The sequence below is a fragment of the Nannobrachium achirus genome, assembly GCF_963921795.1.
Source record: "Nannobrachium achirus genome assembly, chromosome: 20".
Lineage (NCBI taxonomy): Eukaryota > Metazoa > Chordata > Actinopteri > Myctophiformes > Myctophidae > Nannobrachium > Nannobrachium achirus.
Genome location: NC_137827.1, coordinates 20,693,452 through 20,981,809, shown reverse-complemented (window position 1 = coordinate 20,981,809; position 288,358 = coordinate 20,693,452). Strand labels below are relative to the sequence as shown.

The 288,358-nt window shown below is 42.7% G+C and overlaps 11 protein-coding genes across 14 annotated transcripts in view; 8 read left to right on the top strand and 3 right to left on the bottom strand.

Moving 5' to 3' along the window:
* The first annotated feature begins 1,131 nt into the window (after positions 1 to 1,131).
* nek9 (NIMA related kinase 9) lies at positions 1,132 to 20,702 on the top strand. Of its 2 annotated transcripts, none has more exons than XM_080751303.1 (23): positions 1,132 to 1,781; positions 2,552 to 2,729; positions 2,828 to 2,883; positions 2,970 to 3,040; positions 3,657 to 3,762; positions 5,382 to 5,513; positions 5,624 to 5,734; positions 6,558 to 6,622; positions 7,074 to 7,124; positions 8,186 to 8,378; positions 9,130 to 9,274; positions 13,705 to 13,905; positions 14,180 to 14,226; positions 14,377 to 14,538; positions 14,658 to 14,766; positions 14,856 to 15,017; positions 15,662 to 15,829; positions 15,927 to 15,980; positions 16,420 to 16,607; positions 17,336 to 17,497; positions 17,797 to 17,901; positions 18,788 to 18,841; positions 18,940 to 20,702. In XM_080751303.1, exons 1-23 carry the CDS (start codon positions 1,590 to 1,592, stop codon positions 19,111 to 19,113), a joined length of 2,886 nt encoding a protein of 961 aa, XP_080607429.1. In that variant the 5' UTR covers positions 1,132 to 1,589; the 3' UTR covers positions 19,114 to 20,702. The 2 variants fall into 2 exon arrangements, with proteins under 2 accessions (XP_080607429.1, XP_080607430.1); XM_080751304.1 differs by having other exon boundaries at positions 1,709 to 1,781; positions 2,476 to 2,729.
* Positions 20,703 to 24,455: 3,753 nt separating this feature from the next.
* acyp1 (acylphosphatase 1, erythrocyte (common) type) lies at positions 24,456 to 25,416 on the top strand (the record flags this gene model as incomplete). Its single annotated transcript, XM_080751313.1, has 3 exons — positions 24,456 to 24,533; positions 24,793 to 24,883; positions 25,201 to 25,416. The coding sequence occupies exons 1-3, from the start codon at positions 24,487 to 24,489 to the stop codon at positions 25,414 to 25,416; spliced, it is 354 nt and encodes a 117-aa protein (XP_080607439.1). The 5' UTR covers positions 24,456 to 24,486.
* Positions 25,417 to 27,395: 1,979 nt separating this feature from the next.
* mlh3 (mutL homolog 3 (E. coli)) lies at positions 27,396 to 36,698 on the top strand. The gene is made up of 14 exons (XM_080750890.1): positions 27,396 to 27,794; positions 28,550 to 29,790; positions 30,319 to 31,478; positions 31,628 to 31,729; positions 31,915 to 31,994; positions 32,083 to 32,187; positions 32,305 to 32,389; positions 32,492 to 32,560; positions 32,685 to 32,793; positions 34,265 to 34,424; positions 34,537 to 34,560; positions 34,667 to 34,745; positions 35,500 to 35,651; positions 36,461 to 36,698. The coding sequence occupies exons 1-14, from the start codon at positions 27,636 to 27,638 to the stop codon at positions 36,539 to 36,541; spliced, it is 3,606 nt and encodes a 1,201-aa protein (XP_080607016.1). The 5' UTR covers positions 27,396 to 27,635; the 3' UTR covers positions 36,542 to 36,698.
* A 177-nt stretch (positions 36,699 to 36,875) lies between these two features.
* LOC308306357 (transmembrane emp24 domain-containing protein 10-like) lies at positions 36,876 to 39,192 on the bottom strand. The gene is made up of 5 exons (XM_080751309.1): positions 38,945 to 39,192; positions 38,670 to 38,790; positions 38,405 to 38,478; positions 37,926 to 38,052; positions 36,876 to 37,326 (listed from the first exon to the last, which is right to left on the bottom strand). The coding sequence occupies exons 1-5, from the start codon at positions 39,131 to 39,133 to the stop codon at positions 37,205 to 37,207; spliced, it is 633 nt and encodes a 210-aa protein (XP_080607435.1). The 5' UTR covers positions 39,134 to 39,192; the 3' UTR covers positions 36,876 to 37,204.
* A 941-nt stretch (positions 39,193 to 40,133) lies between these two features.
* fosaa (v-fos FBJ murine osteosarcoma viral oncogene homolog Aa) lies at positions 40,134 to 42,548 on the top strand (the record flags this gene model as incomplete). Its single annotated transcript, XM_080751308.1, has 4 exons — positions 40,134 to 40,274; positions 40,907 to 41,137; positions 41,511 to 41,618; positions 41,727 to 42,548. The coding sequence occupies 4 exons, from the start codon at positions 40,134 to 40,136 to the stop codon at positions 42,393 to 42,395; spliced, it is 1,149 nt and encodes a 382-aa protein (XP_080607434.1). The 3' UTR covers positions 42,396 to 42,548.
* Positions 42,549 to 44,267: 1,719 nt separating this feature from the next.
* On the top strand, positions 44,268 to 50,225 carry LOC308306359 (jun dimerization protein 2-like; the record flags this gene model as incomplete). The annotated part of the gene is made up of 4 exons (XM_080751312.1): positions 44,268 to 44,407; positions 47,280 to 47,497; positions 48,858 to 48,962; positions 50,040 to 50,225. The coding sequence occupies exons 1-4, from the start codon at positions 44,314 to 44,316 to the stop codon at positions 50,223 to 50,225; spliced, it is 603 nt and encodes a 200-aa protein (XP_080607438.1). The 5' UTR covers positions 44,268 to 44,313.
* A 24,711-nt stretch (positions 50,226 to 74,936) lies between these two features.
* flvcr2a (FLVCR choline and putative heme transporter 2a) lies at positions 74,937 to 109,766 on the top strand. 2 transcript variants are annotated; one of them, XM_080751305.1, is made up of 12 exons: positions 74,937 to 74,975; positions 79,373 to 80,033; positions 85,148 to 85,289; positions 90,813 to 90,953; positions 94,064 to 94,131; positions 94,521 to 94,624; positions 99,195 to 99,305; positions 100,030 to 100,135; positions 100,700 to 100,811; positions 102,488 to 102,552; positions 104,687 to 104,814; positions 105,761 to 109,766. In XM_080751305.1, the coding sequence occupies exons 2-11, from the start codon at positions 79,380 to 79,382 to the stop codon at positions 104,759 to 104,761; spliced, it is 1,578 nt and encodes a 525-aa protein (XP_080607431.1). In that variant the 5' UTR covers positions 74,937 to 74,975; positions 79,373 to 79,379; the 3' UTR covers positions 104,762 to 104,814; positions 105,761 to 109,766. The 2 variants fall into 2 exon arrangements, with proteins under 2 accessions (XP_080607431.1, XP_080607432.1); XM_080751306.1 differs by lacking the exons at positions 104,687 to 104,814; positions 105,761 to 109,766 and having other exon boundaries at positions 102,488 to 102,982.
* A 1,800-nt stretch (positions 109,767 to 111,566) lies between these two features.
* erg28 (ergosterol biosynthesis 28 homolog) lies at positions 111,567 to 117,253 on the bottom strand. Of its 2 annotated transcripts, none has more exons than XM_080751310.1 (5): positions 117,133 to 117,253; positions 116,501 to 116,648; positions 115,612 to 115,702; positions 114,226 to 114,344; positions 111,567 to 111,834 (listed from the first exon to the last, which is right to left on the bottom strand). In XM_080751310.1, exons 2-5 carry the CDS (start codon positions 116,631 to 116,633, stop codon positions 111,746 to 111,748), a joined length of 432 nt encoding a protein of 143 aa, XP_080607436.1. In that variant the 5' UTR covers positions 116,634 to 116,648; positions 117,133 to 117,253; the 3' UTR covers positions 111,567 to 111,745. The 2 variants fall into 2 exon arrangements, with proteins under 2 accessions (XP_080607436.1, XP_080607437.1); XM_080751311.1 differs by having other exon boundaries at positions 116,501 to 116,682; positions 117,133 to 117,247.
* Positions 117,254 to 126,662: 9,409 nt separating this feature from the next.
* On the top strand, positions 126,663 to 271,818 carry ttll5 (tubulin tyrosine ligase-like family, member 5; the record flags this gene model as incomplete). Its single annotated transcript, XM_080750889.1, has 33 exons — positions 126,663 to 126,702; positions 127,475 to 127,617; positions 130,907 to 131,013; positions 131,181 to 131,263; positions 132,383 to 132,489; positions 133,303 to 133,433; positions 135,173 to 135,255; positions 138,098 to 138,167; positions 138,377 to 138,461; positions 140,979 to 141,080; positions 141,847 to 141,938; positions 142,801 to 142,908; positions 161,276 to 161,357; positions 162,753 to 162,814; positions 169,132 to 169,205; positions 173,178 to 173,288; positions 174,480 to 174,571; positions 176,384 to 176,446; positions 179,113 to 179,252; positions 182,281 to 182,641; positions 188,285 to 188,402; positions 189,457 to 189,603; positions 190,666 to 190,760; positions 191,353 to 191,504; positions 192,776 to 193,288; positions 194,303 to 194,496; positions 206,400 to 206,536; positions 210,850 to 211,483; positions 223,220 to 223,281; positions 226,594 to 226,789; positions 238,353 to 238,537; positions 256,238 to 256,320; positions 271,766 to 271,818. The coding sequence occupies exons 2-33, from the start codon at positions 127,556 to 127,558 to the stop codon at positions 271,816 to 271,818; spliced, it is 4,584 nt and encodes a 1,527-aa protein (XP_080607015.1). The 5' UTR covers positions 126,663 to 126,702; positions 127,475 to 127,555.
* Positions 239,260 to 248,403, top strand: LOC308305445 (beta-1,3-galactosyltransferase 5-like; the record flags this gene model as incomplete). The annotated part of the gene is made up of 3 exons (XM_080750242.1): positions 239,260 to 239,269; positions 240,232 to 240,339; positions 247,553 to 248,403. The coding sequence occupies 3 exons, from the start codon at positions 239,260 to 239,262 to the stop codon at positions 248,401 to 248,403; spliced, it is 969 nt and encodes a 322-aa protein (XP_080606368.1).
* Positions 271,819 to 278,069: 6,251 nt separating the features above from the next.
* Positions 278,070 to 288,358, bottom strand: part of tgfb3 (transforming growth factor, beta 3) — a 27,701-nt gene continuing 17,412 nt past the window's right edge. The window contains exons 4-7 of the mRNA XM_080751307.1: positions 287,307 to 287,414; positions 283,051 to 283,204; positions 281,420 to 281,573; positions 278,070 to 279,496 (exon numbers count right to left, since the gene is read on the bottom strand). Of these exons, the coding sequence (XP_080607433.1) occupies positions 279,338 to 279,496; positions 281,420 to 281,573; positions 283,051 to 283,204; positions 287,307 to 287,414 (575 nt within the window). The 3' untranslated portion in view covers positions 278,070 to 279,337. The remainder of the gene's footprint in view (positions 279,497 to 281,419; positions 281,574 to 283,050; positions 283,205 to 287,306; positions 287,415 to 288,358) is intronic.

Below are 288,358 nucleotides of genomic sequence, written 5' to 3'. Positions count from 1 at the left end.
AAAGCGTTTACGTTTGTGCAAATAAATACTACAAAATGATTATTAATTCCTTTCACTTGGGGACCAAAACTGCATGGGTGTTCCAAACTGAACTGAGGGGATATCATGGGTTAATAGGGTTTTTGGGACATGCCCCCCAAAAAATGAAACAAAAAATAAATAAGAGGTTTCCATATTTACCTTGGTCAAATTTAAAGTAATGTTGTTGATTTTGGAGGTTTAATGGGAATTTTCCCATAACTAATTATTAACCCTCTAGTCTAAAACCATGCGAAAAAAGGCTTTCAGAGTAATTACAAGTGCTTCAACCACCCTTAAATCCCCATGAGTTAATTGTGTCCCTTACTTTTTAAAACTGTCATTTCTAATAATGGAAATAATGGAAAACGTGAGGACATCTCAAGGAAATACTTTAAGTGAATACTACTACTACTAGGCCCACTACTAGTCTACTACTCCTTGATTAAATCATCTGCATATTTATTCACTAGATTTGGTTCAATGGTGTTCTTAGTCTGTTATTTGGCCCATAATTCCTTCAGGCAGTTAAATTCTGCCATTCTTCTTCTCTTTTTTCCCCTTCTTTTGCTGTCTTTTTGTATTTTCTTGCACGTGTAATAAATAATATCAACGCTTTAGATTAGCAGATCAATCATCAGCTGAGCTGAGGACCTCATGGAACCCTCTCAAGGACCCCTGGGGGCAGACCCCACGTGGCCACGTTAAGAACCATTGGTGGTTACACTATCACCAGTCAGTCACCACTCACCAGACCACCCTTCAGGCTATGGTATAGACGCTGTTCAACAATTTGGTTTATTTAAATATTAATAAATCCTAACTGTCATGGACAGCAATAAACTACATTTTATTTCAACCACATAAAAAAGGGAAATAGGCGACCGACACCTTGAGATGCCAGATTGAAAGTGCTTAAAGCATGAAGTTTACTTCATGCTATAGTCTGACATAATAATATTATTTGGCCTATAGAATGATAAACAAAAAGAGTCATTCGAGCAGACAGAATATGAACGACCTCCTTATTGCTGCTCATGAAGATGACATGTATTCATGTAATCTGAGAGTGTTTCCGGGTCTGTGCATGGAAATAGAAAAGATGGAGTCCTTCTTGTACTGCGGTGGACTTTCACTGTAAACTCTCTCGCTGTGTGTTAACTTGGTATCTGTGGTCAGAAAAAGTCCTTGCGATCTGCTTGAACCACTCTACTTGTCTATTGCTGTCAGCGGTAACTTTTATCTACTTTCGCGTTGTCATAGTAACGTGACAGTCCGCGGGGCTTATTCTTTTTTTTTGTGTTGCGTATAAATATTGTTTCGAACGGGAGCGACTTCCTAAAGAGTGCGCTGGCAACGTTGTGACTGTTGTAACGTTACTTGTGTTGTTCTTCGCTAGACTTGAACGCATTATGCTGTGTTTATGTGATAGAAAACTGCGATTTTACTGAATAGAATTGACATTTTGTTGTACGTGCGTGCGTGCATGCGACTATAGCTTGTTGTTTTCAAGAACAGTTGCCATTCAGGCCTTGTTTATCATAAACCAGTGTTGCAGAGTTTATGCAGAAATGTCACTCGAGGATTATGAGAGACATTATGCGTCGCTAAACTCAGATTTGGGTAGTGATTCTACTACGGTCGCCAGTGGACGATCCACGTCTGGGACGTACAGCGGCGAAGAGGAGAAGTTGCATTACATTCCTATCCGGATTCTTGGGAGAGGGTCGTTTGGGGAAGCGACCCTTTACAGGAGAACAGAGGTAATGACATGTTTGGACAGTCATAAATGATCTGTAGGCCTATCATGAAATATGTTGTCTCATTGCTGTGGCATGAGGGAAGGCCACCCTGTGATTTTAATAAAGTTCTATTCTTTTCCAAATAAGAAACACTATTATTGTGACTGATTAAGCATCTGACAACTAATAGTGGCTCTCTGTTCCCCATACCCTTGTGAGAAATTCTTGTGTCAGAGCGAGATAAATGACACCCTCAATACCTCGCTCCAACGGAAAGACAGATGTGTCCTACTGTAGGCTGCTGTATGTACACAGTAAAATCCTCTGAGAGTGCACTAATTTGCACTCTCAATTGAGTTACAATTGGATATACTGATGATTTACGGTGTACTTGTGGACTATTAGTATATAGACAAGGGTCTTCAACAGGGTGGTCCCCAGAGTTACAACAGGGGGTCCTCCAAATCTTTTTGGAGGACGCTGCGAGCCGTTGTGAGTAGATTGGCTATTTTTGAGGGGGAAAAGAGCAGACCAAGTACAGAGTGAAAGGTCAAGTTTATTAAGTATTGACCGTTCAAGTGGTTAAATATCTGAAAACACGAATTGACATGAATCCAAAATACCCTGACGATTGTGCTGTCAAAAGATGAAACTATATGGAATCTCTGAAAAGGTTGTGGGGGTCCCTGCTTCATCTCTCTGTCTCTCAACTAAGGGATCCTTGGCCTGAAAACGTCGAAGACCCCTGATATAAGACATTAGGATTAATTCCTTCTACATGGTGTTCCCAGGACAACTCTCTGGTGGTTTGGAAAGAGGTGGATCTCAACTGTCTCTCGGAGAAGGAGCGCAGAGATGTCATGAACGAGATAAGCATCCTGTCCATCCTCCAGCACAACAACATCATAGCCTACTTCAACCACTTCATGGATAAGAACACCCTACTCATCGAGTTGGAATACTGCAACGGTATGAGAAAACAATTCTCAGCTTTATTTTGACCCGATTAGTTTGAATGTTGGCCCATATACAGGTGTCAAAGTTATTGTGTGACTGCTGCCTTTCAGGAGGAAATCTCTATGAAAAGATCACCCAACAGAAGGGGGTGCTTTTCTCGGAGGAGGTATGGTAACTGTGCCGGCACAAGCATGTCATACATCAATGCGTGGTAATACAATATGTCTTCATCATTGTTCTTATGGTTCTCAGGTGGTCATATGGTACCTGTATCAGATTGTCTCAGCCGTGGCCCACATTCACAAGGCTGGGATCCTGCACAGGTAAAACTGCCCATGCCGTGTTTTAAGTTTGTACAGGGTTCCCACGGTCATGAAATTCCTGGAAATATTTTGAAATTAGAAAAATATTTTTCCAGTACTGGAAAAGTTTTGGAATTTATCAAGGGTCCTGGAAGGTCCTGGAAAAAATAGCTATGGATTGTCTTTGGTTATTGATTTTGTTAATACCTCTGAAATGACAAGTTAAACATTGGCCAAATTGTCAAATATTAGAGGCAGAAATTGTGAAAATAGTTGTGAGCATGTAGATCGGCTATTTTCACAATAGAACCGTGATACACAAAATTCCTCCACTCCTAGTGCTCGTCAGGGTGCGTCAGTTAAAACATGATTATTTCGGGGGTCACGGCCTGAAAATGTTGAGAACCACTGGCATACACTACCTGTCTTTGGGCATTGCACATAGGAGTAAGATATTGAGCTGAATTATTGTTATATAGTCCTGGAAATTGGGTTAAATATTCTGGAAAAGTTTTGGAAATTATTTGTTGAAAATTTGTGGGAACCCTGTTTGTACTTTTATTATACTTTTATTATATCATTATGATGATTTTGGCCTGGTACCACTATGTTTTCTGTCCCTTTCCTTATCTCATAGGGATATCAAAACGCTCAACATTTTCTTGACAAAGACCGACCTCATCAAGTTGGGTGATTATGGACTTGCAAAGAAGCTCGACTCCCAGTTTGCAATGGCTGAGACTGTAAGTTTTGATTTGTTGCCCAATGCCTGCCGTGCCCATATTAGGAACTAGGAAGGAACATACTGTATATGCTTTCCATTGTTGTTAGGTCATCAGGTGCAGAGCTGTGGGTGGGCTTATCCACTCAAGCCCTGTATTCTTCATTGTATGTCAAATAGCAAAAATAGTCCATCTACAAGCTCAAAACACCTTTAGAACTGCTATTTTCGCAGAATGTTTGCCACTTCGCCTTTTAAAATGGTAAATGGTGCATTTCATATAGCGCCTTTATCCAATGCGCTTTACGATGTGCACTACATTCACACACACACACACACACACACACACACACACACACACACACACACACACACACACACACACACACACACACACACACATGGTAGAGGAAACCATGCAAGGCACCAACCTTCATGCCTTCAAGCATGAAAGGCAAAAATAGATTGTCGATCAGTGTGATGAAGTAGGGCATTATTGTTGAAAAACATAATAGCCCAATAGCAACAATATTATGTGAAGTATGGACTAATTACAAGTTACAACAGGCCCTTTTATATTGGCCCATGCATGTTAAGCCCAATCTATCAACATAGCTTTTCCTTGGTGAATCAGGCAGAATTGCAGTCCAGTCCATCACGACTAGGGTGTGAAAATCAATCGAAATGGATAATTATTATCCATCAAACTTAGGAAGAATTTAAAGTCAAATTGCGATCAAGAGCTTGAATGACATCTATTGTTTGATGTGCTCAGTGCACACTGCAGTTAAAAGAAGAGCCACTAGATGGCAGAAGGATACTTTGTTACAACACCTCCTTAGAGGTCAGAGTCAGTACAACTATAGTTCCCGTCATCCTAGGTTAGGAAGGTAGTCCTCCTCAATCGACCTTTGTGTGTCTCATTCAGGCCGGGGACACATTTTAGTGTATGGGAGGGGCTTACAGTACATGTACAGTATGTATCAACATATTTATTTCTGTAGGCTAATTTTCTTATTTTTTTAAGATTTTTTTGGGGGCTTTTTTTATGCCTTTATTAATAGGACAGTAGACTGACAGGAAATGGGGAGAGAGATGGGGAATGACATGCGGCAAAGGTTGTCCGGATCGGGAATCGAACCGGCGACGCCAGCAGGCATCATAGCCTAGTATGTGGTATGTGCCTTGACCACCAGGCCAGCGGGCACCCCGGCTAATTTCTGATTTAGGCCTAACTATAGTTTAGGGTTAAGGGCAGCCGGTACAAAAGACTTTCCTAGTTTCTCGCATCTCTGTCCTGGGTAGAACTGGTAGAACTGTCCTCTTATTTCTGCAGTGTGATTTGAAAAGTATCAGTGAGAGTGAAAGTGAAATTGAATCATGTATTTGGAGAATTGTGACACCCCTAATCATGACCATATTATGGAACACTGTCTGAAGGGAGCCACATTATTAGAAGTGTCTGTAATTGTCTGTTGTGCTATTCTGGTCTGATGAGGACCCACAAGGATTACAACAGAGTCAGAGATGCTATATGAGGCTGCAGTGAATTTGCTTAATTCAGATGAATTGAGTGTTTTTTTGCCTAAATCCAATAATTTATTTTGCCATTTCTATTTTGCTTTCTGTTTGTCTTGTTAGTGCGTGGGAACCCCATATTACATGTCACCTGAACTGTGCCAGGGTGTGAAGTACAGCTTCAAATCAGACATCTGGGCCATGGGTTGTGTCATCTTTGAAGTCTTAGCTCTAACCAGAACATTTGATGCAACGGTAGGTTTGTTATTTGCCAGTAGAGTTTGAGACATCATTTCATAGTATTACTTTAAAATTATTGTTGGCATTGTTATAATGTAATCATTGTCCTGTTTGTGTCCATCTAGAATCCTCTAAACCTGTGTGTGAAAATAGTCCAAGGCAACTGGACTATGGAAGTGGACTCAAATGTTTATTCTGCTGAACTCATCAAGCTGGTATATAAGTGCCTCGATCAAGTGAGTAAAAGGAAAGGGCAAATGTCCTCTTTCAGACTTTGAGAAACACTTGGCCCGATGCAGGAGCTAACGCTGATGTTAAACTTAATACTGAAACTATTGCATATCTACTTGGTGATGATTCTGAACATTACTTTTTTGATTGAATAATCGAGAAGCAAGTTTTTGGAGAAAAGAAAAAAAAACACTTAACCACTTAAAGGGGAATACCACTCATTTTCAACTTTGAACTAGGCCATTAATATACCTTAGAGTTGTTGTATGGAAATAAGAAAAAAAAGGTCCCCCCTTCTGTATCGCCTAGAACTGAAGGATTGATTGTGGCCGGGGTCATGTGATCAGTGACATCATGAAGATGTACTCTGCAAGCCGTGGTACAATGGCGCAAAAATAGGAAATATGGTGAAAATAGCTACAAGCTCATAACGCGTCATGATGTGATGTGTTGTGAGCTTGTAGCTGTTATTTTCAGAAAAAAACATATAGGCCTATATATATTTTTGTTTAGATTTAATAAGTCGATTAAATCAATTAGTTTGCTGAATTGTGGCACCCCTATCGTCGTTGTCAGGTGGAAACCTTGTATGTCCCAAACCTTCCTTTTTTGTTATTATTTTAAAAACGATTTAAATTAGTGAAAAGAGCCGATCTACAAGCACACAACGCCTCACATCGTGCTTGTAGATCTGTTATTTTCTCTATTTTTGTGCAAGTAGGGCTTTAGTTTACAAAAAAAAGACATACAAAATTGAAACTTGGAGATACAAGGTTTCTTCCCGACAGCGATGCTATGTGAAGTGACTGTGATCGATTCATCTCCCAGGATCCTGCCCAGAGACCCACAGCTGATCAGATTCTGGACCAGCCCATCATTTCCTCCTGCAAACAGTAAGTTGGTTGCCAGGGAGAGAATGTGGTTAACATCTGTTAAAGCTGCACTGCAGTACTGTATATTATTCACACTTGGCGTGAGTGTTATTACACCGGTCGTAACACATTTAAAAAACATCTAAGCTGATAAATGTGTACACTCTCCTGATTGGATGAAATTGGCAACCCACCTGAACATTTATTTTCTGTTTATTAAAGAGCTGGAGAGACAGAGAGACAACACACACTACAGCAATAATTATTATCTGAATGAACCTTTTAACCAACCCCCTTTTTTTAACTACAAAATATTACTTGAACTACAGATTTCAATCCCTCATGTGATTTAGTCAATCATATATAAAAACATTGCCTGGTGCAGCTTTAACTATGAAAATATTGTGAATTATGTTGAAATGCAATTAATAATGTTGACATGCTTATTGTCTGTCATCAATCCCTCATGCAGGGAGCTAGAGGAACGAGTTGCCTTGCTTAATTCTGCAATGAAAAAACCAAAGTAAGTTGACTTCTACAGTGGACCATCAGTCAGAAAAGTTCCTCTTCTTCAAAGGAAGAGGAACTTTGCTTTGACGATGATAAGCCAGACTGGTAATAACATGACTTGCATTAGTAATGCGTTACTTTTACAAACTGGGTAATTTATTATAGTCACTATATCAAGTAATGCATTGCTTTCAGAAACACTTATATATATATTTTGTACGCTTCTAATTAATTCATGTTTCATGCAAACTAGTGACGATGCAGTTTGTCTACCATTTGCCCTACCATTCTGAGTTACTTATTACTCATCATGACATTGAAATGTAGGCTTATGAAATAGCATTTTAATACCAACAACAATATTGTGGTCTTGATATTTCATACAGCCTACTCTCCTCCATTTTGCACTTAATTTGAGGCTGTTTGAGAAAATAATGCAACATAATATAATATAACACATAACTTACAGATGTCTTCCCCAACACTGTTAAAAGACCTGGGATGCAAATCTCTGTCACTTTAGATTTTAACCACTTTAACCATTATTTTATGCTTTAGCTATTATTAAAATAGCATACAAGTTCACAGCGCAGCACAGAGCATCGTGCTGCGAGCTTGCAATTTTTGAAAAATCATGAACATTTGTGCAAGTCTTTGAATATTTGGATCCGATTCTATAAATGTCTTCTAAATCCTTCTTCTAAATCAGTGGTTCTCAAACGTTTTCATGTCAAGGACCCCCAAAATTACATGTATTTGGCCACGGACCCCCATCTTAAAATATGTTGTTCCAGAGACCCCCCAGAGGCAAATATTTTAGTTTCAAATTTTAAAAAGATATATTCAAAGATTCGCAAAAAAGAAATCACGTTTTTAAAAAAATAGCAGTTCCACAAGCTTTCGCAGCGCTTATATATCTGCTATTTTTGCTAGTTGTATATCTGCTATTTTTGCTAGTTGCTAGTTAAAGCATAACATAATAAAGCGGTTCCAGGTCTTAATGGGTCAAGTCAACATTCACACCGTGTTTGTATTTTGTTTCCTCATGGAAATGTTCTTAAACCTGTGTTTCAGGCTGAGCACGGCGACAGAGAGCCCCGTTGCCGTGGTGACCAACCGCACCAGGGAGGTGTACTTCTGGGGCGGGGGGAAGTTCACCCCGCAGAAGATGGACTCCTTCAAAGGGGGAAGCATCGCCCAGCATGTGTGCGCGGGAGAGAGTCACTTTGCAGTGGTCACGGTGGAAAAGGAGCTCTACACCTGGGCTGTGAGTGAATTGAGCCGTCTCTGTTGAACATGGGTGCCAGTATGGGTGGTATAAATCAGTGGTTCCGGGGACCCAAATGGTTCCTTTAGGGGTCCCCAGCTAAGTTAGTAGCAGACTAGCAGTTCACGTCACGATGCGACACGTTGTGAGCTTGTCGATTATTACTTGTGCCAGCAGAGCGTGCAAGTACTCGGTTCGGCTGCGTATGTATAGTTTATTCTTTTAAGTATATGCATGCTGCCCATATATGGGGATCTCTGTATCTGTCAGTCCTTGTCCCTTTTATGCCCTTGTATGGAGATGTCCAAATCTGTCGTTTCTCCATTGATGTCATGATCAATATCTTTGAATGCCCATATATGGACATATACTGTGTGTTCTATATATGGACATACTCTGTTAGTGTCATGTGGTCTATGATTTCAGACATCAAATCCATATCTGGGAAAAGTTTATTTTTAATTAGTCAATGGAGAAAGTCAATGGAGAAAATTAATTCACAAATACATTTATATAAATTAAACTATATGACGTATCTCTTAGCAAAATAGCACGCATGCGTGTCCCGATGAAGCTGGTCGATCTGACAAATGGCTCAAGTGAGTGCCACCAAAACTGGGAGGAGTAGCGCGGCAAAAAAAAGGTTTACTTCGGAGACGATGGAAGATAAAGTCGGACAAGTACTATATAGTCTGGTTGCCCCTAATGACAAACTGATCCTCTGAACTCCAACTCTGCTCTCTGTTGTCAGAATGTCCAAGGAGGGACCAAGATGGTGGGCCAGCTAGGTCACGGAGACCAAGCCTCGTACCGGCAGCCAAGGAAGGTGGAGAGGCTGCAGGGGAAGGCCATCCGACAGGTGGCCTGTGGGGCTGATTTCACTGCCTGTGTCACTGGTGAGTGACAACTACAGTCAGGAACCTACAGTAACCTAGAATAAAGAAGGATTCCCTTAGTGATACGGCGTCTGGATGGTGACTAAAGTAGAGAGAAAATATTAAGGGGAGCACACACCGGTGGCGTCAGACGCACGCAGGCGCACGTTCATGCCTCCCCCGCCGCGGCGCCGCTCCGATACGCCACTGTTCTATTTTCCAGGCGTTGACAAATGTGCCGCAGCCGGTGTGTGTTCCCCTTCAGAAAGGTTTGTGGGTGATGTCCCACTAACTTATAGTTCTTTTTTACTGCTGGGGGACCGAATATACAGTATACCCCTGGGGGACCCTGGTCAATGAACATGACAACTGAATCAAGTGTCTCCAAAAATGCATTTTTGTTGTTGTTGTGCAAAACAACAAATTATGAATCAACAAATTAAGATCCCTATATTAAACTAGAAATACTGTTCCTTCGAAACAGTGTGGGCTCGATTCCAACCCAACAAATAGGATACTTTAAGGTACTGTAAGGTACAGTACCCTACAGTATTGTACTGTACCTTACTGTACTGTACTGTACTGTACTGTACTCTACTGTACTGTACCTTACTGTACTTTACTGTACCTTACTGTACTGTACTCTACCTTACTGTACTATACTATACTGTACTCTACTGTACCGTACTGTACCTTACTGTACTGTACTCTACTGTACCTTACTATACTGTACTTTACTGTACTCTACTGTACTTTACTGTACTCTACTGTACTTTACTGTACTCCACTGTACCTTACTGTACTTTATTCTACTTTACTGTACTTTATTGTACTTTACTGTACTCTACTGTACTTTACTGTACTCTACTGTACCCTACTGTACTGTACCTTACTGTACTGTACTTTACTGTACTCTACTGTACCTTACTGTAGTGTACCTTACTGTACTATACTATACTGTACTCTACTGTACCGTACTGTACCTTACTGTACTGTACTCTACTGTACCTTACTATACTGTACTTTACTGTACTCTACTGTAATTTACGTTACTCTACTGTACTTTACTGTACTCCACTGTACCTTACTGTACTTTATTGTACTTTACTGTACTTTATTGTACTTTACTGTACCTTACTGTACTTTACTGTACTCTACTGAACCTAACTGTACTTTTACTGTACTCTACTGAACCTTACTGTACATATTCTATGTGTTCTAGAGGTGTATATTGAGTGCATATACTGTAGGTTAACAATCCCAGATCACATCTGTCCTCCACTATGTCTATAACCAAGGCGTTCTTCTATGTGGCCACTCCAGACTGAGGAGTGGAGCATGACTTTTATTGTGTTTGTGGATCTGATTTGAAAATGCATCGGTTGTGATATCTCCCTGAAAACCAACAACAACCACTAATACGGCTGATTGTCCCTGCGGGTTCTAGGATATATACTGTAAATCCCATTGCCCGGGATCCTAAAACCTTATTCTTTTTAAGAACAATTTCTAAAACACTACAAAACATGTCTCAAAGACAAATACAAGCAAACGTCTTCACAGTAACACAGTAACAGTTGTTTGTGTGTGTGTGCGTGCGTGCGTGCGTGCGTGCGTGCGTGCGTGCGTGCGTGCGTGCGTGTGCACATTGTAGATCAACTTCATAGCAGTATTAAGTGGTCCATCTATGTTTTTTATTAATAATAAAATCTGCAAAGTAACAAGTAACTGAGGCTGTCAAATGCTGTATTTATAGTAGAGTATATGTAACAAAAATGGAAAGTAGAGTAAAAGTACCTCAAAATTGTACTGTAGGTACAAGTACTTGTATATACTTGAGTAAATGTACTTAGTTACTTTGCAGCACCACAGAACAGCCAATGACAGACAGGCCTTTAATCACAGCTGTCTCAATCAGTAGAGTGGAGAGGGACATTTATAGATATTTGTAGTTTTAACTCAGAATATATACATCACAAAGCTTAGATATTTGGATCAAATCAGAGAGCAGACCTGTGTGAACGCAATGATATAGATAGCATATCTGAAGTGTGAACACTGCAGCCACAGCGCCTTAACATAAACATGGGTCTATTATCCTTCTCTCCACTCACTAAACCCATTGGAAATGCATTGGGTGCTTAAAGTTAAACATTTTATTTTTTTATATTTATACTACAAAACATTTCAAAACCAAAAATACAAGCACACGTGTCCTCAGTAAGCTGAACACATAAAAATTTGAATGGTGTTGAAAGGTGTAAGCGTTTAAGAGATGAAGCGCGCCAAAGTTTTGAGGATACTGACTAGTATAGTATAGAAATAAATAATGAAGATAACATACGTGTGCTCGCCTTCCAGGCGAGCCCACAATTATATACAGTAACTAGAAATACTGTTCCTTCGAAACAGTGTGGGCTCGATTCCAACCCAACAAATAGGATACTTTAAGGTACTGTAAGGTACAGTACCCTACAGTATTGTACTGTACCTTACTATACTGTACTGCACCTTACTGTACTGTACTGTACTGTACTGTAACTTACTGTACTTTACTGTACTCTACTGTAACTTACTGTACTTTACTGTACCTTACTGTACTGTACTTTACTGTACTCTACTGTACCTTACTGTACTGTACTGTACCTTACTGTACTGTACCTTACTGTACTGTACTTAACTGTACTCTACTGTACCTTACTGTACTATACTGTACTGTACTCTACTATGCCGTACTATAACTTACTGTACTGTACTCTACTGTACCTTACTATACTGTACTTTACTGTACTCTACTGTACCTTACTGTACTCTACTGTACTTTACTGTACTCTACTGTACCTTACTGTACTGTATTGTACTTTACTGTACTGTACTTTACTGTACACTACTGTATCTTGCTGTACCTTACTGTGCTGTACGTTACTGTACTTTACTGTACTTTACTGTACACTACTGTACTGTACTGTACCTTACAGTACTGTACTTTACTGTACTCTGCTGTACCTTACTGTACTTTACTGTACTCTACTGTAACTTACTGTACCTTACTGTACTGTACTTTACTCTACTCTACTGTACTGTACCTTACTGTACTTTACTGTACTCTACTGTACCTTACTGTACTGTACCTTACTGTACTGTACTTTACTGTACTCTACTGTACCTTACTGTACTATACTGTACTGTACTCTACTGTGCCGTACTGTACCTTACTGTACTGTACTCTACTGTACCTTACTATACTGTACTTTACTGTACTCTACTGTACCTTACTGTACTCTACTGTACTTTACTGTACTCTACTGTACCTTACTGTACTGTATTGTACTTTACTGTACCTTACTGTACTGTACTCTACTGTACCTTTCTGTACTGTACCTTTCTGTACCTTACTGTACTTTACTGTACTCTACTGAACCTTACTGTACTTTTACTGTACTCTACTGAACCTTACTGTACTGTACATATTCTATGTGTTCTAGATCTACATTTTTGATTCTGTGTTTGGGAACCAGCAACTGTCAAATGGACTCCAACTGTAGTGGAGTATATTGAGTGCATATACTGTAGGCTAACAATCCCAGATCACATCTGTCCTCCACTATGTCTATAACCAAGGCGTTCTTCTATGTGGCCACTCCAGACTGAGGAGTGGAGCATGGCTTTTATTGTGTTTGTGGATCTGACTTGGAAATGCATTGGTTTTGATATCTCCCTGACAACCAACAACAACCACTAATATGGCTGACTGTCCCTGCGGGCTCTAGGATATATGGCTATGGGATTTACATCCCATCGCCCGGACTTGATTCTTGATCACAGCTGTGTAATCAGTAGAGTGGAGAGGGACATTTATTTATAGTTTTAACTATAACTATAGTTTTATACATCACACAGCTTAGACATTTGGATCAAATCAGAGAGCAGACCTGTGTGAACGCAATGATATAGATAGCATATCTGAAGTGTGAACACTGCAGCCACAGCGCCTTAACATAAACATGGGTCTATTATCCTTCTCTCCACTCTACTAAACCCATTGGAAATGCATTGGGTGCTTAAAGTTAAACATTTTTATTTTTTTATATTTATACTACAAAACATTTCAAAACCAAAAATACAAGCACACGTGTCCTCAGTAAGCTGAACACATAAAAATTTGAATGGTGTTGAAAGGTGTAAGCGTTTAAGAGATGAATCGCGCCAAAGTTTTGAGGATACTGACTGACTGATAGATAAATAATGAAGATAACATACGTGTGCTCGCCTTCCAGGCGAGCCCACAATAAGTGCCTTATTCTCAGGGGCCCATGAAACTACAGGCTACACACACTTCTGTGTGATGTTGTTGTCTTATCCTTGGAATCTTTATTCTAGCACCAACTGCATATGAGATTAATCTTATTTTATCAATGTTTCTGACTAAAGCCTCATGTGTGTGTTTACAGATGAGGATCAGATGTACATGTTTGGGTCGGACTACTACGGCTGCATCGGGGTGGAGAACGAGGAGGGCGTGGAGGTTCTGAAGCCTGTCCTTCTGGAGTTCTTTGAGGAGCGGCCTGTTCGCTGGGTGTCGTGTGGAGACAATCACGTGGTGGTCATGACTCACAGTGGAGACATATACTCCTGGGGCTGTGGAGAACACGGTACTGAGCAGGGATGGGACGATATGAAAATGTCACGTACAGTCAAGAATATTCAAACAATATCTAAGACAAATTCAAAATAGCAGATAGATGAGCTATTCTCACTATTCGTGCTTAAGTGGTTAAAACTGCATGCAGATTCAAATTATTACACTCTGCCAAACTCTGTTTTTGTTGTACTGGCTTTAACCAGCAGATGGAGCCAGTGTTCCTTCCTTTTGATGTACAATGAATTTTGTCAACTTTTATTGATTTCTGTGATCTCCTGCCACAGGACGTCTTGGCCTGGACTGTGAGGACGATTTCTCTTCTCCGATGCAAGTAAGACCATGTTCATATTGCTATGATACGTTGTATAATATTTATTGAAATAAAGATGAAAACATCTAGCCAACACAATATTAATCATATTATCTTTTTCTACATGATTCTACATGATGTCCTACTTTTGGGCTGTGTTTTTCCGTCAAGGTGGAGCTCCCTAAAGGAGCCATCATTTCCTCTGTGTCATGCAGCAGTGATGGAACCTTCTTTTTGACCGAGGCCGGGAAGGTTTTGGCCTGTGGGAACAATGAATTCAACAAGCTTGGCCTGAACCAGGGTATTTCTGGCCTCAAACACCACCCTGGAGAGGTACTTTGTCATATTATAATTACAATCAATCCATCTCTTTAAGAGAGATTAATGTCACAACCATAGCCTTGTTAAGTCAGATTTGCCAATTCTTAAAACATATGTTTCTGCTCCATCAGGGCTTCCAGGCTATCCCGTATACCACCACACTGACCTTGGTAAAGCAACTCGCCCGGTTCAAGATTCTCGTCATCTCCCCGGGGAAGAGCCATACTGCCGCTATCGACGGTAACGCAAAAGGGAGTCTCTTTTTCCAGAGTGTACATTTGAAACATCATGATGTGAAAGCTAATTCCACATGATCTTTGGACTTTCAGAACGGGGTCGACTGATCACCTTCGGCTGTAACAAGTTTGGCCAGCTGGGAGTGAAGGACTTCAAGAAACACCAGGGCGTCCAGGTCCTGGTGGGACCATTTGGAGGGAAGGTTGTGACCAAAGTGTCCTGTGGAGACGGCTTCACCATTGCATGCACTGAGGGTTAGATATAATGTTATTTTATCCTTTTCTTTCTTTCTTTTAACCACTTTAAAGCCCTATACACTTCTTTGTAGGACGAACAGCGAAAATAGCCAATATATAATCTCACAATGGGTCGCGTTGCACTGTGAATCTTCTTTGGACATTTGGCTGCCAGTCAGTAGAAGTCACGGAAGTAGTCTGTTTGGTGTACAGCAGCCTTTAGACTGGAACGCATTCATCTAGGGTTACTGTTGTGCACTTTAATAAATCATCTGTAATGGCTACGTTTGAGTGTGTAGATTATTGTTTGTATCTGCATATTTTTTATATGGATGATGATGTCAAAAACAGTCGGTGTCCTGGGGATGCTCTTTTGGCCCTATGACAGTAGTGTCTTTGGATCAATATGAGTTATTTCTGTGACAGTAGTGTCTTTGGATCAATATGAGTTATTTCTGTTACAGTAGTGTCTTTGGATCAATATGAGTTATTTCTGTGACAGTAGTGTCTTTGGATCAATATGAGTTATTTCTGTGACAGTAGTGTCTTTGGATCCATATGAGTTATTTCTGTGACAGTAGTTTCTTTGGATCAATATGAGTTATTTCTGTGACAGTAGTTTCTTTGGATCAATATGAGTTATTTTCGTGTCATCCTTGCAGACAACCAGATCTTTGCATGGGGAAATGCAGGAAATGGCCGCCTGGGGATGCCCGCTGATAAAGGCTTTGGCTCAGAGGTTTGCCCTGCATTACCCAGGCCCATCTTTGGTTCTCTTCATCATGTTCCAGACCTCTCGTGCCGTGCATGGCACACCATTATCATCATGGGTAAGTGATCACCTCCACTCACCCCTAATGCAGAAAGCTGGCCACAGCTAGCAGCTTATTGTTCAATATAAACGCTAATCTTTGCTCTCTTTTACAGAGAAAGTTCTCAACTCTAAGACTATTCGCTCCAACAGCAGTGGCCTTTCAATAGGTAATTGCAAATCATTTTCAGTGAGCACCACTTTGTGTATTGCTGCAAATTGCTGTGACACAAATAATCTACTGAGCTGCATTTTCGTGTGTGTGTGTGTGTGTGTGTGTGTGTGTGTGTGTGTGTGTGTGTGTGTGTGTGTGTGTGTGTGTGTGTGTGTGTGTGTGTGTGTGTGTGTGTGTACCGTACATATCGTCACTGTCGAGCAGAAACCTTGTATCTCCAAGTATCAAATGTGTACGTTCTTTTGCAAAGTAAAGCCCTACTTCATCATACAAGGCCGTCGCACAAAAGTAGTGAAAACAGCAGATCTACCGCGAGGCGTTGTGTGCTTGTAGATCGGCTGTTTTCACTAGTTAAATGCAAAACAAACGGTTTTGGACATACAAGGTCTCCACCCGACAACGACGATATTCATGCCTGGTTATATTTTATTCAGGAGTGGGCCAGGAAGCATCTTCATCCACTGTGGATCTGGACATGGAGCCGGGCGCAGCAACAGCGTGTCGAGACCGGCTTCTAGGGGGCACCATGGAGGCTGACACTGAGGGTCTCTGCAGGGACACCTCTATGATGTCACTGGGAAACCAGACTGGGGACAGCTCCTGTCCCCTCTGGCTTAGAAAGGTTTGTTCCCTTTTATGACCACAGAATGCCAGTTCGGAAAGCTTCATTCAATCCACAGGGACATAACTGTATCACACTCGTGGGGAAGGTTACCACCTGCCTGAGTATAATGTAAGAGGACACCATGGCCCCTTTTCCACCTAAAGAACTTTGGTTCTAGAACTGGTTCTGTTATAGATTATTAAAAAATGTGGTGCTTTCACGGAACCGGCGGCCATTTTATGGTTCCAGTTCCGAACCAACTTTTAGGGTTCTGAACCAATTCATTTTCAGCGGAAACACTCTGAACTGGTTCAATATTAGGCAGGGGAAAAAAAGAACTGGACCGGTTCAACCCCAGTGGAAAAGGAATACAGGAAAAACACATTTTGGGGGTCCTTAACCACTGATAGGCACATTCTACAAATGTCTTCTAAATCCTAACAATTTTCTGAAAAAAACTTATGTTGCCATCAGTGTTTCTCAAACCTTGTCATGTCAAGGACCCCCAGAATGATTATGTATTTGGCCACGGACCCCCATCGCAAAATATTTTGTTCCAGGGACCCCCAGAAGCAAATATTTGATTTTGGTCTATTCTGCATCTAGCTTAAGGCCACAGACCCGTTGGGAAACGAATTTTGGTCGAGTTTGTTTTAGGTCGAGTTTTCCTGTTACCGTGGAAAAGGGGCCCATGTGAATAATGGTCTCTAAACGTCTGACTAGCTTCCACTGTCTTTCCCTAACAGGAACTCCAGGATGCAGAGTTCATACCCATGCCAGTGGATTCCCGGGGCTTCACAAAAGACCCGCTCTCTTCATTCAAAGAGAGTGTGACTCTACCCTACGACGAGCTGCAGGAATTGAAGGCTGCAGCGGCTGCAGCGGCTTCCACTGAGAAAGGCCTCTCGGTAATATTAACACACCTGATGTTTTTATCATGTTCTCATCTTCTGGATGATATTGCAACTTCATTGCAATCTTTTGCACGTACGTAGCTGTCAGTAACATCATATAAATAAATATGGATAAGAAGGTCTGACAGTAAAAACGATACCAGACCAGTACAAAAGATAGAAAACATGTTTCCATAATAATTTAATAGTGTTCTTTATTAATATCTGCTGAAATCACCATATGTTTCAGTATGCTGTGTAACTTCCATTAAGAATGTTTAATTCCAGCACTTAATCCATGGGTTTGTCCACAGACTAAACGAATGGAATGTGACAAGGTCAATGGGTTGGAGGAGGCTGGAGGCTGTAGGAAAGGAGAATCCATGTCTTGCTGTAAAGCAAGCAGTGTGGTAGCACAGGTCTGTTGCATGCACACACACACACACACACACATGTGCAGATTGCGTCCAGATATACAATCGCTGGCGGTTTGAATATTCTTAGCGCTGCTCTGTGAGGCCACCCGGTGCGCACACTGACCGCTGAAAAAGCCAGGTAGTTCCGAGTGTCTGAACAATGGCAGAGTTTGTCCTTGCAAAATGCGAAGGCTGCAGCCTTGTTTGGTACTCTTTCTAGACCAGGGGTCTTCAACAGGGTACAGGGGGTCCTCCAAATCTCTGTGTGATAGAAAATGTTTTTCTCCTTTTTTATATGCATGCAATTGAACCCTAGTGTCCATATTCTGAGAACTTTAGCCAAAAATACCCTTCCCGGCAAAGAGGTTTGGTTTATAGTGGGGAAAAAAGCAGACCAAGTACAGAGTGAAAGGTCAAGTTTTGTACTGACGGTTCAAGTGGTTAAATATCTGAAAACACAAATTGACATGAATCCAAAATACACTGACGATTGTGCTTTCAAACAATGAAACTATGTGGAATCTATGAAAAGGTTGTGGGGGTCCCTGGTTCATCTCTCTCAAACGAGGGCTCCTTGGCCTGAAAACGTTGAAGACCCCTGGTCTAGACAGTTTATTCAACACACATCAACATGTAACAAAACTGGTAATACTCATGTTTATACTACATGGAAGTAACTTAATTTGAACAGACTGGATCTGATTCTCAGAGCGTATTTCCGAGTGCACTTACGTACACACATGCATGCACACATGTACGTACACACACACACACACACACACACACACACACACACACACACACACACACACACACACACACACTGGTTTTGGTGTTTGCAGACACCAAAATGTATGAATTAACAGGTTTATGCCTTTTTGATTTACAGCTGCGAGAAACAATCAGTTGTCAAGAAGTCAAGATTCAGATGCTTGAGAAGCAGGTGGGATGTTTTTTCTCAAATGCCACTATAAAACTGCCTTTGACCCATTTTGGTGGCAGCTGGGTGACCATGGAATGTGTGTTTTTTGCTCTGCACAGGTAAATGACCAACTCAAGGAAAACGAGAGGCTCTGGGCAGCGATTGGCAGTCTATCGCTGAGAGAATCGGACAGTAACGGGCTGTACCGCTCGGGTCGTGCACCTGATGATGGCGGAGGAAGAGGAGGGGGATTTACAAACCATGGGGGCAGATCGGCAGGGGCTAGTCCGTGAGCTTAAACCCGCAGATGTCCCGATTACTGAAGAAGAAGACAGAGCTCTTTGCACGTGTCAAACCACGCAGGATATACCTGTTAGGTGGTGGAGACTGGGCTTCAGTCAGGGGAGGACTAAAGGCTAATTTATACGGAACGACTGTGTGGCTTGTCGAATATGACAGATTTGAATAAACACAGCATGCTTTTGCCCATTGAAAATTAGTTGTTTTCACCGAGTGACAAGGTCGTGCTATGAAGCACAGTATAAATTAGCCCTAAGTCATCATGTTTTAGGGTTGTCGGAGATGAGATGCAGAACTCAGTACTCGTATATTACTTAACACAAGGTAGGCTCATGTCCACTCACGATGTGTTACCCCATACACACCTGTTATGGCGCTCCATGCATGATGTTTTATTTAAATATGTAAGACAATACTTTGTACGTATGTCTCGTTTGTACACATCAATAGAAATGGGTGCAGTGATCTGGCTATGCAGTAGTTTTCACAGACAGATGTTGGCTGGATTCAACATTAATTCAAGTGACCCTGACACCTGCGACAGGCAATCTGACCATAGTGTTACTTAGCAATGTGAATTTAACAGGGTAGTACAGCATATCAAAATAGTAGGGGAAGCATTTTTACTAATATATAGGCTAATACAGTGTAGGTTTATTAAATTTGGCACTTGAATTATGAGTGAGTTATCATGCAAGAACGATAAAGGCTTGGGTGAGCATCATCATTATTCATGTCAATGCTGTCATTCAATGTGAAAATATTACCATTTTAATCACTTTATTTTGGATTTACAATTAATGTGATGAGTCAAGATGCCAAATACAGTATAGACTTTCAAACCGTCTTGCATTGATATGAAATATAACCTATTTCAATACAAAGCCATATTTCTACTTTCCTTTGCCGATATTTACTTTTTTGCATGTTGCTATATTTACAAAAGGTGTTGATGTGAAGCATAAGACTACTGACTAATTTCTGACACATTTATCATTGCCTTAAATTCTTTATTGTTTAGTGTTTTATATCAATGATGTCTTCTTGGTGACATGTTGTATGAACACTTGAATAATGCTTAGACTGTGCTAAACAGTGCCTTAAGTTGTGAGACATGGTATACTGTATTTAGTCTACCATGTTTCTGTACTGTGTGGATTTTCAAGTCTTTTTTTTACCATTTTATTTGTCTTGGTACTTGTGTATGTTTCTGAGAAATGTGTTACGGCCTTTTTGCATAATTTGGGAAACCATAGTATTAATCACATTTTGTGTATTTGTCAGTGTCTATTATTTGGTTTTAGGCTTATTTGGGGTGTAAACATAACAAATCCTTTTTAAACAGTATTTTATAAGCTATCATGTCTTGGTTCACAGCTGTAATATCAGACACAAGAACTCTGGCAATTTTTCCATTCAGTGCGATGCAAATGGTCAAAGTGCCTTATCATCCCATTGAAACAAAAAAAAACGATTTAGTGCAAGTATGGCAATGTATGAATGTTTTTTTACAGTTTGTTTTCAGCCTTAGCATTTCCCTTTAAACCAAATATTGAGTATACTGTATGTTGCAGTTGTCTATATGATCACCATTTCACAGACACACTGTTATTTCATGCTTTGAATAAAAACAAATAAAGATAAACATATATTTACTTGTGTCAGATGAATCGATTGTTGTTCAGAATCAAATATCTTTATTGCCATTTGTTAGATGTGTTATAATAGGAATTTGACAGTGTGAACAGCATTCGCCGAAGGCAAGCAGAACATCATACATGAAACAACGGACAGAACCTTACACGTACAGTGTTGTAGGCAATTGCAAGATACCAATACAATACTGTAACAATGGTGGAGAATGAGGGTAGGTGTGCAAAGCGGTTCAAGTTGCATGGTAAAATCCTCAGTGTGAACAAATGGAAATGTAGGGGCTATATACTAATCAATATTGACCTTAAAATAGCTTCTAAACAGGGGAGCCTGCTGGTCCAGGTACATACCACTTAGGCATGGATGCCTGGTGGCATCGCTGGTTCGATTCCCGATCTGGACGATCTTTGCCGCATGTCATTCCCAATCTCTCCCCCCATTTCCTGTCAGTCTACTGTCCTATCAATAAAGGCATAACAGCCCAAAAACAAATCTTTTAAAAAAATAGCTTCTAAACTAGTAATACCACATCATGGTCGTACAGTATGCCTCCACCAACTAGTCATGGTTTATCTCCATGTTTGTCCAGACTCATGGTATATGTAATGAATGAAATCATTTAATGAACATATTTTGTGATTTTTGACCACATACTTCGAAACCAGTTAATCTTTGAGTCCAAGTGGACGTTTGTGCCAAATATAATGAAATTCCCTCAAGTTGTTCCTGAGGTATCACCTTCACAGGGTTGAAACAGACCTTGACCTTCTTTAACCTTTTACCACCTACCACTTCTAATCAGTTCAGCCTTGAGTCAAACACATTGGACATTTGCATCAAATATCGTGCAATTTCCTTAAGGTGAGCATTTCTGTCATGGCAGTGGGACATGGTCGGGCTGGGCAGACAGACAGACGAACGGACGGACGGACGGACGGACGAATGTGGGACAAAATAAAAATAAAAACAGTGTTCATAACTGAAATGAATTGAAGTTTACCATATTAATGATATACGTGTAACTGTCTGACATGAAAACACTATTTGCGACAGCGGGGAGGTGGAGGGCGACATCTGATGTTCTGGCACATCGGGATGTGTCGCTCTGCTGATTTTGGAGCAAACCGGCGTGTACAGTGAGGGCAGGTCACGTATTCGGGTGTCATCTGGGTTATGGGCTGATGCTTCTGTCTCCGCTTGCTCTTCAGCTGGAAAAGAATCAAGGTTGAGATTGAAGATTGAGCTTTGAAAAGGCATGCATTAAATGGAAAACAACACATGACATGTTTTTTTTTATTTGACACAATGTAGTGTATGCTGCCTTCTTGGCCAGACCCCCTTGGAAAACAGATTGAAATCTCAATGTGGTATTACAGCTGGTTAAATAAAGGGTATATACAGTAACAGCTTATATAAAGATAGAAAGAAAGTGTAGGTGTATGTTCAATAACTAATAACTATGGCTGAAAGGTTGTTGGCCAAACAGTACCTCTGGTGTCTTGCTTCTTGAGTTGTTCTTCATGAACTCCTCATTTTGTGTTCCCTTGGACCTGTAACTGTACATGTCGTAAACTTTGCGTTGAGACTGTTGGAGCTTTTTGCAGACTGTCAGGTGCTTCTCTAATCGTTCAGCCATAAACTTTCTATTGCAGATTCCGCAAGGGACGAGCACAAGTTGCTTGGACGAGTATGGTCTCTCTCTGAGGCTTTGCTCTACCTCATCCCTGTTGGTGCTGTGCTGTGACCTGTCCTGATTCCTCTTTTCGTTTAAGTCGATGTCCTCCTCGTCTTCCTCTGATATCCTCTCAGCTTGTCCTCTGCCTTTGGTTTTCTGTCTTCCACTGTGTGAATTGTCTCTGGTTCCTTCCCCTACCTCACTTTTTTCTTTTCCCCTACTACTTTTTCTGTCCTGCTCTTTCGCATCTCTGCGCTCTGTATCCCTTCTTCTGTCCGGTTCTCTGTCCTGCTGTCGTTGATGTCCCCCAGTGACCTCCTCAGCTCTCTTGTCTCTTGTCGGCTGTTGCTTCTTCACAGTGACCCTCTCTGTTCTGCCTCCTCGTCTGTCCCACTCTTCTTCATGTGCATTTTGTGCACTCTTATTCATATCTTTGTTCCTTTCCACTTGCTTCTTCTCTCTCTGCCGTCTCAAGTCCTCTGGTGTCTTCTCATGTCTGGTCATCTCTGTGCCTCTGACTGGTAATCTACTCCTTGTCACAGCAGGAGGTGCCGTGGTTTCTTTCTGCCTTCCCTTGTCCTGCTCTAGTTGTCCGATGTTGTGCCTCTCACTCTTTATGACCTCCCTGGCTGAGGCAGCTCTCTCCCTTTGAATATTTTCTCTTAATTTCCCCCCAATTCGGCATAGCTTCTCGTACATTATGACCTTTGTGTTAAGTATTTCTTCTTCAGTAGACAACCTTTGCATGTCTCTTTTTGGTTGCTGGGATATAGGGACATCTCTGTCCTTTGAAAGAAGCTCTCCTTGTTCGGACAATAAAGGACATTCCAAGCGCTTTTTGTTGCAGTTTTTTCCACTGTACTCATTATTAATACCTCTTGGCTGTGGAGCAGAGGATTTTTCGAATTGATGAGGATTGAGTGAGCCTTGTGTTTCGAGGCAGACAGTTCTTCTGTGGTAAACAGGCTTGACTGGAAATGGCATGTCGACTCTGTGTGCCTTATGAACTGGTGCTTCTGTGGAAACATTGCTTTGTCTTACAGAGTTGTGCTGCCTTTGACCACTAGAATTTGACTGACCAGACCTCTCATCTGTTTGCTGTTGCTGCCACATTTTACTTCCCATCCGCTCTTGGTGTCTGTCATCTGAGATGAAGCTGCCCTGGTGCTCCATGGACTGGCAGGAGATACTTGAGCCCTCTTTGGACTCTGGTGACTGTTGGGAGGTTTCCCCAGGAACACTCCTACGCACAAAAGAAAATTTACTATTTTAGTGATGTAGGCCTACAGCCTTAGCAGCCAGCCTATCTAGTTACACACTGTTGAAAGCCGGCTGACACCATACATGTATCAGTCTCATATCCAATGTTGATAGTCCTGTATTATATATCCATTCATATAGGGCAGGCAATAGATATATGTTCATGCATATATTCATTCTCACTGTACATAGATTGTACATGTATAGGTCTACTTATATTTATTGATATAATATGCATGTTAACCCTATGTTAACTCTAGGTCTACAGTATTTATGGTATTTTGTATATATCTAATGATCTTATTTTGTATCTATCTATCTATCTATCTATCTATCTATCTATCTATCTATCTATCTATCTATCTGTCTGTCTGTGACATGGCTTGCTGATTAATGTTGTAAGTATAGATAAAATCACAATGTCACAAAAAAAAATCAAGTAGCAAGTTGGTAGCTAACATAGGCATTCGATTTCAATATATCTACTTACAGCTAAGCTCTGCCTCTGACACTTGTTCTCAGGTGTAGTAGAATTCAGCCTTGCATGTCCACTGTTCAACGCAATCCAATGTTTATCTTTAACTAAAATAAAATAAACTTTCAGATAACTGCAATGTGCTGAATCAAAACATATCTTTCTTGCTTTATGAACTGCAACAACCTGTGGTGTTGACGTTCGTTGCCTAGAAACAAGGCGTTCTAAAAACGTCCTTTGATTGGTCTACATGTCACTTCCGGTAGCAGAGTCCCGTATGTTTCAAACAGAAGAACCATCTGGATGGTCATTACACAGCTTACTACTCTGTTCTTACTGCTCACATTTAGGTAAGGATTTGCTTCATGAATGAATACAAAGTCTTTATTCTTTAGCTCGGGATGCTTTTGAAGAGATCTATTCTCGACTCTAGTCATTTCATGTAGGGGGTAATAATAGTAGCTAATGGCTAATGCAAACTGCAAAGCATAGCCTGTGCTGTGCTATGTTGTCAGATATTAGTTTTTTTTTTTATCACACTCACTGACTATTATTATCACATCACCAGCAGCATAAACACACCATTCATGTGTTATGTATTCTTTTTAGGTCCATTATGTCCTGTGATGAAGACCTAATTTCAGTAGATTATGAAATATTTGGTAGAGTGCAAGGTGTATTCTTCCGAAAATACACACAAGTGAGTTATCTCTCTCTCTCTCTCTCTCTCTCTCTCTCTCACACACACACACACACACACACACACACACACACACACACACACACACACACACACACACACACACACACACACACACACACTGACACACAAACAAACAAGCAATATTGAGTTGAAGCAGGACTGAAACATGTAGAATATTTCCAACTTCTTTAGACTTGTCATTTGGACATCTTTTAATTTAGCTTGATGAAGAAAATAATGAAAAAAAGACATCCCAGAGAAGAGGTCCATCTGTCATGATCTTTATGTCTAATTCACTTTGTTTGATTTTTCAGGCGGAAGCCAAAAAGCTTGGCTTGGTTGGCTGGGTGCGAAACACGGACGAGGGAACCGTTCAAGGGCAGATGCAAGGCCCAAGCTGTAAGGTGAAACAGATGCAGGAATGGCTGAGGTCCACTGGGAGTCCGAGCTCGAAGATCACGAAAGCAGAGTTCAAGAATGAAAAGAAAATTCAAGCTCTTGATCATTCAACCTTTAAAGTAGCTCGCTAGATGTTACTTATGTTATTTATTTAGTTTTTATTTATTGAATGGAATGTACTGTATCACATTAGCTGAACATTACATGTTTCTTACAGTATATATAGCCAACATGAATTGTGGGAGATAAATACAATGAAATATAATTAAATGCAATAATACATCAATAAATGCATAATTTGGGCTCTATACTTGGCTGCTTTTTTGCATCTACACTAAATCTCTTTGTTGAATATAGGCAATCTACAAGCTTGCCTTGTGACACATGGGCTTGTACAGCTACTACCGTATTTTCTGTGAATGTTCACCCCAGAATAGGGATGCCCTACCATTTCTATTCCGAGTTTAGGACTTTGACTGAGCCACTGTTGCTTTGGCCTTAGGATCATTGTCCTCCTGAATGGTGAACATTCTTTACCTTACTGAAGTTATTGTCTTCGTAGCAAAATGTATTTTCTGTGCAAAACACTGTGCCAACAAAGAGACTGCCGACACAACTGACAACAGTAACATCACTGCACCAGACGTGTATGAAAGAGGGCACAGCATGATGCTATCACCACCATACTGTATGTCACAGTAGGTTTATCCTGCGTTGCTCTCTAAACACTTCAATATTATTTTGTAACCTTTCCCTAATTCATGCTACTTTATGTCTAATTTATTCAGAATGGTATTTACAGTAGTTTACATTTTAACATCTTTAATTCACAGCCTGACCAATGACTCTGAAACCACATGACAACAAAAAAGGACCCCAATTGAAACAAGCCCAAAAAGCTTTCTTGGGGTGTTACTGTTTATCATTTTAGTTGACCTTGTACCAGTGAACTGTAGGCTACTGTCATTCAACTGTACCTTTTCCTATGCAAACTTCTAATAATGTCCAAATCAATCAATCAATATCCAGGTAATGCAAGTTTTATTTTATTTGAATGGTTCACATGTGGAGGCAAGGCAACTTTATGTATAAAAAACATTTATTATAAGGCAATTCAATGTTATATGAGTAAAAAAAAAAAAGATCTCAATTGAAACAAGCCATAGGCTTTCTTGGGAGTATCCTTTTAGTTGACCCTGTACCAGTGAACTGTACTGTCATGAAACTGCACCTTTTCCTATGCAAACTTCTAATACATTCTTCAATCAACCACTCAATCAATCAATCAATCAATCAATCAACGCTTTAAATTTAAATCTACATACAGGCATAGAAGGCATTTTTAAAGAATAGAAGGAAAGAAACCAAGAGGCATTGCAAATTAAACTCAACTTTATGCGTATAGTCCTTAATTCATATTACAGTCTCAACCACTCATAGGGCTCAGGCCCACATATAAAGGAAACAAACATAAGGTCCCCGGTTGCCCAGTCTGTGTCAAAGTGTCTGTGAGCAAGACACTAAATGCTCCCCACCCAGGCACTTTAACATACTGCTCCTTATAGTTAGGATAGTTAAATGCAGGACATATTTCTGTGCATATGTACAATGACAAAACCAGCAAGTAATAAATTACACATTCATAGTGAAAATAGCCAAACTAGATCAACTATTTTCACTTCATAAAAAATAAAAGACTGAAAGTGGTTAAACTATATTTTTAGTATATACAATTTGCAATATTGGGATAAGGGAATATATGTATTGGGAATTGACTACTGTAGTAATTAAAGTTTTGAAGTAAGGCGATTTCACCACTGTAAACAACGGTTCCAATGCATGGGGGCTGAATACTTCTATTTTTATTCGTTTTATTTGAATTTTTCATCATTTGTTTTCAACAAATGTCATGTTTCAATATAGCATTTTCTTATTTTTTATTTATTGAAAATGTGAGATTTGTATCTATCGTTGATGACCACTCCACGCCAGAGGGGGGCAGTGTTCGCTAACGGTAGCGTATTAAGCAAACAAGTTGTTTCTCTTCTCTTAGAACGGAAGGTAAACAATGCATTGAGCTGCTGTGGGCATGGAGGATGGTTTTTGAACATTGTGGAAAATACACAATACTGTAGTTTACTACTACTTTGGGACGTGGTCACCCAGCAGTAGTTCAACCGAAATGTCTTGCCATTTTGATGTATCCAACAACACCAATGACAACGAAAATAGTTGTCGAATTCTGTCGGTTGGGACTCCAAAGTGTTTCTTTTATAAACTAACTTAACGTTATGTAACGTTCCGTGCCAACCAGAGATCATTTTGGATATCTACTCACACCTGAAGAACAATGATTAAACGTCTGTCCAAAGAGGTACAGGGGAAACTTCGTTCTGGAGTGGCAGTTTGCTCGCTTCAGCAATGTGTCGAAGAGCTTCTTCTCAACAGCATTGATGCTGGGGCGACGTGCGTGTGCGTGAGAATGGACATGGATGCGTTCAAAGTCCAGGTCAGTGGTTTCATTGAAGACTTTATTAGAAGTTAGGAAAAGGTACAGTTTCATTACAGTACAGTTCACTGGTACAACTAGATCAACTAAAAGGAGATCCATGAAAGCCTTTCGGCTTGTTGACATAGGAAACCTTGATGTATCTATAACATTGAATGACAAACAGATAGAACACAGTACTATGCAGAGGATATCATCAATATAGCAAAAATAAAAAACAGAAAAATAAAAAAGATAAATAAAATATATTTACAGTTGCCTACTTGGGAGGCCTACTTACCTCCCAAGGGGAGGTAAGTAGGCCTATTGGCTTTGTCTGGTGTAAAGTACAGTACATTTATTCAATTTTGAGGTATTTGTACATCACTTGAGTATTTCCAATACTTCTCAGATCCACATATTGTACCTTTACTTTAGTTACTAGTTACTTTGCAGATGTGTTATTACTAAACACACACTAACCATTTCAGCCCTTAGCTATGTACTGTAAATTTCAGCCTTTTGAAAATAGCCGATCTACAGCTCACAAGATGATGCATTGTGAGCTTGTAGATCTGCTATTTTCAAGTTTGATACTGCATACTTTTACTTTTGGTACTTTAAAATAATTTTTATGCCAATACTTGTCTTTTGTACTTTTATCCAAGTAAACTTTGAAATCCGGATTTTTACTTGTAACAGAGTATTACTATATTGCAGTATTGATTCTTTTACTTAAGTAAAACATTTGAATACTTTTTACACCTCTGGTCCAGGTGATTGACAACGGTTCCGGGATGGACCTGCAGGACATGGAGCACGTTGGAAACCGATACTTCACCAGCAAATGCGCTTCTCTGGAAGACCTGGATAACCTCACTTTCTATGGATTCAGAGGGGAGGCGGTTGCCAGCATAGTCTCGCTGGCAACGCTCGTTGAAATATCGTCGCGGACCAAACTGTCCGTGAAGACACACGTGAAGGTCTTCAAGGATGGCAAGGGGTTAGATGTGTTCGAGGCAGACGCCACACGGCCCTCTTCTGGGACCAGCGTTGTGATTTGTAACTTCTTCCACAACATGCCGGTCAGAAGGAAGAGGATGGACCCTGTCCTGGAAGGTGAGCGGATCAGGCAGCGTGTGGAGGCTATCTCCCTCATGCACCCTTCTGTCTCCTTCACACTGAAGAATGACTGCACAGGGGCCATGGTGGTGCAGCTGCCCAAAGCTAGAGACACCTATAACAGGTTTGTTCAAATACACGGCTTGGGTCGAGCACAGAGACTCGGCGAAATCAGCTACACTCATGGACAGTTTGAAGTGAGCGGTTACCTTGGAAGAGAGGGCCATTACAACAACAGTTTACAGTTCGTCTATGTAAATGACAGGCTCGTCCTTAAAACACAGATCCACAAACTGCTGAATGTTCTTCTTCGCAAACTGAGGAGTTCAACTAAAAAGAATATCAGTCCAGATGTGCAGTCGTCCACCAGAAGTCCTAAGCACACAAGAGGCCATGATTTGAATGGCATGTATGTGCTCGACATCAAGTGCCCCTACTCGGAGTATGACATTTGCCTTGAGCCTTCCAAAACTCTCATTGAATTCAAAGACTGGGATGGTGTTTTACTCTGCATCGAAGAGGCAGTGAAACTATTCCTCAGCAGAGAGAACTTGGTGAGTGAGCTATCCCCAGAGGATTTGGAAGATGCAGCTCCAAAACTGTTTGGGACAACAGGCACAGAGCAGGAGGTGCGTGACAATGATGACCAAGGCAACCAAGCAACTTTTGCAGAGTCACCGTTGGAATGCAATATTCGGAGGACAGTAGCATCTGTACTTGTTCATCGCAAACGTGAGGAAGCCTCTGTTCTTGAAGACAACATTGGCCTGACATGTGGTGAAATCGAGAGCAAAGTAGAGGTTGCGGAAGGAAGGCTTGGAGCTGAAAGCATCCAGTTGAGGGAGCTGGAAAGGAAACAAGATCATAGTTGTATAGACAAGGAACATGCATCAAAGTCAGAGGATTTAGTCACGTTAACAGATGGTTCGGAACATTTGTCTGAGGATAACATGACTAACATAGATATGTCCAATTCCCTTGATACGAGGGAAGAGTCACAAAGTATTGGATGTATGCCTAGTTCAGTCAGCGGGGCACAGACAACTGAACAGCCGGAAATTAATAAAGACAGACTGATGAACAAAACGACTATTGTCACACAGGAAATTCAACCCAATTCAAGCTCTTTCACACACGTTCTACATCAATGTCGGAACACAGATGGACCTGGACAAACTTCAGTAGATCACAAAAAGATCAGTCTGTCAGATCCATATGTGCATGATATTCTGCAGGCTCGGGACCAGGGCCAGTACAGTAGACCACGGTTTCACCAGCACGTTTCAGCATTGAAAGGAATGGAAAATTCCTTCCCATCAAAACGTAAATTCTCCCTCATCGAAGGCTCAAATCATAGTCAAGTCTCTAATGACCTTCCATCTGGCTTGACCTCCAAGATTCCTAAGGTCACATTGCGTCAAAGGTTATCTTTATCTAAAGAACCAGGGTCTCTGGACGTGTTCAGAAGAATATATGGAAAGTTTACTGAACTGAAACCATCCTCTGAGGAAGCTAACTGCCATGGCTTACTATCTCATACCAGAGTGCCACAGACAGACAACTTCCCTTTGAATCCACAGAGTGTTCAGGTCAGCCAGGAAGAGGTACAGGAGAGTGATATTACAGAGAGACAAGAAAAACAGAGTGACTTACAAAGCCCCCTGTCTCTTTCTATGTTCACCAGGCTAAATCCAATCTCAGATCGGAAGAGACAAAGAAGAGCATCTTTAGCAGCAAAACTCAGTCATTTAAAACAGCAACAAAAGACCAATGTCAAACAAAGTGCACTTACACATAATTCAGGGACCATGTCAGTGAAGAATGTTTCTTTCATGATTGCAGACGACAATATCCAAGATGGCAACAACAACGATCAAGTCTGTGGTATGGCATCGAAGGCTGAGTGTGTAACAAGTTGCAGTTTGAGTCTTGACCAGTTCAGAAGAATATATGGAAAGTCAACTGAACTGAAACAAACCTCTAAGGAGGCTAATTACAGTAGCTCACCACCTCATCCCAGAGTGCCACAGACAGTCAATTTGACTTTGAATCCCCATAGTAATCCAGACAACCAGGAAGAGGAACAGGAGAGTGATATCACAGAGACACAAGAACAACCGAGTGCGTTAAAAAGCCCCCTGTCTCTTTCTATGTTCACCAGGCTAAAACCAATCACAGATCAGAACAGAGACTGTGGAGCATCTTTGGCATCAAAACTCAAAAATACCAGTGTCTCTCAAAGTACATTTACACGCCATTCAGGGAGCACACCAGTGAATGACGTTTGTTTCACGAATGCAGATGACAATATCCAAGATGGCAACAACAGTGAACAAGCCTGTGATAAGGCATCAAAGTCTGAGTGTGTAACAAGCTGCTGTGTGAGTCCTCAGTTGGCTGAGGAAGAAGATCTCTCAGCATGGGGAGACTGGCTGCATCATTATGATGATTTTGTGGGGAAAACGGTCTATGTGAACAAAGTGACCGGTCTCAGCCGATATGAGGACCCATCGGCAGAAGAAACACAGGTGGCTTGCACATCAGACATCACCAACATGGCGGTCAGTGTCATCTCTAAAACAGGTAAGTGATACTTTCTTCTAGTTTGTTTGTGATTACTGAGACTTGATGGTTAACAGGGAATGGCTATAGATGATTGCCAACATGAACCTACACAGTGGATAATAAGTGCATGTGTGTGCCTCTTCCTTGCTCTCTTTCCTACATTGTAGGGATGGAATACAGGTGTTACCCTTTTCAGATGGATCTAGTGTTTCCCTTCCTTCCTAAATCCAGGGCAGAAAGAGTGATTAGTACAGGGCCCGACAACAGAGGTACACTTAGCAGGAGTATTAGATCAGAATTACAGTACAGTTGGACGCACGTGCACGCACGCACGCACGCACGCACGCACACACACACACACACACACACACACACACACACACACACACACACACACACACACACACACACACACACACTACATGAATAATGTTTTCATGTTATGTCTTCTCAGAGGATGATGCTCAGACTGGGAACTCTCTTTCCTCAATGTACTCTAAATGGAATAACCCTGTGTTTGTCCGACCTCCTATGGTAAGTAAAAACCTACATTGTTATTACATAACAATGGTGCTTTTCAATGGGCATAATCATTAAATAACATGGATCATCGTTTCTCTAGGTTGCTGTGGATATATCAAGCGAGCAAGCTGATGGATTGGCAGTGAAGATCCACAACATCTTGTTTCCATATCGCTTCTCTAAGGCTATGGTGCACTCAATGAAGGCAAGTTTGAAGTACTTTTCTCTTTTTGATGCTCTGGCTCACACCATTTTGCTTTGATTCATATAGTTTATATAAAAAAAACACTAAGACGGTTTCCATGGTTCCATTGCCTTGTAGGTTATCAATCAAGTTGATCAGAAGTTCCTTGCTTGTCTAATCGATACGAGAGACCAAGTGCCTACAACAAACAGTGAACGCGAGGGTACGTTTATGTTATTCACAAAACACCTTCAACTGTTCGCCCACACTTTATGTACAGTATAACAATAATAAAAAAGATATGCTTGTATCCATTGAACTTTAGGAAATCTTCTGGTGTTGGTGGATCAACACGCGGCCCACGAGAGGGTTCGACTTGAGAATCTAGTTGCAGGTAAAAGAGTAGAACACAGGACATGTGTTATTCCTGTCAACGACACTGTCTCCGAGGACGCAACACTGCTGTGCTCCTAGCTGTTATCAAGTCGTAACTTCTCCCTGTCTGTGGTTGACTGTAGATTCTTATGAGGAGGACCCAGAGGCACCGGGGGAGAAACGTCTGTGTTCTTCAAACATTCTGCCACCATTAGAGATCAGTCTAACAGAGGAGGAGCTGAGACTGCTCAGGTTTGTGACAAACATGCAAATCATAGAAAATATAACCTAAGAGGGAATTAACTTTATTTGTCTGAGCATGATTTACGTTGGACTTTCTTTTAGCTTTTATATCCTATTCATTGCTGTGCACTAATTATAAGGGTTTTACTCTAGAAAACATGAATATTGTATGTAAATATATTCTGTCTTAGGTTTTGTACACATAATAGCAGTATGACATCACAAAAGGCTGATCAATCTCTGAAACTGTACAATCAGCTGTACAAGGAAATACTAATGACATCTGACAGTACACAGAATAGTTCTGTACCGGCCCGCCCACTCAGCAAATTTCTCAGCAACTTCCTGGTGTTGACGTCAGTTTAGAAGGGGAAACTATAACAGAAATAGCTGGACTTAAAGCCAACAAATCATTATTTCGAACGGTAAAGTAAATTATAATGCTTTGTGCCTTTTACTATCTTGTGTTCTTGATCATGCTAGCCGTATTTTATACTTCACTATTCGGAAATTGCATTAAATTTGCGATTTCTGTGTTAACTCTATGGGCTTTTAGCAGGGTTTTACCCTTCAAAACGTGACTTCAGCACCAGAGGGATGCTGAGTGGGCGGGCCGTGAATAGGGCTAATTCCAATTAAAATATCATTTCCGCAGCGCTCTAATAATAGAGCAAGGTTCCAGGTGTTTGTGTCTGACACTAAAGCTTTAAGGCATGCTGCCAACGTTGCAGTTGTATCTGAACCAGTGTGCAGAGACTCACTTTGGTGCAGAAATAGTCCATCAGTGAATCACAGGATTGGTTTGGTTTGACAGGTAGAGCTTTACAAAATCTGGCGGGATAGTTTGAATACAAACGATGCATTACTACTGGGATGAACGTTATAGTAGGTGTTATGGATTTAACAGTTGTGCAGAGCTTTTTTTTGCTCCCAATGTGAATTTAATTTGGGCTACTCTAACTTTATAATGTAATAACCCATTTCAAACGGCTTCAGTCAATTAACCAAAAATCTGTCAGTCAGTCACTTAATCATTTTTGTTGAAACCCAAACAGCTCTCAGAGAAACCTTTCCTGATTATTATTCCAGAATGCAGCAGCCAGGCTTTTAACTACAACCAGAAGGGCTGAGCACATCTTCACCCCAATTCTAACCTCCCATCACTGGTTATCCGTTAATTTTAGAATTATTGTCAGGATTTTACTTACTTTTAAAGCACGTCGGTCTCGCCACTTCTTATGTCAAGACCCTTTTAACCCCTGGAGTTCTGCCCAACAGTAACATCCTCTGGCATGGCCTTTCTGGGATTCTAAAGTCTAGACCTAAGGTTAAAGGCCACCAGGTCTCCTAGACTTCGACACTAACTCTGGGGGAGCCCAGGATTGAACGGCCATTTGACTGCACTAAATCCATCAACAGCAGATGTCACTGATGTGCACTGTGCTAAATGAATCTTCTGACTTATGTATTGTGTTTATAGGTCTTTTCAGTCCCGTTTGAGAAGGCTAGGCCTGGAGGTGGGCTTTACAGAAAACAGGGGTCCACAGGTGCTAGTGGGGAAGGTCCCACTGTGTTTCATAGAGAAAGAGAGCAATGAACTCAAGCGAGGGAGACCGTCTGTCATCAAGTCCATAGTTGAGGTAAGTCACATAAAAACATCAGGCTTAAGAGTGTTTATCAATCAATCATGATGTGGCTAACACATTTATTGTCTTATAAATATACTATTCTCACTCTACAAATTACTTTTAGGAGTATCTTCAAGAGCAGATTGAGGTGAGTGACTAATCTTTACTCACTTAACTCTTTATGTGCAGAGAAATGTGTATAGATCAGATATTGGTAGTGTTCTTTGGGTAATTCTTTGGACTATTTCTCTTAGTTTCTCCGGTCAACTGGCAGAGTAAGGGGAACACTGCCTCTCACGGTCCTGAAAGTCCTCGCTTCTCTGGCATGCCACGGTAGGTGTAGGTGTTTGTGTACTTCGCTATCCTCCATTTGAGTGCTACAGGTATGACGTCTTTATTGTAGGCTAAATGAAAGTTACTCCCACCATGTGTTTCTAGTGAATTTTCATTCACTTTTGGATACATTAAGAAAATAAGCTCTGTGGGGCGCCCGCTGGCCTAGCGGACCAGGCTCATACCACATATAGGCTCTGTGCAGCCTGACAGCGTGTCAGGAGTTCGAGTCCCGTTCCCGACGGCATTTGCTGCGTGTCACTGCCTGTCTCTCTCCCCGTTTCCTGTCTATCTCCACTATCCCCTATCAATAAAGACAGAAAAAAGAAAATACGCTCTGTAGCAAATAAGTATAAGCGCTCATATTGTTAACTTTAGCTCAAGAAATAAATGTCCACAACTAAATCATTTTCCACAAATCAACACGATTCATGATTATTGAACCTCACATACTGTACACAAAAATGCACATAGCAGCGTCACGGTTCGGTTATCAGTGGATGTAACTTATGTTGTACAACAAAATGTCCTCTTAGGCCTATGTTATGTTAAACCACAAACCTTATTTTCAGCATAAATTGAAACCAAACAACTCAATCTCTTGAGGGAACCCATTGTCACTTCACTTTTTAAGACTACAAACTGTAGCACTCAATGAATCTTTTACTAAAATTCAGTACACAGTGTATTGTATATCTTTATCTACAGTGCACATATTGATGCAACCTGTTGCTATGCTTGTGTATTGGAACAGGTGCTATCAAATTCAACCACAGTCTGAGTAAAGACGAGTGCTGCAGCCTGATAGGATCCTTGTCCTCCTGCCAGCTGCCTTTCCAGTGTGCACATGGCCGTCCGTCCATCGTTCCCCTGGTGGACATCCTCCACTTGGACAACGATCAAAAGGTAAAGGTATCACCATCATCGACAAGTAGGGGTGGGCGATATGGTGATAATTATCGCTGAGACGATACAATGTCTCCACGATATGCCTTTTCAGAGGTATCGTATATATCGTGATACAATTGAGTGGAGCCTTGTAAAAAATCCTGTTTAATCGTCAATACAGATTCATTGCAGAATTCAATTTAAACCTGCATTTTGGTCTAAATCAGTAGTTCTCAAAATGTAAAATGTCAAGGTCTCCACTTAACTCTGACAGTATACAAATGAAACCAAATGTTTCATTTACGGGTCTATTTGGTTTCATTTGTATAATGTCAGAGTTGCATACTTGTAAAGTTCAATTTAGACCTCCCAAAAGGAACCCAGAGAGTCTAGTTTTTGTCAAGTAACTTAAAAAATATCCATAAAAACCAACTTGAAAAAAGAATCATGATAAAATCGTGTATCGTGATACAGCTTGGGAAAATATTGTGATATTGTATTCTTCCATATCGCCCACCCCTATCGACAAGTGCACAGGGGGAAATACCTCATTGCTAGCTTATTCCGATTCTCTCTGAGGTAAACTAAAGCCTGATACTGTAGTTGCACCCCCTAAAAATAGCTCATCTACAAGCTTAAAGGCGTTTCGTTGTAGATTGGCTGTCTTTGGCACCTAACTATGTGTTAATTAAGGTGTGTTCACAACATAGAGGTGCAACCTTTGCAGCACAGCAAAGGCTGTTTTTCTCAGTTTTTTCCAAAAGATAACACATGTAACAACCCATAGAATTATTTTAGTTTTAACTACACATTCTTTGTCCCTACAGGAATTACCAAAACCCAACCTCCTAAAGTTGAGAAGAATGTATAGAGCGTGGGAACTTTATGGAATGAAAGAAAAAATGTAGTGTGTATTTTTTTTATAAACTGTCTGGTCAAGATTCATTTTAACTTTTAAGATTGTTTTCATTAAATGAGACAACTTGTTAAAAGCAGTTCTTTCCTCAGTATGATTTAGACAACTCAGACTGGCACATTAGGAATGTTTTGTAATCAATGGGAATTTCATTTTACACTTAAAAACTGGAAAGTATTGAATTATTGATAAAATTGGTATATTTACAAAATGATCTTATTGTCATTGTACACCGAGATAATTGCATACTGTCTGTCACTGTGTTGTTCATACACCATTTCCTTAAGTAAAAAAGAAGAAAAAATAAACAAAAAAAGCCTCAAAACCGTACAGTATATCAATAATGAAATCATACTACAACTTCACTGAAATAAAGGCAAACATTTAAATAAATTACATTGATTTTCTTTTTACCACTTTAATGTATTTCAGAAATGGCTAAAATAGCTTATTACAAGCTCACATGTGAGCCTGTAGATTCGCTATTTTTACTATTTATTATTTGATTTGTACCAATAATTATCACATGCCCTAAATAGGGACACCAGGTTGAAAGTGGTTAAAGGGGGTGGGATGGTCTGAAAAATAGAAAGATGGCGCCTCAAGTTGTCCATTAAAATGTTTACAGATTCTCCAGTCCACTTGGTTATCAATCTCACTCAATCAGCTTCTTTGCCTTGAAGAATTGTCTCAGATAGAAGACTTGCCATGTCGCCAGACCAATCAAGCAGCACATAGAGAAGACGCTAAAGTACAGCACTCGGATGTTGGTGGATTCTGTAAGGCAGACAGAAAATGACACCTTATTATCAGTAAACCTAGGGCCACCACTAGATAACTGGCAACCACATATTTAAAACATCCCTGGTTTGATTCTGTTGCCTGTCTTTTCCCCCCTATGACCATTTAAAGGAATATTTCACTTTCAAATAAACATAATAAAAATAAACGTAAGCCCCAGATATTTTTGAACACGTTTTTCCCATAGTTTTTTGACCGGACAAAGCCAGATGTTGGAGATATAGCTCCTGTTCCAAGAGCACCGCTCAAAAATGTGAAAGATAAATGAAAATAGTAATGGAAAAATCACGGACCCCTCGCACATTAGAAGGACATTCTAATTCCTCCCCACACTGGCGAGAAATCACAGCAGTATTGCTTCTTATTGACAGTAATGTTGATCTAGTTATTCAATTAAATTGTTCACCAAACTTTGTAAATAAGGCTGGGTATGTAATAAATGTATCATCAGGCATACAGTGTGTCACTCAGGCCCTCTTGTGTTCAACTAACAATGAATGCCTGGGTGATAATCTACATTTGTTACCTGATCTGACCAGAACCTGATCCATTTGGACCTGTTAAGAACCACTTACCATTTGTATCTCGCATCTCTTCCTCGCGCTTCTTCATATAGGCAAAGTCATGTACGACTGACTCTGACAAATCCTCAAGACGTCTCAGCTCCACCTCCAGGGGCTTCAGCTTCTCTACTTTTGCAATCTAATAAAGATGTAACGAGAGAGAGAGAGAGAGAGAGAGAGAGAGAGAGAGAGAGAGAGAGAGAGAGAGAGAGAGAGAGAGAGAGAGAGAGAGAGAGAGAGAGAAATTAATTACCCCAGATGTTAATATAGAATGACCAAAAACATGCACATCCCAGGTGCTGAGCGACTATCAGCGCATGTGAATCTGAAATATTATATTACAGAAGTAATAAAGCTCACACACCAATGATGCTTTATTGCACCCAAAGAAATTGGGTGCAATAAAGCACTTAATCATTGGAGCGTTCCATTATTATTAATATAATATTTTTTCTAATATAGGATGAACAGTCATAAAACTCTGCCCTTACCGCCTCATAGTTCTTGGCCTCCACTCCATGCTTCATGTCCAAATTGACCAGTTGGTCTGGAACTTTTAAAGTGCCTGGTGCCAAGAAATTATGACATTACACCACAGGAAATAAGTAGTCTTACATTCTAGTCTAGTAGCCTCAATCATATTTCCTCTACAATTCCAAGTAACACCTTGTGAAATTAACCACAGTAGTGCCATCTGATTTTGAATCAAATTAAAAGACAAGAGCTCTAAAACACTTGATATAAAGTTAAACCCACCCATTTGAGATTTGCTTTCAAAGCAAACCTCAAACATGTCATAATCCTCTGTTGTAAAGGCAAATTTGCCCCTTGAGGCGCCCTCCTTGGAATACAAAGTGTGGCCAGCTGAATCTGTGATCTGGAGGAGAAAACAGCTGTTGGTTATCTGGAAACGAGTAACGGCCGGTTATAACACATCTACACGTTCATCAGTTAAATGTCCAAGCCAGTCAACCTTTCATTATGGTATTTTAGATAACACTGTGGATGTAGCTGGGAGAGCGACGTGTTACCTTCAGATTGGTTCTTGTGTCTGGCTGTTCGCTCACTTCGTATTCGCCTGTAACCAGCACGTTTTTGTGGATCTCTTCTCGCACGCATTTCCGAACATTAACCGGCAGGTAGAAGGTGATGGGGAGCACAAAGTCAAAGAGAAGAAGTGGAATCAGTACCAACACACAAGTCCTCGACGAGCTGTCCATCGCTGTATTGTTGTCAGACAGCTGCAGAAGATGCGTTGGCAGCGGTTGGCAGCACACACACAGTCACTTCAGTTCCGGGTTGAATCACGTGATTTCACCGCCCACACGAGGATGAGTGGGTGTTGCTTGTCAAAAAGAACAGATCCACAAGCTGCTGTGACCAGTCTGCCATGCTTCTTTAGCTTGTACATCTTTATTTATTTTTTCTTCTTTTTTTATTTTGTATTTCTTTTTTTGTTGGGGCAGGGGGGCTGGAGAAGCAGACATAGACCTATTCATTGAACATGCCTGATGTATGTTTGATAGTAAGACAATAATAGGCCTATTGCATTGCATGCTAATATTCACAGTATAAAATAATGTTATATTTGTATTTAGGCCTATATTTTTTTGTATGTATTTGATAACTTCTCATGTTATGGCCATACGACATTGGCCTAATTGTCTGTAGTTTTACATTATTGAACATTACATTGAGTATTCATAATGTGCACTAAAACAGGCGTTATAGCAACTATTCGTAATAGAAACCCTTTGTTTTTCATACACCCACGTTCCTTGTGGCACACTGTTCCTGACCTGATTGTTGTCATGGGCTGCCAGATCTCACCAGTGTTGTTAAAGCCAAGAAGACAACTGTGTGTTTGGTCGCTGTACCAATATACTGGGCCTACATTTTGTGCAACAAGATAATACCCCCAAAATAGCTTGCAGCTCAGGATGAAGGCCTATTTCTGATATTTCTGAATTTCATTCATGCGATGTCGATGATGCGAGCACACCCCCCCCCCTCCCCCTCTCCTCTCCCCCCTTTTGCAGATGGTACAGCCTCGGTTCATTCATAAAATTCTAGCAGAGTATAAAAGGAGGGGCTTGCATTCTTGTCATCCAGTTACCAGGTATATACCTGGAGAAAGACCCTCGCAATTCTGTTTAACAAAAGAGAGGAGGACAGTATTATTATTATTCCTGCAGACAGTATAGTGGGACGTTTTTCTCAATGTACCCCAACAACAACCTGACGCCTGACATGGATACAGCCTCCACCTGCAGTATTGGATCTCCTGTCGGGGACTCTTGCCAGCAGACTCCAGACGCAAGCTCACCATCATCAGCGTCCTCCTCAGAGAGCGATGCAAAGGTATGGATGGCGTGGATCATGATATTAAAAATATCAAATGGTAGATACAAATCGACGTGTAGCACGTTAGGGCCCGTTTTAAATTAACGCGGAAGAATAAAATGCTATATCTTGAAAGCTTGCGAATACAGAATTCGACCACATCATGACAATCATTTCCTTATATTTTCCCCCCCAAATCTAAATGTTATTGTTTATTGAGCATTGGATGGATGATTGATTCGGACAGATAGAGGGGGGAATGTCGGCTCGGATTGTTGTGATTTCAGCGTCCTGGGACCAAACGGGAGCGTGTCGATGCAGCGGTTCATTGAGAAAAATAAATCCATTCAGGAGACTCCACAGCATCTCTGCGTCAGTGTTGACGTCAGAAACTATGATAAAGTCAAATATTGATCCGGAGAAAGCTATTTTGGGACGGGTATATTTTTAAAGCTAAACCTTATAGCCTATACCCCGTCTTTGACACTGTAAATTGTGATTTACATTTTAGCAGGTTTCATGGGTCATCATCATTATCATAGTATTGTTGTTTCAATACGATGACGATTTTTATGATCGAGCTAATTGTGAAGCAACAGTTTGGTGATTAAATTATCCGTGATATTTTTTGAATGCTGCTTTTTTTTCAGGAGCTCTGCCCAGATATTATGAACGTACAGGACGCCCCTTTTGTCCCCACGGTTACTGCGATTTCCTCCACCCCAGATTTCCAGTGGATGGTCCAGCCTACCATCATCACATCTGTCTCCCCGTCTGTGGGCAGCAAACAAGCCAATGAAGCACAGAGAGCTCACCAGGCAACACCCAAAGCAGGCGGGAGCAAGGGCAGAAATACTGCCAGGAAAGGGAAAGCAGAGCAGGTAGGTTATAGCTCACACATCATGAAGCATTTAGCCTGCTATTGGCCATAGGTGGCCACAGAGTAGCCTACATTTAAAGGCAGTAGGTCTATATGTTTATTATAGTCTCAGTGTGTTGTATGTGCAGCAGCATTTTACTGTGCATGCTGCTCAGGAGCTGTTTTCCTGGCGGTGTGCCTTCTTCACAGGCAGTCAATTTGTATTCAGGTCACAGCAAGTCTGCAACAATGGTCTATTTTTAGACGCATTGCAGAGAAAGATGCTTTTGCCACTCTTCAAAGGGTGAATTGGCAGTGAATGTGATGGGCCGACAGATACAAAATAGCCAGATCTTTCACTGTAATGACTGGATGCTTTTCCTATAACCCCCCAGCTCTCTCCAGAGGAGGAGGAGAAGAAGAGAGTAAGGAGAGAGAGGAATAAAATGGCTGCAGCCAAGTGTCGCAACCGGCGGAGAGAGCTCACCGATACACTGCAGGCTGTAAGTAAACAAAGCTGTTTGTTCAGCTGTTACTTGTCATTTTATTTGACTGAACTGTATAGCTATACTTCCCTTTTGGCTAAATTTGGATACATATCTTTTTTGAAGGAGACAGACGAGCTTGAGGTGGAAAAGGCAGCCCTGCAGGCAGAAATAGCCAGCCTCCTTAAAGAGAAAGAGAGGCTCGAGTATGTCCTCACTGCACACAGACCTGTTTGTCAAATACCAGAAGAGCTGGAGTCCATGTTCCAGGATCCCTCCGGGTCCCCAGAGCTTCATCCCAACCAGGACGACGACAAGCCTCCAGATGAGGGCACCCAGGAAGCTCCATCACTCCAGGACATGGACCTCCCCAGCGACCCGTCCACGGCCATCTCTGGGAACTCAAACATCTTGCTGTGTGCCAGTGCCGAAATCAACATCTGCGACCTCGAACCTTCCTTGGACATGAAGGAGGGCCTGCTGGACAATCTGATAGCCAGCGTGGAGGAGAGAACCCCCATGGAGACAGCCCGCTCTGTCCCAGACATAGACTTGAGCAGCTCTCTCGGGGTTTCGGACTGGGAGACCTTATACAAGTCTGTGTCGGGTGATCTGGAGCCCCTGAGCACTCCCGTGGTCACCTCCACCCCCACCTGTAGCAGTTACTTGTCTGTGTTCACGTTTTCGTGTTCTGAACTGGACTCCCTCGCAGAGGAATTAGACAGTCATAAAGGTGGAGGTGGCAAGGCCGAATCTGTTGACATCCTCAACTCGCCAACTCTCCTTGCCTTATAATTTACAGAGTGAAACTATTGGTCTTATCGCTGTGATTTATCTTTTCTCTTTTTCTCTCCGATTCCTGACTTTGAGATTATATTGATCATATATGCCACAGTATGCTGTAACACTTCAAGGAATACATTCATGAAATGTCTTGTGTGTGACTAAGCAAAGTATAAACTTTCTCCTGATAAATAATACAGAACGATGTAGCTCAAAGCATGGCTTTTAATTTTACAGAAGGGGTTGAAATAAGTCAATGGTTTTAATCGCATGATGAGAAATTCCAAATAATTTTCAAAGCTCATATATCTATATATTTGATCTGTTATGAGATCTAGGCTGTATTGTGGAATTTAATGTTATGGTATGGTTTTGTGTTTTGATGTCAATAGCATATTGATAGTTGTGGATGTGGGTTATGTGTTAAAGTATCCACCCATGTTTAAGTATATGCATACCTCAATGTCATCGACTGTGGTTTTACCTCATTGTTCAAATGTTTAGAGTTTTCCATGAAAACATCCAGTGCTATATCTATCAAGATGTAATTTATGATGATTTATTTTTTTACCTTTCAGATTTTGACTTATTTGTCAAATTACAAAAAAGAAAATGTAAAATGAGCATTGATTGCTTATTTATGCTGAATAATCACAATAAATCATTTTGAGTGATGTATGATGCATTTGATGCCGGCCTTTGAAATCTCAGTTTCAGTTTAAAGGCTTTATTCATCATTATAGCTTCAAAAATGATTATTTAGCTAAATGCTGTTTGTTTGTAATAGGAGGGACAAAGAACCAGTAATTACAGCACCCTCCCTCCATAATGGCTATTAATATTGGTATACTGTATATTCATTCTTTAAGAATATAAATATCTATACAGCTCTTTCTATAGATTATATGTAAATACATCTTTCTTTCAGTATATCCATATCTTATATAGCTTTCTACATAAACGTACACCATATAGTTATATTTGTCTATTTGGGTAAATAAATAAAATAGTTATTGTTATTGCCTTGCTTATGAGGGAAAGATTGCACCAGGCATTCAGAGGTGGAAAGTAAGTAATTTTACTCAAGTACTAAAAATAACAAGTAACAAATGTACTTGAGTATTTAGATGTCTATACTTATCTCAGAGACATGGTATTGGTAAATATATAGGGGTCTAAATTTTGGTCCTTCAGTTCTCTCAGCATCACACAAAGAAGTGCATATCTCTGCTTCTAAACTTGCTTATAATTACTGTCTATGCCTTGGTTTTCCAGGCTGTTCCTACAACCATCAAATATATATGACCTAGTATGCTCAATGTATAGTGTGGGTAGTAGGCTGCCCCTTTCTCAACCAACAACCATTTCAATCCAAGTGAATCAAATTACATTACAAACTATTTATTATGAAGCTTGAAACATGCCTTTACAGTAGGTCAACTCCATGACATGTCCTCACTCCTCATCCAAATGTTGGTGCTGAAACACACACACACACACACACACACACACACACACACACACACACACACACACACTGAGTGAGAGAGAGTGAGCGAGCGAGCCTAGGTAACAAGTTACAACACATTTAGGTCTATATCTATCTTGCTGTATGCATTTGTTTGTTTGCTTAGCATATCTAAACCAACATAGCCTACAGTATGTATTCCACTCTTCTGCATGGACCTCACTGGCAGCATGCCTGCCATTCAAGTTTACTTTGAGGCTTCAATCATCCTAGACATTGTGTGGGTGCGTTTGTTTTGTGTTTCTATGGGAGGAGGAGCGGTGGGACTTCCCTACTTTTCTTTCTGCCCCCACTTCTTCTTGTACTTTAACATCCCCTCTCTCTTACGTTTGGCTGGCATCACTAACCGAATTTCCGCATTCCCAAATCCTCCCAGACTGGGATCACATTTTAAACGCGCTGATGCAACGATTTCCACTTTTTAAAATCTACTCTCGACCTTCTTCATCTGACCAGAAGAGAGGAGGACATCTGTTGCACCTGGGATCAAAGTCAGGTCGGTGACAACAAAAAAAAAACTTCCAACTGTCTGCTAGGGGTCTGCAACTAAAAATAGTTGCGATCTTGAGAAACCCCTGTGTGCATGTTGGCGCGCCACGGCACGCATGGGTCCCACTCTTGAGTCCCATGTTAATTAAAAACATCACCGATCTCTTGTTTTGCATTCAATGTGCATTGATTTTGATCTGTGATTTTCGGCGTTACAGAACAGCACCAACATGCTCCTCAATCTTGAGCATGCTGGAGCGTTGCATTTCTTTTGTTTGCACGCTGTTACATATGTGCAAGATTCGTGACTGACTCGCACTATTTCTGTACAAAATGTTCTTATTCCGTTTATGTGTTATTATCATGTGTCGTGGTATTTGGATGTCGCTTTTCGGGATGCGATCAGCCACGGGGAAGGAGGGGGAAAAAAGAATCCCCCGAAACAAGAGGCTCTGACGGGTTTATGGCTGCAGAATCAGCTCTCTCTACGGGGAAAGACAGCCCGTGTGACGGAAATAGCCGATCTACAAGCTCACAACGCGTCGCAACCGCGACGCGTTGTGAGCTTGTAGATCGGCTATTTTCGGCGCGCGACACCGGCGCGCGTCGAAGTACGACTCAAGCATTTAAAGTTACGTAAGATCAGATGAATGCAGCACTGAAGAAAAACTTCCGCTTTGAAATTGACTCATGACTCAAGTCTGGCGCGTTATAATAGTGCTGTTATTCTTATTATAGGACTGTTGTTATATCTTGTCGTTTTGGCCTTTACTTTTTAACAAGATAATGATATTTTATTATCAGTGGAATATTATTAGCCGGCTAGGAGAAAATCAAGAAATAGCAAAAGAGAGAGAGAGAGAATAGGCAACACTATTTTAATTGTAATGTTTCATTTACTAATTTCACACTTAGGCCTATTCACATCTTTCTAAACCTGCACACAGATTTCACTGGGTTTTCTTTACTTTGGGGAACTTTAAAAAGACTTGTTAGGCTATGTCAGATCGTTTCATTCTGTATTAGTCTTAACGATGGCTGCAATCTAAGTAGGTTAGTAGGCTAGTCTAAATCTGACAAGAAATCAAGATAAATGCCTTTGTTGTCAAGTGATATTTGGAAGAAAACAAATCTTGCATTGTAACTAAGTGTAACTGTAGTAGCACAAGAGTAACTGAATGGTTTATAATGAATATTTTTTATGTATTTTATTTGTCATTTGTAGCCTATAGCACCTTTCATACCAAAACATGCTGCTCAAAGTGATTTTAAAGTGCTTTGTTTCTTTCTTTCTTTTTGAAAAACAAGAAAGATCTGTATATATATATATATATATATATATATATATATATATATATATATATATATATATATATATATATATATATATACACACACACACACACACACACACACACACACACACACACACACACACATATATATATATATATATATGTATATATAGGCTATTTTAGATGAAGTAGGCCTCTATGTGTAAGTTTAAGCAGGTGCTATAAATCCTGTAATTATGTGTGTAGGTTTGAGCAGAGCCTTGTTGAACTGAATTCAATAAAACTCTAAACATAACATGAACTCTCAGTGCCATTGGGTTAGATAGGAGTAATTTCATGGTATTAAATAGGGCATATATGCTTTGGAACCATTATCCTTTATTCCAGCAGCCACATTCCACATCCCTGACATGAAGAGCCGGCCTCACAGGCAGGAAAACATGGGTGACGGGTGTTTCTTGGCAAGGACCGGCTTTAGCCCTCTATGGGATAGAGGGGAATTTGTCTGAGTGTACTTTTGTGCAGCGCTGTACATCTCTGTCTGGGCCTCTTCGGGGATAAAAAAAAGAAAAATAGTAAACCTTGCCAAGATCTCTGTAAATGGAAGTATACATCCATTCCAGAAAAAAAAGAGGCAAAAATAATGAAATGGCCTAATGGGAGACAGCCTCTGCCTGCTGCTCCTACAACAGGACAGCGATTCATTAGAGTATGGCCAGTCCGACTGCCAGGAAGACTGAGTGTACCTTGGAAAGAACCCCCTTTAAGCCCTTTAGCAGAGTGAAGTTGAAGGGGACCGATTATACCTGGCTCCAAAGCTGTTTCTGATCCATGTACATGTTTTAGAGATAAAGGTGAACAATAACAACATTGTTCACATTACCTGACAACTTTGACAGTGACATGTTAGTCAGAAGAGAGCATGCAGACAGGGGCGTCACAAGGGGGGGAAATGTGGGACTGAATTACTAGGGCCCAATTAAGGTGGAGGGGCCTCAATTATTTTTCTACTTTAGCTATAAAAAAAATAGCAGATCTACAAGCTTGCAGCGCGGCACTCGGTACAAGCTCAAAGCACGGCACAGAGTGCCGCGCTTTGAGCAAGCTTGCAAGCTTGTAGATCTGCTATTTTTGAAGAGTCATGAAAATGTGAGCAAATTTTTGAATATATATATTTTTTAAGCGAACATTTGTAACTCAAATTTAGCTTCTGGGGCGTCCCTGAGATGGGAAACATGGAGTTTTCAAAAAACCTTAGAAGGATTTGAAATATTCAAAGACTTGCACACATTTGCATGATTTTTCAAAAATAGCAGATCTACAAGCTTGCAGTGAGCTTGTAGATCTGCTATTTTTCAATAGTTAAAGCACAAAATGATGCGTAATAATGCGTTCCCAGTCTAAATGGGTTAAACCCCCTCCCCCCATGAAGAACATTCATGGGGGGCCCGCAGTGAATCCTTGTACCCAGGGCCCAGAATCTGGTGTGACACCCCTGCATGCAGAAACACACCTTTTTTAATTTGGCACGTTACTGCATGGTTTTAAGTGCCTTGCTGAAAGTTTCTCCCCGTTTTCCTCCAGCTGCGGTCACGACCGAGTCTGACACGATGCCAGGACAAATCCCAGATCCATCTGTAACAGCTGGCTCTCTGCCCAGCCTGGGCCCTCTGGCTGGAATCTCTGCCACCACGCTGACTGACCAGTTCAAATTCGGTGACCTCCAGGAACTGGGGACCATGCTTTCACCTCTGCACTTCTTGGGCAAGCTGGGGAAGAGACCCCTGGCCATCAAGACAGAGGTGTGGAGGAGTGCTTAGAGTAGCAATTCCATCTAGTGGGTGTAGCAGAGTAGCCCTGCTTGCATAGAGGAAATATAAGTAAAATCTGGGTTACATCATCGCATGCATGGCTAGATTAACTGTATTTTTTTTTTTTTACAATTACAATAGAAACTAGAAAGATGCAATTGGGAAATTGCAAGTGTGGTTGCCATTGACTCTAATGACTCTAATCAGAGAGGGGGAAAAGGATGACATCACGATATCAAGGTATCGTGATGTCTGATTGGGTGACATCAGATGATGAGAAAAATACACAAGTCTGGTTGCCACACTAGTAAGATGCAAATGGAAATTGCAAGTGTGGTTGCTATGAGGTGAGTCACACTTGCAAATATCTCTGTATCTGTCAGTCCTTGTCCCTATTTGAGCTGTGCTAACCATTCCGTCCTCGTCCCTTTTTATGCAGACTAAGGAGATACTTGATGTAATTAATATTAAGCCCTTTCTTGGAATGCCCATATATGGACATACTGTGTCAGTCTCACATATGCACCCCATATATCTATGGGGTGCATCTCTCCACTCCGACATGTCTCCTTTCCGACATGTCTCCATTCCGACACTAACCCTATCTCTAACCCTAACCCTAAACCTAACCCCTATGGGAGTGTCGCCACTCCGACAATAAGAAGTCAATTTCGGAGTGGTGACATGTCGGAATGGAGGGAGCCTCCCACATCTATGATGTCAGTCATCTCCATATTTGGGAAAAGTAGAAATTCTAATTAAAGTCCATGGAGAAAATGAATTCACGAATAAATGTATACCGGTATATAAATTAAACTATGTAACGTATCTCTTAGCAAAATGCAAGGAATCGATTCCCGATGAAGCCGGTTGATTTAACATATGGCCCAAGTGCGTGCCACCAAAACTGTGGGAGGAGTAGTGTGGCAAAAAAAAGGTTTATCTATGGGGTAAAGAAAGATGGATGGAAGGAATAAAGTCGGACAAGTACTATAGTCTGGTTAACCTGCAGGGCAACTACTCTATAAATTAAAATTGTTTCCTACGTCAATTCCAAATTACAGATTTCTTACACAGACTACTCTATTATGTAAACTAGGCCTACTGTGACAGTTATTCTGTTTTATACTGTTTTATGAGAAAGTCTTTGTTGTCAGAGATGACGAACTGCTATGAACCAATAGCACCACTTACTGGGCACCACTTAAAGTGAGAATTGTGACATTTTGATCCAACCCATTGTGATGACCCATCCCATGGTGTGTGGTGTTTGGGTATAGATCTAATCTGTTCTTCCCTGTTTATGGTAGGAGGAGGGGACATGCGTTGTAACTATTCTTCTTCTTTTTAGAGAGATGAGGAGGAAGATAGGAGAAAACGAAGGCGAGAGAAGAACAAGGTGGCTGCAGCACGATGTCGAAACAAAAAGAAGGAAAGGACAGACTATCTACAAAAGGTAAGACATTAATGTTTTTGTCTTTCCGCTCTCATTTTGACTTCCTACCTACAATCCTTCGCCTCTTTATCCTCTTTAGGCTGCCTTCATTTGCCTGTTGATTTTTTTCCTCTTTAAAGCTACGCTCTGTCTTTTATGTCTTACCCAGGATTCGATCCTGGGTCTCCAAAATTTCCAGTCAGTTCCCCATGATCAGCGCTTATGAGCTTTAGGCAACTCTACTTGTCCACTTGTCTAGACATGCCTCACACCAGGGTTAAAAAAAAATCTCAATGAAATAATAGGGGAGACCACGTCCAGCCACTGCAGACTACCAGTATACTAGTTAATATACACTACCACAGTGGTTCTCAACCTGTGGGTCGGGACCCCCAGGGGGGGCCCCAAATTATTTTGGGGGGTCCCCTGATGATTAACTTAATGTGCAACATTGTTTTCTCACTCGAACAATAAACAAACCAACATAACGTTTAAGTGTATAGAGGGTATATCTATGTGGACATTTCTAAAGTGACAATTTAAGGACTTTTCAATTCCTCTAAAATGACAAATTAAACATTGGCCAAACTGTCAAATATTAGAGGCAGAAATTGTGAAAATAGTCGATCTACATGCCGATCTACATGCTCAAAAACGCCTCGCAACATTGTTTTCTCACTCAACAGTAAACAAAGAAACAAACCAACATAACGTTTAAGTGAATAGAGGGTATATGCACATTTCTAAAGTGACAATTTAAGGACATTTTAATACCTCTAAAATGACAAATTAAACATTGGCCAAACTGTCAAATATTAGAGGCAGAAATTGTGAAAATAACCGATCTACATGCTCACAACGCCTCGCAATGCAAGGCGTTGTGAGCATGTAGATCTGCTATTTTCACAATAGAACCGTGTTATACAAAATGTAATGCCTCAACTTAGTGCTCGTCAGGGTGGGGGGTCGCCAGTTAAAATATGATTATTTTGGGGGTTGTGGCCTGAAAAGGTTGAGAACCACTGCACTACCATACAGACTGGTTAAAATAACATCCGGCTTCAGTTTCAATAATGATTTTCCTCCGCCCTGTGTTAGGAGTCAGAACGACTAGAGATGATGAACTCTGACCTCAAAGCCCAGATTGAGGAGCTGAAGCACGAGCGACAGCAGTTGATCGTCCTGCTGAACCGCCACCGTCCCACGTGTATCGTCAGGACAGACAGCGTCAAAACCCCAGAGAGCGAAGTAAACCCCTTACTGGAGCAGCTGGAGCCCAAGTAATGCTTTATTTGTGCTCCTTCATGATCACGACGATCACACAACTATGTATGAATCAGGCTTTAAAGTGCGACCATTTGCCACGGGTTCTGTTTAGAGTCAAGAAGCAGCACTTATCTCCAGGTCTTGGCCACAGAGGAGGCCCCAAGCTAAGCACTCCTGCCTTGAAACACAGGCCTTAAACCACATGAGATCGGACACTGTACTGGCAGTTGGAAAAATGTAATTCTTTCTTGTGCTGTTCAGTGTGGTTATCATTCAGGGTCACATAACTTCACCCCACTGTTAATTTAAAGGAGCCAAATTCAACTTTTTCTTGAAAAACGGATGCTAAAATAAAAATTATGTTTCGAAAATATTTTATAAAAAAATAAGCTTCATATATGTGTATGGCCAAAATGATTATTTTATCATTATTTTACGCTTTTTGTGGTAATCTTTTAATAGAAACACATATATGAAGCTTATTCTTTTATAAAATATTTTCAAAATATTCTTTTTATTTTAGCATCTGTTTTTCAAGAAAAAGTTGACTATAGCTCCTTTAAAGTAGCCTGAGTCAATGGACTACGGTCACAGTCACACATGTGCAAATCAAATATTGTCCTGTTCACTTTCATTCTAACCACTTTCCACAGTAGCTGTGGAAAGCCTGATTTCTATTTTCGAATTTACCAATCTGATCTGGTCTAGAACCCACCTAATGTATATATAAAACTGATGAAACTGATGAAAAGTGACACTTTTCATCACTAAACCATCGTTTTCTGGGGCCATTTGTAGCCCAAGGAAAGTTTTTTGTGCAAAACAAATGCTTGCAATGGATTCAGCATCATGACAAACCCCTAGTTAGACCCCTCACATCCTACTTAAATACCCAGAAAAAAAATGTTTTCTGGGTATTTTCCTCCTGTATAGAAAGTCGATGGGAGACCGACTCTAGCGGCTGATAACATCAATTAAGCTGGGTCTCAGAAAGGGTTATCATACCAAAATGTAAACTAGAGACATGTAGGAAGTCAAAAATGTAAAAAATGTCACCTTGTGTGGTACCAATTTGTGAAGATATCAGAATTGGCCCCAGGCCTATTTCTGTATGTGTCACATTCTGCACTGTCCACATTCAGCACAATAAGATAGGAATTTTGCCTCGACAGGCGATCATTCACCTGGCTGTCGCACATGTGTGACCATGTCCTAAGGCTAAGAGTACAGTCACACCTAGCTTTGATTCTGCCTATGTGGCTGTGTTTCTGCAATGGGAACGGAGCGGAAAGCCACGCAATAGCAACAAATCGCTCCGTATACATATGCAGACGCTCACATATGCAGAATCAAAGTTAGGTGTGACTGTACCCTAACACAGTAAACAGGGAAATAAACGTAACAAATTTTCATGCACAATTTCTCTAGCCCATAGGCACAGTCACAACTATTATTAGACATACTGTACACAGTCATTGTCTTTTTTTATTTTTGTGGCCTTTTGTGGTACATTTATTGATCAGTTGTCTTTTGTCTATCTTGAATGGCGCAGGCGTCATTTATGCACATAATGTATGTACTGTTTACATTATAGTTGAATTTATTCCTGTTACCATATCTTTGCTCCCAGTTATGTTTATGATTTTTTTATACTTTTTGTATATGATGTCATATAGGCGTATAAGCTATCACAAGATGTGATGCATTTTGTATTTCTGCAAGAAATAAATGTATATAGTTTCTTTTCTACTTGAATTCCTACCAACGTTGTTGACTTTTGTGATAATATCATTGGCAATTGGGAGGGCGGGAAAAGCACCGCAAGAACTGACACAGTGCACACAGTATTGCATATCAGCTTTTTCCCCCCTGAGTGACTGCAGGCCATTATTTCTGCAAAGCCTGTTAGTTAACCCCCAGGCAGTGTCCGGCCTGTTGCTTTTCTTATCATTGGTTCAACTTCCAGTTGGGTGGAGTTAGAGTTTAGACACCACGCACACAGGGTTATAATAAATGATATTTCGGACACAGCAGTGACAGCACAAATATTTTGTTGGAATGATCAAAGTCATAGGCCACATTTTAGACGTTTTTGGTCATGGATTTGGTCATTGTTGGCCTGCACTCGAGCAAAGAGGAACAATATCAATATTTGTATATGACTCAGGTCAGGAGAGGTGATTCTCAGAACATATGTCAAGTGATCGACTGGGAAGGTAACTGAACAAAACAGATACATTGAAGTCGTGGACATTAATTGTTGTTTAATGTTTCAGTCTGCTATGCAACCAGTTTTTTTGTCGTACTGCTGGGTGTGGAGGAGTCTGTGGTGATGGGCACGACAAGGATTCCTCAGTTTAGCGGACTTTACTGGAAAACGCATGTGAGTAAGATTTTACACTACACATTTGGTGGTCAGGTCAGGATGACGATAACACTGAATGTAACGCTACTAGCTGGTACAGGTGAGTGTTCTAGCACTTGGATCCTCTTGTTCTAGCACATAAAGGGAGACGATCAGTCCAGGCTGTTGAACCTTGAGAAACCCTCATCAAACTGAACAGGAAAAGCTGAGGCCCCTTATCAAAACTAGCAGCAGCACACAGGTGCAGCCAATGCCAGTGTGACTTTATCTTGCACACCCAATCAGACTAGGGGGTAACTAGGGGGTGGAGTGAATATGTGTAACTGATTCCCATGTTACACATATTCACAGACACAGGTGGGACAGGGCTGTACTGCCCATCACAACAATAGCAAAGAAAATAAAACAGAAAACAACGGTCTACTTAAAACTTGCAAGATGCCACATAACCACAACGTTGAGGACAAGGATGTCAAGAATGGGTTGGATTTAGATGATGATGTCAAGGAACAAATTGAAAGTACCAGCATGACAGAGGCTAAGAATGACTCCCAGGTCACCACTGACACCACGCGTCTGTACAAGAGGCGATGGGTGATTGTGTTTCTGTTCAGCGCGTACTCTCTGTGCAACGCATTCCAGTGGATCCAGTATGGAACAATCAACAACATCTTTATGAAATTCTATGGCGTCAACTCTTTCGGCATAGATTGGATGTCTATGCTATACATGCTCACCTACATCCCGTTCATTTTTCCCGTCACGTGGATTCTTGATAAAAAAGGACTGCGAGTCATTGCGCTTGTGGCGACCGCAGTGAATTGCGTCGGAACATGGATCAAGGTAGCCAGCGTGAGACCCAACCTGTTCTGGGTGACGATGCTCGGACAGTTTGCGGGTTCTCTGGCCCAAGTGTTCATCCTTGGGATGCCCTCGCACATAGCATCAGTCTGGTTTGGCTCGGAGGAGGTGTCCACTGCTTGTTCCATTGGAGTTTTGGGGAATCAGGTGAGGTAATAATGATACAATCACATTTAACACATCATTGGATCCATGCTTATTTAAATAAGAAATGAATACAGTCATTTGTTGACCGATCTAGCATTCTGAAGTCAAATACAGATGGTTCAGGTGCCTTTACATGCCCGGCTTTACGCACACAATTGCCATACTTTACTGTGAGACACCACGTAGCTACAAGTTTAATGCTCTTATCAAATAATTTTAAATGGGTAAATTGCTAAATAAATGTTATCAATGTAGCCTTATAAATCATAATATTAACATTTATGACCATGAGTGGGGATGGTTCAAACCAGAATGAACTTCATATCATAAGTACTGTATACAAGTCTCACAAAAAAAAAAGAAGAAAAAAAAAAAAAAAAAAAAAAAAACAGTTCACACAGTATTAAATTAATATTGTCTTTTTCTTCTGAGTGACTGCAGGGCATTATTTCTGCAAAACCTGTTATTTAAACCCCTGGTAGTGTCAGGCCTGTTGCTTTTCTCATCATTGGTTCAACTTCCAGTTGGGAGGAGTTAAGATGGGCAGTGCTATAATAAACTAGATTAATTGTTGCAGTACATTTTTCAGTCTGCTAAACAACCAGTTCTTCCTCAATTTGAGGAACCAATTGAAAGTACCAGCATGACAGAGGCTAAGAATGACTCCCAGGTCACCACTGACTCCCCACCGGTCACCACGCGTCTGTACAAGAGGCGATGGGTGATTGTGTTTCTGTTCAGCGCGTACTCTCTGTGCAACGCATTCCAGTGGATCCAGTATGGAATAATCAACGACATCTTTATGAAATTTTATGGTGTCAACTCTTTTGCCATAGATTGGACAGCTATGATATACCTGCTCATTTATATCCTATTTATTTTTCCTGTCATATGGATTCTTCATAAAAAAGGACTGCGAGTCATTGCGCTTGTGGCGACCGCAGTGAATTGTGCTGGAACATGGATCAAGGTGGCCAGCGTGAGACCCAACCTGTTCTGGGTGACGATGCTCGGACAGTTTGTGGCTTCTGTCGCAGACGCGTTCATCCTTGGGATGCCCTTGCACATAGCATCAGTCTGGTTTGGCTCGGAGGAGGTGTCCACTGCTTGTTCCATTGGAGTTTTTGGGAATCAGGTGAGGTAATAATGATGATGAATGCCAGAAAAGTCGACCTCTTTCAAAGTCGACCCCAAACTCGTTTCCCAACGGGTCTGAGGCCTTAGCTAGATGCAGAATAGACAAAAATCAAATATTTGCTTCTGGGGGTCCCTTTGTGATGGGGGTCCGTAGCCAAATACATATCATTCTGGGGGTCCTTCACATGACAAAGTTTGAGATACACTGATGGCCACATAAGTTTTTTTCAGAAAATTGTTATGATTTAGAAGACATTTGTAGAATGTGCCTATCAGTGGTTATAAGGACCCCCAAAATGTATTTTTGGCCATGGACCCCCATCTCAAAATAGTTTGTTCCACGGATGGACCCCTATTGCTAACCTTTTTGTTCCAGGGACCCCCAGAAGCACAGATTTGATTTTAGTCAAATCTGTGGCTAATTTTAGCCACAGACCCGTTGGGAAAAGAGTCTGGGTCGACTTTGAAAGAGGTCGACTTATCTGGCTACCATGATGATACATCCACATTTAAGACATCCATCATTGGATCCACGTTTAATAATTGAAGTAAGATATTTTTATGCCGGGCATGGCCCGGGTTTCGTTTAGAAGTTTTAACTTACACACTCTTTAAACACTCAACTGCTGAAAACTCAACAGAGTCTTAATACCAATACATAATAAATGGACTGACAATGAACATCAATCAATTAATTAAAAGCACATTACTGTATAGAATAGTATAAAAATAGAAGCTATAGGCCTACTCTAAACACTATATACACACTCTAAAACTTCAATGAGAAAGGCCGTAGATGTCACTCAGGCCGTAGCCTAAAGGAAGGGAGGGGAACTACAGTACCAGCCTAGCACAACCAGGTGCCCTACCTACTGTACACACACACACACACACACACACACACACACACACACACACACACACACACACACACACACACACACACACACACCTTATAGTCAGAGGATATTAATAACATCTGGAAATAAATAACTTACCAAGAGATTTCTTTACCAATGTGTTTGTAAAGGTGTCTAGTAACACATCTAACAAAGTTTCAAATTCAAAATCCCAGCGGGAATTTTTGACAGCTGCTGAAGTTTGGGGTCCCATTTACTTATAATACTATACAGGAAATGAATAAATAAAGGAGTAGTTCACCCCCAAAATGACTTTTTTTCTATTGATTACTACTAGACTAGAGTTCAATAATATTTTTAGTTTTTTGTCGCATTCCTAAGACAAAAATGTGATAACAATAAATTTACCCCCATTCGTTCCGGATGGGGACCCGTTTCGAAACGGGTCCCCATCCAGAATCAATGGGGGTAAATTTACTCTAATCAAATTTTTGTCTTAGGAATGTGACAAAAACCCAAAAATATTATTGAACTCTACTCTCCATGGCATGAGTAATCAATAGAAAAAAATTCATTTTGGGGGTGAACTACTCCTTTAAGTAGCATGTGAGAGGTCAAATTCTGAATCCATTGCAAGCATTTGTTTTGCACGAAAAACATTCCTTCAGCTAAAAACAGACCCACAAATCTGGTTTAGTGACTTTTCACAGTTTTGTGGGAGCCGTTTTTCTGATCTTTTGAGAGTTTCAATTCTGCTATGGAGTACATAAATTAAGTAGGATTTCCACGTCAAGCCGTTTCTAGCTCAAGGAATGTTTTTCATGCAGAACAAATGCTTGCAATGGATTCAGAATCATGAAAAAACCCTAGTTTGACATGCCACTTAATGGGACCCAAACTTTCAGCATCTGTTAAAAATTCCCCTAGGGATTTTGAATTTCAAACTATGTTAGATGTGACACTAGATACCGCTTGTGAGCCTAGCCACCTAACCCTCCACCGTCCAGATCGTAGGCCACATGTGCCATCAATCCATATCCTACAACACTCGAATAAGGCCACCAAATACTAAAGTTGAACAAAAACGTAAATAAAACCATCAACAAAACACAAACATAACAAAACAGCAGTGGCAATCAGTGTCTACAATACAATAGAAACAAATTAAACATAAGAATACACTATAAAACAGACCTATATACAAAACAAACAAAATAATAATAATCACATATAAGTCTTGACTATTGAACACAACCTCTATGGAAGGCTCAACACATGGAAACAGAGTCACTATGTTTGGAGCAGTGCATAAAGTATGAAAAACAAAAGGTCAGTCTCATGAAGGCCAGATATCCATGTACTTTCTCCTACTACAGTGTACACCTACCCGGGCCATTGCACAGAGCCAACGCAACCTGCCACAATGGGGACTAAAGATGGAAAAGCCCATGCTAAGTGTGGATTTTATAGTGAACCATACAATTTGGAAAACAGGAAGTACAGTAGGCCAAGAGAGACATTTCCTGAATCCTGACTGGCTACACAAATACACTGATATGAGTATTCTGCAGAATTAATCTCACATCATAACTTTACAGGCGTAAAAAATATTTTCTGTACAAAGGAATTCAAGCACGAGCGACAGCAGCTGATCGTCCTGCTTAACCACCCATTATGGGCCTGGAGGGTGCTATGTGGAGGTTGAGCAAAGCTGTCAGAATCTTTGTTTGCTGTCTAGGCAGGGGTGGTTGATGAGTTTGTAATAGCTTGGGAAACAATGCCCTTTGGGTGCTGAATTTCTTTCTGTCTGTCTTTCTTTCTTGATTTAAGTCTTGCTAGACACTTTTATAAACACATTGCTATAAACGACAAATTGCACAATATATATGAGTTTTAAGCACTTTCCTCACATTTGATCTCAAATCAGAATATGGCAGTGGGTTCCCCATGAAAACCTATTGAAGTTTAAAGTTCAATCAAGTTTCTACTTTGTTTAGTCAAAAATACATGTTTTTTATATCTTTAAATTGTTAATTATGAAGCATAAGCAGACATTTCTTTAGCTGGGCATACAGCAGATTTGGATTCAGAACCCCATAATACCCCTAAAAAACATGTATATCCTAAATTAACATGATTTGCACTTTAAATACTAAGCAATTCTTCTGAAATTCTGCCTCCCTTAGACTAACTTGAATTCCTTGTTGACCTTTGATATAACATTTCCATCTAGTGGTCAAAAGCAGAATTGGCTAATTGATTCTATTCGCTTAACGCTTAGAAAATGGATTTCACATGGAGTGCTGCTGCAATAATACAGTCAAGAGTCAATATATTGCAGCAGTTTAACCTCCACACTGGGAGGCCGATAAGCATCAGAGAAGAACTGACACGGATTCTGATTAAACATTTTATCAGCAATAAATAGCAATACATTTAATTTAACAGTTGGGTGGAGTTAAGATTTTGGACACCACCTGCTATAATAAACGTGGAATGATCAAAGTCTACATTTGAGACGTTGTTTGGTCAAGTCTATAATTGCCATTGGTGATTTGTTGGCCTGCACTTGAGCAAAGAGTAACAATATAAATATGTGTGTAGCCTATATGACTCATTGAGGAGATTATAATAAGCTCTTTTCAGTACAGTTATAATTCATTACTGGTGGAGGGGCATTTTACCAGAACAGCAATAAGTGACTGAAAGAATAAGTCACACAAAAACAAACAATGCACACGGTATTGAATATTGGCTTTTCCCCCTCCCCTTAATGACTGGAGGCCATTATTTCTGCAAAGCCTAAATAACCCCCTGGCTGGCAGTGTCAGGCACGATCCTTTTCTTATCATTGGTTCAACTTCCAGTGGGGTGGAGTTTAGAGTTTGGACACCACGCACGCGGTGCTATAATAAACGAGATTTCTGACACAGCAGTGACAATATTAAATTATAACTTGTTTCGTGGTGGAATGATTGTCGTTAATTATTAGTCATATCATAGGCTACATTTGAGACGTTTTTGTTGGACTTGGAATCTGTCTATTGTCAGTGTTGGCCTGCACTTGAGCAATAGAGGAACATATAAACATTTTTGGTTATATGACTCAGGAGAGGAGATTCTCAGAACAGAAGAGAAAATTCCCACTGTTGTCATCGCCTGTCAGGTGATGCACTTGGAATGTAAACGAAAGTGAACTTGAAGTCGCGGATATTATTGTTGCGGTTAATTTTTCAGTCTAGGCCTACTAAAGCAATACTTTTTTCTCAATTTGGTTAATTCATAAAACTTTAAAGATGCCAGATAACACCGACGTTGAGGACAAGGATGTCGAGAATGGATTGGATTTGGGACCAAAAGCTTCAGTAGATGATGATGATGTCAAGGAACAAATTGAAAGTACCAGCATCACAGAGGCTAAGAATGACTCCCAGGTCACCACTGACTCCCCGGTCGCCACGCGTCTGTACAAGAGGCGATGGGTGATTGTGTTTCTGTTCAGCGCGTACTCTCTGTGCAACGCATTCCAGTGGATCCAGTATGGAATAATCAACAACATCTTTATGAAATTCTATGGCGTCAACTCTTTCGCCATAGATTGGATGTCTATGCTATACATGCTCACCTATATCCCGTTCATTTTCCCCGTCACATGGATTCTTGATAAAAAAGGACTGCGAGTCATTGCGCTTGTGGCGACCGCAGTGAATTGCGCTGGAACATGGATCAAGGTGGCCAGCGTGAGACCCAACCTGTTCTGGGTGACGATGCTCGGACAGTTTGCGGGGTCTCTGGCCCAAGTGTTCATCCTTGGGATGCCCTCGCACATAGCATCAGTCTGGTTTGGCTCGGAGGAGGTGTCCACTGCTTGTTCCATCGGCGTTTTTGGGAATCAGGTGAGGTTAAAAAGATACATCCACATTTAAGACATCCATCATTGGATCCACGTTTATTAATTGTTAGAGAGTAAGGGGGTCTTTATACCAGGACGATTGGAAACGCTGCCGGTCTCGTTTTGGATTTATTACCCAAAAAACGTCGCGTTTACACCTTGTTGTTGGTTCGTTTTTCTGTGTTTATACTACAAGTTGACAACGCATGAATTCAAGCAAAATGTGTCATGTTCCCAGCCTACATAGGCCTATACTGTGTATTTACCCTTCAACTATAAAATATAGGCCTATATTGTTTTTAATGAGACATGCTTTGTAATTAGGCTATGCTCCCAAATCCATATTATTATCATCTGTTCGCATATTCAATGAGTCCCGCAAAAGGAGGTTTTTAGCGAGGTGAAGTGAAACACCAACAAAAGTCACCTGGAAGATGAAGGTCGGAACATTTATAGCCTATGGAGCATATTTCTGGACATTATCTACGGGGATGGGCTATATTAAGTGAGTTCTGTCTTCTAGCTGCAACACAGAAGTATAACGCACCATGCGAGGCAACTAACGGAGTAGGCTAGCCTACAGAGGCACATATGGGTATGGTAGTCTACCATACCTTGATTACAAGGGAAAATAATAAAATGTACTTCTTAAAATAAATTCATCATGCCTGTTGCTAAGTATTGGCAACATGACTGTCTTGCATGCGTGCCTTGCACGTGCAAGACCAGACAACAGTCATGTTGCCATACCTTAGCTCTTACTGAACTGACGCACTGCACTGGGATGCGGCGCAATGGAGGATGATGTGCCGTCGCCGTTGCAAAATAAACTAACGGAATAAATTAATGAACTGACGCCATACGCCACTGGCAGTCTGTTATTTCACTGGAAGTCACAATCATAGCCTTCCGTTATGGCTTTAAGTAAATTGCCTAGTTTGGAAGCAACATGCGTGCCTTAAGAGGCTAGACGCACTGGAGAGAAAAAGCGACATGATTTCTTTGACTGGAGGAGAGGGAGCGAGGATATGGAGGAAGTTTTTGTGATGGTCTCTGACTGACTGGACAGTTATGTTTATTCTGTCTGTCTGTCTGTCTGTCTGTCTGTCTGTCTGTCTGTGTCTGTCTGTCTGTCTGTCTGTCTGTCTGTCTGTCAGCAAGACTCAGCATATTACAATAACTCACTCATTACCTGAAGTCCGCTGCGTCTGTGATGTGGCGCGGTGCATGAAGAATTAATCCAGTATTTTTTGGTGAGAAGTTGAAAAAGGGGGACGCAAAATAGTCATTAATCATAGCTTTGCTTAGAATGGAATACCATAGCCTAATGGTTTATTTGGCTGACGCAATTTGTTTCCCAATATATTGCTTTGAGAGCACCTTTTGTTTGACGTCATGAAATGCTTGTTGTCTCCGCCTTATATGGCAACCCGAACATGGCCGCGCTGCAGCCTCAGTCAGTCTCTCTCCTGTGAGAGGAGGCAGAAAAGTTTGTAAGCGGCGTGGTGAGCTAAACAAGGTGTGTTTGAAACTGCAACTTTTGTCGTATTTTTGATGCACTGTTTAAGTTTGATTGCAAATATTTTGAGTTTCATTGATGGGTTGTTTATTTGTTTTGGTTTCAGTTGTTCACTTTGTAGCCCAATATGTTGGATCCCTGGACTCATTCATTCCCTTTGTTTTCCCATGCAATCAGAGAGGTGATTTAATTTCTGTATTTTTTCCTTTTACCTTTTTTGTCATGATTTATGTTCTGTATGCTGATTATTATTTTCTCTCACTCACAGTTTTGACGGGTTTAATAAACTCTGTAAAAAACGAAACACCTGACTGGTTTATGACGAAGGGAGTGACAGTCAAAACTCCGCATTCATCAGTGATCCAAGGCGTCCTGGAGGAGGTTCGTCAGCTAGCAGCCCGGCCAAATCAGCGGAGACACAGGGCCAGGCGGCGCCTTTCAACAAGCGCTAGCCCGTTGTGCTACAGACTGGTGCGGAGCTGCTGGAGTAGCCTACCCCTTCATCGCCCCCCTCCCCCCCTCATTCACCCTTCCCTCAAACAGAGTAAAGCGACACGAACATGTACTTGTCAGCACCACAAACGCGTAACGGCACAAGAGGTTAGTACACACACGAGAGTCTAAAGAAATGTGTGCTATCAAAGGTGCTTGAAGAGATTTTAAACATTAAAGAGACACTTGAGAAGAGATCACATTACTTGCATTGAAAACGGATCATATGAGTGAAACAAAGACTTTTCGGTTTTATTGGTGAAATATTGGTGGTTCTTAAAAAATGCATTATGGGTTTGTTTAATTAAATGTAAAAAAAAAAAGGAAAAAACGGCACTTTAAGGTCTGCAGGAAATTGATTTATCTGGTTTTAAGCTTTGGTGTTTTATTGGTTTTGGTTTATGGTTTTGTGAAAGATGTCGCTAAACGCAGATGGGTCAAAGACGGCTGAAAAGTCACTAGCACAGACAAAGCAAGCAGAAATTCTTACTCCTGAAGTTGGTACTGAACCACGCAGAGGAGAGCGAGAGCGCAAACTTACTGAGAAAGGGAAAGGTTTCCTAGCTACCAAATTAAATGCATTACTGGGTAAATTTGACCGTGTCTACGCACACTGGAAGGTCGTGGCTAAAAATACAAAGAAGGGCATTGTTAATGACACTGAACTTGAAACTTTGCAAGATAATGTTGATGTGTTGGAAAGGTATTCAAAGGAGCTAAATGAAATATATAATGATTATCGTAAAGTGGAAATTCCAACACTCACCGTTCGTCGCAGAATCGATAAATGCAATGAGGTTACATCAAATCTTGTCCGTAATGCAAAAACTTTGATTGAACAAACTGGGGAAACGCTTATAGACTGGCCAGAAGTCAGCTCTGTATTTGACAGCAGTACCACGTCAAGCGTGCCGGTTACAAATCAAACATTTCCACAGCAAGTTCAACTTAAAGATTCCAACAAGGCTGCAGCTGAATTTAACGCCACCAAAGCATTTCTAAGGTTAATGGCCGAACAGGAGCAGCAGCAGCGACGGCTCAACCAGCTCGAAGAAGAGGATCTAAAAAACAAAAGAGCAATGGAAGAAATAAAAAGGGAACAAGATCGTTTGGAAAAACAAAAAAGACTATGTGCAGCTAAAGCAAATATCCCGGTGTACAATGAAAATGGGGAACCTCTGAGTGCAGCAGAAAGCAATGTGCAAGACCAACCATCATCACAAGAGGTCGCCATTACACCTGAACATGAAACCCTAAAGCTGGTCAAGGTGCTCTCTGAGGCTATCTCATCTAATCGGTTGCCTATACCGGAGCCCGACATTTTCAGCAATGATCCATTGAAATACAACTTATGGAAAACGTCATTTCAAACCTTAATTGAAAGGAAAAACGTCCCAACAGTGGAAAGAATGTATTTCCTGCAAAGATATATAGGCGGAGCAGCCAAAGAGGCTGTAGAGGGATATTTTTGGATGGATACTGAGGACGCATATTTCTCTGCATGGAACGTATTGGATGAGCGTTTTGGAGATCCATTTATTATTGCGAAGGCATACCGGGATAAATTGCACAGCTGGCCAAAAATAATACAGAAGGATGGAGTGGAACTGCGTAAATTTGTTGATTTTCTCAGGAGTTGTGAATCCGCTATTGCACATAACAGACACTTAAGAATCTTGGACGATGCAATGGAAAATCAAAAGCTTGCAAGCAAATTGCCAGATTGGCTAATCCCAGGATGGAATCGTTCAGCCACCACATACCAGCTACAATATGGAAAATTTCCGAATTTCAGCTATTTCGTAACCTACCTCAATCTCGAATCCAGTATTGCCTGCAACCCAATAACGTCATACAGTGCTCTGAAACAACTTGAATCTGATGGACGCAGTAAATTCAGAAATCAAACAGCAAATGCAAAAACATTCAATACAACCACAGAAAGGCAACTAATCACCTGCCACCTTTGTAATAAAACTGGGCATGGACTAAGCAACTGTCGCAATTTCCAAGCAAAACCACTTGCCGACAGAATTCAGTTCATACAAAGGGAAAGGCTTTGTTTCGGATGTCTATCACCTGGTCATCATTCAAAGGGCTGTAGGAACAAAATGACATGTGACATTTGTCAGAAACGTCACCCAACCTGTATTCATAATGATCAGCCCTTCGAGCCCAGAAAGGAAGCTCATTTCAACAAGGATGAAGGACCATCAGCATCTGTGCAAACTGATTCTAAAATATCTCACAGTGTCTCACAGGATGGAGCTGTCAATCAAACCTCTTGTATTGTACCTGTCTACGTCTCGACCCCTGAGAATGATGGGAAAGAAATCCTCGTATATGCTATGCTTGATACCCAAAGTGACTGTTCCTTCATCCTTGAGGAAGTTGCAGACCAATTAAATGCATCTGCGGAACCAGTCAAACTTAAATTGTCCACAATGTCCTCCAAAGGGACAATTGTACCATGCAAGAGACTTAAGCAGTTACAAGTGAGAGGGTTCTTTTCCAACACAAAGATCACTGTTCCAGTTATGTATACACGTGAATTCATACCAGCAAATAGATCCCATATACCAATTCCACAGACTGTTAAGCCTTGGCCTCATTTGAAGCACCTTTCTCCTCATATCGCTCCCCATCAAGAGTGTGAGATTGCTATCTTAATTGGCTATAATTGCCCACGTGCTCTAATGCCTCGAGAGGTTGTCTATGGTGAAGGAAACCAACCTTTTGCGCAAAAAACTGACCTTGGGTGGAGCGTCATCAGCTATGGCGACCCAGGTGAATTTCATGGCGACGATATCGGAGTGAGTCACCGCATTACTGTGAGGCAAGTGATGCCAGAAGTGAGCCCAATGGCGGAAATTAAAAATGAGGTTCACTATGTTTGCAAAACTCAAATTAAAGAGATGACTGCTCCAGATGACATCATAAGGGTCCTGGAGTCTGATTTTATTGAAAGAACTGGAGAAGACACAACAGTCTCCCAGGAAGATCTCAAGTTCTTGACAAAAATGCAGGAGGAGATTACACAAAAACCAGATGGTCATTACGAGATGCCCTTGCCCTTTAAGGATGAGCGACCAAATCTGCCTGACAATAAGGCTTGTGCAGTCCACCGTCTCTCTGGTTTACAAAGAAAGTTCAAGAAAAACCAGAAGTACTATGAGGACTACGTGAACTTTATGGAAGATATAATCTCTCGCGGTGATGCAGAGAAGGTCACAGAAGAACAGCTGGGCACTTTTCCTGCTTGGTACATTCCCCACCATGGGGTGTACCATCCCAAAAAACCCACTAAGATACGAGTGGTCTTTGATTGTTCAGCCAGGTATAAAGATACATCTTTGAATGACCACCTTCTGACTGGGCCAGAACTTACCAACTCCTTGGTGGGAGTGCTTTGTCGGTTCCGTAAAGGACCAATTGCCTTCATGTGTGATGTAGAACGAATGTTCCATCAATTCCATGTAAAACCTGTAGACCAAGACTATTTACGCTTCTTATGGTGGGAGAAGGGTGATTTGGATTCTCCACCATCTGTTTTCAGAATGAAGGTGCATCTTTTTGGGGCAGCTTCCTCTCCCGGTTGTGCCAATTTCGGTCTTAAGCATCTTGCCTCTGAAGGTCAGGGACAGTTTGACCTGTCCACTGTCAAGTTCATTCAGAGAGACTTTTACGTTGATGATGGCCTGGCGAGTGTAACAAGTGAAGCAGAAGCCATCAAGCTTATTCACTCAGCTAGAGATCTTTGCCGTACTGGTCAATTGAGACTGCATAAGTTTGTTTCCAATAACAAGAATGTCTTGTCTTCAATACCTAAGGAAGAATGTGCTGAGAGTGGCAAAAATCTCAGTATGGACTTTGGAGAACCCCTTATGGAGAGAGCCCTCGGTGTTCAGTGGTGTCTATCATCCGATAGCCTTGAATTTAAGGTCACTGTTCAACCATCACCTCTAACCCGACGAGGCATACTTTCCACCGTGGCCTCCATCTATGACCCTCTGGGCTTCTTGTCTCCTTTTATTCTTCTGGGCAAACAAGTATTGCAACGAATGTGTCAAGAGAAGCTTGATTGGGACGATCCGCTCCCAGATTATCTCAGAACCCAGTGGGAATCATGGCTGCAAGACCTTAAGAACTTGTCCACCATAAAGATCAACCGGTGCTATATTCCTGCAAATTTCACTGTCGCTCAGTATGAGCTTCACCATTTCTCAGATGCGAGTGTAACCGGATATGGCGAATGCTCTTACCTCAGAGCTATCAGCACAAACGGTGAAGTCCATTGCTCACTTGTCATGGGTAAGGCACGTGTTGCCCCCACCAAGGTGACGACAATACCGCGTCTGGAGTTATCCGCCGCAGTCATCTCGGCAAGAATTAGTGCCCTGCTCAGAAACGAACTCGAAGTGGACAATCTTAAAGAATATTTCTGGACTGACTCTAAAGTAGTCCTTGGATATCTAAACAATGATGCCAGAAGATTTCATGTTTTTGTTGCCAACAGAATTGAGAGAATCAAGTCTCTTACTGAAGTGAAGCAGTGGCACTTCGTTCAGTCGGAATCGAATCCGGCAGATCATGCTTCGAGAGGGCTAACGGTAGAGCAGCTTGTAACTTCAAATTGGTTTACAGGCCCAGAGTTCTTATGGGAGAGACAGCTACCTGAAGGAGAAACCATAGTGAAAGAGGTCATGAGCGATGATCCAGAACTTCGCAAAGCCCAAGTATTTAATGTACAAGCGAAGGAAAAGAGGACATTGCTGGACCGCTTACAAAAGTTCTCCGACTGGACAAGAGCAGTTAAAGCCATTGCCTTCCTAAAACGCTATGCTCAAGGGGTCAAGGGTCTCCCACTTAAAGGTGAAGCCACAAGTGTGGAGCAGCGAAAAGAGGCAGAGATTTTCATCATTAAGCTGGCACAGGAAGAGTCTCTCAGAACTGAACTTGATAGTGTCAAGCTTCACAAGTCAGTTAAAACAAAGGACAAGAGCAACAAGCTGCACGCTTTAGACCCATTTATTGACGACGTGGGGGTCCTAAGGGTTGGAGGACGTTTGACAAGATCGAGTCTTCACCCCCATGTAAAACATCCACTGATTTTACCTAAAACAAGCCACATATCTTCATTAATCATTAAGCATTATCATGAACGAGTACATCATCAAGGAAGAGGAATTACTGTAAATGAATTGAGATCAAATGGAATTTGGATCATCGGATGTAGCAGCGTTGTTGCCTCTCATATCCATAAATGCACAAGATGCCGAAGATACAGGAGAAGCACGCAAGAGCCAAAAATGGCCGATTTACCACCGGAAAGAATGGAAACGACTCCTCCCTTCACGTACTGTGGAGTGGATTGTTTTGGCCCCTTTTATGTGAAGGAGGCTAGGAAGCAGTTGAAAAAATATGGCCTACTGTTTACCTGTTTGTGTTGTAGAGCCATCCACATCGAGATGCTCGATGACCTTACTACAGATGCTTTCATCAACGCTCTGAGGACTCTAATTGCAATACGAGGAAATGTCAGGCAATTAAAATGCGACCAAGGCACGAATTTTGTTGGCGCAAAGGGAGAATTCATGGAGGCAATGCAAGGACTAAATGAAGAGCAATTAAAGCAATATGGCTGTGAATTTGTAATGAACTGTCCGTCTTCCAGTCATATGGGAGGAGTCTGGGAGCGACAGATTTTAACGGTTCGAAATGTATTGATGGCAATTTTGGATCAATCCGCCCAAAGACTTGACAGCACGTCGCTCAGGACGTTCTTCTATGAAATAATGGCTATAGTGAATAGCAGGCCTCTCACTACCGAACACTTAAACGACCCTACGAGTCTAGAACCACTGACACCTAATCACATACTTACAATGAAATCCAGCATCATCATGCCACCTCCAGGGCAGTTCGTGAGCCAAGACATATACTTACGGAAACGATGGCGGCAGGTGCAGTTTTTGGCTAACGAATTTTGGACCCGGTGGAAGAAGGAGTATCTCCTCAACCTTCAGCAGCGACAAGTCTGGCAGAAGGAAATGAGAAATACAGAAGTCAATGACATTGTGATTTTAAAGGAAGAGAACGCTCCACGAAACCGTTGGAAGATGGCTCGAGTAGTCGAAGTTTATCCCAGCCCTGATGGAAGGGTCAGGAAAGTGAAGCTTTTAATGTGCGATGCGACCTTGGACGATAAAGGGAAAAGGAGTACGAGACCTGTCTATCTTGACAGGCCCGTACAGAAGATTGTTTTATTACTTGAAGCAAATAAAGTTCATAGTCAAGACTAATGTTTGGGTTTTTGTTTTGTTCATTTGTTTTGAAAGTTATTTGAAATAAAAGGATTTATTTGGTGGGAGTTTGGCTGACGCAATTTGTTTCCCAATATATTGCTTTGAGAGCACCTTTTGTTTGACGTCATGAAATGCTTGTTGTCTCCGCCTTATATGGCAACCCGAACATGGCCGCGCTGCAGCCTCAGTCAGTCTCTCTCCTGTGAGAGGAGGCAGAAAAGTTTGTAAGCGGCGTGGTGAGCTAAACAAGGTGTGTTTGAAACTGCAACTTTTGTCGTATTTTTGATGCACTGTTTAAGTTTGATTGCAAATATTTTGAGTTTCATTGATGGGTTGTTTATTTGTTTTGGTTTCAGTTGTTCACTTTGTAGCCCAATATGTTGGATCCCTGGACTCATTCATTCCCTTTGTTTTCCCATGCAATCAGAGAGGTGATTTAATTTCTGTATTTTTTCCTTTTACCTTTTTTGTCATGATTTATGTTCTGTATGCTGATTATTATTTTCTCTCACTCACAGTTTTGACGGGTTTAATAAACTCTGTAAAAAACGAAACACCTGACTGGTTTATGACGAAGGGAGTGACAGTTTAATTTAACTTTGCGGAGAGGAGAGCTGTTGCAACTCCGACAGGCCAGCTAGGGTACCAGCCCAGGTGCGACGACTTGTGCGTAATTAGACATTTTTAAAAGGCTTTCATATAGACTACTCCTGACATTTTTCAAATGAGGTTTGTGCTAATAGATCACTGGGCTATTTTCTGGGTTTTAATTAGGCCTACAACAACACAAATAATAATAATACATTTTCGGTTAGTCTGACAGACTGACACTTATATGCAGCAGGGGAAGGGGAGCAGAGGAGGGGGTGCTATGACATCATCGCACTCTCCCTCACGGCCGAATTCCGATATTACACCGTTGCGAAACTGATGCGAAATGGTCAACTTCAACACACTGAAGACCATAGCTGGTGCAATAATCCAGCCCCTCTTTGACTATGGAGTCCACGTATGGTATCGTGACGCCCCACAAGCCCTAAAAACTAAACTCCAAACAGCCCAAAATAAACTAATTAGGGTCCTGCTTAACCTTCCCAATCAGACTCACCTCACCGCTACTCACCAGTTAAGAGTGGGGTGGCTCAGAGTAGATGACAGAGTACAGCAACTTGCAATGGGCCTGGTGTACAAGATACACTACACCACTATGATACCCAAGTACCTGTCAAAATACTTTATAAACGTTAAGGATGTCCATAATTACAACACCAGAGGCAGTGCCACAGATCACGTTCAACCCAGAGTCAACTCAAAGAAAGGGTCGAACTCGTTCTTCTGCTACACCACAAAAATGTGGAATGCCTGCAGCCTTACCGAAGGCCATAAAGGAGTGTGGATCACTAGCATCCTTTAAAATTGCCCTAAAAAACCACTTACAGGCAGCAGCCGTTCACAACTGGTAAAAACCTAGCCCAACCCTACCCTCCCTGCCCCTTCCTTGTATATACTGTACATACTGATTGTTTAGACTTACTGTTACCTGCCCCTTCCTTGTATATATTGTATATACTGTACTTACTGATTGTATAGACCTACTGTTTTCTTTTTTTTCTTTACATATCTACTGCATAGTACTGTGTTCTATTTGTCTGTCATTCAATGTTATATGAGATACTTTAATGGTTTCCTGTTGAAATAAGCTTAGTCTTTTCATGGATCTCCTTTTAGTAGACCTTGTACCAGTGAACTGTACCGTCATGAATCTGTACATTTTCCTATGCAAACTTCTAATAAAGCCTTCAATCAATCAATCAATCAAACCGCAGAAATGCACCTTCAGAGCCGAATTCGGAAAAGTATCGGTTAGGGTCATGAAACCGCGTCTCCGTGTGTCAAAATGGCCGAATCAATAGTAAAAACTATCGTCTACAAAAAAATCGACCTCATGTAATGACCCCCTAAGAAATTGATACAGGCATTCGTTGTCCGATCTTGCATTCTGAAGTCAAATACAGCGAGGGTTCAGATGCCTTTACGCGCTCGCTTTACGCACACATTGTTTGTGTGACACGTATTCTACATTACAAGTTTATTGCCAAGCCCCTTTCAAATAATTGCAAAATAAATGTTCTTAAAGGAGTAGTTCACCCCCAAAATTACTTTTTTTTCCTATTGATTAGTCACGCCATGGAGACTAGAGTTCAATAATATATTTAGTTTTTTGTCGCATTCCTAAGACAGAAATGTGATAACAATAATTTACCCCCATAAATTCCGGATGGGGACCCGTTTCGAAACGGGTCCCCATACCTCCTTGATGGAGGTACCGCGCGAGAGTTTTTCAAAGGAAGGAGGAGGGAGAGGAGCCAGGGGAAGACCACCTCCAGGCTCCGTCGGGGGGCGGCGCCGCCGCCGGCCTTCCCCACCGAGAGCCACTCTCTTTCCCATACACGAGATGGCCCGGGTGCCCCCCAAATCCTGGTTCTTTTTCCCCTCCGAGAGGGGAGAGGGGGGAGAGCTCCGTCCGGAATCAATGGGGGTAAATTTACTTGAATCCAATTTTTGTCTTGTGTGACAAAAAACAAAAAATATTATTGAACTCTACTCTCCATGGCATGAGTAATCAATAGAGAAAAAGTCATTTTGGGGGTGAACTACTCCTTTAAACGTAGCGTTATCCCAAGATTAACATTTATGACTACTAGCCCTTACCCGTTCAAAGATGTGAGCTCCGAAATGATGTGCAGTGTGTGGGTTATGGGATGTGCACTGTGCACAGTATATGAGGGATGGAAAGTAACTTTAACTGGTGCTTGCATGATAATATGTAGGAGCCCCCCCCCCCCCCCCCCCCCCCCCCCCACACACACACACACACACACACACACACACACACACACACGCACACAGAGCTGGTTAAACATGTTCCCTCATGTTAGATGCAGAATAGATATGCCTCATGCTAGATGCAGAATAGATAGTAGATACACCATAAAAATGCTAATATACAGCATATGATTTGTGAAAGTGACAAACGGGCTTCACAGTTATGTCAGGTGTGTTCATATGCTAATGGTGATGTGATTTCAGATCAATTGCTCCAGCCACTGAGGAGAAACGCTGTGACAGACAGACAGACACTCACTCAGACAGACACTCACTCAGACAGACAGACAGACAGACAGACAGACAGACAGACATTCGGAAAATTATATGTTTGATGAGTGGAGTGGAGTGGAGTGGAGATGTAACGAATTAAGGTGATGGTCATTCTCAGTAGCTACAAACCAGTAGCCTAATGATAAGATAATAAACCTTTATTGGTCCCATTTGGCAGCAATAGCACAAAGAGATAAACACATGGGTACAGGCAAAACTAGAGAGATAGGAATAAGACTAGAGAGATATAATACAGTAGCCTACCTATAAATGTAAATGTGCTATCTATCTTCAGTGAATATCCTATGCATGAATGGATATAGCCTACTTCTATCGCCAATAAATATTTGAATATATGTATCTATCTACACAGTATCAACAGTGCATGAGGTACAGTGTCAGCCGGATTTCATAGCCAAATGGCTATGGATAATGGCTGTATAGTCTATAAACAGTGCATAATAATGATACAGAATCTATATCTATCATCATTATTACTTGTTATGAGTCTCACAACAGTTACCCCTAAGAGGCATGTGTCAGGCAGGGGCCTGAATGAGCTGAATGTCCCCGCAATGATGTGCCCACTAGCTCCCCATAGATGAGATGTGATGGGTTCATCGGGATAGGGTCCCCCTTCCTCCTCATCCTCCCCTCCACAGTCCACACCCACCTCCGTCTGTCCAGTTTAACTCAAATAGCCTTCCTCACCATCCCTTGTGTTAACCTGCATCCAAATGTGGCCGAGAGAGTCGCAGCCCCAGCCTGAAACCTCAAAAGTCTAGTATCTGCCCTCGTTACATAGGGATGTCCCTTTGGAGTGATGGTTAAGATATTGGACTTGAGACCCGGGTTCAAAGCCGCGTGGGGAGGTTCGGATCACCTCCGTTACATTGGTGCCGTGACCCGGATCCGGGCTTCCCTGTAGGAGGAGGTCAAAGGGGGGTGAGTGTGGCGGAGAGAGTCCCAGCCCCAGCTTGAAGCCTCAAAAGTCTAGTATCTGCCCTCGTTCCTTAGGGATGTCCCTTTGGAGTGATGGTTAAGATATTGGACTTTCACGCGGGGTGGGGAGGTTCGGATCACCTCCGGTACACAAACACCCACCGCAAAAGGAGAGGACACTGGCTATTGCAGACAGGTAAAACATCTGCAGCATGCTGGAAATGACTTGAGCATCCTTAAAAGGCCAAAGCACGCCAATGCAACGGGTCGCAACTCCTTGCAACAGTTTTAAGGCCATGTCACACCAATGCAACTCTATGAGGGTACCACAAAATAGAATATCCAAAGACACTGACATGAGACTTCTGCAGAATGAACTTCACATTATAGGTTTACAGGTGTAAAACAGTGTGCAATTCTCTGTACAAACTACCCACAAATAACAGATAGATAATAGAGGGGGGGAAGTCTATAAAAAAACTAATAACACAACAAAACTATATCTATATCTAGTACCTCAGTCATTTGTGCAACCAGCGACATCAAGCAGCAGATGTAGGAGGTGTGCGCGTGTGTGTGTTCCAAGTCTTTAATACTCTTATTGACATGGTAAATGTAGGTCATATTATGAGTTTTGGGTGAGTCTAGGCACACCAGTCTCTTGTGCAAGAATAAATATACTTAGCAGCATATCAAACATATGAAATATGGAAATGGAGTGTATATAAATTATCATGCTTATCACGATGAACATAATGTGGCCAGGGGTTAATTCTCTGAAATTGAGTGCAAGAAAGCAGAAATATCAGAAGGAATGCAAGCATTGTTCAATTATCATTCACCAGCTGCACTGAGATTTATTTCAGCATCTTCAGTGCAGTGATTCCTGGAGAGCTTTGTTAGCACAGTTGGTCACTCCAGTGGTTTGTTGTTGTGCATGTCTTTCCATTTGCTGTGGCGTCTAAGGGACGGAGTGTGCTAAATAATAAAACATGACCTCTGGTTTATCCAAGTATTGTCTTTGCCAAGGGTCAAACCCGACGAAAGAGCGATCCCATGAGTGGGAGGTTGATAGGCCTATATTGTATTGCAGACCATCTCCAAGTCTTTTGTTGTTGCCATTAATCATCTGAGTATAACCATTATGATTATGGAGGTGAATGGGCAGCATCGGAATGACGTGTCATTCCCTTAATTTCTTCAAAACCTTCATTTGTATCAAGATACGCTTCAAACTATTGCATAAACTACTTTACAGTTCATTGCCGTTGCACTAGCACTATAGTGTCTCATAAAACACCCTGTTCTCATAATTTTAGAAACTATTCTCCCATTTTACATACTTATTGCATTTCATCTGTTTGGAATGGTGTGGCACTATTTGCACACATGCTTGAGGCTTTTGGTTCTTTATGCAGCAGCAGCAGCAGCAGCACCATTCTCATGATAGATCTGTCGGTAGTCTGGGATCACTTCACTTTTCGGGGTTGTAACCGGTCTGGAGCGGAAACTACAACACGTCATGTTGTAGTACTCAAAGTACTACAATTTGCCGGAAAGATCAAACCGGATTCAGTTTTAACCCAAAATGATTCCCATGCGCTCAAGGGCCTACCTAATAAACTCCTTGATGCAGAGTAGTTTTGCTTTTGAAAAATTTGTTTGGTATATGCATCTTTTAGTCCAACTCGTAGCGACTGGCAAAACTACACTAGGCTACTCGAGCATTTTAATAGGGATTGGGGAAACAAACGGGGGGAAACAAAATAAAGCAACGCTGCTTCTTCTGCTTGTGGTTTCCGCTTTAGGCGGAAACCAAACGGCCTGTTGTGAACGAACACCAGGCTTTCCCCCAGAAAACCTGGTGTGGCGAGGTTAATCTGTTGGTAACTAGAGAACTGGGCACTTGAGAAAACTGGTCCTGGGTTTTTGGGGACAATGTCCTGGTAGGCTACACGACACTGGTCAAGTATTTCTCTGTGGAAAGCAAGGATCAGAGCAATAGTAGATGCTCTAGACCGTAGGTCGCAGTTTATTATGAAAACCGTCACATCTTGTCTCCGTCTGTTTAGGCTACACCTTGGTTTGATGCTCTGACATCAGGGGAACATAATATGGAGATCCCTGATGTCATCAATATTAAGCCCATATCTAACAGGACTTCATATGGGAATGCCCATATATGGAGGCCACAACGGCCACATACCACACTAACAAAATCTATATATGGCCAAGACAGCCCATATCTGTGTGGCTGGTTCTACAGACAGGGATCTCCATATATGGGCATAAAAGGGATTGATGTCAGATGTCATAGACGTCATAGGACTTTCACATAACGAATAACTGAGTATATGTTTGGGGTCTCACAGCATCTCCATATAGCCATGGATCTCCATATACTGTATGGGTAACTGGTCCAGTATACAACACCGGTCAGATGGTGCGAGGTCGCTTGTCGCCTACATCAATTTATGTAGTCATAAATACAATTATAGCCTATGAAGGATGCTTAGTTAACTATTTGTGTGTGTGTGTGTGTGTGTGTGTGTGTGTGTGTGTGTGTGTGTGTGTGTGTGTGTGTGTGTGTGTGTGTGTGTGTGTGTGTGTGTGTGTGTGTGTGTGTGTGTGTGTGTGTGTGTTTTACAAAACTAAAATAAAGACAAGCTGAGAATTGTTTAAAGAAAGCTAGGTCACGTTGTCTTTATTTGCTCAACAATAATGTATTAATAATGTAGGATATTATCATTATTGTTATTAATAATCATAATAATATTAACATACAGTGTAAACATAGATATTCATAAATTCACGCCTCATGCCAGGTGATGCATGTTTGGAGAACATTGATCTGCCAGAAATGGTCAATATAAACCCACAGTGCAGTGCATGATGCCCAACGAATGAAATGAGACACCCGCGGGTCAATGGCAAGACTGATGGTCTGTTTATTTTAGGGAGCAGCTGTGAAAAGTGGCAAAGTTAAACGAAGGGAAATGACGTGTGTGTGTATGTGTGTGTGAACAATTCCGCCATCTTCTGCTGGTGTAGTGTATCAGTGTATATGTAGTCAATGCAGCCGTGCTCAGGTATGTTCCATTGACGGTTCTTTGTTTTGGTTGTATTTCTCCCTTGCATTTAGCGGGTTCAATGGTAGGATCAATGGGAGGTCAATTGTAGCGTTTTGTATCTCAACAGCTCAGTCACTTCTCTGAACGTCAAGCTTAAAGTGACACATTGTGATACATTGTTGCTTATTTAGGCGCCGTGAAGAAAAGTCTCACTAGAAAATGTGTAGTTGACAATGATATGAACGTGAGATTGCTCTGTGATAACAGCATAATGTGCATTTATAAGAATCTTCTTATCCTAGACGTCCAATGTTGTTTTCTCATATAGAAATAATGTGGACAATTGGCACAGCAGCGCAGACAAAGCAAATCAGTTTTTCTTCCATTAAAAATACACGCACAATAATGAATTCTTACAATAATACAACAAACAACATAACGTGAAAACTATTATAACAACGAATGCATTTGAAAAGTTGCTTTCAGTTTCACGAGCCATGGTGTTGTTCCCAATTTCATGCCTGGTGTTGCTCAATGCTCAGCAGGAGAGGCTGCTTGAGGACAATAGTAGCATAGGAATATTAAATATAGGTTACTGTTGGAATTTTCCACTGTGCTGTGCTGTGGTGTGAGACTGCGTTTGGCATTTAATGTGTGACACGACCGAAATGCACTGCACTGTCACTGTGTCTGTGACTGTGAGCGTCTCGTCGGGGACTGATCATAAAATTCCGACCTCAGTCAGTGTCCACGTATACACGCTGGACAGCGGCTCCGTAACGCAATCTGAACACAGTGTTCTTGAGGTGATAAATTATTACGGGCTATTTAACTCCCGAGTGTGTAGGGGATACGGGTCCACATTTCAAATGTGACCAAATGATTTTGTACAGTCTTTCTGTGGTTAGTACAAACGAGGACTTTTACGCGACACTCCACTCTCCACGAGTCCACGCGTAGCCTCGCAGGCAGGCTATTAACGTCGTTTTAAAAACGATCTATCTTCTGCGCGGCGACTCCTGTCCCTGTCACTCTCACTTCGACTCTAATAAGCGTTGTAGGCCTATCCTATAGCTTATCCGTCACCTCCTCAATAACTCTTGAGGTCGCGATTTTTGTTGGTTTAAAGGAGTAGTTCACCCCCAAAATGACTTTTTTTCTATTGATTACTCATGCCATGGAGAGTAGAGTTCAATAATATTTGTTGGTTTTTGTCACATTCCTAAGACAAAAATTTGATTTGAGTAAATTTACCCCCATTGATTCCAGATGAAGAAACGGGTCCCCATCCGGAACGAATGGGGGTACATTTATTGTTATCACATTTTTGTCTTAGGAATGCAACAAAAAACTAAAAATATTTTTGAACTCTAGTCTCTATTGCGTGACTAATCAATAGAAAAAAAAAGTCATTTTGGGGGTGAACTACTCCTTTAATGCCTCATCCATCCTTTAAGCACTTTCATAAGGGTTGGTAACTAGTTGGGTTATAATTTTAAATGGTTGTTGGGGTGGCAATATGACAGACCTTCAAAGCACATGACATGAGAAAAAACAAGACGTTTAGACGTGTAATATCAAATGATCCAAGGAGGCGTGTGTCATATAAAACTCGTGAACCTAGCCTATGGCATGTGACACAGGGTGGCAGGGAAATTAAATAAAACGAAATATTGCAGAATCAGAAGAATCATCTTTATTGTCACACTCACATCACAGGGTTGCAGCAGGTGTAAAATAGTGGGTGAAATCAGTTTTTGTGCTGCATAATTTTGATTGTTTCCAGTGGGGAGGGGGGCAAGTAAGGGTAGGGGGGAAAAAAGGTTGGTTAAATAAATTAAAATTTAGTTTATTTTTTATCTGTCAAAAAGTGATTTGTCTGTTTTTAGATTTTGTTCCCATATAAGTTAAATATTTTTCAAATTGATTTTTTTTTACTAAATTAACTAAAAAGTTCGATAATCTGGTCTAAGTATTGGGACCAAAAAGTCTGGTATTGGACAGGTTTAGTAGCCTACCTAATCCGCCGCAATGCCTTCAAGGTTGCAGGGTTTGATCAAATTGATCTTAGAGCAGCTTTCTTTGCTGTATATTTTTGCATTTGTAGAAATGAGCTTATGTACTTCATGTGTGTCCTCAAACACACATGACCTGTTTATACAGTTTATGTAATGCATGTGTATAGGCTATATATTACATGGCCTTAAAAGCCCTGAACACTCAACACTGTACACCTCTAGTCAGGTCAAGCTGGTTTGGAGCTATATGCATCATGTTTCCTTAGTGTTAGGCACATCTATGATGTGATGTACAAGTACACCCCCTGGACTCTAGTATGTTGCAGGGATTTATCCTTAATCCACCCCTTTAGGCTTTAGAGTGCCTAAAGGGGTAGGCATTGGCTACAATTTGTATGCCTTTATTAGATAGGACAGTAGACTGACAGGAAATGGGGGGAGAGATGCGCTGCAAAGGTCGTCCGGATCAGGAATCGAACCGGCGACGCCGCCAGGCATCAATGCCTATGTGGTATGCTCCTGGACCAGTAGGTAGCCCCTGGCTACCATTTTTATAGTTTTTGGTGTGACTCTACCTGGGATTGAACCCTGACCTCCCAGTCTCAGGGCAGACACTCTTAACCACAAGGCTGGTAAATTATTGAATGGGTTTTTGGTTTAAAGCCTGAAACAAGGTCAGCAGTTAACAGGGGCATTCTTGGTACATACAGTATATGGTTTAATTCACAGTGTTGACTGTTTTACTTCTGTTGATTGCATTCAAAAGAAATCATAAAACAGATTTATTTTGCAGGACAAAAGTATCATTAACCTTTATTTGCAGAGAGAACCAGAAGGGCAATGAACTGTAACTCCCTGCTTCCGACTACACAAGTACATAACAATGTCATCCCTGCCGGTCACTTTATTGAAAACGCCCTTAGGGAATAGAGATGCAACAAAACTCATAGAAGTGTGAGGGAGCTGTCAATGACACCTAGTTTGTACACTACACAACCTACACTGCCCTGAGAAGAGGTGTAAACTACTAGACTTACTTGCATGACCTGTACGTATGAGTGTTCAGGGCCTACATTGCATTACGCTCAAGCTGTTGTATGAGGCAAACTGTGACTAAAAGATTTATATCGCTTGTTTGTGGCTAAAGACAAAATTAATTAGTCAGGTTTAGTATAGCATACCCAAACATTTTCCATGTCAAGGACCCCCAACATCAGATCCACAAGCTCACAACCCATCACACATTGTGAGGTTCAGGTTGTAGATCAACTATTTTCAAATAACCGATAAACTATAAACTGATGTTGATGCTATATTAAGTAATTTTACTGCCCCCCCCCCAAAAGGACCCCTCTTTGAGAACCACTGTACTATAGGCTGAGATCACAAAGGTGATATAATGGTAAATAAAGTATCTAAATTATATATGAAGACTTATTTGTTTCCTATGTCTACTGTATTTCTTACCCTACGTAGACTACCTGTCACTTAAGCAAGGGCTTGATCTACTTTGTATTTTTGGCAGGAGCTGAAAAATCTATACAAAATAACTATAATTGACTCATTTTATATTTGAGGTGACTTCATATTTTGAGTGATAATAGTGGTATGTTGTTTTTGGATATTTGCCCGGCACTACAAAATCCAGATCTATTATTAACTTTTCTACGCATCATTTTGATGGCCTTTATTTCCTTGTGTGCGTGCGTGTGCATGTGCATATGTGTGTGTGTGTGTGTGTGTGTGTGTGTGTGTGTGTGTTATAACCCCAACCCAGATCCAGCATAAAGGGGATGAATTGAGGGATACGTTTTTTTTGCCTTTAGTAATTAACCTTGCTTTGAAGTGCGTTTAAAGTCAAGCGTGTCATCCTTGATGGAGTGTTTGTTGCCTGTGTTGGAGTCATGCAGGTGTCACTGTACTTTGTGTACCCAGACAATACATACTGTAATCTGAAAAACAAATACAGTTCAGGACATAAGGTAACCCGAGCTGGGAGGAGGAGTTTGAAAAGTCTCAAAGGAATACTATCACATGACGAAGAGCAGTGATAAATACCAGGACATGAAGGCAAGCCTCAACACTGGCAGAGCAACTCAGGCATGAAAGGGTTGTACATATGTGTCTGGAGCTATCCAACACCACTCTCTTGATTTAAACTGTCTGCAACCCAAATGCACGTCTAGTCGTCTACTAAATCTACTAAAATAAAAGCAGCGCTAGGAAATTAATGATAAAGCAGTAATTTTGCCTTTTAAGCACAGATGGTAGTCAGTCGTGTTTACCTGCTGATAGGTATGGTATGGGCGAAGTTAAGGGAGGAGCAGGCCAGGTAAATAACAGCCGTTAAAGAGAGAGGCCTCACACGCAAGGAGAATTCTGTGTTCTTCTCTCCAGCTCCTAAATGCTGCAAAAGGCAGAAGGGAAAGACAGGAGGAGCATGAGCGAGTTCCAGCCAGACTGGATGGACTGCCACCAGAAGCCCCGCGGAGAGTCCTGTCCTCCGAGGACGGACCTCTTCTCCCCGGGAGAGAACGGCCACCACCTGCCCCTGGGAGACAGCAGGCTGGACATGGACTCCCAGAGCCTGGACACCACACCCATTTACCCGCTCATGGAGACGCGGTTGTACAAGCGGCGCTGGGTGATGCTCTTCCTGTTCTCGGCGTACTCCATGAGCAACGCCTTCATGTGGCTGCAGTACGGCATCATCAGCAACATCTTCATGCGCTTCTACTCGATCGGCGTCCTCGCCATCGACTGGCTCTCCATGATCTACTTCCTCACCTACATCCCGCTCATCCTGCCCGTCATGTGGCTGCTGGACAACCGGGGCCTCCGGGACGTGGTGGTGGCGGGCGCCGCCTTCAACTGCATCGGGGCGTGGATCAAGACGGGCACGGCCATGCCCAGCATGTTTCCCATGACCTTCTTTGGCCAGTTCATGTGCTCGGTGGGCACGGTGTTTGTTCTGGGCATCCCGTCCAGGCTCGCCTCCCTGTGGTTTGGCCAGCAGGAAGTCTCCACCGCCTGCTCCATTGGAGTTCTGGGTAACCAGGTGTGTCTCCGTTTACCGATTTGGCTTAAACGCTTGTGTGCCGTCTGTCTGAACAAGTGCCAGTTTGTTTACAGTATATCGGGTGTGTGTGAGAGAGAGAGAGAGAGAAAACAAACATTTTGAATGGCAATATGTTGATAACATCTTATGGGTGATCTGTACTGTATGTACCTCATTCTTCCATCATAAGTGTGTGACTGATTTCTGTGCTTTACTAGTGTCTCTGTGTCTGCGAACGTTATCGCCTACCCTGTCAGAGCTTTTCCTCTTGAGTCAGCAGGTTTCAGGAAGTGAATCCCTCTCTGCACTTGGGGGTTGCTACAAGTTTATTCATATGGTTGGTTGCATAATCGTCAACACTGTGACTGAGGGATCTTATAAAGTCCCTGCTATGTGCCACGAGAGCCAAGCACTTACTAGATCTTTTCATGGACATGATTTTCTTTTGTGAATGTTGGTTAATATGACTTGATGAAAGGCAGGTTTTCATAATGTGACCATAAATCAGCTGAACCTTTTGTATGAATACTAACAACTTTTGCTCACAGCTTACATTCAGTGCATTCATGGTAATGACCTCTTAATAATCGATTTGCTTAAATCTAAGGTATTGCTTGATTCCCAGACACATGTTTGAGATTAGATTGGAAGAATGAAATGGTCCGTCCTGGGAACCTGCTTTTGTCTTTCTGTGATTCCTAAGGGATAGTCAGTTTATTTACACATGGGGATATTCCTACTTTAAAGGGTATATCCTTAATATTTACACTCTAGCTTTCAGAGCTTTTTATAGGATCGAGGTTGCATAAGTGCCGAACAGAGAAAGCTTCTAGAGTGATATGAATACAGAGATCTAAATATAGAAATTCATGTTCTTGGATAGTGTTATCAACATCAGGCCTGTTGGGCCTATAAATACGCAGAAACCTGACTCCTATGTGTAAACCAAAGTCTTTATTTTTAAACCAACGCCCAGGGGTTGACACTAAGGTCTCAGAGGCACTTGCCCGTTGGGCAAGTACAGGTCATGTTCTACTTGCCCAAAGGTCATGCCCACTTGCCCAAAGGTCATGCCCACTTGCCCGAACTCATCCATTGAAAAATATAAAAATTACTCTTCAATTTAACACATGTCTTTTTTACTTTCTGGGGCTGTGCGATAAAAAATGTGTATGGGTTCACACTTGTTATTTTACATTTTTAATTGTAGCAACAGTAAAAACAGCACATTATAGGTAAACGGGGCTCTTATTTTACATTCCACAGACCAGAAGGCAGAGCACTCTGGCCACGTTCAGGTGTTTAGACAGATATCTGGTGTTGTGTTTATAGACGGTTGTTGCGTTCCCTCTCAAACGAGCACTTGCCCGGTCGGGCAACCTGAAAGCAAACTCCACCTGCCCGAGAGTTTTATTTACCTGCCGGGGGCAGGTGGGCAAGCCTTAGTGTCAATGCCTGAACGCTATAGGGGCGTGGTGCAAATTCACACATGCAACAGGTGTGTCAATATAGATTCTCACATTGTCAGGAAATGGAGGAGAACACAAATGGCCCAGATAAGACTTCTTGTGGATCACAATTTTGAATAAAAGCTAGATGGAGCCTTTTAGAGAAATGTTCAAAGTGAATATTTGTATGTTTGTTTGTGTACATGTGTGTGTGCGCGCGTGTGTATGTGCGTGTGGTTTGTTCTTCCTAGCCTGGGGAAATTGCGGGGAATGGCGGGTGACTTCCACCACTCCAACCGTCTGCTTCCGAACAGACTCCCACGGCTTGGGTAAATTATCTGTACAATGAGATGTCACTGAGAAAGCTTCATGACAAGATAGTTAGGGCTGATGCAGAGGGTAATCAGTTATGCACCGCAAAAATATATGATATTGATGTTACTCAGCTTAAATACATTTATGTTCCCTAGCATAAGCTATAAAAACATTAAAGATGGTCCCCAGAAAACGCTCTGATATGGCATATTTTAACACACACACACACACACACACACACACACACACACACACACACACACACACACACACACACACACACACACACACACACACACACACACACACAGTACCACACCTTCTACAAATGGAGAAGGTCACTACTACAGAAGATGACCCACGACATGGGATTGTAAACAATCAATACCAGCAACACAATGCATGCAAACCACTGAGTAGATGTATTATACTGGACTTTAAGGCTAGGTTAAGGCCTTCTGAGAGCTTCTGAAGAGCATTAGCTCGAAACGTCCCTTGTGGATGGATTGCACTGAGCTGAACAGTGTGTGGACCTTCTTTCATGTTTTTGTTGCTATCTTCCATTGGCCCAGCACCTGCTTTAAAAGGTGTGACTAGTGACTACTATGTATTGTTTGCCCCACCATAAGCTCCCCTTAGTTGATATGTTTTGCTGAAGAAAAAAATAGCAGAAGAGGTCAGTGAGTCAATGCAAATCCTAGCACACAGAAGAAAAATAAAAGGCCAAAAGGATCAAGTTAAATAGTTGAGGAACACACAGGTCACGCATGATGTGAGAATGATCATCTTTCTGATGCGCAGCTCTTTCTTAGGGAGCCGTCCAATGGAGCAAGTGGTTATAGCACAAAGCCCTTCTCCTGATGCATGACATGGATGACTAGGGTTCCCAACACGCATCTTTGGGAGGTTAAGTGACGCCAAACATGGTTAGAGTACATTTCAGTGGCTCACCATGTAATGCCACTGCAATGCCACATAAGCAAAACAATTATTCTCGTGAGTAATTTCCTCTCACATGTATTAGGATAAACACTGCATATCAGTCATTTTCACGCATGTTTCTGCTCTATGATCCAATCCCCCTTCCTGACCCTGGCTTTTATGGGGACATAAAGGCTGTATTGTTGCTGTTTTTGTTGTTTACTTGCTCATACAGTAGCTACTTTACTCCTTTTGACTCTGGTCCCAAACCTGATACTAAGTAACCAACTTCTAGGCTGAAAGAGTCATCTCCCCGTAGTCAACCATTTGTACACTATTAAACTGGTTACTGCACCATGGCATGTGATGTCTCAAAGTTCAAAATCGTTTTTATCTCAGTTATTTTGTTTATGTTGATATTGAAGTGAAGATTGTTTTGGACTATCTTAAGACTTGATGGTTTACTAAAATTGTTTTGTAAGAGAAATGTCAATGAGTTTTAGGGTTTCCTTTTTAACAATTTTGAGTTGGCTTTTCTCTTCATTTACTTTGCTTTGACTTCATGACTGTGATTTCAACAATATTACCTCTAAGCTGCTCATTAATAGGCTCCTGCAAGTCTTATAAAAGCTAGCGCTTGTAAAATGACCACAAGGTAAGTTGATCCACTTTTTAGTAGTAAAGGTTGGTTTTGTAGAAGCTGTGGGCACAGTGCATCATCTGTAGAAGGTAGGCAAGTCCCAAACTGACTACGTTAATCACTAAGGTGGTGATTAGCATGCTGGAAGGATTGAAGGTCTGAAAGACACATTCATAAGTACTTGCACACACATTTTTACAAGAGGTTTCCACCCCAGAGGAGCATGTCACGTCACCTCTTGCCCTTTTCCCATCTCACCTTTCCCTTAGAGCTGTGGGACCCCGACAGATGTCCTCTCTGAACTTGAGGCTTTCTGTCGCACCAAATTCTGGGCCCTGGGTACAAGGATTCACTGCGGGCCCCCCATGAATGTTCTTCATAGGGGGAACTGTGAATGCATTATTACTCATTATTTAGTGCTCTAACTATTGAAAAATAGCAGATATACAAGCTCACAGCGCGGCACCGAGTGCTGCGCTGCGAGCTTGTAGAGCTGCTATTTTTGAAAAATCGTGAAAAATCGTCTTTGAATATTTCAAATTCTTCTACGTTTTTTTTGGAAAAAAACTATGTTCTATGTCAGTGGTGCTCTAACTTTTTCATGTGAAGGACCCCCAAAATGATATGTATTTGGCCATGGACCCCCATCTCAAAATAATTTAGTTCCAGGGACCCCCCAGAAGCAAAATTTGAATTACAAATGTTCGCTTAAAAAATACATATATTCAAAGATTTGCACACATTTTCACGATTAAAGAAAAATGGCAGATCTACAAGCTCACAGAGCGTCACTCGGTGCCACGCTGTTTTTCAATAGCTAAAATATAAAATAATGAAGGCCCCTCCACCTTGGGCCCTGGTAACTCAGTCCCACTCCCCCCCCCCCCCACTCTTGTGACACCCTTGCTAGGAGGCAGAGGAAATGTGAAATTTCTAACGTGACGTTTAGTACCCCTACTTATCGTCGTTGTCGGGTGGAAACCTTGTATGTCCAAAACTGTTCGTTTTGCAATCATTTAAAAATGATTTAAGCACACAACAAGCACACAACGCCTCGCACCGTTGTGTGCCTGTAGATCTGCTGTTTTCACTACTTTTGTGCGACAGCCTTGTATGATGAAGCAGGGCTTTACTTTGCGAAAGAACGTAAACGTTTGAAACTTGGAGATGCGAGGTTTCCAAACGACAACAACGTTATTCAAGATCCACACTTGTTGCCAGACAGCCTGTTGGCAAGGGGCTTTTAACATAGTCTGAAGACATTTGTATGTCACATTTCTGAACAGTCTTTTCCAAGAAATACGATCCCTTTGCTCCTCTGAAGTGTCCAATATGACGCACTGTTTTCACTGTATTTTAACAGTCAACAGATTATCAAGCATGCTCTGTTGACTTTTTCACAGCAGCATATAGTCAATGTAACACTGTCAAATGCCTGTGCTGTTTACATTTGTTTTTGAATACACCACATTTTAGTGTGTTTAAAAACAAAGCTGCATATGGGTCACCTAATTATATATTTTGTCTAATGTGTTTTGTTTAAGCCTTATATGCCTTTTCGTGCCTTTTTTTTATCCCTATGGTTTCCCCTTTAGACGTGTGTGTGTGTGTGTGTGTGAGTGTGAGTGTGAGTGTGAGTGTGCGTGTGAGTGTGAGTGTGAGTGTGTGAGTGTGTGAGTGAGTGAGTGAGTGAGTGAGTGAGTGTGTAAGCTTGGACGCATGCATGTGTGCGTGGACACTTTTGGAGATGACACCTCTTGATGCTATGTGTTTGTGTTTCTCGCCCACAGCTTGGCATTGCCATCGGGTTTCTTGTGCCACCGATGATAGTGCCTAATGTGGACGATCTAGACGAGCTGGCGCACCACATCAGCATCATGTTCTACGTGACTGCCGGAGTGGCCACGGTCCTCTTCATCCTCGTGGTCATGGGTAAGTCCATAGGGAGAGATAAAAAATCCTATATCTAAAAGTAAAAGCAATCCTATCAGTTTATAGGAGTAGTTCACCCCCAAAATGACTTTTTTTCTATTGATTAGTCACACCATGGAGACTTGAGTTCAAATACATTTAGGGTCAAGGGTCAAGTAAATTGACCCCCATTGATTCTCACACAAATGCATTTGCGTCCCCATCCAAGGCCCATGCATTTGTGTCCCCATCCAGAATCAATGGGGGTAAATCTACTATAATATTTTTTTTGTCTTAGGATTGTGAGCAATACAAAAAATATAATTGAACTCAAGTCTCCATGGTGTAACTAATCAATAGGGAGAAAAAAGTCATTTTGGGGGTGAACTACTCCTTTAAGAGCTGACATTAAATCCTAATTAATAAGGCTGATTTTCGGAAAAGAATCGGCTACTTTAATTTAATGACATTTGCCTAAATTAGACTTGAACCCCTCACCACAACCCCCAGAAAATGTCTGTTAACTACATTGTGATGCTTTGTTCCTTTTAGTATTGGATGTGAAAAAGAAAAGTTACATCTGTACTCATTACTGCCTCTGTCCATCCTAAAATAAGATTTGTGTTGGCATTCAACGTTTCTATTCAGGACCAACGAGCGCTCAATGGGTGGCTCTGTGCATTCATTTTGGGTCATAATTTGCCATCAACCACTCTGGTCTTCTTCTTGGAATGGTTCCAAGTTTAGTTGCTAAGCTAAGCTCCTCAGGCAGTGTTAGAGGAGAAAGCCAGTCCTCCCAGGGTTGTCGTGCATGGTGAGATGTGTGCTCTCCACTAGGAACTCTGCAGCACACCATTTCCACTAGATGAGCAGCCGCAGTAATTGCAGTAATGGCTTGCCTTTGTGACGAGATCACTTCAGATGTGATGTAAAGTGGAAGCAGGAACTTGTGACTTGACGTGTTTTATTACATCATCTAACCCTTAGGCTCCGTCAAATACTCCTTTCACTTCCTCATTCAGCTGAATAGTGACTGTCAGTGGTTTAAGCATGGGGAAGCATCACCTCCAGTGCTTCCTCCAGAGGTTCTGTCTATGAAGCCCTGGTGTGTCCCTTTGTGGTAATGGAAGGGTGGTGGGGCACATGAACACAAGATTGAGATGAGATGTCATGAAGCAAGAGTGAAGTGTCCTATAGTACCCACGGGGTACCAGTTGCAGTTTATATCGGTGTCTTATCCTGATTCCTGATATGGCATATGTAGTCTTTGAAGGAATGTTATGAATGTATTTAGTGAGGTCACAACATTGACCGTGACCTGTTTTTGACCACAAACCAATCAGTTAATCCTAGAGTCCAAGTGGACATTTGTGCCAAATGTCATGAAATTCCCTCGAGGCGTTCCTTACATATCATGTTCAAAATGAGACAGACTGATGTACGCACGTACGGAGGGAGAGGGACAGACAAACTGAAAATAATTCTTCTGGCTATGGCTGTCCACCGGCAGAGGCATAAAAACAAAGCAATAAAAACAGACCGTACAACAATAAGAGCAGCTTACAACTTCACTTAAAATGAAGTGTAGATCATCAAAGTGTCTGACTCTTAAACTGCTGAAGTGTTTTTAACACTCAGTCAGGGGGTAATGGTTCTTTATTTTCTACAGTTAAAGCATTCAATATGACAACGCCTAATGAATAAACACAGCATGTATACTGACAGAGTTCTCCTCAAGTGTGTCTTTTAAGGCAAAAAAAAAGTTATTCTTATTACTTTTCATTGGTTCAATATTTATAAAACTCACAGAGAGACTTTCACATTCAACCTGGTGTCCCTATTTTGGGCATTATACTGTATACGGTAGGTGGAAAATGTCAAATTATGTCAATTAGTTAATAAATAGCACAAATGGCAGATATACTGTACAAGTTCACATGTACTCATACACTGTCATAAGACAAAGTAAAGTATAAAATAGGTCATTCATTTATGAATAAACATGAAAAGATCAAGTATGGAACAGGTTTTCTCCCCTGGCAGCGATGACTCACAACTGAACTAAAGTGCCTTTAGGTATTTTTGCCAGGGTGCCTTAGTTGTAAATGTTCATTCGGAATGAATCATTCCCCCCCAAACTGTGCTGGGGGTCTTTGTAGGAGAGATATATAGTTCCCCAGCTAGATCAAGTTGGTCACATGATGCCAGTATTTCTACTGCCCTCCTCTTCCTTCCAAAAAGCCCATCCTGTCTGCTGACAGGAGCCCAGCATGTCTCACTGTATTTTCACACTCAACTCAATGGGTCTGGATAGCGGTCACACAAAATATTGTTGTTTTTCATTCGTTGAAAGTAAATCAGACAATATGAATAACCTCTGTAGGGGTATGAAACCCTTAGGAAAATAAATAAATAATAATATATATATACCGGTATACAGTATATATATATATAGAGAGAGAGAGAGAGAGAGAGACAGACTTTCACATTCAACCTGGTGTCTCTATTTTGGGCATTATACGGTAGGTGAAAAATGTCAAATTATGTCAATTAGTTAAAAAAAAGACGCTGTCCTCATACGCTGTCATACGACAAAGTAAAGTATAAAATGGGTCATTCATTTATGAATAAACATGAATCATAATAAACATGAATAAACACATGAATAAACATGTATGTATGCAACTATGCATGCATGCATGCATGCATAGATAGTTCCCCTCAAGTGTGTCTTTAAGGCAAAATAAGTTATTGTTAATATATACCTTTTGCATACATGCCTGCACACTGTGTATTAGATTAGTCTTGAAGTCTATAGGAATACATTTATGCTCACTCAGTGTACATTTGCATGCATTGTGTGTGTTCTTGTGTGTTTCTTTATTAGGATAAACCCCTTGAGATGTACCATCTCATTTTCAAGGGGGTCCCAACATAAATACATGTCTCAATCGTTGAATGTGGGTTGTGACGATTAGCGGAGACCCGGCTTTAACATCGGAGTGGGAATTTGGGAAGTGAACTGTCGGGTTAACTGGTGAACTGGGTTGCGCGAACACTGTTTTTGGAACTGACAATGAACTGAACTGGTTTCTGAATCGTGATCAACATCTGCCTTTCAATATATGCCTTTTTTTACCTGCAAGTTACTGTGTTGTGTCCGTTATTTTGTGCTATTGAATGAACCCAGAGGGTGTGCATTATGAGAGTGATTTCACTCGATTAGATACACAGCCTTATGTAATGGTTTTGCCATAATTGAACATTTTGTCAGGTTAACTCCCTGGCTGGCACCCCAAGACATTTTGATATTCGGCCTAAACCGTATTAGAGTAGACAAAACAATACATGGACAAAACAAAAACAACACACATACAACTAGAAGCAGTGCTCTTCCGAGCACAGGTCTCCACCAGGTCAGGCATGTAATGTGTTTTACATAAGTCGGCCTCCTGATGGCGCTATAAAAGGTTGATGTAAAAAATGCAGGGAAAAGGTTTTACCTTGGCCTCGAAGGAGTGCGCATACAAAGTTTGACACTAATCGGTGGAGTTATAGGTGAAAACATGAATCGGCCTGTTATAGCGCCACCATGAGGCTGATTTGATTTTTCTTAAGTGGCATTTATTCCTCTGCCTATTGGGAATGTGCATGCACAATTTCACCAAAATCGCACACTGCGTTCAGGATTTCAGGCATTTTATTCAAAACTGACCAATCCTGCAAACTTTGAAAGCCAGTTTTAGCCAATCAGGATGGAATATGGAAAATCTGACACATCCATGTCGATCACATGACTGTAGAGATACTGTCTACTGATTTACGTGATTTTTGGACAAAATCTGTAGGAGTACTGGCAAAAGTTAGTTTTGCAAAAGTCGGCCTCCTGGTGGCGCTAGAACAGGCCCATGTGAAATATTTGGGGCAGAGGTTCTGAATTGGTGTCGAGGGAGTGTGTGTGCACAGTTTGGCAGCGACCGGGCCAACGGCGCCGGAGATTAGCTGGTAACGGACAAACGGACGGACGGACGGACGCACGCACGGACGGACGGACGGACGCACGCACGGACGGACGGACGGAGGGGAAAACATACTCTCCCTCAGCCTTCGGCTGGTGGAGACAATAACATTGTGAACCTTGAAAAACACCACAGCCTTAAGGTGACATACAGTCCAACTTTAGAGCACTTTCTGAAAATGGTATTTTCAATACAGTTAGTGCAAAACAATATTAAACGTTTTAAGGGTCATCCTCTGTAACAGTGACTCCATTTGAGAATTAGAACAAATATTGTCCATACAAAGTGCACTCTAAAGAAACTACTTTATTAGATCCTTTCTAGTCTCGCGTGGCCAGACTGTTGCCTCCGCGATTTGGTCAAATGCTCATTCGGAGATTGTGGAATAGTTGTCTGGCTACGCGAGACTAGATCCTTTCAGACTTGACAAAATGAACATAAAAAAATGTATTTCCTGTTGTAGTGTTAGCTAATATCAGTAGCCGACAAGAAATACACTTGGACCCAAGCTGTTCCCTAGCAACGCAATTCTACTGGCAACAAAAAAAACATAATGCAACAATTGAGCACGCCTACACAATCCAAATAGAGAAGCAATGCTTCAAAGGAAGACAGACCAATTAATTCATGTCCAAACAACACATTAACACCCATTCTCAGATATCTTAACCAATATTGGTGATTGTCATTAAATCACTAAATGTTTTTTAAGGCCAATTTATTTACCAGGCCACTCAAGTTGGAACAAACTTGAAGATGATCGGAGGCTTGTTCAAACAATCGAGAACAAAAACGTTTGTTCTCCACTAAATTTGAATTGTTGGTTCTGTTGTCGGTAGAAAGGAAACCCAGAATAATGAGAAGTAAAGAGAAAGGTCTTTAAAAACATAAAACCAGTAATGACATCACGGTAAGTGCCACGTCTTAAGCGTGTCTTATCTTGCTATTGAGCTGATACGCACATGCGCTCACCCTGCAAATCACCTCGCAATGTCATTATCAGGAACAGACTGTTGATAGATTGATTGACAGATGTTGGATAGTGGAGAGAGATCATAGGCTTCCACTGTCACTGCCAGCTGAGTGACGTGTATGTTTGTTTTCCTCAGATTAGTCATCATCCTCCAATTTCTTTGGGAGGGTTCAAACAACAGCGTGGAAGATCATGGCAAAGGCCATCAGAGATGACAAAGCATCAAAAAACAAACAGCTTATTGGGGATATTTAACAGGCTTTATTGTCCCAAAACATAGAAGTCACAAATAGAAAAGCCCTATGTGCATAGACTTTATTTGACTCACTGAGAGGTGACTTTTAGTTTAGTGTCTCATTCATTGTGATCATACTTTGACTGAACAGGTTAAAAGGTTGCACACTGAATGCTTTAAATTCTGCTCAAATTAGTTTTTTTCCCACATGTTTAATATTTGTATTTGTATGGACACGTTGTATTTGTATGGACATTTTTTTTTTTTTAACAAAAAATGCTTTACAGTAGTGTACTGTGTATGTCTGTGTCCACCAGTGTTCCAGGACAGGCCAGATATTCCCCCAACTCAAGCCCAGGCCCAGGCTCGATGCATCACTCCAGATGACTATTCCTACATGGCCTCCATCATGAGACTGCTGCGCAACAAGCCCTTCATGCTGCTGGTGGTCAGCTATGGTGGGTCTCTCAGCTTATAGAATGAAGACGCTAAGGGTTCGTCAGTAATTTCACAACTAAGCATCATCTAGACACAGTGGTTCTCGAACTTGTTCATGTCAAGGTCTAGCCTAGGTGCCAGCCTGTTCGCTCCGTTCCGCGATCTGATTTGTCTCTGCATCACAGTCTGGAAAACCTTGTATCTCCAACGGCTTTCCAGCAAACCACGGCTTCCGATTGGTCTGTGGTGTGAAGCAACCCTAACCTAGCCTCGCGTAGCCAGGCTTACTCATCTGCGAAGAGAAAAGCCTGGTGACAATATAAGGCAGAAACCGTTCTAGGAGTTGGGGCTGAATTTTCCTGGAAGCTGTATTTTTTTCACAGTGCGGTGTTCCTGGAAACGTATTCCCTGCACGAAAAAATCTGGTCTACGTCTCCTGCTCCGTCGGTTGCGCTCGCAATAAACAATATACAAACAAAAACATTGATTCAAGCAATGTTACACCTATTAAGAAAGAGTTAAGAGCTACAATCTATTTTTGTTTTTTAGCTGGGGAATGTAAACAGACCCGCACCGCATGACGTAACATCCGTTAAACGCAGCACTTCCGCTAGAAATCTTGGAACCAACCGGAAGGCATATTGTCTACAGGGTGACCCTAACCCTACTCTGATTCGTTGGAACAACACCACGTGACCTTCCCATTCGATGGAACAACACCACGTGGCCTTCCAGCCACCGCGGCTTCTGATTGGTCTGTGGTGCGGTGCGGGACAAATACACCAGTCTGTATTGGCTGGCTGATGACGTAGCTACCCTAACCCTACTCTGATTCATTGGAACAACACCCAATCAGCAACGACCTCGCTATGTCACAACGGACATTCAGAAATGCAAGTCAGCTGAATCATTTCCAGACTGTGTTGCGGAGAGACAAAACAGATCGCGGAACGGAGCGAACAGGCTGGCACCCAGGCTAGTTTATTTCCTTAATTCCTTACAAAACATATCTTTAACACTATTTCCTGAATTCACATACAAATAGCAGTTTAAAGATGATAATCTATTCCAATCAGAAGAATAGACACCACATGTCACAGGGAATCGTACAATGAGAGATGGAGCCTTGTGTGTTTAGGCCGGTGAGGCGTATACTGCGAGACCATATGGGTGTCAAGAGCCATAAAGTGTCACCTCAGATGAGCAGAAACAGGTGTCTCCTGAGAGACAATGTTATTTACAGCTCTAGGCATTTAATCCTCACTTCATACTTGATTGCTAATGTTTCCTAAATAGCTATTGGCGATAGACCGATAAAACATTGACTTTCACACACAGTAGCCTAAATGAAAAGTATATTAAAGGACAACTTTGTTTTTTTACAACAAGGGTTCATATTTTAGATTGTAATTAGAGAAAAGAAAAGATGAGTGTTAAAACGTTTTCATTGACTGCTTTCTATCGTTTTAGCGATTTTAATGACATTGATTTCAGTGGTTGGGGACATTCGTGCAAGTGGCTAAATATGTCTTTTTAGATACAATAAGCCCATTCCTAAGATGCACCACAATCTTTCATGGGCAGATATGACTTATGGGCGCTATTAGTGTTACTGTAAATAGTAATAAAGAAATTGCCGGCTTATTGTGTCTAAAAAGACACATTTAGGCACTTGCACACATGCCCCCATGCACTGAAATCAAAGTCGTTAAGATTGCTATTTGCTAAAACAATAGAAAGAAGCAAATGAAAACATTTTAACACTGATCTTTACTTCTCTAATGACAATCTAAAATACAGTATGTAAAAAAACGAATTTGTCCTTCAAGACATTTATTGCCATTTTGTTTATCCCAAGTATGACAAAGCACTTAAGACTCTCTCCCGATCTCAATGGCACTCTCCATAACCACCATTTTAGCCTTGCATTGCAGATGCACTCACTCTTTTATAGAGGTGAGAGTTCACATGGAGTAAAAACAGATCTGGTGATTTGGGATCGTCTGTCGGCTAACCTGGCGATGACATAGTTACATTAACATGAGTCATGGGTCACATCACCTGCCATCGTCATAACTGTAGCACTGTAAAGTGGATGTTGTTGTATTATTGATGCTAAAGGTAATGCAGATAAGCAAAAGTGTGAATCACTACTAGTTTGAATCTTTATCAGTCACCATCAACGTGCAGCTTGTTACAGAGAAACACAGTAACATACAACAACATGCAAACAAGCAAATACTCATGGAGCTACATGTAAAATAATGGTCTTAAACAGTCCCAAATAACAAATCAAAAATAAGGTTAGAAAAATTGTCGTATTGCCGATGTGATGAAGGTACTGAGTTCCCTTATCGGGAATCGGGAAAGCATCGGTGTCATTTTTTATTTTAGCCTTGACTATTCAAAAATAGAAGATCTACAAGCTCACAACGCGTCACTTAGTGCTGCAAACTTTTAGGTTGTGTTTGAAAGATGTTGAATAATTTAGATTATTTTTATTTTTTACATGAATCTTCTCTTCTGGGGTAACTGGGCGTGGCACAAAACATTTTCAAATGGGGGTCCGTGGCAAAATATAATACAATCAATTTATGCGTTTTGATTTAAATTGAATCTTTGCAAAGGCTGAGGGGTTTGATGACACAGCTTTGGGCAAAACAATGATGCGTTGTCTGCATGACGCACATTCTGAGCCAAAAATAGATTATGTTTAGCTCAACTACAGAAAATAGCTGATGGTCAATGAGATTTGAGGTGAAGCTCTGACATAGCCATGCTTCTGCTCTCCCTTTTCTTGTTTTTACCCTTTTTTCTCCCCGATTTAGTCGTCGTACCAATGAATTCCACCCGGCACACATTTCTGTGTGTTGTCACTGCTGTTGTACCTACTCCTCCCGCCCAACACTCCCTGTTGACAGGTGCCGCCCCGGAGTACAGTGGCAAATGGCACACTCTCCGCCCGCCTTATCTCCCTTGAACACAGGCCATTTGTGTGCGTACCATTCGACAAAGCCGATAAACCCCTAGACTCTAAGTCTGCCGTGGTGGACAGGTACGGGTACAGGTACCACTGCCCCTCATGAGTGCTGTAGATGTAAACTTCTGGTTGTCTTTCTGTTCTTTGCAGGGCTCAACGTTGGATGTTTCTATGCTGTTTCCACTCTGTTGAACCGGATGATCATTGAACACTACCCTGTATGTCCATTCTACATCAAGCACTCTTTCTTATTTTTTCCTTTCTTTCTTTCTTTCTTTCTTTCTTTCTTTCCTTCCTTCCTTCCTTCCTTCCTTCCTTCCTTCCTTCCTTCCTTCCTTCCTTCCTTCCTTCCTTCCTTCCTTCCTTCCTTCCTTCCTTCCTTCCTTCCTTCCTTCCTCTTTATTTCTTTCTTTCTTTCTTTCTTTCTTTCTTTCTTTCTTTCTTTCATGTCACTCTGATAACTTGTTTCTAAGTATCATGGCTTAACAACCCAGTCCATCTCAGATAACAACTGATGTGTATGTGATGTCACATAGTCAACCAGTGACTATTGCCCCATTGCCAAAAGAGTTTTTAACAGCAAACATCTTGATTTTGTCCTTATCAGGGTGAAGAGGTGAATGCTGGAAGAATTGGTCTGACTATTGTCATTGCTGGCATGGTGGGCTCTCTCATATGTGGCATCTGGCTGGATAAGACCAAGACTTACAAGTAAGCTACACCTCCAACAACCAAGTGACAATGGTTTAACTATTTTATTTTAATTGTAATAATGATAATAATACATGTATATGGCATTTACATAGCACTTGTCAAGGTACCCCAAACATGTAAAAGTAAAAAAAATGAAGGCTAAACTAATGAAATATATGGTTAATATGGTTTGCATCCAAGGTGTAATGTCAGTCAGGCAGGTTGTGAGGGTGGAGTAATTGTTAGAAGTAATGGTTTTGAAGGGGAGGAACTGGAGGCTGTGATGGCAAAGTATCTGTCCGAGAGGGAACATGTAGAGAATGAAGAGGAAGGGGCCAAGCGCAGAGCCCTGGGGGACACCATGGGTGACAGGAGTTGTAAATCAGATGTAGCACTGAGTTCGAGCCGGTGTCGCAGGAGGTAATTTGTGCCTTCGGTGAGGGCTGCATTTGAAGTGGAAACCCAAGTCTATCTCAGTGGTTCTCAACCTGTGGTTCGGGACCCCCAGGGGGGTCCCCAAATTGTTTTGGGGGGTCCCCAAATGTTTAGCTTAATGTGCAACATTCTTTTCTCACTCAACAGAAAACAAAGTGTATAGTGGGTATATGCACATTTCTAAAGTGACAATTTAAGGAATTTTTAATACCTCTAAAATGACAAATTAAAACATGTCCAAATTGTCAAATATTTAGAGGCAGAAATTGTGAAAATAGCCAATCTACGCGGCGTTGTGAGCATGTAGATCTGCTATTTTCACAATAGAACCGTGTTATACAAAATGTAATGCCTCAACTCTTAGTGCTCGTCAGGGTGGGGGGGGGGGTCCCCAGTAAAAATATGATTATTTTGGGGGTCGTGGCCTGAAAAGGTTGAGAACCACTGGTCTATCTTGCTTTGCCTCTTGACTCTACTCCTGGACGTATCCTGCATTTCATTACTGCTGTTGCTACTATGACATCTGATCAATACAGGTTCAACTTGTTTAGTGGACAGATGCAATTTAGTATTGGACAGATGATTCAGTAGCCACACCTTTTTTCCTAATACATTTTCCCTTCCACTCTGCTAAACAAAATGAAAAAAGAAAAAAGAAAACATTATTACAGAACAACATCACACAGCTCTTAGGCTTTAAGAGGTCCTTTGTTGACATGGTAGTCATGACGACATCCCCAGCCAGCAACCAATATGCCTTTTATTTGTCCTCAGGAAATGAGGATTCTTTGAAATTGGCATCATGTTCCTTGGAGCTCTACTTTAGTCACTGGTGGCACAGGCCTTCGTCAACAGTCAAGTCAAATACAAACGAATAAGCATGATCAAGGTTGATCATGTATGTATCATCCCCTCTATTGATGCAATGTAAAGCTTTGCATACGCACGTGCATACGATACGATACAATAGTACTGTATGGGAAATTGAGTTCCAACCTTTTCACAGATTTACTCTTCCTGATTTGTTTCTTTTCTTCCCGTGCTGCTGCCTCAGACAAATTTATTTTTCAAATATTCTTTTATTTTTACACAGGTTAAGGTATACACAGTTTCAAATCAAATATTTATACAGTGCTTCCCTATTTTCTAAAACAAACAGACATACTCAAAAAAATCAGACACAATGAAAAAAGACAACAACAATGTCAAATGTACGTATGGGGCGAATTCTCATTACTGTTCGCAACCAAGGCTGCTTTTACTTTTTAACCAAATGTGTACCGCTTCAGACAAAAATTCAAGAAACACTCTAGCATTCTGGTTCTCAGTCTTCAGACCCGTACTAAAGGAAGGCCTCTTGAATGGATGTCTTTTAAATCAGTCTATCACAAAGCAAGCTAATGTTGGCTTTAGTTGGCAGTGGCGCACAGTTGAGATTTCAGCTGTGCAGAGTTGTGGGTTTGATCTGCCCCTTCACATATCTGAGCTGACAGCCTTTCTCTACTTGTCTTCATTAATCGTGGAGACAAGAACTTGAATAGTGAAGCTGGATCACACAAAGCAGCTCCATATCAGCTATTTATAGTATATTGCACTGGTTCCCAAACACTGGGTCGTGGCCCATTTGTGGGTCACAGACACATTTTTTTTTTTTTTTTAAGATTTGTTTTTGGGCTTTTTTTTATGCCTTTATTTGATAGTACAGTAGACTGACAGGAAATGGGGGGAGAGATGGGGAGAGTCGCCCGGATCGGGAATCAAACCGGCGACGCCGACAGGCATCAATGTCAATATGGTATGCGCTTAGACCAGTAGGCCACCGGGCACCCCACAAGACACATTTTTAAAGGTCTGTTAATTTTTTTTGTTTCCTAGATTTAGTTTTTCATTATTATTTCAAAACATAAAATTTAAGACATTCCATAAATTAGAAAACACAAATGTCTCTTAAGTAGTGAAAATAGCCGATCTACAAGCTCACAACGCATTGTGAGTTTGTAGATCTGCTATTTCCACTAGTTTGGGTCCCGAGCAAACGTCTAGTTTCTCTTTTGGGTCTCGAACTAAGAAGTTTGGGAACCTTTGGTATATTGTATATCTATGTACTGTATATACAGAGCACATGAGCGGAGTGGAGAGGGAACAAAAGCCGCTCTGATAGTGGTAAGGCGGTGGGGGAGCCTTTCCAAAAGACTGTAAAGCAAGTGATCTTCATCCCATTCATGCGTTTATCGTTTATAACGATTGCATTCACCACGGCTTCGTAACTCGCGCGGCGCTCCGCCGGCCGCGCGCCCTGGCCCGCTCTTCGCGGGCACTCGCGCCTGCGGTGCTCGGGCGCGAAGTGCAGGACCAAGGTCCGCTGGCCTTCGCGCCGCTTGCAATGTCGTGGACAATAACTGTGACATATAACCATTGTATTGCTCATCAAACTTTCGGCGAGAAATCAATGGGGTCTCATAGCTGTACGCTTGCCGCCTAACGCTACACCGCCGCCAACTGGGCCACCGCCCAACTGGGACACCGCCCAAATGGGATTTTCCCGGAGAGATGCCTTCAATGTTACAAAAGATGCAAGACCGGCAATATTAAATCCAGTTGGTTATTGATTAATCACCATTTTCGAGAGGGAGGCGACTCATGGCGTGTGTTTTTCATTCAGCCAAATCAGTCTCACTTGTATTTCAAATCGTATCCTTTGACTGGCTGGTGGTGAGGCTATTTATTATAAACATAGCCTACTTGTGTGGATGATATTGATACATTTGACTTGAGTGAAATCGTGGTAAAGGGAATTCTCTGTCTGCTCTCCTCTTCCGCGGTGCTGGACTGGTCTGCGTTGCATTATTTGGAATCACACATGAGTTCTGGGCAAACCCCGCCCACGCTGCTCCGTTTTTGGAAACATGGCGCGCGGCTCCAACAGGATCGGCTAGGAGTGGAGGAGGTCGGTGCTCCAAGGAGCGGAGGAAAATCCTCACTCCAAAGCCGCTTAGACCCATTTGAAAAGTCGCTCGCTCACACTCTACTAAAAAACGGCCCGCTCCGCTCCCCGCGCCGCTCGCATGCTCAGCTGTATATACAGTATATCTGCCTTATTTGTTAATTGATCCAGTAATTCCAATATATGAAACCTGTGCTCCTCATTGCAACGTTCTCCACTTCTCTTGAATGACTAGTTCAACAGGAGGCCCTGGTTAAACCTATGGTAAAAGATGATAACAAAGTGGGGAAAAAAACAAAACCGTCCTCAAATTCTTAACATGCCATTAGCCTCCCTAAATTTCCGTTGTTGACCCTCACACCTCCATTGTCGAGAGGCAATGGATTGTGTTAAATTAACAAAAACATTTTGGAGAAATATTTTACGCGTGGTTGTACAAGAGAGCGCTTCACCAGAGTAAGCTTGTTTGTGTAGAAACTGCCTGGGTTATGACAAAGGGTCTTTTGGGAACAATATTATTGTTCTTTTGCAGTTATTATAGCCTGGTCCTATCCAGTAGGTTTGGAAGGATAACTGCAGGGTACTACAATTTATAATGACATTGTTGTACTGCTGTTCTACTTTATACTGTGTACAGTCCAGCGTTTTTTTTTCTTATTGAAAAATGTTCAACACTGGCGTTCATTGTAGGAAGCTTACAGTAAGCATGGTCTTTGGACTTTAGTTTCTTAGATGCAAAATGGAAAAGCCAAATCAGATTAAACTACTAAGCTGATTCGGAATTATAATCACCTCTCTGTATACGGTCTACACCCCAGGAAGGAGGCAGAGGGCCCTATTTCAATGGCGTTCAAAAAAGTAGTTCTTAAAGAGATTCCACCGTGGTCTGAAGACTCACCTCTTCATACTCCAACTTAGCCCATAGCACTTACCATAGCACTTGCTTTCCCTCAATGATCATACATGTAAGTTACTGTAGGTAGCATTTTTTTAAGGTTTTCATATCAAGTTTTTACTGAATAGGTGCATGTTGGGCTACCTACGTTCTTTTTCTTAGATTACTGTTTCTATGCATTTGATGTATTGAGGTATGTATTGATGTATTGCCTTGCTTATTGTAAATCGCTCTGGATTAAGAGCATCTGCTAAATGTCTAAATTGTAGAATGGTGGACTATCTAGTGACTGATCTCTTATTGTCTCTTCTCAGGCAGACCACCTTTGTAGTGTATCTGCTCTCCCTGGTTGGAATGCTGGTCTACGCCTTCACCCTCAACCTGGGCCATCTTTGGGTGGTGTTTGTGACCTCAGGAGCTTTAGGGTATGTTTACTGTGCATTAAACAAGGGATTGCCATGATGAATGAATTGCACATTTTTACTGTTCACTGTCTAGACACCCACTGACCAGACAACTGTTGTATCCTTTGATAAGTCATGTCTCAAGATAAGGGTTAAGGTCAAACGTCCGAGGTCATATAAACTTTGTTATGTTATGTCTAGGTTCTCACTGTGAACCAGTGTTCTACTGAACGCGAACGCTTTTCCTGCCCTGAAAACGTGGCTGTCGAGGTTAAGCCTTTGTTTCTCTGCTTGATTCTCAGCTTGTCTGAGTACCGCTTTGTCCAGCGCAGAATAATGCAGTTCTGACTCCCCAGTCCAGACCCTTTATCCCTGCAATTATTTGTATTTATAGTAAGCTGGTTAAGCCATTTTGGTTTCCATAGCAGCATCTTTGTTAGAAGAGTACAGTTATTATACTAACATTGGGCACGCTTATCCTCCTCAACTGTGTCTTAGCAATTCCATATTGCTTGTTTAGGACAATAAAGTATTTATTTTGTTATATATTTTCTGTTTTAACCACATGAACCCTAGCATCCCTATACTAGGCAGAACATTTGGCATATATAGGTAGCCGATCTACAAGCTCACAATGCATTGTGTTGCCACGCGTTGTGACCTTGAGATTTGGTGTGGAGGAAGAAAAGGAGTCTGTCAACTAAATGGTTAAGCTTTACTTTGATCCTCTTGTTTCTGTCTGCAGGTTTTTCATGACAGGATACCTGCCTCTGGGCTTTGAATTTGCAGTGGAGCTCACATACCCTGAATCTGAGGGCACCTCCTCAGGCCTGCTCAACTGTTCAGCACAGGTCAGTAGACCAGTGGTTCTCAACCTTTTCAGGCCGCGACCCCCAAAATAATTATATTTTAAATAGCAGATCTACATGCTCACAATGCCTCGCATTGAGGCATTACATTTTGTATAACAAAGTTCTATTGTGAAAATAGCCGATCTACATGCTCATAATATTCTATATTCACAATTTCTGCCTCTAACATTTGAAACTTTGACCAATATTTAATTTGTCCTTTTAGAGGTATTAAAAAGTCCTCAAATTGTCACTTTAGAAATGTGCAGATACCTTCTATACACTTAAACTGTATGTTGGTTTGTTTACTGTCAAGTGAGAAATCATTGTTGCACATTAAGTTAATCATCTGATCTGGGGACGCCTCAAAACAATTTGGGGACCCCCCTGGGGGTCCCGACCCACAGTTTGAGAACCAGGTCAGTAGACATGGTGGCTAAAGCAACACCTTATAGACATTTTGGACACCTTGGCTGTGGACTCTCTAGTGTAGACAGAGGGTTAGGATGAAAGTATGGAATAAAAGATGACACTGCTATCAAATTTTTACGAATCTCCTTCCAGATTTTCGGAATCATTTTCACCATCTCCCAAGGGAAGATCATAGATGAATGGGGCACGTTAGCCGGCAACGTCTTCCTGTGTATCTTCCTGCTCATAGGAACCGTAATGACAGGTAATGTATAGCTCCTCACCTCTAGTTTAACCTCATGAACCCTAGCATCCCTATTCTGGGTTGAACATTTAGTGAAAATAGCAGATCTACGCATCATGAGCTCATAGTTCTGCTATTTCCAGCAAAGAGATTTGGTGTAGGGAAAGACCCCTGGGGGCACTCTGGTCAACTAAGTATACTAGCCCTTACCCGTTCAAAGATATGAGCTCCGAAATGATGTGCAGTGTGTGGATTATGGGATGTGCACTGTGCACACAGTATATGAGGGATGGAAAGTAACTTTAACTGGTGCTTGCATGCTAATATGTAGGAGCATCAATGTAAGAAATACCCGTTCCATTTAACGGCTACAGAGATACTGTGTACCGATCTGCATGATTTTGGACAACATCTGTAACAGGGCCAGAACCACGACCCCCATCCCCCCCCCCCCCCGCGCCCGCCCGCCCGCCCGCCACAAAAGGTACTGTAGGCTAAATAGATATAGATACACCATAAAAATGCAATTATACAGCATACGATTTGTGAAAGTGACAAACGGGCTTCACAGTTATGTCAGGTGTGTTCATATGCTGATGGTGATGCGATTTCAGATCAATTGCTCCAGCCACTGAGGAGAAACGCGGTTTCAGACAGACAGACACTCAGACAGACAGACAGACAGACATTCGGAAAATTATATGTTAGATAGGGTTTAATATATCGTCACTGTCTGGCAGAAACCTCGTATCTCCAAGTTTCAAATTTGTAATTTTTTTCGCGAAGTAAAGCCCTGCTTCATCATACAAGGCTGCCGCACAAAAGTAGTGAAAACAGCTGATTTACAAGCACACAACGCCTCGCGGTGCGAGGTGTTGTGTGCTTGTACAACGCCTCGCGGTGCGAGGTGTTGTGTGCTTGTAGATCGGCGGTTTTCACTAGTTTAAATCACTTAAAAGATTATAAATAAAAAACGAACGGTTTTGGACATACAAGGTTTCCACCCGACAACGACGATATACTGAACTGAACACAACCTGAACTCCTGACCTAGTGTATGCCTCACCTCAGATAACACTGTGATCACACTGAACACTGGACTCATATCACCCCATGTGATTTTTACACAGTAAAATAACATAGCTTGCAAAAAACTGTGGTTCATAATTCTACCTTGGTCCATTGTAGTCCCCATAGTTCCACATTCAGTTAGTCAGATCATTCATGCAATGAGCATGCCCCCTAGTGTCTGAATGAAGTAAAACTGGTTAATCTTTTAACCACATGAACCCTAGCATCCCTATATTCCGATCAGCTTTTTTCGGTGAAGATATTTAGTGTAGAGTGAAAACATAACAGGAGAGGAAATCTGGTCTAGGGATTTTTTCTTCTAAACATTTTCTAACAACATTTTGTTGCTTGTTCTTGCCTTTTTCTTTTTTTTTTTTACTATTTTGAAGAAGGGGGAAAAAAATTAAATAGTTAAAATAGATGATCTACACGTTCACAATGTGTCACTGTAGATTGGCTATTTGAAGTATTTTAAAATGTTTTTCAAAATAGTTAAAAAAAAGTAAAAGAAGTTTAGGGATAAGGGGTAAGGCATGGACGAAAGTCCAGCTCATTGTCTGACTGAATGCCTTTAGCCTTCATTCATATTATGATATCCCTCTTTCCTTCCGTGCGCTTTTTTGCAGGACTCATCAAGTCAGACCTACGACGGCAAAAGGCCAACCAGCTGGCTGCTGCGCGAGCAGGGAGCGTAAGTCTATCGGGCTTCTGATTGGCTTCTGCAAAGAAGGCGGTGGTTTCTGCACGTTTCCATGGAAAGGGAACGTGTTGGTTTCCATCGCTGGCTGGCATGGGGCTGTGTGTTCGCCATGGGTGCTGCTGCTGCCTGTTCCTCTGCAGTCCTCATACTGCTCTGCTCTGCTCCAAGCATGCAGGGGGGCTGAATACAAGTGTCATACTGGCGTCAATGTTCTCTCTTAATTCACTAAAAGCACTGCATCCCCCCCCAAACCCTGTCTGCTGTTACTCTACACACGCTGAAAGCTCTCCAACTCGCTGTGCACAGCCGCATGTCTTGCAAATATTTGGCGCATGAAACCAGAGTTGTCCTTCTTCTTCACATCTTATCATGACCACTGTTCACAGCATTCAAACAGATGTCATGATAATAATCAATAACAAAAAACTGTTCATAATAAACATACATACAATAACACAAAATAATATTAACGTTATGTTGAAAAATACGTTATTTATTATGTAAGATAAATAAAAGCAGAACTCGGTGACCTAACATGAACATCTCGTCGTTGTCGGGTGAAAACCTTGTATGTCCAAAACCATTTGTTTTGTATTTATGATTTTTAAAATGATTTAAACTAGTGAAAACAGCCGATCTGCGAGGCGTTGTGTGCTTGTAGATCAGCTGTTTTCACTACTTTTGTGCGACGGCCTTGTATGATGAAGCAGTGCTTTACTTTGCGAAAAAAATGACAAATTTGAAACTTGGAGATACAAGGTTTCTGCCTGACAGTAACGATCTTCAAAATGTAACTTTCTTAAGGGCCATTCACACTGAGCACTATAACTATACAAGTTTAGTTTTAAAATAGTCAAGTGGATGGCAGTGTTCACTCTGACTATAAAAAAATACAACGATGAACGATATAGTTATCTTCTTTATAGTTATCATGCACAGTGAGAATGGCCCGTAACAGATTCAATGCTTATGCTGTGATGGCAAGCCTTTATCTTTTCTCTTAAAGCTGGCGATGGGACCTTTGTCAATAGCCTATTATCTATTCTGTCTTTCCTCCTCATCTCTACACTTACATTACAAAGAAATGGAATGGTTGCTTCCAATAACACTGCAAAACTACAGAATTCAAACACAAGCACACTTAATTCAATACTCATTCTTCTTTCTTTCAACATAAAATGTTTGGCAATTGGAATGTTTATCTTGAATCTAATTTTCATAAATAATTCTTTTGAGTTGTTCAGGAAAATAATTTAACCACATTAACCCTGGCATCCCTATTTTGGGTGTGTCATTATAACTGGAAGAAATTAGCGAAAATAGCACATCTACAAGCTCAGGTGTCATGATGCGAAGTTGAAGTTGTGAGCTTGTAGATTGGCTATTTTTGGTATTTGTCCTTAGACAAAGTAAAACCGTGCACAAAAAGTAAGGAAACTTGACTTCGGTCCATCATATAACGTGTGGGTAGAGCCCCCCCAAAATTTGCCAAAATTATCTCCCCTTTAATTATGCCAAATGGTATTGTGTTTGATATCATTTTTAATGTTGATTAGTCACCTTTACAACAAGGTACAGCTTGTGAGAATCTGGCATTCGTGGAATGAGCAGCAGAGCCAAACATGTGGGTAGCGCCCCTCCAAAAAATGGTCAAAATGGCCTGGCAGGCCTGCAATAGTGTTCTGTTGGTATTCACCTTTGTTGCTTGGTGCATTGAATGATTGCAATCTCCCACAGTAATATGGAAAAGAAAAAACATCACATATTGGCCATTTTTACACTTTGTTAATTTTAAGCTCAGTTTCAGGGAAGCCCGAAACGAGAGTGGCAATTTTTTTGGTCTGCGCTACCCACACGTTTGGTTGTGTAGCTCATGCCTCGAATGCCCGATGCTTACAACCTGTACCTTGTTGTAAAGGTATTATTATTAAAGGGGAGTTATAATGGACCGAAGCCAAGTTTCCTTACTTTTTGTGCTCGGTTTGATATAGAGCTTAAGTTAGTATGAATATGACAGCTTGTAGGTCTGTAGTGGAGGCGGTCTGACTACACTATAGAGTGCAGGAAGAGGTGAGCCCCCTGGCCCCCTCACACACAGTACGTGACACCCCAGCTGTCATTCCAGCCTACAGGCTCCCTGTCTTCAGTGCAAGATTACGGGGCCACGTCATCCAGCGGCCCCTGGCAGCGGCAGTTTTGACATTAACCACACAACCGCCCCACTTAAAACCAAAACACACACCTATGTCAAAGGTATGGACACCACAACTCTCTGAAGTGCAAACACAAATGAAATGTCATAACCACACAACCCTGAACGACAGCTGTGTTATAACGGGAAAAAGTATCTTAGACCCCCCCCCCCCCCCCCCCCCCAACCCAGGACATTCACCAACAATATTTTGTATAAATGAATCATGGTCATTCATGAGGGCGACATCCATTCTGAACAGAAATGCACCTTTGGAATTGGGAAGACTATTGTGTAAATGCTGTGTGATTACTTTTCTACAACAATGCAGTGATCTGCAATTAATTTAACAATCACAATCAAAACGGCGGCACATATTTTTCATTACAGGGCAAAAATAAATGGCCATATAGATTTCCTGTGTAAGTAAACAGAAGATAATTGCATAGCTTGATAGAAATGTCTTAATGGTACCGGTCACCAGTTTTGAAATTGTAAGCTTGTTTGGAGAGCTTCCTAATGATACATTTTAGAAATGTTCCACATCTGTGTATTTTTCCTTAAATCCATATTGAGAACATAATTTTTATTCATGAGTGCAACAGTGGGTATTAATTCAACAGGGTTTATTTGTCACTCCATTATGCAGGGTTTGATATGTGGGGAGGGAAGTCCATGCCTCTGCACGGATTGTGTTGTTTTTCCTCTATTTGTTGTACTAAGTATATATAAATGTTTATATATATGCGTGTGTGTATGTATGTATGTATGTGTATATATATATATATATATATATATATATATATATATATATATATATATATAAACCCTGCTCATACATTGATTTGATGTGAGGTACGTTCATCGCATGAGATTGCAGTTCTCCAGGTATGTCCTCATGAATGTTATCAGGATGTCATGGTTAACAGTGATGGCCTGTTGTGCTTTTTGAATACCATCACAGGGTTAGACATTTGGACACTGATGTTTGTTTTGTTTACGTTGCAGAGAGAGGCAGCTCATCTGGAAGGAGGCATCTGTCCGCCCGTGTTCCTGAAAGTTACACAGGGAACGAAGTTATGAGGAACGAGGAATCACACTGACAACAATACAGTGAAAGATTACCCACAAGTACTGTACTTCTTACAGTACAGCCACATGCACGCATGTGGGGCTACAACTTTCCATCATTTTCTTAGTGATTATTCTATCAGTAACTTTCTCGATTAATCGAATAACGAGAAGCATTTTTTTTTTTATCATCGATTAGTTCGATTAACTCTTGCACCCACTTTGCCGACACGTTGGTGTCCTGAACGGGTGTGCACAAGTTGAGGCTCTAGGAAGGCCCAATAGACCTACATACAATCTACTGTACATTATGATGTACGGTACGACTACGAACTGCTCTGGCTTGAACGTTGAACGAGGTTGAACGTTTTATTCTCCAACCATGCACAATCATGTCAATCAATCATGCAAAACAGTCATTTGGAACTTCTCACTAAGAGTGGACAAACTCCATGGAATTCTTTCAGCTGGATATGATCCATCGATCGCCTGATGAAGTCGACTGTCATTGCAGTGCAATTAATACTGTAATAATACTGTAATAATACCAACCTACCATTACGTTCTATAATATATTTTAATGTTTCCGGAGCTTCAGCCGTCCCTTTCTGATTAACGTTAATTATATTCTTTGCAATCTTATGAGCAATGTTTAAACTGTGAGTGTCGTTTTCCCCATAACTGACCAATATTGCGTGATTGAAATCAAACTTTACATTGCTGAAGGTATTCATTTAGGTGTTCTATTTTTAGAATGTGCATGTTAAATGCAGACTGAGGATTCTGTGATTTCTCTTTTCCTGCAGTGACAGTTTGTCTCAAGTCAAATTGCTTAAGTCTTTTAAGCAACTTGGCTAAGTTATACCAGTGCTTTTGCCATTTTTAGCCAATTGACTACAAATTACTTGCATTACTCCTTTAGTGGTATGCGTTGGAACATGATCAGCAGGAATTTAAAGTAAATAATGTGATTAGTAGTCAATTGGCTAAAACATAAGTAATGTGACTTAGGGCAAGTGATATATCTTTGTTAAAATAAGAATTAAATAGCTCTATATTCTTGATTCTAGTCCTCATTGATATAGAATGTTCCCTGTCTCTCCAGCTCTCAGGAAACAGAAATTGTATTTTCAGGTCAGCGTACCAATATTTATACCAAGTTCAGTAACAGGATATGCATGTTACTGAACACTATAGCAATGGGTACTATCTGAATATAGTGCTTTTTTTGTTCAAACAAAAAACATTTTGTTTTAAAAGAAATTCACTTAGCCTACCTTTAACTGTCTTCACATTGCCACTGACTGCCATTCAGGATTACAAGGAGGTACTAATTCTGAGTACTGTGATTTACCATGATTATGGTTGATGCTGTGCATCTTAGTCTGCATGAATATTGTCTTTGTTTTATCTCTTCTCAACTCAATTTTCTCAGCTAAATCCTGATGTTACTTTTATCTTTGGAGTATCAAAAACAAACAAACACTAACTCAGATCTTTCTGTGATGCTGTATATCTACGGATCAACATGGTAGACTAGTGTTTGGAATGAGCATAAGGATTTATTCATTTTAACTACTCAAAACCGCTGATGAGACCGAAGACAAGTCATGCTACTGCACTTATTTTGCATGAGGAAATGTGTTTTTTCTTTTTTTTTTTATGTATGTATGACACTCTTAACTCTTCATTTGTTTGACAAATGTAGTTCATACTAAAGTGTTAAAGCATTAGTAGTTAAATATAAGAATATCCATAGTGTATTGTGCCATCTGCATTTTATACTTGTATACGTGTTGTAGGGTTGTTCGATTAATCGATTTTTAATCGTAACCCGTTTTTTTTCTTTTGGACGATTTAAAAAAATGGAAATCGTAAAATCGATTTTCACTTTAATTAGGGAAATTCTTACTCATTGGAGCCTTGCACGCGCAAAAAGTACACAGCCCCGTCCTCCTAAAGCAGGACGACAAGGTCCGACACCAAATTAATACTACTTTCTCTCTGATGTGTCATTTCTTTGATGCGCGTTTAGCGCACGTCAGACTGAGCAGAGTTCACCACCGCACTGCGCTCACTCGCGATGGTTCAAGCAGAAAACAGAACAAAACGCTGCTGAGCTGGTAAACTTACTTCTTGTTGTAGTTTGAAAGAAGCTTATTAATTCTGTGTTACCCACCTACTGACTGTAGTCTCCTACTGTCCCTGTCACTGTGTTAATTTTGCGTCGGGAAGCGAAGCGCTTCGCCTCCGTTTACAATCAGTCAACATCTCCGTGCATGAGTGGTGCAGGGCAGGGGCGTAGCCAGGAATTACATTTTGGTAGGCGAAATGCCAGCCAAAATTCAGGGGTGGCCTTAGCTATTTTTTCACCCGTTTCACCAGCCTCCAAGAGCTGGCTTGTTTTGGCTGTTTTGTCACTCACTATTGATAATGAAACACTAAGGACGCTAAGTTAACTTCTGTATGTGATTGTTGCGCAACTAAAGTTATTATTATTAATACCCTTATTGTTTTATTGCATTTTGCTATTTGGCTATATAAAAAAAATCAAAAAATGAAACAATGAAAAAAAAAACATTTCCTTGCATTTTTTTAATGAAAACAAAATAGTTGAAACAATGTATTATTCTTTTAACAAAAAATCGAAATCGAAATCGAAAATCGGGATTTCAGAGAAAATAATCGAGATTTTATTTTTTGGCCATATCGAACAACCCTAACGTGTTGTAGTGCGTTCTCCAACTATTCTGAAACATTGTTGATTTTATAGATCATACTTTTTTTTAATAGATAATAGATTTATAAAAAGACGTTTTAGCCGGGCCTCTGATTTATTGATTGAATACTTTAGTGAAAAATTACATTTAGACTAAAAAGAAAACCGAAATGTCCTGGGGACTTGTTTCCATTGTGATCCTACTGTATGTATTCAATTAATCAGCATATAATAAAAATACTACATTTCAACAAATGTAAGACACCATGTACAAAGGAGACAGGGAAAATGGCAGCGGTGAATGTCGCCTCCTTTCTCGTGCACCATTTCTACGGGAGGATTGAGTTTACCTCCCCTTGTGGTCTCCTGAGATGGATTTTTAGGCCTGTTTTGAAAGAAGCCAGTGGTCCACATTTCTTTAAGGGATGGTGTCAGGGCACTTAGGTGGCAGAGTAGTAGAATGAGAATTCTCCCAAGTCTGTTCTATAAATGGGTGGTACCAGACGGTTGATGCTCCCTCTAGTGTTGTGTGGCTGTCACTCACTTTAGAAATACTTAAGTCAGGTATGAGGATATAGAGGGCATTGCCCCTTTGACTATCTTAAACCAATCCCGTTTTTGATCAAGAATTATTTTAGTTATTTCATTTGTGATTTCTTTTCCTGGTGGATTTTGTGAAAACGTTGCACAAAGAGCAGATTCATCAGTACAATTGTCATTGAGAGGGCCCTTTTTTGGGGAATGTTTTATTTTTGCAACATTGAAACAAATCCCTCCAAATCATTATACGTTTTCTATCATTAAACATCTTCACGATAAGGAGACTAGATACAAATACTTGAAGTTGTTCCAAAAGAGACAGATGGGGCGTCAGTGGGAGGAAGCCATGTTGTTTGACATATCGGACAGTATTAACATTTTCCGGCCAAAATGTTTGCTATGATACAGATCAGAGCCTGGGGAGTTTAGGATAATCTTTGTCTACGTTAAGTCGGGAATAGGTAGTACTAAACTGTCAAATAGATGTTGCTGTTTAAACTTTCTCCGGGGGCTTATATAACCCTGAAAAGTGTTATTTTCACCCAGTGTTTTGTAAAACATTTTGCATACATCATGAAGAAATGGTGATTTCATTTTAACTACTTCTCATACTGTCAAACAGTACTACATTGTACAGCTCATTGCCAAATAATCTGAGGTAGTGTTAACTGTTATGTGCAAGTGTCGTGAAATAAAGAAATAAACATTCTCCTGTAACTTTCTCGTAATCATTTCACACCATCACACAACTTTAAACTCTGAAGTTTTAATAACAAAAACAAACATGTGGCTTGTATGCATACAGAAAGTTCTATTTGACAATGTTTATGTACCCGTACGATTCCAGCATATTTCTCACGACTGTTTTTATTTGAGAATTAAAGCTGCAATCCGTTGTACATCCTCTGTACACCGCATTTTAACCTCAGGTCTTCCACGCCCAAGCACGACCTTCAAGCAGGTGTGGCGGAGAGAGTCGCAGCCCCAGCCTGAAGCCTCAAAAGTCTAGTATCTGCCCTCGTTCCATAGGGATATCCCTTTGCAGTAATGGTTAAGATATTGGACTTTCACGTGGGAGACCCGGGTTCGAAGCCGGGTGGGGAGGTTCAGATCACCTCCATTACACAGGGCTACTTGCCTTTCACTTGTCCTTCCTGACCCCAAGGTATAAGCCTACATTTATTTTTAAAGAAAATGTTTATTCGTTTTTGATAATATAAGCGACAACAAAAACCTAACGAGTAGGGAGACCATAGATATAAAAAGCTAGATGCCTCATCCGCCGCTGCAGTTCATTCACTGGAGCGACGCGTAGCAACTGGAGGCCGGACGTCCAGAAAAACTGAGGGATCGCTGCCAGTCAACGTGACTACTGTTCAGGCCTTGACACTAAGGCTTGTCCACTTGCCCCCGGCAGGTAAATAAAACTTTAGGGCAGGTGAAGTTTGCTTTCAGGTTGCCCGACTGGGCAAGTGCTCATTTGAGAGGGTACGCAACACTAACACAACACGAGATATCTGTCTAAACACCTGAACGTGGAGGGCTGTCTTCTGGTCTGTGGAATGTAAAATAAGAGCACAGTTTACCTATAATGTGCTGTTTTTAATGTTGCTATAAAATAACCATTGAAACCACAGAGGCACAGACATATTCAATGGTAGCTATGTAGGGATTTGGATTTGGAGGTATGACTTTTTTTTCTTTAATTGAGACCTTGGTGTCAACCCCTGCTACTGGCCAATCTAATCTTTTCCGGGGACTTATCAGTTCAATTCAACAGTGCTTTATTGGCATGTTTCCATCCAGTTCCTTTCCTGATGTTGCGCGGCTCAGCTGTTCTTAGAGGCTGCGTACGAAAAGACCCGCCCCCAACTGCCTCTGATTGGTCTACCAACTTTCGTTTCTGTGACGCACGTGGAAGCGATGCAGAATCCTTCCATCCCGCGACATTGCATATGCCGCAGAGCCGAATGAGGCGGCTGCCTTTCTATGTCTACGAGGGAGACCACCTCCAGCCACTGCTTATAACACAGTATACTGTGTATAGTCGGGGCCTTAGGGAGATAGAATGGTAATTTCGTGCTAATCAGTCTAAAAGCGCCAAATTTTGCACAGATGTAGCCCAGGGCATGCTCTAATGATTTAGCTAGGGTGCCCGAGTCGGCGACCTTCGGGGTCGCCACAGCGGCCAAATCAAGTTGGGCTCCCATCGACTTTCTATACAGGAGGAAAATACCTATTTAAGTAGGATGTGAGATACTGCAATGTTCAGATACTGCAACATTAATACAACTGACTGACATCCACTGTATTCAATATTAAAAAAACAAAACAAAAAACAAAACAAAAACATCATGAACCAGCACATATCGATCAGAACACATCCCCCCCTCCCCCCGACACACACACACACACACACACACACACACACACACACACACACACACACACACACACACACACACACACACACACACACACACACACACACACACACACACACACACACACACACACACACACACACACACACACACTCCAGTTATTTAATCAACTCGCAATAGGACACACATTTACACCTGCATGTCTTTTGTTCTTCAAGGCCAGAAGTAGCAAAACTACTTCACAAGTGTCTGATAGTAAATAAGGCCGACTGCTTGGGTTTAATTCCGTTTCTTCTGCCGTGCACCCACCTCCTCCTGCGTCTCTGGGATACACTGGTATCCAATCAGCATTCCCATGATGGAGAAACCTGGAGAAACCCAAGACAAACGTTGTGGCTGTATCTGGCTGTGATCAACTCCAACACCACCACCTTCCTTCCTGCCCTAATCCAAGTCAGCATCCCACTGCCAAACCTTATTTTATAACGCAAGGGTCTTCAACAGGGGGTCCGGGACCCCTAGGGGGTCCTCCAAATCTTTGTGTGATAGAAGCTTTTTTTCCTCCTTTTTTATATTAACCACTTGAACCCTTGTGTCCATATTCTGAGAACTTTAGCCAAAAATAGCAGATCTACAAGCTCAAAACGCCTCGCGCTGCAAAGGTCAAGTTTATTAAGTATTGACGGTTCAAGAGGTTTAATATCTGAAAACACAAATTGACATGAATCCAAAATACACTGATGATTGTGGTGTCATCAAACGATGAAACTATATGGAATCTATGGGTTGTGGTGGGGGTCCCTGCTTCATCTCTCTCTCAACTAAGGGGTCCTTGGCCTCAAAACGTTGAAGACCCCTGTTATAACATATTCTTTCGCCTTACTCCCATTTTCTCTTTGATTTACCAGACTGTAAACCACAAACTAGAAGTTTTTAATCTGTTAAATTCTTAATGTAATCCCTCCTCATTTTGTTGAATTCGATTTTTTTTTACTTAACTCATATATATTAGGAATTATAAGACATAATACTTATGGAAAGTGGAAAAACAGTATATCTCCAACAGTTTGTGGAACAACAGTATAAGTCTGTACAAGCAATATTCAGCAGACAAAGGGAGCAGATAACATTAAAACAGACAATTGAACAAAATGAGGGGGGGGGGGGGGGGGTGCATTAACAATTTAACTCATTGAGTGCCTATCCCGAACTAGTTCGGGATATATAAAAAAAAAAAAAAAAAGAATTGAAAAAAAAAATTTTGATTTTTTTTTTTTTGGACCCCATCAAATCTAGTGAACATGATTTCAATCGCGATTTTGCATGTTCCACCCCCATACAACCCCATCTAACATACAGGGCAGCCATTTTTGTTTACATAACATGTAAAACATAATGGCTATTATCTCAAGAATGCCTGAACGGATTTCCAATCGGATTTTTTTGTTTGAAAGCTGTGAACAAACTGCACAAATCCACTCCAATGCAATCCAGGATTGCATTGGATTTTTTAGAGCTCATTCTTCTCTGTTTTTTTCCCATGCATGAGGTGTGCAAGGTTTAATCGTGGCTAAATTGCCGAAAATAGATCTTCTAAAATGCTTGGTAGCCAATAGCTAACTTCAAGCTAACTTCATTCTCTTCCTGTACATGCACAAAGGAAAGTGTTCTGGCAAGTCATGGCTCCAGGGCTTGGGCATGCATTACCAGCATATCTCTATTATTCTATGGCCACTGGGCGCCCTCTAGTGGTGATAGGGTGGCACTAAATGAGTTAATAGATTAAAAAATGACTAGTTTGTGGTTTACAGTCTGGTAAAATCCAAAAATATCTATATTCAAAAAAATTCAAATATGGACTCATGCTGCATTCACACTGCAGATATATAGTTGAACGTTTTGCTTGCTTGGTCAATGTTATCTCAATGGAAACCAGCTTTAAAGATACAGGCCACACACAGAACGAAGCTTTGAAAGCTTTAAAGCTGGTTTCCATTGAGATTACATTGACCAAGCAAGCAAAACGTTCAACTATATATCTGCAGTGTGAATGCAGCATTAGACTGTTATTTGTCTCAGGTACTCAATTATGACATTAAGATTGTTGTGCTGCTGTCTCGTTCCGTTTTGTAATGACCATGAACCTCTTGTGTGGTCTTGTGTTATAAATCCAGTGCTCCCTGGTTTTACTTTTGCCATTCCCTGTATAAGTCTCTGCTATGTCTTTCTCTGGATACTAATTTCATCCAGCCAGGTGAGAGAATCCCACAAAGACCATTCATGGATTGTTCTTTCAATTTTTGTTTCCACAAACAAAATAACAAAACTAGAAGAAGCAATTGGAAATCTCTCTGTATCTGTCAGTCCTTGTCCCTACTCGAGCGGTGCTAACCATTCCGTCCTCGTCCCTTTTATGCCCATATATGGAGATCCATGATGTCAACAATATTAAGCCCATATCTTGGAATGCCCATAATATGGACATACTATGTCAGTCTCATGTGGTCTATGATGTCATCTCCATATTTGGGAAAAGTCAATGGAGAAAATGTATTAAGTCAGACAAGTACTATTAGTCTGGTAACCACACTAAATATCACTTACAACCCCTTTAATTGCTACATTTCTTTTGCAGAATACAACACAAGCTTAAAGGGACTGCTCTGCATATCACAGTATGATTAACTTCAAATATAGTGGCGTCACTAAATATTCCCACTCACTATACAGTATACAAGACCTTGAGTTGAACTACTCACTTGCCACAATGAGAGGTGCCATTACGCCAATAGTTAGAGGTGCAGTTTTATAGATGAAGGCTTCAGAGAGGAAGTGTCCCAGAGCCAGCACAAATGTGGACAGGGTGATATGATACAGCCTGCAGGGAAAAGGATGACACAATTAGGGCTGTCACAATTATTACATAATCGTCTAATCGCAATTATTTTACATAATCGCGATTACTTTTCATAAGCGTCATAATCGTGAATGTTGAAAAACATTTTCAAACATTTTCAGAAAGTGGAAATAGCAGATCTACAAGCTCACAACGCGTCGCACCGCGACGCATTGTGAGCTTGTAGATCAGCTATTTCCACTATCAATGTTATTTTTTAAGTAGTAAGTTGTCAAATATGTCAGTTATTTCTTTGTATATTTAGGTTATGTGTCATATCTGCCATGTGCAACTTCAAAGTCTAAAAGTCAAACAGGAATGTAATTGTCAACGACAAAAACACAATTAAATCGTTAATCGCAATTATTTGTGTGACAATTAATCGTCATGTAAAATGTCCTATCGTGACAGCCCTAGACACAATCCAATCTAAAGCTTAATTCAAGGTCCATTATATACAAATGTAGTCTTTTTTTGTTAACACTGCGCTCTGACTTGTCTGGTGCGGTGTCCTCTTAGGCCATGGCTACACAGAGCTGGATTTTTCATATATCCAGGTTTTTCAGATATCCACATAGAAAAATATCTAGGTCCACACAGAGCTGGATATTTCATATATCCCGGTTTTTCAGATATCCACATAGAAAAATATCTAGGTCCACACGACAAAGATATCTAGGTCTAACAAGCACACACACAGTAAAGTCTTCAGAGATATCCGGGTACCGTGTCTACACGGATCCAGTGAATCGGATATTTTTCAATGTCTTCACTTATTTATCCGGTTTAAAAAATATCCAGCTTAGCAGCCGAAATATCCAGCTTCATGTGGCTGCAAGCCCCAACAGCACAAAAAAATGTCTAGCTTCAGAAATATCCAGCTCCGTGTAGCCATGGCCTTAGATCATCAACATTATATAGGTAATGTGTTGCGCACAGTGGCACGGAAACGTTTGTTCTTAATGTAAAGATGCAATAAAGGAAAAGGAAACAAACTATTGCCACTGTGTGCGACCCATTACCTATATAATGTCCATTATACAAATGTGTAATTTGCCAACAAGATCTAAAGCTATTAGCTTGAAGATCACACCAGAGGCTAGATGTTCAATAATCGTCTACTCTTAAAAAAGAAGGTTAAAGATTAAATCTTGTTGGCAAGCAACGCTATTGTACTATGACATAAGTATTTAGCCTATATCACCTGGAATGTTGGATCACAATAGATGCTCTATTTGAAAGGTCTTACGTTTTATTCTGGATGTCAATGGCACAGGCACACCGTATAATCGATGATAGCAATGTCCAGATTCCAAATGTTCGTGCTTGGAGGCCATTTACTGAGGAAGAAAGAAATAAAAATCACAATTGAGCTCGTCAACACTGTTCAACAGACAGTAATAATAATAAACAGACTACAGTATGTGTCTAATTCAGTTTTACAGCTCATTCACATCTGTCTGGTGGAAACCTCATAAGTGTACTACTTTATGTCCAAAATTGTTATTTTTCAGGATTCAAAATCAAAACAATTCAATACAAGCTCAAAGCATGTCGCTTCGTGCCGTGTTCAGAGCTTGTTGATCTGCTACTTTTGATGCTTTTGTGTGACGCTGTAGTATAATGAAGTTCAATAGGGAAAGAAAATAGTTAAAATATGGGTACATCCTAAGAGGTTTCAGTCCGAAACTCGCTGGCACAGCAGCAACGATGTATTCTTATACAGTAGGGGTCTTCAACGTTTTCAGGCCAAGGACCCCTTAACTGAGAGAGAGGTGAAGCAGGGACTCCCTCTACATATTGTATAAATGCAGATTTTCATCGACTTGTTTGACAGCACTGTCATCAGTCTATGTTGGATTTGTGTTTCAGACACTTAAATCGTCGATACTTAGTTAGTAAACTTGACCTTTCACTCTGTACTTGGTCTGCTCTCTTTTACATCTACACCAAACCTATTTTCGGCTAAAGTTCTCCTCAGATTTGGGATGCGATTCAAGTTTTTAATTGAAAAATATTATCCTATCACACAAGGATTTGGTGGCCCCCCTGTAGTATCTCTGAGGACCCCCTTGGGGTCCCGGACCCCCTGTTGAAGACCCCTGTTATACAGTATTGTCATTCCAGCCGATGCTTACCAAACTCAGGTGTTCCAGTGTAGAGTTTCTCTGATAAGAAGCTGTGGTCTCTGAAACTCTGCACAGTGTTTCCCATTGCGATGACAGAGACCATCACCAACCAACTCCGCAGGACATTCAAGAAACGACTCATCTTTGATTGATGCACCTGTCAAACAACACCACATTAACCTCTGTCGCACCTGTCAAAACAACACATTGAGGATTTTATTCCTGGCATCCCTGCTTTGAGCTTGATGTCATAGCATATAGGTGAGATAATCTTCAAAATGATCACGAGCTTTTCAATATTCTACTTAAGACTTTACCTGTCAAAAAAACGTTAGACTATAGACCCATGTAACAGCACATACTAGGTAGAACAACAAACTACTGTAACACCGCGTTAAAATATACTGTAGAATTACTGTGGCTGTCAAAACAAACAATACAAACTCTACTGTAGCTACCTGACAAATATATTACTCTGAACTGTCATAACTGTCGCCGTGACACTGACACGAATGAACGTTAACATTACATGGCAAACCTACTGTAAGGTTACCTGTCCTGCTGTCTATCTGAGCGGCTATATAAACAGTTGTCGTTTAGTTAGACACCAAATAAGCAAAAACAAACAAGGATGCATTTACCTGATCACATGTACCGTATCAAACTACAGAACGAACATGATCCTGTAAATTAATCAAATTAATTACTGATCATTACTGAAGGAGCTGCGGCTGGAGATGCGTGTGTGTTGTTGTGTGTAACAATACAATTTGACACTGTCTGTGACAACAACCCTGTATATCGGTTTATCCAATCAGAAAGCTCGTGGGATGGCGTCATCGAGTCGCCCCATCATGTGATTGGGCCATTCGAGACGTCAGGTTCCGCCTTGTTTCAACATCAGCCAATCGCAACCGACGAATCCCGATCACCTGGTATGCTCAGCGCCCTATCTCAGTGTGTGTGTGTGTGTGTGTGTGTGTGTGTGTGTGTGTGTGTGTGTGTGTGTGTGTGTGTGTGTGTGTGTGTGTGTGTGTGTGTGCGCGCGCGCGTGTGCGTGCGCGCGTGCGTGTGTGCGTGCGTGCGTGCGTGCGTGCCGCGTGCGTGACTCAAGATTACTACCACCTTGTGCCCAAAAGACTGCATTGCACCTCCAGATTTACTGGGTGATTTTGTGACTGTAGTTCAAGAGAGACACTCACACATCCAGGGACGTGCAGAGAATATTTGAGAAGCAGGGGCTGAAAAGGCCCTTTTGGTGAAAATATCGAAAATAGCAGATCTCCAAGCTCACAACGCGTCGCTGCCGTCGCAGCGCGGCACGTTGTGAGCTTGGAGGTCGGCTATTTTCAGAACTAGACACCACACTGAACTAAGCATAATCAATTTCTTTCACCATAGTAAAAAGTAAAAACTGCAATCATGGTCTGGAGAGGGCACTTTTTACAGACAGGTAAAAGGACAGGGGCTCAAGCCTGCACACATCTGTGTGAATTTATTTGGAAACTGTTGTCTTTACTGGCAGAATGTACTGTTTGGCTTCAATAGTAAAGAGAAATTAGGTATTATAATAATGAATTTGAGTATTCTAGCTAAATTTCATATTCATACATAAATGTAAATAAATTCCAAACCGTCATTCATTATATTTGATATTGAAGAAGCCAATTAAAACAATTTGACTAAAAATATAAGAAAGCTGAAATAACTATCCTTTTGTGTTCACGTTTTCTATAATAAAATCCCCCTGGCTCTCATGTGTGTGTTATAGAACTAGACCAAGTGCTCTTCCGAGCACAGGTCTCCGCCAGGTCAGGAACATTCATTTTAAGAACTATAGTCTGGCAACCAGACTTATAGTTATTGCCCAGCTTTATTATTCTTTATTTCATAGAGTAACCCCAAAACCCCAAAGTCCATTGAGTTCAATGGACTTTTGTCTGTCCCTTTTCTGATTGGACGATAGGCCTATAATGGATTGAGGATTGGTCAAGCTTCACGTGACATCACAATATATATAGGCAACCACACTTGTCATTTCCCAGAATTGCAGCTTTCTAGTTTTATTATTATATTATTTGACAGTTCAGGTAAATGTACAGTGGGCTAGCCTAGTGGTTCTCAAAGTGGGGTCTCTGGCAAAACATCTTTTCATATGGGGGTCCACAGTCAAATACACATACATTTGGCATGACATGAAACTTTGACAAACACTAATCCTTATTTACAATTGAGAAGTTAACCACGCCCCCTGTACTGTATCCCGCTGCTACATCGGAGCTGTGTTCTCACGACCCACCAGTCCAATTCCACCCCATCCCACACACATTTTGCCGACAACTGTCATACCTGTCGCTTTTGCACAGTCGACATCTCATTATTCCGTTTACATTCTTCATTCTTAATTTTTCGTTGTTTGGGCCGATTTCTGCCGTGAACGCTGCTATACGTCACATATCCTTCCTGATACGTCACAAACGTATACTTTTTCCACGTCTACTTCATCCATGTGCCTCCGGTAGTTTCAAAATCTCCACCCACCCGTGTTCTTAGACACGTTCTCAGCAGTACAACTAATCGCTGCTATTTTGTGGCATGTCTTTGCTTCCCATTAGGACACACAATGGCAACAAACATTGCGTGTGTGTGTGTGTGTGTGTGTGTGTGTGTGTGTGTGTGTGTGTGTGTGTGTGTGTGTGTGTGTGTGTGTCTGTATGTGTGTGTGTGTGTGCGAACACGCGTCAAACATCGTGCGCATGTGTGTCGTGTCTGTCTCTGTGTGCGAGCAAGCGCGCACGCGGGTCTCGGCAAACATTGCGCTTTGTGTGTGTGTGTCTGTGTGTCAGCAATCATTGCTTTGGAGCACCTGTGCGTGTGAGCGCGCAAAGCACTCTTTCTAGGATGGAATTATTGTACCAATACGTTTGTACCCTTTGTCAGCTCCACACAATCATGCTTTGCCTTGTGCCGCCGCTTTCATTCGCTGTGGCTTTCATTCGCTGCGGCTTTCTTCACCCATGTGCACAGACCTCATACTATTTGTTCCATTGTACACGGCTGACACTTATATTGGATAAGCGGAACAACGGTGACACAAAGCTCAGCCAATCAGTGAAGCCAATGGGCCAGGTTAGCCAATCATGGAAGCTGGTGCTTGATGGGACACGCATGGTATGTTTAAGTTTCATTGATTGGACGGCATCCAAGTTATGCCTGGAACAGAAGTCCAATTTGGAAAACTCACCTAAGCTCTTGTATCATCAATATTATACATTTAATTTCAGTATAGTATATATAGGTTTAAGTATAGGTTTGCATTCGTGACGTGGAGGTGACGTTGCAGTGTTGATTCATTTGTTCTTCAAAAGGCAAGTCGCAGCCAGACAGCTGGCAGTTATGTAAACAGCAGCGAGAGAAGAATAAAGAACAGAAAAGAGCATAGGAGAACTGAAGTGAATTGTTGAATAAAGCCTAGATATCTCTTAAGGTATAACTTATATTTTTCACCATGACAATGGTGATGGAGAAGACAAGTGCCCCCTCTGCTCCAGAGGAAAATAGCCCAGTATTATGTGCAACAGTCACAAAGAAGAAAATGACTCGGCAAGGAAAGAAGGGGGAGGCGCAGGTGCGGGGACTCAGGTACCCCAATTCGCACCAGTTGTTTGTCGGAAACATCCCTCACGATGTGGAGGAGGCCAAGCTCAAGGAGGTCTTTGAGAAGTATGGGACAGTCCTGGAGCTTATCATCAAGAATGGTGGTAAGTTCTCTAACTTTGGCTTTGTGGTGTTTAATGACTCGGAACCTGTACAGAACATCCTCAGCGACAGGCCCATAAAGCTTAGCGGTGACTGGCGTCTCAACGTGGAGGAGATGACAACACGCCCGGCACGTTCGGACAAGGCCCCAGCGACTGCCAGCCCCCGCTGGCAGTTAAATGGCGAGGTGTTCCTCAACGTGGAGGAGGCAAGCTTGGCACGCTCTGACAAAACTGCAACGGCTGGCAATGGAGCGGTGAAGTTAAGAAAGGAAGGCAAGAAGGTGGAGACACCGGTGTGGGGAGTCAAGTACCCCGACACGCACCAAGTGTTTGTGGGAAAGATCCCCCATGACGTGGATGAGGCTGAGCTCAAGGAGCTCTTTGAGCAGTATGGGACCGTCATGAAGCTCAGTATCAAGTGTGGTATCGGGAAGCAACCTAACTTTGGCTTTGTGGCATTTAATGATGCTGCACCCGTACAGAGCATCCTCAGCAACAGGCCCATAAAGCTACGCGATGAGGTGCAACTCAATGTGGAGGAGATGAAGGCAAACTCGGCACGCTCGGACAAGACCACGATGACTGCCAGTGGAGGAGTGAAGTCACGAAGGGAAGGCAAGAAGGGGGAGACACAGGTGTGGGGAGTGAAGTACCCCGACACCCACCAACTGTTCGTGGGAAATATCCCTCATGAAGTGGACGAGGCCGAGCTCAAGGAGCTCTTTGAGCAGTATGGGACGGTCATGAAGCTCAGTATCAAGTGTGGTGGGAAGCTCCCTAACTTTGGCTTTGTGGCATTTAATGATGCTGCACCTGTACAGAGCATCCTCAGTGACAGGCCCATAAAGTTACGTGGTGAGGTGCAACTCAACGTAGAGGAGATGAAGGCAAGCTCGGCACGCCCGGAGAAGGCCGCCGCAACCACTGCCAACGGGGCAGTGAAGTCAACAGCACAGAGATCTGGAGGCCCTGCACCTGCACATAAGGGCCCTGGTGAAGTGTGTATCATTGAGACACACACGGACAAGGCTACAGCGACTGTCAGCCTTGAACCCGAAGTTCAGAAGGAAGTGAAGCCTGCTGATATGAAAGCAGACACCCTGCAGGTCCCTGCTCCCGTGTTTGTCAGAAGCATCCTTCCTCACGATGAGGACACAACCAAGCTCAAGCAGTACCGGACAAACTGTAAGTTCATCGATACGGCTGACAGCATTTCGATTAGTTGACTTTTGGCTTTGTGGCATTTAATGAGTTGGCACCTGTACAGGACATCCTCAGCGAGATGCATAGCAATCCGTTCCATTCCATTCAATGTCCTTTTGACAGAAACTGTATGTACAAAAAGACATGTTCATTTAGCCTATATGCATTTTGTCAAAAAATGTCAATCAATCACAGTGAGCTGTGCCTCAACATGGAGGAAATGAAGACATTTCCTCAATTACCAAACTATGCATATAAAATTAAATAAATCTATATGGTGGGCAAATGCTAGAAAATACGAATAAAATCATAATATACAAATAAAATCAAACTGATCTATCTATCTATCTAATCAGTTCAAAGTCATTTATTCACCAGGGGGTGAAGGATTTATATGGCTCAGAGCTCATGGGGATTCGGGCAACGTGGAAAGCGAGTGTAGATCATCAGAGAATAGCCAAGCCGGCAGGCAGGCTAGCACAGCAGGGCAGCGCAGCAGGCAGGCATGCACAGTTCCAACTCTGTAGTCAAGTTTGCTGATGGTACGACAGTGATAGGATTGATCACTACACTGACGCAGATGAGAAAGCCTTCAGAAGAAAGTTGTAGAACCTGATGAAATGGTGCCAAGAGAGAAACCTGGGCCTCAACGTTGACAAGACCAAGGTGCTGATCAAGGACTACAGAATATTGGTCAGCAGAGGGGAGAGGGCACTCCCCCATTGACATCAACGGCACCACTGTGGTGAGTGTCAGTGAGTTTAGGTTCCACTGGCAAAGACGTACATGGCAAAGAAGGTGCAGCAATCTCAGGCAACTAACTAAGTTCAGTATAGGGTTAGTTCTGTAAGGTCCTACAGTAAATCTGATCTTTTTACCGAGGCACCACTGAGAACATCCTGATATGGGAACGGTACTGAACTTAACCGCAAAGCATTGCAGAGGGTTTTGCGAACAGCTGAGCGCATCAGCATAAGCTTCCATACAGGACTTTTGCTGTCAGGAAGGCTCACAGGCTCATGGAGGACTGGAGCCACCCAAACCACGAACTCCTCTAGGTGATACCAGGTATTAGGCTAAGTGGCTTCATAGCCACACTGGCGAGAGAGATTGCTGAACAGCTACTTACATATTAATGACTAGATAAAGAAAAACCCACAGGGGAATTGCCTGTCTGGAGTCAGAGGTTGCATGAGGGGTATGTGGTGAACTAGCCCAAAGGCCTTGAAATTACTGTTTTTTGGGGGGTTTAAATACAAAGGGTGTATGGGGGGGGGCATTAACTTAAAGGGCGTGTGGGAGGGGGAGGGGGGGACATTAACAGAATGTAATCTGTGTTGGGGGAAAAACACAAAACAACAGAACTGCTTGAATGTTTTCTGTTTTTATTTATTTTTATTTCTTATTTTTTAAAATGTGTTTCTCCTTTCTTTTCTTTTTCCTTTTTCATTATTTTCTTTTGTTTTTTAATAAGGAGTACCAGAACCGACTCAGAATTGACTCCTTACAATTGTACAATAAATAAACCTTGAATCTAGATATTAGCAAGCTGACAAGAATCGGGATATTACCACGGTGTGTGTAACCACGACCTGTATAAAAACAGGTTATCAGTATAGATTACCAGTATAAAAGGTCTGGTAATCTTCCATTCACCGCCAGGTCGTTGTGGTAATATCCCGATTCTTATCAGCTTGCTAATATCTAGATTCAAGGTTTATTTATTGTTCAATCGTAAGGAGCCAATTCTGAGTCGGTTCTTGTACTTCTTATTAGTTTTTATACTGACAGCTGATGGGTTGATGACAGGCTTGTGTTAAGTGAGGGGGGTGATGAGGTGACTGGAAACAGGTACGCCAGAGCATGGAGCATCTGGGAGAGCGAAGCTACACCCAGCCATCTGAACCTGCAGACTGTTCCACATGCTGCCAACAAGGTCACTGGCAGTAGGTTGCCAGATACCTACTTCTGCCGGACAATCGTCGGACAGTCAGGCTTGTGAATGATCAGACCAGAGAAAAACCTAGCCAAAGCCAGAAGCGTTAACTCCCCCCAGGTCTTTCTCTATCTGTGCTCAGCGGAAGCCAGTGTGACCCCGGACCCCCTCACGGTCGGCTGCCCTTCTTGAGGTCAGAGGTCAAAGCCAAGGACACTGGCACAGATATGTATTACATGCAGAACCTTGCACACAGTACCTTCAAGCACCTTAGGAGATAGAGTCTTGATTACTACTTTTTTTGTTTATTTTTTGTTTCTTTATATTGTTTTGTACGTTTTTTTTCTTATTTTTTTTCTTTTCTTGCTGTTGTGTATTTGTTTACTATTATTATTATTAGTAGTAGTATTACTAGGCTGATGCCCATTGGGGACAATGTCCGTTGGGAATGCATGCCCTGTGTTTTATGCAATACCGGTTTTACCTGTTGTACCCGTTGTCATACTTGGGAGCCTTTGCGTTCGGAACGTATGGGCACATGCAGTATGCATCCATTCTGAACAGGAGTATAAATGGCCTTATATGTACCCGTACACAAGTTGACAATGGGAAATCAAGAACGCCAAATATCAATTGATTTCCTGTGTCTGTGCGATGTGGTCTCTTGGTGAAACTCCTCATTTATAGGTGAAAAGGGTCTGGTGTGTATTGGAGGAGACTCTGTTAAAACTCGGTAGAAATAAGGAATTGGCAATGACTAACGTGGAAGAAAAACGGACCAAAAAAAGAACGAAATTTAAAAAAAGAACCAAAAGCCCTTGTAAGGACCAACTACCGTAGAAGAAAACAAAACACTTAAAGCCACACACACACTATGATGAACCAAAAATAGTCCTTGTAAGGGCCAACCCCCTCTTCTCTTGCTGTGACCTTGCCGTGGTGAAGAGGCTTGAGCGATTCCCTGACCCTGGGCCCAATGCTGCTGGTGGGTGAAACCCCTGACAGGGTCAACCACACCCGAATGCTCACAGATGCGAGTCCCGACAGACAACAGCAAAGTCTCTTTTTTTTTTTCTATAATTAGTGAGAGGTTTCATTACCCATGTTCAAACGTATCTTCAATATACTAATGCTCTTTATGAGATAATATGGCACCATTTCTGTCTACTCTGGCCCCTTTTCCGCCGCCTCTTTTTCCCCTGCCTAATATTGAACCAGTTCAGAGTGTTTCCACTGAAAATGAACTGGTGCAGAACCCTAAAAGTTGTTTCGGAACGGGAAGTCGGGAACCAAAACATTTCAGCGGGTTCCGTGAAAGCACCAAGGTTACAAGAATCTAGAACGGAAGCAGTTCTAGAACGAGTTCTTTTTTATTTTCTTTCTTTTTCTTTTTCTTTTTTTTTTGTGGAAAAGGGGCCTCTGTGTCTCAGAGGTGGGCTGTAGATAGTTCAGAAACCTGCCAACCAATGACATCAACGTTTTTGTATTTCTTTTTTAATTGATGCAAGAACAATGGCTTCTATTTCAGAATGCTAACTTTCCAAGAGAAAGGCTGTAGTTTCCATTTGCTTGGAATCCCATGACTATCACATATCTCTGCTGCATTTGTTCCAGAGGCATCTTAGTCCCTTGCACCTCTGTGAGCTGATGAGAGGCATCGGTACAGCGGAAGGTGTTTTACATACAATAGCTGGTGAGATTGTTGGACTTTCCTCAACCTCCTCAAGGAAAAGTGGGACTTCTTTATCAGGAAAGATATGTTTAGGGTCCAGGAAGGATCTTTCAACATATGGATCCCCACATATATAGCCTATATTTTGATAAAAAACAAATAACTGTCCTATTGGTTTTGTTGCGACCATCAGGTCGCAGTTACTATCAAAACCTCCACTGGCTGTCAGTCAGTCTGTCATGTCAAGTCACACATTTGCCCTACTCATATCTCCGCCACCATTGCCCCTATCCATGCCAAACTTTGCACACACACTCCTTGGCGGCAAATTTCTCACATGGCCCTCTTCTAGCGTAACCATGAGGCCGATTCTTGCAAAACACATTTTTGGACTGCTCCTACAGATTTTAACCCTAAAATCATGCAAAGTGGTACACAGTATAAAGTAAAAAGTCATGTCATCAACATGGATCTGTCCCATTTCCCATATTCCCTCCTGATTGGCTACCATTGCCTTCTAAAGTTTGTGTATGCGACATGGCACTTTACAGGTTTAACTTAAAGGTTTCTACGTATATGAAGAAATCTGTTCAATCTGGTTTACAACAAGGCATATGGCAAACAGAAGGAAAGGTTAATGAAGAAGTGTGATAATCAAGCATATTATCCACAAATTGGCAATGTTATAGTTATAGCAATTCAAATACGCCACAGACAAGAATCCTTAAATGTGATGTGATTTTTTTTTATTACTCGATATTCCAATAGCAGTCATTTTTATAGGGAAGAAATTGGCACTTTTGGGGATGAGAATTAGGAAGTTGACTGGGCAATATTTGGGGAGAAGACTGGGCACCTGAAGTGATTTTTGAAGGGGGAGACATGGCATTCAAGACGTATCCCCGGCCAATAGAGGGCGCTAGAGTGCGTGACCCAAAAGAGAAATTAGTCGTTTTAATAGCTTGATTTTATATTTTTATATTTATGGATTTAATGTATAAAAGTATTACCCTTATTATTATTACCCTTATTATCATAATTTTGTAGTATTTCGAAATATAATTTATAATTTAGGAAATGAAAATGGGATTTTAACTCGCGTGGTGACCCATAAAAATGTGTCCGTGTCCCACAAATGCGTCCGCGACCCACTGTTTGGGAACCAGTGTGTGTTTTTATGAGATACTTAAATGGTTTCCTGTGGAGATCTAGGATCTCCTTTTAGTAGACCTTGTACCAGTGAACTGTACCGTCATGAAACTGTACCTTTTCCTATGCAAACTTCTAATAAAGTCTTCAATCAATCAATCAATCAATCAATCAATCAATCAAGTGGTTTACTTTAAGGTGTGTGCGCGCATGCTCCCTGGCCTTGTTGCCAGAGGCGTCAATTGGGTATGGCAAGCTATGGCAGCTGCCATACCTTGGCTGGCAACAGGGGGAAATAATAAAATGTACTTTTCATCGTGCCTGTCGCTAAGGTATGGCAACACCTCGCGCGCTTGCAAGACACCAGTCATGTTGCCATACCTTAGCTTTTTTGTGAACTGACGCCACTGCTTGTTGCTACTCAGTTGTTGTAGTTACCAGCAGAATGGACGGTGCTCATCAACAACCAGCCCGCCGTGATGTGAGCAGGGTGAGTGCTGCTACTACCTGCTGCTAGCAAGCTCTGCACACTCAAACACTAGATGCACGTTTATGTCGGCCTGTTTTTAGCTATGTTGTCGTGTATTACTTCACTACCCGTTCGTTATTATCGCATACACGGTGGTATTCACAGCAGCTCTGTTGTATTTAGATACCTCTGTGTTAGCTAACGTTTTATATGGCTATAGTTGTTGTTAGCAGCAGTAGTGGTAACTAAGTACATTTACTTACAAGTAACACTTTTGAGGTACTTGTATTTTACTTGAGTATTTCCAATGTCCAAATATTGTACTTTTACCACTACATTTATTTCAGGCCAATACTTTTGTATTTTTACTCTAGTGAATTTTGAATTCTAGAATTCTAGAAATACTGTTACTTGTAACAGTATTTCTACATTGTAGTAGGCTATTGATACTTTTACTAAGTAAAACATTTGAGTACTTTTTTTCCACCACTGGGCTTCAATCACTTCTCCTCCAGGCTCCAGTTGGTTGGGTCGAACAATTATTTACCATAGCAACGGGTCATCTATGCTACAGAGCATTGCAGGATGGCCGTCATGTATTCAGGGCTATGCAGGATTGCTGCCTAAACATAGGCTTGTCAGTGTCCACACATTGATACGTTTTGAATGCACTGATAGTGATAAGCACTTACAGTTGGCTAACGTTGTTAGCTTAACGTTAGCTAATCAGTCGCTGGTGACCACTGACCACCAGTGCTTCTTTTACTGATGAGGTGACCTGTCTTGTCTGTAGGTTGGAGATGCCGTGGTGGTGGTAAGCACAGGCAGCCAGAACATTTAACCAGGCATTGCTTCACCCTCCTCCGCCGTGGAAATGCCAGCTGTGATCCGGGATAAAGAGGATTCTTCTGAGTCCTCACAGGAGGACGAGCAGGAGTAAGTGGATGTACTAATTAAAAGTTCACAATATGTCAGATTTTCTCGTCTGTCTGTCTCTGCTTTATTCTTTATTATGCAATATGCATGAATTTCTCAGTTTGGAAGAGGCCAAGTGCAATGATTTCACTGCCTGCAATATTGCAACAGCTCTAGTAGTGTTTGTATGTGACTATTATTTAGAGAGTACATCTTGAGCCTGAACCTAGTCTGTCTTTCTAATCTGGTGTTTTAACGTCCATATAAATCATAATGTGTCTAACTTCGACCGTAGTTTATCATAGATAGAATTCCCATAAGCCACTTGTCTTGATGTGATAATAAACATTAAAATCAATTTGTTATAGTGTTTTGTTAAGAAAGTAATAGCTTGTCATTTCTCCTTTTTTGGACTGCTTGCCTGTAATAAGCCTCTCTTTGAGCATTCTCCTTTTGGATGTACACGTGCCGCCCACAATCCCTATACAGCTTGTAGCGTTAACTGTCTGATTTGATCTTGAGTGTCCGATGGGCTCTTAGCTTAGTACTGATCCCTCCTGGCATGCACATAGTCAAATCCTGAGTGTTAATTTAACTCAGAGAGTGTACAGACGAAACAGGGTACAGATGGGTCCCATCTGTACGTCTGTACACTCTCCAAGTTACATAGGGATAAAGTAACAAAGAGGATTTTTTCTTGTATATTTTAGGGTTTCTCTGTCTTTGAAATAGAACATTCATTACTCTGGTACCAGTTTGAACATCACGTTGTTGAGCAAAGCATTTACACATTTGCTCTTACTGTACCATGTCTCTTGTACAGTAAATGTACTTTTTCATAAAGTCTGCTATGGATCATGTGTAATTTAATCTATAGGGGATGTCCTAACCTCATTTTAATTATTGATGCCAAGATGCAGTTAGAGTGAACTTCTTGAGTAACTCTTATTTTGCATAATTGATAAAAGAAATTGGAAACCTAATAGCTGAAGCCAATGTCATTTCAATGCAGCTCATTGTTACACCAACCAGTCTTCGTCATATTTTTGTCTGCCACCTTGGTCTGCACTTGGGAGTAACTCAACTCTACTTGCCTTTAATTTCTGACCCCTTAACCCAGTGGTGTAACGTTTTTTTTTTTATGGCATACTATAATATATGATCCGCGGTTATTTGTGTGGCCATGGCATACGCCAGTGCATAATGCCTATCAGATACGCTACTTTGAAAGGTTTACGAGGGCAGACGCTGTTCATATATATAATTTTTTTTTCTGACAGCAGACGCCGTATACAGTAGGTGCGTTACAGGTAGAACACAGCACTGCCTTAACCACTTGAACCCTAGCATTCAAGGCGAACATTCAGCTAAAAACACAGTTAGTGAACATTCAGCAGAAATAGCAAATCCACAAGCTCACAATGTTGCATTGTGAGCTTGTAGATTGGTTATTTTTGGCAAAGAGAGTAGAGCAGGGGTGTCCAAACTAAGTAAACCTTTTTCTAAGGGGGCCACATTAGAAAATATTAAAACACCGACTACATCTCCTGACAAAATGTACTTTCGGTCAGACCATTACAAAGTCACATACACATACATCGCAATTAAAAGATTCTATTTAACTATCATCGTCAATATTAATGGTCTTTTATCAGGTTTGCGCTCTGAACAAAAAACAAATAACTCGCATCATCAAATGTAACCAAACGTGCAAGGTAAAAAATATAATAAAATAGCCTTTCCTTGACCCCTTCAGAATGAGACAACAGGGAACAATCCTGACACATTATACTCTGGGAAAATATTCTTGTTTGACGGGGCTGGTGGGTCGCTTTAAGTTATAATACAATTTATGAATGAAGTCCTCGGGCTGCATTTGGCCCCCGGGCCGCACTTTGGACACCCTTGGAGTAGAGGTAATAAAGGAAGGGGCCAAGGATAGAACCCTAGGGCGGTGTTTCTCAACCACTGTGCCTGGGGACCTTTGGTGTGGGCCTGAGAAGGGTCAAGTGTGCCCCTTGAAACTGTTTGAAAGCCAGTATTGTATTTATCATTTTAAATATGATTTAAACTAGTGAAAACAGTTGATCTACAAGCGGTGCGAGGCGTTGTGTGCTTGTAGATCTGCTGTTTTCATTACTGTTGTAATTTGAAACTTACAGTGACGATATTTACACCCCCGTATTATGTTGGTGTGCCCATGGATTCTTGGGACATGAAAAGTGTGCCCATGCAGAAAAAAGGTTCAGAAACACTGCCCTAGGGGATACCGGTCTGCGAAGTGGTTAAATAGCCAGGATTGCCTAATATTGGCAAGGATTCAACTGCAGCCTGGTTAATAGTGACTGGTTGGCTGCCTGAGCAGCAGTCTTATCAACCCTCTCCCTGTCTGAGTCTCTTGAGCAGAGCATCAGAAACAGATTAGAATATACAGTATATCCTAAATTTGTATTCATTCTCCATCGTATGTATTCATACTCCATCGTACAACAATGTCGCTTGTCGATATAGACAAGCGACATTGCGACGAGATATACAAGCTAACAATGCATTGCGGCACGTTATAACTTGTAGCTCAGTTGTTTTCCTTTACATTTACCCTCTTCTGTGTCAGTGATGTTTCTAATGGAGCATCACATTCACTTGTGGTACTTGATGTCAGCCAGCCTGAGCCCTTTCCCTTTTGTTGTTCGCTGACTTGAAATCCGTGTTATCAAAATACCTTTCTCAATGGCGTGTAGCACAGATATCACCGCAGACAAGACAGAGGCCTTATTGTCTGGCATACCAGGATATTTGAGCTAGGAGCAACACTTGTTTACATGCCTCCCTGCCTCGCTCCATCTTATCATGGACGGTCACGTCTGATAGAGTTTGACTCCGACTCCGTCAACATGCTATCTTATCTGTCTCTTTTTTAGCTCCTGATAGGCAGTCAGAGACTGGCACTATCAGATATTCTCAGTGCAATGTTACCAGGGTGTTTGTTAATATACTGTAGTAGCTGGGCCTTTTTTTTATTGCCCAGCACACCCTGAACCTGTGTGTGGTTCTGTCTCTATCTGCTCACATAAAGTCAACATCATGTCAGCGTGCATTCCACCAGGGTTAGGTAAGCTGCCCATATCCGCTAGCCAGCATCATCCAGGACTGTAAACTCAACATAGCATGAAGGGAAATAAATCCCCAGACTGTAATTTTTTGACAACATCATTCAGTCGTCGTCTTAGTTTTTTTAATTTATGGGATGCATACTACATCTTACTAATGTATTTATATGCCTGGTTTCATTTGATTCTGTGCCTCCCAGAGACCACCCTTGCATTGCCTGGAGTGGTCTTAGCAGGAAGATCCCAGTTCTGGTGTTCTGCCCTGAAGCCATCGTCTCTAGAGATCTGAACATCTGCTCCATTGGAGGTACATTATTACCGTGCATTGAGGTTACAGCAGCAACATGGTGAAAGATGATAAAACAAGCTGTTGTAGGCGTAGCCTATTATGTTTTGGGTGCTAGGAATGTTTTTTTAATGAGCATATTGAAGTGCATTAAAGACAGTTGCACTATTGTTTTCCATTTGTTAAAGAGAGATACAAGATGGCCTTCAAGATCGTTCGCACAGAGAGCCGTTTGGTACGAGGGATACTGACCAATCATGGATTCCATGAGGTAAAGTTCTTGGCTAAAGCGTCCAATGTCAAAGTGGTGACGTACGCAACAATGTCATGTTCCATGTTTCATGTATCATGACGGTCGTGCAGTACACCGTTGTACAACAAAGTATAAGTTATGCAGCATAACCCTAAGATGATGCATTCTATTCCAGAAGCACAAGGCTATATTTACGTAATGTAAATATAGCATGTTGTACATAGAAAAATCCCCAAATGTGTTTTCTTTAACAATGAGAGATGGGTCCATGTCTGTCCAATCCACTGGGAGTTTACAGTGTAGGATAATAGATTGCAAATCTGTCATTTATAGCCTTCACTTATACAGACTAATGCCTGGTTTATACTTGTTAGTGCACAAAAAATGGCTAATCTACAAGCTCAGAACGTGTCGAATGACACTGGTGAGCAACTAAGTATAAATCAGGCTTTCAGCCAGGGAATGTGCCCACAAGGGATATAAAAAAGTATTGGCCCTCAGGGGAGCATACTCCTCATTATCACTCCTTTCAAACAGTTACCATTCATTCTCTTCTTATTTCTCTTCGATGCTTCTGGACTCGCATTAAACCGTCATCAAAGGCAGACGAGTGTCTGCCACAGCATCATATAGAGCCAGTGTTTAATAACCCTCTATTGCAAACATATGTCTTTCTCCTAGACAAGTTAGTGAAAAAAGCCATGCCAAAATTGCCTCCCCACCAATGGCTGGAATAAAACAAAGCAAAACAGAAAACACATCAAGTAAAATGGTGATGAAAATAGCTGGTGAGCGGGCTCTTGCTTTGTGGTGATTTGAAGAGAGTAGGCTGTATTTCACCAGATTAGTGGCGGAGTATCTGATCTGCTTCTTAGATCCATGCTAACCGACCAGTCACATGTGATGGACATCAGAATATAATACTGCTGTTGGTGACTGGAAACTGTGCAGAGCTCGCACAGTATTAGCATCAACTTCTATACTTGGTGTTGCTCTGAAATGTATATATACGGTATTATATATTTTGCTTTTGAATAATCCCTTGGAATTGGTCATTTGTCCTGTGTGCAGTGAATCTAAATCTGTTGACAAAGCCTCTGAACTTTGTCTTGAGCAGAATGTCTCTGTCTGTTTCAGGTTCATCCAAATAGTAATGACTTTAACCTCATGTGGACGGGGTCTCACCTCAAGCCTTATCTCCTACGCAGCCTTCAAGACTTCCAGAAGGTCAACCACTTTCCCAGGTGCAGTGCACATCTTCATTGTATCTGTCGAGGCAGACAATAGGCAGTTTAAGCAGCCCGTTTCTACAACCGCGACGCAAGGCGGGACTACGGCTGCTATGACGTAATCGCCGTAGCAGTCAAAATCGTTAAGCAACCAGCCGTCGGCGACGGGGACTCCCAGTCCCACCCCTTTTACTAAAGTATTTGGTTTCCATGGTGACGCAGCAGACGATGCAGCCACTACGTGGGAAAGGAGCTTCTGGCGTTGTAAAGATGGTGCCGGCGACGGCGGCAGGTTTATCTATCGAGCGATGATCAGTTCCGGTTACCGTTGTCATCTGCCGTAGCCGTCAAAAGCTTAAAGTCGCTAATGTTGTATTGAAAGGAACATAAGACATTCAGAGTACACATGGAAACACAAAAGAGAAATGATTGTCCCTCCATCGAAAAAAAACACCTACCCCCAATCAACCACGCACTAATGAAAAGGGTAAATTACTATTAGATAAATAAATCATACATATTAAATGCTCCCACACCTCTGAACTCGCATCCCCAGGAGATGCATTGAGCATTCAGTCATCTTAGACTGCTGCTGAGCCATTCTAAGACCCTCAGATCAGTCAATGTGTTTGTTGGCTTCCACTGCAAAGTGCATTTAGTTTGGACCCGTGCCTCTTTAAAACATGAAATGAATCATAATGTCATGGAGAAGGGAGTCTTATTGCCACTGTGTTTGCACTGCACTTTACTTTTCTCTCAGCGAGCACACTGTGCAGAGCTTGAACATTTTTTTAACTCACAGGTCACGCGGCCGTGTTTGTTTTCCAGGTCATATGAACTGACGCGCAAAGATCGCCTGTACAAAAACATCCAGCGAATGCAGCAGGCGCACGGCTTCAAGAACTTCCACATTGTTCCCCAGACCTTTGTGCTTCCGTCTGAGTACCAGGACTTCTGCAGTAAGCTTCCCTCAAAAACCTTGCACCTGAGCCAGGGTTCCCACTCTCATAGAAAACCTGGAAGAGGCATGAGGCATTTTTTTAAATATAATTTTCCAGGCCTGGATGAGTTATGTAAAATAATCAAAGGAGAAATGTTTTGGAAAAGTCACGAAATTGTAGTTGGAGCCTCGCTGGATCCCTTGTCGACCAGCCTAGGGATGGGTCATCCACAGGTCTCTCATGCATAAAGAGATTATTGATTTCAATGATACTGTACCTGCATGGTTAAAGAAAATGAAAGTAAAAATATACGGGGAGGCGACTGGCTGCATCCCTGCCAGGTGGGTTTGGAATGGGTTCATGACCCCGTGTCATATATCGTCGCTGTCGGGTGGAAACCTCGTATCTCCAAGTTTCAAATGTGTACGTTCTTTCGCAAAGTAAAGCCCTGCTTCATCATACAAGGCCGTCGCACAAAAGTAGTGAAAACAGCCGATCTACAAGCACACAGTGAGGCGTTGTTTGCTTCTAGATCGTCTGTTTTCACTAGTTTATATCGTTTTTAAAATGCTAAATGCAAAACGAACGGTTTTGGAAATACAAGGTTTTCACCCGACAACGACAATATGTGGCATGATTTAATCGCTGTCGCGCAGTAACCTTGAATATCCATATTTCATCTTTTTCAAAAATGAATGCCTATTTAATACGTTTTTGTATGACTGTGTCATGCAAAAAATAGCCAACACGATGAGTTGTGAACTTGAAAGCTTTTTACGTTTTGGAAAATCTTTTGACGATAATAATATGGCCTAAAATAGGGACACCAGGTAGAAGTTGTTAAGTCTGTCTGTGGGTTTTATGAATATTTATCCAATGAAAAGTAATATTAACAAGACTTAAACAATAATAAATAAATAAAACTACATTGGATCCATTGGAACACAGGTTATTTCTTCCTGAAAAGTAATTGTCATGACATAAAACTCTTTTATCATAAATCTTTTTTGGAATTTTGTTCTTGGAAAAAAGAGAGAAATAGTCCAAAAGTCTCAATAGCTACATCCGACTAGAACAAAGCAGTTTGCATTACCATCCAGCCAGAATTAGTGCCTGAATAAAGTGTTGATGGTATATACAGTAGTTATTGTATATTCACTGAAGCAATATATACATATCGTTAACAACAGATAAAATGAAATAAAATACCATCAATAAAAAAGCTACAAAGTGCCTTTTTGCCTAAGGATGGCACAGGATGTAAGTAGGGTTCACCTTTTAATCTGCCTATTTGATTATGAGATATCATGTTAGCAAACTAAGCTGACATTATTAGTGTCCAATAGTTTAGTAACAGTAACAGTGATAATGTAGTAACCAATAGAGTTTATTCACTGGAGAGCATGAAAGGTGCACAGCGAATTCCAGGTAAATCCCACCCACCGATCGACCCACATTGCCGTCATTGGTGCGTGGCAATTTATTGATATCGTGATGTGATACCAGATAGTTAAAACTTTTAATAGTCTACAAGCTCACAATGCGTTGAGTTTGTAGATCTGCTATTTCTGCCATGATAAAAACTAATATGTGATATTATCATCACAATTATGATATTGAGGGTTTTGCTAAAAGATATTGTGATATTTGATTTTGTCCATATCGCCCGCCCAGCCCTGGAGTTGGTCATGGAGAGTGGGAGTGGGAACCCTACAGAGCTTGTTTCGCTGTATACTCACACTTCTCCTCCTGCCCAGGTTGTTTCGTCAAGGACAAGGGCCCTTGGATCATTAAACCAGTGGCATCTTCTAGAGGAAGGGGCATCTACCTGGTTAGCAATGTAAGACCACTATCCTTCCCTGACACAACTCGGTCCTGCATAGAAACATTTAGTCATCTTGACGGACGCTTCGATGGTAGCTTATTGTCACTGTCGGGCAGAAACCTCGTATCTCCAAGTTTCAAATTTGTATGTATTTTGTTTTTGCAAAGTAAAGCCGTGCTTCATCATACAAGGCCGTTGAACAAAAGTAGTGAAAACAGCCGTTCTACAAGCACACAACGCCTCACGGTGCGAGGTGTTGTGTGCTTGTAGATCGGCTGTTTTCACTAGTTTAGTTCCTTTTCTTCATGATAAATACAAAACGAATGGTTTTGGACATACAAGGTTTCCACCCGACAACGACATTGTGTTAGTCGCCTCGAGAAACCGCTACAGTGTACCAGATGTTACACAGTAAAATCCTTTTGTAACTCTCTGAGTTGAAATTTAACAGTTTTTCTGTTACCGTACTTGTTACATTCCTATAGTAATAGTCGGTGGAGCGTGAGTGTTCAGTAACACTGAACTGTCTTCCAGAACCGTCTTTACAGCGCTTCAGTAAACCGAAAATTCATTTTCAGGTCAGCATACCATTTCTATCCAATCAGGTGAGAATCGGGCGAGAGAAATCTTATGGAATACGTTCCAGTGAAATTGGAAGTGATCTGGGAAAAAAATAGCAGGCAAATTTGGAACTAGAACACTATAAAACTTAAAAGCTGATAAATTATCTTTTTGGAGTTCTCTCTCCTAATTGGATTTTATTTTTAATCCCGACCTGAAATGTAATTTTATGCTTACTAAAGGGATGGATTGGGGAGGCCCCTGTTTCTGAATAAACACTATAGCAATGATTACTATCTGAATATTGAGCTGTAACGTAAAAAATCAAACCTCGGTTCGAAGTGAAGGGGTGAACTTTTATTCTATTGTGTTCTAGAGTTATGAACTCTGTATCTATACATTCTTTATATTCTGAATGAATGAATGATTTTATCTGGAGGGCCTTGGAATTGTCATGTGAAGCTTGACCAATCCTCAAATTATCCAATCATCAGACCGGGATGGACACTACACACATATTCTGGACGTACGGGACAGATAAAACCTGTTCATTCTGGACTGAAATGACCATATATGGACATGGGACACACATTTTGTTTTTGATAAAACCTGTTCATTCTGGACTGAAATGACCATATATGGACATGGGACACACAAAGCCACTCCTTGGAAGCAGCTTTCACTGCTTCAAAAAACTAAAACTTCTACCACTTTTTGTGGTCACATGTTCAGATACTGGATTCTGATTGGCTTAAAACGGTGGTAAATCAGTCAACAACCTTGAGTTGGCTCATGGACCCCGCCCACTGTTGTGTTGCAGTTGTAACCTTGTAAGTTACAACTGTGTTTTCTTTCATTTATATGGTAGAAGTGGTAGAAAAGCAATTTACCTTTCGAGGGTCGTGGGTTGTTGGCTGATTTACCTCTCATGGTAAATGGCTTACATATCACTTACACCAGTGTTTCTCAAAGTGGATTCCAGGGACTATGTGGGTTCCTTTCTGGGGTTCTAAATGGACCCATACAAGACTTTAACTCTGACAGTGTACAAATGGAACCAAATAGACCCTAACGGGTCCATTTGATTCCATTTGTACACTGTCAGAGTTAAGTTTTTTTTTTAAGTTTGAGAAACACTGACTTACACCACCGTTAACACAGAGGATTTGGCAGTATGTTAGTGGACGGGAGTGGTGTTGTTGATCGAGTCCTCTTTGGTGTGTGTCATAGCCATTAATAAGCTTTGTTGAGTAAATCACACACTTCAAGGCATGGACTCTTGGAGGAGGTCCACAAGGTTCTCTCTCTCTTGGACAACGTATACACGTTTTTTTTTTCTTCTTCTTTTCTTCTTCTCAGGCATTTTTATGAAACAGTGGAAAGAATGTCAGGGTGATATTTGGAAAAGAAGGTTGTTCGATTTTTTCTTTTTTTTCCCTTTTCTGGTTTTCTCTGAACTGTAGCCAGCCCTGAGGTTAGTTGCTCCTCCCTGCCCCGCTCTCAGCTTCAGCACCTGCAACACATTTTAACCTCATAAATGACCCAGCTCCTACCAGCGGATTGGGTTTTCATAGAGTGCCGCTGAGGATCGGCCTACTATGACCAATGCCATTGTAGATTTCAACATCCCTTGATCTGATTTTCCCTTTGATTTCCTTTTTTTATTTCATTTGATTTTATAGACTGGCAAACATAGTCATAGCCATCTGTTGATAACTTGAGCGGGGGTGGAAAGTAAACTAAGTACAACTACTCAAGTACTGTACTATTATTACTTGTATTTCCTTTATCTGTGGCTTTGTACTTCTCTGCGACATTTTGGATGCAAATCTACTCCATTACATTTATTAGACACCTTAGTTACTTTGAAGATTGACACAAACAATATAAAATAAATAAATTAGGATGTATTATTGTAGATTAAGATAAAACAAGGCTACTGTGTATTGATGATCCAGGCAGTCACAAACTGCCCAGCATTGTTAAAATAAGCCTCTCCGACCGGGGGCACGGTGGCACTGTCGCTAGCGCTGTCACCTCACAGCTAGAAGGTCCTGGGTTCCATCCTAATGCTTTTGTGTTTTTGCTTAGGTCAACTTATGAATGTAACAGAATAATCTACACTGGTGGTATTTCAACTTAATAGATCTTAGAACCTCTTCCACCCCTGGAAGAATTTCTTGAAGTGGACTTCTTCCACACAAGATCAGGGGTGGAAGAAGTTCAATTTATGTTGGTTGAACGTTACTCAGTGGATGCAGTCATGTTGTATGATGTTACCCTGTTTCATCCACAGCCAAACCAGATTTCCATGGATGAAAACATCTTGGTATCTCGCTACATTAGCAACCCTCTGCTGATAGACGGTGAGCTGCTCTTCTTCCAGTTCTCCCTCTGTATTAACCACACAAACCCTAGAATCCCTATCCTGGGTATGCCTTAATATGCAAACATTAGGCAAAGATAGGCGACCATTCGATTCCATTGAGAACCATTTTGGACAGTTAACCTGAACTCTGCACATGATCCTGTCACTTTCTTTGACAAATGTTTGTGTTTGTTTGTTTGTTTTCAGACTTTAAATTTGACGTGCGGTTATACGTGCTGGTGACATCATACGATCCCCTCCTTATCTATGTGTACGAAGAAGGCCTGGCCAGGTGAGCTGACAGATAATGTGTCATGTAAATAATGCAGCTGTTTGTTATGCAATAAGTGTTATGCAGTTATGCAATAAGTGAGAGACTCATTTTATGCCATTAAGACCTGGAACCACTTTAATCATTATTTTATGCTTTAACTATTAAAAAAATAACAGATCTACAAGCTCACAGCACGGCACCGAGTGCCGTGCTGCGAGCTTGTAACTCTGCTATTTTTGAAAAGTCTTGAAAATTGTTGCAAATCTTTGAATATATGTATTTTTAAAGCAAACATTTGTAACTCCCATTTTGATTCCGGGGGTCCCTGGAACTAAATATTTTGAGATAGGGGTCTGTGGCCAAATACATACCATTTTGGGGGGGTCCTTGACATGAAAAAGTTTGAGAACCACTTATGTAGAAACATGCGTTTTTCAAAAACAGAGTAATAGTAGTAATAATAGTACTTTAAAGGAAGGATTTAGAAGACATTTATAGAATAGAGTCAAAAATACTTAACAAATATTTCAAAAATAGCAGATCTACAAGCTCGCATGGCGGCACTCGGTGCCGCGCTGCTAGCTTGTATATCTGCTACTTTTTAATAGTTAAAGCATAAAATAATGGTTAAAGTAAAGTAAGAGGTGAAACTCATTTTAGACACATGATGCAGTGACCAGTAGAGGGCAGACTTTTACAGATTTAGGACTGGAGGGAGGTATTCTAAAACACTTAAACCATACACTGTATTCTTAGTTCACTGGGGTCTCCATGGAACTATACTGGTAACTGGTCAGGTGGTCACTAGAGACATCTGAGCAGCTTGATGTAAAACTGGCTATTTTGCCCAAAACTGGTCTTAAGTAAAAGAAAGTGTACATGATCATTGCAAGCTTAAACATTCGACAATTAAGGTCTAATATTTATACAGTTGTTACACATTGTTACAAAACCTGTGTATCCAGTCATTTTGGGGCATAAACAAGGATAAAATTAAGTCTGATAATGATGTACCGTGCATGTTCATATCATTTATACTTTACATTACTTAACCATTTTTCTAATATTATTTATTTTTTGGCGAAAATAGCAAATTTTACATCGAGGTGCCCAGATGTAGTCAGGGGATATTTCAAAAAACGTACCAATATATTTCTTCACCAATGGTGTTTGTAAAGGTGAGATTCTTGTGAAATTGAAAAATTCAGCTGTCAAAGTTTCCCCTAGGGAAACTGAATGAGATGTGTTTCTAGACACCTTTACAAAAACATTGGTAAGGAACGTATTCCCAGATTTGACATTATTCTAATACTATTCCCTGACTAATGTCCCTGACCTGTATCCCCTTTGGGCTTGTGGATCGGATCTAATTACACAAGTCGACTCCCACCAGAGAAAGTCGAAGTTGAAATACAGCATTCAAACATTAGGATTGCTTATTGTCAAGGACGGAAAGATCCAATATTACAGTGCTACATTACATTTGGTATAACATGGTTCTATTGTGAAAATAGCAGATCTACATGCTCACAACGCCTCGCCTTGTGATGCGAGGCGTTGTGAGCATGTAGATCGGCTATTTTCACAATTTCTGCCTCTATATATTTGACAATTTGGACAATGTTTAATTTGTCATTTTAGAGGTACTAAAAAGTCCTTAAATTGTCACTTAAAAAATGTGCATATACCCCTATACACTTAAACGTTATGTTGGTTTGTTGAGTGAGAAAACAATGTTTCGCATTAAGTTAATCATCTGGGGACCCCCCAAAATATTCGGTGGGTTGTGTGTGATGTAATGACGTCATCAAACGATAAAGTCGACTTCAACTCAACTTTTTACTGAGTCGAGTCGACTTGCAAAAATCACGAGTCGTTAATGCCCTATCCCATGCTGCTGCGCGGAGCGCGGACCTTCCGTTTGCTGCACTTGATTATGAGCTGTGAGTTATAAGTCCTGGCCCAATTCCGAATCCCACTTTTTATCTCCTGACATTCCGCTAGGTTTGATGGTATTCAGGTACGAGCTGTGTTGCCAAGGAATTCTCATTGTTGCACACATGTGGCGCCCACTCTTTCTCAGACGCAGAGGAGGGGAAGAAGAATTGGCGTCTTTGCAAATTATAAACCTTCAACCCGGCGTCCCTATTTTGAGTCATTATGCTGTAGGTGAAAACTTAGCATTCCTTTGCAAAATGTTTCAAAAAATGTTCGGACATAAAAGAGGCAGCTCTATAAGCTCACAAAAATAATTCAAACAATGGAAATAAATTAAAAAATGATATATACAGTGTGTATATATACTTTATTTAACTTCCAAAAACATGAAACATTTTCAAAAATAGCAAACATAGTCAATCTACAATATCACAGCTCATTGCGATGTGAGTTTGTACATCGGCTATTAGGTGGTTAAAGTGTCCCGTCGCTCGGTCAGGAGTTGGCCATGTGAATGAAGTCACCATGGCCGTTTGCCATGATGAGTGACCTGTTGATTTGTGTCCAAGTAAGCAACACGTTGCCCTGCCCCCACAGGTTTGCTACAGTCAAGTATGACCGGGCTTCAAAGAACATCAGGAACCAGTTCATGCATCTCACCAACTACAGTGTGAACAAGAAGAGCAGCGACTACGTCAGGTAACGCCATGTCAAATCTACAGTACCATATACCGCAGGTGGTCTTCAACGTTTTCAGGCCAAGGACCCCTTAGCCGAGAGAGAGATGAAGCAGGGACCCCCACCCACAACTTGTTCATAGATTCCATATAGTTTCATTGTTTGACAGCACGATCGATCATCAGAGTGTTTTGGATTCATGTCAATTTGTGTTTTCAGATATTTAACCGCTTGAACCATCAATACTTAATGAACTTGACCTTTCACTCTGTACTTAGTCTGCTCTTTTTCCCCTCTTCACCAAAGTAGATCGGCTATTTTTGGCTAAAGACACTAGGGTAGTGGTTAATATAAAAAAAGAAGAAAAAAAGTTTCTATCACACAAATATTTGGAGGACCCCCTGTAGTAACTCTGAGGACCCCCTGTAGTAACTCTGAGGACCCCCTAGGGGTCCCGGACCCCCTGTTGAAGACCCCTGATATACTGTATCTGCGGTTCATTTTAACCACTTAAATTCTCTACACTTGCTGTAGTTGTCTCGAGTCGGCTCCGTACTTGGTCCGCTCTTTTTCCCCTCTACATCAAATCTCCCGCCAGAATGGGGATGCTGGGGTTATAGAAGTTCATTTTAAACGGGTGCTAATTAATTGGAACCCAGATTGAGTCATCTGTCAGTTGTTACATGGTCATTAGGTGAGGGGGGAAGGTGGGGGCAGGGGGCTTTCTCTCGTTTTGGAAAAAGCCCAAGCCACTGAGGTTCTCTCTCTGTCTTTTGTTCCTTGTCAGTTGCGATGACCCCGAAGTGGAGGATTATGGGAACAAATGGAGCATGAGTGCGATGCTGAGGTATTTGAAGCAGGAGGGGAGAGACACCACATGTGAGTCGAGTTCTCATTCTCGCCCCGTTCTCATCCTTAGCAACCTTTTCCAAGCGTTTTAACTGCAGCATCCACGCACGGATTTCCAGAAAGAATAATGGTCACACGGTTTGCAGCAGCACTTCATTTCACCATCCCTTGAGATAAGATTAAAAGAAGAATAAATCATTTTGAGAGAGAACATTAAGATTAGATTTCACTTTAATTTTGGCAGCTACCTTTCCCTTGTCCACATCATGTATTACTTGACAAAGAAGATGCATTTTCAACGGGGAAAAGAAAAGTGTGGAATCAACAAGTATACTCTAAATCAGTGGTTCCCAAACTTTTTAGCCCGTGACCCAAAAGAGAAATTAAGACGTTCGCCCGGGACCCAAACTAGTGAAAATAGCCGATCTACAAGCTCACAACGCGGAGCGAAGCAACGCGTTATGAGCTTGTAGACCGGCTATTTTCACTACCTCTTAAACATTTATTTTCTCATTTCATGGACTTTCTTAGATTTATATTTTATTTATTCCTGAAATTATTTGAAAAATCATTGCAGTTTTTTTTTTAATGTTTTGAAATAATAATAATTAAAAAACTAAATGTATGAAACCAAAAATGAAGGGACCCATAAAAATGTGTCCGTGACCCACAAATGGGTCCCGACCCAGTGTTTTGGGAACCAGTGGTGTAAATCACTGACCCTCCGCTCCCCTCCTCTGTCCTCTACTCTCTTCCCCTCCTGTCCCGTCCCCTCCTGTCCCGTCCCCTCCTGTCCCGTCCCCTCCTGTCCTGTCCCCTCCTGTCCCGTTCCCTCCTGTCCCGTCCCCTCCTGTCCCGCCCCCTTGCCTCTCCTCCTCTCTGCTTCTTCCAGTACTTATGAGCCAGGTGGAGGACTTGATCATCAAAGCCGTGCTGAGTGCTGAACTCCACATTGCCACTGCCTGCAAGATGTTTGTGCCACACAGGACCAATTGCTTTGGTACCGTCATCATTATTCTAGCTTCCCTTTTGAGCACCATTTCCTATAGATAGCTTTGTCCGTGTGTTAGGGCAGTGGTTCTCAACCTTTTCAGGCCGTGACCCCCAAAAGAATCATATATTTAGCTGGGGACCCCCTCCACCCTGACAAGCACTAAGAGTTGAGGCATTACATTTTGTACATCACGGTTCTATTGTGAAAATAGCTGATCTACATGCTCACAACGCCTCGCGTTGCAATGTTTAATTTGTCATTTTAGAGGTATTAACAAGACCTTAAATTTAGAAATGTGCAGATTCCCTCCATACTCTTAAATTTTATGTCGGTTTGTTTACTGAAAAAGTTTTTGAACATTAATTTAATCATCTGGGGACCCCCCCAAAATAATTTGGGGACCCCCGTTCATGGCGTCATCATATTGACATGGGACGGGGACGGGGGGGTCGGACGGTCAGGGGGAGAAACCACACAAAGATCTGTGTCTTGACAACTGACATTCAATATAAATTATTATATTATAAAACATATAGTAGGCCTACCTTTAGCCCTATAGCCAGGCTATTTGAAAATAGACGATATATAAGCTCACAGCGTGTCGCACTGCGACACATCTAGATGATCACAGCAGCTGCAGCCCATGATCAAGCCTAATTAATTTATTCTCCGTCCCGACGATCCCGCGACGATGTTGCATGCAGAGAATAGCAGACCTCCAAGCCGCAACGCAATGTGAGTGACTTGTACTGTATGAGTGAAGCTTGTAGCCTACAGTCAGCTGTTCTCAGCGTGCAATGCGTTGCGGCCGGTTGAAGTTAAATGCCTCGCTAGGTGCGTACCACACTTCTCACCAGCCAACAGAGAAGAGGTAGGCTACCGCTACGAATGAACTGAAACATGCGCTGAGGCTGATCGCTCCCCAAAATAACACATTTGGGATTGATTACATGAAACAGGCACCTAGGCACGCAGTCTCAAATGTTGTTAGGCTAGACTAGAAATATGTCTATATAATGCTGCACACATACTGTATATACTTTCTTTTCAACTTTTGACTTTCTCTGTTGGGAGTTGACTTATGTAATCAAGTCGATTGAATCGATTTGTAGATTTTTTTGGTTAATGCCCTACCGTGAGTTACTATCTATGTTACTATCTATGAATGTTACTTTGTAGCCTCAGCTGCAATACTGCTGGTGACCAGTAGCACTGTTGAGTCACACACACACACACACACACACACACACACACACACACACACACACACACACACACACACACACACACACACACACACACAGATGCACGCACACACAAGCACGCGGCCCTGAAATGAACTACTACACATACACACGGCCACGCGCACGCACGCACGCACGCACGCACGCACGCACGCACGCTCCACCGCTCACTTCAAACTTTGTTTGATTTTCTTTAAATACATTACAATGATATTTCGGGGGCTTTTCTGCCTTTATTGACAGAGAAACAAGGAGAGAGAGAGAGAGAGAGAGAGAGACAGGGAGTGACACACAGCAAAGGTTGTCAGGCTAGGGAATGGAACCCACGACTCGCTGCCAAGCTGCATTAGAGCATACTAACAACAACACTACACAGGGCAGTGGTGCTGACAGATCAGTTGCTCTTAGCAGAATCTGTTTTGAGGGATTAGTCATGTTGTAATGTAGAAGTCTTAATGCTTGTGGCTCGTAAACACTTTCTTAGAAAGCTCTTATGCTGCATGTCGTCGTTGTCGGGTGGAAACCTTGTATGTCCAAAACCATTTGTTTTTATCATTTAAAAAAATGAACTAAACTAGTGAAAACAGCCGATCTACAAGCAGGCGTTGTGTGCTTGTAGATCTGCTGTTTTCACTACTTTTGTGCGACGGCCTTGTCTGATGAAGCAGAGCTATACTTCGCGAAAAAAAACATACAAATTTGAAACTTGGAGATACAAGATTTCTGCCCGACAATGACGATATGTCACTCATGTTTATACACACACACACACACACACACACACACACACACACACACACACACACACACACACACACACACACACACACACACACACGGCTGTACATGGAGCCACGCGTACGTCTTTCATATTTCCACTCAATTTCACAGTGATTGTCTAGTTATACTCCATGTTATTTGGAGTCGTACACAGGAAAAGTGCTGATTTTCAGCACTCAGCGTTTGACTGTGTAGTTGTAGGTATTTGGACCCTTCCCGCCTGCTGGCGGCAGAGCCGTGGAAAGCCTGTTGACTGAGGCAGGAATTCGTTTCCTCCTCCTCTGTTACCATTCAGGTCTGTCTGATTTTAGTCTGACTGTTTTCTTGGCTGCCGCCGCCTAGCGCCGAGCTCGTGTGAACCCCATTTCGGAGCCATTACCCGTGTTGGTGTTGGCATTAATTGTCCACACTTTCTCTTTCTCTTATTCTCTCTCTCTTCTCTCTTTCTCTCCCCCCCTCGTTCTCTCTGTCTGTCTGTCTGTCGGTCGGTCTCTCTCGTTAATTCCCTCTCTCCCCAACTGAGATTTGGATGTGGCACATGGACCAAGCCTCCACTCAGTGCCTCAGTACTGCTCCTCTCCTCTCCTCCATACTACTCTCCCTTTCAAAATGTAAGCCATTTACCATGGGAGGGAGTGGGTTGTTGGCTGATTTACCACTGTTTCAGGGTTGTGGCGAAGCTGAGTGCCAAATAACCCTGAAACAGTGGTACCCAGTGGTACCCACGACCCTCGAATGGTAAATTGCTTTTCTACCACTTCTACCATATAAATGTAATGAAAGAAAACACAGTTGTAACTTGCAAGGTTATTTAGTTATACAGCTGCAACACAACAGTGGGCGGGGGTCCATGAGCCAACTCAAGGTTGTTGATTGATTTACCACTGTTTTAAGCCAATCAGAATCCAGTATCTGAACATGTGACCACAAAAAGTGGTAGAATATAATATATATATTTTTTTCTCTTTACTCTCCCCCACCTCTCGGTCGTTAGAGAAAAAACAGCGGGGGCCCTCGCACTTTAGATGAGCTTTCCCTAGACATAATAGGCACCCAAAGTGCTAGTTGTTTGGGTTGTGTTGTCGGGCCGTGTGGCAGGGGTGTGGATTTACGCTATCTGGCGACCGCCTGCATGAAGATCCCTATCTTTGAGCCCCGAGCATCACTCCTGGGTTGAGCGGCCACACCAGCGCAGGGTGCCAGTGTTTACCGTGCTGGTGTTAAATGAATGGGCAAATGCTGTGTTTTTCATCCGGGTTCTCATGCATGGTAATCTGCATGCATCTGTCTCTGGAGCGAGAGTAGAAGAAACTCAACAACAGCAACAGAAGACACCAGTTAGGTTACTCTGTGTCTCATTCATTCAGTCCCAACTGAGGGCCTCCTTGACCCCATGAACCCTAGGCGGGTCCCTATTCTGGGCATAATAGGCGGGAATAACAGATCTCCAAGCTCACAACATGTTGCAACGCACAGTGATGTGCGCTTGTAGTTGATGTGTGCTTGTCTAGGAATGGCAGTGGGTAGGAATGGCAGGTTTAGGAATGGAGAAGGACCCCCCAGATGGGGTGTAGAGAGAAAAAAGGGAGGGAACCAAGTATACACCCCTGCGAGGCACCAGTCCATACAGGCTTTAAGCTGTTGAACATTTCCAGTTAAGGTTTGTATTTTGGATGTTTATATCTGTTAAAATCTACCTTTTTTTTAATATAGTCATAATAAACAGGATATTCCAACTATTAGCACGCAGACAGAATTTACGAGGGGCCCCCGAGGGCCACCAGTAAACAGGATTGCGTGTTTACATGCCAAAGTATCATGTTACCTTACATGTCAGCCTGTCTCATCTGTCTCATTTGTGGGTTAGTCGTAATCAGGATTATGCGTCCCATGTCTGTTAATGTAAATGGGTATATTACCTCTGCCAGATCAAAGGAGGAATGCGACAGCGTGGTGCTGTGGTAGCGCGCCGCCGCCATTATCCCATCGCGTGCCGAATAATATGGGAACGTCGGCCGCGCGAGTAAGCGCACACGTCGCCGCAGCCTGTCAAATTCAATACTTTCAGCGCACCGCCCGCAATACTATCACTCTGCGAGGAGCACAGGGCAATTAGGTCCCGTCCCCTTTGTGTATTATGATACGCAAACACTGTGGTCTGCTGTGAACATGCCCATTAACCTCCCGAGATATCGGTTGACTGTTGAATATCGTGTAATTTTGTTGTCTTCAGTGGCCCTGGGCGACTTAATTACAGCCGTTCACACAGTGTTCCTGCAGGATTAGGTTACCAAAGGCAGACACTGACAGTTCCAGTGGACCACCCTCGACATCTCTCTGTTGTTCGCTCTCAAGGTGGGCTGTTGCATGCAACGTGCGCTTCGTACACGTGCGCGTGTGCGCACACGCACACACACCAGTGGTGTAAAGTAACTAAGTAGATTTACTTAAGTACTTTACTTAAGTATAGTTTTGAAGTATTTGTACTTTACTTACTTCCAATTTCCAATAGTTTTACTTCTACTCCACTACATCTCGGATCCAAATATTGTACTTTTACTGCACTACAATTATTTGAAAACTTTAGTTACTTTAGTTACTTTGCAGGTATAAATTATTATATTATAAAACATACATGAACCACACTAGCCTAATTTTCTACATAGGCTATTTGAAAATAGCCGATCTACAAGCTCACAATGCGTCGCATCGCGACGCGTTGTGAACATGTAGATCGGCTATTTTCAAACATTTTGTACTTTTACTTTTGGTAAAGGTACATTTTGATGCCAATGCTTTGGTACTTTTACTCTAGTACATTTTGAATTCCAGACTTTTACTTGTAACAGACTACTTCTACATTGCAGTATTGATACTTTTACTCAAGCAAAGAATGTGAGTACTTTTTCCACCACTGCGTTTCATACACGTGCGCATAGACACACGCACACACAAATGCTGGCATACAGAGACATGTAGGAGCCAGTGTAAAACATGAGTGCAGGCAGGTCTGCGCAGTAAAATCCTTCGTGCTCGTGTAACTAGAGGTGGGACGTTTGCGAACGAACAGAGTCTTTTGAACGGCTCTTTGAAACGAACGATGGGATCCGGTTCGCAGTAGGGAGCCGTTCCTTTCTAAAAGAACAGTGGTGGGAAAAGTACTCAAAATAAAGTATCAATACTGCAATGTAGAAATACTCTGCCGCAAGTCGAAGTTCGGAGTAAAAGTATAAAAGTATTGGTATCAAAATGTACTTAAAGTACCAATAGTAGAAAGTATTCATTATGCAGAATGTCCCAATTCACAAGTTTTCCAATTAATAAAGTGTAGAAAAATGATTTGAAAATAGCAGATCTACAAGCTCACAATGCGTCGCAACGTGACACATTGTGAGCTTGTAGATCGGCTATTTTCAAATGCCGGAAATGTATATATGGCCGAAATGTACCGGTATATAGGGTTGAAGTGATTTGTAATAAAGTAACTGGTAACTAAAATGAGCCAGGCTTTTGAACGGCTCTTTGAAAGGACCGGATCCCAGAGATCCGGCTCACTTCAAAGAGCCATAAATCCCATCTCTACATGTAACCTCGCAGAGTGTACAAAACGAACCAAATGCCCCGTCATCATGGGTCCATTTGGTTCCATTTATTAAATTAACTGAGTATTTCACTGTGTGCTCTCCAGGGATTCCAGTCTCATATCACCATGTTTTCTTTTTTTCTCCACCCTTTTTTATACTCCCCTCTCAAATAAAATCCAAACCCAAACCACAGAGGAGCCGTGTTTTCTGTGTGGCCGTCAGCCCCCCCCCCCCCCTCCCCCCCACCCCCTTTTTTTTAACTTGCTGTCTCTCCTCTCTTCCTGCCTGACAAAAGCTCTGACTCGTTAATGCGACTGCTGCTGTTGTGGTGGATCAATAAGATAAAAAAATGAAAATCAATATAAAATCACCTGGGAGTTTTGGGATCGTATTATAGTGAATCGTTGTTTTCCACTGTTTTTAAAAGTTGCATTACAGTGACTAATGAATTTCTTTGTCGACTAATAGTCATAGGAATGTGCCCACTACTTGGATTACTTGGTTTAATCAACAGATCAAATTGGGTTTTCTGCATGTCTGCAGCGATGGCTCACCTGGCTGGTTCTTACCAGTATGGCTATAGTCCTTCCTGCAGCCCACCTGGGTTTGAATATGACCCAAGACCTTTTGATGGATGTCATCCCCTCTCTCTCTCTCTCTCTCCCACCTTTCCTGTCTCTCTCTCTCTCTATCAGAGAGAAGGGCGGCCAGGTGGGAACCGTGAGATTCCCAGTTCGATCCTGGGCTCCCCCAGAGATGATGATGATGATGATGATAATGATTATAATAATATTAACTCATTTACTGTCTTTTAAACATTGACTGAAGGGGTTAACTGCCGCGTCGTCCTTACTTTTTAACGTGGGGACGTGCGTGCACAGATGGTGCGCAATGTCACAGATCATGTACCAGGTGTGTGTAGAACCGATCACAGCTTTCAAATAAAAAAATCCGACTGAAAAAATACCTCTCCATCGCTGAGCTCCATCTGCAACTGTTTACACGGAAGCTAGCGGTAGCTGCACCATTGTCCCGCGGCTCCGCCCCGAGACGCCGATCTCCGATAAAAAAGCGATTTTACTTTTTAATGTTTTATAGCGATTAAAGCCCATTAAAGTCTCGGGACTATCGGGACCGGCAGAGAGGTACGTAGGGATTTTAACAGGACTATCGGGGGAGGCAGTAAATGAGTTAATAACTAGTAAGACAACTCAGGGTGACGAGCCATGTCTTGGCCATCTGGCCAGTGATGTATATCTGACCCGTTACCCATATATGGAGACCCCTGGTACCCATAGAGATCCATGTATTGTATATGGAGATATGCTATGCGTACTCAGTTATTCGTTATGTGAAAGTCCTATGACGTCTATGATATCTGACATTATACATACAATCCTGTTGATGCCCATACATGGAGATGTCTGTAGAACCAGCCACACAGATATGGGCTGTCTTGGCCATCTGTCTTGACCGTATATTTATTCTGTTAGTGTGGTATGTGGCCGATGTGGCCTCCATATATGGGCATTCCCATATGAAGTCCTGTTAGATATGGGCTTAATATTGATGACTAGTGAAGAATTTGTAATGTCTTAAAGCTATACTGTGTAAGTTGCTAAACTAGTGGTCAGTTGCGGTATTGCTTTTTTCGGCCATTTTTCGCCCCGGAGTCGTCAAGGACCACCGCCGCGGACCACCGGAGTGGCGCCGCAAACCACCGCGACCGATACGAATCCGTGGAGGGGTAGAACCATGGGTAGAACGTAATTTTCTGGCCAGGATTTGGGGATTAAGAGGTTAAGAATCCTTCACCAGGGTAAACACTGTAGCTGAGCGAGGCTACTTCCTTTTTTTTGTTATCAAATATTTTTATTTTCCATAATCAAAAGAAAAATGCAATTAACAGACAAACAACACAAACAATAGCAAAACAAGAAAAGGAAAAGAAAACCCACCCACCCCCTTTCCCCGGACCAACACGGAATGTACAGTAGTGCATGCCTGTGCTAGGCTGTTACCACTATATAGTGATTTCTTGAATCATAGCCTTAAGCTTATCTGCAATGTCCGACCACATATTAATGTTTTCTTCTTTTGCTCCGTGTAACCTTGCTATCGACTGCTCTAAATATACTATATCTAGAAAGGTTAAGGCCCACTGGCGAAACGTTAACGTATGAGGAGGTTTCCACCGCGTAGCTACCATCTTCTTCGCCGCCGTTAAACCAGCAAAGAAGATGCGCTTGCGTATATTGTTTAGTTGCAACTGTGAGACGTCATTTAATAAAAATAAAGAAGGAGAAGATATGATATTGATACTAAAAATAGTTGAAAGTTTTGAGGCAACCATATTCCAGAATGACGACACAGCGAGGCTACTTCCTGAAGACACGGTAGATCCGCTGTGATTGGCCGGTAGTGTATCATGTGTGTATGATCCGCGATGTGATTGGCCAACGTATACACAACGTATACAGATGATGCAGATGACGTTATTTTTCCGCGAAAACCGGACCCCGGCCAGGATCATAGAAAACATATAAAGAGAAGGCTTTAGAAGCTGAAAATAACGGAGTGGGTGTTCTAAAACTTTAGCGATTTAACAGTTAGGACAATTTTAAGATTTGTTTTATAAAAAAAAGTTACATGGTATAACTTTATTGCCACATTTAGCTACTATGTCCCTGAACTTCACATGAAAACTGCTAGCCTAGCCGCTAGCATAGTGTTGGGGACATAGTGTTGGGAGAGGGGAGCGCTTCAGCTCTTTTGCGACCAGCATAGCTGATTATCTTTGTTTGATGAGATGAGACCTGTGTGGTAGTGCTCATTATTCACACGGGTAGATAGCTATTTCAAGTTTCAACCAATCAGATTGCTTCGTCGGAACTACCAGTTGTATTACCGGTATGAAAGTTATAGACTGGCATAATGAAAGCATTATATCTAGAGTTGACAAGAGATGTACACAGGAAAAAACAACTAATAACCTAACAATGGCTTGGCTGAAAGCTCTAATTGCTATCCCTGCAATATTGTCACAAAATCAATATTGAGGTATTATATCTTCATGATATGTGTTTTGTCCATATCGGCCAGTCCTAATCATAATGTTGTGCTGTACAGTAGTAGGGGATAATCGCTATTATCGTTTATTGTGAAAAAAAAAAAAAACACTCACGATAACCATATCGTGGAGATTTAATTTATAGTGATATCGTCCTCCGTCATGCACTGGGATCAATTCACCTTTTATTTGCCGAGCTGCATGCGGTACGGTACCACTTAAACCCCCTTAATTGGTAAAACGGACCTGTAAATAACGTACTTGAAACGGTCCTTTTTTTCACTCTCTACAAAATGTCTTTGCCAAAAAATAGCTGATCTACAAGCTCACGGCGCATTGTGAGCTTGTAGATCTGCAATTTTTTGGCAAATGTTCCGGCCCAGGATAATGGATGTTGGAGATATTTTGATTATCGCGACAATATCGTAAATCACAATTCTTCTGGTCACAATAAATCGTGACCTGAAATGTTCATATATCGTCCCATCCCTGTACAGTAGCGGTGAGTAAGCGCGGTTAAGACGAGCGAACGCGCCCTCGAAACACACATCATGCCATTTCAGTGCGTTCTCTGCCTCGTCTGGACAGCAGCCATGCGCGAGGCCATAAAGCAAGTTATAATCTTAATTTGGGGCAAATTGCTCCCTGCTATTTTAATGTCTCTAATCCGTTGTTTATTGTTTCTCAAATTGGGATTTGAGTTTTTTTCCGCCCAAGTTGTCCTGCCTATCGGCGGGGATATACGGTAACAAAATCTTTTTATAGCGCTGTAATGTCTGTTGTGGGAAGAAATAAAAACAACAGATTTCTGTTTTCTTTTTTTTTTACTGTAAGAGTTGTGTGTGGGGGCTATAGTGTGTGTGTGCAGGGGTGTCACACCAAATTCTGGGCCCTGGGTACAAGGATTCACTGCGGGCCCCCCATGAATGTTAACTATTGAAAAATAGCAGATTTACAAGCTCACAGCGCGGCACCGAGTGCCGCGCTGCGAGCTTGTAGATCTGCTATTTTAGAAAAATCGTGAAAATGTGTGCAAGACACCTATGTCAAGGACCCCCAAGATGATATGTATTTGGCCACGGACCCCGATCTCAAAATATTTAGTTCCAGGGACCACCTGGAAGCAAAATTTGAGTTAGAAATGTTCGCTTAAAAAATACATATATTCAAAGATTTTCACAACTTTTCAAAAATAGCAGATCTACAAGCTCGCAGCGCGGCACTTGGTGCCGCGCTGTGAGCTTGTATATCTGCTATTTTTCAATAGATAAAGTTATTAGGGCCCCAGTAACTCAGTCCCACTTTCCTACCCCTTGTGACGCCCCTGTGTGTGTGTGTCTGTAGGTCTGTACGTATGTGTGTGCGTGTGTCTGTCTGTGCGTGTGTGGGGGAATGCCACCCATGCAGCTTCTTACCACTGCCTTATGATTAATGGACAGGCTTTTTTACTGAGGGATACTGATTACGAGATGTTTTGACTGAGATCTGATTAGCCAAGCCAAAGGCCTATTTTATTACACACAAAACATTCCACTTACTGGTCCTGTGTTCCAGTGAGCGTTCCTCATTAAGTGCACAGTGCGGTCGAAGCTCCCTGCCTTTGAACCGCCCTCCCTGTCCCACATTTGTCAGATAGTCACACGCTTTCCCGTACCAAAAATAGGGGTACCCTGATGATCACCATGGCCAGGCTTGTTCTGAAGTCTTTTATATAGGGCGATAAATGGACCCGGGGGGCCCCTGTGTCTAGAGAGTAGGGCATTAACGAAAAAGTCGACAAGTCGACTCAGTCGACTTCATTACACAAGTCGACTCCCACCAGAGAAAGTCGAAGTTGAAACAATATATATACTTTCTATTGTGAAAATAGCAGATCTACATGCTCACAACGCCTCGCAACAGATCGGCTATTTTCACAATTTCTGCCTCTATATATTTGACAATTTGGGCAATGTTTAATTTGTCATTTTAGGGGTATTAAAAAAGTCCTTAAATTGGCACTTTAGAAATGTGAAGATAGCCTCTATAGTCTATACACTTAAACTTTATGTTGGTTTGTTTACAGTTGAGTGAGAAAACAATGTTTCACATTAAGTTAATCATCTGGGGACCCCCCAAAATAATTGGGGGGGTCGCGTGCGATGTGATGACGTCATCAAACGATAAAGTCGAGTCGACTCGCAAAAATTACAAGCCGTTAATGCCCTAATTGATAGCTGTTTTATCCGCTGTCTTCGGGGCGTCTGTGTTGTGCTTCTAGCTCGGAGCTTCCCGGCGCATCTCTCAACACCTCGACAACAGAGAAGCGGCTCAGAGGCAATAATTTATCGGAGAACGATGATGCAAGGCTAATTCAATTGTCGTAGTTGATGACAAAAGCACACAACACATGAAGGATGCTTTATGGTGTTGTTGTTCTTGTGTGCCAGCAGCGATCTGCGTGGCCAGGGGCGGGACGCGGGAGGGGACCGTTGTTTTGGGGGAGTCGTGTCTCTTGTGGCGTGGAGTTGTCGAGCAGCGCCCAGTCCAACAGCAAAAAAAGAAATGCGAGTAAACACTCCCCTTCAGGGACGTGCAGAGAATGCTAGAAAGGCAGGGGTGAAAGGTGAAAATATTGAAAATAGCAGACCTCTAAGCTTGGAGGTTGGCTATTTTCGGTACTTGATACCACACTAAACTAAGCATAAAAAAGGCAATACTGGAGAGGTGGCGTAGAGCATGGATTTCCACACAGCGAGAGCAATTCTTTTAACACAAGATGTTGTATTTAAGTTCAGGAGAGTTTGGACAAGGCAATTCTCTTGGCATGGAAAGAGGGCATTTGCCTGTCTTTCACCATAGTAAAAAAGAAACTGCATTCACGGTCTGGATAGGGCACTTTTTACAGACGGGTAAAAGGGCAGGGGCTCAAGCCCCCTTTGATGTCTTTGTGTGTACGTGCCTGCTCCCCTTGTTCATCATGCATGCTTTCTTCTCTCCTGTCAACTAAATGTCTTTCTTTCTTTCTTTCTTTCTTTCTTTCTTTCTTTCTTTCTTTCTTTCTTTCTTTTTCCTTCCCCTCCCTCCCTCCCTCCTTCCCTCCTTTTTAATGGGTGTGATGTGTATGTTCACTGGTTCCTCCTCTGCCTGTCTGCGACGCTTGTTGTGGGCTCTGTGGACACATTAACAGCGCTCCCCAAGGCAGCGGTCGAGCCACAGAACAAACGTTCGTCTAGCTAGGCGAGCGGCTCCGCAGGCTCGTGGGGCAGGGACGGCGTCTGCTCCTAATTGGAGGAAAATGCGCCGCACATGGAGTCTGCTTGTCGGGGTTTTGGCGAGGTGGTGCCGGTTCCCCCCCCTTCGCCTGTTGTTGTGGTGCCACTGATGAGGCACTCTGGGCCCAAACCAATTTATTCCAGTGCTCCGTTCCCCAAAACTAATACATTATGTTTTATGACTCTCTCTCCCTTTCTTTCTGTCTCTCTGTATCTCTCTTTGTCTGTGTGTGTGTGTGTGTGTGTGTGTGCGTGCGTGCGTGCGTGCGTGCGTGCGTGCGTGCGTGCGTGTGTGCACGCACGCGTGTGCGCGTGTGTGTGTGTCTACACAGTATACTCTGTGTGTTTTTTTTATATAATAAAGAGCTTGCAAATGGAAAATCAAATCCCTTGTCTTCTACTTAACAACTACTGTTTAACCACACAAATCTTAGCATGTGATAATAGGGGAACGTTCAGCTAAAATAGCAGATCTACAAGCTCACGTTTCGATAAGCTTTTTTACACCAAAGTGGTCTGATGGTAGAGGGAAAAAATAGACTTGTGGGGGACACCAGTCAGTGAAGTACAGCCTATAGGGTCCAATCCCTCATCTGAAGTCAAAACGGGTCTCGCTGTTTAGATTGCAGGCGTCGTCTGGAGGACATACTATGACAAACGTTGTTCTGCTCTGTCTTGCGTACGCAGTAATACGAACTGATCTCGAACCTCAAGATGGTATATCATGTTACTTTGAACTCCCCATGTTGTAATACAAATTTTAGGACAGGCCTTTAGGCTAAATTAAGTGCAATCGGGGCGCTTTTTGGGGGATTTTAGACAAATCCCTGTCCCATGCAGAGCGTGTGAGATTGACAGCATGAAAATAGAAAAACAAAAGAAAATTTACGAGTGTTTTGAAGAAGTGTAGACAGTCTGAAATCCAAGAGCAAGCTGGTGAGGTCTGGGATCTTAGATAGTGTTCCTAGAAGCACCTTTTAATAGGCACGGGCTCAATATGAATCGATTACGGTAATCTTGCAGTTTTCTTTCTTTCTTTCTTTCTTTCTTTTTTAACTGTAAACTATCTCTAATTTACGGCACTATAAATGTACCTCGTCCAGCTGAACTAGCGGTGCTGCAGCCCCGTCATTATTTGAGCCAAGCGCATGTGAGAAGACATCGCTTGCCGTCACGCTGGCTTTTGTGTGCTTAACACTGGCATTGACCTGCGGATGCTAGAATAAACAACGTTGGTTATGGCAGCTTTGAAACCGCCAGCCCTCTGGCCTATTCTAAAAACAGAGTCTGTTCTTTTGAAGTGCCATTAGGAGGGGACCCCCGCCACCCCCCCCCCACACACTCCATTGGCTCTAAGGCTGTGCTTTCAGGGGCGTCACAAGGGGGGGGGGGGGGGGGGAGTGGGATGGAGTTACTAGGGCCCAAGGCGGAGGGGCCTTAATTATTTTATGTTTAGCTTTTGAAAAATAGCAGATATATAAGCTCACAGCGCGGCACCGAGTGCAGCGCTGCAAGCTTGTAGATCTGCTATTTTTGAAAAGTCATGAAAATGTGTGCAATCTCTTTGAATATGTGTATATTTTTTAAGCGAACTTTATTTTTTTAACTCAAACTAGAAAAAAGCCCCCTGCGGGGGCCTGGCCCCTTTCCTATGTGAAAGTCCCCTGTACCCAGAGATGGATACAGTCCAGTGGGCAGCTAAGCAATACAAATGTAGGATAGCTCAACATTAAATATGCAGTTTTTTCCAAAATGCAAAATAGTGTAAATGGCAATCCATCCACATCCATCCATCCATCCATCCATCCATCCATCCATCCATCTTTCCACATCCATCCATCCATCCATCCACATCCATCCATCCATCCATCCATGCATCCATGCATCCATCCATCCATCCATCCATCCATCCATCCACATCCATCCATCCATCCATCCATCCATCCATCCATCCATCCATCCATGCATCCATCCATCCATGCATCCATCCACATCCATCCATCCATCCATCCATCCATCCATCCATCCACATCCATCCATCCATCCACATCCATCCATCCATCCACATCCATCCATCCATCCATCCACATCCATCCATCCACATCCATCCATGCATCCATCCATCCATCCATCCATCCATCCACATGCATCAATCCATCCATCCATCCACATGCATCCATCCATCCATCCATCCATCCATCCATCCATCCATCCACATGCATCAATCCATCCATCCATCCACATCCATCCATCCATCCATCCATCCATCCATCCATCCATCCATCCACATCCATCCATCCATCCATCCATCCATCCATCCATCCATGCATCCATCCACATCCATCCATCCATCCATCCATCCATCCATCCATCCACATCCATCCATCCATCCATCCATCCACATCCATCCATCCACATCCATCCACATCCATCCATCCTCTACTGTACCTTACCGTACCTTACTGTACTGTACTCTACTGTAATCTACTGTACTTTACCTTACTGTACTGTACTTTGCTGTACTCTACTGTACCTTGCTGTACTCTACTGTACCTTGCTGTACTCTACCTTGCTGTACTGTACTGTACATATTCTGTGTTCTATATCTATGAATTCTATGTGTTCTAGAACTATGAATTCTGTGTTCTAGATCTATGTTTTTGATTCTTGTTCTAGATCCCCCCCTCTCTCTCTCTCTCTCTCTCTCTCTCTCTCTCTCTCTCTCTCTCTCTCTCTCTCTCTCTCTCTCTCTCTCTCTCTCTCTCTCTCTCTCTCTCTCTCTCTCTCTGTGTGTGTGTGCGTGCATCTGCCCCCCCCCCCCCCCCCCCCCTTCCCTCTTGTAACCTGAGACCTGGTGATGATAATGACACTTCGCTCCCAACTATGGATTGCGCAATATGCCGCCTACAGGCCAAAATGTGGGGAAAAATTGTAAACATTTTGGGATTATGAGAAGTAAGGCCCATTCCCACTGGGCCAGATAACAGATATCTGGAGATATTTCTCCAGATATTTTTCCATGCAAAGTGGATGGTAGATAGAGATAAAAAAATATTTGCCACAGATAAAAGTATCTGTGGCAAATATCTGTGGTAGACTTTTTTTTTTATCTGTATCTACCATCCACTTTGCATGGAAAAATATCTGGAGAAATATCTCCAGATATCTGTTATCTGGCCCAGTGGGAATGGGCCTTTAGAGACACATCTGAAGGTGATAAAGTTGATGTTGGGCAAGGTACATGCGTTATTGTTTTTTGACAATTGAACAACTGCTGAACGTGGAGTTACAGATGGAAACACACACACACACGCATTTTTTTTGGGCGATTCTGATTATGTAGTGGGATTTTGCTTCTGGGGGGGGGGGGGGGGGGGGGGTTCAATAGTTAAAGCACACAATGTGAGTGAATCCTTGTACCCACCCAGGGCCCAGAATTTGGTGCGACACCCCTGTGTGCTTTGCCCCGATCCCTGTGAAATGCTGTGGTTTAACTTTCCAACCCCCCCCCCCCCCCCCCCTGGCTGCAGCTGGGGCCAGGGGGGTGGGGGCCACTGGCTCTCCGTGACACTCCCCAGAACAGTGTGAGGGAGTGGTGAGGAGGAGGAGGGCTTTCACGAGGCTGCCTACAGGCCAGCCCTGTCACGCTGAGGGTACATTATCACCCCAGGAACTCCAGGGTACAGGGAAGCCCCCAGAGCAGGGGTCTTCAACGTTTTCAGGCCAAGGACCCCTTAGTTGAGAGAGAGATGAAGCAGGGACCCCTCCACAGCCTGTTCCTAGATTCCATATAGTTTCATCGTTTGACAGCGCAATCGTCAGTGTATTTTGGATTCATGTCAATGTGTGTTTTCACATATTTAACCACTTCAACCGTCAATACTTACTAAAGTTGACCTTTCACTCTGTGCTGTCTGCTCCTTTTCCCCTCTACACCAAAGCTCTTTGACGAAAATAGCCGATCTACAAGCTCACAACGCCTCGCGCTGAGCTTGTAGATTGTCTATTTTTGGCTAAAGTTCTCAGAATATGGACACTAGGGTTCAAGTGGTTATGGAGGAGATAAAAAAGTTTCTATCACTCAAAGATTTGGAGGACCCCCTGTAGTAACTCTGAGGACCCCCTAGGGGTCCCGGACCCCCTGTTGAAGACTCATACCCCAGAGCATGCACGCACCCTCCTCCATCTCCTGAAAAGTAACATATACGTATCTATAGATAGATATAACATCTATAAAAATCTCGAGTTCTGTTAGTTCATCACACCTTTCTTTCTGTCACACCTCACGTCATACAAAGCACTGACCTTGTGACTGAGCCCAGTGGTTTTGTTCCATCCAGCTAATTGAGCCCTCCTGTCCTTCTTGTTAACACGTGGTGATGATGATACGTAGGCCGTAGAACCTCCCGCTCGCTAACGAAAGGATTACGGGCGGCATGCATGAAAATGTTCCTCGCAAACCGCAATTGACTTCTTTATCCGCGGCCTGATGTAAGCAGCTCCAGAGAAGCTGAAATTTGTATGTACTTAGCGCACGTAATGCAGCCAATCCCCTCAGTAGCAGCACTTTGATGTACATTTCTCCTTTTGAGTGATGGGGTATACAATACGCCACACGTAATCAGTAGCAGAACGACACAGGCCCATCTTTGCTAGCTGACACTTAGCGGAGGCCTGTGATAAGACTGCGCTTTAAAATGGCCTTGATACTTTATTTTATTTTAACCTGTCACCCTTCCATCGTAGTATGCCAATCGGTCACACTTATGGTCGGATGGTAGGCAGGTTTTCAGTGGAATCTAGTGTCACTTTGTCCAGGCAAAATGACCTTTCTATTAAAGATGTCTTTTTACCTTTTGCTCGTTATGCGGTTCTACCTGTACTTTTAATTCAGGTGGCTGTAGCTCAGTAGGTAGAGCGGCTTGGCCAATGATCCATTGGTCGGTGGTTCAAATCCCGGCTACTCCTGTCTACATGTCGAAGTGTCCTTGGGCAAGACACTGAATCCTGAGTTGCTCCCGGTGAGCTGGTTGGTGCCTTGCCTGGTTTCTACTGCCACCGGTGTATGAATGTGCGTGTGAATGGGTGAATGTAATGCACATTGTAAAGCGCTTTGGATAAAAGCGCTATATAAATGCACCATTTACCATTTATACGTTTTTAACCCAGCACCCATTTTCCATGTGCGCAGTTTGCGTTAGTTTTCCTTTTAACTTTGTCCAAGCTGACCATGATTCTGAATTTATTTTCCCCCCTCCTATCAATGAGGCACACACTATCTCAATATATCAAGTGCCAGCATAGCTAATCTGTGTTTTAAATTCTTGTTGGAAAGAGATCATTTACATACATACTGTAGGTGCTTCTCAATAGAACTTGGGTAGAGCAATGAAATTAACTACACATTTGAGAATGTTTAAATTTATGACACAAACCCTGGCTGTTGGATAAGGCACCTGTGTGATTCTTGCAGTTTCATTTATTATAGTATTTAAATGTTATACATTGTCAGGTCTTGTGTTGTTACCATAGGTACATTTGTTTAAATGCTGCACTTGTGGTTTGACTTATTTTTTATCTCTTAGAGCAGGGGTTTTCAAAGTGGGTGACGGCCGGGGCACCCTGGGGTGCCGCGAGATGATTTGATAATATTTGGAATTTATTTGGACACTTGAAAACATATTTAGTATCATTTTAAACTTGAAGTGCTGTTGTACAAAGTTATTTTTAGTCAGTTCTAACCAAATTGGCTATTATCTCAACGTTTTCCTCGCAACATAATCACTAAGATATCGTCACTGTCGTAAAACCACGTATCTCCAAGTGTATGTCTTTTGGTGAAGCAAAGTAAAGCCCTGCTTCATCATACAAGGCTGTCGCACAAAACTAGTGAAAACAGACGATCTACAAGCACACAACGCCTCGCATCGCGAGGCGTTGTGTGCTTGTAGATCTTCTGTTTCCACCCGACAACGACGATATGCTATAAATATAAGGAGCTGGGAGTGAAAATTATAATGTAGGGGTGCCTAGTATTAAAAATATATTTATGGGGTGCCCTGAGACAAAAAGGTTTGGGAACCCCTGTCTTAGAGAGCACCACAATGGAATTAAGTCCTGTGTTTTATCCTCAAATATCAAAAAAAATGATAACATCATGTATGATTTGTGGGTTAATTTGAAATTCCAATCAGTCAGTCAGTTAATCAATCAATCAGAGTTATTGTTATTGTGACTTTTTCTGCTGACTTTCCCCAGTGGACAGTGGAAAATTGATAACATCATGTATGATTTGTGGGTTAATTTGAAATTCCAGTCAGTCAGTCAATCAATCAATCAATCAATCAATCAGAGTTATTGTTATTGTGACTTTTTCAGCTGACTTTCCCCAGTGGACAGTGGAATTGTTGTGACTCACACCGTGTCCCTCTCTCTCCACAGAGCTGTACGGCTTTGACGTGCTCATCGACTCCAGCCTCAAACCCTGGCTCCTGGAGGTGAACCTCTCCCCTTCCCTGGCCTGGTGAGCCATTCCATCTTATCTGATCAGCGTTCTGAGGAACGCCAGGATGCTTAGTCACTGGTTAATCTGGCCTGTTGTTGTTTCCGGAGGATCTCTCGCTGCAAATCAGCAAACACCAGTGTTTGTCTTGGAGTATGCTTCTTGTTCCGTTTTCTTCTCCTCATATACATGTAAACACTTACACACTTAGCCTCGAGAGGAAAAAAAAACACTTGTTAATACAGTAGCTGTTGCACTAGTGGCGTCATTTCAGAAAAAGCTAAGGTATGGCAACATGACTGGTAAGACACCAGTCATACCTTAGCCATACCTTAGCAACAGGCACGATACATTTATTTTAAGAAGTACATTTTCTTGATATGGTAGCTGACCTGCGGAACCTGGGGCTATCCCATTTTGTCAAAATGGGGTGAATAAAAGTGTGGAGAATATAATTATAATACCTTGTTAAAGTGACCATTTTGTAAAATCTTGCATTTGCAGTTATTTTACTGTAATTTAACAACATAATAACAGATAGACAAAGAGACATTCATTGATTTATATCCCCCCCCCCCCTGCCATACCCAATTGACGCCACTGTGTTGCACTGAAAGGAAGTGCCGTTTACGATTCATTTGTTGATAAATACCCTTTGGGTGAGAACTTCCTCTGCTGAAAACGCTACCAAGGAAATTCCCTCAAGGTTAGATGGCTAATCCATTTCTCTAGAAGCAACACTAGACTTGGGCTGGATCTATTTTTGAGCGGTGGTCACACCGTCTCCTATACGTGGCCGTGTGTGTGGGTATGTATGCGTCCGTCCGTCCGTGTATGTAGCCTGCAGTACCTTTTATGACCACACATGTTAAGGGAGGGGCGCTGTTGTTCAGACTCACATTCACACACACACACACACACACACACACATACACGCACGCACACACACACACACACACACGCAGCCTCCACCGCTCAGTTCACACAAGTGTGATTTTTTCTTGCGTTCCTGACCTTTACTATATGATGGTATTTGTGTAAAGAAAAAAGTTAAAGCTGAGCTGGTGATAGACGCCATTGTTGCATATATGACAATGTCTTAACCTGTGTGAGAACAATAGACAAGTCTTGCTGGGTTTAACCACATGACCCCTAACTTCCCCATTATGGGCATGTCATAATAGGCGAACGTTCGTTGGAGATAGGCAAACATCCATCAGAAATAGATCTGCAATCTCACCACGTGTGGCAGATCTACAAGCACAGAACACCTTGCGGTGCGAGGCGTTGCGTGCTTGTAGATCGTCTATTCTCACTTGTTTAATTTTTTTTTAAATGAAAAAACTAACGGTTTTGGACATACAAGGTTTCCACCCGACAACAACGATATATATATATATATTTATTTTCTTCCAGTGACGCGCCTCTGGACCTGAAGATTAAGTCCAGCATGCTATCGGACATGTTTTCTCTTGTTGGTGAGTACATGTGTCAAAGTAGCACTCGGGGAGAATTCCAATGACTTGTTCAGATGATTACACCTCAGCGTACAGTAAGACCAACCAAAACCAAACCTTTGGACCCTTCGGGTATGGGAGGGTGTAACCAGCGACCTGGCCGTCGTACAGATTGCTTTGTTGTAGAGTGTAGACCTTTTCATATCAAGGTCCATTATTTATTGGGCACATGAGCTGCGGACCACCATTTGATTAGATTTAGCTTCTCACACCCAAAACGTAGAATAATTGGTTGTCGTTGGATATGATTTTGTCCATAATTACTTGCTGTATTGATTTGATTTGTATTGATCTGTATTAACCGTTCCTACTATTATTTATAATGATCTTGAAAATAATAATCTGACATTTTGAAACGAGTGAAAATATCTGATAAACAAGCTCACAAGGCATTGATTGCTATGCAACAGTTTAGAGCTTGTAGTTATACCTGTACATATATAAAGTACAGATGTGCATATCAAAACTTCACACGTCCTGCCATTGACAAGACAGTCGATTCTTTATGTCCTTCTCTGACTTCGAAGTTTAAATCTACCTACGAAGGTGGATTCTGCTTTTCAGTGGGAACAGAGTGGTTTCTTCCCATCTGCAAGTTTCTGCAAAAATAAGCTCCATTCTCCATAAAAAAAATTAAATGCAAAACAGGGAAAGAAACCTGAGGAAAAAAATGCATTCTACCACTTTTTGTGGTCACATGTTCAGATACTGGATTCTGATTGGCTTAAAACAGTGGTAAATCAGTCAACAACATTGAGTTGGCTCATGGACCCCGCCCACTGTTGTGTTGCAGTTGTAACATTTCCAAGATCCTTGCAAGGTACAACTGTGTTTTCTTTCATTTATATGGTAGAAGTGGTAGAAAAGCAATTTACCATTCGAGGGTCAGGCAACCCACCAGGGTCGTGGGTTGTTGGTTGTTTGGCACTCGGTTTCGCCTCGTGCCACAACCCTGAAACAGTGGTAAATCAGCCAACAACCCACTCCCTCTCATGGCAAATGGCTTACTTTGCAGACTATTTTCAGAAAAAGAGCAGTAAACACCGAAGAGTTGAAACTATTTGGACTATTTTTGAAATAGGACTTAAGTGATTAATTCACCATGTATTGTTTTACGATTAGGCCTGGGGAGTTATCTTTTGGGTCTGGGGCTGGGAATGTTTAGGATCTCCATATCTAGTAGGGGTGGCCGATATGGTGATAATTATCATACAATGTCTCCACGATATGCCTTTTTAGAGGTATCATATATATCGTGATACCATTGAGGGAGCCTTGTAAAAAAGCCTGTTTAATCGTTAATACAGAGATTCATTGCAGAATTCAATCTAAACCTGCATTTTGGTCTAAATCAGTAGTTCTCAAACTTTAAAATGTCAAGGTCTCCACTCAACTCTGACATTTGTATACTGTCAGAGTTACATACTTGTAAAGTTCAATATAGACCTCCCAAAATGAACTCAGAGAGTCTAGTTTGTGTCAAGTAACTTGAAAAATAACCATAAAAACCAACGTGAAAAAGAATTGCGATAAAATCATGTATCGTGATACAGTTAGGGAAAATATCGTGATATTGTATTTTTCCATATCGCCCACCCCTACTATCTAGGCTGCTGCAGACTCCACAGATTTAGTCTGCAACATGTTCCGCTGTGCGTTTCTCTGCCCTGTGTCTCCTATTTACGAGATTTCTTTTAAGCATAACCTTGCACTGAAGGCATAGATGTTAATTGGTCTCTGCTCACTGACCAAGGTTACTTTTCAGCCAACGGAGACAGTCAGCTATTGTCTTACAGTTAACTGCTCACAATGCCCACATTCTGGTAGTTAACTATGTGCACAGCGTATTAGAAAATAGTTGGGTGGCTCCATAATGGGGGCACCGGGATTGTGCAAAAAACCACAGCCATTATTAATTGACATTAAATGACTTGCGGGGGGAAAGATTGTCAACAGAGGACTTGGTTGTTTTGGAGTCATTAAGCTTTCTTGAGAAACTGGATACTGCATTGTCAGGCTAGAGCAATCTTTAGCATGCAGACATAAAAATGCTTGGCCCCAAGGCGCAGATCAACACTGTTTATACAACAGAGGTTGCAGTGGTGGATGAGATGAGCCTTTGTTACATCTGGTCCCACCATCATTATTGTGTTCTCATATAACAGCCCGAGCTCATAGGAGTATCATGATAAATGCACCTGAAAAGAATCTCACATGTACATGCATGCACGCACGTGCACACACAGGGGTGTCACAAGGGGGGGGGGGGGGGGGGGGGGGGGAGTGGGACTGAGTTACTAGGGCCCAAGGTGGAAGGGGCCTTAATTATTTTATACTTTAGCGATTGAAAAATAGCATATATTGCGAGCTTGTGGATCTGCTATTTTTGAAAAGCCGTGAAAATGTGTGCAAATTTTTGAATATATGTATTTTTTAACTGTTCTGCTGCTGTAGACGATCCTCACCGTCATTCAAATCGGTGACTACATGACGCCGTTGACAGCGCTCACCGTCAATCTTACTGTATTTACAGTAAATGTATTAATACTTACATAATGTCGCTCCGGTCACGGCCGCATCGGTAATGTCGGCGATTTGTTTAAAACGCACGTTGGGCGTGCACGCGAAGTGAAGCTCCTCCATGTTAAGTCAATGGAGAGGCCCATAAAGAAACTTCATTTAAACAAAATAGCCATTTTGAGCCATTTTGCACCAGATCTAAATGTAAACAAGGCACAAGGCAGGGCGCAGCCATCTTCCTCTTCTTGTCCCACACTGTCATGTGACTAGATGACGTAATCGTTGCCGTCAAGTGATAATCCAAAAAAACAAAAACAACCCCCTTCCAGCCCTTCAAAATAATAGCGGCGGCCGACGGAGGAAACGACGCGGCACCAAGGCAACAAGCAACCTTCAGATTAAGAGGCACGGGTTGTGTTAAGTGAACATTTGTAACTCAAAGTTTGCTTCTGGGGGGTTCCTGGAACTAAATATCTTGAGATGGGGTCCGTGGCCAAATACATATCATTTTGGGGGTCCTTCACATGAAAAGGTTTGAGCACCACTGACATAGAAGCATAGGTTTTTCAAAAAACCTTAGAAGGATTTGAAATATTCAAAGACTTGCACAAATATTCACGTTTTTTCAAAAATAGCAGATCTACAAGCTCGCAGCGCGGCACTCGGTGCCGCGCTGTGAGCTTGTATATCTGCTATTTTTCAATAGTTAAAGCGCAAAATAATATGCAATAATGCGTTCCCAGTTCCCCCTATGAAGAACATTCATGCAGGGCCCACAGTGAATCCTTGAACGCAGGGCCCAGAATTTGATGCGACCCCTGAGCGCGCACACACACACACACACACACACACACACACACACACACACACACACACACACACACACACACACACACACACACACACACACACACACTCACACAGTCTGACAAATTGGTCCCATACCAGATGCGAACGGACGAGTACACAGTGAAAACCTTTGTGTTAATGTGACTCAGAGGAGAGTGCAAATGGAACCCAAATGGACCCGTGACAGATATAATCACAGCTTCGTGGTGGTGTATCTTGATTGGGTCCATACTGTTAGCATCCTCTGGCCTGCAGGCCTCCATCTAGGCTGTCGTTACGCCATGCAGTCTTGTTTGTACATGATTGCATGCACCCTCCCTGGCCAAGCTGTGGCTTGAACCCCCCAACCTTCCAGTGGAGGGACCTTTTATAAGTTGGTAATATTTACCTCATACTTGTTTTTCTTAAAGGACAACTCTGTTCTTTTACAACAAGGGTTCATAGTTTAGATTGTAATTAGAGAAAAGAAGAGATGAGTGTTAAAATGTTTTCATTTACTGCTTTCTATCGTTTTAGCCATTTTAATGATTTTTATTTCAGTGGTTGGGGGCATGCGTTCAAGTGGCTAAATATGTCGTTTTAGAGACATAATAAGCCCATTCCCTAGGTGCACCGCAATCTTTCATGGACAGATGTGACTAACGGGGGCTAGTAGTGTTACTGTAAATAGTAAAAAAGACATTGACGGCTTATTGTGTCTAAAAAGCCACTTGTACGCATGCCACCAACCACTGAAATCAAAATCATTAAAATCGCTAAAACGATAAAGAGCAGTAAATGAAAACATTTGAACACTCATCTTTTCTGTTCTCTAATTACAAACTAAAATATGAACTCTTGTTGTGAAAAAAAAAGTTAAAGTTGTCCTTTAAAGATATTTTGGGGGGCTTTTCTTCCTTTATTGATTGTACACAGTTGAGAGAGACAGGAATCAGGGAGAGAGAGACAGGGAGTGACACGCATCACAGTCGTCGGGCTCTAGAGCCTATGTGGTATGTTAGTGACTTAACCTCTAGGCCAGCAGCACCCCTATACTTGCGTTACAATGTCACTTTCTCTGACAAGTAATGCCATATAAATATGGCGTGCCTGTTGGCTCAGCTAGTTAGTGCAAAGATCATTGTGCTCCTAGCGAGAACGAAGACCCGGGTTTGAGTCCAACCCCTTTTTTGTCTTGCATGTCTCTTATCTCTCTCTGCCCTTGGCGTCTTCTGTCTTTCTGCACACTCCTGTCTGAAAAGTTATTGGTAAAAAAAGAAATATATGATTGAATGTCAAATCACAGACAAATTGCATTGTCACCGGTGTCCAAGCATTCAGAAGCTCAAACAAGCTATATACCGGTATAACAGTTTTCTGAAAGTAACGAGTTACTTTACATATACACGTGACTGTAATAATATCACCCAATAAAGCGCTACATTACATTGTTACTCGTTAAAGTAATATCATTACGTATTGCGTTACTTAAAGTAACGCGCTACCGCCCGACACTGCTCCCGTCCTGCTCATTAAACCAGAGCAGAGAGCCATAAATTGCCAGTTATCTTTGGACCGAGGCATTAGCTCGGGCCCGGGGAGAATGAGCAGTGGCATGTAAAACATAGCCCATCTATTATTCACCAAACAAACCCCAGCGCAGTTGGCTGATAACACTCTGGGCCACTTCCCAGCGCTGTAAATAATGACAGCATGCCATTAGCATTCATTTTCCCCTTGTGTGTAGCTGTCAGTCGCACGTCAGCCCCATGTTTGCGATAATTGCTGCGTTTAGGCAAGAACGTGGCACGGATCTGGTCTTTTACCTGACGTCTGGATGAGGTAGCACAAACAGCCTCGAGGCCCCGAGCTGTCGATTGACTTGATTCGCGCCAAGTACGAGCGCAAGATACAACGTAAACATGTTTTGTTAACTTCTCCATTTCACCATCAATTAGCTCTTGGTGAGCTACAGTATGTAAGGGGAGAGTGATGACGTAATGTTGAGTGTGGGGAAATTATAACATGGCAAAGCCTCTTTGAATGCATGTCACAATGGTACTATAAAGTTATGTTTTTTTTTTGTCAGGTGGAAACCTTGTATCTCCAAGTTTCAAATGTGTATGTTCTTTCGCAAAGTAAAGCCCTGCTTCATCATACAAGGCCGTCGCACAAAAGTAGTGAAAACAGCAGATCTACAAGCACACAACGCCTCGCGGTACGAGGCGTTGTGTGCTTGTAGATCGGCTGTTTTCACTAGTTTGAATCATTTTTAAATGATAAATGCAAAACAAACGGTTTTGGACATACAAGGTTTTCACCCGACAACGACGGTTTGCTTTAAGGCCTTCTGGATTCCAAGTTGGTTTTGAGTGTAGACGATGTTAATTATTAGGACTCATGCAGTCCTTTGCATAATGGCAATTCAATACTTTAATTTTACAGTTGTTAACCACATGAACTGTCCCTATTCTGGGTTTGTACATTTAGCAGAAATAGCAGATCTGCAAGCCCACAGCATGTCACGTTGCAGCACTTTGTGACTTTGTGACTCGTAAGCTTGTAGATCGGCTATATTTGAGGTGGAAAGAGATTTGGTCTAGACTAGAGGTTAAAACGGAGAGGACCAAGTATAGAGCCCTGCAGGGACTTCAATCATATTAGCTTTGTATTACACTAATGCGATTGATTTATTCTCAAACTGTACACTTAGACTCAGATATTAACAGCGCAGTGTTTTTCACAGCAGTGTGTTATTACAGATCAGGTATAAAGTAAACGTTTCCTTTCATTACTGGCCGTGGGAGGAAACAGACACTGAATGTAAAAAGATAAAATACATTCCAATCCAGAGCAAAAGAAACAAAAGAAAGATTTTAATCCCTGGTTTCCTTGTTGTAATTCCCTTACAACTCATCACACCTCCACAGGATTTGTGTGTCAGGACCCACTTCTGAGACAACCACACTCTGACAGAGGCCCACTGGACTCCAGAAGAAGTCAGGTACTGAAGACACGCTTGTGCGCGGCTGTGCACGTTCTCTCTCTCTCACACACACACACACACACACACACACACACACACACACACACACACACACACACACACACACACACACACACACACACACACACAGCCCAGTATTTATCTCGCCCAATCAATCTATCATCAAGGCACGGTGGCGCAGTCGGTAGTGCTGTCGCCTCAAAGCTAGAAGGACCTGGGTTAATTCAACAGTGGGGGACGTGTTCTCTCCTCCATGCCCACACCCTAGATGGGGTTGGCGAAAGGGCCTTTCCGTGTGGAGTCTGCATGTTCTCCCCATGTCTCGTAGGGGAGGCACCCTGACAAAGAAACATGCAATAATCCTGGTCTCTATACTGCCTCCCCTTGGCCAGCCCGGGCACCTGATGGAGGGGAAAGGAACTGGTTGGATGTCCAGCTGGGGAAACTGTCAGGAGAAAAGAAGCAGCTTGGACTCCTCATGCATAGAAGGAAGCATGATGTCAGTCCGTTGCTCTCCCCAGGTTGGCTGAGGGAGTGTAGCGTCCAGGATTAGACAATTGACACTGGGTGAAAAATGGGTTACAAAATCGTGGGATAAAGATTTAAAAAAAGACAATAATAGCCTACATAATATCAATAACATTGCTATTGTAATTTACTGTGTCTGCATGCTACATTATCTGACATTTATGTAGTATATGTTCTTGCCATACTTTATCTGTGTTTTTTTATGTAGTACACTATCTGTTTATGTATATTGTCGCTGTCGGGTGGAAACCTACAGTATCTCCAAAACGTTACTTGCCAGCAAATGCAAAACAGAACCTGTGTTCCAATGGATCCAATGTAGCTATTATTTGGTCAAAAGGTCTTGTCAATACTTTAATGCAGACACACTTAACCACTTTCAAAATGAGGCAAATCCCTATTTTTTGCACTCTTAAATGACGAAGTAGGGAATTATTTAACCCATTTAGGGTACACATTTTGTGTATCATTATTTTATGCTTTAACTATTGAAAAATAGCAGATATACAAGCTCACAGCGCGGCACCGAGTGCCGCGCTGCGAGCTTGTAGATCTGCTATTTTTGAAAAATCGTGAAAATTAGAATTTTGACCCGATTCTATAAGTGTCTTTTGAATCCTTCTAAGATTTTTTGAAAAACCTGTGTTTCTATGTCAGCAATCTGGCCAGCCATCGTCAATGAAAAGGTCCTTTTCACTTAACTGGAGCTCAGTTAGTCTGTTCTTGAGAGACCACTATGTCAGCGGTTCTCAAACCTTTTCATGTGAAGGACCCCCAAAATGATATTTATTTGGCCACGGACCCCCATCTCAAAATATTACTTCCAGGGACCACCCAGAAGCAAAATTTGAGTTACAAACGTTTGCTTTGAAAATACACATATTCAAAGATTTGCACACATTTTCACAACTTTTTCCAAAAATAGCAGATCTACAAGCTCGCAGCGCGGCACTCGGTGCCACGCTGTGAGCTTGTATATCTGCTATTTTTCACTTGTTAAAGCATTCAATAATTCTAGGCCTAAATGGGTTAATGCAGACACACTTAACCACTTTCAAAATGAGGCAAATCCCTATTTTTGCACTCTTAAATGACGAAGTAGGGAATTATTTAAAGAAAGAAGTATGGAGATACAAGGTTCTCTGCCTAACAGCTCTTGCCATACATACATTAACTGTCATGTACTGTATGTAGTATATATGTTCTTCATGCCGTTGCCAACTTGCCACTGAGCTCCTCTTTCACCCCTCATGGAAAATTCACCCTCATGAAAAACAACTGCTAATGCAATTATCCCGTTGGGGTGAGATCACTTGGAGCTGCGCTCTGTGGCGTATTGTTTTATCATCTCTAATCACGTGACTAATCATCTCCCAAGGCCTTATTGCTTAATGGTGCCACAGCAGCAAAGAACATTTGGCTCGAGCCACTCAACTACTGCAACCCAGCCTTGGCCCCGGCCGGCATCTGCTGCTGGGAGATTACCAAATCGGACAGATCTCTACCCCACCTCATTTTGAATTTAAATACCCTGCATGGTGCATGATTTTGTGAGTGTGTGTGTGTGTGTGTGCATACACACTTGTATTGCTATACTTGCGAGGGCCAAGTGTCTCCCCAAGTGTAGTAGAATTTGAATAATAGACGTCGAGCGGGCCATTTTCCTCGTCCTTAAAGATTCAGTTTGCAGTTGCGGTTAAGACTGGGAGTTTAGTTAAAGGTTTCTGGGTTGAGTTTAGAGTTATGCCTGATTTGACATATCACAGCATGGCATGTTGTAAATCTTGTATTTTTGACAGCTGTCTTCAACTAAGCATAACAAGGCTTTAGGCTTTTAGTTTACGTCTGCCTGGCGGAGACAATTACCCCTCTACAATGTGTACATCTTCACGAGTGTAGGAATACAAATGTGTGTGTGTGTGTGTGTGTGTGTGTGTGTGTGTGTGTGGGTTGTCGATGCTGATGCTTGCCTCAATTCCCCATCTTCTTCACCTGTTGCTCCATAGCGTTCTTTCCCTGCTGCGACAGGAACGCCGCAGAGCAGAGTGGTAAGTCCTCACTCCGTCTCAGCTAATGTTCCAAACTAATCTAGCGTTTTCCCCTTTTTCCCCCCTTCTGCCACTGACCCCTCTTACATTACTGGTAAGAACATCACCATATTTCTTCCAGTCTAGCCACTCTCTGCTTTCCGCTACGGGAGTATTTGATTATGGTGACACAGACAGATGGCCCTGTTATTGATTTCTAAATGCCATCTTGATTAGAATGCCCATTACATTAGCAAAGTGGTCCCTGGCAAGACGGGTGGCTACAATACTGCAATGCAGTGCTTGACTCAGACTCTCATGAACATTGCCGTGCAATGTCTCTGCTTTCAATGTCTCCGATTTTCAGCTAGTGTCTGAAGACATCGCAAAAAACGAGCCCACCGCTAAACCAGCACTGTCATGGATGCAGTTAAAATACCCCAGGGGCCCACTGAGGACCTGTCCTGTCCCTGTGCGCTGATTAGGGCCAGCGGTTGAGATTTCTTTCAGGGGGATTAGGTCTTGTCAGTCTTTGGCTGCCATTGTATCCCCCCCAGCCCCCGTCAGACAAATTAAATGTAATCCCCTCGCTATTTAGATGACAAATTCTGTATGTGATCCTGTGGGGTTATGCCCCGTTGTATTGGCCCGGGCTCAAACTTGCGTGCCAAAGTCGTCAATCAGGCCCCAGTAGTGCATGTGCAGGGAGTCTGCCAGGAATGCCAGTGAAAAAGAAATGTCATTTAAGCAACTGTTAGGGATGTCGGACTGATACATTGTATTTATTTTACTGTAGCTTAACTTGGTTTAGATTAGCGATAGCTTATCGGTAAAATGTGATTTCTTAGGTGTGACTGAAAAACACAAAACCAGCTTTCAGCGATTCTTTTGGATAATAAAACACCCTATTCTCTGTAAACTCGGCTAGGTTTTTTTAATGTTGGGAAAATAAAGGAATTAGGGATGGGACGATATGAAAATTTCATATCACGATTATTGTGAGCAAAGAAATCGCGATTTACGATAATATCACGATAATCAAAATCTCCCCAACATCCATTATGCTGGGGCAGAACATTTGCCAAAAAATAGCCGATCTACAAGCTATTATTTGGCAAAGAGATTTGGTAGAAAGTGAAAAAAATACTGTATCAAGTATGTATATTATAAGTACGTTTTACCAATAGAGGGTTTAATGGTACCAGATATGCAGCTGAGCTCAGCAAATAAGAGGTGAATTGATCCCATTGCATGACGGAGGACGATATCACGATAAATTAAATCTCCACGATACGATTATCACAAGTGTTTTTTTTTATCACGATAAACGATAATATCGCTTATCGTCCCATCCCTAAAAGGAATACAGAGGCACAGACAGTAGACTTATCTCCACTCCTTGTCCATCTGGTAGCGGCAGCAGAGGCCCATCTCAGCCAATAACCCAGAAGAAGAGGGTTCAAAGGTCAAGCTGGGAGGCAAACTGGGCCTGGGAGAAAGCACTCTGGGCCTGAGCTCTGAGGAGGTAACTAGCACTGGTCACACTTAAATTGTAAGCACCATGCAATTTACCTTGCAAAACTGTTGACACACAAACTCTGTTTATTATTATTTTAAACAGGGTTCCCACGGTCATGAAATTCCTGGAAATATTTTGAAATTAGAAAAATATTTTTCCAGTACTGGAAAAGTTTTGGAATTGATCAAGGGTCCTGGAAGGTCCTGGAAAAAATAGCTATGCATTGTCTTTGGTTATTGATTTTGTTAATACCTCTGAAATGACAAATTAAACATTGGCCAAATTGTCAAATATTAGTGGCAGACATTGTGAAAATAGCAGATCTACATGCTCACAACGCCTCGCAACGCGAGGCGTTGTGAGCATGTAGATCGGCTATTTTCACAATAAAACCGTGTTATACAAAATTCCTCTACTCTAAGTGCTCATCAGGGTGGGGGTCCCAAGTTCAAATATGATTATTTCGGGGGTCACGGCCTGAACAGGTTGAGAACCACTGGCATACACTACCTGTCTTTGGGCATTGCACATAGGATTAAGTGACTCGTTATTGAGCTGAATTATCGTTATATAGTCCTGGAAATCGGGTTAAATATTCTGGAAAAGTTTTGGAAAGGTTTTGGAAATTAATCTGTAAAGATGTGTGGGAGCCCTGTTTAAACATATATTTGTGTCATATTTCTTTGAAAAGACATTCGTTATATTTGAGGTTTGTTAACTAAAACCATCTACTGCGGCCATTTTGGGAAATATCTTCGGAATTTGCGATGATGCAAGGTGCGTGATGAAAGCACAGAGGGGCAGAGAATGTCTCTTGTCTGGGTGAAATGCTAACTCGTATGGACACGCCCATTTCCATGTGGTTGGGCGATGTAAATACATGCAGTCAAAGTAGTAGTGGGTATAGTTTTGAGGTACTTTAACTTTACTGGAGTGTTTCCAATTTTCAAACACATTGGTTCTCAAACCTTTTTAATTTCAAGCACCGCCCTCATTAGGCCACGGTACCCCCTTAGCTCAGGGGAGTGCAAATTACACCAAAGTAAAGTAAAGGGTCCATTTGTTTCCATTTTCGCACAAGTATCAGAGTTTCAGACTATTAAGTATTAAAAAATTTAGCTTGGGAGACTCATGAACCCTCTCAGGGGCCCCACTTTGAGAACCACTGCTCCAACAGTTGTCTCTCTTCAACATCAGATCAAAGTGCTGAGGAAGATAAAGGAAGAACACGAGAGGAGAGGAGGTTTCATCAGAATCTTCCCCACCGCAGAAACCTGGGAGCTATACAGGTAACCTCATCCTGACAGCATTATGCCCAACACCAGGGAATTGAGGTTACATCAGTGCTTCCCAAACGCTTTAGCTCAAGACCCAAAAGAGACATTTTGATGTGTGGGGACCCAAACTTGTGAAAATAGCTTTTTTTAATGGAATTTCTTTTAAATTCTTTTGGGAAATTGTTTGAATTAGTTTTTAGTTCATGAAAACCAGAATTTTTGGATGGAATTTTTGATAATTTTTTGAAATTATAATAATTATAAAAGTAGAAAACAAAAAATAAAGGGATATTTTATTGCAACCCTTTAAAATGGGGCTGTGTCAGAACACGTTTTATTTTTTATTTTTTATCAACCTCCACAGATGGCTTTCATACGGTCAACAAACATGGATGCCCATAGGAAACGATACACACTAATTTTACTAATTGTATTTGAAAGTAAACAAACATGGATCACGAAGAATGCTTTTCAGCATGTTCTTGTTGTCATGGATATCACTCAAGCTCAGGTCGGGGGAAATCGAAGCTGAGAGATGATTACCTGCCATGGCCAGACTAAAATCTCTTGTGTAAATAAATATTAATCTGGAATCTCTGTGTGGAACCTGCATTTCCAAGAGGTGGATTCCAAAAAGATGCCTTTGTTGATAAACCCGTCCAATATTTGCATACTGGTTCCTGATTGGTGCCCCACAACTTTGGGGGAAGTGAGATCCAATCACAATTGATCAACAACCGATTTTATTTTTTTGCACTGGCAGATTCATCTGGTTTCCAGGCAAGAGAGATGATGCCTGAAATTCCTACCCTTGAGTCGGACGTCAACCGTTCATTTAGTTTTTCTCAAGTTTGAAGCGTTGTCTTGAACACAGCATCTCCTTTATACTTTACCAAGCCATTAAACCACATGTCACTGGGCTACTGTACAGTATGTACAGTACACACACACACACACACACACACACACACACACACACACACGCGCGCGCGCACACACGCACACACGGCTCATGCCCCTTAATGACTTCAAGTTTTAAATGACATTTAAACCCCCCCCTGTTTGAGAGGAAATCCATTTTTTGTGCTTACAGTCCATATTCCTATATGAGGGATTTGCTGCTTGATTAGCTTTATGGCCCTGTTAGTAGCAGGGGTTTAGTGGGATTTTTAACAGTATGTTATTGAGTGGTCGGGGGAAATTATGTGGCATTTTAACACTCAAAGACCGGGAACGCGCCCGAGTCGCGTTAGATTTTAACCACTTTAACCATTATTTTATGCTTTAACCATTGATTATTTGATAAATCGTGAAAATGTGTGCAAGTCTTTGCCCGATCTTTGACCCGACTTCAAATCCTTCCTCTAAATCAGTGGTTTTCAAACTTTTTCATGTCAAGACAAGGACTCCCAAAATTACGGGTATTTGGCCGCGGACCCCCATCTCAAAATATGTTGTTCCAGGGACCCCCCAGAAGCAAAATTTTAGTTACAAATGCTCGCTTAAAAAATACATATATTCAAAGATTTGCACACATTTTCACTACTTTTCAAAAATAGCAGATCTACAAGCTCGCAGCGCGGCACTCGGTGCCGCGCTGTGAGCTTGTATATCTGCTATTTTTCAAAAGCAGTCAATCCGAGGCCTAAATGGGTTAACAGAGGAGGCTTTCAGAGTGGCTGTATCACAGTAGCTCTGCCGTTTTAACACGCTTACCACAAATGATCCTGTCAGGCACTCACCGGGGGGGCCCTTCCCCCACCCCCCGCTGCAGTTGATTATTATTTTATTCAGATACTATCTCTTTGTCGCCTTCATTTTCAGTGGATACCTGGAATGCAAGACATCGATGAACTCCATGTTGGCAAACAGACTTTTCCATGAAAGGTAAGCATTTCCACTGTGGTCGCGACTGTGGGAATAGCCTCATCGTCAATTTGTGGACTTTGGTCTGCCGGAGTGCTTGTTTGGTTTGTTTTCGATGGGATAGGTGAGAGGAACGGCTAAAAGCGTATGGCAGCGTGACAGCGTAGTACGTGAGGTTTTTCCAGTGGGAGGCCAGTAAGTGTCTATGTGGCAATGCGTCTTGTAGCCCGGGGGCAGGAGGGGAGAGATGGTTATATGGACCGTGAAAACGCAGGGAAGAGAAAACCCTTAAATCAGGGGTCTTCAATGTTTTCAGGCCTAGTTGAGAGAGAGATGAAGCAGGGACCCCCACAACCTTGTCATCGATTTCATATCGTATCATTGTTTGACAGCACAATCGTTACATAGTGTATTTTGGATTCATGTCAATTTGTGTTTTCAGCTATTTAACCACTTGAACTGTCAATACGTCTCCCCTCTACACCAAACCTCTTTGCCGAAAATAGACGATCTACAAGCTCACAACGCCTTGCAGCGCGGGGCGTTGTGAGCTTGTAGATCGGCTATTTTCGGCTAAAGTTCTCAGAATCTGGTTAAGAATCTGGCTAAAAAAGATTTTCTTTTTTCTTTCTATCACACAAAGATTTGGAGGACCCCCTGTAGTAACTGGGGTCCCGGACCCCCTGTTGAAGACCCCTGCCTTAAATAGATGAACTCTGCACTACACTTTGATTTCGTACCGTCCACTCGTGTTATTTAAAATCAGTATTAAAACCAACTCCAACTTAAAACCTCCATTTTGATTTATGTTTTATTTTTATTTCTTTTACAATTGCACCATATTATCTGGGGATTTGCCCCCCACCCTACCTAGCCCAATTCTGATTTTTCCATTTTGCTGAGGAGAGGCCTGCAGTTACTGTGAGACCACAGTTGGCATTATCATTTGTCATTTTCCCTCCGTGCACCAGTCCATCACTTTTCCTCACTTCAGCAGCTTCTTAAATGGAGATGACACACAGACACATTACTCACTCTCACAACTGGCTTCGCCCTCCAACCCCAGCTCATCCACCCATCCAACAGCTGTATGCTTTACTTCAGGGGTCTTCAACGTTTTCAGGCCAAGGACGCCTTAGTTGAGAGAGAGATGAGGCAGGGACCCCCACAATCTGTACATAGATTCCATATAGTTTCATTGTTTGACAGCACAATCATCAGTGTATCTTGGATTCATGTCAATTTGTGTTTTCAGATATTCAACCACTTGAACTGTCAATACTTAATAAACTTGATCTTTCACTCTGTACTTGGTCTGCTCTTTTTCCAATCTACACCAAACCTCTTTGCCAAAAATAGCCGATCTACAAGCTACGAGCTTGTAGATCTGCTATTTTTGGCTACAGTTCTCAGAATATGGACACTAGGGTTCCAGTTGTTAAAAGGATCTCTGGCTAATACGACAAATATGTCTTAATACATTATAATTGTCCTCTATAACTATAATGTAAAATTAAAAACACCTTAAATATTTTATTTCTTCTAGAAATAGCTAATCTTGCACACAATAGGGGAAATGCCTGTCGCAAGTTGATGATGTCATAAATGTCATGTGTGATCTATCCCTATGGAATTTATGGCATGCATGCGCAAAAAACACATTTGAAATATTGATTTGATCCTCATATTAACTCATTAAGTGCCAGCGCCCTCTAGGGGCCATAGAATGCCAGCGCATCTCTCATAGGCGAGCGATTTAGCTTCCAGGACCTCACCTTCCAGGACCTCACGTGCTCACGTTCATGCACGTCATGGAAAGGTCCCGGATGATAATGCTAACAGAATGGCTATTCCCATTTTGTCATCTAAAAGATCATTTTTGGGCGATTTCGCCGTAAATAAACCTCGCGCCGCTTCCCTAAAGACACAATCCAGAGATATAAGCCTTCAAAGATGTGGTCTTTCATTGGATTAGGCGGAGATTGGCGATTTCGTTCGCAAATAACGGCCGGCCGGGAGGTTGCTAGCTTTCGGCTAGTAGCTAGAAAAATCAGGCCAGGCTTCAGAAGGCCTCTTATCATTTTATTCCATTTCATTAAATATCCCGAACTAGTTCGGGATAGGCACCCTGGAATACGTCGCGCCGCCTACAATGAACATTGGGTGAACATTGGGGGGGTCTAAACTTTATTTTAAACCATTTTCAATGGAATAAATCGTCGGAGCATCTAGAGTCTCTCGTTGGTGAGCGCTGGGCGAGCCGGGACCACCCACGTTGCTCCAAGCAGCTCGGGGTAAGTAAAATATCCCGAACTAAATAAATATCCTGAATATCCCGAACTAGTTCGGGATAGGCACTGTATGAGTTAACCATAGGAAGTATTATGTTTGTTTTTATTTGCACATGCATGCCATAAATTTCATAGGGATAGATCACACATGACATTTATGACATCATCAATTTGCGACAGGCATTTCCCCTATTGACTGAAAGATTAGCTATTTCTAGAAGAAATAAAATATTTAAGGTGTTTTTAATTTTACATTGTAGTTATAGAGGACAATTATAATGTATTAAGGCATATTTGTCGTATTAGCCAGGGATCCCTTTAATATAAAAAGGATTGGAAGATTTGGAGGACCCAGTAACTCTGGGGTGTTGTTGTTGTGTTTCCCGTCTTTCACAGGAAGCTGAAAGATAAAGTCCATCTTCATATGGAGGTGTTCCTCTCCAATCACGTCTTCCAGTACGAGAGGAAGCTGCCGACACTGGAGGCGCGTAAGAGGAGGCAGCGTCCGGCCCGGCGCTCCGGCAAGAAGATGTCTGGTACATACCACACTACACTCATCTCACTTCTCTTCACCTTCACCCTTTTACACCTAGAATTGTCTAATGCTTTAACTATTTTTTTTCTATCATTTTTATCCCACAATTTTGTAACCCATTTTTTCACCCAGTGCCAATTGCCTATGTAATCCTGGGCTATGCTCTCCCTCTGCCGTGCCTGGGGAGACAACGGACTGACCTCATGCTTCCTTCTATGCATGAGGAGTCCAAGTTGCTTCTTTTCACCTGACAGTGGAGATTTCCCTGGTATGGACGTAGCGCGTGGAAGGAACACGTTATTCCAACCAGTTCCTTTCTCCTCCATCAGGCGCCCCGGCTGGCCAGGGGGAGGCATTAATGCTTTAACTATTGAAAAAATAGCAGATATACAAGCTCAGAGCGTGGCACTGAGTGCCGCTATGTCAGCTAGTAGATCTGCTATTTTTGAAAAAACGTCTTTTTCTTTTCTTTTTTTCTTTTTGCAAGTATTTGAATATTTCTTTACAAAAGCAAACATTTGTCACTCAAATATTTGCTTCTGGGGGGGTCCCTGGAACAACATATTTTGAGACGGGGGGTCCGCGGCCAAATACATGACATTTTGGGGGTCCTTGAAATGAAAAACTTTGAGAAGAACGGATTTAGAAGACGTTTATAGAATCGGGTAAAAAATATTCAAAGTCTTTCAGTTCACGATTTTTCAAAAATAGCAGATCTACTACACACGCAGGGGAGAGAAGCCAGGCAGGGAGCGTGATAATTAATCCTACGGGCTGGGACCGCACCTGTCAGCTGGGAGTGTTGGGCGGTGGGCTGTTGGCTTAAAGCAGCATTTCCCAGCCTTTTGTGGATCACTTGAAAGTCTTGAAAATTTAGGAGACCAACCATCATTTAAAGCTGTACTGTGGAAGCTGCTCAACTAGTGGTCAGTAGCGGTATTGCTTTTTTCGGCCGGAGTCGCCGCGGACCACCGCGGAGCACCTCCGCCTTGTCGATACGATTCCGTAGAGCCGTCTCCCATCATTTTTAGACCAGAATTGAGGGAGTAGCAAGCAAGATTCCTTCACCAATGTAAACACAGTTGCTGAGGGAAGCTACTTCCTTTAGAGACAGCAAGACTCTTGTGATTGGCCGGTGGTGTATGATCGGCGCTGTGATTGGCCGGTAGTGTATCATGTGGGAGATGACATCATTTTGCCGGGAAATTCTCCCCCCCTCACAACTCATAGAAAACATATAAACAGAAGGCTTCAGAAGCTGAAAATAACAGAGTGGGGGTTCTAAAACTTTAGCGATTTAACAGTTAGGACAATTTTAAGATTTGTTTTATAAAAAAAGTTACATGGTATAACTTTAAATGGTCAAATGGGTGGGTCGCATGCACCTTGAACAGAAGTTCAAGGTGGCCGTGATTTATTTTGTTTTGTTTTCCGCTTTCTAACCAAGGCTTTATTCTGCCAACAGCGATCAGTGGATAGTTTTGAAGAGAGGTTAGCTGAGGAGGTTAAGAAGTACAAATACCTCTAAAATCCCTCTCTGAGGGACCATAAACACAACCTGTTGCAAGACATGGCTAAGTCTTCTGCCAATTGTGCCAAAGGGCGTTGGAAGGTGATAAAAATGAGTTGAGATCCTGGTTGATAAAACCCACTGTTCCAGCGGTGTACACAATGCTTCAGTGGCTCGAGCGAGCCGCGGTGTTGCTAGGCAGACTACTGAGTGGGCTGGGTCTGATGTTAAGAACTGAGCCACAGCGAGTATAAAATAGTTTTGTCCTCTTAAGAACTTCAGCAAGCCCTGCTGAAGCCAAAAAAAAGTTTGGCATCGTTTGTAGAATGCTGCAGTCTTCAGTGGACCTAATTCACACACTTGTACCCTTCTGGTTTCAATAAGAAAAAAACTCCCTTGTGTGTGATAGCACCATTGGCCAAATTATGACTGTATGACCGTGTTCATTTAATTACAGCACAGGAGAGAGACGCCCTCTATCTGAGTGAGCTGTGCATTTTATCCACTTAGATGCAGTGATTTAGTTGACAGTTTGTCTTCCTCCTGTGCAGTGGTGGAACAAGTACTCAAATTCTTAACTTAAGTAAAAGTATCACTACTGCAATATAGAAATACTCTGTGATGCTGCATTCACACTGAGAGAAGCCAAGCTAATGGTTTGCTTGGTAATTCAATGTATTCTCTCTGCAAACCAGCTTTAAACATTTCCAAGCTTTTTTTTTCAGCTTGGCAATTTTAAAAGCTGGGTTGCATAGAGAATACATTTAATTACCAAGCAAACCATTAGCTTGGCTTTACTGTATGTGAATGAGGCATTAGGCTGCACCCACACCAAAGTGGAATCCCCATTCCGCCAATGCATTTCAATGGGAAGGGGGCGGTTTCTTGCCAGTAGACTCTGCTGTATAGGATATCTCCACGCCACGCCGACCTTACTTTTATGCTGGAGCAGATAAATTCTCTACGCAGATTCTGGTTTGCCCTCTCTGTCTAATCGGGTGAGTCGAAGGCGGAATGGGGAGTGTTCTGGATTATCTGGAAGTGACTGACAGGCGCGGCACAGGATGCGATCTCTGCGTTTTTAGTCAGCCGCGCACAAAAAGAGTTTATCCGCTGGCGACCATACTTTGGTGTGGGTGCAGGCTTACAAGTAAAAGTCTGGAATTCAAAATGTACTTGAGTAAAAATATGAAAGTGTTGGCATCAAAGTACCAAAAGTAAAAGTACAATACGTTATGAAAATAGCAGATCTACTTGCTCACAACGCGTCACAACGTGTTGTGAGCTTGTAGATCGGCTCTTTTCAAATAGCCAAGGTATAAAATAGGGCTACAGCGGTTCATGTATGTTTTATACCATTATAATTTATATCTGCTAAGTAACTAGTAACTAAAGTGTTCGAATAAATGTAGTGGCGTAAGAGTACAATATTTGGATCCGAGATGTAGGGGAGTAGACACCTCAAAATTGTACTTAAGTATAGTTGCTTTACACCGCTGCTCCTGTGCGTTGCCTACAGGAAGGGGACGCGACGCCTCCCCGGCGGAGAGCTGTGCGGCGGGGGAGGCGGCCACGGAGGGGCCAAACGGCGAGGAAGAGGAGCGCGTTGGGAAGCAGAGGCAGAGGGAGGTGAAGAGGCCAGCACCAGAGCCCGTCTCTCACAGGCCTCCTCCTCCTCCTCCTCCTCTGGTAGCGGTGCAGACACAGCCTGGGGCCGGAGGAGCCCCGCAACTGGAGCGCCTCCACCACGGAGCCTCCTCCTCCGTCTCCATCTCCTCCTCCTCCTCCTCTTCCTCCGCCTCCCTGGCGACCAAGCAGCGCTGCACCACCAAGCCCAAAGTCAACCTGCTCCACATCCTCCAGCAGGGCTGGGAACTCAGGTCAGTTCTGTTGTTGCAGGGATGGGACGATATGGAAATGTCATATCACGATTGTTGTGGCGAAAGAAAATGGGATTTACGATATTATCGCGATAATCATAATCATAATCAGAATCCATTATCCTAGGGCGTAACATTTGCAAAAAAATAGCAGACGCGTTGTGAGTTTGTAGATCTGCTATTTTTTGGCAAAGACATTTGATAGAGAGTGAAAAAAAGAATGTATATTATAAGTACCTTTTACCAATTATAGAGGGTTCAAGTGGTACCAGATATGCAGCTCGGCAAATAAAAGGTGAATTGATCCCAGTGCATGGCGGAGGACGACATCACGATAAATTAAATCTCCACGAAACGTTTTTTTATCACAATAAACGATACTATCGCTTATCGTCCCATTCCTAGTCTGTTACCACCCCCACCAGGTCAGTCTGTTACCAACCCAGTCTGTTAATTTCAAGGACCCCACAGTTTTGCTTTGCGAAAAAAATTATAAATTTGAAACTTGGAGATATGAGGTTTCTGCCCGCCAGTGACGATTTACTTTAGTGGCCGCCTAACCCACAAAATGGAACGACATTTTATTTTTAATTTTTTCCTAATGGCCGGCCTGGACCGGCCGGGAATGAACCGGCCGTTCGGGAGTTGTCCCGCTTTTCCCAATGGCCAGCACGTCCCTGCCAGCCCCCCCCCCCACCCCCTTCATGCTTCCAGCAGAGGAAATATGAGGTGTACCGAGTGAGGCAAACCGGCCAAAGGTTCTGAGAAGAACAGCTGCCCCCCCCCCCTCCCTTTTTTTACAGCCTGTCGTGTTTTGATCAGTCTGTTTTGAGCGTGACTCCTCTATGTCTACCTAAACTCCCCATGTGGAAGATCAGGGGTCCGGAACCAGCCAGTTTTCTACTGCGTGCGCGTCAGCCTTGAGCTCCGCGCGGAGCGGAGGGAGACCACCACTTGAGAGACGCTGCCCCGTGATTGGCTTTGCTAATTGCAGGAGTCAGGCTGTCTTTGTTTTAGAGAGTCCAGGAAAGACTTGGATAGCTGCCCCCGCTCGCCGGTTTATTATGCAACACACACACCGCGCTTCGGCCATTTAGCTCTCTCCTGCTTTTTTTTTTTGCAGTGACATTAATAAATATCACATACTTCTGTCTAAAGTGGAACAAAGGGCTCCAGTCTTGTATTGATGTTTTAAAAGTGGGACTGAAATTGTAATTTGAGGAGGAATTACATTAACAAGTCTGAGTTCGTAGAAATTCCTCAGCACTTGCCAGGGCTGCGAACAGAGCCGGGCAATTATAGTACAGTATATCATTGTTTGTGTTTGACAGCTTTTTCCAAAACATTTTTTTTCTCTCCCTGCGTCGGTGTACTGACAGTACTTTCAGGTTCACTCGGGCCACGAAAAAACAATTTGTCAGGTTTTCGATAGCGGTGGAGGACAAGTCACACTGTGTCTCCCAACTGCCACTAGTTGAAAACGATACTTGACCTGTTTTTGTTTTCTCTCTCCTTCAGCAAGCAGAATGCACAGAATGTGTGTTGCTGCTGCTTGCTCTCTGTTGTAAGACATGTAGTAAGAGATTCCAAAAAGAAGCCAAAACAACATTCACTGTCAGTTCCAAGGGAATTGGCTGGAGCCCTAGATGAGATTATTTATTATGAGCTGTCAGGGAAGCTGTGTGTGTGTGTGTGTGTGTGTGTGTGTGTGTGTGTGTGTGTGTGTGTGTGTGTGTGTGTGTGTGTGTGTGTGTGTGTGTGTGTGTGTGTGTGTGTGTGTGTGTGTGTGTGTGTGTGTGTGTGTGTGTGTGTGTGTGTGTGTGTAGCTATACTTATGGGGACTAAACGCATGTTCACACAGTCACCTGCAGGGGACCTCTGACAGTGTGGGGACAAAATAGTAGGTCCCCACAACGGTTAGGTTTAGGGATAGAGGTTAGTGTAAGGCTACAGGACTTGCATAAAAATGAATGGAAGTCTATGTAATGTCCCCACAAGTGATGTAAATATATAGTGTGTGTGTGTGTGTGTGTGTGTGTGTGTGTGTGTGTGTGTGTGTGTGTGTGTGTGTGTGTGTGTCTAGCTATACTTATGGGGACTAAACGCATGTTCACACAGTCACCTGCAGGGGACCTCTGACAGTGTGGGGACAAAATAGTAGGTCCCCACAACGGTTAGGTTTAAGGTTAGGTTTAGGGATAGAGGTTAGGGTAAGGCCACAGGACTTGCATAAACATGAATGGAAGTCTAAGTAATGTCCCCACAAGTGATGTAAATAGTATATATTGTGTGTGTGTGTGTGTGTGTGTGTGTGTGTGTGTGTGTGTGTGTGTGTGTGTGTGTGTGAGAGAGAGGAGTACGAGTGTACAGCTACAGTATATCTACAGTATCTATCTACATTATCTAGCTGTCTGTCTGTCTGTCCAACTGTGTGGAAAACCAGAACAAATGGTTGGAGAAACAAAAGCAGAAGCTTCCATACAGGTGTACTGCATGATACATTTAAGAAATTGACCTCCTAGCCTTTATTGTGCTCATATGATGGGCCCATATGATTCTGACATACTATATGCTGATCAGGCACAATTTACGTTGATTTTGGATCAAGATGGCAAGAGGCTATTCAACTGGCTATTGTTTCCATAGCAATAGGAAGTGACATCCTTCAAACATCAGTAAATAGTGTTTGTAAGTTCATCTCCTGTCATAATTCTAACGCTTGTTTTCCATTTCTACTGTATCGCGTAGATTAAGCATGCCAATGTTATTGACCCCTTTGTTTCACGTTGCCAGCAGACGATTGGAGATCTCTCTCTGCCTGGGGCCAACAAATATATGCCTATAAACCAATCATTTCACCGGACCAGTCTTAGCAATGAAAACTGGGTCTCAGTCTGGGTCTCAGTCTCTCTAGTTGAGTGAAGAAACCGACTAATGCAGTGTTTCTCAAACCTTTTTCTGCATGGGCATGCTTTTCTTGTCCCAAGAATCCATGGGCACACCAACATAATACGGGGGTGTAAATATCGTCACTGTCGGGAAAAAACCTTGTATCTCCAAGTTTCAAATTTGTATGTTTCTTCGCAAAGTGCTTGTAGATCGGCTGTTTTCACTTTTAAAATGATAAATACAATACTGGCTTTCAAGCAGTTTCAAGGGGCACACTTGACCCTTCTCAGGGGCTCACCAAAGGTCCCCAGGCACAGTGGTTGAGAAACACTGGACTAATGAGTCAACTGCCAAGTAACATGATTTTGATAACTGGTCGAGATACCTGCTGTTTATTTTGCTATGTGTAGTGTTTATAAATCACTGTAAAATCCATGGGTGATCTATGGTTGTCATGTGATCGTGGTCGGCCGATATGGAGTGCCTTTCACTCGTCCCTTTACCACCCAGGTGAATTAAACGTGACAGAAGAAATGGACTAATTCACAAACACCCGGACGACACTGACACTAAATTGCCCGCCAAATTGTTTCCCATTTTTCATTCCCCCTTTGCTGCTACGGTTATTTTCTTTTCGCTGCAAACACTGACGACATGCTTGTATATCACAAATTCTATTCATCTGATAATAAAGTATCGCCCTCCTCTAATTCTAAACACTACCTTTTGCACATCTCCTGCCGATACTGAGGCTGCGTGGGTCTTGCCTGTACATCTGAAATGTATTTTAATTTCTTTGCAACCCAGTATTATCTTTAATATATTTTGTATTTTGTACAGTATGAATGAGTAACAAATAAAACCTTACTTTTTGAATAGGGTTGTAAATTCGGGTCTAAAGTGCATATCAGGTGACTGAGAATGTCAATGCCGGTTGTGATCACACTGTGTCAGCAACTACATGCAGGAGGCAGAGAGGGGGTCCGGTGGCTCTGTTGTGCTGTGGCGGGCATTTTCCAGGCATGGTTTTGGGTCCACTTCACCACTTATGCCCTGGCTTAGAGGCTTCACTGCAATTCAATACGACTTTATTCTGAGTGAAACATTTCTATCCTGACGGGAGCGGTCTCTTCTAGAAAGACAGAATGAGGTCAGGAGAGGTCACTGTGGGAGATTTTGAACAGAGGTGTCAGAAAGCGCTAACACTTTCAAAAGACCAAATGAGGGAATATCCTCTTCCTCTTAGAATGGTGTTCCAGAAACCTGTACAATCTGCCAAGTCAAGTACAGTAAAGTGGTTCTTGCCCAGCAAGTAACTAAAAGGTTTTCCTTTAATTTGTCACCCATCTGTGTCTGTATACGTGCAGTATGCATGTACATATATATTATACATGTATGGCATGTATGTATTGTATATGTGAGAGAGGGCGAGATCATTTAGCGACCTACAACCGGGTTGCAACGTGGTCGGTAGTTTTCAGCGACCGGGTCGCTAAATCAACCGACCGGGCCGGTAAATCACCGACCGGGACGCTAAATCCAAGGACCGGGTTGCTAAATCGACCGACCGGGTCGCTAAATCGACCGACCGGGACGCTAAATCTACCGACCGGGACGCTAAAACCACCGACCCGGTCGGTCGATTTAGCGGCACGGTCGGTGATTTACCGGCCCGGTTGGTTGATTTAGCGACCCGGTCGCTGAAAACTACCGACCACGTTGCGACCCGGTTGTAGGTCGCTAAATGATCTCGCTCCTACTGGTATATGTCTCAGTGTTTTTGAGATTCAGTGAGATTGAGACCAGGTGCGCTCGTTTTTGGGCACGAGGTGGAGCAAGCGGTGCCTCCTTGGGGGAATGCCCATAATTAGTCCTACAGGGTTAGGTTTAGGCATAGATTTACTGAGGTTAAGGTTAACATTCACCAGGTTGGCGTTCACCAGCGTTGGCAAGTTGGCATTCACCAGGTTAGGTTTACGCATAGTTTTACTGAGGTTAGGTTTAGGTTTAGACATAGTAGCATTCACCAGGTTGACATTAACTAGAGTCAGCAGGTTAGCATTCACCAGGTTAGGTTTAGGCATAGTTTTACTGAGGTTAGGTTTAGGTTTAGGCATAGTAGTATTCACCAGGTTAACATTAACCATCGCCAGCAGGTTAGCATTCACCAGGTTAGCATTCACCAGCATCAGACTAATGGGAACAATGGAGAAAACAATGAGACATCGAACTAATGCAGTCAAACGCTCTACCACTGAGCTAACCAACTACCAATGTTTTGACAGATATTTTCAAAGTCTAATCGAGATTTACTTAAAATAAATCGGCTGCATAATTCCTGATACCGATCTCATCAAAAGTTTATATCGTCACTGTCGGGCAGAAACCTCGTATCTCCAAGTTTCAAATGTGTATGTTTTTTCATAAAGTAAAGCCCTGCTTCATCATACAAGACTGTCGCACAAGACTAGTGAAAACAGCCGATCTACAAGCACACAACGCCTCGCGGCGCGAGGCGTTGTGTGCTTGTAGATCGGCTGTTTTCACTAGTTTAAATAATTTTTAAAATGATAAATACAAAACGAACGGTTTTGGAGATACGTGGTTTCCACCCGACAACGACGATATGCTGGCTTCATTACTTTAACCTTGCTTTACTTTTCCGTCATTCTGCAGAGTTCCTGTGTGTCCTGGTGCGTTGAGTTGTTCACTCCTCCTAAAACCCTGTCATCTCCTTCTGCTTGTGTCCTGCAGTAAAGTGCAGGCCCGCGTCGCCTTCTCCTCCTACCTGCAGCGAGTTCAGCTACGACTGCTGGCGGAAAGCAAAACCAACGCCGCCCCGGCCTGGCCAGACAGAGACAACGAGCAAATGGTACGCCAGTAGTAATTGCTATATTATGAACTGCCATTTTCCCCCCATTCATTGTACTTGTTTATGGTGGGATGGGGGGATACTCCGGAGCATTGTTTTTAATGTTTATCTTCGCCTGGTTTTCCATTCAATTATTCTGCGTTAACTCACGCGAACCACTTCGCTAGTGTTAGTGTGTGCGAGGTGTTTGTTGCCACATGGAAAGGGAAAATTCGGTTCTCTTCAAAGAGGGCCAGATTGGAAAGTCTCTCCAACGCTGCTGGAATGGCAAGCATCATCATTACTGGCCTCAAATCCCCATTTGTGGGGGCTTAACCCATTTAGGCCTAGAATTACTGAATGCTTTAACCAGTGAAAAATAGCAGATATACAAGCTCAATGCCGCGCTGCGAGCTTGTAGATCTGCTATTTTTGAAAAAGTCGTGAAAATGTTTGCAAATCTGCAAATGAATATACGTATTTTCAAAGCGAACGTTTGTAACTCAAATTTTGCTTCTGGGTGGTCCCTGGAACTAAATATTTTGAGATGCGGGTCCGTGGCCAAATAAATATCAGTTTGGGGGTCCTTCACATGAAAAACTTTGAGAACCACTGACATAGTAGTCTCTGACATAGTAGTCAAGAACAGACTAACTGAGCTCCATTTCAGATGAAATGGACCTTTTCTTTGACGATGGCTGGCCAGATTGCTGACATAGGAACATAGGTTTTTCAAAAAAAACCTTTGAAGAATTCAGAAGACACTTATAGAATCGGGTCAAATTTCTAATTTTCACGATAAAAAAAAAAAAACAGATCTACAAGCTCGGCACTCGGTGCCGCGCTGTGAGCTTTTATATCTGCTATTTTTCAATAGTTAAAGCATAAAATAACGATACACAATAATGCGTACCAGTTCTAAATGGGATTAACGTGAACAAATGCCAATCCGTTGCATTTGAACGTCTCAGTCATTGCAGACGGCAGGGACGAGTAATATCCTCATGACCGACGTGGTGATTCAGGGCACCGAAATCTAAACTGCGTCCATTTGTCTTTGTTTTGTCACGTCCAGGAGCTGATGATTCGTTTCCTGAAGAGAGCGTCCAGCAACCTTCAGCAGGACGTGAGGATGGCGTTGCCCAGTCGCCAGCTACCGCTACGAGACCGCAGGCGCATCCTGTCCCACCAGCTGGGGGACTTCCTCCACCGCTACGACGCGGTATACACGATTGTGACATTTTTACACAATTTAAATAATTGCGATTAACGATTTGTCGTTGACAATTACAGTTACATTTCTGTTTGGCGTTTAGGCTTTGAAGTTGCACATGGCACATATGACATGCATGGCCGAAATATACAAAGAAATTACTGACATAATTTGACAACCTTATACTTAACACTTATGTTGTTATGATTTTTTCTCTTCAATGTCCCGCGTTGCCATGGTTACCATAGACTTCCATGTAATTGCGCAATTGTGTAAAAAGTGCAAGCCCATGCCTAGCTGATCACCACGTGTGTGCACACTGTTCACAGCTTTCAAACAAAAAAATCCGCTTGGAAATCCGTTCAGGCATTCATGACTTATCAGCCATTATGTTTTCTTCAGATGTAAACAAACATGGCTGCCATGTTTGAAAGAATGGGTTGGTATGGGGGTTAAACATGCAATTTCGCGATCGCGATCATGCCTAATACATTTCTGGAGGTCCAAAAAAAAAATGTGAAAAAGAAAAATTTGATTTTTTTTTTTTTTTTTTTTTAAACGGCCCAAACTCGGGAAACTCTGGGTTGGCACAGCGGTAGTACCTTTTCAAACTCGGGAAACTCGGGGTTGGCACCAGATGTGTTAAGAAAGAACATTGATAGTGGAAATAGCCGATCTACAAGCTCACAACGTGTCGCATCGCGACGCGTTGTGAGCTTGTAGATGTTTGAAAATATATGAACATTTTCAACATGGAAATGACTATGACGATTATGACTAAATAGTTGCGATTATGTCAAATAATTACGATTAGACGATTATGTAGTAATTGTGACAGGCCTACTGTAGGTACCTATTCTCAAGACTCCACACAAGCCCCTAATAATTCATTATCACGTTACACCGATCGACATCGTCCGGTGTCCTCGCGTTTGTATTCAAACGGCAACGGCTTTGTTTGAGTAGAGACGGAGATAGAGACACGCAATATGGTGAGACGACTTTGTTATCGTCTCGTCGGACATTGGCGTGTACTCACGGTGCCTCAACTTCCTCTTGTTATCCTCACAGGAGACCCAACATGTGGTGAAGAGACAGGAGAAAAGCTGCGAGGAGGAGCAGTGCATCAACCCCGATGTGTTTCAGGAGTACATCGCTGAAGCGAGGTTAGCGCTTCTGGCATGCACTCGCACCATTGTTTAAGCCATTTAGGCCTAGAATTATTGAATGCTTTAACTGTTGAAAAATAGCAGATATAGCTGCGAGCTTGTAGATGTGCTATTTTGGAAAAATCATGAAAATGTGTCCATATTTTTCAAAGCAAACTTTTGTAACTCCAATCTCTGCTTCTGGTGGGTCCCTGGAACAAAATATTTTGAGATGGGGATCTGCAGCCAAATAAATTTAATTTTGGGGGTCCTTGACATGAAAAAGTTTGAGAACCACTGATTCAGAGGAAGGATTTAGAGGTCGGGTCAAAGATATTGAAAGACTTGCACACATTTTCACGATTTTTCAAAAATAGCAGATCTACAAGCTCGGTGCCACGCTGTGAGCTTGTATATTTGCTATTTTTCAATAGTTGTGGTTCAAATCTAACGCGACTCGGGCGCGTTCCCGGTATTTGAGGGTTTAAGGCCGGGCTCCTTACTGTTTCAATTACACATGCTACTGAGCGAACAACCGATCCAAATCTGCTTTACACGTGTCTCCGTGTGTCTCTTATCTTTGTTTTTTTCTTTTCTCTTTCCTACGCAGCGAGAACGATCTGGAGGAAGTTCTGACGTTCTACACACACAGAAATAAATCAGCCAGCGTGTTCCTAGGCACCAAAGTCAGGAATGTCAAGAAAGAAGAGTGTTGTGAGAAAAACGCCTCAGGAGACACAGCCAAATGTGAACATCCTCAGTGTGAGTTGCTTTCATATTTCCTCCTGCGTGTGTGCGTGCGTAAGCGCGCGCGAGCGTGTTGTTGCCTGGAAATCTTTAGGGTTTCCACCCTTCCACGACACACAGTCAGGGGCGTCACAAGGGGGGGGAAAGTGGGACTGAGTTACTGGGGCCCAAGATGGAGGGGCCCTAGTAACTTTATCTATTGAAAAATAGCAGATATACAAGCTCACAGCACGGCACCGAGTGCCGCGCTGCAAGCTTGTAGATCTGCTATTTTTTTAAAGTTGTGAAAATGTGTGCAAATCTTTGAATATATGTATTTTTTAAGCGAACATTTGTAACTCAAATTTTGCTTCTGGGGGGGTCCCTGGAGCTACATATTTTGAGATGGGGGTCTGTGGCCAAATACATATCATCTTGGTGGTCCTTGACATGAAAAAGTTTGAGCACCACTGACATGGAAACATACGTTTTCTTGCACACATTTTCAAAATGTTTCAAAAATAGCAGATCTACAAGCTTGCAGCGCGGCTGTGAGCTTGTATATCTGCTATTTTTCAATAGTTAACATTCATGGGGGGCCCGCAGTGAATCCTTGTACTTGATGTGACACCCCTGCACACAGTAAACGGGAATCTTTTAGTGTTTTGATTTGTAAACCCTTAGAGGTGGAAGAAGGGTGGGGGGGGGGCCGGGGGGGGTGAAAAAAAGCAAAGCAAAAAGATTGAGTCACGAAGCGTCAAGGAGAGGTCAGCTTCGCATGATTAGCCCTCATTGGGGGGAGAACAAAATGTGTGTCAGACCCATGGAATGACAAACTGGTGATAAAGGAGCTCTGGCTTCTCTCCTCTCCTCTGAACAGCTCTGCAGCCTGCTGCGACCACAGAGACCTCCTGCACCTGAGACTCCTCGTTCAGAGTCGGCTTGTAGATCTGCTATTTTTGAAAAATCATGAAAATGTGCGCACATTTTTCAATATATATTTTTCAAAGCAAACTTTTGTAACTCCAATCTCTGCTTCTGGGGGGGTCCCTGGAACAACATTATTTTGAGATGGAGGTCCTGCGGCCAAATAAATGTAATTTTGGGGGTCCTTGACCTGAAAAAGTTTGAGATCCGCTGATTTATTGGACAAATTTAGGGGTCGGGTCAAAGATATTGAAAGAATTGCACACATTTTCACGATTTTTCAAAAATAGCAGATCTACAAGCTCGCAGCGCGCGCTGTGAGCTTGTATATCTGCTTTTTTTCAATAGTTAAAGCACAAAATATCTCCTCCTCTGAACAGCTCTGCAGCCCGCGACCACAGAGACCTCCTGCACCTCGGACTCCTCGTTCCGAGTCGGCTCCTCAGACCTGCCGGACCCCAACGCCAGCGGAGTAGTAGGACCCCGGGGGTCGGCAGTGGTCAAAGCCTCCCAGCACTCCTCCACCTTCCCCGCTGCTTTAGACTCCGCCCACGTCCCCCCCGACTCCTCCCTCCCGCTCCACTGTCCGCCGCCGCCGCCCTCCCATCCCCCGCCGGCCTACACGCCGTCCATGGCCAAGTCTCACCACCACGCCTCCTCCCGCTCCGCGCCGCTGCTGCCCCAGCCCGCCAGGGTGGTCTGGGCGGCTTCTTCTTCCTCCCTGCTTCCTCCCCCCGCCGGCGTGGCGTCTGTCCCGCGGCCGTCGCCGCCGCTGAGGCGGATCCAGTCCTTCACCTCCTCCTCCTCCCCGGCGGCGGGGGCCTCGTCGTCCATGCCGAGCGCCGTGCACATCTACAGCCAGAAGCTCTCCAGGCCGACGTCCGCAGGTCAAGGTAAAAAAAAAAAGAAAAGTACACCTCACGACGTGCTCTCCAGCAAGCCGAGTCGCTCTTACGTTGTTTAGAGGCAGAGCGATGACAGATCTTTGGGAGGTTTCTTGACTATCCCGATTTCAGAGAGACCCAGACCAGCGATTATAGACGATTTTACAGATATTTTGTCAAATCACACCTGTGCATGGTATCAAACACGACACACGTGCATATCTCCCTGCATGGGCTGTTCTGTCTGTGAAGTTAGTTATCTCCATACAGTACATGGAGTTCCGTCAGAGTTCATACGGACATACACACAAAGCCAGACGTAGGAGCGGTTAGCACCGCTCAAATATGAAAAAAACTTAACTAACTTTTTGATAGATGAAAAATAAACATAGACCGAACTTGACATAAAAAAAGCGATAACTTATACCAGGGGTTTTCAAAGTGGGTGACGGGGCACCCTGGGGTGCCGTGACAGCAGTCCAGGGGTGCCGCGAGATCATTTGATAATATTTGGAATTTATTTGGACACTTGAAAAAATATTATTTAGTATAACAAATACAAAGTTATTTTCCGTCAGTTCTAACCAAAATGGTAATTATCTCAACGTTTTCCTCACAACATAATCACTAAAATATCGTCACTGTCGGGCAGAAACCTATCTCCAAGTTTCAAATGTATACGTCTTTTGCCCTGCTTCATCATACAAGACCGTCGCTCAAAACTAGTGAAAACAGCCGATCTAAAAGCACACAACGCCTTGCGTTGCGAGGCGTTGTGTGCTTGTAGATCTGCTGTTTTCACTAGTTTAGTACATTTTATAGATGATAAATACAAAACGAACGGTTTTGGACATACAAGGTTTCCACCCGACAACGACGATATGCTATGGGGTGCCTCGGATTCTAAAAATATGTATGGGGTGCCCTGAGACAAAAACGTTTGGGAACCCCTGACTTATACAGTACAAGCTTGCCGATATATTGGCCTGGCTCTACTTACACTATTCTTCCCTCTTGTCCCAGTGATGAAGAGGGGGAGCTCCGCGAAGCCCAAGCCCGACTCGGCGGTGGGTGTGGTCTCTAAGGAGCTGAATAGTCTGTCAGCCCAGGCCCAGTCCAACCAGCAGGCCATCATCTCAGCGCTACAGAAGCTGGCAGACAAGCAGGCGGCCCGCCACTACACCAGCTCCAGTCACATTGGCCTGCTGACGCAGCATGTGAGTAGGGGTGGCGCGAACATTTCATGTCACCAAATAACCATTATTGTGACCAATAGAATTATGATTTATAATATTCAGAGTTCCCACAGTCTTGAAATTCCTGGAAATATTTTGAAATTAGAAAAATATTTTTCCAGTACTGGAAAAGTTTTGGAATTGATCAAGGGTCCTGGAAGGTCCTGGAATAATAGCTATGCATTGTCTTTGGTTATTGATTTTGTTAATACCTCTGAAATGACAAATTAAACATTGGCCAAATTGTCAAATATTAGAAGCAGAAATTGTGAAAATAGCAGATCTACATGCTCACGTTGTGAGCATGTCTTTAGGCATTGTGCATAGGAGTAAGCGACTCGTTATTGAGATGAATTATTGTTATATAGTCCTGGAAATAGGGTTAAATATTCTGGAAAAGTTTTGGAAAAGTATTGGAAATTAATTGGTTAAGATGTGTGTGAACCCTGGTCACCATTATTGTGACCAAAAAAAACATGATTTACAATATCGTCGCGATGATCGAAATATCCCCAACATCCGTTATCCCGGGGCGGAACATTTGCCAAAAAATAGCAGATCTACAAGCTTGCAACGTGTTGTGAGCTTGTATCAAGTAAGTTATTCTAAGTACGTTATTTACAGGTCCGTTTTACCAATTATATAATAATCAAAGTTGTGAATCAATTACGAAAGCAATCATTATTCATTAGTGATCTACCAATTTAGGAACACATCGGCTTTGAATTTGCGGTCGCGGAGCTCTGAATCTGTCCTGAGAGATTTCAGATTAGAGATCTACAAGCTCACAACGCATTCTCGATGTTACGCAATGTGAGCTTGTTGATTGGCTATTTTTAGCGTGGGACACTATCGTACGACTAGGTATAAATCAGACTTAAAGGACAACTTTGTTTTTTTACAACAAGGGTTCATATTTTAGATTGTAATTAGAGAAAATATTTCGTTCTATTGTTTTATCACGTTTACCGTGCTAAAATGTGGAGCATGCGTACGCATGGGGGCATGCGTACAAGTAGCTAAATATTTCTTTTTAGACACAATAAGCCAGCAGTTTCTTTATTGCTATTTACAGTAACACTTCTAGCCCCCATAAGTCATATCCAACCATGAAAGGTTGCGTTGTATTTTGGGAATGGGCTTATTATGTGTAAAATGACATATTTAGCCACTTGTACGCATGCCCCCAACCACTGAAATAAGAATCTCTAAAACAATAGAAAGAAGTAAATGAAATCATTTTAACACTCACATTTTATATTTTTTAATTACAATCTAAAATATGAACCCTTGTTGTAAAAAATTAAAGTTGTCCTTTAACAGCTTATCATCACCCTGACTCATTATGCGTTTCAGCATGTAACAAATGGGAACCGTGCTTAACACATGCAAAATTATAAGCGGACACGTATAATGCTTCAAAGACTGGAGGATGGATCCCATCGAGTGTCTCATTGTGAGGTCTGTGGTGGTGTTCCTCTTTGTTTTGTGCTCGCCAACCTGCACTTGACCCCGCGTTGATTGACAACACTGAGCCACTCTTTCATTCCACATAGCTCTGCCGGAGGCTGCTGCCCGTCTGCTGTCTGTCTGTCAGTCTGTGTGTGCACCCTCCAGAAGGAAGAAAATGTCTTAACTTTGCTTGAGAATGGTGGTGTTCTGCACTCATAATTTGGCGAGTCAGCAGGAAAGGGGTTTCATTGCCGTCCTTGTTTGCGAATTCTGTCCAAGGAAAAACAGGATATGTATGTGACATACAGTACTCTAGTAGTCTCGCGTAGCCAGACAACTATTCCACAATCTCCGAATGCTATATAGAGTCTGGAACGGCAGCTCCCGAACGGCGAGTATCGGAAGTAGCCACTGCTGCACTAAACTGTAGTCCCACTGGAAACATAACAGAAACACAATAGCTCAGACAAAGTCATTCGAGCTGCCTATTCTTGTTATGGGTGTATAGTTTAAGAAAACGTTTGAAAACATCATGGAGGTAACACCAATAACACCAGAGAAAGACGAAATAACGCCCCCAGAAATATTGAAAGGAGACATAATGCTTCCAGTAGGACATGTTATTGCTACTGCACCAAGGGAGCGGTTGCGTCACATCCGCTTTATCTCGCACTCATCGTTTCTATTTCCGTTTGCCAGACTATGCCGGGAGCATTTGCCCAAATCGCGGAGGCAACAGTCTGGCCTCGTGAGACTAGTACTGTAGTAAATATGACACATTCAACATCCAGTTTGGTTGCATTTGTACTCACACAAAAGTAGTGAAAACAGCTGATCTACAAGCACCTCAACGCCTCGACGTGCTTGTAGATCGGCTGTTTTCACTAGTTTAAATCCTTTTAACAGTTTTACTGCCAGATGTTGTTATTTATTTATTGGGTTTTGTGCCAGCAAAAGCACCTTACCTTTGCGATGTTATAGACAAAGATGTATTCATTTTTTTTCATCATTATTATTAATAATAATAATTATTATTATTTTCTTTTCTCCTTAAATAGGTGTACTTTCGCTATACTAGCAGTAGAGGGCAGCCTCATGCAAGAATTAATGTGAAATGGCTGCGGTAGGCTACCTTCCGTCAAGACAGCTCAATCGCTACAGAGCAATACACCCAGAGAAAATAACAAGGAAGAGTGTTGTTACTCCATTGATGCTAACGTCCAGTGGGTTTTTGAGAGCACTTTTACGGGAGCTGTCTCTACGGTACACACCCGCGCGACCCCTCATCAGTTTACAGACATCAAAACAAGGTACAAAAGAACGAGCCAAAGAACGTACAATTGGCATCGCCCCGCCGGGAAAAATGGGGCGAACGGGAGCGTCCAAAGCGGTAAAAGAGTTAAAAATGATAAATACAAAACAAACGGTTTTGGACATACAAGGTTTCCACCCGACAATTACAAAAAAATACCTTGGCTTTAGAACGTCAATAGTTATCAAGGGTTGAATATTGTGATATTCCCCCCCCCACACACACCACAGGTATCCTCCAAAGGAAATGTAATTGCTGTAGCGCTCTGTCATGCTTGGTCATGTTAGGGTGGTACTGCACACATGCAGGCCTTAAAGAGGTATTATGTGACACAGGCACGCATTCATGCATGCATGCATGCACAGTGCACACACACACACACACACACACACACACACACACACACACACACACACACACACACACACACACACGCTAGCTAATGCACACGCACAGAAGTATATTAAAAAAATATTCAGGTGAAGCAACAGTACTTGAGTAAATGTACTTTATTACTTTCCACCGCAGGTTGGTTTTATGCTACGTGGGTTATAATGAACATCGGTGATTACTGAACCTCCCGAGGTCAGCCAGCGTAACAGGGTGTTAACTCTCCTCCACAGAACTCTCCAGTGCGTTTAAATAAGTGAGTTAATGACTTCTAATCTGGGCCTGCACACAGAAAGGCCAAAGTCTTTAAGTGCAAACGCTGAACTATTCGACTGTGTAAGACAGGAGAGCTGCAGCGGCAGCAGCAGCCGGTGCCTGGGATTAACTGTTTGCAGGAATCACAGCAAACAGAACAATATACAAGCAGGAGGAAGCCATAAAAACCTGCAGTGTGTGTGTGTGTGTGTGTGTGTGGTCCGGTGCCATCACCCAAAGAGAAAAGAACCTCCCACAAACGCAGAGGAGGAGGAGGAGGAGGATTAGGAGGAAGGGAGGAAGGTAGAAGGGGGGGTATAGTGGGGGGGGGGGGGGGGGGGGGTGGAAAGAAGCTACCCACGCCAACAACAAACCTTCAGGGGGAGGATAGAAATACAGAAAGGGGAGCTGAACGGAGCTGCCGCTCCTCCTGCCCGGTGCCAATTTGCCACATTCTTCTATTTATAAGCATCAATTACCACAAAAAAAAAAGTGGCTGACTGTTAAGCATCAACAGAAAGGACCCCCCCACACCCCCTCCACCCCGGTGCATCTGATAATGAGACCTCACACAGAGCCGGGGCTCAACGCAGCTCACCATAGCGCTTACACCAGCCAGCCAGCCAGCCAGCTCCGATGCTGCTGCTTCCAGCTTCCACCCTCCTCCCCTCCCCTCCCCTACAGCCACACCCCTCCTCTGCAGCAGCCTGCAGGCCTTCAGTGCGCGAGTCCTCCTGAGCCCACTGGCTCTCGTCGTCAGGTCCGGGGAACCACCAGGGGTCCATACATATGGGCTTTTAAGCCGTGACATCATTTTGTAGTCAGACCTCCAAGCAGATTTATTGTCAATATCTGTCCCTCGCTATTTCAACAGATCCAAGACAAAAATAACGACTAAAGTATAATTCTACCACTTTCCTTTCAACAACAAAGAGAAGAAAAATTAGTAAATAGTAAAAATAGTAAAAAGATTCGCTTTTTTGGGGGGCAAAAGTTCTCCTCTGCCTACAAAATGATGTCAGACTTAACAGCCCCATACATACATACATACATACATACATACATACATACATACATACACACACGTGTGTGTGTGTGTGTGTGTGTGTGTGTGTGTGTGTGTGTGTGTGTGTGTGTGTGTGTGTGTGTGTGTGTGTGTGTGTGTGTGTGTGTGTGTGTGTGTGTGTGTGTGTGTGTGTGTGTGTGTGTGTGTGTGTGTGTGTGTGTGTGTGTCAATGTTCTTCAACTCAGGGTCCCACTCAGAGTAGGGAATACACAATAAAATACTTAGTCTTAGTCTTAACGTAATGTAACGGCCCATGCATGCGGTTCCATTCGTACAACTCTCCGAGTTAAACTATTGCACTGAGGATTGGGCCGTGTGTGGTCACGCCCAGAGCAGCTTGCAGCAGACACGTGGAGCGTAATCATCGCAGCTGGCAGAGAAATCCTCACGGTTCAAAACGGAGGCACTTTGTTAGATTAAGAGCAGCCTGCTGCCTTCCAGTTCCTATCTGTGTGATAGCAGAGCAGATAACATGTTCACACACAGTGCTCATTAAAAATGGCAGGACCAGCAGCACGACAATTCCCAACTGATACCGGTTCTTGGTTAGACACTGGAAAGCCGCTGGTCAATTTCAGGGTCCTTTTCTGTTGTTGCAACTGTTGCGCAGTTACTATGAGTCACTATGAAAAGCTTCACCGGCTGTCCGTCAGTCAGTCAATCAGTCAGTCTGTCTGTCTGTCCGTCACGTCACACTTTTGCCCTACTCTTATCCCAGGCACCGTTGCCCCTAACAATGCCAAACTTTGCACACACACACACTCCTTGGCTGGCAAACCACAACCTCCACCCCTCATTTCTCACATGTCCCTCTTCTAGTGCCACCTTCAGGGCGATTTTTTGCAAAACACATTTTTGGACACTGCTCCTACAGATTTTGGCCTAAAATCACGCAAAGCGGTACACAGGATCTCTAAAGTCATGTCATCAACATGGATCTGTCCCATTTCCCATATTCCCTCCTGATTGGCTACGATTGCCTTCTAAAGTTAGTGTATGCGACGTGACGGTCGCTTATCTCCCGATTAGGGAGTCTTACTGTTTATTTATTGACATTGCGTGTTTTACTGTAGATCAGTGGTTCTCAAACTTTCATGTCAAGGACCCCCAAATTAATATGTAATAGCGGACCTCCATCTGAAAATATTTTGGGTCGGGGACCACCTTAAATAACAGGATTTGTGTTGTGTTGTTAAAATGTTTCAAAAGATATTCAGAAATGTTAACATTCTTTCGAGATCTTTTTGACAAGGCTATTGCTGGGGACACCATGGAATACCCCTCAAGGACCCTTTGGGGGTCCCCGGGACACCACTTTGAGCACCACTAGCTGTTGTAGATCCACACAGTAGATCCTGGGTGATGGATAGAAAATGAACCGTGCATCCGGGTTTCTGAGAAACTCACCGACCTGGCTGCTGTTCAGTCAGCTGCAGCATTAATTTAAACACCTGTCATTTAGGAATGCACGACATTTCCCTTTTCCTGGCATGACGGCTAGCCAAACAATTCGTTCACCTGAGCTTAACCACTTCAACCCTGGAGTCCCTGTTGTTTTGGGCATGTCATCATAGGCAAAACCTTTAAATAATAAAAATTTAAAAAAGAGAAAAAATGTTGTGCGACGTGGTGCGTTTTGTGCTCGGAGGTCTGCTATTTGGGTTTAAGGGATTAAAGCACAGGAGAAATAATCTTGTCACTTCATAAAAGCGAGACTTTATTTTGCTATCGTGTCATCGACACAGAATTCATCAAATGAAAAGTCAAGTCAATTTTATTTATAGAGCACATTTAACAAAACCACCAGGGTCGACCAAAGTGCTGTACAGACATAGAGAAATCACACCCGTGTGAACTGAGCGGTGGTCGTGGAGGCTGTGCAACAGCACTACTGGGTGGGTGCAGCGGAGTTAGTGTGCTTTACAATGCTGTAGTTTCTTCACACACTCTAATTTATTTGACCTAAAACATTCAGTTTGTTAATAATAATAATAATACTTGACCACACATGCTGACCCACCCTTCGCCCCTGTGTGTGTGTGTGTGTGTGTGTGTGTGTGTGTGTGTGTGTGTGTGTGTGTGTGTGTGTGTGTGTGTGTGTGTGTGTGTGTGTGTGTGTGTGTGCAGGGTTTCCTGCAGGAAAAAGTCTTGACCAGGGGGGGGATTTCATGGCAATTTTTGATAATTAATTAATTAATTCGAGTAATTAATTCACTTAATTTTTAATATTAATTCTTATTTTTGCCCTATAAAAAACACATGAATGTGCCCATGATGACGGAAAACACAACTACATGCTATCATCCACATTTATTCAACATTGAATAACTTATATTGCCGGTTCGCCACCAAAGGGTTAAAAAAATAGTGTGAACGCTGGTGTACGAATTCGTGCACAGATGATGCACTATGCATGTACACGCTTTTCACAGCTTTCAAACAAAAACATTCGCTTGGAAATCCGTTCAGGCATTCAGGAGATACCAGCCCTTATGTTTTCTTCAAATGTAAACAAACATGGCTGCCATGTTTGAAAGATAGGGTTGGTATGGGGGTTAAACATGCAATTTCGCGATCGCGATCATGCCTAGTACATTGTTGGAGGTCCAAAAAGTTTTTTTGAAAAAAAAAAAGAAAATTGAATTTTTTTTATTTTTTATTTTTTATACCCTTGGGGGGGCGGGGGGGTTTTCTGGCCAGGCGGGGCGCCTGGCCTGTAAAGTGCTGCAGGAAACCCTGGTGTGTGTGCATGTGTGTGTGTGTATGTGTTTGTGTGTGTGAGAACAGCGCCCCTCCCGGCCGGACACACACACGGCCACGTATAGGAGACGGTGTGACCACCGCTCAAAAACAATTAAAAAAACAGTGGTTAAGTGGTTACGTTATGAGTAAAAAAAATCAAACCTCGTTTGAAGTGGAGCGTGTGTGTGTGAGCTTGCAGATCAGCTATTTTCGCCGTGCAACACACATGACAAAGTAGTCAGGCTTTACTTGCGAGAGGAGGAGATTCACAGTGCCAGCTGCAGACAGCACCGCAGTTCACGAGGAGCTGCTTGAAGTGCGTACTATTGGAGCATGTGAATGAAAAGAGAGACGAGAGGACAGACGACCGCACGGAGGCGCGGACCGCCGCATGAACGGCCGCCGAACGCCGACGAACACCGTTCACGGGCGTCAGAATGATCGTGTTCGACAATTCGTTCATCAAGCGAAAACAAAGGACGTTCAGTTCACGTTCGCCCTTCACTGCGTGTGTCTGTGTGGAGCTGCTGCTGCTGCTCTATATCTCTTGACTGAGTGTGTGTGTGTGTGTGTGTGTGTGTGTGTGTGTGTGTGTGTGTGTGTGTGTGTGTGGTCACGAGAGGTATGGCAGGCGACAGACATACACGGCCGGCCAGCCAGCCAGTAACATTTTGAAAGCGAATCACAGGAGCGGCGGGAGTCGGGACCACCGCTCAAAAATAGCAGTGTTACACAAATACAAAATTCAATAGATAAAAACAGTTACTCAAATACAATAGAAGAAACAACATGGAAAAACTATGTAAACAACAAGGAATCATATGATGCATAGAGGCAGTTGAACAGTGTGTTAATTTAAAAGGCCAGGGAAAACAAATGAGTCTTTAGTCTAGTTTTAAACGTGGCCAAGGATGGTGCAGCCTTGACTCCCATAGGGTTGGAGCTGCGACCGAGAAGGCACGGTCACCTTTTTGCCTCAGGTTTGAGTGAGGAACCTTGAGAAGAGCAGCTTGTCATTACCCTCGTCTGGCATGCACAATGAATGTTTGAGCTTATTACGTTATTTAAAGTGTCTCAGTAGTGTCATCTCCCTCTGCTCCTCCCAGCCGACTCGTGTTTGCACCTTTGGGTTCTGACACGAACTGGCGCAGGAGGAAAGACCGTAAAGTAAAGGAGCCCCGCAGCAGCTGGAGAACTGTTCACGTCCATAATTTGGGCACCGATAGTAACTCTCTGCCTAACATACAGCGGTGGTGCCGGGACGGAGGTGTGCAGGATGTTCAGTCAGTAGTAATGAGCAGGGGTGTCGCACCAAATTATGGGCCCTGGGTACAATGATTCACTGTGGGCCCATTTAGACTGGGAGCGCATTATTCCGCGTTATTTTGTGCCTTTAACTATTGAAAAATAGCAGATACACAAGCTTACAGCGCGGCACTCGGTGCTGCGCTGCGAGCTTGTAGATCTGCTATTTTTTAAGAAGCGTGAAAATTTGTGTAAATCTTTGAATTATTTCCAATCCTTCAAAGGTTTTTTGAAAAACCTACGTTTCTATGTCAGACGGTGGTGCTCAAACTTTTTCATGTGAAGGACCACCAAAATGATATGTATTTGGCCACGGACCCCCAAAATATTTTGTTCCATGGACGCCCTGAGAAGCAACATTTTAGTTACAAATGTTCACTTAAAAACTCATATATTCAACGATTTGCACACATTTTCAAGACTTTTAAAAATAGCTAAAGTATAAAATATTTAAGGCCCCTCCACCTTGGGCCCTAGTGACTCAGTCCCACTTTTCCCCCCTTGTGACACCCCTGAGTAGGGTGTAGGGGCACCGGCAGCGCTGATGCTGCTGATAATGTATAGTTGTAAACAGATTTGGCCCCGGTGAGTCATCATAACCAATGCTTGTCAGGGGAAGAAAACGGGGGGAGAGGGGTTTCCGTGGGGGGGGGGGGGGACCACCTGGATTCAGAGCTGAGCGGAGACTAGCTCTGCCATGTGCTGTGTACATTTCATAGCACTCTAGATAAATGAGACTGCAGCAGTCTGCACAGGAGGACCGCCATGAGGTTGTGGAGTGAGAGAGTTCTGAGGCAATAGGAATCTCCGGCTGACGTGGTGGACGATATGAAAAGAGAGCTTGTCGTCACTGTCGGGTAGAAACCTTGTTTCTCCAAGTTCCAAATTTGTATGTTTTTTCGTAAAGTAAAGCCCTGCTTCATCATTCAAGGCCGTCGCACAAAAGTAGTGAAAACAGCAGATCTACAAGCACACAATGCCTCGCAGCGCGAGGCGTTCTAGTTAGTTAATTTTTTTAATGATAAATACAAAAGGAACGCTTTTGGACATACAAGGTTTCCACCCGACACGATCTGTTTTTAGTTTTTTTGTCCTTTTACGTGAGACTCCTGTCCAGGACAGCTCATACTCACCTCCTCAGGAGACTTGGCTCAGCAGCCATTAGAGGCAGTGCTGCCCCTGACACTCAACCAGTGATTGTAACTGACCAACACCTAAAGTGAAGAAAAAGAAAGGACATTTTAAAATGTATAGATTTTCAGTCCGCTACGTGGCCTTCACATCTAGTCTTACATTGCGCTAGGGATGTCCCGATACCGATACCAGAATCGGTACTCGCCCTGATACCGGCCTATTTTGCTCTACTCGTACTCGTCCGATATTGCTCACGGCAGCGCCAGATACCATTTTGTTTCATAAATGTTGTTAACAACATATCAAAAGTCCTAAGACACAGTTGTGTGTGTTCAACTAATGAACAGTGTTTCTGTTTTCACCTTCTCTTACTCTATTTAAAGCATTTCATTTTGGAGCGCCACACACTATTTAAGCACTTGTACAGAAACTTAACTTACAGTATCGGTATTCTGTATCGCCAAGTACTCAAATTAAGTACTCGTACTTGTACTTGGTCAGCAAAAAAGTGGTATCGGGACATGCCTACATTGCGACTAGAGCAATGGTCATTGAGTTATGAATTTGACGAGTTAAACAATTCTGTAACATTGCTGTGGTGCCCTAGCCTAGTTCCAGATCCTGAATCGCTAGCCACACCCCTTTAAATTTTTTGTTTTGGCGATTCAGGTCTAGCATCGCTCTCATTGAAGGAGGCCTGCCTCGGTTGAAAATCCGATCGGCGAATCAGCGTCGTGAATCAGCGTCTTGTGATCAGCGTGGGTGGGGGTTTCCCAGAACTCATGTGTGTTTCCAAGTACACCAGCGCCGCCGCCGTACCGTACCGCGCATCGCGTCGCCGTAAAATGCGGTAAATTGCGGTAAAATGCGATGAAACACCAGTAGCAGGCATGTTATGTTGTGTTTGATTACTAGTTCGTAGTGCTCCTATTCTGACTGTTTCTTTGGTTAGCAAGTAGCACTAGCAAGCAACAGGCTAGCCACTAGCCAGCCACACTGAACCAATCGCTGAAGACTGCCTTTTTTTTGGCAACGCCCATCCCTGCAATCGCCTTCGGTGGAAGTGAGTTCAGACTGAATAATGGAGTGAAACGAAATGTCAATTCAGGCTGAGTGTCAGGCTAGTGGTGCCCCATATGTGTGCATTCTGTACAGTTTAGTTGGACTATATTCTCATGGCAGACCTCTGGACAGTGATTGTGCCAAGCCCGGAGTGGATTGGAGCATAAGTGTGCCTGTGGCTCCATGGCCACACAGGGCCCCTGGTGTGACTATTATCAGTGCTATGGTCCACGGTCCAGGCATTTTAATATCCTATTCCTAAAATAGTTTTTCTCTTTTACCAAAATAACAAAAACAAAAAAACAAAAGCATGGATTTCCCCCACTGTCTTATACCTATAAACCTGTGATGTGACACTAAAGTTGAATTCTGATCCTGATGGTCATGGGATCACCCAAATTGTTAGAGTTTATGCTTATGGGAGCATGAATGTGCCCAGCAAACTCCATGGCAATCCGCCCCAAGAGTTTTTGAGATATCTTGTATGCAAGTGGAAATGTTGGCCTAAGGGTGGCGCTAGAGGAAAGCCCATGGAGTCACCAAATCAGTGTTGTCCATCCTCTGGGGAGCATGGCGGGACGCAGCAAATTCAGTGAAAGCCTGCGAGTGGGTTTGGAGATAAAATATGTTGTTTGCGTGTGTTGAACTGACCAACTAACTGACATTGCCATCATTATAGTCAGGGACCCACGTGCCCAAAAGCTCAAGGAATAGGGTTGAACCTGTGATGTCTCTCTTGCCTTACCTTTTATTGTTTTTCATGCAAAACAAATGCTTGCAATGGATTCAGAATCATGAAGAACACCTAGTTTGACCCCTCACATGCTACTTAAAGTAGAATATTAGTAAATATTTGTCTTTTCCTGTGTAGTGGAGTCAATAGGACAGTGAATATACAAACGGCCATAACTTTTTTTTCGCGATGTTTCCGGCAGAGCAGACTCATTCTGTGGACCTTAATGACCAAACTAATACTGTAGATAAAACTGAAATAAAAAGTACGGCAAGACATCACAGGTCATCTCACATCCTGGGTGAGTGGGCTATTAGAGCTTCACCAGTAGTAGGGCTAAAACAGTGTCAAACATTTGGATTGGATTTGACTATACCGGTATGTTGTCAATTCCGCCTTTCTGTCGCTTATCACCAAATCCTTTCTCCTCACAGCTGACCAACCTAAACCTGGCCAACGGGGTGCTGAGCAGAGGGGGCATCGCTTTGACACCTCCAGTACGTCATGCCACAGTGACCCCAGGGCCATTGAAGGCTGTTCACTCTGATCCGGCTCTGGCAAGCGGCGCTGGGTAAGTAAAATCAAGTGCCCTGCCCAGGGGCTTCACAAGGGGGGAAAGTGGGGCTGAGTTATTAGGGCCCAAGGTGGAGGGGCCTTAATTATTTTATGCTTTAACTATTGAAAAATAGCAGATATACAAGTCACAGCCGCGCTGCGAGCTTGTAGATCTGCTATTTTTGAAAAGTCGTGAAAATGTGTGCAAATCTTTGAATATACAGTATGTATTTTTTTAAGCGAACATTTGTAACTCAAATTTTGCTTCTGTGGGGTCCCTGGAACTAAATATTTTGATATGGGGGTCCGTGGCCAAATACATATCATTTTGGGGGTCCTTCACATGAAAAGGTTTGAGCACCGCTGACATAGAAACACATCTTTCAAAAAACCTCAGAAGGATTTGAAATATTCATTTTTCACGATTTTAATAGTTAAAGCACAAAATGTGAGGGAATCCTTGTTACCCAGGGCCCAGAATTTGGTGCGACACCCCTGGCCCTGCCTACAACAACAAGGCTCCTGTTTCACGTGCTGTGAAACAAGGGCTACAGTATAGTCTCCTGTTTCACGTGAAGGTGCAAAAGATATTGTAATGTCCATGTGGGGTGGAGGGGCGGGGGAGGTGAAAACGCTTGTATTAGCATCCTAATAATTTGTGCTGTTACTGCTGTCAGGAAGTCCACCCCTCTACCCTACCCTTTTAATTTGGCTACGCACTACACCTCTGTTTCCTCTGAAGAGCCGTGGCACTGCTTCGGGTTGAAATACGAGCGTTGTGCTCACGTGCGCTGTTTGCCCTCCATAAAGGCAGCACAGAGGGTATGGTGCACTGCAATCTCAGCACCGTTCTCTGCCAATATAAACGGTTCGGTTCTCTCTCTCCCATGAGAGCCTGGAGTCTGAGCTGCCCGGCCGGTGTATACTAGATGAAGAGAAGCAACCCGCACTCACGTTATAAGAGTCTTTTTTAATAAATAAACAGCAGCAGCAGTAGTCAGGACATGCAGACGCGTTTCGGCCCTTAGGCCATCATCAGTGTAACTGAATTACTAGTTCAGTAATGTATACTAGGTCATTAACGACTTGTGATTTTTGCAAGTCGTCTCGACTCGGTAAAAAGTTGAGTTGAAGTCGACTTTATCGTTTGATGACGTCTTCACATCACACACGACCCCCCAATAATTTTGGGGGGTCCCCAGATGATTAACTTAATGTGAAACATTGTTTTCTCACTCAACTGTAAACAAACCAAGATAAAGTTTAAGTGTACTATAGAGGGTATCTTCACATTTCTAAAGTGCCAATTTTAGGACTTTTAACTCATTTAATGCCACCCTTTCACCACTAGAGGGGGCCCAGTGTGCCACAGACAATCCCATAGAGATATGCTGGTATATGCAGAAGCCCTGCAGCCATGACTTGCCTAAACACTTTCCTTTGTGCATGTACAGGAAGAGGATGAAGTTAGCTTGAAGTTAGCTATTGGCTACCAAGCATTTTAAAAGCCTTATTTTCGTCAACTTAGCCATGATTAAACCTTGCACACCTCATGCATGGGAAAAAAACAGAGAAGAATGAGCTCTAAAAAATCCAATGCAATCCTGGATTGCATTGTTGTGGGTTTGTGCAGTTTGTTCACAGCTTTCAAACAAAAAAATCCGATTGGAAATCCGTTCAGGCATTCTTGAGATAATAGCCATTATGTTTTACACTGTTGTGAGCTTGGAGGTCTGCTACCTGAGTTGTATGGGGGTTGTATGGGGGTTAAACATGCAAAATCGCGATTGAAATCATGTTCACTAGTTTTGATGGGGTCCAAAAAAAAAAAATTCAAAAAAAAAATTTCAAAATTTTTTTTTTTTTTTTTTTTTTTTTTTTTTTGAATCACGTGTATATACGTGATTGGCACTGTGGGATGCGCTAATATATCACGTGTATATACGTGATTGGCACAGAATGAGTTAATACGTCTAAAATGGCAAATTAAACATTGTCCAAATTGTCAAATATATAGAGGCAGAAATTGTAAAAATAGCCAATCTACATGTAGATCTGCTATTTTCATAGGTTGTCGGGAGCAAAAGTTTATCGGTTACATACTGTAAGTGATAACCGTTAAGGAAATGTGTTTAAAAATTCACGATTTTACCCAATTTTAAAAGGGAAAACACACCAGTTTTTTCCTCATAATAAAGCTCCCTATTTACAATAAATACAATAATACAACGAGGAAGAAGAAGAATAGGCTATGATACAAATGTTTTCTATATTAAAGAAAAGTGTTTTTGCAGTACAGTAGGATTGACATAATCTCATCACGTCTGTAAAGTAACCGCGGCTGCAACAGCAAACAGCAGCAGCGCGACTCAAGAGCCCTATATAACAGATTAACTCCCAAGTCCCAAGGTGTACTGTACACACAAATGTAATAGTAGATTTTATAGTAAATAATTGCACTGCAGTGTGTCTGATTTAACGTTCCACTCATCAACCGAAAGCTGACGGTCAGGCTCAGACAACTCTATGCGGGCGCGACTAGTGAGCTCGCAGATCCGATATAAACTTGTCTTCATCAACACCACAACGACGTAACCCTAGCAAGTTGGTTTCAAGCTCTTTTTTTCCTCTTTAAAACGGGATCGCCGCTGACGGGGTCCGTTTTATAAAATCCATTTTCGCTGTTTGTTCCCTGTTGAAGAACAAGCTTGCTGTCAGCGTGCGTGTGGAACTTATGGATGTTACACCGACATTGGTTTGGAACAGAAATGTGTGACTGCATCGCATAGTTGCATTGGGTGATGTTACTCAGACATTGGTGTCACACATTAGGGTGCCAAACGAATGTCGTGTATATGTGACAGTGCGCTGTCTATTCTTTTCTTTTCTTCATCGGCGACCATTCTGATGGCTTCATGCTTGCTCTTGTTGTTGTTGTTGGCTTGTTATTAATGTTAACACGTGTGTGAGAAGGACGTGGCGCTATCACGCTGGAGTGGAGCGAGGCGCAAAGCTAAAGCACGCGCCCCCCCCAAAGGACAAACATCCGCGGCCGATTATTCAAATTTCTTTTTCAAATTCGAATACCGTGCCTTCGAACAAAGCTTCGAATATTCGATTTTTTGGGGTTAGCCCTCAAATCACCATTTTGTTTGGATTGCTTGTTAGTGTGGTTGCCCAACAGGGCAACACATTATAGTCCTAGGGAAACTTTATAGAGTTCTAGGGTAACCGTTTATAGACCTCTAGGGTAACTTTTTCCGCTGCCATTGGAAATGGCAGGGATAGGGAATCAATAGGAGTGGGAATCAATAAGGAATCAATAGGAGTGTGAATCAATAGGGAATCAATTGGTCGAGCTTCACATGACAGTTAGCTTACTGTAGAATATAGTCAGCAACCACACTCGCAATTTCAAATTGTATCTTTCTAGTTTGAATTAAAGTCATAAATGTGCTGACTTGAGTCTGATCTGAAATAGTTGAGTGTGTGATTTCTAGTGAAGTTGCCTTTTCTTAAGGCAATTGATACAGCTAACGGAAACATTATTAAGTTGTTATTAAATCTAAACACGTTCAACATAACTGCCATTTTTCTGATTATGATGAGAAATACTGATTTGCCCATATACCGTTCATTACGTATATGCATATATGGAGATCTAGTTGTCTAGAACCACCAACCTGGACGATATGCCCATACTTTCCAAAAATGTCATGACATCACACAGACGGTGGCAGGGTTTCAAGTAGGGATGGGACGATATGAAAACACGTGACGCGTTGTGAGCTTGTAGCTCGGCTAATTTTTTGGCAAAGACATTTGATAGAGTGAAAAAAAGACTGTATCAAGTACGTATATTATTATTATTAAGTACCTTTTACCAATCATAGAGGGTTTAAAGGAGTAGTTCACCCCCAAAATGACTTTTTTTCTATTGATTACTCATGCCATGGAGAGTAGAGTTCAATAATATTTTTTGGTTTTTGTCGCATTCCTAAGACAAACATTTGATTCAAGTAAATGTACCCCCATTGATTCCGGATGGTGACCCGTTTCGAAACGGGTCACCATCCGGAATCAATGGGGGTACATTTAATATTGTTATCATATTCTTGTCTTAGGAATGCGACAAAAAACAAAAAATATTATTGAACTCTAGTCTCCATGGCATGACTAATCAATAGAAAAAAAGTCATTTTGGGGGTGAATTACTCCTTTAAGTGGTACCGGATATGCAGCTCAGCAAATAAAAGGTGAATTGATCCCAGTGCATGACGGAGGACGACATCGCGATAAATTAAATCTCTACGATGCGATTATCGTGAGCTCAGCCCAGTTTGGCGCGCGCGTCCTCGCTGCAGAGCAGCACCTGCAGCAGGATGGCCACGTCGATCAGGATCTGCACGGAGCCGCACGCCCAAAACTGGGCGGGGCTGTCGTTCATCACGAAGTAGGCGGTCTTAAAGACGTCGCCCAGCGTCCACAGCAGCACCATCTTCACACTCATGCCTCTGGTGGAGCGGTTGCGCAGGTTCTGCAGCAGCTGCGGCAGGCCCAGCATGGCCTCGAACAGCACGGCCAGCGCTCCCAGGGCCTCCACGAACATCGGCGAGTCCAGCAGCAGCGCGGTGACCAGGCCCACGGCCACCGTCAGGCCCAGGCAGAACAGCACGTAGTCCTCGAAGGCGCTCCACTTCCAGAAGTAGCGTGGGTCCAGCTCAGAGAGTCTGTGCTGCCTGGTGCTGCTGACCCGCCTGGCGCCCTGGACGGTGCAGCACAGGCGGAGCATGGCCAACATGGTGAGGATCATCACCACGCTCTGGAGGAGCAGGGTCAGCTCAAACCGCTTCCCCATCCAGAAGAAGACGCGCAGTATGTTGGCCACCAGCAGCACCAGGCACACCCTGGTGGAGAAGCCCTCTGTGTTGCCGCTCCGCTGGATCTCCTGGTACTGGGGCAGGTAGGGCACGGAGGCCCCCAGCACCATGACGCAGGACACCAGCCATGACAGCAGCATCCAGGCGGCTCCCTCTGCGTCCATCACACACAGCGGAGACTCAGGGATGTTGAGGAGAGAACTCTGGAGGGTCGCAACTAGTGTTCACATTCAGAACGTCAGAAGCAACCATAAAAACCGAAAAATAACCTGAGAGCTCGATCCAACTTTTAAATCCTCCCAACTCTCCCTTTGCAAATGTCTAATAAAGTATTCAATCAATCAATCAAAGACAGGAATAACCACTGTGGAATTGCTCTGTTCATAGAGCTATATGTGTGTTTAATGCAATTGTCAGGAGATGTGCATATCTGTATTTATAGCCTGAATGTGGCTTCTGTTGGAACACATTGTCAGATTTACCATTTTGATTGTGTGTAGATTGCATCATTCCCCAATATCGAGTCGGGACATACAGTACAGTACATACTGTATACACTGTACATTCTCCACAAAGACGACTAAAACAATACAAGAGTCTAATAACATCTTGTCTTCCATATGTATCTCTGGCATCTTGCTGATGATGTCATATTGATGATTGCCCAAATATGGAGGGACAGACCTGGGAGACCCTTCACAAAATGTGAAGAATATTAACACGCAAAATGGAAACAGTATCTGGGATATTGAAAACCCTTTAAATCTGTGTGTTGGTTAAAATAATATTGAACCAATGAAAAGTAGTAAAAAGCCCTTCGGTCAAAACCTCCACATGAGCTCATTTTCCCGAAAATGAACATTTTGGAGTTAGGAGGTTTTGGCCCAACAGCAGAGATATGGTCACTTCGTTCCCCCTCCATTGAGGTGAAATTTAAGTAAACATGCAAAGAAATAAAACAATTCAGTAATTATGAAAAATTCATCACCAAATTCATGTCTTGAGCAATTTTTTGCCCGTGCAATCAACTCTAGTCAACTTTAAAGTAGGTATAGTAGGTAGTTAAATTGTAGATTGGTAGCCTTTGTAAATTGGTAGCCTACTTGGTCACAGTCAATAAAAACTGTATGCTCGTTTTAAACAGCCTCTTACTAAGTGTGCGGAGTCTACTTCAATGCATGTAGGCATGACAGCTCGTGCTAGATAATGTAGCAGCAGAATTTAATGCAGGCTGCTTGGAGTGCACGATCATGCTGGCTGTCGCCTAATGCATTGCAATGGAAAAAGTCTGATTTCTACTTTCTACACTTCTACAGTGTTCCACGGAAAAGCAAGGTTCTACAAGGTCGCATCACATCGACGCATGAGCTTGCTTATAAATCAGCTAATTTTGTCACACTACACTGGTGCGCATATAAATACAATTCAGGCTTAAGATTTGTATGTACAGTACACAGCCAGTCTTCCTCTCTTCCACAAACCAATTCTACACATCCTCCAACAGTAATTTTAACGCGATCGCCCAGGCTTATTTTTCTTCCGATCGCCAAAATAAGCCTGGGTTTCCGAGGCTACAGTAAAACTAACGTTGGTGAATGCTAACCTGCCGACGCTGGTGAATGCTAACCTGGTGAAATGCTAACCTGCCAACGCCGGTGAATGCTAACCTGGTGAATGTTAACCTGGTCGGACCAACGGGAGGTCGAAACAATGCTCAGTCCCCGACTGATGTGGGAGGGTGTAGACAACCATGTGCCTCCTGCGGTACGACTGAAGGCACCAGCCGCGTGAGGAGTTTTCACCACGAGGACCTAAACGCACGGATGATTAAAAGCCTGAGGCCACCTGGTCCCTTGCTTCTTCACATTAGACAAGCACAGGAAGGAGGGATGAGGAGGGGAGGAGACAGGAGGCGAGAAAGAAGGATAGAGAGAGAATGCGAACCCGTGGTTGTTTTGGGCCAGACCGTGCCGATACACTTGTGAATACTCACCCATAATAAGGGGCCATGTCACAATTATTACATAATCGTCATAATCGATTCCATGTTGAAAGATCTTCATATATATTATATAAGTAAAAAATAGTGGAAATAGCAGATCTACAAGCTCACAACGTTGTGAGCTTGTAGATCGGCTATTTCCACTATCAATGTTCTTTTTTAAGTATAAAGTTGTCAAATATGTCAGTAATTTCTTTGTAGGTCATGTGTCATATCTGCCATGTGCAACTTCAAAGCCTAAAAGCCAAACAGAAATGTAATTGTCAACGACAAAAACACAATTAAATCGTTAATCGCAATTATTTTAATGACAATTAATCGTCATGTAAAATGTCCTAATCGTGACAGCCCTAGGGCCATTGGTGGTGTCGCCATCGAACGGTTAAACATACTGTACTGTACTGTAACTGTACTGTACTGTACTGTACTGTACTGTAACTGTACATGGTGGCTGGGCTGTATTTTTACAGTGATATGTGAGTGACAGTGTCTCAGACACATTGGCCCAGATCTCCCTCACTGTGTTTTTCCAGTCCAACCCTTCCCTATGTATGGAACTGTCAGGGAATTCTTGGAATGTCTGTTATTTTAGTTTTTTTTTTTTCCTTTCTTTTTTTTTTACATTATTCACAAACCAAAAGGAAGATGTTCTTGCCCCGTGCCTTGATGGACCATACTCTCCTGTTGGGAATAGGGATGGGACAATAAGCGATATTGTCGTTTATCGTGATAAAAGAACACTCACGATAATCGCATTGTGGAGATTTAAAGTTATCGTGATATCATCCTCCGTCATGCACTGGGATCAATTCACCTTTTATTTGCCAAGTTGCATATCCGGTACCACTTTAACCCTCTATAATTGGTAAAAGGTACTTATAATAATATATACTTGATACAGTCTTTTTTTTTTCAAATCAAATGTCTTTGCCAAAAAATAGCCGATCTACAAGCTCACAACGCGTTGTGAGCTTGTAGATCGGCTATTTTTTTGGCAAATGTTCCGCCCCAGGATAATGAATGTTGGGGATATTTTGATTATCACGATAATATTGTAAACTGCAATTTCTTTCTTTCTTCTTTCTTAATTCTGCCGCACATGACACCGTTAGAATACAGTATTTCTATTCCTTGATAGTTTTTTAGGCATCTGTTCGTGAAGAAAGCAAGTTTGCAGCTTGGCGTTTTAGCCGTGACTCAGGTTCTCTAAGAAGTAGGAATAATATTGAATCCCTCATTCCATCACAAGAGTCAGCTTTTGGTTTGAAAGCTCTTTATTCCAAAGTTCCCCAGATAATACGTGGCTCCCTGTAACTTTCCATTTGCTACTGAGCACCAATGCAAAAAAAAACAAAAAGCCTACTCTACCTCATTACCCCTAACCTAAGGTTTGGTGCTTGAATTTTAACCACTTAAACCCCTCTATATCTCATTGACTGGGATCCCCCAGGGCTCTATACTTGATCCCCTCCTTTTTCCCTATCTACAAGCTCACAAGCTTGTGGTAATCTGCCATTTTCACTGAACGTTCGCCTATTTTGCCCTGAATGTTCTCCCCGGAACAGAGACGCCAGAGTTCATACGGTTAAAAAGCGGTGTAACATCTTTGATGAGATATTAGGATAAATTACCTTGATTTTGGCCCTCAGCTCTGTTTCTTATAACATAGGATTTCCTGAGCCCTGCCCCCTCCAACCCACTCACACACACACACACACAGGGGTGTCACAAGGGGGGGGGGGGGGACTGAGTTACTAGGGCCCAAGGTGGAGGGGCTCTAGTAACTTTAGCTATTGAAAAATAGCAGATATACAAGCTCACAGCGCGCTGCAAGCTTGTAGATCTTCTATTTTTTAAAAGTCGTGAAAATGTGTGCAAATCTTTCAATATATGTATTTTTAAGCGAACATTTGTAACTCAAATTTTGCTTCTGGGGGGGGTCCCTGGAACTAAATATTTTGAGATGGAGTTCCGTGGCCTAATACATATAATTTTGGGGGTCCTTCACATGAAAAAGTTTGAGCACCACTGCCATAGAAACATGGGTTTTTCAAATAAACCTCGGAAGGATTTGAAATATTCAAAGACTTGCACAAACGTTTGATTTTTCAAAAAATTGCAGATCTACAAGCTCGCGGCGCGGCACCGAGTGCCACGCTGCGAGCTTGTAGATCTGCAATTTTTCAATAGTTAAAGCACATGTGGTGGGCCCGCAGTGAATCCTTGTACCCATGCAGGGCCTAGAATTTGGTGTGACACCCCTGCACACACACACACACACACACACACACACACACACACACACACACACACACACACACACACACACACACACACACACACTGGGGCCAATGGTCGCTGCCTGCCAAACATGCTGAAACTGTTAAGCACACACTGGCTCTTTAAGCAACCACGGGGGTGAGGCATGATGGGTTTCAAAGAGGAGCCGGGGTTCTTTGAAGTCCCGCTGCCAGGACCTGCCAGGTATGCTGGCTCAGCACTGTGGAGAGAGAGACGCTTCCTCGCTGGGGGGGGGGGGGGGGGGGGGCGTACAATGTTTGGCCCGTCTCCATATATCGTCTCCCCCCCACACTACTACACACGTACCTCCTGAAACATTTATGCTTGCCGTGTGTCATGTGACATGATGATGTTTGGACGTTTTGGAGCACGATGTTGACAATCGGATATTAAAGCTACATGCAAGTTGACAAATTCATGGATTAAAGTTCTCAGTCGCCACGACCGATTTCAGTCGTTTGGATTCCATAGAAGCTGGCATGTCTTCTCTTCTATATGGAAGCATGTTGCACATAGACGATCTACTCTATGTCGCGCATAAACGATCTTTAGGATTAGAGCATTTGTAGTGGTCAAACTAGCCATGTGTTCAGAAGCAGCTTCTATAAAATCGCAATCATCCCGTCTCTTTTTTCTTTTCTTTTTTTTAAGATTTGTTTTTGGGCTTTTTATGCCTTTATTTGATAGGATCTAGTAGACTGACAGGAAATGGGGAGAGAGATGGGGAATGACATGTGGCAAAGGTCGTCCGGATCGGGAATCGAACCGGTGACGCCAGCAGGCATCATAGCCTAGTATGTGGTATGCGCCTTGACCACCAGGCCAGCGGGTGCCCCCCCGTCTCGGATATTTCAAATAAAAGGAAAGGTTAAAGGAGTAGTTCACCCCCAAAATTACTTTTTTTCTTCAATAGAGTAATCAATAGAAAAAAGTCATTTTGGGGGTGAATTACTCCTTTAAAGCCTCAAGCTGTGATTTATTCACCTGGTTGGCAGTATTTAGCCAGTATTCTTCTTCTTCTTCTTCTTCTTCTATGTACAGTAGAACAGCAGGAACAGTATTACTAAAATATCATCATTTTACATATTGTGTTAATTGTTCAGGAATCTGTGCTAGTGTGCGGGTGCTCCTTTCAAACTGTTTCACAGATCACATACTAGCACATGGTCATGCAAACATTTTCAGTCGTGACATTTTTATTTAGCTTTAATCCATGTAAACTTAGCATGGAGCGAAAGTTGGTTCTCTTCTGTCTGCTTGGGTTTTTCCTTCTCTGATTCTGTACAGTACCCGGTTTGTGCCGGGGCCGTTGCAATAATTTTGGTAACACTACCTCGATCCTGGACAAGAATCTCGTCTCTTGGCTCAGGTAAAAATTAATTTCCAGTAAGGTTCGGGCAACACTCGGGACTGTTAATAACAGTTGTGGTTTGAAATTGTGATGGAGGTCCGTGATTATGGTATATTAAAGGTTTGGAAGGCATCGCGGCCGGTCCATTTCACCCCTCTCAGTCAGTGGAACGCTCACTTTGCATTTGCACACCGGCCTCTTTTAGCACCATTTACTTTCTTCATGTACAACGAAACCACAAAACTGTCATCTTTAAGCCCCGATTCATACTTGGTCATACGACTGTGTCGCGCGCTGGAAATAGCCGATTTACAAGCTCGCAACGCGATGCAATCCCACCGCGTTGTGAGCTTGTAAATCGTCTATCGCCCGTGCGCGAAACTGTCATACGCCGCAACGTAAATTGGGCATTACGGTTCTGTTTCGTTGGTTTCTATTCCAACTGAGGTCCACCACTGTACTCGTCCTGGGTATTTTTAGTTTTGTTCAATATTTTGTCAGACTTTTGTTTTACTTGGTCTGATTGTGCCAGGACATTTCATTCCAGCACATTTTGTGACTGTCTATTTGCTACGCCAAAGACTCCAGCAAACCAAAGAAAAAGCTCAGGAGATATTTTTTTAATAATATATAATATTGGTAAAAAGAAAAGAAAGAAAGAAATCAGCAAAAAAAATGGTTTGATGTCTTCCTTTTTTTATTCACCTCAATTGTAGCCAGATGTGGTTCTTGGACCTTGGAGTCCCCTGAGGTGAGAACTAGTGAAATTCCAGGATTGTGTTCATGTTAATGAGCAGATGCCTTCACAGCAGGGTTCTTCTACTTGGCTATACTGTAATCATTACAGTACTGTATACTCAGGTAGAACCACTGTGCCTGGGGACCTTTGGTGTGCCCCTGAGAAGGGTCAAGTGTGCCCCTTGAAACTGCTTGAAAGCCAGTATTGTATTTATCATTTTAAAAACAATTTAAACTAGTGAAAACAGCCGATCTACAAGCACACAACGCCTCGGCACACAACGCCTCGCGGCGCGAGGCGTTGTGTGCTTGTAGATCTGCTGTTTTCACTACTGTTGTGCGACGACAGCCTTGTATGATGAAGCAGGGCTTTACTTTGCGAAGAAACTTACAAATTTGAGACTTGGAGATGCAAGGTTTCTGCCCGACAGTGACGATATTTACAACTCCGTATTATGTTGGTGTGCCCATGGATTCTTGGGACATGAAAAGTGTGCCCATGCAGAAAAAAGGGTTGAGAAACACTGCAGTGTAATGTTGTATGCATGCATGTCTACTTCTGGTGGCGGTCATAAACATCAACGATGGACAACAGGTGTGTGCTATACCGCAAACTATCCTCATTCCCCCATGCATTCCTTCCTCTGTCGAACAGATTTCGCACCGTTGCTTCCACAACCACAGCCTTTACATTCGAATGAAACCGAAGACTTCACTCATTTGGTACCGCTCTACCCACGGCGTTGATGAACAAGCGAGGGTTGAACAAAAGTCAACAAATGGCTGGAAATACCCCCACACACACACGCACACTCCGGACCCTGATCATGGCCGCAGCACCGGCCAAGGGGGAGGGAGGGAGGGAGGGAGGGGGGGGGGCTTTTGAGGTATGGGAGGGCCGCAGCCATGATCAGGGGCGTCAATTGGGTATGGCAGGGGTATGGAGCTGCCATACCCTGGGTCCGGGGGGGGAAATAAAAGTTACTTTTAAATATAAATCCATGAATGTCTCTTTGTTCTATCTGTGCTGGTTATTATGTTATTAAATTACATTAAAATAACTACAAATGCAAAATTTAACAAAATGGTCACTTTAACCAGTTATTATAATTATATTCTCCCCATCTTGACAAAATGGTATATTCCCAGGTTCCGCAGGTCAGCTGCACAGGTGCAATTCATTATATTTGATTGTGGCACGTTATTTACTAACATGCCAAGTTTAGCTGCACTTGAACAAACGTTCCAGGCTGCCATATCCAGCCCAAGAAACCGTAGAAACGGGGGGGGGGGGGGAAATAATAAATGTACTTCTTAAAATAAATGTATCATGCCTGTTGCTAAGGTACGGCAACATGACTGGTGTCTTGCCCGCGCGCGTGCGAGACACCAGTCATGTTGCCATACCTTAGCTTTTTTCTGAACTGACGCCACTGTGCCATGATGTCATTCTCTGACCAGCCATTTTCCCACATTCAGCGCCGGGGTTAGATTGATGCCGCACATGTGCTGGGCTCACACTGCTGTGTTATTGTAAGTTCATATCAGCGTATTACAGGACGCTGAGCGCAGCAGGGAGGCAGACTGACACCCACACGCAGCAAGAGGAGCCCGACACGACAGGGGCGTCGCACCAAACTCTGGGCCCTGGATGCAAGGATTCACTCACATGCATGTGCTTTAACTATTGAAAAATAGCAGATATACAAGCTCACAGCGCGGCACCGAGTGCCGCGCCGCGAGCTTGTAGATCTGCTATTTTTGAAAAATCGCGAACATTATTTTGTGCGGAGTCTGAATATTTCAAGTCCTTCTAAGGTTTTTTTGAAAAACCTATGTTTCTATGTCAGTGGTGCTCAAACCTTTTCATGTGAAGGACCCCCAAAATGATATGTAGGCCTATTTGGCTTCAGACCCCCATCTAAAAATATTTAGTTCAAGGGACCCCCCAGAAGCAAAATTTGAGTTACAAATGTTCGCTTAAAAAGTACATATATTCACAGATTTGCACACATTTTCACAACTTAGCAGATCTACAAGCTTGTAGGGCGGCACTCGGTGCCGCGCTGTGAGCTTGTATATCTGCTATTTTTCAATAGCTAAATAATTAAGGCCCCACCACCTTGGGCCCTAGTAACTCAGTCCCACTTTCCCCTCCTTGTGACACCCCTGCTGACATGACAGGCAAGGCAGACAGGGAAGCCCCAGACAGTTGAAGCTTCACACATGTGCTCCACTGGTGATGGAAAACTCAGATGTGGCACTAAGGTTTTCTTTTTTTTCTCTCTCTAGCCCCTTTCTCTTTTGCCTATTAGTGAGTTATTGTGTTGGAATTGAATAGCCAGGAACTGCGGTTCATCCCCGATGCAGGACGTGTGTGCAGTGGTGTAAAGCAGTGGTTCTCAACCTGTGGGTCGGGACCCCCAGGGGGGTCCCCAAACTATTTTGGGAGGTCCCCAGATGATACATTTACTCCACTACATTTATTTGAAAACACTTTGCAGATATAAATTACAATATTATAAAACCTACATAAAACACTATAGACCTATTTTATACCTAGGCCTTTTGAAAATAGTAGTAATTTTTGACTGCTGCGTAAGAATATATAAGCATTTCCATGCTGTCTGTTACATTCAGATAATGTGACGAGCATGTATTGTTATTTAGTACTTTATTACCTCATTTTACCATTCTTTCATGATCTAAATCAGGGGTTTTCAACCGGGGATCCCGGGACCCCATATAGGGGGTCTTCAGTTACTACAGCAACACAATTGTATACAGTTTGTAGTGGGGGTCCCTGATTCATACTCATTTAAGGGGTCCTTGGCCTGAAAAACATTGGAAGAACCGTGCTCTAAATTGATTACATAGATTAATCCAATAATCAAAAACAATTATCAGCTGGCTAAGTGATCGACTGATCGTGAAAATAATCGTTTGTTGCAGCCTTAAATACAACCATTTATCCTTGGGTAATTGTTGTTTTTTCTTTTTTTTTGGGAATGAGCTCAGGGTCATATACCATGTTGTTTTTGCACCGCAAATGCGATTCCGTGCGCTGAGAAATGCGGGGATGGATAGCGTTGTTCACACGATAGGTTCAGTGGCGTCAGTTCAGAAAAAGCTAAGGTATGGCAACAGGCATGATACATTTATTTTAAAAAGTACATTTTATTTTTTCCCCACGTTTCTATGGTTTCTTGGTCTGGATATGGCAGTCTGGAACGGTTGTTCAAGTGCAGCTAAACTTGGCACGTTAGTAAACGTGCCACAATTAACAATAATGCATTGCACCTGTGCAGCTGACCTGCAGAACCTGAGAATATACCATTTTGTCAAGATGGGGAGAATACAATTGTGGAGAATATAATTATACCTTGTTAAAGTGACCATTTTGAAAAATTTTGCATTTGTAGTTATTTTAATGTAATTTAACAACATAACCAGAACAGATAGACAAAGAGACATTCATGGATTTATATTTAAAAAGTAACTTTTATTCTCCCCCCTGGACCCTGGGTAATGGCAGCTGCATACCCCTGCCATACCCAATAATTGACGCCCCTGGTTCACACGATAGGTTCAGATCCCCTGTGTCTTTGTATGGCCGTGTCGTAATGGGAAGATTTTCCATGCGTGGTCCGGAGCAACAACAGATTATTTCCCCCCGCAGTGTGCATTGTTATTCAAGATTAATTGGATTCTAATTTTAGACGTTATCTCAGCGTGGTTCTAAAAATGTTGACGGTGATTGTGATATTTTAAGAAAATATTTTCTTTAACCCCTTTGCAACGGACAAAATAATGTTATTGCATATATAATGGGAGGAATTTCCAAGTCCTTTTTTTTTCCTTCTCTCATTAGGGCCCTCAGGGGTCCTATTTCTTTATCTCTCCCTCTATCTTCTCTCTCCAGGGACGTGCTGGCCATTGGGAAAAGCGGGACAACTCCCGAACGGCCGGTTCATTCACGGCGGGTCCAGGCCGGCCATTAGGAAAAAAAAATTAAATAAAATGTCGGCCTTCGTTTCATTTTGGGGGCTGGGTGGCCAACAAAGTAAATCGTCACTGTCGGGCAGAAACCTCGTATCTCCATCTGCTTCATCATACAAGGCCGTCGCACAAAAGTAGTGGTGCGAGGCGTTGTGTGCCTGTAGATCTGCTGTTTTCACTAGTTTAAATCATTTTTTAAATGATAAATACAAAAAAAAACGGTTTTGGACATACAAGGTTTCCACCAGACAACAACAAAATATAACTCATGTAATTGTCCCACTAGCTTGTCACTTGTCATGATCTGAAATGGCAAATCTTTGAGTAGCAGCAGCGCTATAGAGAGAGATCTCTCTCTATAGCGCGCAATGAGGGCCTCTCCAACTCTTTTTCCCGGGCTGAATCAGGGGCCCAGCACGTCCCTGTCTCTCTCTCTCTCTCTCTCTCTCTCTCTCTCTCTCTCTCTCTCTCTCTCTCTCTCTCTCTCTTTTTGCTTCTTCCTTCACTAAAAATCTGTGTTGAATTAATGCATGTGTGATCCTGAGTGTACAAATGGAACCGAATGGACCCTCAACAGCAGTTACAGGTCCATCTGGTTCCATTTGTACACCTCAAAGCTGTGATCTGTAAGTTTCATGTCCTACCCGGGATTTGAACCCTGGTCTCCCACGTGGGAGACAAAACCTAACCTATACCGCTTTTCCAAGACTGGCGAGGAAGGGAAATCGGGCAGTACTAATCAACCAGTAGGTGTCCTGCCCAACACCAGGGTCTAGATTTCTCAGTGGAAGAATAGGGAGACAACTTCCAACCACTGAAGATTGACTAGTTATGTATATACCTGTATATGTCACTTTTTTTTTTTTCTTTTTTTTGAGTTTCAGTGAAATTGAGAACCGGAGCGCTCGTTGTGCAGCACGGGTCGGAACAAGCGGTCGCTTTGATCCACAACAACAACGACAACGTAGCGTCGGCAGGAATGATAGCACCTCACCCCACGGAGGTTAGGGTTAGGCATAGTAAGCTAATGGCTAAACACAGCTGAGCTAGGCTAGTAGATAAACAACGAAAGGGGTGTTGCAAATGACTGACGTCAGCGACTGCACAAGTGAATGGCTGTTGTCGCCAAAACGAGCACTCTTACCCCAATCTCACTGAGTTACCCAAACTGACTGTAACATATATACAGATTGATTAAAATATTTTTTTTATTCATTAACCACTTTCAACCTGGCATACCTAGGCATCATTATAGGCAGAAGTATTATTATTTTTTTAATGGAGAGCTCCAAGCTTGCAGCGTGTCAAGCTTGTAGAAGGCTGTTGCATCGTACAACTAATAATGATGAAATAGGGCTTAGGTGGTGCTTTTAACACTTATAATTTGACTGTGTATTCTTCACCATGTGTGCTCCTCCTCGTGCACAGGTCCTCACGGCGGCATTGTTTTTGGCCGCTGGGGTGGTGGTGCATGTCACGTGCAACAGGGAGTGCCCCAGCAGACACCACACATACGTATAGACGCCCGGGCACACGGAGGGGGTTGCCTTGCCTGGATGCCTCATTCCTTTAGCGGGGGCCAAAATGCCAAAAAGCGGGCTGAAACCAGGCTTAGTCCTAATGACAGATAATCCAGTTACAAACGCGTGGAGGTTGGCTTTCCAGGTCATGGCTCCGTGATGTGGATGGAACGTGAAGAGCAGGGAATGGAGAGGCGGGGAGGAGACGACCCTGAGTGTTCATCCAAGTCTGAGAGTGTGAATGTAGTAATGCAGTAAACTAGGTTACATTTGTACACTCTTGGGTGTTAGAAATGGTTCAGAACGGGTAGTATTGTGTATTATTATTTTATGCTTTAACTATTGAAAAATAGCAGATATACAAGCGAGCTTGTAGATCTGCTATTTTTGAAAAATTGTGAACATTGGAATTTTGACCCGATTCCGTAAGTGACTTTTGAATCCTTCTAAGGTTTTTTGACCCGATTCCATAAGTGTCTTTTGAATCCTTCTAAGGTGTTTTGAAAAAACGTATGTTTCTATGTCAGTGGTGCTCAAACCTTTTCATGTGAAGGACCCCCAAAATGACATGTATTTGGCCACGGACCCCCATCTCAAAATATTATTTCCAGGGACCCCCAGAAGCAAAATTTGAGTTACAAACATTTGCTTAAAAAAGATATATATTCAAAGATTTTCACAACTTTTCAAAAATAGCAGATCTACAAGCTCGCAGCGCGGCACTCGGTGCCGCGCTGTGAGCTTGTATATCTGCTATTTTTCAATAGTTAAAGCTAGGCCTAAATGGGTTAATTTTAACACAGAGGTCATTTCTTTTTTCCAGTTTGAGACCTCTGTTTGCATCAGGTCTGCCCTCTGCTCTCGACTGGCGCTGGGCTGGCAGGGTTTCACTTGAGGCTTGTGCACATGCAGGCCCGTGAGCTGTCTTGTCTCTTTTGCGTCTTGCCACACGTTGTTGCGATTGAACATGTGGAGGGAAATGGGCCAGTTAATTGGCTAATACCGCATCTCCTCCTGGGTTGCCTCGCCTGGTCAAGTCACTGACGAGGAGAGGATGGGGGGTGGAACGCACCCATGACTCACCGCAGAGCCGCTGGAGCCTGAATACGTTTATTAAGTATTGACGGTTTAAGTTGTTGTAGATCGGCTGTTTTCACTAGTTTAAATCATTTTTAAAATGATAAATGCAAAACGAACGGTTTTGGACATACAAGATTTTCACCCGACAACGACGATATCTGAACTGTCGCTGGAGTAGCGGGAACGCCACCGTCGCTCCAAGCAATGCTGTGGCCCTCGGCTTGGCACCCTAGACATAATTCGGCCCTTGGGGAAAACTAATTGGGGAACCCTGACCTACAGTATGTCCTTCAAACGGGCACAAGAGACTTGACACAAAGAGCAAAATGGCCAACCAAATTCTACTTCCTGTAGGAGCTAGGATGTAGGAGATAGAATACGGACCTGAGACACAGCCATGTATTGGAGGAGACGTGTGGTTAATGTTTAAAATCTCCCCAAGACCAAAAGTAGGGGTTGGCAGTGACATGAGCTATACACAATTTTTCAATGATAAAATTGGGGCGATAAATGAAATACAAAAAAAAAAACAGGATAAACTTTTGATGATATGTTATATGTGGTATGGCAGTTATTCTGTATCTCATAAATCTCATCATGTCTTTGTCTCACATACGCCGAAAAACCTGAGCTGGAGGGATTGAAGCTGGTGCGGTTTCTTTCCCCGGGAGTTGATAAAACTATTGAGACACATTTCATCATTTTAGTTTCATGTTAAATGACGGCATCTTCTTTTCCTTTCCAGAATAATGGGGTCTCTGTTTCCCATTTGACAAAAAATTAACCAACCTGTTTCATATGCTGAGACTACTGATAAGTCAAATCAATTCCAAGACATTGAACAAATTCTCACCACTATAAACGGCTACCATCGCAGTTTGCGTTTCTGTTATCTACAGATTCCAGGAATGTCTGGCTGTCTTTGTGTGTCTTCAATACTGTGACAGTACGTCACTGACTGGCATCCAGGAATTTGACAATGGATACTGATGTCATTAGTTGGGATGGGACTATACGCAATATTATCGTTTATCATGATAAAAAACACTCACGATAATCGTATCGTGGAGATTTAATATATCGTGATATCGTCCTCCGTCATGCACTGGGATCAATTCACCTTTTATTTGCCGAGCTGCATATCCGGTACCATTTAAACCCTCTGTAATTGGTAAAAGGTACTTATAATATACGTACTTGATACAGTCTTTTTTCACTCTTATCAAATGTCTTTGCCAAAAACTCCAGGATAATGGATTTTGATTATCGCGATAATATCGTAAAACACGATTTCTTTTGTCACAATAATCGTGATATGAAATTTTCATATCGTCCCATCCCTAGTCATTAGATGACTGACATCATAGGCTTGCGTCCAATTACTCGGTCGGGTATTCCGACAGTATACTAGATGTTGACATTGTGCATTTACATTAGTTGCTGTTGCGGCAGAAACCTTGTATCTCCATCATTTCAACTTTAGTCTTTAGAGATTAATCCTGTTGTGAACTTGTAGATTTTTACTTTTTCTGGAACATTTCGAAAGCGAAATTGAAAGCGGTCAAAGTGTGTCTTTGGGTTTTATGAATATTCAACCAATGAAAGGTAACAAGTACTGTAACAAAAGCCTGTGACTAAATGATGGCTACAATGGATCGATCGAAAACGTACGTTTTCTGAAAAGTAACAGTTTTGGACTTACTATACTACTGTAGGTTTCCACCCGACAGTGACAATATAGTTCTTTCCCAATTGCCATGATTGAACCAACTTGAATTCCTTTCATCCAGGCACAGTCACTGACTCTAATTCCCTGTTGTTACTCTCTCTGTCTTAGTGATGAAACGATAAGCGATATTATCGTTTATCGCGGAAAAAAAACACTCTTGTGGAGATTTAATTTATCGTGATATCGTCCTCCGTCATGCACCTTTTATTTGCCGAGCTGCATATCCGGTACCACTTAAACCCTCTATAATTGGTAAAAGGTACTTATAATATACGTAGCCTACTTGATACAGTCTTTTTTTTTCACTCTCTATCGAATGTCTTTGCCAAAAATATAGCCGATCTACAGGATAATGGATGTTGGGGTTATTTTGATTATCACGATAATATCGTAAATCGCAATTGTTTTGGTCACAATAATCGTGACATGGCATTTTGATATCGTCCCATCTCTACTCTGTATTAAAGCCACAGGCAGCTGATGGAGGACGAGGGCGTGTGGGAAGCGGAGACGCAGAGCGCCTACAGCCTGGCGACGGGGGTGAGCCCCCAGCAGCAGCAGTACCGGCCCACGCAGGGCAGCTACCAGCTGCAGTTCGCCATCCAGCAGCTGCAGCAGCAGAGGCTCCTGTCGCGCCAGCTCCTGGACCACAGCCGCAGCCGCCATCAGGTACAGTCAGTGTAACCACTGGGCCATCAGATACAGTCAGTGTAACCACTGGGCCGGCGTCTCTCAAAGTGGGTGCCGTGGCGCTGCCGTGGAATTCTGGACCAATCGGCAATTATTGACGAGGCAATGGGCTCCATGCACAGCAGCCATATTGTAAAGAAACTGGGCCCCTTCCTTAGTTCCTTTAACTTCCTTCACAGGTGTTACCAATGATACCAATTAGGACTCTGTTCCATTCTAGTCAAACAAATGGCTGAGAGTGTACAAATTGAACCAAATTGACCCGTATGGGTCTGTTTGGTTCGATGTGTACACTCTGAGTTATGGTGGTCCTTGAAATCAAAACGTTTAACAACCACTGTGCTACACTATATGGAACGGAGCCTTAATCAGAAGCATTGGTAATGGTAACACCTGTGAAGAAAGTACTGTAATATGGCTGCTGTGCATATCGGATTGGAGACAATATTCTAGGTGGTGTTGGTTAATGCTTTAATGTACATGATATCATGTAACACATGATGGTGGGGTAGTTCTGCCGAGGAGCACAGGTCTCAAACCATAGTTAAACTAGCTGCTACAAGGACAAGCTGAACCATAACACGATAGGCTGTACCAAAACTCCTGTTACTAAACAAACACCCTATACTATGACTTCTATCAGAATATTATAAACTATAGCGCTTTAACATTTTAACCAAAATACACTGGGAAGTGTTACTGTATGTCACATCACATTTTCACACCTCATCCTCGCAACAGAACCATGGGATTCACGTTAAGCACTGTTGTGTTGCTCTTAACGATGAAGCTGCGTGTCTAAACCACAACATTGCAACTGTATTTTGTAGTAGAGCTCATGTATACAGTTTAATTTATGCAGCCCTTAATTTATACAGCCTTGATACCGTTTGCTCCTTTAAAAAAAGGCATTTTGTGTTTTCTTTTAATTAGGATCAAGTGGAAGTGGTAAAATGTTCCAATTTCTCCATCTGTCTCTGTTGTTGTCTTCATTCCAGGATTTAATGGATGAGAAACAGTGAGCAAAGCTTATGAGAAGCATTGATTTATGACTCAGGAAACCCCTCATATTTTTGTCTGTACAAAATCTTCCTTTAGTTAAAAATACAGTGCCTTCCAAAACAGTGCAAAAAGAGAGAAAAATATTTAAAAAAAACCTTTTCCCACATCAAGGGGAAAGCCTTCATGTTAGCATGTGCTAACATGATAAAATCCATAGTCTCAATTTAACTCGGGCAAGTGTGCAAATTCAACCAAATGTACCCATACAGGTCCATTTGGTTTCATGTTATACACTCACAGAGTTAAAGACTTTTAGTTGACTGTAAGTGGCTGAACAAAACAGTGAGCGTTCAGGAACGTCCTCTACTCACCAAGCGTCCGTTCCTGGAGAGCAAGAAATTACCCTCCACAGAAGTGTTTCTCAACCACTGTGCCTGGGGACCTTTGGTGTGCCCCTGGCCCTGAGAAGGGTCAAGTGTGCCCCTTGAAACTGCTTGAAAGCCAGTATTGTATTTATCATTTTTAAAATTATTAAAAAAAAAACAGCCGATCTACAAGCACACAATGCCTCGCGGTGCGAGGCGTTGTGTGCTTGTAGATCTGCTGTTTTCACTACTCTTGTGCGACAGCCTTGTATGATGAAGCAGGGCTTTACTTTGCGAAGAAACATACAAATTTGAAACTTGGAGATACAAGGTTTCTTCCCGACAGTGACGATATTTGCACCCCCGTATTATGTTGGTGTGCCCATGGATTCTTGGGACACGAAAAGTGTGCCCATGCAGAAAAAAGGTTGAGAAACACTGCTCCAAAGAACCCGTTGTTCTGCTAAACGGCTCGGCTCGGCTTTTAATTTATCGTAAGGTGAGTAATCGAGAGACCTTCCCGTAAGTGGTCCTATCGGGGCCTCCGTATCCATTAACCAACTTTTCATTCATATCAGATGCGAGCTCTGTTTATGGTTCGCCGCTACAACACAAACACAACCGTCGAGACATGATTTTCCCCTACTGTAGTCATGTAGCAACAGAGAAACACTTTAGTCACGCGCGAGCAGGCCAAGATGTGATTTGGCCCTGTGCTGCTGAGGGAGATTAGCGGGGCAGAAAAGTTTAAGTCACTTGACACCGTATTGTTTTCACTTTTGGAAGAAAGAGAGATAAAGGGCTCTCTGTCCATCAGTCGGTTTGCTTTGAAAGGGGATCCGAACAGGAAGAGCGTGTTTATTCGTCTTGCGCTGATCGCCGTGACGAGTCACTCTATATGGATGGAGAGAAACGCGAGGCAGGGGTGCGCTGTGGGACTTAAGCTTCATTACTGGGCCGCACTCATTCCTTACATCCGCCCTGAGTAATGCAGTTGCCCTCGACGTCATTGTTTTTTTCCTGATCTAGGTTTGGCCCTAATTAATCCGTTTGGTCCTCGAATTTTTTAATGCTTTAACTATTGAAAAACAGCAGATATACAAGCTCACAGCGCGGCACCGAGTGCCGCGCTGCGAGCTTGTAGATCTGCTATTTTTGAAAAAAGTTGTGAAAGTTTGTGCAAATCTTTGAATATAAATCTTTGAATATACTTTACTATGTATTTTTAAAGCGAACATTTGTAACTCAAATTTTGCTTTCTGGGTGGTCACTGGAACTAAATATTTTGAGATGGGCTTCCGTGGCCAAATACATATAATTTTGCAATTGGTGGTCCTTCACATGAAAAAGTTTGAGCACCTCTGACATAGAAACACACTTATAGAATCTGGTCAAAATCGGGTCAAAATTCAAACTTTCCCGATTTTTCAAAAATAGCAGATCTACAAGCTCAGTAAGCTTGAGCTTATAGATCTGCTATTTTTCAATAGTTAAAGCATAAAATAATAACACGCAATCATGCGCACCCGATCTAAATGGCTTAATGCTGTTGAGGTGATATTTTTCTTGGCCGGGGCGGTCTGGCTTACGCAAGGCATACTGTGAAAGTGATCCCCCTCCGTCTCATCCCCTCCCGTTGGCTGCTCCCTGGACCCTGCACGGTTCAACCAAGTTTCACCTATAGCGCTCGCAAGCATCTCCCATCATCCTTCAGTACCTGACACTGGAAAAAAAAGAGTATCTCTCCCCAGTCACGTGCACACGTAGACATCAAAGGGGGCTTGAGCCCCTGCCCTTTTACCCGTCTGTAAAAAGTGCCCTCTCCAGACCATGAATGCCGTTTTCACTATGGTGAAAGAAATGCAAATGCCCCCTTTTCCATGCCATACCTGATGGCAGCGTTCAAGAGAATTGCCCTGTCCAGACTCTCCTGAACTTGAATGCAGCATCTTATGTTGAAAGTTTAGTTTAGTTTTGTGTGGTATCAAGTACCGAAAATAGCCGACCTCCAAGCCCCGAAAATAGCCGCTGCGACGTGTTGTGAGCTTGGAGGCCTGCTATTTTCGATATTTTCACCAAAAGGCCCCTTTAGAAATTTCAGCCCCTGCCTCTCTAACATTCTCTGCACGTCCCTGTCTCTCCCTATGTGAAATTTGCGTGAAATCGCATTACGAGTACGACCCATGCTGTACGTAGGTCGCCGAGATGGACCCATTCAAAACATCCCGTCTAGTGACATCATGGGAAGCTGACTTTAGCCTCGATTGAGTCACCATCCAATCAACAAACCCTCCCTGAAATCTCCCCTTTCGCTCCCCACATCATTGGTTCTCAAACGTTTTTGACTCGGGTCAACCCTGTAAATAACCTTTTCATCCAAGGCATTGGACATTGTTACTTTAGTTTATAGAACCTTGCATTCATGTCATATTGCGGTACGTAATAAATACAGGGTTCCCAAATATCTTTACCAATTAATTTCCAAAACTTTTCCAGAATATTTAACCCAATTTCCAGGAGAATATAACAATAATTCAGCAAGTCGCTTACTCCTATGCGTAATGCCCAAAGACAGGTAGTGTATGCCAGTGGTTCTCAACCTTTTCAGGCTGTGACTCCCGAAATAATCATATTTTAACTGGGGACCCCAGCACCATGACGAGCACTAAGTGTTGAGGAATTTTGTATTACACGTTTCTATTGTGAAAATAGCAGATCTACATGCTCACAACGCCTCATGTTGCGAGGCGTTGTGGGCATGTAAATCGGCTATTTTCACAATTTCTGCCTCTAATATTTGACAATTTGGACAATGTTTAATTTGTCATTTCAGAGGTTATTACAAAATCAATAACCAAAAACAATGCATAGCTATTTTTTCCAGGTCCTTCCAGGACCCTTGATCAATTCCAAAACCTTTCCAGTACTGGAAAAATATTTGTGTTTTGACCTTGTAGATTGGTGTATCTTTGGCGAGTACGTTTGGTGGTCTGTCTAACGAAGTATAGAGAGTTTACTGAAGTGTGAATTCCAAATATTATCCAAGTATTCAGAGGCATCCCTGGACTTGTGTCACGGTACCCTAGCACAGCGGTTCTCCACCTGTGGGTCGGGCCCCAAATTATTTTAGGGGGTCCCCAGATGATTACCGCAATGTGCAACATTGTTTTCTCACTCAACAGTAAACAAACCAATATAAAGTTTAAGTGTAGAGAGGGTATCTGCACATTTAAGGACTTTTTAATAGCTCTAAAATGTCAAATTAAACATCGGCCAAACTGTCAAATATTAGAGGCAGAAATTGTGAAAATAGCCAATCTACATGCTCACAACGGCTCACAATGACAGGCGTTGTGAGCATGTAGATCTGCTATTTTCAAAATAGAACCGTGTTATACAAATGTAATGCCTCAACACTTATGCTCGTCAGGGTGGGGGATCCCCAGTTAAAATAGGATTGTTTTGGGGGCCGCGGCCTGAAAAGGTTGTGAACCACTGCCCTAGCGTGCCTTTGTTCCACTTTGAGAACTGCTGCTCTAGATCTATCTGGTTCAGTGGTTCTCAACGTGGGGTCCGGGGGACACCCAGTGGTCCTTGAGTGAGATCTAGGGGGTCCCCATCTAAATGATTGGTTGATAGATACAAAATGGACCCTGAAGCCTCTATCAGAGTCTGCGGTGAAGAGCCTACCACCGCAAATTTATAATCCACCTAAAGTGAGAAAACAAGTGGAGGCCACCATAGTCAGTCACGGTGCTATCACTGTGACTGACTGGTCTAGATCAACCAATCAGTGAACGGGGTGATGGGCCGATCTGTCTGAAAGTAAAAACAGAGAGATGTGTCTGGGTTCACGGTGGATAGCTCCGCGAGTAATGGCGTAATGTTGTAGTTTTATGACTTAAAAAGACTACACCACCGCTGTGCCTACTATGACCTTTACTGGTCTGTAACTCCGAGAGTGTTATTTGTACACTCTGGGAGTTAAAATCACGCTGATAAACTGAGGATTTTACAGTGTAACTTCCCAGAGATACAAAACCTGTGTATAAAGGGGCTCCATGGACTAATGCGTATCGAACTGGGGCTCCTTGGAATTAAAAGGGGTGAAAATCACTGATCTAATGTGTCACGGTTCTGCGGCTGCCTGGCTAGGATGTAGGACTCTAGTGCAGAGTTTCTCTAATATTTGGAATTGATCAATAGCACTTCAGTTTAACCACTTTATACTTAGTAAAATGGACATAAATTGCATTGTACTTGTTGCGATTGTTTTCAGCTACAGTGCACAAAGTCTCTTCACCAAAAATAGCAGATCTACAAGCTTGAAGATCGGCTATTTTTGGTGAACGTCCCCCCCAGAATAGGGATGCTGGGGTTTAAGTGTAAAATATTTTCAATCTGTCCTATAATGGAAACAGATATTCTCTCAAGTTTTCCACGTGACATATCGTATCTTAGGGGTAAAGATTTACACGTTTGATATACTGTAAATGCAAGGTGCTGTAAAGTAACAATGTAATTCAAGGATGCCGTGGATGAAAAAGTTATCTACAGGGGTGCCCTGAGACAAAAAAAGTTTGAGAACCAGGGCTCTGTAGTGATGCTGAGCCTCAGCACAATGTGCATCTTTGTTGGTCCTTTCCTCTGTAATGAGACAAGACACAATGATAGAGGGCTCTTTATTCCCTTGGACTCCATTGAAATAAATCTGCTCCACATCACTGGGTCCCGCCACGCCTGCACTTTTCGGACAATTTATTCACGTATTTGGCTTCGAACCAACGGCAAAAAAAAACGATGATGAGTGTGTATCGTCACTGTCGGGTAGAAACCTCGTATCTTCCCAAGTTTCAAATGTGTACGTTTTTTTTTCGTAAAGCAAAGCCCTGCTTCACCATACAAGACTGTCGCACAAGACTAGTGAATATAGCAGATCTACAAGCACACAACGCCTCGCGGCACGAGGCGTTGTGTGCTTGTAGATCGGCTATTTTCACTACTTTAAATCGTTTTTTAAAACGATGAATACAAAACGAACGGTTTTGGACATACAGGGTTTCCACCTGACAATGACGAATATGTGTGTGTGTGTGTGTGTGTGAGAGAGAGAGAGAGAGTGGGCTGTTCCGGCCGTTGTGGCCCCTGTTCCAGTTACTGGGTGCAGACTGCGCGGCTCCTCCACAGACTTGGCCCTGAGCCACCTGGCAGCCAAAGAAAGGTGCCCTTCCTGGCCCCCGCAAAACTGCACACTGCAGCGCCGCTCCGGACCCTGCTGCAACCTGGAAACCCAGCTTCTCATTTATCAACACAAAAAATTACATCAGATATTCCCTTGTCACGCTGCCTGCCTGCCTGCCTGCCCGGCCTCCCCCTTTTGAAAAGGACGCGCCGCCGGTGGAAACCGGCAAACCATTAGCCGGTCAGATAGACATATAAGCCGATAAGACCTGAGGATCCATTCGACATAACGCATGTCTACCTGTATCCTGACTGGTTCTGAGTATGTATCATTCCCTGGAAGAAAACGGGGATCTCCAGAAGCAAATATTTGAGTTTGAAATGTTTGCTTTAACTCTTTCCCAGTCTCCGCTAAAATGGCTTGTCCTCAGATTAGCCGGGATTTTTTATTATTGTATTATGATCTAGAGTGCATTCATTCATTCAGGCCATCGGCACATCTTCACATCCCACGTGTCTCTTTTTGTTTTGTTTTCGTCGGTTAATGTTTACTTACCCAGCGAAGATTCTAGCTCCCCATTGGAATAAAGTGGCGATTTGGCGGAGCCTTCCCCCCCCCCCCGGGAAGCTTCGCGTGCGCGTTTCGTGCACGTCAATGTGGTCACAATCAATGATCTCGGTATGTACCGTAACTCCAAGCATTTTCGTTTCAATCGGCTCCGTCAATGTTGCTAAGCTAGTGGCTGCTGTGTACACAGTAAGTCCATGACAAAAAAACACCCATCCCCCTCTGGGCCCTCCCCCTCCTCCTCGCACGCAGATGGGGTGTGCCGATATGTTGGGTAAGCCGGTCTGGTGATAAAAAAGGTGTGCCGATATTTTTTTTTTTATCATTATCATTTATTGCGTTTTTAATCACCTAGTGCGTATATGTGCGACCAGGCTGGGCCAGTCTTGCGCAATAATGCGTATATGTGCGTTCAGGCTGAGAAAGATATATATACTAGTCCTTACCCGTTCAAAGATATGAGCTCTGAAATGATGTGCAGTGTGTGGGTTATGGGGTGTGCACTCGTGCACACAGTATATGAGGGATGGAAAGTAACTTTAACTGGTGCTTGCATGATAATATGTAGGAGCATCAATGTAAGAAATACCCGTTTCGTTTAATGGCTACAGAGATACTGTGTACCGATCTGCATGATTTTTGGACAAAATCTGTAACAGGGCCAGACAACAGACCCCCCCCCCCCCCCCCCCCCGCCCGCCCGCCCACACACACACATACACACACACACACACACACACACACACACACACACACACACACACACACACACAGAGCTGGTTAAACATGTTGCCTCATGCTAGATGCAGAATAGATATGCCTCAAGCTAGATGCAGAATAGATATAGATACACCATAAAAATGCTAATATACAGCATACGATTTGTGAAAGTGACAAACGGGCTTCACAGTTATGTCAGGTGTGTTCATATGCTAATGGTGATGCGATTTCAGATCAATTGCTCCAGCCACTGAGGAGAAACACTGTTACAGACGGACACTCAGACAGACGGACGGACGGACGGACGGACGGACAGACAGACAGACAGACATTCTGAAAATTATATGTTTGATATATATATATTCAAAGATTGCACAAATTTCCTTGATTTTTTTCAAAAATTGCAGATCTACAAGCTATGAGCTCATATACTGTATCTAGGTTAAAGGATGATTTCACCACTTTTCAACCTGTCTTCATATAATAGGTCCTCACTAATGTTCATGATAGAATAGCACAATTTTTTCTACTCAGTCTGGGTCTCATAGGAGAGCTGTCAACCACCAGTGACATCATTGTTTGACAGAAAAAAAAAAGTTTTTTATTATCGTGAGAACAATGGTTTCCACTCTAACATTGCAACTTTTCAGGAATAGAAAGCCTGCAGTTTCTATTAGCTTGGATTCCCCATTGATGATGTCACTGGTGGATGGATTTGACCCGCCCACAGCTCTCCTATGAGACCCAGAGTAGAAAAGAATTGTGCTATTTTATCATGAACATTATTGAGGACCTATTATATGAAGACAGGTTGAAAAGTGGTGAAGTCCTCCTGTAAAGTGGTCGCACAGACGCTTTCCCGGTTTTAACGGGATAAAGTGGCAGAGAAAATGGCACAAGCGTGAGATGTGGAAGGAATGCACGCGCAGCATTCCGCAGAATGGCGGGGACCTGGTGAATGGAAGCTCTTAAATATTATGTTAGGAAATACATGTCAAGAAAAGGCTACCCCTCCCCCCACTTCTTTGAAGAGTAATCTTGTCTAAACATGTAATAATGTGAAGAATTTATTTTTTCAACTGCCAAATTCTGATATTATGTAGACAGAGTTTGTTTTTGGTGTTTCTTTTCTTCTAATGATTTTTTGTGTGCTCCAGTATTTCATGTTGGGGTCTTTGATATTTCACCTTAATGACCTGGGACAGACATTTTTTCCCATGTGTAGCCCCATTCCAAATTTAATGGCTCTTCCCGTTTCCTATTTTGGTATGGGAGTTGAGTGCAAATTGTAGCCAATTGCTACAACACTACACTCATTGATACATTTTATTGTAACTGTATAAACAGTGAATTCCACATAGATGATGACTGTGTGTGTGCACGTGTCTGTGTGTGTTGGTGTCTGTGCAGTGTGCACGCATTATTGTCGTTGTCAGGTGAAAACCTTGTATGTCCAAAACCTTCGTTTTTCATTTATCATTTTAAAAATTATTTAAACTAGTGAAAACAGCCGATCTACAAGCACACAACGCCTCGCGGGTGTGAGGTGTTGTGAGCTTGTAGATCTGCTGTTTTCACTACTTTTGTGCGACGGCCTTGTATGATGAAGCAGGGCTTTACTTTGCGGAAAAAAACATACAAATTTGAAACTTGGAGATGCAAGGTTTCCACCCGACAACGACGATATGCATGTGCCTGTCTGTTAAAGGCACAGCCTAACTTTTGAATCAAGTAGTAAAGTATCTTGCATTGTGAAAAGAGGTATGGGTGTCTAATTCTACCTGTGTTCCTGTGGCCTGCCTCTATATCATTATTTTCCTTGGATGCAAAGCTACCTCATACTGTTACCAAAAGTGTTACCATCTGCCTTGGCTGACCACAGGACACTTGGGAAGCTGCAAACATATATTTTTATTGCACTCTGCGTTGACCGGAGTGCCAGAATGATGCTGTATTTCTGAAAAGCTATACTATCCGGGACATGGATGGTAGGGCACAATCATTTTAACCACTTTATCCATATTTTCTGTACATTGGCTATTCAAAAATATCAGATGTACAAGCTCATTGACGCATCACTTTGTGACGCACTGCAAGCTTGTACATCTGCAGAGAACCAATACAGTGATCTCCCTATATGGATCAGCGATGCGAAGGGAAGATTTTGAATAATTTTCTTGTCTTCTGGGGGTCCCTGACACAACACGTTTTCACTCAGATGGGGGTCCGTGGCCAAATACATATACATTTTGGGGGTGCTTTGCATGTAATAGTTTTAGAGGCACTGTGGTAGTGCCATTCAGAAAGATTGACTTCCATTATTCTAAACGGAGGTGTCACCTAAACCTAACCTTAACCCTAACCTCAGTGTGGGTATTTCTGAATGGGGAATTGGGGATGTTTCTAAGTGGGGGTGTTTCTGAATGGAGGTCTGCCCCCGGTATGTTAATAGGTCCCTACGGTATAAGTACAGTAGCACATCTGGTTGGAGGTGACCTCCCTGAGACATTTTGACCCGTTGTGTTAGGTAAGACATCTACTGGTTGACAATGTCAATAAAGTGATTTGAAGCACTGGATTTGTATACATTGCCTAATGTAACCCTGGGCACTAGACTCCCTCTGCCAACCTGCATGGGGAGAGCAACAGACTGACCTCATGCTTCCTCCTATAAATGAGGAGTCCAAGCTGCTTCTTTTCACCTGAGAGGGGGAAGATTCCCCCGGTTGGACATAGCGTGTGGAAGGAACACGTTATTCCAACCAGTTCCTTTCCCCTCCATCAGGCGCCCCGGCTGGCCAGGGGGAGGCATTATTGAGACCAGTATTACTGCATGTTTTTGTGAGCGTATCAACCCTAGGAGACACGGTGAGAACATAGAGAACAAACTCCACACAGAAAGGCCCTCTCCCAGGACCTTCTAGCTGTGAGGCGACCGCACTACCGACTGCACCACCGTGGTAGCTGGACATTACTGAGTTATCTCTCTCTGGTGGGAGAGAGAGACATAAAATGTTCCAATTTTAGCTTTCTGTGATTATTATAATTTTTTTAACAACTAGGGATGGGACAATATGAACATTTCATATCACGATTATTGTGACAGAAGAAATCGCGATTTACGATATTATCACGCTAATCAAAATCCATTGTCCTGGGGCGGAACATTTGCCAAAAAAATAGCAGATCTACAAGCTCACAACGCGTCACAACGTGACGCGTTGTGAGCTTGTAGATCGGCTATTTTTTGGCAAAGACATCTGATAGAGAGTGAAAAGACTGTATCAAGTACATATATTATAAGTACCTTTTACCAGTTATAGAGGGTTTAAGTGGTACCGGATATGCAGCTCGAACAAATAAAAGGTGAATTGATCCCAGTGCATCACGGCGGACGATATCACAATAAATTGGTGCCATGGCATTAGGCCGAAGGTTCATTAGTCCGCAGGTTCATTAGTCCGAATTTGTTAAGAATACTATGGCTAACTCTAACCCTAACCCTGACCTCAGTAACCCTAACTAAATTCGGACTAATGAACCTTCGGACTAATGAACCTTCGGACTTATGGGCAGTCCCCAATAAATTAAATCTCCACAATACGATTATCGTGAGTGTTTCTTATCACGATCAATGATAATATCACGTATCGTCCCATCCCTATGAATAACCCAAGTCGTCATCCCCCCTCCCTCTTCTTCCTAGGCCCTGTTGCCAGATCCTCGTGCTGCCACTGGTTCATCCACCATGCCTCCAGCCGGCCACCCCGTCCGCCACAACTCCAGCATGCAGGGGGGCCAGGGTCCCGTTGGCCCCGTCCTCACCCCGAAGCCGCCCAGCGGCGGCCGAGAGGGCCCGGTCAGGAAGACGGCGACGCAGCGCCTCAGCAAGTAAGGACCAGCACTGCAGGATGACACAGTCCATTTGCATGCCACAAAAACGTTTATTTTCCATTACTTAAATCCAGCACAGCTGAAGGTCTAATCCATCGTCTAATTTGTGCGATATTAACCCAGTTAGCCCGGGTGGGTGCGCATTATTCTGTCATCATTTTATGCTTTAGCTATTAAAAAAATAGCAGATATACAAGCTCACAGCGCGGCACCGAGTGCCGGGCTGCGAGCTTGTAGATCTGCTATTTTTGCAATTCTGACCCGATTCTATAAGTGTCTTCTGAATCCTTCTGAAGGTTTTTTGAAAAAGATATGTTTCTATGTCGGCGGTGCTCAAACCTTTTCATGTGAAGGACCCTCAAAATGATATGTATTTGGCCATGGACCCCCATCTCAAAATATTGTATCAGGGACCCCCCAGAAGCAAATATTTGAGTTGCAAATGTTCCCTTTAAAAATATAGATATATTCAAAGATTTGGACAAATCTTCATGATTTTTCAAAAAATAGCAGATCTACAAGCTCGCAGCGTGGCACTGAGTGCCGTGCTGCGAGCTTGTAGATCTGCTATTTTTCAATAGTTAAAGCATTCAATAATTCTAGGCCTAAATGCGTTAAGTGATGCTAATTTTGCGGGGGGAGGAGGGGGGCATCGATTGTAGAGCTGCCAGTCGGGGTGAAACGAGGTCCACTGCATCAGCGAGGCTAGGAGAGAGGAAATGGCTCAGGGTAATGAGAGTTAGAATACGTGTGGAAGCGGAGTGGTCCCAGCCTCTTGGCTGCGGGCTGTATCTGCCTATTCAGTAAACAACTTCATCACAGGCCTGATTTCTGCTTGAACCGTAAACAGAATGCGGTTCAACGGCAGGGCCCTGGGCCCTGAGCGCCGTTTAAAGCCTGTTTGGTTTGGAGATTAGCTGAAGAGCAGAGAAAGGGAAAAATAAAAAGAATTGAGAAAGGGGGGATATTAAGAAGGAGAAAAAAACAAGAATAGGGTCCGAATAGGAGTCCAAACTGCCAGCTGTTTCCCACGCCTGCAGTATGACTTTATTAGCCGACATCTGGCCAAATTACACAACAATAGCAAACCTCAGTGATAGGAGCTGCTTGTTTGTTTAAAGCACATGGCTGCAATGGTGGACTGGACTGCTGCTTGTGCACTTTCAGTGTGAGAGTACAGCACGGGATGGGAGCGACACAGAAGTCTGTGTGTGTGTGTGTAGGGCGGAGTGGGTGTGGGGATGTGTTCTTAGGTGTGAGTTGATTGTGGGCTCGCTTTAGCGAGCACACTAGTCCTCAATTATATTTATATTCTGCCACTTTCTTTGGCAACCTACTAGTTCCACTTTTTTTTCCTTTTTTTTTTTTTGCTAAAAATTTCGTTCAAACTTGTAGGAACTGCATTTCTAGTTTGGTGCATTGCAGTGTTTCTCAAACTTTGAAATATGAAGGTCTCCCCTTAACTCTGACAGTGTACAACATGGAACCAAATTTGTACACTGTCAGAGTTACAGACTTCTATGGGTCAATTTAGACCCCCCCTAAAGGAACCCACAGAGTCACTGGAATCCACTTGGAGAACCACTGGTGTATTGCCTCCCCGTTTGACAGCTTAACTTACTGTGTGTGTGCGCGCGTGTGTGTTTGTGTGTCTGTGTCTGTGTCTAAGCTTTGATGATGTGGTCGGTCAGGCCCGGAGAGCAGCGGAGGACACGGGACCAGTGCACCGTGGTCTGTCAACACCATGCGCTCGGAAATGTCTATCTGTGGGACGGAGTTAACAGGGGCTGGGGTGCGAGGTATAGGGGTTGTAGGATACAGTAGGTTAGGGCAGTGGTTCTCAAAGTGGATTTCAGGGACTCTATAGTAGAGTTCTCAACGGGCCTGAAAATTAAGGCCCGGCCCTAACTGGGCCCGAGTGGGCCGACCCGAAGCCCGGCCCGACCCTAACAATTATCATCATTTTCGGCCCGAAAACCCGAAAGCCCGAGAGAGAGAGAGAGAGAGAGAGAGAGAGAGAGAGAGAGAGAGAGAGAGAGAGAGAGAGAGAGAGAGAGAGAGAGAGAAAACGTCGCCAGTAGGCAGCTGGCAGCGCCAGTGCCTCAAATTACAACAGTGAGAGAACGGACATATAATAGTTGGCGAAATGGCAACTTCACATGTTAAATTGTTCATGAAACATGCAAGGTTCTGCACAAAATGTGCTAACGTTAAATCCCTGTTGTTGTCAACAGTCAATCTCAATCATACAGCTCTCATCCTCTCTCTCCCTGCCGTTGTCGCTGCCTGCGTGATTTATGTTTCGTCCTTTCAACGGTCACGCATCAAACGCAGGCTCGGCAGATCTATAAACCCAAAACGTGTTCATCTAGCTTGCATTCTGGGCTTGCAGATCTGTTGTTTAGTGCGCGACACCACCTGATCACCATGCTTAAACATATACAACTTAGGCACGTAATAAGCGGCGCGCTGCGGCTGTAAACCCTTTAATATAAATGCACACAGCAGCAGCAAAGGACACTTGATTAACCAGAAAGCATAATGGAATTAATAATATCTTACCAGCCGAGATGATCGTCTCTAAGGTAAGAGGATGTCAACGTATGGTGCTTTTAGGTTGGTCATGTTGATGTTGTTGTTAATACAATCCTCTTAAGTCCTTGTCAATAATATCCAGGTTGGTTCCGCTTTGAATGTACTTTTCTTGGATTTATAACTTATTACAAACTTGTAAAACTGCCTGCTGCCTTTTAATTTAACATGCAGCTCCAAACTTTCATCGTAGCCGCTCGATCACACAGAGCTAACGCTGACTCGCTGCCTGTGACAGACTTCCGTATATCCAAAGGTTTCGATTGTGACGTCATCACAACAACCAGACTGCTCTATGAGACTGATAGACTATACTTCCGTATGCGTCACCGATTATCCTTGGTCCATTGGTTAGGAACTTAGGCAGGTTTCAGTGCTGCGCTGAAGACAGGCAGACAGACATATGCGCCTGTTCTCTGTTGCTTGAGTGACGGAGCCCGGAGCCCGGCCCGGCCCGACTAATTATTATAATTCTTGGGCCCGGCTCGGCCCGATGACGTCGGGTCGGGTCGGGTAGGGTCGGGTTCGGGCCGAATTTGAGAACTCTACTCTATAGGTTCCTTCATGGGGGTCTAAATTGACCCTTACAAGTCTGTAACTCTGACAGTGTACAAACGGAACCAAATGAACCCTGACGGGTTCATTTGGTTCCATTTTGTACACTGTCAGAGTTAAGGGAAGACCTTACATTTTAAAAGTTTGAGAACCACTGGGTTAGGGCAGCTGGCTAGGTGCAGTGTTTGCTCCTGTGCGTGCGCGTGTGTGTGTGTGTGCGCGTGTGTGTGTGTGTGCGCGCGTGTGCGTGCGTGCGTGCGTGCGTGTGTGTGTGTGTGTATATACGTGTGCGTGTGCGTGTGCGTGTGCGCGTGTGTGTGTGTGTGTGTGTGCGCGCGCGTGTGTGTGTGTGCGCGTGCGTGTGTGTGTGTTCCTGGCAGTTGCCGTGTTTACCCTCGGCATGTGGAATTCCTGAGCCCCCTCACACTCTCCACTGTCCTGCATTTTTGCGGTCCACCAGTGTGACAGGGGAGAGTGTGGGAAAAACGGAAGCTTCTTCAAGACCAAAAATGCACTGATGGAAACAACGAGGGGAAAGAATAAAGAGGGGAGAATAGAAAGAATGACAGAGCAAGAGAGAGAGAATATAAACTCTGTCCAGAAGAGCGGAGGAGATGATTGTTCACAGAAGATGGAGGGATAATGAGTTGCTTCCCTTTATTCTCTTGCGCTCGTTTAGAACCCATTTAGGCCTAGGATTATTGAATGCTTTAACTATTGAAAAATAGCAGATATACAAGCTCACAGCGCGGCACCGAGTGCCGCGCTGTGAGCTTGTAGATCTGCTATTTTTGAAAAAGTCATGAAAATGAAGTGCAAATCTTTGAATATATGTATTTTTAAAGCGAACGTTTGTAACTCAAATTTTGCTTCTGGGGGGGTCCCTGGAACTAAGTATTTTGAGATGGGGGTCCGTGGCCAAATACATATTATTTTGGGGGTCCTTCACATGAAAAGGTTTGAGAACCACTGACCCTCTCTCAAGAACAGACTAACTGAGCTCCATTTAAGTGAAAGGACCTTTTCTTTGACGATGGCTGGCCAGATTGCTGACATAGAAACATAGGGTTTTTCAAAAAACCTCAGAAGGATTCAAAAGACACTCATAGAATCGGGTCAGAATTCTAATTTTCACGATTTTTCAAAAATAGCAGATCTACAAGCTCGCAGCGCGGCACTCGGTGCCGCGCTGTGAGCTTGTATATCTGCTATTTTTCAATAGTTAAAGCATAAAATGATACACAATAATGTGTACCCGTTCTGAATAGGTTAGGGGGGGGGAGCGCTCAATACCTTGGTTGTTATGGCACATCTGAAAGCCATCGCGGGGCAGGGCTAAAGCCCCCTCCACCTTCTATAATAGCATCACTGTGTTGGGCGTATCGGAGCAGCTCAAGGTTACTCAATCCTTCAAACACCATTCCAATAGCCAGCTGTTGAACTCGGAGCGAGCCGCGCTACATTTGATACCAATCTACAAGCGTTGGCCCTGGCCCTGTTTTCCCCCTGGACAATACACCATTGATGACTACTGACAGTTGCCCCTCTGTTGTTTGAATGTATTATTATGCGTGCTGATGATGACGCTCGGGTCCTTTGGCCTTGTTTTGGACGGAAAGGAACTAATAAGGATTAAGATAAGAAGAAAAGGAAAAAGGAGGGTAGTGGTGGTTTCTGTTGATGCAGCCAAACAGACTCCTCTGTCTGAGAGCCTGATGGGAGATTAATAAAAAAGAAATCTCCATTCACCCCCTCCCCTTTCCCCTCCCCGTCCAACCAGAATGCCATCCAATCAGAGTAGCACATTGTCAGAAAGCGCCGACTCACTCCGGTCCGGTGATCACACGAACTGATCCGTCAGCATTTGCTTTTTGTCCCCTCGTTACATTAAGTTTTAATTGATGTGGAGCCTCAAATAGGCTGAATAAGGCCTTGGCACCAGTTCTGAATGATAGCCCTGCCTTGCACTGTGCCGCTGGCCTAGAGCCCAGGGACGTGCTGGCCATTGGGAAAAGCGGGACAACTCCCGAACGGCCGGTTCATTCCCGGCCGGTCCAGGCCGGCCATTAGGAAAAAATTAAAAATAAAATGTCGGCCTTCGTTCCATTTTGGTGGCTGTGCGGCCAACAAAGTAAATCATCACTGTCGGGCAGAAACCTTGTATCTCCAAGTTTCAAATGTATACATTTTTTCGCAAAGCAAAGCCCTGCTTCATCATACAAGGCCGTTGCACAAAAGTAGTGAAAACAGCAGATCTACAAGCACACAACGCCTCGCGGTGCGAGGCGTTGTGTGCTTGTAGATCGGCTGTTTTCACTTGTTGAAATCATTTTTAAAATGATAAATACAAAACAAACGGTTTTGGACATATAAGGTTTCCAACCGACAACGACGAAATATATATAAAAAAAATAAAATAAATGAGGGCCTCTCCAACTCTTTTTCCCGGGCTGAATCAGGGGCCCAGCACGTCCCTGCTAGAGCCACTGAGCGGGCAGGGCAGGACCAAGCGGTCTATCAACATACGGTGGCTGCCAGCTCCGAGGGGCTGCGAGGTATCACTCTGGCATGACTTCAGTTCAAGGATTTGAAAGGAGCAATTTGTAACGCAAATAAAACTAGAAGCAGTGCTCTACCGAGCACAGGTCTCCACCAGGGCAGGGGCGTCCTGGTGGCGCTATAATAGGCCAATGTAAAAAGGTTGGCATGTGTTCTTCGACAATCCTAGACCTTTCATGGCAATCGGACACTGCATGCGTGATTCGAGGCATTGTGTTCCAAAAATGCGTTTTGCTAAAGTCTACCTGCTGGTGGCGCTATAACAGGCCAATGTGAAAAGGGTAGCATTTGTTCCTTGACCTAGTGGGAATATGGGTAGCAAATTTCACGGTAATCGCAAGATGCTTTGATAATTTGAGGCATTTTGTTAAAAAACTGATCAATCCTGCAAACTTTCAGTGTTGTAAAGTAACGAAGTACAAGTACTTCGTTACTGTACTTAAGTACAAATTTTGAGAATTTGTACTTTTATTTATATTTTTTCAACCCTGAACTTTTACTTTTACTTAGTTACATTTAAAAGGAAAAAATCGTACTTTTACTCTGCTACATTAAAATTGGACACCTCGTTACTCGCTACAAATCGAAAATCTTAATATCATAACAGTCTGTCTCATACTGTATCATCTCTTCTCCCTGTGAGACGGCGCTGCGTTGCGGCACTACATGGAAACTGGTGACCCATCTTGTGCGGTGACTCCAGGGGTCGCTCTCCGAACACGGTGATCATTGTTTGTTTTGACACAAATACTGTCACAAATAAAAGTAAGGTCACCGTCTTGTGTATAACACGGGTCGGGAGGAGGATGAGAGAACTGCGCGCACATCTTCCATCCAAACGACCACAACACAGAAATGTCTTGGCTTTTCTTTCAAGGATTAGGATTTTTTTTTCTCTCTCTCTTTTTGCTCTCTTGCTGTCAGGTGTGCATGCATGAGTCAAACTCTTCACGTTGTTTTTGGGACGGCAGTAAGATGTCATCGTGTGCGGTGCAGAACTCATGGTTAAAAAAGATAACAGATAAAAAAAGATCTAAAAAAGAACAGATCTGCAAGCTATAGCATCCTGTTAGTTAGATCTGTTCTTTTTAAGCATGCGCCAACGCATAAAGTATGGCTCACACGCATATGCTGGATGTTACCTCATTACTTGTGTGATCCAGGTTGAATCCAGTCAATTTGAAGAAATAATAATCCAGCGTTTACTTTGAGGTGACAATAAGAAAGCACAGGCCTACGTTTTCATTCACAATTAACTTCTTGTCTGAAGATCCATTCTATAGCCTATTGTGTCATTTTATAGCCTAGTTTAAACTATAGGGAGCTGCTTGACTCTTTTCAGAAAAAGCGCAGACTGGAGTGAGATCTTAATTGAAATGACCTGTCACCTACATAATATGCGCAGTGAACTGGAATTATATAATTAATTATTCGGAAGCAGGTGTGTAAAGAGTCTAATCTATAAACATCTCAAATAGCTTTGGGGAACTTGGTGCCCCAGTGCTATAATGTTTTGTTCTTACTGTAGGTGTGTGCTTGTGCCCCTGGTATCAAGGGGTCACTGAATGTTCCAACCTGAACCTATTAATAATAAAACACTTTGAGAATTGTCAATTTTTGGTCTTAATTTTTTGTAGGCATTTTGAAAATATTTTTTGTACTTTTACTTGTACTTGTACTTGTACTTTTTACTTTTACTTTTATACTTAAGTACATTTTAACACTATGTACTTTTGATACTTAAGTACATTTAATGAGAGCTACTTTCATACTTTTACTTAAGTAATAATATTATCGGTGACTTTTACTTTTACTTGATTAACTTTCAAGTGGAATATCGGTACTTTTACTTAAGTATGGGTTTCCAGTACTTTATACAACACTGCAAACTTTGGAAGCCAATAGTAGCCAATTAGGATGGAATATGAAATATCAGACGGATTTGTGTACTGTGTACTGATTTACGTGATTGTTGGAGAAAGTCTGATGGAGTAATAGTAAAAGGGAAATGTGAAAAATGCAGGGCAAAAGTTTATCCTTAGCCCCTAGGGAGTGCACATAAAAGGTTTACCACTTATCGGTGGAGTTAAAGGTAAAAACACAAATTGGCCTGTTATAGCGCCACCATGAGGCTGACTTGATTTCACCAAGATTGCATGCAGCGGCGGCTCCAGAGAATTGTGACTGGGGGGGGGGGGGGGGGGGGCTATGGGGGAGCTGGCTTTTTTAGAGAAGGGGCTAATTAATTTTGGCAACAAACAATACTGAATATAGTACTAATATGACAAACCAGATTCACTCTCTTGGTGTGTGGATAACTGGACAGAAATATGAGGACTGTAGGTGATCGGATTGGGATTTTGTGAGGCTGAAGATGCTTTGCAGCATAAAAAGTATGATGGTTTAAAAGTCAGTCAATTGTCTTTCACATATTCATATATATTTCATTCATTTATTTCTTAAATATCTTTCATCACAATTTGGTTTGTGGGGTGGGGGGGCTTAGTGGGGGCTAAGCCCCTTCTGATTGCACGCTGTGTTCATGATTTGAGGCATTTTGTTCAAAACAGAGGAATCCTGCAAACTTTGTAAGCCAATTGTAGCCAATTAGGATGGAATACGGAAAATCGGGACAGATCCATGTTGATCACATGACTGTAGAGATACTGTCTACCGATCTGCATGATTTGTGGACAAATTTACAGAAATGTGGGGCAGAGGTTCTGAATTGGCATCCAGGGAGTGTGTGTGATGGTATAATGGTCTCACAATTGACCTTAATGTAATGTAGTGCTTCTAAAAAGGCGCAGTTGAATAAAGCGATATGTCAATGTTACTGATACTCAAAATGAGTTATATTGGGTCTGTCTTAGGTACATCTAATGAACAGAACATTAGTGAATATTTATATTCAGACCCACCCTTCACTCACTGTTCCACATTTGGTAGCACTAAAGTGCATCTTGAGTCTTGAGTGCATGTGCACGCATTCATTTGTGCGTGTGTGTAACACCAAAAAAGGTATGATGACCCATAATGACTTCATCAGTCACTGTATCTGATGATAATATAAAGGCCAGATGATCAGGTGCTCAGTGATACATGCAGTAGTTCATCCATATAGATTTCAGTAGCATCTGCAAGATTCAATCTTCAAGACTGGTGAAAAGGTTTAAGGCCACATACCAGCTTTTGGTCTTTAACATGCAGGAAACCCAAGAGCGGGACAAGCGAGAGCAGACAGCTTGAGAGATGGGAGTAAGAACAGGAGGTGGACTAAAACCTGTCTTTCCCTTGCTGTTTCAGCTTCTATTATCATACTGGTTGTGATAGGTACTTTGTGTTTTTACTGCTACGTGAAAGTGGTGAATGCCAATGTTGGAGAGAGGTCAGCGGAGGTTCCAAACGGACCACCATACATTGTGGAGTATCCCCATAACTACAGCTTCGTCGTGGACGAGCCGGCGACGTGTCGACAGCAGAAGCCTTTCACGGTCCTGATTGTCCCGGTAAACCCTCGCAACAGGGCCGACCGCGACGTCATCCGCAAGACGTGGGGGAGTCAGACCCGGCGCCCCGTGTCGGGCCAGACTGTGAGCCTATTCTTCCTGCTTGGCCTGCCGGCCGGAGAAGGAGCCGAGCGGGTCCAGCGGGACGTGCTTGAAGAAAGCCGGCACCACCGCGACGTGCTGCAGGCCAACTTTGTGGACTCCTATGCCAACCTTACAGTGAAGACCATGTTAATGTTGGAGTGGCTTGACTCGCGCTGCGCCAATGCCTCGTACGCCATGAAGATCAACTCGGACACATTCCTCAACCTGCCTGACTTGGTTGAAATGCTGCTGAAAGCTCCCGCGGTCAATTACCTGACCGGCTATGTTGTTTATGGATTTTGGCCTGTTTCGAGAGACCCAACCGGCAAACATTACCTACCTGTTGGTGTTTTCTCCGAGTCTCATTTTCCACCATATGCGTTGGGAATGGCCTACGTTTTGTCCTTGGACCTGCCCAGAAACCTTGTGGAAGCTTCCAGGCACATTAAGCCGATTCACATTGAGGATGCGTTTGTGGGTTTGTGTATGAGATACTTGACCCCCCACACAGATCACTCTTTGAGCCTCACGTGCCCTACAGCCGCTGTGCTTACTCCAAGCTAATAGTCACCCTATGTGGTCGAAATGCTGCCGACCGTATCAACAACTGGGAAGACTTCAAAGGACCAGGTCCTTACTGTATAGAGTAGACTCACCTGGCACGAGGTACAGTCAGAGATTAAATCTCTTTAACTGCCAGAGTTAAAACATCATCTATCCTGCTCCTGACAGCATTCAGAGAGTTTTTGAGCGGTGGTTAACCTCTCCATATGGCTGTGCGTGTGTCTGTAGCCACCTTTTCCTCAGCGTTTTGCCATAGCAATGTGTGTGTGTGTGTGTGTGTGTATCCTGTATTACATCACCAATTCACCCTTTGTGAAGTCCCGCCCCGTTGTCCCACCCCTCTTCACACCCATTGGTTGCTGTGTCTTGGTGGGACATTCGGTGGGACACTCCATCCACTACCATTTTAATTCAGTTGCTTCATATTGTTATTCTGTGTATTCAATTCTCATTTCAAACTTGGTTTCAGTAAAATGGAGCTGCTCAGTGGCAGTATAATGACTCAGCATGTTTTTAAATGTTTTTATTTCTCCAAAAATTATGTTTTGGCAAATTCAACATAAAAAAGGTGGAACCAGGGCGGGACAAGGCAGATAGAGCCTCCTGGTTGGTCAGTCAGGGACCAACCAGAAGGCTAACAAAGGGTGAATTACATCCTAGACCTATACAAGGAAGATCAAAGAAGGAACGGACACCAACGTCATTTTCGTCATTTCAGGCTCCATGGGACGCCGCCATGACACTTTGGCCACCCAAAATTAACATTAGCGTCTATGAGCACTTCGTCACTTCCGCCACCCAAAAGTGGCCACCCGGCGTGCCAACTTCCGGGTGTTGTCTGTTCCTTGTAGATATTCCTTGGACCTATATCCTAGTCTGAAGACGTTATGGAAGCACGACCACCGCTCACTTCACATTGGGTGTGATTTTTCACTAACCTTTGAAAACTCTTGAGAATATTTTTTATCCCCGATGTGGACTAGGTATATATTTGAGAAGTGGGTGTACATACACAGGTAGAGCATTTTTCCACGGAGCCCCATGTGCTTGAATGAATGCAATTTGCATCATTGTGATGTCAGAACAGGTCAGTGCAAATTAATTGTCTTGGCCATTCATTTGCAGACACAGACAGAGGTTACAACCAGGGCTCCAGAGTGCGACCTATTAACTCATTCGCTGCTTTTTGAAAATCTCTTTGAAGTTCCAGGATGCCCCCAGTCTCCATAGACTTCCATGTAATTCATAGTGCACAGATCATGCACGCCCATGCCTAGAAATCCGTTCAGGCATTCATGAGATAGCAGCCATTATGTTTTCTTCATATGTAAACAAACATGGCTGCCATGTTTGAAAGATGGGGTTGGTATGGGGGTTAAACATGCAATTTCGTGATCGCGATAATTTTTATTTTATTTTTATTTTCAAAATGGCCAACTCAGGCAACTCGGGGGCGTGGCATGAACGAACATAGGGAACAACTCGGGCAACTCCGGGTGTGGCAGTAATTGAGATAAAGATGAAGTGCCATGATCCCCCCCCCAAAACATGATTATCAGGTATTATGATTATACTAGAAGGAAGAAACCCCAAATACAAAGGTAATACATAATTGCTCATAACAACCACACCAGGGTTCTAATGAAGTACTATCAACCTCCTGGACACATGAAAACCAGAAAAAGTACAAACCTATGGCACCGCCTCTTTAAGCTACCTAATTGTAGGTGCGAGTTAAAATTTAACGAGGTCACTCCAGTGCTACTTGATGGATGAGTGAAAAAGAAAAAGAAAGAAAGAAAAAATATATATATATCCTCGAGGAACGAGGATCCTTTTTTTCCCCCCACTCTACTCCGCCTCAGCCCTGAAGCACGAGCGGCTAAGACGTATTTGACTATCTGTCAGGACTCAGGGCCGGTCTAGAATAAGAGTATATCCCTAAAGCCATTGAAATACGATTCATTTGCACATTAAATCTATAAACCAGTAAGACGCCTAAAGGTAAGGTCGCGCAGGACGGTATTCGCACAGGACGGAATTCATTTGCAAGTCTGATTCCTGTTGCGGTTGGTTGTTTAACGTCGAAATGCAAACATTGACCTCATGGTGGCGCTAGAACAGGTAGAACATGTGAAAGATGTGGGGCAGAGTTTCTGAATTCACCCTTTGTCAAGTCCCACCCGTTGTCCCACCCCTCTTCGCTTCCATTGGTTGCTGTGTCTTGGTGGGACAAAAGTCCTTTCTCTCCATCCACTACCATTGAAATTCAGTTGCTTCTTATTGTTATTTTGTGTATTCAATTCTTATTTAAACTTGGTTTCAGTCAAAAGGAGCCTCTCAGGTGCAGTATAGTGACTGGGCATGTTTTTAAATGTTTTTATTTCTCCAAAAATGATGTTTTAGCAAATTCAACATAGAAAAGGGGGAACCAGGGCGGGACAAGGCAGAAAGAGCCTGCTGGTTGGTCAGTCAGGGACCAATCAGAAGGCTGACAAAGGGTGAATTGGCATCCAGGGAGTGTGTGTGATCATTTTGGCAGCAACCGGGCCAACGGCGCCGGAGATTAGCTGGTAACAGGCGGACGGACGCACAGGCAGACGGACGGACAGGGGCAAAAACATACTCTCCCCCATGCCTTCGGCTGTTGGAGACAACGAGTGCGTGTGTGTGTTGGTATTTTGTTTGCGAGGCTCTGCCAGTTTTGCAGCTGTAACTACGGAAACCCGGGCTGTCGTGTGGCATTACTAATAGGGTGACAATTACAGCAGCACCATTAATGTCAGCCGCGCCGCTGCCTTCGCTCCCTATTAGTCAGCTGCGCCAGCAGTTAGCCGCGCAGGATACTGTATACACACAGGAGCTGCCAAAAGTGTGTTTATGGTCGAACTTTATCCCTGTGGTCAATCTAAATAACATTACCACACGCTAGCTACCTACACGCACAACACCATTAGGCCCATAGCACGGATTTGTTTGCACGCGCCCTTTCAGCCTCTTCCAAAGCATTTTTGTGTGTTAAATGGTGATTTTGTACAGTACTTCATAGTTGTGTACCGGCGGTGTCGCACACCAAAAATAGTCTGCGAGCGTGATGGATATTTTCAGTGCAAGTCAGCTACGTATAAATCAGTCATTACTAGGGCTGTCACAATTATTACATAATAATCGTCGAATCGCAATTATTTTGTCATAATCGTTATAATTGTTTACATGTTGAAAAATGTTCATATTTTCAAACATTTTCTAAAATAGTGGAAAATCACAACGCGTCGCAATGCGACGCGTTGTGAGCTTGTACTGTAGATCGGCTATTTCCACTATCAATGTTCTTTTTCAAGTGTAAAGTTGTCAAATCCGTAATTTCTTTGTATATTTAGGTTATGTGTCATATCTGCCATGTGCTACTTCAGAGCCTACAAGCAAGCCGAACGGGGATGTAATTATCAACGACAGAAACACAATGAAATCGTTAATCGCAATTATTCGATTGACAATTAATCGTCATGTAAAATGTCATGATCGTGACAGCCCCAGGTCATTACTCTCTGTTGTGGGGACGTAGGGTTTTATCCGTACGCTGCAACGTTCAGAGCACTTGACTGCCCTGACTCCTCGCTGTTGACCAAGAAAGCGATGTGAAGGACCCCAGAGGTCAATTTGAGTTTTTCTTTTTTTCTCTTTTTTTTTTCTTCTTCTTCTCCCTCCTCCAAATATGAAAGAGATGGCTTCCTGTCCAGTTATGCCATGCTTAAAGTGGGCCAGTTCTATTTGCGGTTGTGTAATGCTATGAAAGAACAACTGTGCGGCAGTCCCCTTACAAGGAGCCAGTGTGTGCCCTCATTACCTTGTTAATGCTGCTTTGGCAAGCCGCTGTTACGGGGCGAGAGGTTAATGCCAGCTGAGCTTTATTTATTGTTCCCTTAAAAAAGAAAAAAAAAAGAAAGAAAAGAAATGCTTAACAGATTTAACGTGTAGGGTTACAAACTTGTTTGCCCCCTCCTGCTCTTGCGCCCTATACTGCCACTTATGAGGGCTTACTTTGTGACAATATTATACAGTCGTCGCAGACCCATTTTTAAGGGTTGCTAATACATTTCGAGGTTTTCTTTTTTCCTTTCACTTTTCAATTGTTGTTGTTTTTTTGTTTTTTTTATACATTCGCGAAATCTCTGTGTGCAAGGGCGCACATGTTTGTGTCCTTGGTGAAAATATCCCAACTACAATCTCACAAAGCGGTGCAATGTGACATGTTGCGAGCTTGTAGGCTATTTTCACAATGTTGTGTAAAGTGCTTCATAATGTATTTCCCTACGTTTGGCTTCCGGAAAGACATCAAATGTAGCTTTTGGGTCTCAAGCTGAAAGGGTTCGGGAACCACTTGCACAGACATTCCATGTGTAGTGCCTATTCAATGGCTGTGGTGGAAAAAGTACTAAAATGTTTTAAACTTAAGTAAAAGTATCAATACTGCAATGCAGAAATACTCTGTTAGGGTGCCCTCACACCAAAATACCTATGAGAGTGGAATCCACTTTCCGCCAATGCATTTCAATGATAAGGGAGTGTTTTTTGCAGAAATCCTCTACTGGCATGAAACTGCTTCACTCTCATTGAAATGCATTGGCGGAACGCGGATTGCACTCTCATAGGTATTTTGGTGTGAGGGCACCCTTACAAGTAAAAGTCCAGAATTCAAAATGTACTTGAGTAAAAGTAGAAAAAAGTATCTGCAAATGTATTTAAAGCACCAAAAGTAAAAGTACAAATTTTTGAAAATGGCAGATCTACAAGCTCACAACACGTTGCAACGCAAAGCGTTGTGAGCTTGTAGATCGTCCATTTCCAAATAGCCACGGTATGAAATAGGGCTACAGTGGTTAATGTATGTTTTATAATACTATGATTTATATCTGCAAAGTAACTAGCAACTAAAGTTGTCAAATAATCGTAGTGGAATAACAGAGTACAATATTTTGCTGCAGTTGAGTGGAGTAGATACTCAAGTAAAGTACAAATACGTCAGAATTGTACTTGAGTGTCAGTACTTAAGTAAATGTACCTTACTTTACAGTTACTTTACACCAGGGGTTTTCAAAGTGGGTGACGGGGCACCCTGGGGTGCCGCGACGGCAGTCCAGGGGTGCCGCGAGATAATTTGATAATATTTGGAATTTATTTGGACACTTGAAAAAATATTTAGTATCATTTTAAACGTGAAGTACACAGTTATTTTCAATCAGTTCTAACCAAAATGGTATCTCAACGTTTTCCTCGCAACATAATCACTAAAATATCATTACTGTCAGGCAGAAACCTCTGTCGCACAAAACTAGTGAAAACAGCCGATCTACAAGCACACAACGCCTCGCGATGCGAGGCGTGTGCTTGTAGATCTGCTGTTTTCACTAGTTTAGTACATTTTATAGATGATAAATACAAAACGAACGGTTTTGGACATACAAGGTTTCCACCCGACAACGATGATATGCTATAAATATAAGGAGCTGGGAGTGAAAATTATAATGTAGGGGTGCCTCAGATTAAAAAAAGATGTATGGGGTGCCCTGAGACAAAAAAGTTTGGGAACCCCTGCTTTACACCACTGTTCAATGGGGGAGGGGCTGCACAGTGGGTTGTTTGTGAGCACCAGGGCCACGAAAGGTCTTTGCAGTGAGTGCAGGGGCGTCACAAGGGGGGGGGGGGGGGTAGTGGGACTGAGTTACTAGGGCCCAAGGTGGAGGGGCCTTGATTATTTTATGCTTTAGCTATTGAAAAATAGCAGATATACAAGCTCACAGCGCGGCACCGAGTGCCGCGCTGCGAGCTTGTAGATCTGCTATTTTTGAAAAGTCGTGAAAATGTGTGCAAATCTTTGAATATAATGTACTTTTTTAGCGAACATTTGTAACTCAAATTTTGCTTCGGGGGGGGGGGGGGGGGTGGGTCCCTGGAGCTAAATATTTTGAGATGGGGGGTCCGTGGCCAAATACATGTCATTTTTGGGGGTCCTTCACGTGAAAATATTTGAGCAGAACTGACATAGAAACATACGTTTTTCAAAAAAACATTTGAAATATTCCCACATTTTCATGATTTTTCAAAAATAGCAGATCTACAAGCTCACTGTGAGCTTGAATATCTGCTATTTTTCAATAGTTTAAGCACAAAATGTGAGTGAATCCTTGTACCCAGGGCCCAGAATTTGGTGTGACACCCCTGAGTGTGTGCGGTAGGTAGGTAACTTCTCATTTCAAAAGCTTTCCCTATGACTTTCCTGTCACTTGCTTATTTGTCCACAGGCCCCCGTCTACTCATTTATTATCACAACTATCGCAGGTTATGTGTCTAAAAACACCAGGTTTGGTTGACTGGTCGTCGATGTGAAAAGCTTGCCACTCTTGACGGCTACCAAGGGGCAGGAATGTGTCTCCTCCCCATCACAATAGCTCACCAGAAGCACTCTGTAAACACTTAACCTCCACTGAATGTCAAGGAACCCCCTCCTCCGGCCCTTACACCCACCCGCCAGTGTTGATTTCGTCGACTAAAACTATGACGAAAAATGTTTGTCGACTGCGTCAACAAAATAAAAACTAGACTAAAACGTTTTGATTGATTGATTGATTGATTGAAGACTTTATTAGAAGTTTGCATAGAAAAAGGTACAGTTTCATGACGGTACAGTTCACTGGCAACATAAAGGAGATCCTAGAAAAGACTAAGCTTGTTTCCATAGGAAACCATTGAAGTATCTCATATAACATTGAATGACAGACGGATAGAACACAGTACTATGCAGTAGATATAGTAAAAAAATAAAAATAAATAAACAGTGCAAAAAATATATACATGTCAGTAGGTAAATATAAAGAAGGGTCAGGGGAGGCTGGGCTACGTTTGTTATTGCCAGTTGCGAATGGCTGCCGCCCTAAAGTGGTTTTTCAGGGTGATGTTAAAGGATGCTAGGGAACCACACTCCTTTAAGGTCTTCGGTAGGGCGTTCCACATTTTGGTTGTATAGCAGAAGAACGAGTTTGACCCTTTGTTTGAGTTGACTCTGGGTTGAACGTGATCTGTGGCGCTGCCTCTGGTGTTGTAATTGTGGACGTCCTTAACGTTTATAAAGTATTTTGCCAGGTACATGGGTATATTAGTGGTGGAACGTATCTTGTACATCAGGCCCATTGCAAGTTGCTGTACTCTGTCATCTACTCTGAGCCTATAGAGGAAGGTTAAGCTAGTTAGGGAGGGACTAGTGGAGAAGAGAGTCATTTTATGTTTGGTTGCTCTCAGGTGTTGCGTGCTGAAAATAGCCGATCTACAAGCTCACAACGCTTTTATATGGGCTATTTTCAGCACGCGACCAAGTGTAAAATCAGTCATTACGATGCCATCAAGGCCTGCCAAAATACATCTCAGTTGACTAAATCAACTGCAGATTTAGTTGCCTAAAATCTTATGATATTTAGTCGACTAAAATTAGACTAAAACTAAAACTTTTCAGGTGACTAAATTATGACTAAAACTAAATTACATTTTATTCAAAAGACTATGACTAAAACTAAATCAAAATTTGCTGTCTAAAACAACACTGGCTCGCATAAGCTGTCCAAAAAACGGCTATCCGTTTGTTGTTGCTGGAATATGTCGCACAAACCGGAGAGATAAAACGTGACCAAACCCTGAGAGGCGTACAACCTCCTGTCGTCCCCGGCACGGCTGGGACCGTTTTTTCTTTAACTCCCGCGGAAACGTACAACCAAGTGGTGTTCCCTCAGCGATGGGTCCCGTCCAGTGCCTGGCTCACTCTTATCTTGTGTCCGACCAACAGGCAGACCTCTCCAGAGGGTCCGACCAATGGAACCACGTCCAACGGTCAGCACGGTGTCTATGAGGCCGTCTGCGGAAAAACAGGTGGGTGTGACACTGTACTGCAGGGGTCTTCAACGTTTTCAGACCCCTCAGTTGAGAGAGAGATGAAGCAGGGACCCCCACAACCTTTTCATAGATTCCATATAGTTTCATTGTTTGACAGCACAATTGTCAGTGTATTTTGGATTCATGTCAATTTGTGTTTTCAGATATTTAACCACTTGAACCGTCAAATCTTAATAAACTTGACCTTTTTGCTTTCACTCTGTACTTTGTCTGCTCTTTTCCCCCTCTACACCAAACCTCTTTGCTGAAAATAGCCGATCTACAAGCTCACAACTTGAGCTTGTAGATCTGCTATTTTTGGCTAAAGTTCTCAGAATATGGACACTAGGGTTCAAGTGGTTAATATAAAAAAGGAGGAAAAAAGGTTTCTATCACACAAAGATTTGGAGGACCCCCTGTAGTTACTCTGAGGACCCCCTGTTGAAGACCCCTGCTGTACTGTTCTCTTTATACCACGCTGTATACCACACTGTACTGTTCTCTGTATACCATGCTGTGCTGCACCATACCCAGGCTGCCAGGCATGGGTGGAAAAAGTACTCACATGTCATACTTAAGTAAAAGTATCAATATTGAAATTTAGAAATACTCGGTTACATGTAAAAGTCCAGAATTCAAAATGTACTTGGGTAAAAGTACAAAAGAAATGGTATCAAAATCGACTTAAAGTACCAAAAGTAAAAGTACGAAATGTTTGAATATAGGCGATCTACACGCTCACAACGCATCGCGATCTGAATCTGAATCTGAATCTATATCTGCAAAAAAATTAGTGGCTAAAGTCTTTAAATAAATGTAGTCGTTGTAAAAGTAAAATATTTGGATCCGAGATGTAGTGGAGTAGAAGTAAAAGTTATTGGAAATTGGAAATACTCAAGTAAAGTACAAATACCTCAAAATAGTACAGTAACCTAAGTAAATCTACTGTACTTAGTTACTATGCACCACTGCTGCCAGGGCTCTAGTTGTTGGACAGATGGTGAGTTATGCCCCCTCCACGCCAGTGTCGGTGATTGCAGCCAGGCATAGTGGCCATTCCTCCATGGAGGGCTGATAAACACGCTTGGATATTTTTATCTTGGCTCTGCTTGCCCAATGGGGGGTGTGTGTGTTTGTGTTTGTGTGCGTGCGTGCGTGCGTGCGCGCGTGTGTGTTGTGTGTGCGTGTGTGTGTGTGTGTGTGTGTGTGTGTGCGCGTGTGTGTGTCCAAATTATATTCAGGGGTCCTCTGATGATTAACTTAATGTGCAACATTCATTGTCTTCTCACTCAACAGTAAACAAACCAACTTAATGGCATGGGGCTCTTAAAGGGCCACTTCACCTCTGGGACAACAGAGGTGAAGTGGCCCTTTAAGTCTGACATCATTTTGTAGGCAGAGGAGAACTTTTGGTGCCAATAGGCACCAGCGCCCGTGAATCTTTTTACTTTTTTTACTATTTAAATGTTTTTTTCTCTTTCTTGTTGACAGGAAAGTGGTAGAATTATACTTTAGTCGTTATTTTTGTCTCGGATCTGTTGAAATAGCGAGGGACACAGCACTGCCCATATTGACAGTAAATCTGCTTGGAGGTCTGACTACAAAATGATGTCACGGCTTAAAAGCCCCATAAGTGCATACATACAGGGTATCTGCACAATTCTAAAGTTACAATTTAATGACTTTTAACACCTTTTTTAATACCTGAAAAGGTTGAGAATCACTGCTGTAAAAGGTTGTTATGATCACTGTAATAAATACAACACACAGCCTCTTGTTACTGGCCCGGTTTAACCCACGCACAAAACCAAAAAGAAAAGGGTCAGAGGGGCTGGCGTTATCGCTTATTATATCATAATGACTTGTGCCGTGGCCGTCTTTAGGCATTTAAGCAGCCATAAATGAGTGGGTATAAACACATAATTAACTTTCCAGTTTAGTAATCTGCTCACTTGATCATTCAGTCTCCATGTGTCCAACAGTCCAGGTCCAGAGGTCATGTTACTGCTGGAGGATAAAGAGGCATTACGCTGATGGCATCTCCCTCCTGTAATGACATCCAGTGATGGGAAATTGACACAGCCTCGGCCATTCCCTCATCTGTTGGCCATGCCGCCCCTAAACTCCCAGAATCCTCGGCGTTAATTCCTTTAGACCGGGAAGAAACGCGTCGTTATATATCGCAGCGCGGCGTGAGCTTGTAGATGTAAGCCATTTACCATGAGAGGGAGTGGGTTGTTCGCTGATTTACCACTGTTTCAGGGTTGTGGCACGAGGCGAAGCCGAGTGCCAAACAACCAACAACCCACGACCCTCGAATGGTAAATTGCTTTTTTACCACTTCTACCATATAAATGAAAGAAAACACAGTTGCAACTTGCAAGGTTATTTAGTTACGATCATTAATTGTTTCAGCAACACAACAGTGGGCGGGGTCTATGAGCCAACTCAAGGTTGTTGACTGATTTACCACTGTTTTAAGCCAATCAGAATCGAGTATCTGAACATGTGATCACAAAAAGTGGTAGGACTGCTATTCTTGTCTTTCAATATTTTTGATCCGATTCCATGAATGTCTTCTAAATCCATCCTTCTAAATCAGTGGTTCTCAAACCTTTTCATGTCGAGGACCCCCAAAATGACATGTATTTGGCCGCGGACCCCCCCCCCCCCCCATCTCAAAATATGTTGTTCTAGGGACCCCCCCAGAAGCAAAGTTTGAGTTACAAATGTTCGCTTTAAAAATACATATATTCAAATATTTGCAAAAATGTTCACGTCTTTAAAAGAAATAGCAGATCTACAAGCTCACAGCGCGGCACTCGCGCTGTGAGCTTGTATATCTGCTATTTTTCAATAGCTAAAGTATAGGTCTTAATGGGTTAATTTACTGTAACTCTGAGGACCCTTTACGGCTCCGTTTCTACACTGGTCTGAGCTATGCTTCATTGTGTTCTCCCTTTGTGCGACGGTGACGTGATGAAAATGGCAGACCTATAAGCTCACAATGCGACACGTGATTGATTGGTTGATTGATCGAGTACTTTATTGAGAAGATTGTTAACAGTGCAAGTAAAGTACATTAGGGGTCTTCAACTTCAAAGGTCCGGGCCCCCATGGGGGACCACAGAGTTACTACAGGGGGTCCTCCAAATCTTTGTGTGATAGAAACCTTTTTTTCTCCCTTTTTATATTAACCACTTAGCGAACCCTAGCGTCCATATTCTGAGAACTTTAGCCGAAAATAGCCGATCTACAAGCTCACAACGCCTCGGCTATTTTCGGCAAAGAGGTTTGGTGTAGAGGGGGAAAAAGAGCAGACTAAGTACAAGTGAAAGGTCAAGTTTATTAAGTATTGACGGTTCAAGTGGTTAAATATCTGAAAACACAAATTGACATGAATCCAAAATACACTGATGATTGTGCTGTCAAACGATGAAACTAAATGGAATCTATGAAAAGGTTGTGGGGGTCCCTGCTTCATCTCTCTCTCAACTAAGGGGTCCTTGGCCTGAAAACGTTGAAGACCCCTGAAGTACAGTCAATAGTTGACGTGGATAATGCATCATGACTTGTTTCCATTGTGGTCCACTGTACTCAATTCATCAGTAAGACATTAAATGCATACATACTGTACTGTACATACATACAATACAATACAATACATATCGGTAAAAGTTCAGTAGCAGTAAAAGCTTTATTTACAGTAAAAAGGAGGTGGGGGCCGGGCGGGAGGCAGAGGACGCGACTCTTGTAGATCTTCTATTTTTGGTGCAAGACACCATCGTACATCAAAAATTTTATATGGAATCAAAAATGATTCCATATAAAAGAATAGAAGAGGGATGTAAACAAAGTCAGCCTGACAACGGCCAAAATGAAAAAGTTGACTATAGCTCCTTTAACACTAAGGATTTTGCTATGTGGCCCCCTAAATATGTGTCCATTTGTACCCGCATTACGTCAACCCGCAACGAAAGAATTGGCCTGTGCGTGTGATGTATTATTTATTATGGTCTTACTATAGGCTGCTTGCTGCGCACACGCACGTAGGCTCACGTGTGCACGTGCGCTCACGTGCAATCCCCTCGTCTTGAAGCTGTGTTGCGCAACTCTTTCCACTCTGGAGCCGGGGCCGGGGGGACTGAGGAAGCTGTTGAGTTTATTGCAGTAACAGTGATATTAAGCAGTTTGATGCAACATCTGTTTGTCTGATCAGGGATTCTTTTTTTTCCATAGACCTCTCCTATACGTTCAGCGCTAGCGTAGCGTTAGCGACTCACGCCATTCATCATCACACGAGCGTTGCACTCTCAAGCCCGACCCACAGAAAAGCGAGATCCTGCCCCAGTGGCGTCACTTAAGCAAAAGCTAGGGTATGGCAAAGATGGGAGTCCTCTTGGAAAAGAGGCATTACATTTTGTATAACAAGGTTCTATTGTGAAAATAGCAGATCTACATGCTCACAACGCCTCGCAGTGTATAACAAGGTTCTACTGCGCGAGGCGTTGTCAGCATGTAGATCGGCTATTTTCACAATGTCTGAAAATAAACAAGTTTTGACAGTTTTTTTACACAGGTTTCTACGGTTTCTTGGGCTGGAGTGCAGCTAAACTTTGCATGTTATTAAACGTGCCACAATTAACAATAATGCATTGCACCTGTGCAGCTGACCTGCGGAACCTGGGAATATAGCCTACCATTCTGTCAAGATGGGGAGAATACAAGTGTGGAGAATATCATTATAATACCTTGTTAAAGTGACCATTTTGTTACATTTTGCATTTATAGCATTTATAGTTATATACATTTTGCATTTATAGTTATTATAAAAGTAACTTTTACCCAGGGTATGGCAGCTGCATACCCCTGCCATACCTGCATACCCCTGCCATGCCCAATTGACGCCCCTGCCCTGCCCGAAGTCGCTCCAAATGGAGCTACTGGAAAAAAAACGACAGTAGCTGTGCGCCAGTGATGGAAAGAGTACTCACATTTTCTACTTAAGTAAAAGTATCAATACTGCGATGTAGAAGTACTCTGTTACAAGTAGAAGTCCAGAATTAAAAATTTGCTCGAGTGAAAGTACAAAAGTATTGTCATCAAAATGTACTTAAAGTACTAAAAGTAAAAGTACAAAATGTTTGAAAAGAGCAGATCTACAAGCTCACAGCTTGTAGATCAGATATTATCAAATAGCCACGGTATAAAATAGGGCTAAAGTGGTTCATGTATGTTTTATAATGTTATAATTTATATCAGCAAAGTAACTAGTAACTAAAGTTTTCAAATAATTGTACCCTGACAGCACAGCGACATAACACTGATGCCTGCTCTCCCTCTGTAACAACGTAGTCGCTATGAAGCGTCGGGAGCGTTTGCTCATTGGGAAAATGCATTTGCGACGTCGCTGCGCAAGCGAGGAGCTAAATTGGCAAGCGACGTCGCAAATGCAACTTCCCAATGAGCAAACGCTCCCGATGCTACATAGCGCCTACATTATTGTTACAGAGGTCGCAAATCCAACGCTGTCCTATTAGGGTAGTGTTTCTCAACCTTTTTTCTGCATGGGCACACTTTTCATGTCCCAAGAATCCATGGGCATACCAACATAATACGGGGGTGTAAATATCGTCACTGTCGGGAAGAAACCTTGTATCTCCAAGTTTCAAATGTGTACGTTTCTGCGCAAAGTAAAGCCCTGCTTCATCATACAAGGCTGTCGCACAACAATAGTGAAAATAGCAGATCTACAAGCACACAACGCCTCGCGGGTGCGAGGCGTTGTGTGCTTGTCGATGGGCTGTTTTCACTAGTTTAAATCATTTTTAAAATGATAAATACAATACTGGCTTTCAAGCAGTTTCAAGGGGCACACTTGATCCTTCTCAGGGCACAGTGGTTGAGAAACACTGTGTTAGGGTAGTGGAGTAAAAGTACATTTGGGTCCCAGATGTATAAGTGGAGTAGAAGTAAGAGTATTGGAAATCACAAATTCTCAAATACCTCAAAATGATACTGTAGGTAAATGTACTTAGTTACTTCACACCACTGCTGTGCGCCAACCAACCCCCGAAAAATGTGTGTGTGTGTGTGTGTGTGTGTGTGTGTGTGTGCGCGCGTGTGTGTGTGTGTGTGCGTGCGTGTGTCTGCCCCTATGACCAGAACATTTCTTTTTCTTTCTTTTCTTTTCTTTTCATTTCTCTCTCCTTTCCTCCCCCCTCAAAGTATGAAGGTTGGCGTAGGTTAACAAACATCTTATAAACTCATCAATAACTGTAACTGGATCTGTTGGGAGCAGCTTCTGAATTTCATGAATGCATTTTTTCCACCGCTCAAGGCGCAAAGGGTGGGATGGGGTGGGGGGGCTTCGCTTATGACTCCTCCATCCCGTCCCCCCAACCCCCCAAAAAATGGAGCCCGAGTAACAAAAAAAGAACAAAACCGCTCCGCACCAGAAACCAGTTAACAAGCCATGCATTGAGAATGGGACCGAATACAGGGGCGTCACAAGGGTGGGGGGGAAAAGTGGGACTGAGTTACTAGGGCCCAAGGTGGAAGATCTGTATTTTTGAAAAGTTGTGAAAATGTGGGCAAATCTTTGAATATATGTAATTTTTACAGCGAACATTTGTAACACGAATTCTGCTTCTGGGGGGGTCCCTGGAACTAAACATTTTGAGATGGGGGTCTGTGGCCAAATACATATCATTTTAGGGATCCTACACATGAAAAGGTTTGAGCACCACTGACGTAGGAACATAGGTTTTTTCAAAAAACCTTAAGACGGTCTTGAAATATTCAAGGACTTGCACACATTTTCACGTTTTTTTTCCAAAAATAGCAGATCTACAAGCTCGCGGTGCCGCACTGCAAGCTTGTATATCTGCTATTTTTCAATAGCTAAAAGCACAAAATGTGAGTGAATCCCCTTGTAACCCCCAGGGCCCAGAATTTGGTGTGACGCCCCTGACCCGAGTACAACGGGAACCTCTTTTCTTCTTTTTGGGTGGGTGGGTTTGTTATTGGAAGGTGCAACGGCCCCTTTGTTGGAGCGTCGGCGGCGTAGTCACGGTCTCCTGCCCGCCCAGCGTACCTTTTGTAGCGAGATGACTGGGCTCCCCTGATCGGTTGTGACAGGGAGTTAGAGTGGGTCCAAACGGACAGCATTCTCTATGATCAGCTGTCCGCTCGCATTAATCATTCGCTCCCTTTATATCTCTCCTATCTCTCTCTCTCTCTCTCTCTCTCTCTTCCTCTTTGCTGAGAGCCGCCCCTCACTCGCTCTGCTCTCTCTTAATCATGTAACTCTCTCTCTCTCCGTCGCCCTCTCTCTCTACCTCACTTCTCTCTCCCCTTCAGGCACGTGCACACATAGACATCAAAGGGGGCTTGAGCCCCCTGCCCCGCTTATCTGTCTGTAAAAACTGCCCTTTCCGGACCACGAATGCTGTTTTTACTATGGTGAAAGAAATGCAAATGCCCTCTTTCCATGCCATAGATGAAGGAAGCGTTCAATAGAATTGCCTCGTCCAAACTCTCATGCAGCATCTTATGTTGAAAGAATTGGCCTCTCTGTGTAGAAATCCATTAGCCTGACACTCAGTCTGAATTATTCAGTCTGAACGTGCTTTCATCCAAGGCAGTTTCTGGATGGGAATCGCCAAAGATGCAGTCTTCTGCGATTGGTTCACCGTCTTTGCAAAGCAGATGACATAGTGTTGTTATGTGGCTGGCTAGTGGCTAGCCTGTTGCTTGCTAGTGCTACCTGCTAACCAAAGAAACAGGCAGAATAGGAGCGCTACAACATAACATGTCTGCTACTCATAGCGAGATCGATACGATTGCAAATTATCGCGATGGGCGGCGCACTATTTATGTTTGGGAATGTGTGGCGCGGTCCGGCGGCGGCGCTGGTTTACTTGGAAACGCACATGAGTTCTGGGAAAATCCCACCCACACTGCTCACAAGACGCTGATTCACGACGCTGATTCGACACGTTGTGAGCCTGGAGGTCTGCTATTTTCGGTGCTTCCACCAAAAGGCCCTTTTGGAAATTCCAGCCCCTGCCCCTCTTAACATTCTCTGCACGTCCTGCGCTCCCCTTGCTCTTCACCTCATCGAACCCTTCCCTCCCGTTAGTTTTTTTGATGTGGGTTAAGAGACTGGATTTTTTGACGAGGACCCATCAATGCTTATGAAACCAGATTATATCTATTGGCCACATGTGTTTTTTAAAGTCCTCCGATTGAAGTTCTCAGGGCTCCGTGGAAGGAGATTTATAGCTTTCTGTTTGAGGAGGAAATGAACGCTGCACTTGTGCCCATTTTAATGAGTTCCTGATCATGTCAAGGCTGATAACTTTAGGCCCGCTTCTACCTAAGTAAAGGCTTGTGCGCGCGCGTGTGATGCGAGCACTTTTGGCCCAGCTGTCGTCCGTCCCCCGTTATTTCCAAATCCCTTTGCAGTTTAGGGCAGGGATCTTCAACAGGGGGTCCGGGACCCCTAGGGGGTCCTCAGAGTTACTACAGGGGGTCCTCCAAATCTTTGAGTGATTGAAAGTTTTTTTCTCTTTTTTTATATTTAACCACTTGAACCCTAGTGTCCATATTCTGAGAACTCTAGCCAAAAATAGCTGATCTACAAGCTCACAACGCCTCGCACTGCGTGGCGTTGTAAGCTTGTATTGAGCTTGTATTTTTGGCTAAGAGGTTTGGTGTAGAGAGTAAAAAGAGCAGACTATGTACAGAATGAAAGGTAACATTATGAAATATTGACAGTTCAAGTGGTTGAATATCTGAAAACACAGATTAACATGAATCCAAAATACACTGATGATTGTGCCGTCAAATGATGAAACTATATGGTATCTATGGGTTGTGGGGGGTCCCTGCTTCATCTCTCTCTCTCAACTAAGGGGTCCCCGGCCTGAAAACGTTGGAAGACCTCTGGTTTAGGGTAAATCTGAATCCATACTTCCATCGCATGACGGCGTCGCTTGCCGACAAGAAAGAACAAACCTTATCGGCAAGCTACTGTAGCTGTCGTGCGGTGGATTTTAAATTAGGCATAAGCCCTTTTCTTTATCTCTTTCTTCAAAGAACATGACCCCCCCCCCCCCCCCCCCCCTCTCTACTTATTTATTATTTTCCAGAGATGGTGAGGTAGACTGAGCTCATTCCCCATGTGTAGTTGTTTTCTTGGCATGAACACGGCTACACTTGACCTACAAAGATGCTTACAAGCGTTTTATTATCAGGAGAAGTAAATCACCCTCTAACACTGTTGTAAACATTATATCGTCGCTGTCAGCCAGAAACCTTGTATCTCCAAATTTAATTTTTTTGATTTAATGCCCTACTTCGTCCTACAAGAGTGCCAAGCAAAAGTACTTCAAACGTATGGTTCCATTTCCTGTAAAGCAGGTGGTCTTCAACGTTTTCAGGCCAGGGACCTCTTAGTTGAGAGAGAGATGAAGCAGGGACCCCCACAACTTTTTCATAGATTTCAAATAGTTTCATTGTTTGACAGCACAATCATCATCAGTGTATTTTGGATTCATGTCAATTTGTGTTTTCAGATACCTATTTTAACCACTTCAACTGTCAATAAATAACTTGACATTTCACCCTGTACTTAGTCTGCTCTTTTTCCCGCGCTGCGAGGCGTTGTGAGCTTGTAGATCTGCTATTTTTGGCTAAAGTTCTCAGGATATGGAGGATTCAAGTGGCTAATATAAAAAAGGAGAAAAAGGTTTCTATCACAGAAAGATTTGGAGGACCCCCTGTAGTAACTCTTTGAGGACCCCCTAGGGGTCCCGGACCCCCTGTTGAAGACTGCTGTAAAGTAATTGTTTTGGACATACAAGGTTTCCAACCGACAGCGATGGTATGTAACCAATATGCTTTGCAGCCGCACTACATGTACGTACAGTACGTTAACTGCTTTCAACCCGGCGTCCCTATTTTGTGCATGCACAAAATAGGGACGCCAGGTTGAAAGCGGCAACTGATTGATTGATTGAAGAATTTATTAGAAGTTTGCAATAGAAAAAAGTACAGTTTCATGACAGTACAAATCACTGGTACAAGGTCAACTAAAAGGAGATCCTAGAAAGCCGAGGCTTATTTCCACAGGAACCACACTTTAAGTATCTCATATAACATCGAAAGACAGACGGATAGAACATAGTACTTTATCTAGGATAATATCAGTTTCAAAAGCATAACATCAAATACAAAGGCAGAAAAAATGAAAAGGGGGGGGGGGGCATGGGGGCTTAGTCTATTTACAAGTCACGGGTAGCAGCTGTCTGAAGGTGACTTTTCATACCAATTTTGAAGGAGGCTAGGGATTTGCTCTCCTTTAGGGCTTGTGGAAGGGCGTTCCACATGTTGATGGTGTAGCAGGAGAACGAGTTAGAGCCTTGTTTAGTGTTAAATCTACGTTGATGATGATTAGTGGAGCTGCCTCTGGTGTTGTGATCGTGAACATCCTTGACCTTTAAGAAGTAGTTTGTCAGGTACATGGGAATCTTGGAGGTGTAGTGTATCTTGTACACCAGGCCCATTGCAAGATGCTGTACTCTGTCAGCTACTTTGAGCCATCCCATGCTTTCGTGGTGATGATCGGTAAGGTGGGTCTGAGGAGGGAGACCAAGCACAACCCTAATTAGTTTGTTTTGGGCTGTTTGGAGCTTTAACTTTAAGGCAGATGGGGCGTCGCGATACCAGACAAGGACTCCGTAATCAATGAGGGGCCCAATAAGAGCACCTCCTAGTGTCTTTCGGGATTTAATATTGATCAGCGGGGCAACCCTTTGCAAGAAGCGAATTCGTTGGTTGACTTTATTGATTACCTTGGTGGTAATTTTTTCACTGGATAGGTTAGCCTCCAGGATGCAACCCAGGTAGCAGATGTAGTTTTTTCTTTCTATCACAGTGTCACCTACTTTAATTGTGAAGTTCTCAACTAGGCTAAGTTTCTGACTAGATCCAAAGAGGATACATTCAGTTTTGCCTAGGTGAATTGAGAGTCTGTTGTCATTGAGCCAGGTGCAGATCTTGTTAAGTTCACAGTTAAGGGCCTTTTCAACCTGCGATATGTCTCTGCCTGAGACTAGGAGAGCCGAGTCATCCGCGAACAGAAACAGATTGCAGTCACAAGCAGATGACATGTCGTTTACGTATATTAAGAACAACAGTGGTTCTAGTATACTCCCTTGAGGTACTCCACAGTTTACTGGGAGGGGGGGGGGGACAGGGTTCCGTTGACTTCCACCATCTGTTCCCTCCCCACCAAGTAAGAGTGCATCCATCTAACTGCTGTGCTGTCAAGACCAATAGCTTTGAGTTTTTCAATCAGAATAGAATGATCGACGGTGTCAAATGCCTTCTGGAGGTCCAGCATGACCATGCCGCAATATTTGCCATCGTGAATTTCACGTTTGATGTAATCATTCAAATAGATGAGGCATGTATCTGTGGAATGGGACTCTCTGAAGCCAGACTGGAACTCGTAGATCAGTTTATTCTCTTCAAGATATTTAGCCACCTGTTCATAGACAATTTTTTCCATTACCTTAGAGATGGAACTAAGGATTGAGATTGGCCTGTAGTTGCCAGGGTCAAGTTTACTGCCTTTTTTGTGCAGGGGGGTTACCTTAGCTAATTTGAAGTCCTGGGGGACATAACCCTGCTTGATAGATAGATTAATAATATGGGTAATGATTGGGGCAATGGTGGCAGCTGAGTCTATGAGAAATTTGGGGGCGATTTTATCATGGCCAGCGGCCTTGAATTGAGGTAGGGTGCGCAGTTTTTTCAACAAGACAATAAGTTGACCAGCAGTGGTTCCCTATGGAGACACAAATAGCCTGCTTTTTTCCCTATGGAGAGACAAAGAGTCTCCTCAAATTATTGGCTTAGGAATGCGACAAAAACAAATAAAATATTCCATTTGTCTCCCCAGTAATGAGAGTGAGTAATAGATAGAGGAAAAAGTCATTCTGGGGGTGAACTATCCCTTTAAGTCAGGTGTCTTCAACAGGGGGTCCGGGACCCCTAGGGGGTCCTCAGAGTTACTACAGGTGGGCCTCCACATCTTTGAGTGATAGAAAGTAGAAAACCCTAGCCAAAAATAGCACTAGGCACAACGCACAACGCCTCGCAGCGCGAGGCGTTTTGAGCTTGAAGATCGGCTATTTTTGGCAAAGAGGTTTGGTGTAGAGGGGAAAAAGAGCACACTGAGAGAAAGGTCAGTTTATTAGATATTGACAGTTAAAGTAATTAAATATCTGAAAAATACAAATGGACATGAATCCAAAATACACTGATAATTGTGCTGTCAAACAATGCAACTATATGGAATCTATGAACAGGTTGTGGGGGTCCCTGCTTCATCTCTCTCTCTCAACTAAGGGGTCCTTGGCCTGAAAACGTTGAAGACCCCTGCTTTAAGTTGTTAACATGGATGTACTACTGTATAGGCTAGTTTCGACAACCCATCGTCTATTTCTCTTTTCCAGTCCGGATTTTCTCACGTTCTCCTTGTGTTCTTTGGTAGCAGCTCGTGTCATTAGCTTATCATGTTCACTTTCTAGGATGTCAGTCAGCGTGGACAGGGGAGAGGTTGGCCCTTAACCACTCCTAAAGCCTCTATACTTAGAGAACCCGACCTGAGTTGGCTCGGTGCGCAGTCTGCTCTCGTTTCCGTCTACACCAAAGCTCTCCTCCAGAAATAACGCGAGCTTGTAGAGCAGGGGTCTTCAACGTTTTCAGGCCAGGGACCCCTTAGTTGAGAGAGAGATGAAGCAGCAGGGACCCCCACAACCTGTTCATAGATTCCATATAGTTTCATCGTTTGACAGCACAATCATCAGTGTATTTTGGATTCAGGTCAATTTGTGTTTTCAGATATTTAACCTTGAACCGTCATTACCTAATAAACTTGACCTTTTACTCTGTACTTAGTCTGCTCTTTTCCCCCTCTACACCAAACGTCTTTGCCGAAAATAGCCGGTCTACTAGCTCACAACGCCTTGCAGCGCGAGGCGTTGTGAGCTAGTATGTGAGCTAGTATACGTAAACTGTAGTAGCCTAAACTGTAAACTGTAGTAGATCTGCTATTTTTGGCTACAGTTCTCAGAATATGGACGTTAGAGTTCAATTGGTTAATATAAAAAGGTTTCTATCACACAAAGATTTGAAGGACCCCCAGTAGTAACTCTGAGGGCCCCCTAGGGGTCCCCGGACCCCCTGTTGACCCATGTTGTAGAGGCTATTTCCGGCGAAGCTCGTAGAGTCACCCGCCGGATAGGGGGCGCTAGGGTTCAAGCGGTTAAATCTTCCCTTTTGCTGAGCTGGAAGAAGCCGCCGCTATAGCGGTCATGTCATCGGATTGGAAGTCGGGGGAGATGTTTTCGTTTTCCAGCTCCGTCAGGCCCCACGGTGTAAAAGAGCACCAAAATAAACAGAGTCTGCTGAGAGGGAATGAAAGGGAATACTGTTTGGGAGCACAAACACGGCAGCTCCAACTGTACTTGGAATTCCTTTTCTACTGGATACCTGGCACGCGGCCAGGCCGTACGTGGGCTTTAACCCATTTAGAACGGGGTACACACATTATTGTGTATCATTATTTTATGCTTTAACTATGAGCTTGTATATCTGCTATTTTTGAAAAATTGTGAAAGTTAGAATTTTGACCCGATTCTATAAGTGTCTTTTGAATCCTTCTAAGATTTTTTTGAAAAACGTATGTTTCTATGTCAGCAATCTGGCCAGCCATCGTCAAAGAAAAGGTCCTTTTCACTTAACTGGAGCTCAGTTAGTCTGTTCTTGAGGGGACTACTGTGTCAGTGGACCCCCAAAATGATATGCATTTGGCCACGGACCCCCATCTCAAAATATTTACAGGTAGTTCCGGGGACCACCCAGAAGCAAAATTTGAGTTACAAACGTTCGCTTTGAAAATACATATATTCAAGCTCGCAGCGCGGCACTCGGTGCCGCGCTGTGAGCTTGTATATCTGCTATTTTTCACGGTTGGTTAAAGCATTCAATAATTCTAGGCCTAAATGGGTTTTAAGGGAAGGGAAGAGGGCTGAGACGCAGAGGGACGGCCGGACAGAGGCTGACCCCCGGGTGACTGCACCCACCTCCGCCACGGAGAGTTACAGCGGATCTACCTGGAGGGTGGTTTTACTGGCGTGTTCCTATGCAGAAAGCGTTGTATGCTAGAAGATTTTAACCACTTAAACCAGGGTTCCCCAATAGGCGACCCGCGGGCTATTTGTGGCCCGCGGGGGGGCTACTGCCTGGCCCACACCAACCCCAGTAATAATGGTGGTATAAGAGCAGCAACAACACTAGTATATCGTCGTTGTCGGCTGGAAATCTTGTATCTCCAAATTTGTACGTTCTTTCGCAAATCATACAAGGCCGTCGCACAAAAGTAGTGAAAACAGCAGATCTACAAGCACTCAACGCCTCGCACCGCGATATATATCTGCTGTTTTCACTAGTTTAAATCATTTTTAAAATTATAAATTCAAAACGAACGGTTTTGGACATACAAGATTTTCACCCGACAACGACGAAAACTGTCGCTGGAGTAGTGGGAACGCCACCACCGCCCCCTGCAATGTTGTGGCCCTCAGCTTGGTGCCCTAGACATAATTCGGCCCTTGGGGAAAACTAATTGGGGAACCCTGACTTATACCCTATATACCTTGTTGACCGGTGTCCCCCAGATACTAGGCCTCCTACTTTTTCCCCTAGCCTACACCCGACTCTCTTGTTCAAACATTAGCGATCTACAAGCTCACAACCTGTTGACTTGCGACGTGTCGAGATTTTAGATCTGACATTGTCTTTGTTTCAGAAACAAGTATGAAACGTGGTTAAAGCGAATAAGACGACGATCATGAATGTGGTTCTTATTCTTCTTCATTTCGGCAAGCGACGCCTTCGTGCGGCGAAATCAGACCTTTAGAGCAGGGGTCTTCAACGTTTTCAGGCCAAGGACCCCTTAGTTGAGTGAGAGATGAAGCAGGGACCCCCACAACCTTGTCATAGTTCCATATCGTTTCATTGTTTAACAGCACGATCATCAGCGTATTTTGGATTCATGTCGATTTGTGTTTTCAGATATTTAACCACTTGAACTGTCAATACTTCTCCCCTCTACACCAAACCTCTTTGCCGAATAGCTTGTAGATCTGCTATTTTTGATTGCATTTTTTTCTCTCTATCATTCAAAGATTTGGAGGACCCCCTGTAGTAACTCTTGAGGACCCCCTAGGGGTCCCGGACCCCCTGTTGAAGACCCCTGCTTTAGAGTAATTCGCACCAAGGCTAACGACACCTAGTGCGTTGAAAGGAAAGGCCGTCGGCGTCGCTGGACTGATCCTAACGTCTGCGTTTGTGTCACTTCTCTCAGGTCTCTCTGCGTACGGCAAGCTGCTCCAAGGCCAGGGACCCAAACACAGATGACAGGAAGGGAGGGGGAGCGACGCCCCGCCGCCCTGCCGCCCTGAACGCTGTCTCTGCATGTAGCCGCCCAGCGGACACTGGTGCATTATGGGAAAAAGCCAGCGATGGCAGCGTGCCATCGGTTCCTCTGACCGCACTCTTCAGACGTGCAAGACGATATAGCTTGTCGGGTCAGACAATCCCCACACTCACTTACACACACACCGCACACGTGCACGCTGCACGCACACACACACACACAGATGCAGGTTGGGATCCAGCACTCTAAAGCAGGGGTCTTCAACGTTGTCAGGCCAAGGAGCCCTTAGTTGAGAGAGATGAAGCAGGGACCCCCACAACCTCTTCATAGATTCCATATACTGTAGTTTCATCGTTTGACAGCACAATCATCAGTGTATTTTGGGTTCATGTCAATGTGTGTTTTCAGATATTTAACCACTTGAACCACCTGTCAATACTTAATATACTTGACCTTTCACTCTGTTCACTTAGCTCTTTTTCTCCTCTACACCAAACCTCTTTGCCGAAAATAGACGATCTACGAGCTCACAACGCCCCTCGCGCCGCGAGGCGTTGTGAGCTTGTAGATCTGCTATTTTTGGCAAAGGTTTTCAGAATATGGACGCTAGGGTTCAAGTGGTTAATATAAAAATGGTCCCGGACCCTCTGTCCAGGGACCTCCAGGGGTCCCCAGCTAAATGATAGTTCGTGACCAGATGGACTTTTATGGGTCTGTAACTCAGAGAGTGTACGAATGGAACCAAATGAACGCAAACGGGCCCATTTGGTTCCATTTGTACGCTCTCTGAGTTCATTTAACTTTGATTTTACAATATAAATTGGGGTCCCAGAGATAGAAGAGCCATTAAATGGGGTCTGTAGCCTATAATGCATGTCAAACTGGTGGTCCTTGGTGGTTGAGAATCTCTGCTGTAGCTATAAAAAATCTATTCTTATGGCTCGAATGGTGGTCCGCGTGCCTAATAAGTGTCATTTTGGGGTTCCGCGGGCACGTTTGAGATCCACTGCTCTAAAGTCTCCCCTCCCCGTAGCCCCCCCTCGCCCGGCCCTCGTTCTCCGTGCCCTAACAGTTGTCCCCCTCACGCTGCCGTTGCCACGGAAGGATTCCAGTGACAGATCGACCACGACAGATGGTTCTCAGAGCCCCACGGGTCACCGTCACTTGTAGCATGAAAGTCTTTCTTCCACACCGTGGCAACGCAATGCAACACACGCGTGCCCTCCGCTCTCCTCTTCAGCGCCGCAAATAATTTCTCGTCAGCTGTAGGGACGGGACGATATGAAATTGTCACATCACGATTATTTTGGCAAAAGAAATTGCGATTTACAATATTATCGCGATAATCAAAATCCATTGTCCTAGGGTGGAACATTTGCCAAAAAAATAGCCGATCTACAAGCTCACAACGCGTCGCAATGCGACGCGTTTTGAGATTGTAGATCGGCTATTTTTTTGGCAAAGACATTTGATAGAGTGAAAATCACACCCGTGTGAACTGAGCGGTGGTCGTGGAGGCTGCACAACAGCACTACTGGGTGGGTGCAGCGGGGGTTGCAGTATATATATATGGGTAATAATAAGGGTAATAATAATAATAAAAAAGATTAAAACAATATTAAAAAAATATTTAAAAAAATATGAATAATAATAAAAATAAAAAAAATATCCCTGTGTGTGTGTGTGTGTGTGTGTGTGTGTGTGTGTGTGTGTGTGTGTGTGTGTGTGTGTGTGTGTGTGTGTGTGTGTGTGTGTGTGTGTGTCTGGCCTAGCCTGAACAACAGCGCCCCTCCCTTAACATGTGTGGTCAGAAAAGGTACTTCAGGCTACATACAGACACGCACACACACACACACACACACGCACGCATACACACACGGCCACGTATAGGAGACGGTGTAACCACCGCTCAAAAAAGACACAAGTACATTTTACCAAATATATAGAGGCCAGAGTTTAAATGGTACCAGATAAGCAGCTTGGCAAGAAAAGGTGGATTGATCCCAGTGCGTGACGGAGGACGATATCGCGATAAATTAAATCTCCACGATACGATTATCGTGAATATAGTTTTTTATCGCGATATACAATAATATCGTCCCACCATCCCTATAGTCAGCCCCCCCGGAAAAAGGCGGGCAGCAGCGGCGTCACGTTTTAAAAGGCGTGTGCTCTCGTCGGAGAGAGAGAGAGAGAGAGATAGTTGGCTGGGCGTTCTATCTAGAGACGGCCTCAGTCACCTCTCGTCTCTCTGCGATGAGCAGTCAGCAAGCTGAGGAGTTCCTTTCATGTTTCCCTCCAGCTCAGGGGCGTCAACTGGGTATGGCAGGGGTATGCACTGCAGCTGCCATACCCTGGGTCCAGGGGGGAACATAAAAGTTACTTTTAAATATAAATCCATGAATGGGTTTGTCTATCTGTTGTGGTTATTATGTTGTTAAATTACAGTAAAATAACTACAGAATTTAACAAAATGGTCACTTTAACAAGGTATTATAATGATATTCTCCACACTTGTATTCTCCCCGTCTTGACAAAATGGTACAGGTGCAATTCATTATTGTTAATTGTGGCACGTTTACTAACATGCCAAGTTTAGCTGCACTTGAATCCATATCCAGACCAAGAAACCGTAGAAACGGGGGAAAATGTTAATGTACTTCTTAAAATAAATGTATCATGCCTGTTGCTAAGGTATGGCAACATGACTGGTGTCTTCGCGCGCGTGCAAGACACCAGTCATGTTGCCATACCTTAGCTTTTTTCTGAACTGACGCCACTGCTCCAGCTCCCACTCCCTCTCGAAGCTCAAGACGGTTGCCAATTCAGACGCTCTCTGGTCGTTGCCAAAGGAGGTGTTGAAAGCTCAGCATCCTTTGCATGTAGGCTTGATTTCTTTTTTCTTTTCTTTTTGAGGAAACTCCCACTGTTTGAATGGGATTGCTTTGTTTGCCTTTTCAATTCATCCACTTTGGTTTCATCATAGCCTGGACAGTCATCGGGTCAATATGACATATTCTCTGGCCAGATGGAAATCAAGTAAACATTTTTCGGTCAAAAGATTGGGGTTTGTGTTGAAATCGCATCTGTTCTCATAATTAGGTTCCCCGCTATGTTAAAGGAAAACCGAAATCCCATCGACCTGATTAGCGTGGCCAAAAAAATGCTGTCTTTTGTGTATTTATACTCAAAGTCTTAACAATGGCGCCAAACGTGTCGTTTCACGTCATTGTTAAAGTTGTACCATGTAACTTTTTTTATAAAACAAATCTTAAAATTGTCCTAACTCTTAAATCGCTAAAGTTTTAGAACGCCCACTCCGTTATTTTCAGCTTCTGAAGCCTTCTCTTTATATGTTTTCTATGATCCTGACCGGGGTCCGGTTTTCGCGCAAAAATTACGTCATCATACACTACCGGCCAATCACAGCGAGGGTTATACACTGCCGGCCAATCACAGTGCATCTTGAAGTGGGGTCGCTAGCTATCACAATAGGGCAGCCATATTTGTAGGCGCCCGTGTGTCTCTATCTATACTCGGGTGAAACACTCCGTTTCTCCGGAATGCCTGAACGCACAGGAACCAGGGACCCCTCTAAAGATAGATCTCGGCGAGGTGGAGGCAGACGCGGGGGTGACGCGGGGGTGTGAGGCCCGGTCCGCGGCGAAAAACGGCCGAAAGACGCGGACGCTACTGACCACTAGTTGAGCAACTTACACAGTATAGCTTTAAGACTTTGAGTATTATGTTTTTGCCATATTTTACATATCATTGATGAGCTCCTCACATCACAACCAAGGGATTTATGTTTTCCTTTAACGCCAGGGCTCCAACAATTTAAGGACTTTTAAGACCTTTTTAATTCCTAAAAAAAGAAAGAAAAGAAAAAGACCAGTACTGCATCAAAGGTAACCAACAAACTATTCTATAAAATCTGGTCAAACATGGGCCAAATTGTCAAATAATATACAAATAATTCCCATTGTTTATCTGTGGAACCTAGTCAAACTAAATGGAATGCCTCAACTCCTACATTCCAAGTGCTTGTTGTCAGGGTGGGGTGGGGGGGGGGTCCCCATTGCAAATAGGAGTATTTTGGGGGGTCACGGCCTGAAACAGGGCAACCTCCATTACCCCTTTCAGTTGCTCAAAGCATAATACAAGGCTATTTACTCCACCCACAGCAGCATCCTTAACACATTTAGGCCTAGAATTATTGAATGCTTTAACCAGTGAAAAATAGCAGATATACAAGCTCACAGCTGTGAGCTTGTAGATCTGCTATTTTTGAAAAAGTTGTGAAAATCTGTGCAAATCTTATGTATCTGATGTACATATGTATTTTCAAAGCGAACGTTTGTAACTTGAATTTTGCTTCTGGGGGGTCCCTGGAACTAAATATTTTGAGATGCGGGTCCATGACCAAATAAATATAATTTTGGGGGTCCTTCACATGAAAAGGTTTGAGAACCACTGACACAGTAGTGTCTCAAGAACAGACTAACTGAGCTCCAGTTAAGTGAAAAGGACCTTTTCTTTGACGATGGCTGGCCAGATTGCTGACATAGAAACACAGGTTTTTCCCAAAAAAATCTTAGAAGGATTCAAAAGACACTTATAGAATCGGGTCAAAATTCTAATTTTCACGATTTTTCAAAAATAGCAGATCTACAAGCTCGCAGCGCGGCACTCGGTGCCGCGCTGTGAGCTTGTAGATCTGCTATTTTTCAATAGATAAAGCATAAAATAATGATACACTATAATGTGTACCCGTTCTAAAGATAGTCTGTTATTTATGACTGTAGTGAACATTCTCAGGGTTTGTTGATAAATATATATTGTGTATCATGATGATCAAATTCAGAATGTGTATGATGATGTTTTGTGATGAATACTTGAATCTTACCATTTTGTTTCTAAAATGAAGTGATATTATGTCATATTGAAGAGTGTTTTTGCACTGTAGTCTGCAGTTTTACTGTCTGCAGCAGTAGTTAGTTGGGTTTATTCCACTGAAATCCTAGCAGCTCTTATATTCGTGATGGTTCATAATGTGAATGTTTCATGTTGTGTATGGACTACTGTTGCCTATGCATGCTGTATGATAAGACTCCTACAGTCCAGATGTGTTATATATTACATTTTGTGCAGTAAATTATTGTTTCAAATTGTTATTGTTTACATCAAAAGGTTTTTTTTGGATCTATAGTTATTTGTCAACAGCACACATGCATGGCAAGGTATGTTGGGACCAATACAGTTGAAGTGATTGTTCAGCTATTAAACCATATTGATCATGTATGTGTACTGTATGTGTATGTGTATGCATTGCCACTAAGTACATTAAGTAAAGTATACTTTGCTTTGGTGATTTGATTGTATCCTCCTGTACTTTCAAACCGAGTACAAGGCGCCCTACACACAGTTGCAACAGCTATCGTGTCCGTGTAGTCTGAGATTGAGGGGGGGAGTGGCAGATCCAATGCATTGTCAATGGAAGGTTGTTTGTTTTTTTGTCATTGCCGTGTCTCTTGGCCAAAAGACAGCCTGTGGTTGAGCTAGAGACACTGCAACGACAAAAATCCAAACAACCTTAAATGGTCAATGCATTGGACCTCCTCCCCCCCTCATTCTCAGACGATATGGAGAAGATGTTTCACGCATATGTGTGAGTCCGGCCCAAGCATTCTCACTCCCAACTCATCAAATACATTACTGCCGCTTTTCCGGACTAGGGCATTAACGAAAAAGTCGACAAGTCGACTCAGTCGACTTCACTACACAAGTCGACTCCCACCAGAGAAAGTCGAAGTTGAAAAAGAAAATTATTGTGAAAATAGCAGATCTACATGCTCACAACGCCTCGCATCGAAAATTACCCAACCTCGTCAACATGGCATTGGACAAGATACGTTGACCAAGTGTCAACAACATACAGTATGTTATGTCTTGGGAGTGAGAATGTGTTTGTGACAAAGTAGTTTAATTTGCATTGCAGAGTGCAAAGTCCCGAGCATTGACGGGGTGTAGAGGAACTGTGTACCATACCATGCATAGAAATAAATAAATAAAAAACAATAATGAAAATGGAGCAACTTAGTCCAAGACCGTCCTTATTTTAATTTAAAAAAAGTGTTTCCAAGATTAATGACAAAAAAAAAAAAAACATTTACAGTTTGTGATCTAGTGAAGTGTTCACTTAGTGATGTACATAGTCTCGTACAACAGTAAGGCTTCGTTTTTCAGAAACAAAACACATCCCAGGAGACACCGTCCTGTTCCATTATAGAGGTAAGCATACAGTAACCATGAAAATACTATTTTGAATAAAGGTTGTTTTCCAGCATGTTTTCTTTGTTCTTTCTTTCTTTTCCTAAAATAGTTCTCTTTTTTTAAAATCCAACAGCATTTTCTTCCTAGATTAACAGTGTTAGGGAGCTGTGGAGTGCACAGCGGCTTTGTTTCCAGCGTAGACGATCCTATATTTTGTCCTGTGCGTCCTATAGCCATGCATTGTTGGGTCGAGGGGCGTTTGTTCAGCTCGAACCCCTTGGACACTTTCACAACCACACATCATTTATATCGTCACTGTCGGGCAGAAACCTTGTATCTCCAAGTTTCGAATGTGTACGTGTTTTTCACTATTTAGTTCATTCTTTTTAAACAATAAAAATGAACGGTTTTGGACATGCAAGGTTTCCACCTGACAACGACGATATACCGCGGTACGGTGGTGTCGTGCGCCGAAAATAGCCTAATATCTACAAGCTCACTCGGCTATTTTCGGCACAGAACGCCGGCGTACGACAGAAGCGTACGTTCAGTCTGCATTATCAGCCACTTTCCCCCCCCGTTTCGACTGCAAATCATCTGTATGTCCTCGGAATATGCAGTGGTCATAGCAAGAACCTTTATCTCGTGTTCCTCTTGTTCGTAAAAAAAAAAAAAAACAACAACAAAACAAAAACACTGTCTTTTGAATGCCCATGTCATATGGCGAACGTACAGGCACTTCAAAAAAGCCGAAACACTGCGGAACCGAAACAAAACAAAAAAAACACTTATTCAAAAAAGGCCACTGTCGACGGTTGTCCCCAAAAAAGAACAAGTTCTGCTGATTTTTGAGAGCGTCGTTTTAATAAAGTGGTGAGTTCGCAGGGGGTCCACACACGTCACTGTTCCCGCACGGAACGCAAGTAAGTAGTGTGGCGGGGCCTCCCCCCATCCCCTCCGCCTCCCGTCCGCAGGGTTATGTGTGCATGAGAGAGAGAGAGAGAGACAGCGCACGTGCATGGTTGAGGCGGGGCGGGCGGGCAGGGGCGGGCGGGGGCGACAGAGGTGGATAGAGGTATACTCGCAGAGAGGATGGTGTGGGGTGGGGGACCCCACCTCTCCCCCTGCCCCGCCCTGAGTAGTGCTTGGGGGAGGGGAGGAGGTGTCCCCAGGTTCTCTCTCGCTGCCCGGGGGGTGCCGGGGCGGGGGTGCCGGGGCCCTCCCTGTCTAGCTGCACTTGCAGGACTTGACGATCATGTTGGAGAGCTGCTCCACCTTGGGCGTGCGGCCCACGTAGTACAGGATGGTCAGGGGCTCCAGGTCCTGGGGGACGCAGCAGGGCGAGGCGGACGCCTCGGGGTTCAGGGTGTTGTACAGGCTCAGCAGCTGCAGGAGGAGGGAAACCCACGAGAGAGAGAGAGCTCAGCGAGGGTGTGAGCAGGCACGTGCACACATCAGTGTTGTTTTTGACAGCAATGTTTTTTTTGTTTTAGTCATAGTCTTTTCTTTTGAATAAAATGTCATTTAGTTTTAGTCATAATTTAGTCACCTGAAAAGTTTTAGTTTTAGTCTAATTTTAGTCGACTAAATATCATAAGAATTTAGGCGACTAAATTTACAGTTGATTTAGTCAACTGAAATGTATTTTGGCAGGCCTTGATGGTATTGTAATGACCGGTTTTACACTTAGTTTTGTGCTGAAAATAGCTGATCTACAAGCTCACAATGCGTCGCATCGTGACACATTGTGAGCTTGTAGGTCGGCTATTTTCAAAAGCCTGAATTGTATCTGAGGCTGAAGAGGTTAATGTATGTTTTGTAATAATATTCAAAATCCACAAAGTAACTAGCAACTAAAGTTTTCAAATATTGTAGTGGAGTAAAAAGTACAATATTTGCTTCTGAGATGTAGTAGAGTAAAAGTATTGGAAATCTGAAAAATGGAAGAAAGAACCTGTGTTCCCAATGGATCCAAAGTATTCATTTACTCACAGGCTCTTTCAATACTTTTCATTGGTTCAATATTTATAAAAAACAGCATCGCTTTCACTTTCATAATGTTTGTAAAATAGCTGATCTATAAGCTCAGCTACAGTATTTGTGTGGGGCACTCTTGTACAACGTAGTAGGGCATTTAAAAACGAAACAAACATACAACATTTTAATATTACATATTAATATACTGTATGGCGCGTTTGCACTTGCATGGTACCGGCTCAATTTTGCTTGTGTTTGGTGCCACGAAAATGTGTTTTACACAGCAGACAGTGTCCCCTCAAAGTAGCTGTCAGAGTTACGTCCAAAGCTCAGTGTAGGACAGTGGTTCCCAAACTGGGGGTCCCTAAATTATTTGTGGTGGGGGGATCCCCAGTTCAAATATGACTATTTTGGGGGTCACGATCTGAAAGGTTTCAAACCCTTGGTGTAGGAGAGTGCTAAAGAACAATGGCAACTTCAATCTCTATTTCACCTCTGCAGTCCAACAAAACATTTTAGGTGAGAAGTAAGCCATGCAGTTGCTCAATATTGATTCATTTCACATTTACAATTGCTAGTTTAATAGTTTGTTAATAGTATTTGGGAGCATGGCGTGCAATGCACAGTTGGTGAGTCTGAATCAGAATTAGTTTTGTCACATCACTGGTTTACAGGTGTAAATCAGCAGGAGGAATGACATTTTGTGCAAGCTCCATCATTTAGTTGTTTTCCAGGACAGATACTGTATATATCAAAGATATCTACATACAGTACATGCTGACATAAGGTGCAAAAGAGTGGCACTGGCAAACACCTCGGGTTGCCACTCTTGTGCCACTTGTCTGTCGCGACGCAATGATGCTAGTGACGATTCACTAATTGGTGATGGCTCGCTTGGAACCTTAAGAGAGGTGACGCCAAGTACCAGGTATTAGGTACAAATGTTTGCCAAAGCAAAAAGTAAAGTAGAGCCAAGATGAGTTGAGCAGGTACTATGCACAGAGAACGCACCATATACAGTATATTGTCGTCGGGTGGAAACCTTGTATCTCCAAGTTTCAAATTTGTTCCTTCTTTTGCAAAGTAAAGCCCTGCTTCATCATACAAGGCCGTTGCACAAACATAGTGAGCAGATCTACAAGCACACAACGCCACACAACGCCTCGCAGTGCGAGGCGTTGTGTGCTTGTAGATCGTCTGTTTTCACTAGTTTAGTTCATTTTTTAAATGATAAATACAAAACGAACGGTCTTGGACATAAAAGGTTTCCACCCGACAACGACGATATGAGTGTATCAATTCATGATTTGATTCTGCAGTTTTGTTCCTCACCGAACTGTGGGTGGTGTCTGCACTGCGGAGGTAAGGACAGGGACCCGAGCAGAAGTTGGCATAATAACCTTTAGGCTCATGGATCCACCTCCAGCCCAAGTGCTGGCGGAAGTCGATGTATAGCGGCCGCACGCAGCAGTTCTCCTCGTAATTCCTGCAGACAGAGAAGAAGAGGGGAGTAAGAGAAGAGGCCATTTTTTTCACAGAGTTGTGTACGTTCTGCTCCATACGCTTTTGACGCCAAAGCCTGAAAAAGCTCAGAAATTCCACTGTTAGGTGTGCCCTTATTTTCCCTCTTGGAGTCAGCCCAGGTGTCTTAGAGCTGCCTGTCAGCCTGATGTGGAGAATCCAGAGCGGAGGAGACAACGTGTAAGAGAGGAGGTAGTGTCTCCCAGCACCACTGGGACAGATCTCAACTTGTATCGTGTTGCTTGTGCCTCTGCCATGCTTGATTACCGTATATATATATTTACTGTATACATGTATTTTGCATGTAGAGCCATTACCAGGTGTGGGAAAATAACCATACCAAAAGTAGTACTCTACTGTTGCAAAAAAGTTGATTATTTCTACTTTCAAGTAGATTTAGTATTCCCTCAAATACCTGGAACGCGCCCGAGTCGCGTTAGATTTTAACCACTTTAACCATTATTTTAGGCTTTAACTTTAGAAAAATAGCAGATATACAAGTCTTTGAATATCTTTGACGCGACTTCTAAATCCTTCTTCTAAATCATGCTGTTCTCAAACTTTTTCCATGTGAAGGACCCCCAAAATTACAGGTATTTGGCCACGGACACCCATCTCAAAATATGTTGTTCCAGGGACCCCCCCAGAAGCAAATATTTGAGTTACAAATGTTCGCTTTTAAATAGATATTATTCAAAAACTTGCAAAAGAAATCATGATTTTTCAAAAATAGCAGATAAATGGGTTAATCTAAATGGTTGATGTGTTTGTGTGTCATGTTGCGGAAGCTCAAACAACCTTGTTCAGAATAGAAACGATGTCGCTTTATCGCCGGCACCACATAATATTTGCCTTCTGTGTGAATGTACTCAAACGACTGTTTGAAAATGTATTTTTTTTGGGCCAATTAACCACTTACTGTACACTATATCATTCATAGACCAGGATACCCTAGAGGTCTTTCCGTGGCCTACTCCTTTTTTCCCCTCTACACCAAATCTCCTTGTAGACAGCCGATCTACAAGCTCATAGTGCGTTGTAGGGACACAAGTCTTGGACCGCACGATATTAGCAAAACATGCAAAATGCGATAACTTAGAATATTGATATGATATGACATGCCTCACAATGACAATTAATATATACCACCAACTTAGCAATATACTTAGTTTCTTCTCACTGCTCCGCTTAAAACAAAAACATCCATAATACCTGGATTGTTGAAATGAATAAAAAACCTAAAAAAATAACCATATGTGTTATGCAGGATGTGAATACAGGGCATTTAACTACACCATTTATTGCATGTGTTTATTACACGTGTTTATATTGAGACGACGATACATTTTCGCCATATGGTGCAGCCCTAGTAATACCCTTATAATTAGACAATGAATGACACAATATATTACATGTTCCACAGCCATAGATGGTTTTCTTACGAGAAGCAGTAATTGGTGTCGAGCGCCCGCTTGCGGCGGCGTGAGGAGGACTGGGCGTCTAGCCGGTGGGGGGGGATCATCATTAGGATGAGATGAGGGTACAGCTGCTCCTTCTGTTTCTTCATGCGACTCTCCTCATAGTCCCCCTCCATACCTGCACAGAGAAGTCGGTTAAAGCTAAATCTGGGCCTTATTTCAATCACTAAAACAGGGGTCTTCAACGATTTCAGGCCAAGGACCCCTTAGTTGAGAGAGAGAGATGAAGCAGGGACCCCCACAACCTGTTCATAAATTCCATATTGTTTCATCCAGCACGATCATCAGTCTATTTTGGATTCATGTCAATTCGTGTTTTCAGATATTTAACCACTTGAAGCGTCAATACTTAATAAAACTTAACCTTTCACTCTGTACTTAGTCTGCTCTTTTTCCCCTCTACGCCAGAGCTCTTTGCCAAAAGCTCACAATGCCTCACACTGCATGCGAGGCGTTGTGAGCTTGTAGATCTGCTATTTTTTGGCTAAAGTTCTCCGAATATGGACGCTAGGGTTCAAGTGGTTAATATGAAAAAGGAGATTTAGAGGACCCCCTGTAGTAACTCTGAGGACCCCCTAGGGGTACCGGACCCCCTGTTGAAGACTCCTGGACTAATAGGTTATCTCATGGAGACTTGAGTTCAATAATATTTGTAGTTTTTTTTGTCAATAAAGACAATAAATTGATTATAGTAAACTTAACCTGATGGTTTCCCCATCCAGGGCCATGTATTTGGGTCTCCATCCAGAATCAATGGGGGTAAATTTACTATAATCAAGTCTCCATGGCATGATTAATACAAAAAAAGTCATTTGGGGGGTGAAAATTATTTAATTTACTTCTTTCTATTGTTTTAGAGATTCTTATTTCAGTGGTCGGGGGCATGCATACACATGGCTAAATATGTAATTTTACACAGAATAAGCCCATTCCCAAGATACAACGCAACCTTTCATGGTTGGATGTGACTTATGGTCAGAGATGGGCAGTATTTGAAATACATGTATTTGAAATACGTATTTGAAATACTTTTTTGTATTTTGTAATTTGTATTTGGCTGCGATGTAAAAAATTGGATGTCATTTGTATCAAAATACTTTCAAGTCTAGTATTTTCTGTATTTGAAATACAAAATACTTTTTAACGTAATTCTATTCTCAAATGGACACATTTTAAACATTCACAAAGGTTTAAACTGTTGCTAGTGGTTTGTGTGTGTGTGTGATACTGCCATAGCACTTGACTTTGATTTGCTTCAAATGTAACGTGCATTATGATTACAATTTCGATTGACTTGCGCGCAAGTACTGCGTTCATCTGCGTATGTATGTATGTAGGTTGGTAGGTAGGTACCGTAGGTAGCTGTGTGTGTTTAAGCACGTAGCACAATAAGGGACCAGCATTTCTGGCAATGTCATCATTAACAGCCAATGAGGGACCAGCATTCCTGGTGATGTCAGTGGTGATATCACTGGCATCGCCAGTGGTGATGCCAGTGGTGAGCGCACCTCATGGCACGCTCTGCTGGCGCACAAGCAGGCCATACATGGCCTACTTGTGCACAAGGCGCAAGTTGGCACCTCGACAGAGTGCAGTTTTAGTTATTATAAGGCTGGCAGAGCGGTTTTGCACTCTATGAAGTACTGGCGCAGCGGCACCTCTGCATTCAGTCTCATGCCATAGTTCCTTTTTAGTGGGTTCCAGACGATACGCGGTCACCGCCTCCTGGTAATTAATTTTCAATGAGAGGCGGGCGGCTATTTCTGCCGCGCAGCGACGTTTTGAGGTGGCGAGCGGGCGCAGTCCCGTGAAAATCCCTGCGAGCGTGCTCGTTTGTGCATGCGTACATGGGCAGTGAGAGATGGATTGCGTTCATCTTTGTGAAATACAGTGTGGCGTCTCACCGCGGTGCGGTAACCGCTGACCCAAGCGGCAGCCATAGCGGTGACCGCGTATCGTGTGGAAAGCACTTCTGGCCTGAGCTCTCACACACTGGCACACAGTGGTAAACATTTAGGCTGCCTGCTCAAGACAAACACCATAGTATGGTCAATTTAAGTACCTTCCACACGATACGCAGCTGCCGCTTGGGTCAGCGGTTACCGCACTGCGGTGAGACACAAACACACTCGCTCAGTGAGTAAACGCCACGCAGTATTTCACAAAGATGAACACAATCTCTCACCGCCCGCATATGCATGCACAAGCGAGCATGCTCGCGGGGATTTCACGGGACCGCGCCCGCTCGCCTCGCCGCCCCAAAACTTCTCCGCCAAAATAGCCTCCCGCCTCCCATTGAAAATGAATTACTAGGAGGCGGTGACCGTGTATTGTCTGGAAGGCACTTTATTCTTCGAAATTCGGACGGGCAATTAATTTAATATTTGGCAGTCAATCTATAAAATTACTAATCATTACATCAATTTTTATAAAAAGTATTTATGTATTTTCAAAATACAAAATACGTATTTGAATCTTAAATACATTTCTCTGGCCTGTATTTATATTTTGTATTTTGATAAATTTTTTGACCCAGTATTTGTATTTTGTATCAAAATACTTTTCAATGTATTTTCGCCCATCTCTGCTTATGGTGGCTAGAAGTGTTACTGTAAATAGCAATAAAGATATTGCTAGCTTATTGTGTCTAAAAAGACATATTTAGCCACTTGTACGCATGCCCCCATGCGTACGCATGCCCCACATTTTAGCACGGTAAACGCGATAAAACAATAGAACGAAGCAAATGAAAACATTTTAACACTCACTTTTTCTTTTCTCTAGTTACAATCTAAAAAATGAACCCTTGTTGTAAAAAAAACAAAGTTGTCCTTTAAGTCTCTTCTTCAGGAGAGGGAAACAATGGACATAAAACGTACAGATTGTACCTTTTAAACATGGAGACTACAGTCAGCTTCATGCTAATGTTTCTTTGTGTTGGGTGAGAGAGCTAACTGTATGGCGGAAAGGAAGGAAGCACGAGCTCGAGAATGAACCCTCATTGGCTCTTGATGGGATGTTATTATTATTACATCTTAATTTGGGCAGTAAAAAGACGGTCTCCGGGCTTCAATCACCTCCCGACTGTCAGGGCTGTGCTCCCCTCACTCTCCCCGCTCTTCCATCCTCCCCCCTGGGCTCGTGTCTGCTCATCCAATCTGCCCCTGATAGCTAAAGCAGCGGAGATCTCCAGAGAGCCGCCGCCGGTGGATATGGACGCCCCTCTTTAATTCGGGGCCAAGCGTCTGCGCGCCGTGGCAGCACATTCCTTGCGGCCGAGCCCAGTCGGGGGAACGTTCCCAGGACCAGAGGACCCGCCGGGGGCCCGTATGCTAAGTGACATACCAGACCCATTGTATTCCCATGGTCTGTGTCTCTCTCGCCTCGCTCCTCAGAAATGGAAGCCATTATCTTCCTAAAAATGGCCCTCGACTGGAGTATCAAACGCCCGGGGGCGCATGTTCACTGGATAGCACTTCAGACGACAGAACTTTTTCCCCTTTCGTACCGAGCTCTTAATAAGGGCAGCGACGGACGAGGTGGCTGTGCCATGAGAGTTCGCAGAGAGAGAGCCAACGGGTGATGGGAACGTCTTGGAGGATCCCTTCTTCGCATTAGTTATGCGAGACCCCGCCTCCCGCCGCGGCACCAAGGTTGTGTTGTTTCGCTGCCGGGGGGGGGGGGGGGGGGGGGGGGAGTGGGACTGAGTTACTAGGGCCCAAGGTGGAGGGGCCTTCATTATTTTACACTTTAGCTATTGAAAAGTCGTGAAAATGTGTGCAAATCTTTGAATATATGTATTTTTTTAAGCAAACATTTGTAACAAATTTTGGTTCTGGGGGGGGGGGGGGGTCCCTGGAACTAAATATTTTGAGATGGGGGTCCGTGGACAAATACATATCATTTTGGGGGTCCTTCACATGAAAAGGTTTGAGCACCACTGGCATAGAAACATTGGTTTTTCAAAAAACCTTAGAAGGATTTGAAATATTCAAACGTTCACGATTTTTCCAAAATAGCAGATCTACAAGCTCGCAGCACGGCACTCCACTCGGTGCCGTGCTGTGAGCTTGTATATCCGCTATTTTTCAATAGTTAAAGCACAAAATGGTGCGTTCCCAGTCTAAATGGGTTAAACCACCTCCCCCTATGAAGAACATTCATTGTAACCCAGGGCCCAGAATTTGGTGCGACAACCCTGGTCTCGCGGCCAAACTCACCTTTGAACTTCACCTCGAGCACTTCGTTGACGCTCTCGATGATGTCACCGTTGGGACTGAAGGTGTGACAGGGACAGTGGACACTGATCTCCAAGCCCAGGTTGGTCTCTGGGGAGAAACAACCACACGGGGACGTGAGGAGGGAGGTGGTCAGGCAGATGCTTTGTTTATTTGTATTGATGATCCTGTTACAGGGGTCTTCAACGTTTTCAGGCCAAGGACCCCTTAGTTGAGAGAGAGATGAAGCAGGGACCCCCCACAATCTTTTCATGGATAAAGTTTCATTGTTTGTTTCAACAGTGTATTTTGGATTCATGTTAATGTTTTCAGATATTTAACCACTTGAACGGTCAATAATTAATAAACTTGACCTTTCACTGTACTTGGTCTGCTCTTTTCCCCCCTCCAAAGCTCTTTGCCGAAAATAGCTCACAACAAGCTCACAACACCTCGTGCTGCGAGGCGTTGTGAGCTTGTAGATCGGCTATTTTTGGCTAAAGTTCTCAGAATATGGACGCTAGGGTTCAAGTGGTTAATATAAAAAAGGGGGAAAAAACAAGTTCCTATCACACAAAGATTTGGAGGACCCCCTGCAGTCCTCCAAATCTTTGAGTGATTGAAAGTTTTTTTCTCTTTTTTTATATTTGACCACTGGAACCCTAGTGTCCATATTCTGAGAACTTTAGCCAAAAATAGCAGATCTACAAGCTCACAACGCCTTGCGCTGCAAGGCGTTGTGAGCTTGTAGATCGGCTATTTTTGGCAAGGCGTTGTGAGCTTGTAGATCGGCTATTTTTGGCAAAGAGGTTTGGTGTAGAGAGGAAAAAGAGCAGACTATGTATAGAATGAAAGGTAAAATGTATGAAATATTGATAGTTCAAGCGGTTAAATATCTGAAAACACAAATTGACATGAATCCAAAATACACTGACGATTGTGCCGTCAGATGATGAAACTATATGGTATCTATGGGTTGTGGGGGGTCCCTGCTTCATCTCTCTCTCAACTAAGGGGTCTCCGGCCTGAAAACGTTGAAGACCCCTGTTGTAGAT

What these genes read in the sequence shown, in the direction of transcription:
- erg28 (XM_080751310.1), bottom strand. Translation starts at nt 116,633, where the DNA reads ATGAGTCGTTTCTTGAATGTCCTGCGGAGTTGGTTGGTGATGGTCTCT. An exon ending in CACTGGAACACCTGAGTTTG is followed by an intron (nt 115,703 to 116,500) that starts GTAAGCATCGGC and finishes TTTCTTCCTCAG; the next exon opens with TAAATGGCCTCCAAGCACGA. An exon ending in GGCACCTCTCATTGTGGCAA is followed by an intron (nt 111,835 to 114,225) that starts GTGAGTAGTTCA and finishes GGGTTTCTCCAG; the next exon opens with GTTTCTCCATCATGGGAATG.
- nek9 (XM_080751303.1), top strand. Translation starts at nt 1,590, where the DNA reads ATGTCACTCGAGGATTATGAGAGACATTATGCGTCGCTAAACTCAGAT. An exon ending in TCTGCAATGAAAAAACCAAA is followed by an intron (nt 7,125 to 8,185) that starts GTAAGTTGACTT and finishes CCTGTGTTTCAG; the next exon opens with GCTGAGCACGGCGACAGAGA. An exon ending in ATTTCTCTTCTCCGATGCAA is followed by an intron (nt 14,227 to 14,376) that starts GTAAGACCATGT and finishes TTTTCCGTCAAG; the next exon opens with GTGGAGCTCCCTAAAGGAGC.
- flvcr2a (XM_080751305.1), top strand. Translation starts at nt 79,380, where the DNA reads ATGCTGCAAAAGGCAGAAGGGAAAGACAGGAGGAGCATGAGCGAGTTC. An exon ending in TTGGAGTTCTGGGTAACCAG is followed by an intron (nt 80,034 to 85,147) that starts GTGTGTCTCCGT and finishes TCTCGCCCACAG; the next exon opens with CTTGGCATTGCCATCGGGTT. An exon ending in TGCTCAACTGTTCAGCACAG is followed by an intron (nt 100,136 to 100,699) that starts GTCAGTAGACCA and finishes ATCTCCTTCCAG; the next exon opens with ATTTTCGGAATCATTTTCAC.
- mlh3 (XM_080750890.1), top strand. Translation starts at nt 27,636, where the DNA reads ATGATTAAACGTCTGTCCAAAGAGGTACAGGGGAAACTTCGTTCTGGA. An exon ending in ACTTGAGAATCTAGTTGCAG is followed by an intron (nt 32,561 to 32,684) that starts GTAAAAGAGTAG and finishes GGTTGACTGTAG; the next exon opens with ATTCTTATGAGGAGGACCCA. An exon ending in ACTTGGACAACGATCAAAAG is followed by an intron (nt 35,652 to 36,460) that starts GTAAAGGTATCA and finishes TTGTCCCTACAG; the next exon opens with GAATTACCAAAACCCAACCT.
- LOC308306357 (XM_080751309.1), bottom strand. Translation starts at nt 39,133, where the DNA reads ATGGACAGCTCGTCGAGGACTTGTGTGTTGGTACTGATTCCACTTCTT. An exon ending in TGAAAGCAAATCTCAAATGG is followed by an intron (nt 38,479 to 38,669) that starts GTGGGTTTAACT and finishes TCTTGGCACCAG; the next exon opens with GCACTTTAAAAGTTCCAGAC. An exon ending in AGAGATGCGAGATACAAATG is followed by an intron (nt 37,327 to 37,925) that starts GTAAGTGGTTCT and finishes TCTGCCTTACAG; the next exon opens with AATCCACCAACATCCGAGTG.